This window comes from Lipophrys pholis, assembly GCF_963383615.2.
Source record: "Lipophrys pholis genome assembly, chromosome: 16".
NCBI lineage: Eukaryota > Metazoa > Chordata > Actinopteri > Blenniiformes > Blenniidae > Lipophrys > Lipophrys pholis.
In genome coordinates, this window is record NC_137634.1 from 4701243 (window position 1) to 4970612 (window position 269370).

The 269370-nt window shown below is 42.7% G+C and overlaps 8 protein-coding genes across 18 annotated transcripts; 5 read left to right on the plus strand and 3 right to left on the minus strand.

Annotated features, from left to right (window-relative positions):
- Positions 1-1910: 1910 nt before the first annotated feature.
- ruvbl2 (RuvB-like AAA ATPase 2) lies at positions 1911-8188 on the plus strand. 2 transcript variants are annotated; one of them, XM_080484074.1, is made up of 14 exons: positions 1911-1978; positions 3307-3361; positions 3453-3508; positions 3719-3860; positions 4004-4133; positions 4208-4274; positions 4422-4528; positions 4606-4699; positions 5086-5304; positions 5385-5503; positions 6351-6470; positions 6554-6683; positions 6793-6907; positions 7173-8188. In XM_080484074.1, the coding sequence occupies exons 2-14, from the start codon at positions 3307-3309 to the stop codon at positions 7196-7198; spliced, it is 1380 nt and encodes a 459-aa protein (XP_080340200.1). In that variant the 5' UTR covers positions 1911-1978; the 3' UTR covers positions 7199-8188. The 2 variants fall into 2 exon arrangements, with proteins under 2 accessions (XP_080340200.1, XP_080340201.1); XM_080484075.1 differs by having other exon boundaries at positions 7179-7553.
- A 16747-nt stretch (positions 8189-24935) lies between these two features.
- spns2 (SPNS lysolipid transporter 2, sphingosine-1-phosphate) lies at positions 24936-92000 on the minus strand. 2 transcript variants are annotated; one of them, XM_080482790.1, is made up of 13 exons: positions 91426-92000; positions 72637-72702; positions 55958-56094; positions 51091-51242; positions 48645-48711; positions 45149-45291; positions 43711-43863; positions 43217-43406; positions 41041-41106; positions 40029-40127; positions 36655-36818; positions 33440-33486; positions 24936-28362 (listed from the first exon to the last, which is right to left on the minus strand). In XM_080482790.1, the coding sequence occupies exons 1-12, from the start codon at positions 91655-91657 to the stop codon at positions 33444-33446; spliced, it is 1512 nt and encodes a 503-aa protein (XP_080338916.1). In that variant the 5' UTR covers positions 91658-92000; the 3' UTR covers positions 24936-28362; positions 33440-33443. The 2 variants fall into 2 exon arrangements, with proteins under 2 accessions (XP_080338916.1, XP_080338917.1); XM_080482791.1 differs by lacking the exon at positions 72637-72702 and having other exon boundaries at positions 91426-91899.
- Positions 92001-103508: 11508 nt separating this feature from the next.
- Positions 103509-110915, minus strand: spns3 (SPNS lysolipid transporter 3, sphingosine-1-phosphate (putative)). Of its 5 annotated transcripts, none has more exons than XM_080483018.1 (14): positions 110800-110901; positions 110312-110382; positions 109614-109860; positions 109456-109521; positions 108567-108703; positions 107531-107682; positions 107319-107385; positions 107092-107234; positions 106625-106777; positions 106324-106513; positions 105933-105998; positions 105746-105844; positions 105494-105665; positions 103509-104154 (listed from the first exon to the last, which is right to left on the minus strand). In XM_080483018.1, the coding sequence occupies exons 3-14, from the start codon at positions 109837-109839 to the stop codon at positions 104015-104017; spliced, it is 1611 nt and encodes a 536-aa protein (XP_080339144.1). In that variant the 5' UTR covers positions 109840-109860; positions 110312-110382; positions 110800-110901; the 3' UTR covers positions 103509-104014. The 5 variants fall into 5 exon arrangements, with proteins under 5 accessions (XP_080339144.1, XP_080339143.1, XP_080339142.1 ...); XM_080483017.1 differs by having other exon boundaries at positions 110288-110382; positions 110800-110877; XM_080483016.1 differs by lacking the exon at positions 110312-110382 and having other exon boundaries at positions 110800-110915.
- Positions 110916-112559: 1644 nt separating this feature from the next.
- On the plus strand, positions 112560-121955 carry ube2g1a (ubiquitin-conjugating enzyme E2G 1a). Of its 4 annotated transcripts, none has more exons than XR_013936105.1 (7): positions 112560-112786; positions 115835-115937; positions 116075-116172; positions 116998-117176; positions 117420-117539; positions 119260-120321; positions 121237-121955. XR_013936105.1 is itself a non-coding variant. In XM_080482850.1 (6 exons), exons 1-5 carry the CDS (start codon positions 112741-112743, stop codon positions 117504-117506), a joined length of 513 nt encoding a protein of 170 aa, XP_080338976.1. In that variant the 5' UTR covers positions 112560-112740; the 3' UTR covers positions 117507-117539; positions 119260-121955. The 4 variants fall into 4 exon arrangements, 1 of the variants encoding a protein (XP_080338976.1); XR_013936106.1 differs by having other exon boundaries at positions 119260-120609; positions 120943-121437; XR_013936107.1 differs by having other exon boundaries at positions 119260-120312; positions 121237-121437.
- Positions 121956-124626: 2671 nt separating this feature from the next.
- ankfy1 (ankyrin repeat and FYVE domain containing 1) lies at positions 124627-137624 on the plus strand. Its single transcript, XM_080483057.1, has 25 exons — positions 124627-124702; positions 126832-127039; positions 127518-127636; positions 128180-128315; positions 128891-129014; positions 129448-129597; positions 129681-129846; positions 129986-130190; positions 130271-130339; positions 131004-131206; positions 131310-131407; positions 131494-131695; positions 131783-131881; positions 131976-132129; positions 132246-132414; positions 132626-132744; positions 132862-133018; positions 133144-133344; positions 133452-133628; positions 133726-133873; positions 134348-134438; positions 135040-135164; positions 135254-135400; positions 135823-135913; positions 136018-137624. Exons 1-25 carry the CDS (start codon positions 124693-124695, stop codon positions 136148-136150), a joined length of 3501 nt encoding a protein of 1166 aa, XP_080339183.1. The 5' UTR covers positions 124627-124692; the 3' UTR covers positions 136151-137624.
- cyb5d2 (cytochrome b5 domain containing 2) lies at positions 136387-140301 on the minus strand. The gene is made up of 4 exons (XM_080483059.1): positions 139727-140301; positions 138822-138962; positions 138068-138254; positions 136387-137914 (listed from the first exon to the last, which is right to left on the minus strand). Exons 1-4 carry the CDS (start codon positions 139980-139982, stop codon positions 137743-137745), a joined length of 756 nt encoding a protein of 251 aa, XP_080339185.1. The 5' UTR covers positions 139983-140301; the 3' UTR covers positions 136387-137742.
- zzef1 (zinc finger, ZZ-type with EF hand domain 1) lies at positions 140268-173275 on the plus strand. The gene is made up of 54 exons (XM_080483056.1): positions 140268-140814; positions 141188-141332; positions 141428-141622; positions 141733-141916; positions 142022-142221; positions 143074-143284; positions 143392-143508; positions 143979-144157; positions 144369-144467; positions 144555-144646; positions 144738-144883; positions 145126-145231; positions 145367-145585; positions 146099-146190; positions 146310-146548; positions 146654-146787; positions 146864-146934; positions 147028-147142; positions 147230-147395; positions 149016-149137; positions 149242-149364; positions 150418-150587; positions 150688-150769; positions 150858-151059; positions 151176-151309; positions 151998-152250; positions 152356-152435; positions 152533-152623; positions 152740-153205; positions 153293-153457; positions 154293-154412; positions 154522-154683; positions 154878-155010; positions 155294-155432; positions 155516-155681; positions 155763-156025; positions 156732-156904; positions 157031-157211; positions 157298-157455; positions 158453-158733; positions 158844-159018; positions 159100-159232; positions 159322-159548; positions 160532-160840; positions 160924-161024; positions 161118-161253; positions 161887-162246; positions 162359-162502; positions 162641-162809; positions 162906-163004; positions 163119-163284; positions 164175-164325; positions 168611-168682; positions 172213-173275. The coding sequence occupies exons 1-54, from the start codon at positions 140401-140403 to the stop codon at positions 172291-172293; spliced, it is 9111 nt and encodes a 3036-aa protein (XP_080339182.1). The 5' UTR covers positions 140268-140400; the 3' UTR covers positions 172294-173275.
- A 34700-nt stretch (positions 173276-207975) lies between these two features.
- On the plus strand, positions 207976-259350 carry atp2a3 (ATPase sarcoplasmic/endoplasmic reticulum Ca2+ transporting 3). 2 transcript variants are annotated; one of them, XM_080482943.1, is made up of 21 exons: positions 207976-208359; positions 222408-222425; positions 222763-222845; positions 227684-227788; positions 228014-228152; positions 233915-233995; positions 234279-234364; positions 234990-235454; positions 245153-245241; positions 246692-246794; positions 247954-248085; positions 251614-251730; positions 251833-252051; positions 254042-254377; positions 254932-255152; positions 255255-255457; positions 256014-256099; positions 256438-256571; positions 257308-257425; positions 258379-258496; positions 258811-259350. In XM_080482943.1, exons 1-21 carry the CDS (start codon positions 208242-208244, stop codon positions 258852-258854), a joined length of 3015 nt encoding a protein of 1004 aa, XP_080339069.1. In that variant the 5' UTR covers positions 207976-208241; the 3' UTR covers positions 258855-259350. The 2 variants fall into 2 exon arrangements, with proteins under 2 accessions (XP_080339069.1, XP_080339068.1); XM_080482942.1 differs by having other exon boundaries at positions 251614-252051; positions 258811-258980.
- Positions 259351-269370: the final 10020 nt, after the last annotated feature.

Below are 269370 nucleotides of genomic sequence, written 5' to 3' on the forward strand. Positions count from 1 at the left end.
CTGAAAGTAAAGCTGCGGATTTATACAACAAGGCAGATGGATTATCACAGCTATGATGAGGGGATAAAAAGAAAAGACATAGTAATAGATCTAAAGCCACACCTCAAGACTTTTCATCGAAATGAAGTGTTTTAATCTTAGATGCCCTACAGTGACACGTCAATGTAGTTATACTGTATATGTAGTCCACATCAAGTGTGTCAAACTCATTTCAGGTCAGGGGCCACAAATCACTATTCTCAAATATCCCCCCAGTTTCAGCTCACAGATGTATCATTGCAATCTAAAAATGCTCTCGGTATCACAAAACTCCAAAGAAACAACTTGAACAACTGCAGGAATAGTAACCAAATCAAGACACGTCATATCAGAGGCCTGTTGTGTTAATGGCCGTACAATCTATGTAGCCTTCAGCGCATATTTTCACAAACTCAGGGTTACGATATCTAAAAACACTTCAACCAGCTGATTAAAATAAGTACGAAGCGTTGCAGTTAATATCTTTATTTGTATTTGTTACACTGAAAGGTCATGGAGCCAGAAGTTAACTCTTTATTGGACTGGCTGTGCGTTTGGCGGTCCTGGTCTGTGTGCAGTCGTTGATAACTGCAGTTTTTGTGTCCTTGCACAGGATTTCCTGAATATAATTTGTGAGCTTGTCTTCCTCTGGTGGCCAAATGTCTGCATTGTTGAAGTTCTTCTTCCGCTTCAGTGCATGAAAACACAGTTGAGTTCAAATAGGCAGTTCCTCTAAACTTGTTGCAATGTGTGCAAGTTGGTTTTCTAACGTTAACATTGCTGATTAATAATTAATTAATTATAGGTTCCCTGTCATAATACACAACAAATGTTGGATAAAAATAGTCCTGTGTCTTTTCTTCTATTTGCACAAAATAAAAATGTATTGTTGAATTAGAAGAAATAAAACCTGACTGTGCAGGAGAGGAAATAAGCCCATTAGGCTTATATGAAATCCTCCCCACCAATAAACATGACTGTACTGAAAATAAAACTAAAATAGGATGAAGGAACAACAAGCAGAGAAAACAAATAAAGGAGTTAATAAATACGGTCACAACAAATCAACTCAGAATCAATGGGACACTGTTTGGACAGGAGATGATTCAATAATTTAGCCTTAGAAAGAGCCAAAGCTCAAAGCAGTTTAAATGATTTGTCTATAGAGGTTTGAAAAAGTTGTTGAATGAAAGTTGTATGGGTTCCTCATTGGGTAGGAGTCTGATGATAATTGGAAAAAGTTGTAAAATGTATGATGACCTGGAAGGTCTTGTTTATTATTAATACATTCATACATAAATATGTATGTCTGCGATGTATTAAGGGTAAAAGCATTGGTAAAAGTTTTAATTTTCTAAACAGATGAGCAGTTGAATATAAAATCATTCTTAAAAATCTTTTTTGTATGAGGAGTATTTGATTGCGTGGACAATTATGTTACAATAAAACAATATGCGAGGTGTGGATGTATTAAACTATGGTACAGTGACATTAGACATGACTTATCTTCTAAAACCAAATTAGTTTGGTTTGATGTAAATCACTATTTGGCGCTACACTATCCATTGCGTATTTCAACAATAAACATATATACAAAAACTACATTTGAAAATTAGCGTCAGAATAAAGTAAACTGTTTATTACATAATTGGTATTACGTTGTAATAGTAGAGTTACAGATTATCACTTCCACAGTTGAAATACCCGCAAATGTGAAAAGAAAAATAAACTCGTACTCTAATCGAACAACTAAATAACGCACACACAATTAAATCAAAATGATCAGATTTATACTTAGAGTGTCTGTTTTCGTGCCTTTATTGCCATTTTACCAATGACACTGCAGAGGGGAGTGAACAGCAGGAAGAAGCCTGACGTGTTTCTACCCGGACACATTTCGTCCACGCACTCTCACAAAGAAGCGCCGCATTCTCACATTTTCTAAAGTGTGGCTGCAGAGGTGAGTTTAAACTCTTTCTACCAATGCTGGGGGCTTTTCACTCATACATCCTTCACATACTGGTATTTTATTCACTCCGCTGTGTGTCCAGTCTCTTGTAGTTCCTCGAAACGGGACATTTTGATGAATTTGTAGCACGTTGAAATGAATGGCGCGAGCTAGCATAACACTAGCTATCGTTAGCCACGACCGTAGCTGCGTTTAGACAACGAGGAGTGAGATTAATCGGTCCTGACGCACATTCCTACTAAAGCCTATGTTGTTTGACACATGAAAACAATTTTTGCCTATCAATATATGCCAAAAAACGCATATAAATGAATAGAAACGTGACGCTGTCGCTGTGTTGTGGCACACCGTTCAGCTGTCACTATGACAACCGACTGGACAGGACCGAGGAGTTTTCGTTAACTAATAAGCTAATTTGTTGTTTAGGACAATATTTGGCTCAGATATTTTCCCTGGAGAGACAGGAATTGCTCTGATCACAGTCTGACGAGACCTTTAAGTACTAAACTCACCAATCTGTAGAAGTTTGATGTTGGTAAATCGCCCACTTTTGTCATTGGTTCCCTCAGATTTTCAATTCAGTTTTATCCCTATAGCACCAAAATACAACATAGTAATTTCAAGGGATGTTTACATCGAAAAACTCATAAATTCCACTTGATCAAGCAGAGCAGGGGGTGCTGAGGAAGTTGTTTAAGATATGATGGAGCCTGGTTGTTGACAGCTTTACAAGGTAATAGAAGGGTTTAGAATTATCTTCTAGATTTAACAGGAAGTTAATGAAGAGACGCCAATAGTGGAGAGATGTGATCTCTCCTGCTGGTTCCTGTCAAGTCCTCTCACTGCAGCATTTTGAATCAACTGAAAATCTTTTAAGCGTTATCAGACACCCTGGTAATAGGGAGTTATAAGTCTACTCTGCAAGTATTAAATGCATGGATTAATTTCTCATTGTCACTCTGACATTCTCTTCTTATAAAATGCAGTTGGTTCCTCCACCTCACTGATACTACTTTGGGGACGTTGATAGTATGTGGTTGTAACTGTTGCTATTGAATCAGATGATGTTTTAGTCACAGTCTCACCCACATAATCTTACTAGAGTGTTTCCTCATGTTTTTTTGGCTGAAGACTCCCGATATGTTTGTTTAAGGGACCATACATGTACTATTATACCATTACTATGTCAGACTTTGATTTTTAAATTGAGGATCAAAAATGTTGAAGGCATGTTAACAAGTTATGTAAAACTGTTTGGGTAGTATTTACTTATTGTTACATTCTGGCTCTTTTAATCTTCTCATTATAACGTTCTATAGATGGCGACTACGAAGGTTCCAGAGGTTCGTGATATCACACGGATCGAGAGGATCGGTAAGACGGTGCTTGACCTTGAACTGTGATATAATGCTATTGCAAAATCCAACGTTATCTCAATGTAACTCATTGTGTTGTTGTTTTTCAGGGGCACATTCGCACATCCGAGGCCTTGGACTGGACGATGCATTGGAGCCAAGACAGGTAAGCCAAAACCATCAGTTTATCACCTTTTCACCTCACAACCTCCTGACCTTTAGGCAGCTGTAAAGGTCAAGGAATTGTTTGATTAGTTGTAAAGTATTTATGTACATAGTCAACGTTAACTCGAGCAGCCTCTGTGCACAGCATGCCAGAGTTACAAGTGTGCATAGTTTGGTATTTTTGAGTCAGAATCCACATACGTGCCCGCAGGTGTCTCAGGGGATGGTCGGCCAGCTGGCCTCCCGTCGAGCGGCAGGAGTCATTTTGGAGATGATCAAAGACGGCCACATTGCTGGCAGGGCCGTACTGATCGCCGGCCAGCCCGGCACAGGAAAGACAGCCATCGCCATGGGTAAGTACTTTGAAGGATTCCTCGGGAATGCCACTTGACATTGTTTTCTCATTGTCATCTGATTGGCTCCAGTCGTTTCTTTAGGATTAAACGTCCCCTGCTTCTGTTTATTCAGTCAGCGGACTCTTTTCTTGTGATTGCAGGCATCGCCCAGTCTCTGGGCCCCGACACCCCCTTCACAGCGCTGGCTGGCAGTGAGATCTTCTCCCTGGAGATGAGCAAGACCGAGGCGCTCAGCCAGGCGTTCAGAAAAGCTATCGGAGTGAGGCTCAAGTGAGTGAGCAAACACAATAACTTTCTTTTTTTTAAGTGACTTGTTTTTCACTTTGCTTGTTTTGAATTCACAGAGAGGAGACAGAGATTATTGAAGGAGAGGTGGTAGAGATCCAGATTGATAGACCAGCCACTGGAACGGTAGGTGACACATATTAATGATTGACTGTTTTCTAAATGCAATGAATTTACTTTTAGTGATATTATAAAATATCTGTAATAACTTTCATAAAGAGAGGAAATACTTTACAAGTATAACTAATCATCATTCATTGTCTTTTTACCCAGGGTGCAAAGGTGGGCAAGCTGACTCTAAAGACCACTGAGATGGAGACAATATACGACCTGGGCAACAAGATGATCGACAGCCTCAGTAAAGAGAAGGTTCAAGCAGGGTGAGATGATTTTATAGTTGATTCGAGCAAAATGGCTTATTTTTTTTACAGTCGTAGTAACTGTGTCTGTGTCTCAGTGACGTGATCACCATCGACAAAGCCACTGGGAAGATCAGCAAGCTGGGCCGCTCCTTCACCAGAGCCAGAGACTACGATGCTATGGGAGCTCAGGTATGAAGCCAAATGAAGAAAATCCTCCAGTTTTAACTCCTCAATTTGACATTAATATCATATAATATTCATGGGGGCTGATTTTTAAAGATAATTTGTAGCCAGAACAAGGAACATTTTATTCCTCAGTACACCTGGATAACCTGCAGGGTATCGTTTGTTTCTCCACATGTCGGTATTAATTAAAAAACCTAATGTACACATAATTTTACATAAATATTTCCAAAACTAAACTAATACATTGATGTACTTATCACAGAGAACTGTAGACATTGAATAAAAGTTTTCCACAGTCCTACTCCCTTTTTAAAATATATTGACTTTTAATTAAAATGCATATGTGAGCCTGTCTCGGTGAGAACCGCCGTTGTTTTTCTGATTCGCAGACCCAGTTTGTTCAGTGTCCGGAGGGAGAGCTGCAGAAGAGGAAGGAGGTGGTGCACACGGTTTCCCTCCACGAGATCGATGTCATCAACAGCCGCACACAGGGCTTCCTGGCTCTCTTCTCCGGCGACACCGGAGAAATCAAGTCGGAAGTCCGCGAGCAGATTAACGCCAAAGTGTGTGAGTGGAGGGAAGAAGGCAAAGCGGAGATCATTCCAGGGGTGAGTGCGGCTCCCTGTTTGGATTTCTGTTTTGCAGTGTCGGTCACAGGACTTTTCTGATTTTCTGTCCTTCGTTCCAGGTGTTATTTATCGACGAGGTTCACATGTTGGATATGGAGTGTTTTTCCTTCCTCAACCGGGCCCTGGAGAGTGACCTGTCCCCGGTGCTCATCATGGCCACCAACAGAGGAATCACACGGTGCTTTTTACACACAGACTGAACAATTCCACTCTGTAGGATCACACACCTGATTCCATCGCGTCACTTCAGCTTAACTTATTTAGTGACACATTCTTTTATTTTCATGAGACTCTTATAAATGTATTCTTGGATATCTGTAAAAATTATAATGTATTAGTCTTTATTTTCTTTAGAAATGGTTTTTCTTTTAATCTCCCCAAAAAGATTAGAAATGAGATAAATAGGGAATAAACTAAAATAATATGGAAAATTGACTATTTATATTATAGTTGCGATTTAAACAGAATGGAGGTGTGTTCATTAGAATTAAAATCAAAACAGAAAATCAGAATCCAATGTATTAAATCTCAATAATGAATGAATGAAGGATTATCTAACTGAGGACGCAACTACACTTACACACACAAGGTATTCCACTACAGTAACTTGGAGTACTTGGTCTTTATTCGTTCACACTGCTGCTGCTGATGGCACAAGTTCCCACAATTTTTAATAATGTGTTCTATGAAATTCAGCAGTACTATTCCAATCATCCAGGTCTTTCCTGATCAACGCCACTCGATGTGAAGTGATCAATACAGAAGTAGTTGTAGTTCTTCACACTCGGCCCCCAATCAATGTGACATCACTTTTTTAAAAGGAAACTGGGGAAATGTTCTAAACCTGTTAAAATAAAACCCTAAAACAGTAAAAACCTTATTAATAATAAACCTCATCATTCAGTACATCGTCGATCACAGTCTTGAAATGATTGAAGCAGAATGTTGATTAAGAAACAAACTGGCTTTACGCAGACTTTCCACATCAAGTTTTATTCGACTATAAATATTTCTTAACTGCTCAGAATCCGCGGCACAAACTACCAGAGTCCTCACGGCATCCCCATCGACCTCCTGGACCGCCTGCTCATCATCGCCACCTCCCCCTACACCGAAAAAGAGACGAGGCAGATCCTGAAGATCCGGTGAGCGCCCGCGGTCTCTTGTCTGTCGCCTGCTTTCAGTCCGAGTCTGAAGCGGGATGTGAACTTGAGCGCTGCCGTTCCAGGTGTGAGGAGGAGGACGTGGAGCTGAGCGAGGAGGCTCACACGGTGCTCACCCGGATCGGCATGGAGACGTCGCTGCGTTACGCCATCCAGCTGATCAGCACCGCCGGGCTGGTGTGTCGTAAACGCAAGGTACGCTCCGACTGGAGGAATTCAAACAGGATTGTTGGACGGACTGTTTTTCAATGTTGTTGCTCACTCTGGAGTGCCGTTGGTGATTTGTGTCCGTTTGCTGGTGTAGGGGACGGAGGTCCAGGTGGAGGACATCAAACGGGTTTACTCTCTGTTCCTGGACGAGGCCCGATCCTCGCAGTACATGAAGGAGTATCAGGACTCCTTCCTCTTTAATGAAACACGTGAGTTTCTCTGGAAGCATCTGCTTCACTTCCGCTCACTGAAACTGCCGCCCTGTGATCTGTCAGGATTTTACTGTTCCACACTCGATAAAGCTCTGTCATGTTTCATACATGTCCTCATAGTTTCACTGTACAGCAGAAAGAAAAATGCTATATTACATCTCAGCGCTGTTCCAGCAGGTTTTGCTCTCATGACTGCTCATTAAAAAAAGATGGATTTTTCTGTGTTAGATGAATAAATAAAGCCTTTTTGTTTTCTTTCTAGAAACAGCTTCCATGGACACGTCTTAATGAAGGAGAGCGCTGCGTGAAGTTTGCCGTCGCTCGTCACTTCTGGTGAAAGTCGGTTCAGAACTGGACGTTACCTCAGTTTGATGAAAAGCAAATTAACTGAATCCCTCTGCAATCCCTTTTTTTTTTTTTTTCCTGTGTTCGCCTTCAAAATCTATGATGCATCTAATCTCTAAAACTGAAATCGGACTTCCCTGTTGAGTTTGTTGTTGAGGCCTTGTGGCAGGAATATTATTACCTTCGCCAACTAAAGTTGGGGCGAAGGTAATGTTTCCTACTGTGTTTTCTTTGTTGTTCACTTTTCATTACATTGGATTATTTTTAAGAAAAGGATTAAACAGGCTTTTATAAGCACGCTCTGAGTCGTTTGTCTTTGTGTGATAATCTGTGATATCACATTTGAAAAGAAGGAAAGATTTTTGGTGTTTGTCAAAGCTTGTTTGTGATAAATCTTCAGGTCGAACTGAGATCAGAGAATCATTTCAATGCTAACTCGGTAGGTCACGTCGTTGTAGAACTGAAACACTGAGCAGGGAACGTCTCCATGGCAACAGACGCTGATCTCCATGAGGTGCCTCTCACATCCGCTTTGTATGGGACATTTATATGCAGTTTTTGGGATTTATTTGTAAACGGTTTGCTGTTAACATTCCAAAATCAAATCAATTTGTCCTTGGATGATGACAAATCATCCCTGAAGATTCGATGCAATTTGGGTCAATAGTTTTTGTAAAACGTTGTTAAAATACATACATACATACATACAAACTAATAAATAAATACACACAAAAAAAGATAACCTTCCCCCAACTTTCATTGGCAAAGGTAATCCTGTAGGTCCTCATGCAGAAAAATAAATTAGTAATATTTCATCATCCAAACCAAATTAAGTGTTGAATCATTACGATTGTTGTTTTGAGGTATAACATTAAGAACAGAAACGATCTTCAGGATATTTTTAAAAGCTCTTCATTATTAAAAGTTTATTGTAAACAGTGTTTCTTGATTTCTTCCGTCGTATAGGATCGTTCAAAATAGTTAAAGTGGCTGAAGCCGACTTTTTTCTTCACTACTTAAACTAAAATTCATATGAAGCAGCAACAAGTATGTAACTTTACAGGTGTTTAGGATATAAACAAATACAGTTCTGTTTGATCCATCGATTGGTTTTTGTTCAGGACTGTCCTCTTAAACAAGCGAAGTGAGTCTTTTCTCGAGTTTTATTTGTTTTCCAGAGCAAAACAACTTCCAGTACGCATTAATTTTTAAAGTAAGTGTATATTGTGTTTTGTAGTCCCCAAATACAATAAATATTGAGTTTTAGTGGAGAAGCCTGAACCTTGAGCTTCATCAAATCAGTTTTAAGTGTAAATGAATTTTGAGAAAAATCATTTCCATTGCTCATCTGACTCCAAAAGATATAATTCTGCGAATTGTGTTAAAAAAAAAACAAGCATTTTATTAATGCACAAAACCAACTTCTGAGAATGCATACTATGAAGAGCGTATATACTTCAATGTGCTACCACAGGGGGGCGCTCTAAGCTCTTGTCTTGAGATGTTAAACTGGAGCACAATCCAATGTGCAAACTGCAGAGAAACTACATGTGAGGTATTCTCAGTGAGCGAGTCTAACAACATTACTGACTGCCCGTTTGAAAAGATCTTCTATATGAATCATGTGTGTGTGTGTGTGTGTGTGTGTGTGTGTGTGTGTGTGTGTGTGTGTGTGTGTGTGTGTGTGTGTGTGTGTGTGTGTGTGTGTGTGTGTGTGTGTGTGTGTGTGTGTGTGTGTGTGTGTGTGTGTGTGTGTGTGTGAATACACCAAGTCCACGCCTTAAGTCTGAAATGCTGCAGGCGCTTTCAGGTGTTTTCTGTCAATCATAATAAATATACTGAGTCATTACAGGTGCAGAGAAAAGCCTGCATGGAGACTAGAGGGGAATGAGTGTGTTAATACCCTGCACTATCCACAATATGACTCCTTTATGTCCTCGAAAGTACTTGAAGGATGTTTCTTCTTCACTTTTAACATAAGATTGTTGCTAAATACTGTAGAGGGAAGAAAAACCTTCACACAAAATATCACAACATTGTAATATAGAGTTATTTAAAAACTCTTAAAATCTGAAATATAACAAGTCTTTTTTTCTCCTTATGTATCGTGCAAGGATTCATTGCAATTTCATAATTGACAATGTTGAGAATCACAATATTTTCTTGCATTTCATGCGGTAAATGAATCCATCCTGTTCATCAAGGCAACTTCAATCATTGTGAGGTTCATAAAAATGTCACCCTCAGTACCAGAGTGCTTCTACTTCATAAGGATCTATCAAAAAATATAACAATTTACAAGTGAAAGATGGTTTAAATGGGGTTAAAAAGACACTTATTTTCTTTTAATTCCTAGAACACATAAGATTATTCAAAAAAATTATCCATGAGCTCATGAATTTAGATTTACCTAGACTGTATAGTTACTTGATTGTTTGATATTCATTAGAAAGCAGTTGTTCATCAGTTGCCGTTCTTAACAAACTGAAATATTAATCATTAAAAGTACACCTTTCAGCCATAACATTAATACCGATCAAGAGAATCATACTCTTTACCAGTAAGTGGAACCTATTAGTCAGCAATTTAACATTTTTCCCTCCAAGTTAATGTGTGTAAAAAAGTGTAAAGTGTTTGAGTGAGCATACAGATAGAAACTGTGATTATGAAATAATTGAAAGAGTCATGAATGTTCATTGCCGACACAATGTTGAGCAGGTGGTCATAATGTAATGGCTGTTCTGGTGCATTTAATAGACACACAAAATTTACTTGCGATGATGAAATGACTGCGTCTTCACGAGACTTGTTGCAGGTCGTTCTTGTAGCGCCTCCACTGTTCGCCTCGATATGAATATCAGATCAAATCTGCTCCTCAGATCTCTGCCGAGACGTCTAGATTCCTTTCATGCGCACTTAGAGCAGATTAATCAGTCTCACCCAGTGATAGTAGGAGAGCAGCGCAGACTGTCTCCTACGTGAAAATGAATATTTAATGTTTAGTGATAGTGGGAGAGAGCTGTGTGTGTGTGTGTGGATTACCCTCCTGCCTGCATCCCATAAATCCCCCTCAAGTCCCACGAGACTGGCGTTGGCTGCTGTCGAACCACCACATCTGATGGATTCTCTGCCTGGATTTAGGCTGGGATAAACTTCACCGGGGTTTTAGCTGATTGTATGTAAAACAGTGTTGAATGCACCACCCCCGCTTTCGGGAGTGAACCCGGGTGTCAGCCGTCAGCGACAGTGAATCCGGCTGCTCGGGTTTCGATGTATTTAATATCTATTTGAATATACTTCACCCAAGGACATGAGCTCAGTGTCAGTGTGAATCCAGCTCATTGTTTACAGATCACATTGGGCCCTCTGGGTGCGGGCAGGTTTTCTTGGACTGGCTCCACGGCACTGTCCACAGGCTACACGGCCGCGCAGCATGCTGACGTGTTGTGGCATTTTGCCTGCCGCGCAGATTTGATTGCCCTTTCCCTCCTCGCCAAATTTGCAAATGTCCCCATCTCAAAAATGGTTAAAATTCATTCGGAGGTTTTTAATTTGCTTTGTGAGACCAAGATCAACAGAAAAACAGCCAGGCTGTTCCTCTCCATGGACGGTGTCAGAGGTCGCCGGAACCTTCTCCCAATCTGACGTCCAAATAGGTTCAGCCACCCAGGAGATGAATCGATGAGATTGATCCGAGACATTTTCAGCAGAAGGTTAGACAGAATGTGAGTCCTCGTTGTCTCCACACTGTGATGTAAAAGATGTTTCCAATATCTGGAGGGTTTAATCGGTCATTTCTGCGGTTTTTGTTTACATCAGAAACAAAGTGTTTAACCTACTGGGTGCTTATTGTCACAGATGCTTCACACTTTGCGATGACATGAGGACGGTGATGTGTTGATGTTCAGTTATCTAAACCAGCGGAGCACTTGTCTGGTCCCTTTTCTATCATGACTCAAGCACCTCTCAGAGAAATGTTGACACTTAGCTTGACCTCTCCGGGCAAAGATGACCTGAACGTGACAAAGAGGACGAAGGGCTCAGGACTGCATTGATTCCCTTTACATTTTAAATGTCTCCCTTTTGCAGCTCCCTGGATTCACACGGTCATATTGCTGCGATCAGACCGGATGATGATCTGTTATTGACGTGAACGAGGAGACGGAAACACCCAGAAATTAAAACTCCACCATTCAAAATGTCATAAAAGAGTAAAGTAAATGAAGTTTTGCTCTCCTATTACAATTCCTCTCCTCCTTGTCAACATTTATTATGGTGTCTGCCCGGCCTCATTTTTGATGTCATGATCCTTAAATAGATTTTTTGGGGGGGATTCGGGCGCACTCGGAATGTGGCGTTCATGAATGGACGGACTCCGAGTCCATTTCCTGAGGTTTCCCAGAAAAATAATAAATCTCCATCCTCTCGCTGTTACTGCCATATGTGAAACAGCACAGCATACGATTCCTGTGGCAAGAGGTCAGTGGAAGTGCACGCTGCGGTGTGGTGCGCGCTTTCACATCTGGAGCTGGATGTATATGTTCTTTAATGCTGGAATAACAGGGTTCAATTACACAATCATGCTGCATCAGACCCGAATGAGAGGAAAGTCCATTCATCCGTGTTTTGAACTCCTTTTGCCCAAGTTAGTGCACGTCTGACAACGCTGCATAGCTTAGAATCGAACCTGGTTCCATCTCTCTGTGAGATGACACCGCTAACCACTGAGCTGCGGTTGCTGGAGGGTTGCTGGAGTTACATAGCGCCACCCATGACTGAATAAATCTGGATGCAGTTTGCCGGGTTTTTATTTTCTACTTTCTGCAGCGTGCAAAAATGTCCATATTAAAGTTTGGCAGTATTTCCGTTTTGCTGAATAGGAACCGGCAGCGGCGTGCCGTCAGTTCATGCAGACGGTATGCCCTGCCTCGTAGCTCACCTACCATCATGAATAATCTATCAACCCCATTTATCACTCATCCCGCCGCCTTGCCTCAATGACATCCCTTCATTTGTGGTGAGCAGCTCAGCGTCGCTCCTCCGGCTGTGTGAGGGGCCAGAAAGTGGGAGCAGAGCATCATCGAGTGCGTTCCCAGATGCACATTCAGCACAGAAAGAAACTTTCTATTTGTTTATTAGCAGAACCATACCATGTGTAATGAAAATACTAAGACAGAATTAGTTGTGGCTTTGATTTATAAAGTGCATACTGAAGCTTTAAATATTTTTAGTTTTTCTATGATGAAATCAGCAATAAATTTACTACTAAATCTGAGATATAAAGTGGAACCACATGAATGTAGCAGGGTTGGTCTGATTTAAAGTAACTATGGCGTGATTTGCTCCATTAGTACAGTTCATAAGTGGAAGTTAACCAGATTAGGAACCAAACAGGCAGATCAAGACCACCGGAAAATGCAGAAAACACACCGCGATTTAAATGGAGTATGAAAACAGTGCGAATGCTTTATGCTGAAAAACAGCTAAACGGTAATGCTGAAGAACGAGTTAAAAGACTGGTAGTTTAAAAGGGGTTATATGACGAGTAGTTTGGAACATAAATGTAAATTATCAATAAAGTTCTGGTGGTAGTTTAGAAAAAAAAGTGATTCAGGCTTATAAATATAATAATATAACAAAGATGCTTCCAGCATTCGAACAACTAAAGACCTCTGAATGTGATAAAGACGGGGAGTGACAGGCATGAAGCCAAACTGTTTGGCACCACCATCATCGAGTTTGACTCCACCCACAGTTTTTATATGCCTGCATATGAAGACATACTTGTGGAAGAATTTACTGCAATGCGTCCATCGGTTTAGATATTTCAATGCTGATCAAAGAGGAGCTGCCTGATAAATGTCTAAATGTTGCCCTTGTAAGTTGCTGCTTCACCAAATGGGACTTTAGTTCATTGTTGGTATTCAGATCGACCTTGCTGCAGAGCAGCAGAGCGTAACTGATTCAGCCCAGTTGGAAAGCACATAGTTACTCTGGGAAGAGCAGTATTATCCGTACGTTTAATGTATTTCTGGAGTGAAGCGCTTTTAATCAAGCAGCACAAAGCAACCCAAATTATTCCCCCCACAATCCTCTAATGATGAAAAATGCTGAAATGATCTATTCTGACCTCACATTCCCTTGTAAAGGCGATGATGCCTGTCGGTATCTGAATGTGGTGTGCGTTGTTGGTCGGGCAGTATTTAGCTCCACACACCCGCCAGTCATTTAAAACAACACTGGAGGTGTACAAACATACTGTATGCGTACAGTGTAATTTGCATTTCCATTCACACATTGTTGTTGCCATTCACCGCTTCCCTCTGCACGCTACACTCTACAAACAAATCATTCACAAGGCCACATCACGCGAGGCACACACAGATGCAGATGCTGTCGTGCACGCATGGACGCCGGCATAAATAGCCTTTGGACGTTTTTCTGAATCGCTTCATGCCGCAGTGGAAACCTCAGATCTAAATATGGAGCCGCGTGGGCTAAAAATAGCATCAACAAAAAAAACAAAAAAACAAGCAACATCATTCACTCCTAACCCAGTCGAGCGTAATCTCATGTTTAATTCACAAAACTCTGGTATTCATAACTCACACTGGCTTCACCCGCGACACTGAACCCGCTGCGGCGCATGACAACCACGTCGCCGTTACACTATTCCGCTGTCGATTTACATTACATCCTCGTTAGCAGGCACGCAAATCAGATTAATCCCTCGTCACGTCGGGGACCGCACAGACACAGTTTGAAATGAAGCGAGGAGCGATGATTATAAGAAGCTGAAGGCTAAATGACGACTTCTGTGGGCCTCGGACGTTCACGTCTTCTTCAATGGTTCTCGTTGGGAGGCTCAGTCACTGACAGCACTCGGCCCACCATGAAGCACATCTCTTGTTCATTCCACTCGGGCAGACAGCAGAGGGGGTGGAGGGCGTCCCATGCTTCCCGTGGACCATGTGTCAGCTCCTCTAATGACACAGTAACACATGCAGGAGCCTCGCATTAATGCGGAGCCTGACAGCTGAAGGTTAGCTCGCTCCTCAGGCCTCGACGCTCATTCGCTCATGAAATGCTCAAGGAAGTGAAGCTCAGCCTCGTTAGGAGACGGAGAGAAGAAGAGGGACATTCCACAGCCGTGCAATGGTGGTCGTCCAGTCGTTGGTCCTTTCCTGTTAAAGGCCTCGTCACTGTGCGTTACGCCTCAAGTCTGAGATTTGATAATGCACCTGCATCTGTTTCACCACCTGTAATCACATTATATGCGGCGGCGTGATTTCCTAAAGTGACTGGGTCGACTCGTGTTTATCTGAAGCTTCTTCACACTTGATCCAATTGAAAAGGACCCAGCTGCAATTGCTCTTTAAGTACGGCACATTTGTGGACTCAGATTCACTCTCTAATGGAGGTTTCATTGAAGTATGAATGCAGGATGGACTAAACAGCTCTAAGTGGACCAAACACAGCTGCAGAGGCACCTCGTCCTGCAGCAGATTGTAATTTATGTAAACAACACGGTAATTCTTGTTGCTGTTGTGAAGCCTGTTATACAGTTTGTAAAATGCTGGCGAGCTTTTAGTCGGTAAACATGCCACTGCAATAACCCCCAGACATCTAACCCAGCACACAGCGTTGTTGTGGACGTTTTGAGAATATACCCGTCCAGCAAAAGCTTGGTTCATTTTGTGGATCGATGTAAGAATGGACAGTGAGCAAGCAAAATGAACCGCGGGGGAGTGCAACCTGTCCTTTTCCTCTTTTTAACTTTGGTCTAACCAGGAAATGTGAACCCTGCATTAGACTCCTGCTCCAACACACCTGAGACGCATGAGTGATTCACTCCTGCAGAAGCCTGATAACAAGCCACTGGGGCGTTGGATCAGGGTGACGCTTATAAATGCAGGACCGGTGCAGGACAGCACCATTGAAGGAAAAAATTCAGATTCTACAAGAAAAGAGAAATGTGTTTTCTCTCCATTGCTTGGAGAAAAGAAGGTTTTTTTCAAATCTCTCAGCTTCTCCCTGACCCACAGAACGTTGCTATTCTGTGACGTCTGACCACTATTAGAAGTTTGATGTAGATGTAGTTAATGCAGAAAAGCAAACAAGCCCCTGGTAATGTGCCGCGTCATTTTGTGTCGTGTTGTTTCTTGTTGCGTCGCGTTGTGTTGTGGCATTTCTACCATTTCTACCATTTGCTGGTTTCAGGCTGGATTGGAGCCTCTTGCAGGCTGGTTCTGGCCCACAGGCCTCATGTTTGACACTCCTGGTTTTGGCCAAACTGATTTATAAAACTGATTTAATTTTTAAAACGGTTTTATTTCACGTTTAAAACTTTGGCAACTGAGCTCTAACACGTTTCTCCTGAACAATTTCTAATCAGAGAAATCCTCTTGACTTGAGGCCTTGAAGTTAAACTTCGACAAAACTGTTGAAAATCTGATGGTGTTTGAAGAGCTGTAGCTCTTGTTCTGCACCAGTCAAGTTCCTGTATTGCTGTGTATATTTAGTTTGATAGTTTAAATCAAATTTGATCTCTGAATGAAGTGATCTTCTCCACAGCTTTCTGCACAAAAAATCCCTTAAGCAGCCACCTTCAAAAGCAAAGTGGTTGCATTGAGTGAGTCATGCGCCCCGGGCTTTAGCTTGTCAGACATTTTCTCACTGACCTCCCACAGGCAGTGCCCAGGTCCGATGTACTCCAAACTCTGGTGTGCTCCAAACAAGCAGACCACTTCCAAATAAACTAGTATGTTTGGATCTCTGACCAGAGATGTCTAAACCGACCTAACACAGGATGAGACAGGCGCCAGAACTCTTCTGTCCTTGCATCAGTTGGAGGAGGAATTCCTGCCACTGTTTTGACTCCTTTATGCATTTTTTAATAAGCTCTCGGTGAGTTCTCAGCTGGTACAAAAATACCACAATAATACCACATATAGGCCAGCATATAGGCCAGTACGCAGCTTTGTTGTGGATGTTATGAAAGTTATGTGACTTCGCGTTTTGTACCTAACAATCAGGCCAGCATGCTTTTTGTTTACACCGTTTGGTCCGACATTAAAAATATCTGTGGGAATGCAGCCGAAAACATAAAAATGCTTTAAAAAACCCAGGCGGAAAAGTTAATGTCATGCAAAACAGCGGGGATGAAACCACAAACCCAATCCTCAATGCTGGGAGTAAATACATACGATGTGAATTAGACGCGTCTGTCTGGTTATAGTTTGAGCTGCAGTCACACGGCTGCACCGTTTAATCATCGGTGGAGGAAATAAAACCATCGAACCAGAGCCAAAGGTTTGTCATCTGGCTGTTTATTCACAAATATTTAATGGGAATTGAATTCTATAGCATCCGGATGTCTAATATTTTAAATGTGTTTGTGGCAAAAGACAGAAGTTTATCATGTTGAGTTGAAACTACTAGAATACATGAAATACACAAAGCTGGTCATTGAATTGAATGAATGACACATTTTTGAAATTAATTTTAAAACCAGTCAATGTTTCTCATTGATTCGTCCGTTTCTTGTTTTTGGCAAATAAGAATAGATGCATTCAAAGAAAAAAAAAGACAATATTGAATCCTGATATGAGAAGAAGAATGTTTGTCAGGAGCAGGAATAGATCTCATATCGATGTTCAGTTAACCTCATTTAGCTCTCAGAGAAACAGGCTTGATTGTTGCCTTGTTCTCTTGTAAAAAAGCTGATTGAATGAGCTCTGGGTGCAATTCCACTCCCACTAGATCTAATTTGCGATGAGGTGTAACTCAGGTAGACCTCCAATGGACTTTACATTGAGAAGGTGAAGTTGTTTTTGTACTCACTATCATCAGGCTCTCGTATCTTCATCAGGATGCATTTTGGATTTGTTAAATCTCAAATATTACACCTGAGGTCATAGTATTATTATCCATCTGTATGCAGAGCTGATCTACAGACTCAGAAGTTTCCAGATTTGTTGATTTGCCATGAAGCCATGAAGTCCAGAGTTTTTTAGTTCACTCTGTCATGCTCATTCAGATTCCTGTCCTTGTTGTGCATATCTGCTCATCCATCTTCAATACCTGCTTTATTCAGATTAAGATTATAGGGGGCAGCCAGAGGGGGATAAAACCCCGTATGGCCCCAGTAGACGAGTGTAACAGCTAAAGAAGGCATATTCAGCTCCTTTTATTCTGATCCATCAACATGCTGAATGTCTGAGTCGTGATTTCTGGTAACCAGATCAAAGTTAACGTGTGTATTTCCCCTCCGCTTTCATAAACATTCCCACTTGTTCAGACAATGGCGTGCCCAGTCAACCAAACTGTTTAGGCTGCGAAGTAAAGAAACCAATAGACTGGTTGGACAAATATTGTCACAGTCTTTGTGTTTTGCTTGAGTCACGAACCTGCAGGCATGTTTACTCTTATGATTTGTGTTCCACTCGTATTGAGGGAAATAAGAGTTTAGTGGAGTTAAAAAGGGTTGATGGACATACAGTATCATTGGTACTATGACATTTTACGGTGAATCAAACAAATGAATTGTTATCTTGCTTCTGCAGAACTTTGTATTTACTTTTATCCGTCTCAGGTGGAGCAATGGGTCATCCGAGGGCTACTTCATACTGTCCCACATCGACTAGATAAATATATAAAGCTAACAAAGAATATAGCTTTTGTTGTTGTCACAGCAAAAATATCACTATATAAGTGGACTGAAGCAAGCTGTTTATATGTACCGTTTGCTCCCGGCTGGTTTATTTGGACGTTTCCAATTTGTTTTGCAGTGTTTTAGCTGTTTCAGAAATGCTGTTTTGCACTTTTTGGATATTCTTTATGTATTAGATGGGCACTCTGTGTGTCTTCGTGTGTTTATGCTGCTGTAACAAGAGCAATAAAGTATCTCTCTAGATGTTGGTAAATGGTTTCTACACCGCTTGCCTTTTCTATTGATTGTAATTAGCTGCAGCTTGTAGCAGCAGTCACACTGTGGTGGAGCGGACGCGAGACTCTTGTCTTAGAGCCACTATGGGAGATATAGTCATGATTGGTGATTCTTTTGTCAATGACAGGTCAAAATGGCATGTATATACTGACCCTGAGTTAATTAATGTTTGTAGTTGTGCTGTTGTTCCTTGGTTTGAATTAAAAAGACAAAAGAAAGAAAAGTTCTCACACTAGTCGTTTAAGGAACCAAACAAAAAAACATCAAGTTGTTCACAGATGTGAAGTACATTCTAACAATAGAAATGAGATTAAAATACAACACTCACATTGTCAGATTTGTTGTGTTTCTGTCTTTGTGGTTTTTAAGGTTCTCTGTGTTGTGATGTGAAAGTCACTCGCTTGTTTACTTTGTGGTCAAAAACTTAAACACGTTTCAACCTTGAACAAGTTTCTGATGGAGCAAAAAAAGCAATTTCGCCTCCTCGTTTTCAATAACAAGAATGGCCCGGAGACTAATCTGCCTTTTTTTTTTTTTTTTTTTCTGTTTCCTCTTCTATCGCTCCTTTCAATCCTCTCAAGTGGAGTCCTGTTGGGAGAGAGGAGGTCTCGCTATATGGGCCGGTGCGTGACTTTGCATCCGAGTCCTCAGCGGCTGCACCGAATGCTTCGCTTGGTTCATCAACATTTCATCCATTTTTAAAAGAGGGTCCGAAAATACAAAGCTGTGTAAAGATGTAAACTGTGAAGGAATCAACAATCCCCTGTAAATAACATCAAACCTACATCAGGTGTTCACAACACAGATGCCAGCATTTCACATGGGACCGAACCGTGTTTCCTGCAAACTGGCTTCAGTGAAGGAAGCTGGAAAAGTCTGTGGGCGCCGACAGAGAGCGAGAGAAAGGTGAGAGATTCACAGAGGAGGTGTAATCCGGAAGATTGTAGAGGCTTCAGTTTTCAAGCGTTCCTCCACACATTGCCTATTTACAATGTTCTGCTTTTATGCATGCAGTGCAACACTGCATTGCTTATCAGGTCAGGCTAATTATAGTGCAACCTATACCTTTGCTGAGATACAAGGGAAGTCCTATTATCCAGCAGCAACATTTACATCTCTTTAAATTAATTGTTCTTGTTGATTGATGGTTGTATTAAGGTCTCGCTTCAAAACTGAGAGTAATTAAAAACAACTGTGGTTTTCACCTCAACATGAAACTTATTGTCATCTCAGTTTATAATGAACTGTTGGCAAAATGGATCTATTTTAGATGATGATAAAACTCATTGTAGATCCTCAGTTAAAGCCTTTACTTGTGTGTGACACCCCTTGTTTCTTTTGGGAAGCCCTGGTTTAAACAAAAGCAGGATATGAATATTCCTACAACTTGTTAACAATGTGCGAGTGCGCTCCTGAAAAAAAAAAAAGAAAGAAACTTGCTGACAAAGCAGCTGCAAATTTTCCTTTTGTTTGATGTGATGTGCTTCAGTTTGGATGAGGTCAAGCTCTCACTCAGGAGGCCTTCAAACGCCCACAACCATTGTTTCATTTATAGGCGCATCTTAAATATATGTTTTATCTGAGGTAAGGCAGCGATACATTGTGTGGTTTTCGCCTTGACATATTGCTTAAAATCACACAGTGAGAATCAAGAGCCAATTTCCCAACCTTGAAACCACAGATAGCCTGAGATCTTCTTACGTTGCTGCTGCTATGAGTTACAGCAGCAAACAACCAAGAGGAATGCGGCAGATAATGAAACAACAATCAAAGCTAATTCAAACACGATTTCAAACGAATAGTAGCACCTTGTAACAACCAATAATTTAATAATTATGGCCATTTAAAAACTTAATAAAGCCCATAATGCAATAATTTTCCAATTACTGGGTATTTAAGCCATTTTCATCATAACAGTTTGCCAATAATCTAATCGGTAATTGGAGTTGCTTTGAATATAGAATTAAATTTCAAGCAAAAACGCAGCACTTGTGTTGCTTTTTGGGTTTCTGCTTACATGAGCCACTGAAAATGCTTTGTTGATAACGGCTCCCAAGGTGGAACTTTTTGAGAACGTTGTGTCTCCATGTAGACGGGCTGCTACTGTGCACGTACACCACAGCCGTAGTAAAGACTTCTGCTGCACATGCGAGAGTAGATGAACAATAACAACAACGTTTGCCTCCAGAGCGTCGTGACTCCCAGTCTGTATTCTCAACTTCATCATCTGTCCATACGAATGTCAGTGTTCTCGCAATTTTTTAATGTTTATAGTTTATTGTTCTCTACGCACATGTGTGTGTGTGTGTGTGGTTTCATTACAGAAACGACCAACAACACCCACTAGTGGTCCAACGTGAAAACTGCATTGTTTTTAGAATTTTGGCCATTTCTTTGTAAACGGACGTCGTTTTCAAAACGTTGTCGTGTAAAACGCAAAGTTTTTATGAAACGAAAATGAAAAACAATGAATTTTCACTAATATGTTGTCATCTAAATGGAGTCTAGCTACAAACTCAAGACATAAAAAGCAATTTTTCTGGAAGGCGAGAGCACTGTACCGCATGTGACTGTACATAAAAGAAACATAATTCAAATGAACTTTAAATTGTTTGAAGAAGTTGGAAAACTTGAGATTGAACATCTCATCACAGTGTTATTTTCAGATGTGACAGTTCAGAATTAATTGCTTTGATTTATTCTTTTATTTGAACTTTCCTTTTCCTGAAGTGTGCACATTTAAAAACAACAGGGCACCGTGGCCTGAAAATCCAGGGTAAAATAATAATAAAAAAAAAAAGAGGATGGCCTGAACAATGCTGCTTTTAATCTCAGAACAAGCTGACATTTTGAAGCTTCGCAAACCGCCACCGGCTATTTTTCAAACTAATTTTACCCCTCGTGTTTGACAAAGTTCGTCCTCTGTGAGTTTAAGTGTTCAAAGTGCAAATGGAAATTCCAGCACCAGCTAGAATGGCTCCCCTTTTCCTGTCTACGCCCCAGTGCTTCCTGCCTGCTGCATGACTAGGTGTGTTGACTTTCAGATGGGAGCATCTGACATTGGGGTACATATTTGTCTGGCTGTGGGAAAGGGTGTTGGTTCTGGTGGGTCATTCATCGAGCAAACACTAATTCTGCTCTTCGAGCTTCCTCTGGTTCCCGTATAATCTTCCCCTCTTCAGACTGACGACACGTCGGATAGCGAGGGGGGGGGGGTCTGTTTAAAATGTAACTCCACCTAATTAAAGGCCTCACAAACAGCTTCTCAAGTCCTCTTTTGTCACAAATGCAGCGTATACTTACTCTTTGTGTTTGTGCAGTGTTGTCATAGTCCAGTCCATTAGTGCCGTTTGCTGCCATGCCCTTCCTAATGAACATCAGCACAGAGGAGAGCTTTAGGTGAGGACTTCCTCGCTTCCTCGGGAGGTAAATATTATGTGTTTTTTTTCTTCTTCTTTTTTTGGCTGCATCCACAGCATGGCTGGAGCCCTGTGTCTCTGATGTGTCAGTGCGTCTGTAAACCACTCAGGGGACTGAAAGATTACTTTACAAACCGAGGCTCACAGGGGCCCGCCTGACTGCACCTGAACAATACAGCGCTTCATTCATGGATCGAATCCAGCCTCCTCTCACTGAGTACTCCTCTGTAAAGATGAGGACAGGAGGAACTGAGCAGGATCTAGTCCTCAGTGTGGGGTTTAATTCAAAATCGCTTAAATTGTGCATCCCCACTGCAAAAGAGCATGTAGGAGAGAAATTAAATAAAATTGAACGGAGAAAATGTGATTATAAGGCTTTAACACATCAACTCTTCACTATTTCAATTATTACAGCATAATCATATGTTAAGATGATTTTGCTAGAACAATAAATACACCTTGCAGGTCATTTTCTTTTATAGGCAGTTTCTTATTTAGCGTCTTAAATTCAGGTCTGGAAATATTCCTCAGTGATTTTGCAGGATATTGACGTGACGGCATCACACAGGTGCAGATTTGTTGGACGTACATCTGCGACATTGTGCAAGGCAGAAAAATAAAACTTTCTCAGGAGTCGGGTTAAATGGATTTATTATGTAAAACTGATGAGAGCTCACTTCATTTGACAGTACCTGTGCTCCATGAGATGGTTTGAGGATCGGAGGTATAATTTGCACTTAAAAGCAAATCTTGAAAGAACAAAATGGACAAAAGCAGATTTTTTGCCACCATGTTTGTTAGAGCCCAGAGGCCGTGTGGCCTCGCCTCCGCCTCTGTGTATGTGTGTGTTTGTTACTGTGTGCTCTTTGACAGCAGGTAACCTCACCTACTTCCTCCTCCGCCTGTCCTGATGTGGAGCACTCCGATTGGAGGATGAGGGCTGATTGGCTCGGCTCCGCCCACCAGCTGAGGCCATTTGACCAGCTCCAGCCAACTCCTCATGGCGGCTGATGCAGGAGGCGTCTGCTCAGTCTGTCCAGAGAACCTCGGTGTGTGTTTGGACTAGTGTGTCATCTTTTGAACTCGGTTGCACTCCGATCTATGACGGTGTGAATTTTGTTCAGTCAAACTGAACCTTAGTCCAACAGTTTGGTGAAGGTACCAGCTGTTTTATTTTCAGTTAATTAGGTGTTTAGTTTGTTTCCTTTTTGCCACGCGTCTATAGCAAACCTGTGTTTGTTTGAACCTTTAGTCAACAGCCTTCTAGTGAAGAAGCTGCCTTTTTGTTATATCAAACATTGTGTAGATAGTATTGGGCATTACCTCGTTGGCCCTCCTTGGTTGTATTGTTATTGTGTCTTGGGTTTCTGATGATTATAAACCTGAGAACTTCTAATAAAACTCTCACTTCACCCAAACTCACCTGGTGATTGTTACGTCCTACATCCTTCTCCTAGCAGAGCTGGGTCGTAACAATTTTTCCTTATGCCCTTGAAGAACAAGGGCTGTGTATGAGAAATAAGGTCATTCCAAATACAAAGAGAATTAAAAAAAAAAAAAGAATACTGAATATTTTGTCTGTTGAAAGCCGTCCTCTCGGTAAGCTATAGCGGGGTGTGTGTGAAAACATTCCAGGTCCCCTTCAAAATCTATCCAACCAATTTTAACAATTCATATAAGATGGTGATTAAACAAACACAACAGACTTAATCTCTTTATTGTATGAAAGTACAGAACCTCAAAATCCTTAGACGACCGGAGGGGGGGCAAGACGCTTTGGAACCAGTTTATTTAGCTCATTTATTTTTGTGAATCGAGTCCGATTTCTTCACAAGTAGGTCCCAATGAACGAATTAACTTGGATCAGCTGCCGAGCCGAACAAAACTGATGACTAATTAATTACTGCTAAGGAGTTACTATTTTTACACAGCCTCCGTTGTAGTGACTCATTGTTATGAGTTAGAGAGATTTCTCGCAGTACATGGTGGGTCATTCAGTTTTTATTCATGCTCTGGTAACCGATACATCCCATTATGGCTTTCAAAGTTTAGATGTTATCATTTGGGGTTTTTAAACCTACGCTGGCTGCATGGCAGTAATACCAGGAAAACGATGCTTTACAGGATCAACTCATCTAACTGCAAACTGTATGCCGACATCACCCACTCCCCTCCCTGCACCACACTGTAATATAACCCATTAGTTTTGATTTTCCCATTTTTTTTTCTTCAAATGAATTTGAATGTTTTTTTTTTAAACATTCATCACAAATTCAGATATTGGATTTTGATTCTGAATCCCAATGTCTGCCTATCCACTCCTCAGTGGCCGAATTCGACATATGGATGTGAATATTAATGAATAATGGCTTCATGCAGGCAAAGCGGTCTCTCAGCATCACACTGCAGAAGTGCTTGTTTTTAGTGTGGCGTCGCTCACATTTCGTCCAAAGTTCACGCTTATTAGACTTGCCTTGACTCTGAAGGGAAGCGGAGCTCACCAGGAGCCTTTCATGGTCGAGTCGCCTGCTGATTCCCTTGACCGACGCCATGTCCCCAGGAGTGTGTGTGTGTGTGTGTGTGTGTGTGTGTGTAGACATGTATTAATGAGAATTGTGGGGAACTAATAATGGGAACTGGTCATCCTCATGGGGATGAAAATTTAGGTCGGTAGTTATGTTAAAGTTCAGCTTAAAAGGAATTGAGTGTATGTTAATGCAACACACAGAGTGCCACAATAACCTTTAAATTTAAAGTTTAATCTTTTTCTTTGTTGTTCAGCAGAGTATACACGGTGAAAATGTCTATATATTCACAAAATCACTACAATCTCAACACAAAGCCAATTTTAATGAAACCTTCTGGTGCAAAATGCAGTGAAACGTCTCCTATCGCTGTTGCTTTGTGGATGTATTTACAAACTCACTCTGACAGCGTGGCTTTGAGCAACAAGTTTGTTATCTTTCATGGCAGCATCACCAACATCTCAGCTCGGGTCTCGATGTTGTGTCTGCTACTCTTTAGAAATGTGTTAGAAAATCAGTGTTTTATAATAAATTCTTAACCATTTGTTTGGTCACTTCCTGGGTGGGATTGGAACCCTTTGCGGGCCAATTTTGTGATCGAAGAGGCTGAAGAACGTGTGTTTGTCTGTTTTGGTTGTTTCAAATGCAGGAAAATCCATTTCCCTACAGCGATCAATAAAGTGCTTCATCCCCCTGTAGTGAGACAAAGGGTTACAGTCTCTTAACGCTAATGTTGATTGATGCAGATCAGACACAATGAAGAGGAACAGAGACGTCACAGTGGTATGAAGTGATTAAATAGGTTTATTTGATTTACAGACATGTACATTTTCTATCAACTCCCCCCACTGGGAGCATCACAGTTCAGTTCTAGAATAATATCCTTTGATTTCTCAGACACTTCTCTTGTATTGACTTACTTCTAAAAATAAAAATAACCTCTGTTTTCTGCTCGACATCAGAAATAGGTTTCTTTATACAAGATTCTTGTATGACAAGAAATAGCATGTTCTCAATACGTCACTTCAGTGAGTATTAACACAGAATTACTCAATACAACAGGCTAAAAGGATTGGTGCTCAATCAACTCAATTTGGCAAAGTGAAAACTCAATTCATGACCCATCTGACCAGAGCCAACGTCCCTTCTAATGACGGATGACGGATGACGACAACATGTCAGCGCTTACTGTGAGCATGAAGAGACAGACCTCTGTGGCGGAGGCTCTGTGAAGTTGATGCTCGGCTGTGGTTCAAATAAATCCCTGAACATTATGTGTGCAAAATGGTTTGATCAGTTATTTTAAAAACAGACAAAAAAAAAGAAGAAGAGAGAAATAAAAAATGCATACGAGAGCCACGGAACGCATCCTAACAATGAAACCAATAGGTTGTCTTCAAACAATCACATTTGCATTTGCGTGTGTGTGTGTGTGTGTGTGTGTGTGTGTGTGTGTGTGTGTGTGTGTGTGTGTGTGTGTGTGTGTGTGTGTGTGTGTGTGTGTGTGTGTGTGTGTGTGTGTGTGTGTGTGTGTGTGTGTGTGTGTGTGTCTGTGTGTTTTGTCCAATTCATGGTCACAGTAAAGAGGATGGATTTTAGTGATGTAAAAAGGTATTCTGTTGTTTCATTGTGATACAAAAGGATGAACAACTCAACATTTTAAAACCCGGCGACGACGACAAAGTGTAGTATACTGAAACCTTTAAAACTTCCCTTTGTTGATTATTCTTCATTATGGTAACAAACAAATAAATACATTGCATCCAAGCCATCATTTACAATATATTAAAGTTGCTGCGTGATATAGCTATATATATATATATATTTATCTCTCTACTGTAGTTATTAAAAAAAGTCATTTGGTAACATTAAAAAAAAAAAAAAAGGAAATCTGTAAAAGGAAGGTAAGAAGCTTAGTTTCATTAAGTAGATGAAGGTGTGTAAACACGTCAGGACGGACAGAATCACATTCAGAGAGCTCCACGCAGTTGGAGAGAAGCTAAAGCTAATGATCTGGCAACAAGGACACAGCCCACACAGCGCCAGTGAGTCACGCTCGCACATCAATGCTACAAGAACCACCTCGACGTCTCCTTTTATTCCTCTGCTGAGGTCACTCCATCATCCTCCTCCTCCTCCTGGGTTTTCTTGGAGGTCTGCAAAGTGCTTTTTCTTTTTTTTTCCCTTTTATGCTCATATATTCTTCTTTAAACCTTTTGAATCCATTAGTGGCTTCAAGGTTTGAGCGAAATTGGATTCACCAGGTTACTCTCTTGAAAAACCTTCTGAAACTCTTTGTATCTACATGAAGCTGTACAGTAGCTTTCCCCACTGAGTTCTTCTTGTTTGTGTGGGAGATTGGATTAAATTTGCATAATTACAATACGATGCTGTAATTAATGCATAGAGAGATAAGTTCAAATCCTTGCTTAATGACTACTTATGTGTAAATCTCATTTTCCGGTGCACGTGTGAAGGGAATCGTGTTACAGCTCCTGCAGTGGCATCCGAGCAGCTTTCAGAGGCGGATTCCTCGCTTATCGACGATAAGAGCTCGCCATCAGTCTAACCCGAGGCTGAAGGATTTCCTCTTCCTGTCTGGGATTACGATCACCCCTCCTAATAAACTGATGACTGCATCTCAAGCTCCTTTCAAAGCTCCTTTCTTCTACTCCTGGAATGGGATATCTACAATAGCGAGGGCCGGAGGAAAGGTCCCGTTTAACAATGCATGGTATTGTAACCAGTGAGGACCGGACTGGAATCCATCATTAAAAGTGAGTCCTGTCTCTGTGTGGGTATTGTGTCCAGAAATTCAAAACCAACCATCAACGAGCCGGCCCTTTAAAGGGAAGCCGAGCTCACTGATAAGGCAGTGTGGAGGAAAGCAAAAGGTTTCCTCTGAATTCTCTCATATTGCTTCTCACGTACATCAAAAAAAAAAAAAAAAACACACACACACAGGTGTTACTCTTTTGAAGTCAAGAGTAGCGTATCATTAACTTTAAAAAAAAAAAGCATGTATACAATAAATTAAAAACTATGTATATATATAAAATCCAGTGTCCGCTTTAAATTGCCCGGATCGCGTCGTCATCCTCCTGAAACAATCATAGGCAACAACCTCCAGTTTCAAATCCAACATACACACAGACGAAAAAAAAAAAAAAATAATAATAATGTGCAGAAATCTCTGTCATCTTCTCTGGCACTGTCTCCACTGATTTAAGTGCTGAAAGCTAAATATATAAGAACACAGATGTGGGCGGGTCAAAGGAAACATCTGTGTGCGTGTGAAAGCTCCAAATCTTAAGGCTGATTCACTGACCTTTAAACAGTAACACTTTTTTTGGCTCTTGGTTGACCGCTATGTTTACACGCACTGCGAGAATACTGCATTCGTCATGTAAACGCTGTGTTTGTGTTCGGTTTACGCTGGTAACACTGTGCTGAGTGATCGTCTGATCAAACACATAAAACCTGCAAGGAAAAGTTCCCGCAGCAGGTTTTGCTGCTGTTGCATCACCTGCTGCACAAAACATGATTTTTACAGGTTCTGCGCAGAATTAATAGATGGAAACCTGCATTACAGAAACGGAGCAGGTAGAAAGTGATGCAACTTTCAGTTTCCAGCAAGAAATAAATCAACTGCTTGATCGAACTCGGCTCACGTTGGGGTGCATGTAAACATAGCCAGCGATGAAGTCATGAGGATCATTAGTGGTCAGTGCAAAATCTAAAGGAATGTAATGATGCTATGGCACTTGGTGCAGATCGACAGCCGATAAGAGACAGACGGAGACAGAGACGTGCCCGTTGACAGACAGGCAGACAGACAGGCAGGGCAGGTTCATGGTCAGCATTCAGTAGTATGGCAACAGGACTGGGAGGGGTCCAGGTTCCCCCTGGAAGGTTGAGTGGATCCTCCCGGACGGAGGTGAGGAGGACAACTAGCTATTTGGAGGCTGGCACAAGAAGAGCACCGTCTCGCCGGCTCTGTGATTTAGAGGCGGGTTCAGGGAGGGGGCAAGACGCCCCGTCGTTCCAGTTCTGAGTGACCTCTGAGAGGGCGTAAAAAAGCAAGAGCAGCGGGGGGGGGGGGCAGGATGATCGCAGCGGTGACGGATGGAAGGAGGACGTGGTTTGGAGACGCTGCCTTTGCTTTTCATCACCATTTCTCATTTAATTTGGTTGTGCACCTCGATGGTTTGACACCTGAGAGAGAACAGAGAGAGAGAGAGAGAGAAGGCGGGGGGGCAGCGTGTTAGAGTGTGTTCTAGTGTGTGGTCTCACCGCAGGACAATCGCATGTAATTAATGTTGAGGTCGAACGCTCTGAGGCCATCTGCTAGGACCTTCCTGATAACGCCTGCACACCAGGACAAGCCCGTGACCTAAATACCTTCCTGCACACAGCATACCGGCACATTACAGTTTGTTTAATGCAGATCCTCCCCAATCTGTACGACGGCAACCTATAAGCCGCGGCTAAACACAGCCGCTGTGTCTCCAGATGGAGCTTTATATCAGATGTTGATGCCAAATTGTCTTTCAAGGCTTCAGTCTGTGTCAAATGCCTCATTAACAATACAGTATACACACAGATTAATGGAGGGTTTGGGGATGAAATATATTATGCTTCAAATTAGATGTTGTCACAGTTTTTCCAGCAAGAATTAATGTGCAACCAAGACATCTTACTTTACTTGGAGGTAAAGATGAAGTATCTTCTCTATTAATCAATCACTTATCAAGATGAGCTTAGATATTGCTTATTAACCTCGTGTTTTTAGATTGTAGGAGGAAACTGGAGCACCTGGAGACAACCCATGCCCACAGAGGGAGAACATGCAAATTCCATACAGAAAGACGGGGCTTAAACCGATGAGATTCTCGTCGTGAGGCGAGAACCTCGCTGTTAATTCAACTCAATGTTAACTCAAAACCCATCGTGTCTCATCTAAAATAAAACGTGGATGAACACTAATGAAACGGAGTGATTTGATCATTCGACTCCACGAGACAAAGCTCATGTGCGCTTGGCAACGTGGCGCCAGAGGGAAAGCTATACCTCAGTTAGAGCTTACATTAAGCGTTCACGGTGCCACGCTTGTGATCTCTCCCTCTCTGGATTGGATGGCGGCGCGTCCCGCTGTTTGTTGTGCTCTGTCATTACGTTTCCCTGGACGCTTCAGTACACAAGCTACTACTGCTGCTACAATAGGATTAGTGCAGAGAGGCGCCGCAGAGTGATGCTCCGAGCACACGCGAAACCGGCAATACAAAAAATATATACCCACACACACACACACACACACACACACACACACACACACACACACACACACACACACACACACACACACACACACACACACACACACACACACACACACACACACACACACACACACACACATCCTAAAAGGGAGGATTAGCGGGTTTTTGAAAACCCTGTGTTTTGCTTTGTTCATCACTGATACTGTGGCTGGAGACTTGACGGGAAAAGAGCAGGACTGGAAGATGGTAATGACTGGAAATGTGATCAAACCAACTCGTAGTGTGAGTTTTTGTCTGGGTGGATTCAAATCATGCCTGAACACGGCCGGAGTGACACGAGCGTCGTCAGAGGCTGTCTGTACATTTTCACTCCACTCCCCACTGCTGACTGAGGCCTCGGAGTTTCTGCGGATTGATAAGAGTGCGAAGTTGGGAGAGTGAGCGCCTGCAGCTGTGCAAACACTCGACAGTCACACTTTGGGGCAGCGGTGGCGAAAGCCAAGTTTCGCCCGGTGATGTGAATTTCCTTCCCAGACTAACGCGGGACTGTGGTTACCGACTAAATGAGCGTGACGCTCCGCTGTCAGATCCCACGCTGATCTTTTGACAGCGCCCCAGCTCGGGGATGTCCTCCAGTTATCGAGGGTGAACCTGGCCAGCGGAGGCCGGCTCCTCCTGCAGAGGAAGTTAATTGCATCTCAGTGTATCTGATCACCGTCTGGGATTGCTTCTCCGGAGATTAATAGCTTGCGATGTATAACAGCTTAAGCGATTACTGCCTCTCTTCATCCTCATTTGTACAGCGGAAGTGTCTTTTCCCTCCTCTGAAGTGCACTCCTTCACTTCCACTTCTATCAGAGCGTGTTTGTTTCTGCTACCAAGGTTTGGATTCAAGTTTTGCAATGGTTCACAATGAGCGTGTGAGCATGGTCAATCGTGTCTATTAGGATTACGTAACACGTGTAATTATCTTAAGTTAAGTTGTTAAGCAGCTCAATCTGGAACAGAAAAATGAATGAAAAATACAAAAAGGCATGAGAGCAAATAGTGTAATTTAGATCAAAGAGATCAGGGCAATAAAAACCGAGTGAAATCAAAACAATTTTCATTTTTGAATTTGGATGGATTGATGGATGGATGAGTTTCATTGATTTCCCAGACATTTGAATTGATTAACATTAAATACTAAATAGATTTCAATGTCAAGATGATGAAATAATCTGAAGTAATGTTTTAGGAACAAGTGATGAAAACCCATCAAACAGGAACATGAGCTGGATTGAAATTTTAATGACTATTATGTGTATTAAAAAAAAAAAAATGCATTTCATTCAGGTTTCTTTGGGGGGGTGTTACAGAAACAGCATGAGTGGTACCAAACAGTTTGCTTTCTGTTTTTTTTTTTTTTAACATTCTTATTCGGCCAGCGACAATGACAGGCGAACACTTGTGCACTGTTGATCTGTGAATCAGACCCGGGGGAGGAAGTCGTGCCTGACTGGATTATCCCCCCCAAAAGAACACAATTTGTTCAAAATCAATCGCCTCGTCGGCTCCTCCGCAAACCTGAAATGATCAGCTCACCGGCTGACTTCAACTCTGACCCCGCGTCTGATGTAATCACTGTTCCCTATAATTAGCCCTCTTCGACAGCGGAGGACAAAACGCTTTGGCTGCTGTGTGTGACAGAGAGCTGATGAACCCCTCGGGCCACGAGCGCAAACTGACACCGAATCATGATATGTGTGGCAGCCTTTCATGTCACCTGTCATTAGCGGTGCATGCTAATCTCGTAATGACACCGCAGCACTTACAGGCCAAGGACGACGCTGGGAGTTTTGCATTTTGCAGCCAGTTCAGTGCCAGCTGAGCTATTTTCATACGGACACAACAGTCTTTCAATCGGTTTCCAGAACCTCAGGGGAACAATTGTCGCCCATCCATCAATGCGCTATGCAAATCAGCTTGTTTGTAAAGTGTAATCCATCAAGGTGAACTGTCAATGTTCCCAGTCCTCCTTTTTTTAAGTGGGGTGTATTATACCTTCACCAACAGTCAACTCATGCCCGCTGAATTCTGGCTTAATAGAAAATGGATGAGAATCTGTATTTTACATGATCTTATGGCTTCAGGAACTAGTTGGAAACGCTTATTCGTGGAGGTTTTGACACTGAAGATATGAACTTTAAATCAATGAAACAAACAAGGATATCAAGAGCATCCCGTTCACAGGATGTGTGCTTAATTACTGTGATTATAGAGAAACAGAATTATTTCCTGGAAAATCTTTGTTTTGTCTAAAGCAGCCAAACTCAATTTCCTCCAGAAGCCACACACATCTCAGTGCAATTCAAAGTAAATAAATCACATAATGCAACTAATTTCCTGCCAATCGCTTTCTAATTTTCACACCTTGCACTGTCATCCTGAGGGCTCACTTAAAGCCGACTTTGGTCCATGGCCTCTTTTATAGCCATTATTCCTGCATTAGTAGCAAGCAGAATAGATAGAACTGAGCATGAAACTCCCGAGTTGTAAAAATCTGATATATTTTTGAAGAGCGGTCAGAGAAACTGTGAGCTCATCCTCTCTCGCCTGTGCAAATTTGCACCTTCACACGAATTTTCCAACCACTCGGCTGTTGCTCTCAAATACTACAAGGACGTGCAACTTTGGCCAACGATCACAGTGCTTCCTCAGCTGAACTCATTCATCCTGCCCGCGCTGGTTTTCACAAGCTGCTGCAATTTTATCATGTGAAATTCAGATTTGTTGGAGGCTTCATGAGGGAGTTAATGTATTCTGTATGAAGATATCTTATTATTCTTATGGGTAGACTGCAATCATGGACTCATGTTCATTAAGAAGTGGACAAAGCTGTTATTATTATTATTATTATTATGGCTGTTTTTCGTTTATCTTTATTTCTATTATGTATTAATTTGTAGTTATTACAACAGTTTTATTTTCATGGCAGGTTTGTACATTCGTATGCGGGTTAGGAAATACCTCGAAGTTGAGCATATTGGAGCTGTAATAATAAATTTCCCTTCATCTTTATTCGTTTTGATTAGTTAAAAATGTTCTTTTATTCTATTTCATTCAGGTTCAATGTTAAAAACTTGTGACATAAGCACAAAATTGTGTGTGACTTGTATAGTATAAAAAAAAAATAAAAAATCACTGTTTTCTGTGAAATGTGTACATTTAGCTTGTTGATTTGGTAGCCAGATTGGAGCCTCTTGCAGGCCGGTTTTGTATGTTTGACTCGCCTGTAATACAGGAATGTATTTCAAGTGGGTATTAGTGCCTATACAGTAATTTGACAAAGATTTTCTGAACAATAAAACCCAGATAAGGTCACAAAGAAAAGACTTAAGCTCTCACCTTCTGTCTGAACACGATAACCTTTCCAGAAAAAAAAAAAAAAGTCTCAGATTCCTTGTCTGTCTAATCAGCGAGTCAAAGTTTGCTCTTGTTATTCTTTGCTTGCAGCTCCCCATTGTCCCTCCGTGCAGAGTCAGCTGGTGAGCTGCCAATTATTGTGTTGTTTTTTTTTCTGTGTTAATAATTAAAGAGGTTTAGCAGCGTGTGTGAGTCTGATAAAGGCAGGAAGTAGGAAAAGGCAGCTCGGGTCTTGATAAGATGCCAGATAGTTGGTCTCATATACCCACAACTGCAGGGATGTGGAGACACACCAGCGAGAGGGGAAATAGATCAGAGAATAATCATTGGTTTATCGAGTTTTATCACCACTGTCACAACACTCTGGGTGGCTTCAGGTCACACTGTCTTTCGGGTCTTTGGAAACTTTGTTTTCAGATGCCTCTAATGAAAGAGGCACGCAATGACGCTTGCAAGGTAATGAGAGGAGATGTCTATAAATGTTAATGTTCCAGGACCGTCTCTTTTGTTCTCAGCCACTTAAAACTGCTTGTAGTGCAGTTGGAGAGCTAAAAGCCCCCGAAGGGTAAAAGTGTGTCGAGAGGAAGAGAATAAAGAAGTCAGTTTACCTGGTCATACCTTCACCGAGGAGGGCGGTCGTGACAGCTGGCTCAACCTGGGGAGAGAGGAGGAGCTCTTTTAAAAACACAGTTTCTCCTTCTTATTTCACTCATCACAAGTCTTTGTCTGTCTTGTAATAACACGTAGGCCCTTCTTCTCCACCCTCGCTTGGATCTCTGCTGTCAAAGCTCGCCGGCGTGGCAGATGAGACAGTTCTGCTCTCGCACATCACTGACGTGTAAATGTGGACCGGGGAGGAAGACACACACTGAGCCCAGGCTATTAATGGCAACCCTGCAGCCTAAAAAAGCCGACAACCTTCAAATAATAAAGCACTCTTTAGGGCTGGAAATAGACATGCGGGCTCCACTGAGTTACTTGTCAGCTCGGTGCCTTTTTATAAATAGCACTGAGTTTCTGAGGACACACTCGGTGCTGGGAGAAAAGACGCACCGCTCTCTGTAAAGTCTGGGGGAATTTATAAATTGGGGGCTTTATAGCGTGAATGGAATCTATAAATATCACAGTCGTGGAACAACCCCGGTTGTACCAAGTTGTGCATGTCGTCGTCTTCAGGGTCCCCGTGGAGCTGCTTGTTACAAAAGAGCTGCTGCAGTTTAACTTTTATTCATAGTGATCTATAGTACAAATCTGCACGGCTCTATGGAGACTCTGTGAGCTATGCTAAAGTATGTTTGCTGCACACACACATGCACACACACACCTGGATGCACTCCAGCAAGTAGGTGTATTATTAACCCCAAAGGTGCACAACAACATGTTTTATATGTTAATAATGGAAAGTTCTCAGAGGGAAAAGGTTCAGTGGGCAGAAGATGATTGGAACATGACTTTTATCAGAGGTGGGAAGTCATAAAATAGAAATACTTTTTGACTTTCTCTTCTCACTCCACACACTGGAACACAAATATCTTTACTTTCTACTTCTTCACGTTCCAAATCTGGAAGATTAATTCTTGTTTTAACCCCTTTGGATGATGACCTCATGTAACTTTCGGTATTTTGCAATAAACAAAATCTGATGTTAAGCTCAATGCTTAGATTTTCTATCCAGTTACAGTTTAACATCATAGTGGATTTTTCATATCTTTCATATTGTCCTCATTACACGTATAATATTGTCTAATATCTAAAAGGATCTGAAGGTTATGTCAGAAAACCTGTAGCCAGAAGTTTGTTGGTTCAAATCCCACTAACTGTTCAGGCTCTGTCAGGAAAAATATTGGAGGTTGAATTAAAACATGAGGATAACATTAACATGAGCTACTTTGGCGAACTTGGAAAGAAACAGCCAAAATGCCCATTTAGCTTTCAGTTCAAATAATTGTTAACTTCAACTATTACACAGTTTGGATTATGATCTGTGCTAGACACATACATATCTCTTCTTTTTCCACCCAAACGAGTTTGATTGCATTTTGAATTTGTACTTAAGTAGATTGTGCAATATAAATTACATTAATCATCATTTTCACCCAAATAACTTTAAAATGTATGTTTACTTAGTGACTGAGTGTGAATACGTTACATAACTGTATTATTCATGCACACGCAAGCCCAATTTAAAAAAAAACAAACACTTTCTATTAGTGGGATGAATTTAACTAATGGCTTCATTGTGATATTATTTATTCATGGTTGACAGCTCAGCTTCAGCTCATTAACCAGAGCAACGTTGGGTTTCTAAGTTGTAAGAATCTTGTGCAAGAAGCTGCAGAGCAGCTGGACCAAACCTCATTTAGTCACATGCACCAGCGCGGACTTAGATAATATTTTCTATAGAAACCCTAAATTAACAGATCTGATGTGGGTAAGAGCACTTTACACAGAAAGGCTCACGAGTTGACGAATCCAGTGACACGAAATTACTAAATATTGACCAATTTAGCGAAAATGCCTCTTTGCCAGAAACCGGTGAGGCGGCGCTGTGAATGTGAAATGAGGTAACCCGTGAGGCGTCACAGTCGGTGACCTTGCTTTGACTTCGGTGCGTCTGTTTCATTCCTTTTCCAAACTTGCATCTGCTGCAACATTAGCTTTGCCCTCCAGAGTGCCGCGTGAAAGTCAAGGGTCTGGTTGGATATAGTTCGAGTTGAGCATGTGCCATCTGCCCACTCCATGCAGTGATGTGGCGAGATAGTTTGAACCGCACGGTCGACCACAGGCTTCAATCTCAATCATTGTTCCGCTTTTTTTTCTTTCTTTTTTTTCTTTCCTGGAATCGACTCAACAGAAACCACAGCATGGCTGACTTGTGGCGGCTGTGGATGTGTTTCCCCCGAATAAGACCACTTTAAAACCCTATATTAACATTACAGAGAGGAAATATTAACGGCTTGGACTTCAGCGTGACCCTCGGCTTATAAATTATAAAAAGTTTCGCTTGTAATTTCTTCATTTCGTTTGCAGTTTTCAGACTTCGTGTGGTTCGGCAAAGGGCCTATCCTGGTCAAACCGTGCAAAAATCTTTATGAAAGGTTTAGGCGTGGGAAACTACCAGCGGGCGACGGCAGACAGACGTCAGACATCAGACTGCCATCCCGTCTAAAAATGTCCCTCATCTCCAACAGGAAGGAAGTCATTTCTGAGAGCGCTGGCACCAGGGGAGCACGCCGACTTGATAAAACGTAGGGAAAAAATGGTCAGGAAGAAACAAGAAGTCGTGTCTCACCACCCGAGAGAAGATGAGTGTGTTTGTTTTCGCCTTTTAAGGCCATGATCGCTCACCGCTTCACGTTTTTTTCGGCGTTTGATAGAGGAAAAAATGAATACATAAATAAGAAGGGCGGTAGCTGGTACAAGTAAGAACACTTTAACAAATTGATGCCCGGAAGCACTTGTGTCAGCTCTGGGGCTCTTTTAGCTGACTTGGACTTTCTTTTGGCTCGGGGGGGAAGGGGCGGGGGGGATGTTGGCACCACTTGGGCAGCTTTTCCCTGATTTGTGTCAAACTCTGGCATCACAGTAGCAATATTAAGGAAAAAGAAAAAAAAAAGTTCCTGACCCCTCTGTGTCTGTACGGTAAATAAATCTAATGTTGTTGCTGCCTCTGCAGCTCTCGACTGTGTTTGGGTGCTTTGGACCTCTCACATGGAAAGTTGATGGAGAACAACTCAAGCAAATATTAAATATTTAAAGAATGAGCAAGTAAATAATGAATTAAACGATGGCGAGTTATTCAAACAATGTCTGAGTCACTTACTGCTTCTCGGCTTTGTCCCTGTCATCCAGGAAAAACAGCGCAGTGGCCAGGAAAAACATGCCCCCCAGGACGATGATGAAGGGACACAGCATGAGGGCATAGCCCAAGCTGAGGAACCGCCACAGCGCCGATGTAGTGTAGCTCTGCTGAAGGGCGTCGGAGATCTGCACCGGGCCAGCACAAACACACCACAACACACACACACACACACACACACACACACACACACACACACACACACACACACACACACACACACACACACACACACACACACACCACCACATCACAAGCACACGAGGGGAGAAAGGAGAGATTTTATTCAAACTAATTGCCCAGCAAAAGTTCTTCAAATGCACTGTCACGCTCCGACACGCTACATGACGCCATGCTCCTCGCACCCTCACAATAAGCACTTTGCCAGAGTGAGCTCTGCATGTTTCATCATGGCAACAGATAAAACAGACACACAGCGTGATGTAAGACGTCCTGATTTTGTTTCAGGATCTCACGGCTACCGGCTCGTCGTGCAGCTGAAGGCTTCAGTAGCACTCGCAGTCAGTCTGTCATGCTGAGTCAAACAACAGCTGGAGAACGGTGGGTGTGAGGCGACCACTCTCTGTTGCTTATTGGCCCGATTTTAAACAAAAAAAAACAGGCGACGATCTCTGCATTGACAGTCGTGATGGACCTGGAGGCTGCCGATTGTGTGGAGGTATGTGCCGCAGGAACACGAGTGGAAGCTTTGTGTGTGTGTGTGTGTGTGTGTGTGTGTGTGTGTGTGTGTGTGTGTGTGTGTGTGTGTGTGTGTGTGTGTGTGTGTGTGTGTGTGTGTGTGTGTGTGTGTGTGTGTGTGTGTGTGTGTGTGTGTGTGCGCGCGCCATAGGTCACGTCGGCTGAAGCACATTGATTTCATGTTAGTGTCAGCAGAACAAGAGTCTCTTTCGGGAGAGCTGGAGAACTGCTGACGGGGGCTGGGGTGGGTGGGGGGGGGGTGTTGTAGGCGATGACCGTGCGTGTGCAGGACGAGCTCATGTGGGCATGTGTGATGCGCGTGCATGCGAGATGAGGAGTGAAAGGGAGGGGACTGCAGAGGGAAATAAAATATACATGTGTTGACAAAACACGGCTCGCAGCTGTGTGTGTGTGTGTGGCCGGTGCACAGGCTCTTTTTTTGTCAGGTACATTAAATTGCCTGCACAATACAAGCTCTGCTAAAAATACTCAGAGAACTGCTGCATGGCTAATTATCCGTCTAGAAGACATTTCTTGGAAGATTGCTGAGAGATTGTCCCTGGCGTTCCCCCTGCGAGCCACCCAGCCTGTAGCAATGTCCTACTCATATAGGAGGACTCCCATTATGTGTTTCTCAGGGGATTCCTAAGTGACAGCTGCCTACGTGCTGATGGAGGAGAATCATGGCTCACACTCAGGAGAATCTCAGATAAACTGAAGCAGATTTATTTATTTTTTTCAACATGACAGAAAGTGGTAGTTGGGTGGCATGTGAGCACCACTATCTGCAGTAACACAAAGCAGCTCTGATGTCGCAGCCGGTTTCCCGTGTTAAATACTTCATCTTGGGGTCTGTCAAAAACTCAAACTGACTCACCGGCTCACTTTCTCCTGCGGTTGCCTTAGCAATAACCACCGGTCTGTTTTCCTCCACATTCTCCACTTTGCTCGCTCACTATTTGTGCCAGTCTGCAGGGGCGACGGCATATCTGCCGCTCAGCGTGCGTCACGGTCAGCCCATCGCACTCGTGCGCTAAACCTCAGCTCCGGAGCCGAGGCACTGAGCCGTGACGCACTTGGAGCATCCTGCGCGGGAAGTTTTTTGGAGGAGTGAGAAACCCCCGGTCATTCAGTGCGCCACTCAGAGTAGAGTCATGACCCTAGACGTTGCACGAAGTCGACCACGGTGACTGGCTGCCTCTGGGGCTGCGTCTGTGTAATCCTTTCTGGCATGCATCTGTGTGTGTGTGCATGTTTGTTTACAAGCTGCATTTTGTTAACATCATGTCCATCGAGCCATCCGGCTTATTCGTGTGAGGCATGCAAAGATTAATGGGTGAGGGAACAGTTTACTACACACACCTGAATGCAATTGAGAGTCACCAAATAATCTAACAAGCATCTTTTGAATTGTGCTGAAAACAGGAGGAGAACTCCGTAAAGAAATATTCCACCTTGTGTGTCCTCACTGTGGGGTGAAAGTCTACATCTACACCGTGCCTCCAACTTTGCATTATCAGAACTGAAGCGTCTCAGTCACAAAGTGTTCCAAAGCAGCATAACTGTGTCAGTGGGGCGGTTGCACAATATAGGATAATTTATTTGATGTGCAGAAACAATAAGGTGCCAGCCTCCGGGCCCCATTCCCAGAATTTGGATTTATTTATACAATGCTACTCCTGATCTGTCTTTTGAAAAGATTTCTTTGCACAACTTGCTGTCTCTTTCATCGCTTTGACTATAGTTTACATCTTCCATTTAGTGAAGTAAACAGGGTTATGTCATTGTAGGAGCAAATCTGTGTGCCAGGCTCTGACAGAGGATCTCCAAGATCAGTTTGATCTACTCATCAAAGACTGTTTTTGTTAACGTAATCTCGGCTGCAAGTCAGCGCCACGACAATAAAACGCAATACAAACACACAATGATGAGGCACTGTGTTTCCTCTCAACACTTCTCTGGAATCAAAGTACATGGTGAAGACTGATAGAAAAAGTTTAACACTGGGACAGGTTGTGATACGCACTGTGGCTGTGATGTTGTTACAGTGGGTTTTCGTGTGTTTTCTTTGCATAAGAGCCCTTTTTTCCCTGCTTCCTCCACACTCAGCTGAGAGCGAGGCTCTGTGGAGCTACTATTTAACTTCAGAAAATGTTCACCCTCAAATCGAGCGGTGCTTGACAGTCTGCGGTGAATCCTGTTTCACACTCCATTGAATAAGCACTTTTATTCAGACCGATTCTTTTGGGTGTGTGTGCGTTTTAAGGGTGTAAGGCTCACACTGACCTTGAGAGGCACCCCGTCGTCCCATTTTCTCACCTCCCGGCCAATCGTATACAGTAACACGGGGCCCTCCTGGGACTCCGGAGATTTACTAGAAAATGCCACTGACAGCCCGAAGAGCAGTGGTGAAATCACAACTGTGTTCACCAGCTCTCCTGAGACATACACTAAAAGCTCCTCTTGTACCTCACTTTGCACTGGCCTACTTAAAGCGAGAGCTGAAGCGGCGTCTGAATGCATCAAGTGTGTATGAATGAGGCGTTGAAGCACTGCATGCCAGATTTACGACCCCCCCCCCCCCCCCCCCCCCGTCTCCTTCAATCGTCACACAGAGGGTGTTGTTGGGTGAGTCTTACCAGGCCGATCAGGTAGGGACTCCCCGCATCACCCAACAGATGAGAGGTGAAGCTCTGAAAGGCGACCGCCGTCGCTCTCCGCGTGGGAATAACGACAAACTGTGGAAAAAAAAAACATGAGACGGTGTAAGACAGGGGTGTCGAACTCATTTTACTTCGGAACCCAATTTCATCTTAACTGATAAAATAGTGCCATAATAACATTCATATATAAACTTCAAAGATTTGCTTTGTTGTTGCACATATGTGATGAAAACGTCTATATTTTCACAAAACCAAACAACTAACACTGAAAATTACTACAATCTCAACATAAAGCCGATTTTAACGAACCCTTTGGATGCAAAATACAGTGAAAAGTCCGTCAAAGTTCTTCTACAACTGTTGCATTATGTGTTTTTACAGACTTCCCCTGACAGCATGGTTTCAAGGCTAATGCTTGTTTGGTAGCTTTCATGGCAGCATCTCTGATATCTCAGCTCCAGTCTCGAGTCTTGTGTTGCTAATCTGTTTTCTCTTTCTCATTTTTGGCCCACACGCCTTATGTTTGACATCCCCGGTGTGAGACGATGAAGAAACAGACTTAGTAGGATCCACACGGGCAAATTAAGCAAACTGCTGGAGTCGTCAATTATGCACGCCTTGCCCAGGTCAGGACGCCACAGGCAGTCCCGTCAGTGACGCTAAAAAACATCAGAAATGGCTTGCATGTGTCTGCACATCCACACCACAGTCTCCAGCCTAATTACAAATGAAGGAGCCGGCTGGCACCTCCGCTTCACCGGAAGACTAATTTCCTTTAGCTCTCTGTTTTGAACTGACACCAAAACACACCAAATGAATCGTTCTCAGTCAACCGGTAATCATCATCCCCGCCCGAGCTGCAGCCTCCAAAGTCCACTCACATGTTTCACGGCTCAAAATGGCATCTAATTGGTTGACCGCCATTTGCGCGGTTGGTTGCCGGAGTTTCCAGTGAACCAGAGGATAAGTATAGGTTCCCCATACTCACCATTAAAATGTCTGCTGTTATGGCCCAGTTCAGGAAAAGCAGAGTCTCTCCGATGAAGATGCAAACCTGAAGCAGAGTGAAATTTCAGGTTTAGTGCCGCTAATTAGGTTCAGCCAATTTCCACTGAGCTGAGAAGTGACACGACTCCAGCGGCGGCAGCGGGAGGCTGCAGATCCCGCTGTGCCGTGTGGGAATCCACGGCTGAACAAAAAGTGCTTTGGTTGCAGCGGATATAAAAAAAAACATGTTATTATCCTGTGCCCCAATTACATGTGGATGTGCAGGGCCTTCATTTTGGTCGCACTGGGCTGAAAAGCAGCACGGGATGATAAGGATTGTTTATTCTTGTCAAAGCTATATATTCCGTGCGAGGAAAAAAACAAAACACATTTTAACACTTAACACGCTAAGTTTGAGTCCAGCTGCAGAGATTTGAATTTACGACCGTTTCCTACATGGGTGTGGCAGAAAAGGTAAACATTAAATAACATAATAGAGGTTACACACAGGCTGCTGTGAATATATGGGTTGGGAGCAGCTGGTTTTGCGTACTCGGCCAGATTCTCGGCCAGAGGGATTTGCTTGCAGCGGAGCTCCGTGAATCTGTAGCGATCGTTTTCATCTAACACGGCTTTAAAAACGGACGATTGATGTGTGTTTCCTGCCGGGGGAGGGGAGAACCCCTCTGCTCGTTTGCCAGACCTACAGTAACGTACAGAAGGCGAGGAGAGCGAGCCCGACGGCGGACTGGCCGACAGGTCTGATCTGTGGGCTGTGAACCAGACACCGTGACCGACATGTTGCCTCTCAGAGGAGAGAGGTGCGGCCTTTGCTCAGATTAGCTGCGTGTTGACGAAACAACAGCTGCGAGGGGTCAATGGGCCTCGGCTGAGCAGCACCGACCGCAACGTGCACGTCACGCCTTATAATATGACACATCTGTCAACTCGTCGCCATGAAACTTGAGTTGATCACTTACAACTGCTGCTGTACTGATGATTTAAGACCGCAAAGTCGTCCAAACGGGGGAGGAGGAGTCGTGTTTGAACTCACTGAACGTCGCTGTTTCTGGTGTGTTTTCTCAAGGCGAACATCAGACGCCTGTGTCTCCATGTGATTCACACACCAATAGAAAGCAGGTGCCTCTTCAGTCCATTAGTGAAACGTGAAGCCAGATTCTGTACGAGGCGAACTTGGACATGTGATTATGATGGATGCTTCGGCAACTCCCGGTTAATTGGTGAAGCCACACTGCTGTCAAACACTTGATGAATGTGAGCCTGTAACACGAGACTTTATAGAAACCTTATTCATTAAGTAAACAATTATATGAGCCATTTTTCTGACACTAATTAACGAGCATTTGTTTAATGACTATACTGTATTAACTCCAGTAATTTTTAGAGGTAATTAATTTTCTGATTGACATCATGTGCCGTCTTATGAAAGCAGCCTTGTCTTGGCTCTTGGCTCTTTCCTATAAGTTACCTTAGGAAGTGGACGGATCAGCCTCCCAGGGAAAGCTAAGGTCGCATATTTAGGATATGGGAGCATGTTTGTTATCTGCTCTTACACGCATGGGAACTATTTTTCAGTTTTCCACCAATATTGCCGGCCAACTTGTTCAGGGTCAGTTCCTATTCCTTTGTCACTGATAAGACTGAGAAATGTGTGCTTGGAAAGTACAACAGCCTAAAGGGCATTGTTTTCAGTCAGGAATTGTCAAGTTGCACCCTTTCCTGTTTTATAAAACAATTAGTCTCACCAGCTCGCCACACTCAACCACGTAAGAGTGTTAAATGTTGGCCAGACGAGGTATGAACCTCGGCCACCTGCAGGAGCTTCTGAGTCTTTCGCAATTTAACCTGCAATTAGAGCTATTCATTACTGGACGAAACACCCACTCACTGCCTCTGGGCCTGCGAGCAGCAGGGATCGGGCAAGGTGTCCGCTTACTTCATTGTTCAAACCCCATCCTGATGAGCTTTCTCCTATGAGATTGGTTACCGGACTTTCTCTTTTTAATCTCAAACCTCAAGGCTGATCCATATTTCACAGATTAATATCGCGTTTCGTCTGGGGGACAATCTGTAGGAAAGTATAATGAGACACAATGACAAGTCCCTCGACTGCAGACACAATGAATTCGAGAGTTTTAGAGGAGATGAGGACTCACGTAAGCTCCGACGATGCTCTTCTTGGCCACCACGAAGATGAGGCAGATGAATATGGCCGAGCCCAGCATGCTGACGGCGCACACCAGCGGGTCGGCCCGTTCTGTCTTCTGGCGGCACAGTCGAGTGGTGGCAGCCCCGATCACCACTCCCAACAGCCCCGTCACACAGGTGATCGCCCCGAAGATTAGGCTGGAGGAAAGGGAGCATCACATTCAGGTTGGGGGGGTTAGTTAACAACGTGGTCCACAGGGCAAGATGAATACAGAAAAACAATGCTTCTTGGTGTATTTTAACATGTCTATCACTGCTACTAACAGAGGTTTTTGTTTTTTTTAGAAATACAAGTACATACTGTCATGCTTTAATTTCTTGAAAGCTATCAGACAACCCAAATAATGCTGGAATAAAATCTTTTTTTTTTTTTTTTTTTTTGCAGGGTTGTGTGTTTCACAAGCCAAACAGAGGCCCTTGTGTTCAGTCCTGAACCAATCACCTGTCAGTGCTGCTGCAGATCTCTTTTGTGCAGGGCTCGGCCGTCTTCTGCACCACCTGAGCTCTGGCCAGGTACAGAGGAATCCACATTCCGAACGCACCTGTGGCGAAGGACACTGCGGCCGACGCCAGGGAGGAGAAGACGTAGCTCCGACTGACCACAGAGAAACAAGAAGCACACGCAGAATTGCGCAGGTGATGATCTCGGTTTATAGGACAAAAAAACCCAACGAAAAACAAGCCACTGTTATTTGTCATGTCATCTCAAACATCTCACATGCTCCTTCCTAATGCAAATACCCATCTGATAACAACTGCAAGCGGACAATGAATGCTTTTGTGAGGCTCTATTGATGCACAAGGGAACTTTTATCTCGACTTCAGTGCTACACTGAAACAGATATATAGCTGGGGCTGACAGGTTAATGGTCGCAGACAAAAATAACACACTTTTCATGTGTCCAAAGGTGGTGACTGTGGGAGAGCCACTCGGCACACCATGTGGTTGCTCACCCAAAATTGTTCCAATAAAGCCATGTATAGAGTTATAACTTTTTTTTTTTTTTTTAAAGGTCCATGAAAAACAAGGGCCCACAGTGTGACAGAGCTCAGCAGTGCTGCAGGGTGGCGGAGGGCCGCTGACACTGGCTCACTGTGTCTGCTGTTGACATTTCCCTGAATAGAATGGTAAATAAAAGGCCGGCTGAGGGTGAGTGTATGCAAATAGGTGGGCATGATTCTACAGGACCCTTATTGACGATTAATCTACCAATTATAAACAATTTATCTTAAGACAAGCAAGGCAGAAAACCCTCACAGTTTAGATATTGGTAGCAGCATTTTCTTTTTTTTTTTTACTGTTTTTTTCCACTTCAACAGACATAAATAACATTTGGTGTGCTGGTTTAAAGTACTGTAATCATCACCTAAATATCATCGTTAACGTTTGAACAAGATGGGTTCAACAGGTGAACCAGTGAAAAAAATGATCAGTATCATGTTTTATCTGACAAATTAGAATTCAAACGAAGTTCTGCAGGGGATTAGTTTCCTTCTGATCACATCTTTTGAGTCTAGTTGTGCAGAGGTTTCTTTCAGTTAAAAGGGGAACTTGTTTTTTTCTGTAAAAATGTCCTGATATAACTATCTTCATTGTCGTCTCTATTCCCCATGATGGCTTATCTATTGTCTATTTATATTAACTTGTCAGTGCTTTGAATACGTTCCCTGACATTTTAAGTGTCACATCTTAATATTGGAACTATTCAACTTCGGGGATTGACAAATGTTTGTTGACATGAATTCAAAGCTATTGTTCGACTGCATAGACATTTCCTTTGTGGTCTTCTGGGAGAATTGGAAACTGAATCTGGTGCACACACTCGTCACTCATCAGACAAACAATTTCAACAAACTCCGCCGTGACATCCGGGCCTTACTTCTTGGCGAGAGCTTTCATGTCACAGAGCCAGGAGGTGCGGGTCTTGATGCGTCCTCCCATCTGGTCGGCGCTGCCTCGCTTTGGCTCGGGCACAAACAGCAGGATCAGAGTCCCTGCCGTGATCCCTAAGAGCGGGGACACCTGAGGGGACGACAGGTCAATCAGTCACAACGAGTGCAGTTTAGGGGTTCAGATTGTGTGAACACTCAGCTGGGGGGGGGTGCCCAGACACGGGACGCAGAACAAAGAACGGCGTGTTTACTGTCTGAATGGATGGTCGCTGTGTTTGCCGTGTCACGCCTGACATCCTATACAAGCCCACTGAAAGTCAGAACATTCCCTCTGCTTAGTCTTGTGGCTCCGTGTGTATTTATATGTGGGTGTGGGCTTTTCTGCGATTGTACACATACAAGAGTGTAAAGGGAGCGTTTTTGGCTTTGGGGAGCAGCTTTGTGAGCTTCGCGCAGAGATAAAGCCCACAGAGGTGCCCACCTGCCATTATGCTCACCATCACCTTTTATGTGACGAGGCGTAGCGTGTTTGTACCTGTGCCAAGGGGGAGGAGGGTGGGGTGCAGAGACAAAACACAGGATGGGATGAGCAAGAGAGGATTTGTTCTCGTAAAACAAATTGCTCACAAAGGCAAAACCAATTTTGTGTGTCGGGGGAAATTCATCATTTTATATTTCCTTGCTCATAAAAGTTCATTTATATGCATGCGCACCGTGAAATGTGCACGTGCGAGGGTTGTGTGTGTATGTGTACCGCGTGAGCGCGCCCACCTTTGAGTTTTTCATTACAGGAGTAATTCTGTCCCTGACGCGGCTCATAACGGGGTCGATAATGTGGCTCAACACCGTATCTATAGTCTCAGAGGAGTGAGGATCACGCCAACGCTGATAATTTCCTTCCAGATATTGTGTCTTCTTCCCCGCAATCTTGTATCGAACTATTTAATTGGATCGACATCTGCATCCAACAATGCTTTTCAGTGCAGTAGCTTCATGGGAGAGAGCGCTCACTTCATTTGTTTTTTGTTTTTTACCCGTTTTGCTCTGGAGCCCCTTTGTAATCAGTCACTGAGACAGCAGAGGGCTGTGACATTCGACCTTGACTCTCACAGAGGAGGGCGCTTTTAGGAGGCATTTTATAGTTAGGGCAAGCTGAGAAATTAGCCGCTGCCCTCTCCTCCTGCTCCTCATTTCTGTGGATTTCCCTCGCTCCTTCTGTCCGCTGACATTTTCAGGAAGGTGTCTGGAACATGTCGGGCAAAAACAACCGGAAGCGCTGCAGTGTTTTTTCCCCAAAAGCAGGATATCGCCCGCACAGGACACCGTTTCATGTCTTGGTATTTGCTTCCTGCTAACCGGTGATTAATTGGCTTTGAGATTGTTTTATTGGAATGTCACTGTAAATGCTTTGGAACAAACTGCCTTGACACTCTTAATGCACCGCCAAAACAAGGAGAAATGCACTTCCTGCACAGCAAGCTGTCATGTCCAGTAATCTCCTCCTATGTGTCAGGCCTATTGTTTTCCTTTTAAATGTCCGTCGGTTCATCAGAAGAGCCGGGTCATAATTTGTTTGAGAGATTTTAAAAGCTGAAGGCTCATAGGGCGTCTCTGTTTGGGATTTCATTGGTCCTCTCCATTAGGCCTGGTATGCCTTATAGAGCAGCTTGCTTCGAAATGTTTTGTCTTGAGTCCCAGTTAAAAAAAAAAAAAAGATGCAATGACACCATTGATTAATGCGCCTGATTTAACACTGCTTAAGCATGCAGTATGTGAGCTACTGCGAAAATGCTCCACAAAGGCTTTTTTTTTTTTTTTTTTAAGCAATTCTCCATCAGCAGTGCTCTATAGATTTCTCTTGAGAGATGAAATTGACCTTTAATTGAAAGGGATTCAGGTTAATGCTGCTGGAGCACCTCAGGGTTGTTTTTCTGAGCCAACTCGCAGAAACAAATGGCTCTTTGTGTCCGGTCAAACTGAAGCTGGACCCCGGCTTCAATCACCGCCGAGCAAACGGACAAACAAACCGGCTTCGGTTCCTCAAGTGATTAACAGTTCAATATATTTTCTTTTCCAAGCACTTTCTCTTTGTTTATAAAGACTTTGTTTTTATTGGTTGGACTCAATTAATGTAATTGAAAAAAAACCTGACTGGGGGTTTTGTAATTAATTCATCTTAATTACATTTTAATCCCATCTCTGGGTGTGATACAAGAAGCAACATGTTTTTTTATTCAAACTGATTTTGGCAGATGAATCAAACAATATAAATGAAAAATATTCTTATTATTTTTTTAGTTTTTTGTTGACATAGATTACTAGGAAAAACCTTAATGGTAGCTGGTCTGTCCGAGCTTATGGTTGTTTTAGTGATATGTTAATTTTTTATTTTGAGTCTCTCAGTCAGAAGATTGCAGGTTCGATCCCCCATCTCCCCGTGCCCACATGTCGGAGTCTCCTTGAGCAAAACTTTTAATGCATTTCTTTACAAAATGTACACATTTTTAATCAACAAGCAGAAACGGTTAATATTATTTCAGTGATTCTGTGTATTTTCGCACTTAACTACTTAATGGTAGACTAGCCCAACCTTGTCCGGTCATGCACTACCACTTTCTACCACAAGGTGGTGCGCTGAGTCAACCTTAGTATGAGGTCTTACAAACATAATTACAAGAGAAGATGAATAAGCAGCAGGTGCCAACGCTGGTAGTCACCAGTAATGATCAAGGCTCGTAGCCCCAACTGAGAAGAGACTGGAGTCTGCCTAGTGTGTCTTTAAGCAGACATTTGCTTAAGTTATTACATTACATAACACAGCAAGTATGTTAAGAAGCACCCAAAGATGAATTTACTGTTCTTCCACCATGAACAATGACAATAGCAGCAGAAACCACATCTCAGTGACCGCTGTCCAAAGCTTATATTATTTTTCACTGAGTTCCTGCAGAGAAAAAGACACACGCAGGCTGAGAAAGCACTGACACCGTGTTTATCCGCTGAACCTGACATTTATCCTGCTCTGCCAAAGCCGACCTCCATTGGCAAAGAGTAATGAAAGATAAATGTGTTTACAGCGAGTGAGAGAGAAAAAGTTAGCAGCAGCCTTGATCTTTATTAGAAATGTACTCACCTCGCTGCAGTATTGATTCACAGCTGAACCTCTGCATAATTTTTTTATTTCATCTTCTTACTTGAGGCAGGCGTCAGTAGAATGCTAAGCATGTATGGTGATTAAAGTTTTAGAAGCATTTCAAGAAATATTTTTGCCGGAGGCTGAGTTGCTGTTGTAACTGTTGTGTGCGAGCGGTTCAGCTTGGAGCTCTTCGTTCTGTCACTCCGCAGTAACATCAGAGCCCCGATCGCCTGTTCAGCCATGTGCTTCTGCCCCCCACACGCCCCTCTGACCCCCACACCCCCAAACAGCAGGTCCCATCTGTATTTGTGTGCTGTGATGGATGTTGCTGATGGTGACGCTCTTACCCTCAGTGCCCAGTGCCAGTCTCCTGCAGCCACCTTGGCGCTGGAGCCCAGGATGTAACCCAGCCCACTGCGGAGAGACACAACGGCATATCAGAAAGATGAAATAACACAACCTGCTCTTATCCATCAAATTCAGTAATTTAAGGTTATTCAAACCAACAACTAAACCACTGAGCTTTTAGAGAAATATCACTGTAATCAGCGAGGATCGTTACAGTTCACATCCAGCAGCTGTAATCTGAAGATGTAGGAGTCGTGGTTCTCTTAATGTTGTACCAATAAACTTCTTGTTCAGGCGCAAGACAGTTCGGTTTGCCAAAACATGAGAGTTATGTCTGTTTTTTAACCATTTAACAAGTTGACTATTGATTTGTAGCTTAGTTTTAAACTTTAATGGCACATTAAGAGCCCAAGTTTGCCCTTTTGGATGAAATTAGGACTAATTTATCATAGGTTTCAGTTGAAAGTGTGCAGTGAGGCTATATCTTATAATATAAATCATGTTACACACTTTGCTTGTGATTTTCTCAGTGTTCATGAATCTTCACCTGACGCTGACAGATAAAACTTCTGGTGACATTATGTACTTGGTGTTTTCCAGTTTTTCTCTACTGCCTGCAGCCATGCGGGCACAGCTACTAACAATTTTTCACGTCATGCAAAAGAAACCTCAGCGACGTTAAAGTTACATCAATGTGATACCGCTTTGTTCGCCTAATCATTTAGCCTTTAAAAATCTGAAGTCGTGAACGAAATCTTGTAATTTCCACAGAAACAGTTTTGGTTGAGGGAATCAGGACGAAGCCAGTTTCACGTTTCCCTCGCAGCAGCAGCGTTGTACGAGTTGTTTCAGGTTAAAGTCGGTGTCACGATGACATTTTTTTTTATGGGATAGTACAGCTGCTGTTTTATTAAACAAGACAACCAGTAAGTCTTGCCTAAGCTTGAAATATTGAGCTTTTAAATGATGGTGTTGCAGGATCCAGTAGACTCCCACATGAAGCTCAAACCTTTGCCAAGAAGCACCAACAACTTTCAGCCCAAAATCGTCCACCCATCGCCATTATTGTGTTTCATGCACCCATCCACAGGTATATAAAATAACTGAAAACACTCGGCAAAAGTCAATCAAACGTCCTGATTTCTCAGATCTCTTTGAATCTGTCTGTCTGCACGCGTGCCGCCTGGCGCCAGGACACGTCCTCCATGAGAAAAACAGCGATAGATTGATGATCGAATGAAACCAACTGTGGGTGCTTATCAGTGAATTTGCTCGCCTGCTTTTCGCAAGCAAACACATCAACGGGTGAACGGGTGGAAACGGTGCACGGTGGTGCTTCCATGGTTAGTTCTCCAAAAATAACAGGGCAGTGTAAACACGCTCAGACAGCGTATGATATTTCCAGTGAGTGACTAACAGCTAATCTTATCAAGCGTCCACCCAGAGAGTGCTTGGAAAGTTCAACACCGACAATAAAATACGTCTACATCAACCGTCGAACATGTCTGAGAGGTCAAGACAAAAAAAAAAAAAAAAAAAATCTATTTTCTGTAAATCAGGTCTAATTCTTGAGGTAATTTCCTGGAAATGGTCATAACAACCTCAGTAAAGACAAACAAGCAGGAGCCCGATAGGATGTTTGCCTGCAGTTGACTGAGGCCCCACTCTTTCACCTTCTATTGTCTGTGTTGCCGGGCAGTTTACAGTGACCCAAACATTTTGGCAAAGTCAAAACAGGACCACTCAGAGGGCAGTTTGGCCTTTTCCTTTCCTCATTTGTGCATCCGCCTCCAGTCTGCCATCAAACGCTGATCCGATTCACACTTTGAATTCATTACATAAGAATACATCACCTCTTTTCTTGCCTTCGAAATAACAACCGAAGAGACGAGTTACATAAGTACGTTGATGTACCGTAATGTTAATGTCTGCAGTGCTGCCCGAAACGTCCTTTCTGAGTGATTCTGAATGCAGACGCTGGAAAACAGCGCAGCGGGCAGCAGCTCGGGCTCATGCTGTTTAGCACTGTATATGACGACAAACATCGGGTGACTCCTCTCCGCTGCATTCATCTTTTATTACTTGGCTCTGTTTGTTTTCTCCCTGTGGCCCTTTTTCTGATTGAATGAACTAAAAGGCCTGGACGATTGGAGCTTAATAATATCTCATACTCCCACACCCCCATGACACTTCTCTGAAAAAAAGCTGCAGACACATTTATAAGTTCCTGAAGCTGCCTTTGTGATTACAGTGACCTTCTATTTTTATGTCATTTTAAATTAGACTAACGCATATTTTTATTTTATTTGACTCGTGACTCATTGAAATGATTCACAGAATTGACATCCGCACTGAAGTATAGTTTCTTGGACTCCCAGAATAGATTTTATTCCTTGTTGTTGTTTGTCGTCTGCTTCAAAAGCCCATGATACGTCTGGCTCTTACCTTCCCAGGGGGATGGCCAGGTAGAAGACAGAGAGCATCATGGTTCGGCTGTTATTAGTGAAAAGGTCCCCGATGATGGTGGGGGAGATAGACGAGTAGCTGGACTCTCCGATCCCCACCAGTCCTCTGGAGAGCACAAACAGCCAGTAGTACTGCAGAGGAAGAGGAAGAAAAGAAAGACGATTTATTATGCAGCTCTGCAGGGAAAGAAGATAACAATGTCAATCCACCTGCACTTTTGTCTTCCTCATAGGCCACCATACTTATTTAAAGAAATATAAGTCAGACATTTACAATAATGATGGATAAAATTGCACTTTAATTACAATAAACGAGTCAAACAATAAGGCATTTACGCTGGCTGACAACAAAAATACAGTTGTATTTCAAAGGACCCTGGCAACTCTGGACCTGTTGTCACTGCTGGAAGGAGATACAGACTCTTTAAAAACTCAACAAATAGATTAAAATGCAGCTTTTACCCCCAAGCAGCCACACACGCATGCAAACATGCATACACACCTTCTACACACTACCTTGGGCGTAATAACCCTTAATCCTTCGGTTACATAGATTCTATTTTCAGGAACAAATCCTATTCTATTCCTTTTTTTTAGTTTTCCTTTAGAAACTATTTTTGACATATCCACACAGCGTAGCGAGAGTCTTGAAATATGAAGCAGGCCATGTCGAAAAAATCTAGATGGAGGCAAATTGAGGCAACCATGAAGATTTCCTTGAGGGGACACACATCTCCACTCGGAGTTTTAGCATTTATTCTTCCAAAGTTCAAGAGCTGATTCGTCGTCACTGTGTGAGAGTGTGAATGAAGATTCACATAATGGCTGCAGACACACTCTTCTTGATATAGTCATGTAACAGAAGCACTGAACAATCCTGAAATTGATATGCGGGACTGCACATAAACGGATCCAATTGCAAGGATAATGTGGGTATCTTTTTGAATAAGGACAAAACGCAGCCTGATCAACACGCCTGTATTTGTAAAGTAGCATACAATAAACCCTCAAAATCGAACGTGGCTAGTCTTATTTGTTAAAATGAAATTACCATAGTGCACTCTTGTCAATCAGATTTAATCAATCGGTAAAAAAAAAAAAAAAACGAGAGTACTTTAAAAGGACTTTAATGGGAACATGCATGCTGGCACCTGTGTAGGCAGCTGGATTGTTAACTGTTTCCATGGCAACCACTACTCTGTCTGCTGATGAAGCTGCAGTGAAATCTGGCTCGGCGCAGCGACACAAACTACACATATTGGACACTAAATTGTGTTCAGTCTGTTGGTCAGATGAGAGAAATATGCTGCACATGTTAAAAAAAAAAAAAGATTTTGGAGCAATGGTGAACTCTCTAAACGTGAGCGTGGGGTTTGTGCGGGAGCGTCAGTGAGGGGAGATTAATGAAGGGGCTGTAGGTAGCAGAGGTAGAGGTGACCCCCGATGATGACCCCAGCTCACAGACATCACTCCAGGGTTCGTGTTGGTAGGCGGGACGTATTTTCACAGACAAACATCAAACGCCCCCCGGAGGCTACGCCGCACACGCCTCGCTGTGAGAAGACTCTCAAGAGAAACATAAAGAAAACCTCGCTGCTGTGAAAATATCCCGTATTATAGCCGACAATATGTGTTTACAGCTCGGCTCCACTTTCACAGCAGTTTTCCTTTACTGCAAACTGCTGCGCATGTAATCGAGCTTCTCCTGCGGCACGTCTTTGCGTTTGTCACATTTCAAATGATTCGCAGACGATCTATTTTCTTCCTTTCATGCCCCGTCATTTCGCGGGATCATGATGGCAGTCCCTTTCGGAGTGTGCGGTCGCCACACAATCATCATCACTTGGAAGAGAAATGTGAATAAAAGTGACAACGCCAAAAAAATGAATAAAAAATAATGCCAAGGAAATGCCACAAAAATTTGCTTTTGGGAATCGTGAGTACAAACCGAGGACTACAAAGACTTTTGTTTTTAAAGAAAGGAATTTGGGAAAATGTAGGCTTTAGTGTAAGATGTGCACTGGGGTACAAGGGTGCATTGAGTTTAAAGTACAGGGACACACTGCACAGGAAGGAGCCTTGGCCCAGCCTCACACTGCGAATATCACAACCTGTACCATGTACACCATTAACATTATAATCAGCGTAATTCACCAGAGGAGTTCTTGCTTAGTAAATTAGCATTTCTCAAGATGCATAGATCATCATGCAAACAATGAATGCATATCTTGAAAAAAAAAAAAGAAGCCCTGATTGGTTGGAGAATCGGCGCATTAGATCGTTTCTGAAGCGCGGGTGTAGGAACGTACTTTCCTGCATGTTTCGAGACGTCGCCTCATTCCATCACACCTGACATAAATTAGTGAGTCATTATCCGCGGAGCCTCTACAAAACGTATTTGCATCATTGGTGCAGAGAGACCTAGCTTTAAAGAAACGCAGGTGCAGCAAGGAATCTGTGGTTGAATAGTTCAGGACATTTAAGAAAAGCTGCAATTCTTTCAAATTATCCACCCATTCACATCAATATGTGATCATTTCAGTAGTTAGATGGGCCCATAAATCAAGAGGACATTTCAGTCGTTATTTCAATATATTAACACCAAAAAGATGCACATTATTTATATTTTCATGCAAATATAATTACTATTAAAGCTAAACCAGATAGTAGGGTATTTTAGTAAAGATCTATCTAACTCCCAAATTAAGCTGTAATATCATCAAGGGCAAGTTTATTGTGCTCTCATGAAGCATAAAAAGATTTATTTATTCATCTTCTATGCTAATGTATTGAATTCAGGGCTGTGGGGTGCTAGACAGTTTTTTTGCATTAAGATTGTGGATTTATTTTTTATTCCTATTATTGCAAGAAACATGTTTCTTTAGATTAGCATTCTCTAGATCCACCCCATTCGATCTCATTGATCTTAATGTCTTTGCTCTGGAGAGTTTGGTCATTTTAATGCTTCTCTTCCATTGTGGAAGACATCAGGTCTCCTCTCACAGTTATATTCCGCCGGCTTGCTGTGTTTCCAGACTGACCTGCTTTCCTGCTGGTTGCATCAGCTCATCCTCTCTGCCCTTCAGCTCACCTGCACCTACTTCTATTATCACAGCCCTTGATATGTGAGGCAGCTTCCTCATTCACTCAACTCAAAGCACTATTTTTAACTTCTAACCTCCTGCTTTTGGAAATTTGTGCTTATTTTCCTTCCCCCCCCCCGTCTGCTGACCTCACAAGTGTGCTTGTTTGGACTTCAGACCGGCTCCCTCTGAGTCACGCAGCCGTGGCTCTTTTCTGAGGCGCGACGACGAAAGCTATCAAACGGTTCAGTTATAAACATCATGAAATGATAAATTGTTCTTGGAACTAAAATGTGATCAGTCTGTGCAGCCGGGACTCACTGAAACAGTGGTTATTATTCTTGTCTCGGGCTCTTTATATTCATGAGACTGAAAGAAATGAATCGTGATTTGCCTTTGAAGGAGATATAGAAATAAATTTTGAGATAAAAGAAGATAAAGATTTTAATGGGGGTTTTTTTTCAGAGAGGCTGTTTGTGTGCAACACCACATAAGGTTTAGCTTTCTGTCTGCAGGGCAGAGACGGCCAATATTGTGCTTCAAATTTCAAATAGTCTATAAAAGATCTTCTCACAAAAATAAGTTGTGATCATGCAGAAAAAGAGTGAGCAGGTTCTTTCTTATGTAAGTTCCATACTGGCTGCAAATCCTTCCAAAATGCCCCAGAGTGTCTTAAATGCGTAATGATAGGACTCAGTTGTAAGTGGTCATTAACATTTCATTACATGTCATGTCTTTCGTGTCTCGCGGCGACAGCGCCGTAGTGCTGTTACATAAGAGACATCCACTCTTGTCTCTTCTGATTGGCACTCTCAGCGACATGTCTGCAGGCCCGGGGTTAAAGTTCAGGGCGAGGGACCGCGGGTGCTGTAGGATCATTCCTCGGCTCCTCATCAGCAGTCAGGCGCCCGAGTGGCATTCATCAGAGCCCAAGAAGCCCCTTCATTCCAACTCATCCATAAGGAGCCTGAAAGCATTTCCAGCTCAGGCAAATGACTGCAATCCAGTCGTCCCACCCCCAAGCGGATGAGTCCATAGGGGATTGAAGTCAAAGGACGCCCTCCTGAGAGCATCAGCGTCTCCGAGCTGTCACTCTCCTGCACAGCTCTGGGCTGAGGAAGCATGGCAGCGACCCGGCTTACTCAACGGAGACGCTGCGGGACTCCGAGCTGTGAGGACGAGCCATGTGCTGCATGAATTTCAAATATAAATGTCTGTCGAGAAACTTTTAAGAGTCGAATTTTTACTTCATCTGGATTGTATATTGAAACCTGTCCCCACATCCTCATGTCCACAAAACAGAGCCTCTGCCTGTGAGAACACGCCGGCTCTAAGAAGGGTAAAACCCCTTCCCCCACTCCGTCGCCCCGTCAAGAATAATGTTATTGTTTGATGCATGCAACACCTCCCAGCACATGGGAGCTTTTAGAGATATCAAATCTAAATCCACTTGTCAGGCAGCAGTGAAACGACAAAGTCTTATCTTCTAAAGTATTGTAATTGAGACAACTGTGAGCCATGGGCTTTCATTAGTTGATTGGCGGGGAGGGAGAGAGAGAGAGAGAGAGAGAGAGAGAGAGAGAGAGACTACAAAAGCAAAGCGGGTGTCCAACTTAACGAGCGTGTTATTTCATTTCATTTGCCTTAACATCAAGCATATCCAGATCCTAACAGCATAATTAGCTCGTCATAGTAGAGAAGGAGGACTAATGGACGAACGCCGCAGCGCCTGGGCTGCGTCTGTCCGTCAGAGTGGTGCCGTACCTCTTTACTGATGAAGGAGCTCGACAGAGTAACAATGGACCAGAAGAAAATGCCACAGCTCAGGATGACCTTTCTGTTGAAGCGGTCGCCCAGGTAACCGAAGATGGGAGCCGCCACCATGAAGCTGCAGATGAAGACTGTGGGAGGAAAGAAGAAGAAGAAAAAATCAAGGATAAATTTTTTTGGGGATATCACAACCGTGACCGAAGCAGACATGTGTTTGCATGGATTCAGTCGCTCGGCGTTCCTCCTCACATCTCAGAGCCAAGCAGTTCAATTCCCCGCTGCACCTATTAAGTCAAGACCTGTCCAGATCAAGCGTGTGATAGCGCTCAGCCGGAGACACAGTGAAGGACTGCCAGAGGAAAACCTCCATTCAACTCCAACCAATTAGAGCTCCATTATACTTCACCTACACTCACTACAAGGAACCTGGCGAAAGGAAATTAAATACAGACAGTAGCACACTGGCAAATGTCACCATGGAAAAATGTACAAGATTCAATTTGTGAGGAGAGACATGAATAGCAGGACTTACACAAATATGGAGCAGGAAAATAAAAAACTAAACATTTTGAAATATGGCCGACCACAGTGACCGTTAAGAGAGACTGGATAAAAAAAAAGGTGGCAGATGGGATTACACACTGCAAGTGTGATGAGTTTGATATAATGAATAAAGGGATTTGTCAGGGTTTAATGTGGCACAGCTAGAATCACGATTATACTAACCACATGGAGGATGGTTGATGATAATAATATATGTGATTCCATCTAACTCAATTCCACAGAGACGACAATAGTGACTGCAAAGCCATAAATGATTCCTCCATCTAAAATTCTTACAAGTGAACTCGTGTTTTCGAGAGAGCAATTGCTTTTAGAACGTGCTCCCCTTAATTGCCCCTCTGCTGACTGGACAACCCGGGTGCTTTTAGTCAACATTTATGAGGAGGGTCAACCCAACCACGCGTGCATCTTTAATGCTCTCCGACCGACGTTCTGTGCCTTTTCTTGCCGAGGAGAAAGACCAAGAGATGTTTCTCCTGACAGCAGCGAGAGGAGCTGCAGTGTTTTGACACATCATCAGCATAAACATACAGAGGAGGAGAGGAGATGAGAGAGAAAAGAGCGAGGAGGGAGGGGATGTTATATAAGATACAGGCATCAGAGTCCCACAGCTGCCGAGGCCAACCAACAGGAGAAGGGACGGTAATCAGATTATAGCATAACTGTAGTTTTCAACATGTGATGCTCATCTCTAATAAAAAATAAAGGGGGGGGGGGGGGTTCACTGAAACACTGTTGGTGCTGGTTTATATAACTTTATTGCTATATTTGTGAAAAACAGTTCAGTTTCTATGCAGTATAATATTCAGCAATACAATACAAATTTCACCACATGGACCTGTTGACACTTAGTATGTTATGCAAATTTTTTTATTTATTTAAAATGCATCAGCACTTATTATAAATGTGTAAATCTCATATGGCATTTAGAAATCACAATAAGTACAATGTTAAATGTCTCCTTTTTGTTTTAAAGTAATGTTAAAATGCTAGAGCCACAAAGCTTTGTCTTTACCTGTGAAAACTCCCAACGTGTCCCTTTGTCTCATTCTTGGGTTTAATTCAGGAAATGTAATTTAAAATGTAATTTGTACTATTTAATAATGAAGCGTGCCTCTTCCTTTTCAGGTGCACATTTGGAGCATATCTCTCTGAATCTCACTCCTTTCTGCCTTTCCTTCTTTCGCTTTCTTTCCGTGCAGCCTCCGTCACGAGCACTAATGTGCCTAAGTGCTGCAGGTCTGTTGTGTAAGAGTAAATGACTCTGATGACTCCTGCCTGCATGTCCAGCTCTCTGAAAGAGCTTCACCCGTTCACCCTGCAGCCACGCCGCTGCTGGAGACCAGCATGCACACACATTTTATTTATTTATTTATTTTCAAAGTTACGAATAATGCACCTACACTAAGATTTTCTATAGTTTCTATCTATTAAAAGTACATCAAAATGAGACCATTAATTTTAAAGTGTAGGAGATGTTGTGATGTTCGGTGACTGCATTTCAAATATCACTCATTGATGCCATAAAAAGTCAATTATATCAGCTTATCCAGATTTGAAATTGACATGATAGTTTTAAGCTGCATCTCCAACTGTTGGTCTTCATGAACATCGACATGCACTTTGCGAGTTAGTTTTGCATAATGTAAAAATTGAATGTATGAATTGGGAAAATATTAAGACTTTATAATGAATTATGAGAGGTGCCTTAGTAGTTCTTTTTTTTTTTTGTCAGTTGGCTCACAGATTGGATGGGTGTGATCTATCACTGGGTTAAAAATAGCAGCTGAGCTCTGCGGGTTCCCCAATCTGATGTGACTTTGTTGCTTTACCAACGTGTTCATGCAGACTGGAGATGAATCTCTGACCTGAAAGAGTTGAAAACGGACTTGATAGCACAGGCACCGCTTGTTGTAGCAGTCGTTCATTGACACAAAGTTTACTTGCTTTCGGCGGCAGCTTGCAGGAGCCGTCACTGAGCTTTTGCTTGCATCGGTTGGATGAGTCGTTTTATTAGGCTGTTTGTCTGAAAGCAACTCAACATGCTTTGTGTCAAGAATAATGCAGTGATACCAAACTAAAGCGAGGTCAGTGCCTTTTTGGATTAATTTAATTGACAAGACAGCAACTTGTGTTTTTCTTTCCATAAGCTCAAACCATCTTCATTAGAGCACAAGGCCTACTGGACTCTCAATATTTTCTCAAACCTCGACATGGGATTTCACCTCCTTGATCCCTTCATCTTCTGCAATATGCTTTTTGTCTCTATGGAGAAGCTCTACATGAAACTGATTTCGGTTCCTACAGCAGTATTAATGTTTGAACGCAATGTGCAGAGGGGGGGGCTCTGCAGTACTGCAGATAAGAGGAGGGAGAGGTCCACAATCATCCACCACCAGCTGCTCCACACGGGTTTTAAAAGCCAGGGGCTGAGGTTCAACACTCTCACTGTTTAGCAGCTTGTCAAATGTGCGTATCCTCACGTCATTAGCATGCTTAGGGACCACACTGCACCCTTCTCTCTTAATTTCATGATTCTTTAAGAAGATCCGTCATTTTCCTTGAGGGATCATTATCACCTTTTAGCAGTTTCGACACATGCGCCGTGAAGTCAAGTGTTGACCGTGTGCTCACATTTGTTGGGCGTTAACAACTCTGCTTTCAGATAAACGAATGGCTTGTTTGTTCTGGGGCAATCGTCTTGGATGTTATTCTAGCTTCAGTGAAAGCAGAGCAGGAGAAGATTCACGGGAGAAAGAGATAACGCCGAGGAAAAGTTGGCAGAAGCGGCACAAAACAAATACCTTTAATACCATTTAAAGTGAAGACACACAGGGTTGGGCCCGACTGAGTGCGCAGCGATTTCTCCTGAACCTGCATTGAACTCACACAGAATAATGAGACCATGTTGATGAATAGTCACAACTGAGTTACAAACAGACGCTTTTGTTACGTGACAAGCGGGGTTGTTTATTTTCGGCAAAAACAGGTACACCTTTTCCACGGAAGGCGCTTGTTCTCATCAAATTCCTGGCACAGACAACCCTGCCCCGCTTTAAAGATTTAGATGCGGGAAGGACGCTTGTCTCCCTTTGACTTGAATTTACTCAGTAGCTCTTCAAGTATTTGAAATGTGGCTTTGTTCAGCGAAACATATCTCCCGCATTGTTGAAAAAGAAAGCATGTGAATCAAAAACTATGCTGATAGAGCTTCCCAGGCACAGAAGAAGAAACAATTGAAACATTTGACTCTTTCGTGAACCGACCTCGGTCTCTCATTGCATCCTCTAGTCTGTAATTACTCAGTGTTACACTGTGTGAACAGAGTGATCTGCTTGATGCAAAACACATGCTGTCACTGAAACCGGATTCACTTTGTTGCCATGTATAAACGTGATAGAGGCTCGTCTGCTCCCCCGAAATGACCCGTCACTACAAAGGCTTCCTATGAAACAACAGAATTAAGCTCCTGTCAGTCTTCACTCAGGGCCTATCGTTCCCTCCCTGTGACTACGTCTAATTTTGAGGGTTCAAATATGTTGAGATAAACAAGTGACATTAACCCCATGTTAAGCTTGAGATTATACTTAGTTGCAAATAAGGAAACAAGTGTTTACTGCTTGTTTATACAGACAACATGTGTTTGGCTCGATTAGCAAGTATGAGCTCAGTGACAAGAGAATAAATGTGTCCAGTCTATTTGGAGACCTTGTAGGAAAGACAGACTCACAATGCGTCTTCACAGCCGCCAGGTCACACCCAAAACTCTTTGTGCCCACAGACACAACTATAAATCCCAATAAGAAAAGCTCATTTATTAGGCATTTTTCAGTTTTGATCTTTGAAGTACAATGCAAAGGCATGAAAAGGGAATTGAAAATCAGGTTGAATGCGCTCAAAATTCTAAGTCCTCAACCCATCACCATTGTCTTCTTGTTTATTCAAATAGTGGAACACTACGAGTCTGTTTATAATGTCTACACGGTATCATCTGAGGTTAACGCTGACCAATGACCCGAGATGGAAACCTTTCGCGTACACAGTGAGACATGCAGAGCCGATGTGTGGGTGCTCACACTGCAGGCCAAAGGGAAGGAAAAGTTTTCATAGCATAACTCAAAGGACAAGAGTTAGTTTGAACTTCTTCTCCTTCAGACCGGGACATTTGAGCACCACAGAAGATGCGTTTCCAGAAGGTGAATCACCTCTCGGCACTGACACTTCACTTCCCAACAGATTAATTGAGATTTACTTGATGGATTTTAGGCTAAATCATCATAAACGCAGAGAAAACAAACCTTTTTTTAAAAAAAGAAGGAGATTTTCTTGGAGGTTTAATGGAGATAATTACAGTGTTCACCGTTTGTGCTCGGTGTAATTATGATCAGCGATAATGACGGCATCGCGTAGCCGTGTATCTCTGAAGGAAGTGACTCAAGTGTAGCGGGGAAAACAAGTAAAGCCAAGCGCACAGTATCAGCTCTGCCTGACATCCTGCCTTTATCACCAGGCTTATGTAACTTATTCTGCGCTATTAGTTCGGCAAACACAAACATGTTTCTGTTAAAGCTATTGTTTACCACCTTCCTGGGCTGTGGGTGAACTCCTCAGTGGCCTGACTCAGAAAAATGTAATTAATAGCATTAAAAGTAAAAACCGTGTGAAGAATGAGACGTCAACCTGTTGTTTGAATCTTTATGGTCATTCCTCAGCGTCGCCTCATCTGACTGCAGAGACCTCATAGACCATGCTTTGTATTTCACACCTCTATAGACTAGGTGAATGGTTCGTTATTCTCTCTTATCTGTTTGGTTTTCTCTTTGTGGCAAAGAAGTTGAGTCAAAAGAACTCGGAGTGCGTCGAACTCTTCTGAGGGAATAAATGACTACGGGAGATTGAGACTGCGGCGTGGCGTGGCGTGGCGTGTGTCTCAGGTAGCAGAGCGAAACCTGTTGTGAAGTTCTTCAAATTCCATCTGCGATGCTGTGTGTGTTTCTCACAGTCTGAGCGGACACGTCAGAGAGATGTCAAGCTGAAAACAGACAACTGGAGACACAGACGTCGCATGTTCAGGTGTAACATTGCGGTTATTGTCTGAGAGGTGTGAGACACAAGTGACTCATGATGCTGCGGACGTGTCTGAGGGTTTCTTTTCTCTCCTCAGAAGATAAAACAGGATAAACTCAGGGGAAATACGCGACCAGTGAGACAATCGACGCAGAGCATCCTTGATTAGTGGTGTACCAATAAAAAGTCTGATAATTTAAAGTGGAAAATAAGACAACTCTTGACCTTTAACGATAGAGTGAGTCTGCAAGTTATAAATGTTATTGTGAATGTCAGTGAGTCCCGACGTGATGTATCACCCATTAGCATCATCGCCTACCATCATTTTTCTCCTGTCATTAGTGCACCTGATGAACTATCCAGTGACTATCCTTTTGCTGATCTGGAAACAAAGCCTTCTCTCAGTGAGGAGTAACACTGGAAAAATACATTTAAATTGGCTAATTAGGTGCCACCTTCATGGTTCAGATGAGACGTTTAATGAAAATTGGCTTTCGGGAGCTCAGTGGAAAAATGTATCTCTGAATGTGGCTCAGCTCAGAAACTGAAGACAACTGAGTAAGCTGTACACACACACACACACACACACACACACACACACACACACACACACACACACACACACACACACACACCCCGGGGGAGACGAGACACACCGGACATCCAGCAGGTGCTTTGATTGGCCAGCAGAACAATAACTCCTGGGGATGACTCACTCCCCATGAATCAATGCCACTGTGGATGTTGCATCAGGAGGAGATGCAGACACACGTATGTTGAGTGCGTGTATGAGGGTGTGGGTGTGATTGATATTCACTGAGCCTGTACAGATCCATTTCCCTATGAAACACCGGATTCCCACTGAAGAGAGCACCTGTGAGGCTCTGCATCCGGCTGTCAGATTCCAAACGCTCAGCAGCTCATTTGATCCCATTTTCCCCCCCCCAAAAAGACACTGGGGTGCTTGTCTGGCTTCACATGAAACAATTCACGTACCTCCTAAGGGGTTTTTATAGTGATTTAGACTGAAGAAAGACAAGATGATGATGCTGAAAGTGAAATATTGTGCAGCTGCATCCCCACCTAGTCCAGATGCATGCAGAAAGCATTCTTCTGCTTTCGAGCTTTCCCTTCACGCCTCCACTCCCGAGATTTGACTTTGGAAGTAAATGGAATCTCTCATGGACTCAAGTGCTCCAGCTCGGGAATGAAATCAGCTTTATATTTAATTTGGAAATCAAGTCGGGCAGTTTCTTTGCCCTGCAGTGGCAGAGGAAAGAGATAAAGCTAATATAAATACACCACACGTCGAAGCTGAGCAGGAAGGACAACATGAAAATCCGACAGCACTTATTGGTATAATGCATGCATTCCTTGAAAGGTCAAATCTCATCATGCCTTCCCTCCCATTGTCTGGGTTTTTGTAATTCAGCAGCTCCAGGTCCTGCAGGGCAGTCAGGACAGTGTAAGTGACTGAAATCGAATGTCCAGACACTGATACACATTTGCAGGCTAATCTACATCATGTTGCAGCATAAAAGAGACTGTTTGACCCGTCCTCTGTGCACCAGGCATGTGTCTGGGTGTCAGAGCAGCGCAAACAGCCATAACTACAACCTCACTCCTCCGAGCCTGTTGACTCACCTCCACCTTTGCGCCTCTGCCCTTTTCCATCATTACATCTCCAGCTGCAACTGATTCTATTAGTGGGAGCTATCTTTGTAGTTGCTATAATTATCTCTACTTATCAGCTTCATAACGCTGGGTAGGAATGGACTGCTATTTTATCGGTCTCACATACTGACTGAGTCTGAATAACTTTATGCATATTGGGAGAGATAATCCCATCCAATAACCTGTGAGAGTTTGTCGTCGCTATTTTTAAGTGGCATGTCTGCGTGTCGCCATAGTGGCGCGTTGACTCACCGGACTAATGGTCCAACACTTTTGTCATTTGATTTGAATGTGAGCAGCACACTTATCGTTACCCTTCAGGTTAGCAGTTTGAAGCATTGTGCCGCAGGCTTCCAGGAGCTACAACAGGTAACCCAACCCTGCATTCCGAGCATGTCGTCACATACGGAAGATGTCAGGAACTTCAGTCATATGTAACCTTTGTCACACACAAAACACAATACGGTGCAGCTTTTTGCATGACTGGTTTGGCTCTGCGGCTGGGAAAAAGAAAAACTCAGGCACATTCAATCAAAAACATGCTAAACGAATCCATCTGTCCACAATATTGGACGACTGTGCATTTGGCACATGAGACGCTGGCTGACACATATTTGACAACACATCCCACTATAGCTGTGGCAAACTCAGATTCTGAGATATCTCATTCTTCCTGGGTCGATTGTTTGACGATGAGAAAAAAATACAGTTTTCAATTGTGTATGAGAACCTTCAGGGTGCTTTCTGGCTTTTTGTCTCCACAGGTGTGCAGATACTCACACAAAGTAAAGCAGTTTTAACACTTAAACATCTACAAACATTGACTGAATTCCTTTTGAGGTCATCTCTGTGGAAAAAATACGAGTGGGAGCTTTCAGTATCTGGAAGCGTTTCAATATCGCTGAGTGTTTTTGATGGTGCTGAAGCTCGTGTTACAAATGTGGAACACGCTACTAAAATCTTGCCTGTGATCAGAGGGTAGTACTGAAGAAGTCCTGGCAGCGAATTCAATAGAGTATATGAGAGAAAACCTCTCTGTCTATGCTTTTTGTGTTTTTATTTTTTATTTTTTTTTCTAGATATCATAAATTGTCTAGGCGTTATCCTCATGGTAATATGCATACCAGTCATGTCTGCAATGGCAATATAGGTGCAAAACACATGGAAGATAACACTTAATGCATTCAAATTTAAAATTGCATGGTTCTTTTTAGAAGATATAGGATGACAAACAAGTTTCCGATCTATACCAGAGATGGAAAACTCCTAAACGACTGACATCTTTGGTGGAGTTTGTATTTCAAATCCAACTATTAATCATTAAAATGCAACTGTGTGGCTTCACAGAGCTTAAAAGCACAAATAAGTTTACTGCGGCACTGTGGCCACATAAACACAGCAGTGTGTATTTGTTTAGCAGAATGCAGCGAGGTTTGCACAGTCTCTGGTGTATTTTTATATAGCACAACACTAAATCTAATGCAGGAGTACTGGATGCTGTAAAACATAAAAGCGACAGAGGAAGAGTAATTTATTTTGCCCACTAATTTATTGCTCAGTTGAAAGAGATAATAACCTGTAGTCACTACAAGAAAGGTTGCAATCTTCCATCTAAACTTGCATTATCTTGAGGTTGTACTTCTAAACAATAAACCACAGAAGCAGTGGAATGAGCATAATAAGAGCTGTATCCTCTATTTATTCAGCCAGCAGTTTGTTAATGGAGGTCAGAGCTCCGAGGCCTTTCTGTGTTGAGTTTTCTGTCAGGTGTGTGCTACCGGCGGGAGTGGCAGCTTTGTTTCTGCCTCTAATGATTAATGGGACTGCCTGCCGAGGGTGTGACACATAACTTAGGTCTGAGCGGGACACCAGAGCCGGCCAGTGTGTCTGACTGAAACGCAGTTTTTGTTTTTTTTGTTTTTTTCCGTACGCCGAGTTCCGGCCTCCTGGATTCCCCTTCATGCGGAGCCCCGAACATTTCTGCATTCCACACATTTCTGATCACCGCTAATTCCCTCGAAGAAGCCCTTTCGCTTCAAATTCCACCAGTGTTGGATTACTGCAGTCTGATAAATGCCACATGCAGCCTGGGAAATACCCGTGCAGCGCCGCTCCTGTCAGACGGAGCGGCTAATTCCTGCAGAACCTGCCATCAAGTGCTGCTTACAGTAATGCCAACCTAAACCTCTCTGATTTGATTCGCTCTCTCTGCTGATAGCCTGTCACTGCGGCAAATGTTTTCATTACCTGCTCCCAGTGCGAGCCGCAGCTGCTGGGAATTACACGCGGCTCCAAATAAAGGCCAGACTGGCGAGAGTGCACTGGAACATCATCTTTTGCACATTACCAGCGCATATCTGAAGCACGAGCATATGGTAGAAATAAAGAAAGGTGCTTGCTTTGCTTCCCCCAAAAAAGACAACGTAAAAGTAGCAAGATGTGCCTTCCTTTGAGGCTCCAGACGGCGACTCGAGCTGCAGCAATAAGAAAAACATGTTGTTTTTTGGGATTTTTTTTCTCCCAGGATACTTTCCTGCGGCTGGTGACATGGCACTTAGCTGTGATCCAGCGGCAGAGCGAGTGCTTGAGCGCAGGGCGAGGAGTTTTTCTTCCCTGCCATTTCCTGCAGTAACTACAGGAGCAGCCGACTTAATGACAAGCTCCGGCTGAAATGACAGAGAGCTCAGATTGTCTGTGTCTGTGTTCTTTGCATGCTACCCCGGTTATTGGGACTAATGGAATATGAAAACACTGGCTGCCACACACATATACACTCACACACACATATACACTCACACACACATGCAGGTAGGTTTCAGTCTTGACATGAAGTAAATGAAACACATCTCATGTTTGACCATGAAGAGGTGAGGTCTGCATGAACCGAGCACCTGTATTCAACCAGGAGGGGTGTTGAGTGTGTCTGTCTGTGTGTGTGTGTGTGTCACTATGTGTGTGTGTTCTTGAATTATCTGTTGATGTCGTTCAGAGAGGAGTGCGGGCATGAGGCATTTAAACTCTTTTTCAGAGCAGCAGGGGAAAATCACAGTCTGCTTGTCATAAGTGCTCCATTGCTCACACAATTACATAAAAACGGTCTTTTTTAAAATCTGTGTGACTCCATTACACTGCGCCCACCTCCAGCTTTATTTGCTTCACGCCAATTTCAGAACATTTGTGGGATCGCTTGACACAGGGGTGCCAAACTCATTTTATTTCATTGAGCAAATATAGGCCGACCAGTAAAATGATAGCATAATAACCTATGAATAACAGCTCCAAACTTTTCTCTCAGCTTTAATACAAAGAAGAATGAACAGATTTTCACATTTTGTGCACTTTCTAAGGAATCTCTTTGAACAAACTGAGTTTTGCTTCAACCTTTAACGTCATTCTGGATGAATGAAGATTAAAAATTAACCCAGACTGGGGTCTTTGACTTTAAACTTTGACTGGAGTCTTTTAAACAGAGCCGGGTCCTTTAGAAGATACAGACGGTTGGTTTCTTTAAACAACACAACAACAAAATTGAATGTCAGGTTCATTTCATAAACGTATCTAGGTTTTTCTTTCTTGACTTAACCTTTAGAAAATAAACTTTCATAGTGACTTCACATACATGTGGATGTGCACCTTTCTAATGCAGCTAATGAATAAGTTTGATGAGTTCACTCAAATGTTTCTACACATACACGAGCAAATCAGCTCATTCAAGTCCTTCTGGTCCAATTATCCAATCGCTCTGGACTTCCTGCTAAACTCTCGGTGCACCAGTCACTTTGGCACTCCTGTGCTTTGCCCTGCTTCTCTCCTCCTTTGCATTACAACCACCTCCACCCCCTCCAGCCGTCTGCTCCAGCACCTGCATCTCGACTCTGGAGGGTCTTATCACAGCCTCATTTCCAGCAGATCCTTTGAATCTTTTAATGATGATATGCACTATAGATGACATAATCATCATCCTCCCTGCAGTTTTATGCTCTAAAAAATATTTTTGAACTGCTCCTACGTGTGGTCTTTGGCAGAGTAGTGAATCCCTCCTCACCTATTTCTGAAACAGTCTTTTTGGCACGCTGTTTTAAAACTCATTAATGTTTCTGACCTGTTGCCAGTGACTCTAATATTTGTGAGATGTTCAACCAGGTGTTTTTATGCATATTATATATACCTGTCAACTATTTTATGACCCTAATCCAACTTCTTTTGATAGGTGTTGCTGGCAATGCATTTAAAATGGGCCCTTTTCTTTCAAACACATAAGAAATGCTTAGAGCATATGTTGACTTAAATGTTCAATTGAAAATAGACTTGACTCATAAAGCACTATTTTCACTACTGCAGCAGTCGCTAAAGCGCTTTCTACTGTTAGTCACATTCACTCATTCACACACTCACAAAAATGGTGACAGATGCCAAGCGAGGTGTTTAAACTCCATTGGGAGCAATTTGGAATTTAATGTCTTGGGGGGATCGAACCAGTAACCTTGGGATTGGAACCAACTGAGTCACTGCTGCCCAAGGGACGATCAGTACTTTTCATTATGTTTAGATTTTATACAATATTCCAACGTTGTTGAAGGTGAAAACAGCCTGACAACAATGTCTGAACATGATGATTGGATTCGGAGCTGCTCGTCCACGCCGCTATTGGTTCTTGGACAGGAAGTGAAGTGAGGAGTGGCGGTGCCAATCATCACCCAACAGCTGCCCCCCTCTGAGACCTGGCCTATAAAGAAAAGAGCCCGGGATGGAGATGCACACACTCCCACACACTGTCTGTGTAACGTCGATGCTTCATCAGGTCATCGTTCTATTCTGGTCGCAGCAGGAGAGAGGCAGCCCGCTGAACACCATCGCAATGCAATTACTTGGCTTTGGGGAATCAATAGTGGAGAGAATTAAACCTGGCTAAAATGCATGACCGAGGGGAGGAAGTCACAGGTGGCCCTCGCTTTCTCTCTACATTTCTCCTCATGTCTCCTCCTTCTGCGACTCGTATGAGGTGTGAGTGGGAGTAACAACATGACAACAACAGCTGCCAAACTGCTGAGAGAGTGACATAGGGCGAGAGAGAGAGAGAGAGGGAGAGAGAGGAGGTACCAAGGGATACCAAGGAGGGCAAAAGACAAAACAGGAGCAGCTGTGAGCGGTCAAAACAGCTGATCAAGCACTGATAGCTCAACTTCCCACTGTGTAAAATGAAATCAGAGATCCTCCTGTAGTCTATATTTCTGATTGACACTCATCACAATGAAAAAAACCCACATTTAAGGCTCAAGGGGTAAAAATGTTCGCGCTGAATGCAGCATGGTAACCTGTCGTGATTTAAACCTGAAGCTTTTTTTTGTGTGCAGCACAAGTCTGATGTGTTAGTGCAGCTTAAGCCATTAGTCTCACACTGCACCTGTGGCCTCATTCCTTGGAGCTCACACACTGACTGAAAGGCAGACTGACACCATGTTAAGACCGTCGCAGTGTCAGTTGGTGCATGCGCGGGTATCGTGTTGCAGACAAGGTGGGCAGTCACACGTCGGATGGGGGACACACAGTCCGCAGGCAGTTTTAAACGCCGGTTCCTTATTAAGCCAGCGCCCCAATGTGCATCCTGCTCCAGTGACCCCAATAACTCCAGACTGAAACCCACGGAGAATAATTATTGCAGCAGATTCCATTATCAAGAGATAATTCAGCCTATTAACACCGTTCTTTGTTTTTTTTTCTGATTTGCCTCGGAGCATTTGAACACAATAGCCGTAGTATGTTACCGGGAGGAGAAAGTGTGTGGGACTTCTCGAGTCTGCTCGACAAAAGAGCTCGAAATTCCCCCACAACCGAACGCAATGCCATCCAGGTGAACCCCCCTCTCCAATTCCTCTCCTTCCATTAACCTCCCATGCCCTCCGAGCCCGGGGGACTCGGCCCTGTTCACAGCTGCGTGTGAGTGTCACTCACTTCAGACAGCCTCTGGCCGAGGGCCTTTCACACGCCGGCCCCGTCCATTCCAGAAATGGGAGCTGAGTCGAGGGCGTCCTGGCGCTCTGACAGGTCTGCTGAGTTCAGGTGAGAACATCCCCGCCTGCTGATGGACGGGGGCCGGACGGCTCCGGGCTCAAACTGCATGCCTTAATGCTAACCTGACAGACAGCTCTGAACACCTCATCCTCTCACAATCCTCGGGCAGCCGGGATGCACAAACACACACACACACACACACACACACACACACACACACACACACACACACACACACACACACACACACACACACACACACACACACACACACACACACACACACACACAGACATGACAGACATGACAGACACGGGCGCATACCTCGTGTCAATTTGTGTTTAAGCTGGTTTTGAAGATGCCGCTGTTGCCAAATCACAGAAATAACTGGTGCTGCAGAGGCTGAGACTATTAAAGAATATTTTCCATGTGCTGTCCTTTAGTGCATAAACACCAGCGAGTACACTAACGCATGGGGAAAACATTAATACTAATGCTAATGGGAAGAGATGGTTTCATTTTCCCTTCTATAAATGACAATGAACTCAGGATGAGGAGAGAGAAATGACTTAACTGAAAAGCAGAAGAGGGAAAATTATAAATATTACAGTTACTTAAAAGGTTACTTTAGCATTTGAGTTTTTCTTTTGTTTTGCATTGCATTGGATTGCATCATTATGTGTATTCTCACCATCAGGACCGATTGAATCCTTGATGAAACTCACAGAAAAGACAATCCCATTGAGTATCCATCACACGGGACAAATGAAACAAAGGATACGACAGAATATGATTCTATTGAATGTGAAAGCCATACAGAAGAAATTGAACCAGGTAACATTGAAATCACATCCAGAGCAGCATTCACATGCGCAAGAAAAAGTCATTAGAGTTGTCTTTTGAAATGTATTTTCTATACTTTACTGGTTTATTAAAGTTTCAGGGCCTCCACTCTCCGGTAGTACAGAAATTGAATTGCTGTTATTTTCAGTCACTTTCACACAGGCTCCAGCATGAATGTGAATTTTCTAGTTTTTGCTGAAATGTTACATAGCGAACAAATGAAGACTGCCGCCAGAAACAGATATGTAATGTAGTTAGACATTTGGAGGAAATCAAAGGTGTTTGCATTGTAAAAAAAAAAAATCGAAATGCAAAGTTTGCAACATTTTTTAGATTTCAGTGTTTAATAAAAGCAATCATGAGAACTCTTTCATTACAGTAGTTGTGATCCAAAGTCACGGAAAAGAATCTTAAGTATTTCTTTCACACGATCAGAGATTCTACTGCCTCGTCTATGATTTGATCCAGCAGTGTGTGGTCAGTCATGTTTTTTCTTTTCTAGAGTGTGAGGGTGACCTGGCAGCAGAGAAAGAGAGAAAACCTCAGCACACGCAACGCCCACTGCATGTAAAACACCTATGTTTGCACTTTACGTTCCCGGGTGGACGAAAGCTGCCAGGACACCGAGGTGGGAGACAAGGCAGGTGCTCGCACAGGCAGGAAGTGTGAGCTCAGTAACGGGAAGATCAGAACGAAGGGGAACACCAGAAAGGACTTCTGAAAATGTGAGTCAACTCACGCTTACTGACAGTCTTCTTTCAAGAATTCGGCTTACGTCATGCCGCTAACCTCTTCCTCACACCTAGGCTCGCCGTCTGCACCCACCCGGCCTCACAGCTCAAGGCCCTGACACCCGGAATTCCTCACACCCGGGTGTGAGGAAGAGGTCGGCTGGGGATCAGGGGCCAAGCGGAGTCTGAACCACGACAGGACGGTACAGGAGAGGCTATCCAAACACACAACAGCCCTGCTTTTAGCATGTCCGACTGGGTGCCTCGGCGTACGGGGAAAATCAGCTGTGCACGCAACTCCAACCTGCGTGTGTGCCAGCGTGACTGTTGTGCACAACTCAAATTATGAGCCAATGCAAACAGAATTAATAGTCAAACACCCTTCACGGTTTCCTGTTTCTTGTTAAGAGTTTGTACACGCCAGTGGCTGGCAGCAAACATCACCTGCAAAGGTCAGAGTGTGTTTATAAATGCAGGCGCCCTGTTGAACGAAAAAAAAAACAACTAAGAATGCCCTTTTCTCACCTTGATGTTTTGATAGAGGCCAGGCTAAAAATGTGCTTGATCCGACACATCCAGAAAATTACCAGTCTACCCAGGAGTTATATAAAAAAGATGAATTTGGATAACCTGGTAGTATCAAGTGACAAAACCTACAAAAACATATAAATGATCAGAACATGTTTAAAACTAAAGACCTGTTCAAAGAAAATATACATTTGTCAGGAGGTGATGAAATGACTTGTTCACTGAAAGCACAGCTCTGATTTCTTTTTCCTGGTCGGTATTTCGGTCTGTAACGTACCACTCGGCTCACCTAAACGCAGCCAGCGAGCATCAAGAGAGGTGGAGGAAAACACTGGCCTGTATTCTTCCTCTGCTCACACTGAAACCAGCCTGCTTGTCTTCAATGGCACTTTGTGTGTGAGCTTGTTGGTGTTTGAACGAGAGAGAGAGAGAGAGAGAGAGAGAGAGAGAGAGAGAGAGAGAGAGAGAGAGAGAGAGAGAGAGAGAGAGACAAGCCGGGGTCCTGTCCTCCAATCTATCTACCCCAGAAAGAGGTGAATTCATTGGGTTTGTGAGTGCTGCAGGAAGCCCTGCCCTGAGTCCTCAGACTCTGGGTGCATGCATGCAGGCTCTCAGGAGACCAGCGGCAGGCTCCCGGCTGTGTTTTCCTTTCTATTGACCTGCTGCTGCTGCTGCTGCTGCTGCTGTTGTTGCTGCTGCTGCTGCAAGGAAATGTTACTCCCACAACTCTCTCTTTCAGGTCAACTGAGACACAGTAGAGTTAAGACAATATGAGCAGATTCAATTTCAACAACTCCTGAAATCTGTGGATATGTCAAACATCAGCAAAATGTTAGAGCCATAAACTTAAATTCTAGAAATGTGTTTTTCTAGCAGCTTTAAATAGGTTGTAGATTTAACAATTTAGATGCAAACCACAGGCGCTCAGTTTAAATCAAATGATTAGAGATCAATAATGCGAGGGAGAAAAGGATAAAGTTATGAGAAAATCACTGGTTGGACAATTATGCAAATTTCTCCTTAAATTGTTCTGTCGATAACTCCGCTTGAAGAAAACCCCTCGTGCTTTTTGTGTGTCAAAACAGAAAAATAGAGAGTCTGTCAGGCTGAGATGGAGGACGAACAGAGGTCAAAGCATGGATTCGACCTTTTTCAAGAAACATCCAAGTTATGCAATAATTACCGTCCTCACATGAGGAATGTGTGGAGCTATCTACCTTCAAGCAGGTAATTATGGGATTAGAGGAAACTCACCGGTTTGCAACAACCCGATTCCACTGTCTGATACATCGTAGTGCCGCTGGATGTCAAGCAGGACCCCTGTAAATAAGAGAAAAGGGAAAAACAAAAAAAAGTTGTAGCTTTTAATATACTTACTCACCAGTATTGAAATGCTGTGAGGTTTGTGGTAAATTCAGCTTGGGATTTATGAAAGTGTTTAGCAGCTTAAGATTATTGAACGTGATGGACGGAGCACTCAGAAGTTGTCATTCACTTAAGATCCCTGAAGAGTAATCTAATACCCCCCGATAAGTGCTCTCTTGGCTGCCACACAGTGTAAAACTTCAGTAAATGGCTGCACAGATTTCACCCTGAGGTGTTACATACAAACAATTCCTCATGTTAAATTGCCAAACACATTTTTGGAAACAAAAAAACACTTCCACGCTCACACTTTCCACACCATTAGCTCCTCGCTGACTCATGTGTGCAGCTCTGGGGAGCGGGCTCATCAGATTTTTTTTGGGGGGGGGGGTTGGGGGGGGGTGGCTCTGTCACTGACCGAGGTCAATTCATCTGGTGGCTCTCATCAGTCACGCAGACGTAGAGCAGCACACAACGCAGCGCCACCGCGAGAAGCCGCAGTCTTTGAAGTCCAGTTTACTGTAACCCAAGAGCAGCAGCGCCGGAATGAATGAAATCCACATTCTCCGCGTCCCACCGGTGCCTAGGTGCAGTGCAAGCCACCTGCTGTTGGGCCAGTCGTCCTCGTTGGGACAGATAATGAACATAAACGACTGGATATCGGCTCGTCAAAACATCATGACTTTTTTATGTGTAGCTTTCGTGCACAAGGAATCTCATTAAACTTTAAGCACGTTGTAAACATCAGAAGTTCAAGATGAAGAAGACGAAGATGAAATGGCGATAAGCTGCAGTTAAATAAATGACTTTATTGCATCAGTAAACTCAGTCTCGTCAAATAAAGTTTATTTCTTCGGAGACCTCCGGCTTGAAAGTCGTATTGAGACGAAAGAAGAATTAATACTTTTGTGAGTGAGGAGTTCCTGCAGTTCAGGCGCGGTGTTAGTGAGCTTGGCGCTGCTCTTGGCGAGGCTGGAAGCCCGGTCTGCCAGCCCAGCAGACCTCCATCACCTGGCATGACCTGACCTCCAAGCTAGAATCCCAGAAACAGCAAATGCATCAACATCCCTGTGAAATTGATGAGGAATCTCGACATGAATGCCGGTCGTAGATTCTGCTGATGCATGCACTGGCATCGCTCGCCGTCTTTCTCAACGGTGAAGCCTCACAGGGTTTCAAAGGTACGACGCCGAGGCAGGTGCAGGTTGAACTGTGACTGGAAGCCGATGCATACGTCAGATTCCTGTCAGCTGAGTCAAACCACCTGCTCACATTCTCACATTCGAGGCAGCATTCTTTCTGAAGTGCTACACCAACAAGTCATTCACTTCCTTTTCTTTCCTAATACCCCGACTTAATACTCCTTGTGTAACAGTTATCGCCTAGTTTCAATGAAACCAACGCTCAGGCCGATCTCCCACACCGCCAATGCCGATGCAATGACACCGTGATTTTAACAGTTTAGCATGCGGACGCTGTGTAACGTGTTCAAGTCGCACGGGCACACGTTTGCAGCTACGTACGTCGCGATCCTAATTCAGTCCAAATCGAGTATTTGGTGAGCTGACCTGCCTTCCTGTGGTCAAACACACAGACACAAACACTTAATGTAATAACGCATCAGGTTGTCATCTCTACATGCCCTTGACAGTGACTCTGCCCTCCCTCTGTCAAGGCTGTCTTACAGCGACTAAAACATTTAACAGTGAACTGTACAGCAGCTGTACTGTAATTAGCATCAAGACGTGGGGGGGGTTCTACAGCAGATGGTGGAGCGTCCCTCCCGGACATGGTCTGAGCCACACCCGTCTCCACTTACCACACAATTACCAGACAATTAATAAATAGTCTGTTCTACAACGAGCTGTTCAAACCTACTAAACGAACACGCGAAGCCGTCGACAGCCTCTGTTTGATAAGATCGTTGTTGTGATAACGCCGACAAGATAAGACCCATTGAAAACATTTCACGTGTGAGGAGTTGATGAGATAGACACGAGGCGATGCGTTTCACCACCTAATATGTGTTTGCACTTGAAAGGAGCGATGGGAGTCCGATTAAGAGCTACAGTGTACGGTATGAGATTCAAGAGCAATGGGCTGTGTAATGAACTGTGCTAATCTGTGAAGGATTACAGAGCGGCGGCCGCTCTGTGTTTGTGTAGGAGTCTGTATCACAACTATCATCTCTGACTGCCCAGTATTAAAGGCTGCCGTGAAAACAAACGGTATCCTTTTCATCCCTCTCTTCCCGTTTGGTTGTTTTTCTTGTCATTTCTCAATCTCAATCATCAGTTCTCTCTTATTTTTCCACAGGTTTACTTGTTTTTAGGTACTCCACAATTGAACTAAAGCTTTCAAATATCTGCTTATTTTCATTCTGTGTGGAGTTTTCTCACAGTAGTCACCTGCGAAGGCGTTTCCAAATTACGTAGGCGATTAGAAAATACCACAAATACCTGGTATAAAACCCATAGCAATTGTGAAAAAGGAAGTATTGCACATTCGAGGTACATATTAGTTCAGCCCAGAGTAGCAAGCATAATAAGGTTGCACGTGAGCGGATTCATTTACGAACATTAATGAGTTTCTGAAGTCTCTGGCCTTGGGGAGGCGGGGGGGTGTTCTGTGTACACGTACGTGTGAGTGTGATACCAACCAGGTAACGTTGAAAGAATGTGGCTATTCCTGACAGAGCACAGTGACACAACTTCCATCTTAATTCCAGGTTAGAGCACTCACACAGCTACTTGGCAGGGCACTCCCTCCCCAATATATTGTACACTTCCTTGATTCTTTTATTTTATTTTTTTATCAAATAAACAACTTTAAAAAAAAAATCTTCAAACGTCTTGACAGAGTGAATTGTCATTGATTTCATATTCTAGAGGAGTTTCAGTTTACTGCTTACTTGTTTTGTGATGGTTTATTGTCACATTTATTGTCTCCTTTGACACTTATGAGACCCCTTTCTTGGATTTATTGGTACTCTGAATGGTCCATACTACTGTATCTGGCTGCAGTCGCTCTCTAGTTAAAAGTTGACAGTCGGGTGCAGTGTGGCGCTGACGCTTATTCCACCAGCTCATAAAGTCTGCCTTTATGGACACGTTTTTTGTTTTTTCAGCTTTTTAGCTTGAGAAGAACTGACTCAAAATGGTGAACCGTTAGCATGTGACAAATGCACCATTCAGAGCGATGAATGGTGAATGATCATTCTTCAATATGAATGGTACTTTCTTCATTCTGTTGCTTTTTTTCCATTATACAGCCACTAATAGACTGTTGACTTACTGTATGGGTTAGAATTTCCAAATCAGTGTAAATGAAAGCGGCTCTGGGAAAACTGAGACAAGCATTTTTTTTTTTTTTCTGTATGCACAAAAACCATAACAGCTCCAAATAACAGGTGCTTGTAGCTGTAATTGAAGGCGTGTGAGCGGTGTTTATTATCCAGAGGAAATGTTCAAGTGAGTGTACGGCGTGTTGTTTTTGCAAAAGCCAGGTCTCGCTAAAGTGACGTAAGCGGCCACCATCGCTCCCCTGGGTCCACCACACACACACACACACACACACACACACACACACACACACACACACACACACACACACACACACACACACACACACACACACACACACACACACACACACACACACACACACACACACACACACACACACACAGACTTCTATCAGTGCAGGACAGATTTTATAAGAATCCCCAGCAGAGATTTGAGGATCTCCACTCGACCTCCTGGTTCTATTTCTGCTCTGAGAAACTAGGCTAAGAGGAAGGAGAGAACCAGTTTAACAGTGACGGAAGACGGAGAGACGCAGATTTTGAGGAGACGAGTCATGAGGAGTGTGTGGTTCCATCAGGTCATACCGGGCTGGGTTTTGGTTTTGTAAAGCACATATTTCCATTGTTTAGTACATATTGAGTGTGTGTGAGCTTGTGTGTGTGTGTGTGTGTTCCCCTTTCCCCTGTTTTCTCAGAATGTGCGTCTGAGTGAGCAGTAGCCAATGGAGGGAAGTCGTTCATCCTGGCCGGCGTGTGACGGGCAGTGGTGTACCGCTCTGCTGATGTGGCCAAAACTTTCCCGTCCGCTTCTGCAAAAAGGGGGTGATCCTTTCTCATGTGTCCCCCCCCGTAAGTATAAATAGTCTGGAAGGGAAAGGAGGTGTGGAGGGAGGGGGGTGCGTAATGAGCGAGGAGAGCGTGTGTTTTTTCCTCGGACCAATTTTTGGGGGGATTTGAGCGTGTGAGAGACAGAAGAAACAGCGAGGGGAGAAGAACGGAGAGCCGAGCCAGAGCAGCTCAGACTGTAGCAGAGGAGAAAGCTGACCACAAATATGCCCGACTGTGGCCGGCGGGCTCCTGACCGACTGCTCTCCTCCCTTGCCATGTGGCCACAGTGGGCGGGGGAGCAGTTTTTCCATTCCACTTCCTTTGCTCTGCCACACAGAAAGGAAAACGTGCTACAGATGTCTGGGAAACTGTGCGCCGAGCCGCCTGCACGGGAGGGCCACGAGAGGTGGATTCCCCCAATAACATCAGCCGGGCGACAGGGAGCCCGCGAGTGCACGCTCAAATCCTGTGGTCCCACTTCCCATGTTTGTCGCAAGTTAAACCCACGACTTTAATCGAAACCACGTGCAGTGTATACTGATGCATGGCCACTCTGCTGACAAGCTTTGGTAACCTCATATTTATTCATCTCAGTTGGTTTGTGCTGATTAAATTCACCCCGTGGAGCATTTGATCACTTGTAGCACGATGGATCAATGTTTTCATCTGCTGCGCCCTTTTTTTTTGTTTTTTTTGCGTGCGTGCATGTCATGACTGTAAATGAGCACGTAAATGCAGGCGTGCGATCAGAGTGCAGGAGGAGTGCAATTTGCATTCTGATGTCGGTTTATATTCTACTGATTAATGGTTTATGCACAAACAAACAAATGCTATGAAGAAGTTTGCTGGTAAGCAAACATGATATAAATAATTCTCATATCTATTATATTATATATAAGACACCTCATACTGTAACTGGGTCTGGCACCTGTGAGTGAAGCCACTGGCACCAGTGATGTTTAATGAAGGAAAAAGCAAACCTGCATGATGTGTACTGCAAACATTAAGCTGATCTTCTTTACGAGCGTTATATTTTGGGTTTATTCATTATTCATTCCCATATTTGCAGAGGCTTCTCCTAAAAACATAAAAAGCCTTTTTGTGACATGTTTTTTATTTGCATTGGCTTCTGTGTGTTTATTAATCCAGATTTATTCTGTTTCGTGAGTTCTGTGAGGTTGGTGGTTTCAGCATGAAGGGGAAAGTCGCCCATAGAGGTCGACGTGACCGTCGCAGTGGAGGTTACAGAGGTTCTGACTGCAGCGCTGACCAGACCCAGGGAACTCTGCGTCACTAGTCCAAAGCATGAGGAATCCCTCTGAGGCCAGACGTGGTGCATACGCAGACGTTTTGCTGCTGAATCACGAGGTTCAGGCTTCAGGAACCACAAAGTGGAAGACTAAGGAACTATGCAGGAGTGTTTTGCATTATGAGAAGTTATTGTCATTGAGTTGGATGATTAAACATCACCGAATATTGGCTCAGTCTTCCCCGTGGTAATATCTGCACAAAGATAAGCTGCACTTTTTGGAGTTTTGTTTGAGCGGAACTGCAACTCCAGCTAGTTTCAGGATGATTGCACTACTGTTTTGTTCGACTACTGTTCTACTGCCATTCACTTGAAACGTTGTGTAAATGTTGTCTCAGCTCTGAGCTTTGGGGCCTTCCTGTGTCTAGTTTCACATCATGGCACAGAAGAATGGACAGATCAATGGATGGATGCCACCCATCCAGGTTCAAATATATCCAACCTCTTTTTCAGTTTAATGCTACAGCATCTGCATGTAACACTAATGGCTTCCTAATTATTGGTGCTGTGCAATCCAATTCCAAGATGACTAATCGTATCAGTAGTCTTGCCAATGTGTGAGCAAGCTGCCATGTCAGCAATTAATCCACTATGACAATTGAGACAGTTTTCGCTCTAATCTTTTCAATTTGTGACACGAAAACTGGTACAAAATCAAATAAAGGGCATGAAGTTTTGCCAGCCTGACCACTTTGATTAATAGGCCTTTTTATTTTCCACCTAATTTTCCATCACTAATCAAAAGCTTGAATTCAGCCCAGGGGCGGCGGTGCATTAGTCCCAGCCAGTGCGTCCTAAATATTTGATGGCAGTGGAGAGGACGCACAGTCAAGCATCAAGGGAGCAGACTAAACCTATAGCTCGTCAATAATGAGGAGGGTAGCCCACTTGTTTGTATGAGATAATGCATTAGATGCATTGGAAAGCAATGCAGTGAAGCAAAGCAAAGGTATTTGAGATGAGATGAGATGAGATTGTCAGACTGCATGGGGGATCCTCATGCTACGCGTGGGTTTACACCAGCACACTGAACAGCAGTTGAACTTGGCCTTGAACTCAGACCCGAAGAGGTGTTATTTATGTGGAATTTGAAGAGGAGCCATATAAAAAAAAAATCCTTGACAAGGAGGGATACACCGTGTCTGGTTCCATTTGATTGATAACTGATATGTGCTGTTTGCTTCACCGAACCACAAAAAAATGTTCTGACATTGAGTTTGACTTCAAGCTTAATCCCTCAATAACACCGCCAATTTATCATAAAACCGATATTTACAGGCTTGCTGCCAATCTTTCAGGGGCCATCATGCAATCTTTCCACCACACAGTTTAAACATGTATTTGAAAGCAGCAGGAGAATGTAAACACAGTGCTTGTGAGGATATGTCATTACTTCTACAGATATACTGGTTCATTCCACGGATGTATGGACAGGCAAAGCAAGAAAAAGAAAAAGAAAACTACTCGGGAGAGGCTCTCTTACATTATCCAGCGCATCCCAAGTGTGTGCAACAGCCAGTGACGGCACATGTGTACCAGAGAAATCCTGTCAGTACTCCCAGTGCCTTTTTACATAACAGAGAGGCGGATTAAAGTCATTATGTAGTGTTTTTTAACGAGATTTTACTTCTCCTCGCTGACTCTCTCTTTTGGTCTCACCATCATTTTTTATGAGGATGATGGAAATTCACTAAGGCGGGAGTTTCTGATACATACTGCTGCATAATTAGCATAAATTGTACATAAAGTCAGGGCTGTTTTTGTTAAGATTACCTTTCTTAATGCCATCCACTTACAGAGAGCATTTTTAATTACAGGAAGATAAAACAACCCGCTTTAACACCAGAAATGTCATCTTTCTAATTCAAAATGGAGCATTTTGACACCTGATTCATGTAGTTTCTGTCTTTGCCTTTATCCAACCAGCCTGTGAGCTCAAGCCAATATTACGAAGCTTTTCTATTAACTGTCTAGACCTCAGTCTGTTTTTCTTCTTTTTATAGGGGAGGAGAAAAGAGCAGGTCCAAAGCTGACATTAAAAAAAAAGAAAAAGAAGAAAACTCGTTAAATTCTGAATTTTCAGCTCCATTTAGCATCAAACAGGTACGACACGGCAATCTTCTCCTTATGATAGCACCGCTTGGTGCGGTAGAAAATGGAGAATTAAGGGGCAACTATAACCCCAACTGCTTCCAATTGTGGAAGCAGATTTTGGCTATTTCACCATCCTTTTAAACAAAGTAATCAAAGAATTTACAAGTTTGTTCATTTTGACGTTTTTTTTTTAATTATCTGTGATTCAGTATAAATTGCTGAAAAGCAAGAAATAAATCATGAGAAATAGATTAAATAGTGAACATGGCCTCCGAAATCACAAGAAAAGCACAAAAGCTGTTCTGTCATCTGTACCCACAACCATCTGCTCTGTGGTTGTCAAAATTAGATTTGCAGAATAACACAAGTTGAAAAAACTGCCATAAACCCATCTGTATTATTTTGACTATCCGTGCTAGTGGGTGGGTGTGTCCGCCTGTGTTTTACTACATTATAAAATTTTAACCAATCAGATTATGGAGGGGGGTTGCAGCCTTTCTCAGAGGCAATCAAAGAGAGCTCCAATTGAAAATGGTTAAGAGCCGCTGATCGAAATGATGAAATGTAAGATATTACCTTCAAGGAAATGATTGAGATTACCAAACCAGAAAATCTATTCATTAGAAATCTTTTCTCTAAACGGCGTGTAAGATCATTAATGAAAATCTGAACCCTGTGATGGACTGGTGACCTGTAATCTCCCTTCACCCATTGTCAGCTCTCATATATTTTCAAAATCAACAGCTGCTCATTATAAACTAACTCTGGGACTTTTGCACCAGGCTTCCACCAGATCTCAGCATCCATTTGGCTCAAGTCTGTTGGACCGGATCATACAGGATGAGCATGATGGCTTCCTGCCACATATACGTTTATGTGGCCCAGCCATAAATGGTTTTCTTCCTACTCCGACGCATCAATCCTAATTCTCCACAGCAGCAGCCGCAACTGCCCCATTTGGACCAGAACTAATGTGATGTATCTGTCACTCACTCCAAAGCCCGTTTACCAGAGTGTGAGTGTACTTTACAGTAATGTCACAGGAGTACCTATATATACAGTATCTGTCCGCAGGGAAGAACAATCACAGTCATAAAAGCGTTTTCACTATGTTTCTGTCAAGGTGACCTCTCTACCGCTGCACTCAGAAGTACAGACACTCTCACGCATCTTTATATGAGGGAAAAGCCACTCGTTTTCAGCTCGAGCTCATATCTTATGAATAAAATCTGTACTTCATTACTTCCTCTGTGAGTTCAACCAAATTATCCCAAACAGGCCTGTTTACTCTCCCTGAGATGCTAAATGGGATTTTTAGATGTAATCCAGGTGCCTGAATAATAAACCCACTTTGTGTTCTTTGACTTTGAATAAATTAGACTTGGCTGAACTTTGTGATTTGTCAAACGCTTCCAGTTTGAGTTGAGTTGAGATCTTCCTGGCGTGAGAAAACACGTCAAGGAAACAGTTTTCTTTTGTTGCTGCTTTGGTTCACACATTTCTGCACATTCCCCGCCTGCGCCATTAAGCCCGCATACCTGCCGCACAGTAGCCTCAGGCCATACGCGGCTATCAGTCAGCATTAAATGATACTCAGAAATATGCAAACAAATCTTTGCGGTGCAGATAATTCCATGAACATAACTGAACCATCAAGGTCACATTCGGTAACGCCAAAGCGAGCGAGACATTCATCCAACATTTCTAATGCTATATATCTAACATAATGAATACATGCAATTGAACTCTAATCTTTTTTGAAGTGGTGTGGTTCCAGGCTGCCTGTATATTTATGCATTTAAACAAGGCCCACTGATATTATGGCGCTGAAGAATCGAAGGAATGCAGTAGTAATCCGGCCAAAGCACCGAGGTGTAACCAGACATTCTGGTGAACAACTGCACTGCAGAAACAAACAAACCTCAGCCTGTCATTGTCCCATAAGCAGTTTCTCCCACAGTGCAGCGAGAGAGAAGAGAGAAAAACACATACACAAATGTAAAAGTCTACAATTAAGCTACGCAGTGCAAAATTAGAAGTTGAATCATAGGCTGGACTGATTAGGGAAGATGGTGTGGGATTGCAGCCTAACATTATATTTAATATCTGCACATGTTGATGAGCTTCCTGTGACAACAAGGATGGCTTGAGAACACAACACCAATGACACATCCTCATAGGAATTCAATCCTGTGAAGTGTGAACCTTTTACAGCGCAAAAAACACTGGCGCTGTTGTGTGTGTGTGTGTGTGTGTGTGTGTGTGTGTGTGTGTGTGTGTGTGTGTGTGTGTGTGTGTGTGTGTGTGTGTGTGTGTGTGTGTGTGTGGGTGTGTGTGCGCGCGTCCACCTTTGACCCGGGGCATTAACAGAAACATTCAAGACTCTGACAGAGGTCAACGCCCTTATTCAACCTTTCCACAAACACAGCAACGGATCCACCAAACACCGTAATGAAAGTCCTGCTGCTAATCTCATCCAGCGCTGAAGACGTGACAGATGCCCACAAATCAAATGAAAATAGGAGCCGGCGAAACATGGACACCCTGTCTGCAGCCTCATTGGTGGATATAACACGTTACATAATCCCTCTGCCAGGCTCCGTGTTTACTCCCATCACATGTAAATTGGGAAAAAGATTAAATTTCTCCACAGGAAAGGATCCTTTTCAAATATAGGGGCTGCTGTAAATAAGCATTCAAAATGTTATTCTAGCAGCTGTGGGAGCTGAGAGCTAATATTGCTGTGAGCTGCAAGTCTGCTTTGACAACCGCTGGGCGTAACTGGCGCTGCGAGCAGGTCAATATTAGATTCCGATCCTCTCCAGAACAACTTGTTAATGTGTCTGAGAAAAAAAGGGGGAAGAAAAAGGCAATTTCAGCCTGTCTCAGGACACTTTCGGTTTCATCACACCTGATGTCCTGTTGATCAATATTCAGCCTCTGCATGTGTAATTTTGTTAGAGTGGGGAGTGGATAGCATATTTCTCTATTTCCACCACCCTCGCTGTAAGTGTCGGGGGGTCTCGGCTGAAGTGCTGGGCTCAAGGGAACAATTGAACATGACCTTCACAACACAGATATTCCCCTTGTTTGTGTCGCTTCGGGTTTATTCCTTTTTTGGGGGGGGTTATTTCTCTTGGTGTGTGCTGCAATAGATGTGAATGTCAGTGATTTGTTTGGGGTGGCTGGAGGAAAGAGAAACATACAGTAGAGTCCCAGCTGTGAGAAGTAAAGGTCATTTGTCAAAAAACAAATGAAAACTACTCCAAAATGAAGCGATCGTTGTTTCTGGATTATCAAAATAGTCATAAGAAGATGTTAAAAACTCAATGACATCGAAGCTGGATAAATTGCTATAATCCTTTCAGAGGAAGTGAGAAATCCAAATGTTTTCCTATCGTGTTCTTAAGCTGACATGAGCTGTTATTTGACGGCATGTCAAACAGAAAAAAATGCTCAACACGTCTTAGATTTCGCCTCCTTCCTTCCTGTGGTCTCTCCATCTACATGAAAAGACAAATTTCTGGATTTTCTTTTAGACAAGCACTCCAATCTTCTTAGATAATGACACAGGAAGGGAGGGGCACAATCCAAACTTTGCGGATCAGCGTCTGGGAGGGGGCTGGATGGATGGAGGCTGGGAGAATCCCTCCGCTTCTGCTCGTGACTCATTTTTTCCAATCTGGCAGCACAACAAGTCTCCCAACTCCTACCTGGGACTCAGCGATTAGGGGGCTGTAAACCTAAAGCAAACCCTCTACATCAACCAAAAACAGCGGCCACTCATCCTTGTGTCTACACACACACACACACACACACTGTGATGACAAAGGGGAGGTCTGTGATTATCAGGCGAACACGCACCCTCATGTTAAAGATCAATCAGGAACTTGAGCAAGCGTTGTTCGCTTTCACATGTGTACTCATCAAACTACAGGAAGCTTCAAGATAAGCCCAGTTAAGGATCTAAATAATAACAAAATGCATGTTGAGACTGCTAAGGATTGAATTTGTTCATTAGAAACTGTGGAGTAATTGCAAGCGCGCCAAACAAGGTATTAGCTGTCCCTGTCAGCAGTGTCCTCGTGAATATCAGGACAGCTGTCACTGGATTACTTTGCTTGGAAGGAACTCCTAAAAACGGTACGACTCCCAGGAAAGTTTTGAGGTTATTAAGTTTCTTCTGTCAGTTTTGTGAGTGCATGTAGTCTACATTGTGGGTTAAAACTTGTTTGATTGTACCATGGGTGGTTTTGACTCAACACTGGGGCTCATTAGTGTCTGCAGGCCGATATTTTTAACCGATATGAATGTTTTATACCCTTTTATCCATTTAATCAGAGCAGTCTCTGCTTTGGCTAGTTTTATAGCTTGCACATGTGACATGAAATACCAAAGTACTCACTGGCTTGGTGTTGGAGTTGTATTTGAAGTACGTGAAAGTGGCTTATAAAGTAAAGGTCCTCATGTTTAATTTCTTTGTGTAACATACACACTATATTTTCGAATATTTGGATCTTTTTTTTTAATGTTTGCGGCTGAGATTTGTGTGGGCTCTCACTTTTAACGCCACTTGAAATGACTGCACAACGCACATGAAACAGTGGAAGAAAAACTCATAAGCCTTTAATAAATTTGCAAATGAACAGATATTTTTATGCAATTGTCACCTTTTGCAAACTGCTACCAGCTTTTTTAAAACTTCTACTTTAACTAAAATAGCTTGGGTTTGACTTATTTCCAAGAGTTTTCTTAACACAGAGATTCTGCAACAGCAATGCTGAGGCTTTCCTGATTTGTAACTGTCACCTTTGACATGCTTCTATTGCAAACTCATAAACATCTAATTAATGTGCCACTGATGCAGACAGGATAAAACTGTAATACTAGAAAATGCTGCATTAGGCACTCGGTTATTATAGTAAGCTCAACTATATTACATATGTCACTCATTCATAGCCAATAAACCTCACACAACCAATAATCCTGCGTGAGTATGATGTTTTAATTTGTGACTTTGCGATGGCCCTGTACAGCGCCTGTAGTCACACGGCAAGACCGGAGGTAAGTAGGCACTTGTTCTGGTATTATCATCAAGCTGACTCAACGCGTAAGCAGCCGCCATTATTAGACCGTGGTTGTCAACAGAAAATTATAACGATAACAGTGAGAACATTGGAAGCTATCATAGCCACTATAATAGCAAACGATGGCTGCGCCAGTCCCATTTTGGACCCGGCACTCAGTTACCCATAAAAACCCATGCACAGGCTATTTGTACCCCAGCTGTTTTTAGAGTAAGAACAGACAGCGTGGGTTGCCTTTCGTTTATCTAAGCTATAAGTCCAAGGAGAAACATGTTTGATATATATTGACCCACTCAGGATAATAAAGTGCCTCCATGTGGAAACCCTCCTGTGGACCACTGCGATTGCAGCAGCTACCCGTCCTTTTCACCACAAGCAGCATCCTCGCCACGCATCTCCTCCCTCGCTCTTTGAGAACCTCTGGTCCACAGCGTAGGTGGTGCTCAGTAAAAATATCCCCTCCAGAATGCAACACATGTAACGGCCTCATAGCCGCGATGAGTGATGTAGGATGCGAGGTTGGGTTCGTGCCAAAGTAACAGCTGTACACAGGGGGAGACCGAGGGAGTCAGCTTGGGGGTGAACCTTCAGCGGGGAGCATGAAACGGTGCGCTCATACTTTTGTGGTCACCGGGTGAAAGCTGCTGCAATGGCAGCGGATGGTAAAATCTAGAGGAGCCACATGAAAGGGCCTCAACTGGCAGAGGAAGGAGATCCGTCTAATTCTATCGGCTGCTATTACAGACGTCGGCTAAATTGGAGCCTAAAGAACACACAGAGTGTTTTTCTTTTTCACAGCAGTGGGAACGGCACGCGAGGCTACAGACCTGAAGAGATTAGTGGGAAAAGTGTGGGAGCCCATTCTGAAAAAGGCACTTGGTAGGAGATTGTGTGATTGTGAGAGGACTTCACTGTATCACGGAGCTGATTTGAGGTGGGAAGAACTCAAGTAAAGAATAAATGTGCAGAAGTGTCAAAGCCTCCTCTCACAGAGATGTGGATACATACTTTACTGTGCAATTTGTCTAATTCAAAACAGCTCGACATCAGATGGAAAAAGCTGCTCAAGACAGAGGCAACAACCCTATAAAGTAAATTAGTGCAGGCTCTTCCATCTTTTTAATGCTCGTGCTGTTGTTCGGGGGACCTGTTTAATGTGAGCGCAATAAAAACGACAGACAAAGGGTGAAGAAAACCGACGTCTGAGCCTCAAAGGGGCTCGAGCATGGCCCACACAACCTCTCACACAGTACACTCGTGAGAAGACAGTTCCTGGTCCTGACATTTTATACTGCTGCCGCATGTCATGTTACTGGGCAGATCTGCTGTGTCATGTTCCAATACCAGAAGGAAAAAGCTAAGAAGAAAGTCTCATGGAGGCACTTTAAATTCATGTTTTGTTGCACAGTGACATTGTTATCTAGTTTTATATTTACACAGAATTTGATTTATTCACAAATCTCCCCGACGACAAACCTACGCCATGTTTACTTCTCCTCCTCTCCGTCTCGGCGGAACTGAAAGTGGAGCGATTTTCTGCATTCACATCGGTTCTGACAACAGGCGGGGGGAAACATGTGGAAGACACAAAACCTGCACATTTAGTTACCCTCAAAGTGGAAATGCAAATGTGGAAGACCGCCTCGGGCCTTTGTGGACAGTGATAATGAGAAGGCACAAAGAAAACCGGACAAAGCTAACTGGGATTAATCTGCCTGGCCTGTCAGACTGGATAGATTGCTACATCTTTTTTTAACTGTGTGACAAAGAGCTCCCCTTAAGAGGATTATTACCGCAGCGTCATCTGTGTCCAAATGCAAGATGCCAAAAGTTCACATGCGAGGGTCCTGCACTCGCCCAATGGGACCCGACCCTGTTTGGAGGTATTCCTGACATGACAGCTTGACTGAGACAACTCATCTTCAGGCACCCAGGAGAAGCTTTAATCTGCAGCCCCCCAATTTTTATGCCCGGCGCAGATTAGGCTGCCGTCCGCACCCCGCAAGGTGTCTCGTTGGTACCGCATGGTGGGGGGGGGTTTAGAAGGTTGAAACACACATCAAGGCTTACTTACTTACCAAGCAAATAACTTTAAGTGCTGCATGTCTGCCTCACATATCCTCATATTCTTGGGGAAAAAACCCACTTAATCCCCTCTTTATGATAAGCTGTCGAGGAGCTTGGGCTGTCTGCTTTGGGGCTACAGAGGCACCAACACCGGGACTTAAGGTTTCAAAGGCACCCTTAAATTCAATTAAATGCTGTTGCACTCTAAGTCTCAGAGCTCATACGCGCCGAGTCCAAGTGGCAAATGGAATATAAGTGCCTACGGGTCAGGGATGGTTGCTCCCAAAGGCCAAAGTCGAGTGACCCTGCCTGAGCGTCGTAACTCATCCTGCTGCACCAAGCCAACATTCCAGTCGCTGGATGGTCAGGTCTCCATCTTCATCCACGCTGTTCCAAAAAACGCTCTGAGAAGTCAGTGATCATATCAACAAATTACCCCAAAGAAACCCCTCCTGTTTCTGCCTCGTCTGCAGTACAGACAGTCGCAAAAACAAGCACCGGCTTGTGAGGGAGCAGTGCAGGTCAGGTCTGTCCCAACAGCTGAGCATGAAGTCCGAGTTTGTAGCTCAAAGCTGTCATTCACACCCTCCTTCTTCTCAGTGCCCTCCTGTAACCTAATAGTGGTCTCCTCTGCGCCTGTTCACACTTGGATATGGCCCATAAGTGGGTCTGAATAAAACCAGAGCAAAAGTGTGTTTGCCAATTCCGCAACGCAGAAAAATGAAAATTGCAGAAATTCGAACAGTCTGTGCCCTTTGATGGTCGCGAGCCGAACACGCAGCGTTACAACACTGAAACAGACACCCAAAATGCTTCTTAAATGGCACTTTCAGGAATGGAAAAGTTAGGAAGTTCATGTATAATTTGCTTATATTACAATCAGTTTCCCTTCCAGACTGAAATGTAAGACGCTGTACAGCGATCTGTAATCTTGGGCACACTGTAAAACAAGAGTCCGGAGTTTGTTTTTGAATCTCTTGGGTATCACACTGAGATTTGAAACACAGCTTCCAAACTGCCACAGCTCAAATCTCGTGTAATTACTATGTCTTGAAGCTGTGGTGGCATTAAATATTCAAGTCTTGTATAAAACATATTGGCAGTAAATCTATCAAATCCAGAACAAAGCAATGTTCTGTGAAAAAAAACAACAAAAAAACATTGGGATTTTCTTCCTTTTTTTGTGGTTGTTAACGTCATTGTGGAGGAGTCGAGTGGTGGGATCATAAACCCAAGTTTGTGGGTGGTGTTTTTCTATGCCTGTGTGTGTGTGTGTGTGTGTGTGTGTGTGTGTGTGTGTGTGTGTGTGTGTGTGTGTGTGTGTGTGTGTGTGTGTGTGTGTGTGTGTGTGTGTGTGTGTGTGTGTGTGTGTGTGTGTGTGTGTGTGTGTGTGTGTGGCTTCACCTCTGACACGAGGCCTTCACAGAAAGATCCAAGGCTTTTGACGCTGCCGCACTGTGCAATTTTCCCATCATTGTTGTAGATCAGAATAGCACTGGTGTCTAGAACGGTCACCCTGTGTCCCTGTGACAATGCTTTAGTGATCCGCACACACTACAGTAATGGCCGTCGGTACAAAGACCTTTTGACGCTGGGGAGCAAAGGGGGAGGGCATCGCTCAGGCTCAACGCCGCCCGCATTCTGCGTCCGCTTCCCTCGGCCTGCCTGCCTCTGCAGCAGCCCGCCCCTCCCTGGCTCACAATCACCCCCCCCTACTCACGTTCATCCCCTCCTGAAATGGTGTGGAGACTCTTTTCCAACGTGCGAGTGTGTGCATGTGTGGTCGTGCGCCCAAGTGTGCCTAATTGACGTTGAGATCTATGAGTTGGGATGCGCTTTTTTGGGTACTTGCTTCCAATGGGGTTTGAATTAGGAGGGAAGAGAGCAGGAGCAGCAGAGAGACGAGAAGAAGAAAACAGATGGAGTTTAAGAAATTAAGATATAATTCATCATACATCCCCTTTCCATGTCTTCATGCTCACACACAGCAGTCAGCACTAGCAACAGATGCAGAGCTGAACCACTTAATTACTACTGCAACCGAGCTCACACCACAGCAAGAAGAAAGGAGAGAGAATCTCGACACAAAGAGGGAAACACAGAAGAAGCTGGTGCCGTGCGGATGCACATGGCTTGAAGGTCCCCATCCTGCGCGAGGGTCTGACGCACATGTTCCCCATGCATAATGCAACACCGTCCAGCAAGCGTTCAGGTGGACCCCCCCCACCACCACCACCCACGCTGCATCCATACCCCTTTCCTCCCATCTATTTTCCTCCGCCCTCTTTCTGCTTCTCCCCATCTTTTCAAGCTTTTCACAGCCAAACAAGCAATCTAAGGAGAGGCTCTGACTTGGTTTTGGATTATTCATCTCGCCCATTCAATAGATATTGTGAGGCCACGATGGAAGTGACTGCAAAGAGAGGAAACGGGCCCCTGGATGTGAGTGGTTTCCTCTGGTCAGAAGAGGGGGGGGTGCAGGGAGTCTACAGTACAAACGACCACTGTAGAGGCGGGGCGGATCGTCAATGACAGTGATGTGTTTCTTCAGGCGTTGTGCCGTGTGACTTGAAGATTCTGTAACATCTACGCGTATTAGCCGCGGCTGTAGTTTGAGCAGCTAAAGTCATCCCGCTGTGACAATCAAGAGGAGCCCCCGGCTTCATTCTCTGGCTTCACTCTGCTCAGTTGACATATTAGACCTGAAAAGCTGTCAGGCTGATGAGTCCAAAGCATGTGGCTACTTAAGTGTACACATTGTTCAATTTGGATTAGCCACTCCTTCCTTCTGCCAGGGGCCAATTCTACCAATTTCTCCCCATAATCAAATAAGAAGAACGAGGGATTATTGTATGCTGAGTGGCAAAGAACAGTAATAAACGTCACAAATGATATTTCCATCACTGCTGTTAATGTGTGACTACATCAAGCAAGCCGGTCTATACAAACTTGCACTTTAACCAGGGAAGCATTTCTTGGCGCAGAGGAGCTCCTCTTGAACAGGCTTCCCTCCATTCTCCTGCTGCAGCAATATTTTTAACCCGTTCATTGCCACCGTCCAATGTCCAAATGCCTTGATAAGGAGAATCAACCCCCAAATCCAGCTGCTTAAATAATGATAAGGATGTGGATAAAGTGCATAGCTGTTCTGATGGCACAGAGACTGTAGGATAAAGATCCTCAATGATTAAATAAGATGAAATTAACTTTAAATCACTTGAGTCTGCCTCAACTGTGCGCCGATAAAATCCTAATATATTGTAATACTTTTTGATTATAACACACTCATTAATGAATTCATTTGACTTCTCATTTCCCCAGACATCCACCTATTCTGGTATCTGTTGCAGCAACAATAAAGTGGCCGATTAACAGCACATGGCTTCATCTCAGCATTACACCGCACAAGACACAGACTATTAGTGGATGTTGGACTAAATCCCTCCCAGAAACAACGAGAACTAATGACTGATCCCTCACGGTGATACGCTCCCTCGTTCTCTTTCTCTCGTTTTGCAGTCATCGAATGCGCTGTGACAGATGAGCCCACGGCGACACATCTCAAATCAACACGCACGGTGCGCAAGTGTGCCGTCAGGCTCGTGGATGGAGAGCTGATCGCCTGATTTGATCGATCGCCAACCATCCACCGGCCCCCTCAAGGAGGAGGAAAAACAAATCATTATGGTGAAGCATTACAGGGGCGATAGCGGAGGTGTGAGTGGGATATCTCAGGCTGATTGAATCACTGGAAACACCACACAGCCTGCTGGTCTGAGCGGATAGTCCACTGCGCTTTGGCAAGCCCATTGTTCCGCCCGCCTGAGCGGAGGTGCGCCGGTTCCTCCACAACACCGGAGCTGACATTTATATAGACTAGTGCATAATCACAACTCAGAATGAAGCAAGAAAAAAAAAATCACCCTACTTTAGATTTAAATAAAAAATTAAAAAAAATGTAGTGATGATAATGGAGTCAGGTCACTTACCGGCCACAGTGTATCTATCCATGTAATTGAGGACGTTTCCAAAACTGAGGATCCCGGCGGCGGCGGCCGGTGAGCGGCATCTGAGCAGCGCGGCGCGGAATTTCTGTCCCGGCTTGCAGGGGTGAAGGTCCGGGTTGGATTTCAGTCCGGGACTCATGCTGCCCGACAGCGTGCGCACCTCGTCCGAACTGCTGCACCCCTCGATCTCGCACCCATCGCTCTCCACGCACATTTTCTGGCACGAAAGATCCAGCGCACAAGAAGAGAGGACGCGAGTGTTGGTGGTGGTGGAGGGGTTGGGGGGAATAGTTGTAGCGAGGAGCGCACTCAGCGATGCTCAGTGATTTTCACACTGAAATTAGTCGCAGTGGAGATGTTGTCTTATTGGCTGACGCGCAGGAACAGCTCTTCTCGGGTTCATATTTTTGCAAGCAGTGCGCGGTGACAGACGGGCTGTGCGCTCCTGAGTTCTCTCTCTCTCTCTCTCTCTCTCTCTCTCTCTCTCTCTCTCTCTCTCTCTCTCTCTCTCTCTCTCTCTCTCTCTCTCTCTCTCTCTCTCTCTCTCTCTCTCTCTCTCTCTCTCTCTCTCTCTCTCGCTCCTTAATGACTGAGCGCTAGTGTATGGGGTGTGACCTGGCTCTAACTCCTCCTCCCCCGAAGCCCTGCAGCGAATGATGGAGGCGCACCTGATACTGATCCATGCCGAGGAGCGCAGCCGGACTGTGGCCTGCAGGGGATCGGGGACCTCGGTTATTTGTAGGGCTCTAAAGGCTGTGGTGGGAAACTAGTGGGTGTTGTTTATTTATTTATTTATTTATTTATTTATTTATTTATTTATTTATTTATTTATTTATTTATTTATTTATTTATGTAGTAATATTGACTTAGATAATGTTGCTGTTGTTTCTACAGAATAACTAGGTTAATAGAAGTTGGTCACTGAAGCGTGTGGTGCAGAGATATTTTGAGATCAAAGAAAGATCCTCCATAATCAATTTTTGTGAAAGCTTTCTGAAAAACCCATCCGTCCCTTTTGTTTTCTATATTGTACCTTGCTTTATCCAGCTGATCCCAGCTGACTGTAGATGAAGGCAGGTCATCACAGGACACACACTGAGAGACATCTATCCATCCATCCATCCATCCATCCATCCATCCATCCATCTGGGAAACCTTTCAATCCTGTGCAGGGTCGCCGGGCACTGGATCCAAGTTTGCTATGGATGAGGAAACACCCTGGACGGATCGCCAGTCCATCACAGGACAAACACAGAGAGAGAGAGAAGACAACCACACACACACTCACATTCACACCTAAAGGGAATTTAGGGTCTCCAATTGACTCACATGCCCGTTTTGGGACCGTGGTAGTCTGGAGAAAAACTTGTACACTCACAGGGAGAACATGCAAACACCACACAGAAATGTCCAGCCCAGATTTGAATCGATGACCTTTCTTGCTATGTCAACGCCTACATTCATAGATTTAAAAAACACCCCACATCATTAGATATTTGACATTTCTGAATTCGGATACGTGGGGACTTGTTGACATTTTTTATTTATTTTTTTCAAAACATGGTTGTAGTAAAAGCAAACACTGATGACAATTCATTCTGTACATTCATTGTAAAAAAATATCTCACCCTGCAAGAAAACCAGTCAGGTCCTGAGTGTAGAAATTAAGTGTGAACTGTCACATCAGGACAACAGGTTGCTGGGTTTTCCTTCCACAAACAATGACCTCAAACAGAAGTGCAACTACAGTCCAACATAAATGAAGCTTTCATCTTCACACTGACATTTACAGCCCAGAGGACTGACCGCTGTTACGTAAAAACAGCCCTAGTTATTCAATGGAATTTGTCGTCCTCTTGCCATTTAGAATTGACTTCCATTGAGTAAATAAACCCAAAATAAATCCATCTGAGCTTATGGGAACAGATGTGATTAATGTTTTATTAACATCTGCAGTTAAAGTCAAGTTTACAATTATAACCAAAAAATGCTGATCACATATTTAACAGAGCTGTAGGGAATTCAACATTTTTCAATGATCCACAAACCTGTTTAAATGTCTTTTGATAGATAAATTAGCATATCCCAGATGACGGTGTAAATATTGTATTTGATCTTTTCTGTTGTAAATTTGGGAAAAATACAAGAAGCAGACGTTTTTTTTTGTCTCTCATGTTTCCATAGAGATGTGCTGAGCCAAGGTTTCAATAGCTGCCGGGGAACTATGAACTTTGAGTCCAAGGCAAAGAGCGACTCTGCACTGAGAAAAAAAACAGTATCAGAGCAAAATTTAACAACAACTACACCCCAGGACAAATCATGTGCTGTCGTACTGCCTGTCAGAATAACACTGGCTTATCTGTCTCAGTGTCCTGGTAGTCTGCTGGGTTTCATGCACGGTATTCATTTGGGAGATGTTTACACAAAAGATAAGAGCGGGAGTTTCCACAGTACCTTAATGACTCTCAGAATAAATGGTTATTGTCGCTGCTCTAGTGAAATTACCATGAGAGATTGTTTGTTTTGTTTTTTTTACTCATCATCACGTCACATTATCTGTTCTGATGGATCTTTGCGTGAAATGAGCTTCATCAGAACTTGTTTGCTCTTGAACAGATTTCCAAACTTTTCTATAACCACCACCATGTCCTCAATTATGATCTGTCTAAGATACAGCTGGTGATGAATGGCAACATCAGTAATAGACACGATAAAGAGCTGTATTTTCCCAAAAATTTTTACAATAAACCTGCAGGAGAAAATGTGAGATGAACCAAATGCAGGATCCATCCATCCATCCATCCAGAAAAGGTGTCCATCCCATCATGGGAGAGTCACATACAAACTCATACTCATGGCCAATTTATAATAAATCTTTTTATTTTTTCACCATTTGTCGATTATTAGTTCATTTTGTAGAAATACAAGATGTATTAAAAAAAAAAAAAGAGTTGCTCTTGAAAGGCTCTTGGATTGATCTATACTTCTATATTGCACTGAAACTAAAAAAAAAAAATCACACACACCCCCCAAAGAAATCTCAAATTCAATTTAGATTCTTTAATTACCAAGAATGTTTTTGCATTATGTGAAAAAGCAAGGGACACCAGAGAAAACCCACACAGGAACTGAAACAGCATGCAAACGTCACTCCAAAAGGCCCAGAACCAAACCTAAGTCTCGTCATTGTGAGGCGACAGTGCTTACCCCCACCTGGCCCAGTAAATACTAAGGCTGTTTCACTGATAGACATTGTTTAAGACAGGTTCCATTAAAAAATCAAAAAAACTTAAATCCTTTCTGCTCATAGAAAGCTCAATTTTTAACTGGTTCCAGTGGTTTCTTGCACACAATTGACAAAGGCGTCACTGCATGATAACACCGGGCTGTTTCAATATGTGAAGCATGACAGAGCATTCACACCTCTGTGAGTTTTTTGTTGGGTGAGTCCTTCTCTGGAGACAAACCCCCAAAACAAGATGCAGCGATAGTGGCACCAGGTTTGCTGAATATTAATCACAAGCATCCGCTCCTGAATGGCAGGGGAGGACCGACCCTGCATGCAGATGAGAGTGTCTGTGCCATCTGTGTTCTGTCAGAAAGGCGCTACAACATCACCGGCTAATTGATATCGCTCCTTTATTGTGAATGCAGAGCTATTTTCACTTTGCCAGGATGGGAATCCCAATTTGTTCTTGGCTTAATGAAGAATGTATCATAGATAACGTAGTGCTGGAGTATTTTATTGTCCCCCATCAAAGTGCACCGATGGAATTTGAACAGGAAGGTGCAAGGCAGGGTAAGAAAACTTGAGATGTTGTTGATTTAACGGGAGTGCAGAGTTCATCGTATGAGTGAAAGGTGGGCGTGCCGAGGGGGCATTCCTGACAAGTGTAGTTTGATTTTACTGAAAGCCGGCGGCAATTGAGGCCAATAGGCTGTTTTCCCAATGATCTGGGTTGCCTACTAATGACGGTGTAACTCTCACAAGAGCTTCATTCCAGCAGATTTTGAACATCGAGGTGAGATACAAAACTAAAGTTAATTTCAGGCTTCACACTGCTCAGCAAAGTCTGGGGGAGGGAAGGTTTGTCGATGATGAGGGAGGCTGAATCCTGGCATCAGTGAGGAAGAAGGCTGGGCGCTTGCCTGGCTGAGCTCTGCAGGCGTTTGGCATTGTGAGGGTATCAGAGCTGAGGTCTGTGAGTAATCCAATGCACCAAGTTGATCTGCATTGTTTCACTTCCACAGAGAAGAGAAGACTGCCAGTAAACCTGCAACCCCCGGTGGAGTTCATTTTCCAGAACCACTTCCGAAGCAATCGCCCACTTACTTCGCAATAAGTTTGATGTCTGAAACTCCCCGGTGTTTGAATCTGGAAAGTACGATGCAAACAGCCTGGCAGCCTCGGCAGAAAATGATCAAATGACACTGACAAGAATCGCTTTCGTTACACTGCAAATACAACAATATAAGAGAGGATGCTGGAAAAGAGGAGAGGTCCAAACCAGCCAGTGGCCTCACGTGGAGGGCTTAGGAGGGAGCCCCAGCCCCCACAACCAGCTTCACCCCCCCCCCCCCACCCATCCTCTTTCTTTGGCATGTGTTTGATATGCTGGTCATGTCTGTGGGATCCTGTGTGTTTTTCCATGGTGCAGAGTGGCTCCGTAGACTCAGACCTATCTCCCCCTGCTTTATTCTGCTGTGTGGCCCGGAGCCACCGGGCTGCTGCGTGGCGGCCTCCCTTCCTGTCAGCTCGGGGCCGGGCCTCCAGTGCAGGATGGGAGATAACCTGCTAATCGGCAGGCCCCAGCGCCTGTGCAACGATAAGGCCAGTTCTTTTTGGCCCTCCGACATGTGGCAGCCTGTAAAGTTTAAATGTCCCACTGACGCATGTCTATCAGCTGTGAGTGAATCAGCTGTTCTTCACCACTTTGAGCTGATAAACTTAACAAGAACTGGAAGGGTGCAGTGAGTAGAGCACGTCACAGTGTGTACCAGTGTCAATAATCATGCATGAGGAAGATTACATGAGTATTTATAACCATAATCATTAATCATCACAAAAAAAACAAAAAACACTCCCCTGCGAACCCTTGATTTGGGATTGTGATGATGCTCTTTTCATTTAAAATTGCTTTCGGTCTGGACATGAAGGGGGCCACGATTCCAAAAACAAAAACATTACAAACACTGACCACACAGCAGTCTGTCATTCTTCCATTGTTATCCCAATCAGCCATGTTTACATCGGGGTAAATGTGCACATTCTTCCTTCCTCTACCAAGGAACCGCGTCATGGGTTACTCGAGAACACCATGTACGTTAAAGATGAGAAGGACCCTGGAGTGTTTCGTTCCACCAGAGAAAGTGCAGATTTTAAGTACACATTTGAACGTGTAACTATAACCTCTGCTGCATTTGAGAATCTGATGTTTGGATGTTACAGTTTAAAAAATAGATTGTAATGGTTCCTCAGTCAAATGTTGGGTTATAAGCTTCATTTAAACTCCTGATGGAAAATACCAAAAGTATGTTTGAGGCATTTTAGCCTGATGAGCCGTCGTACGTATCCAGTCTTCACTTTCTTGACCTCAGCATGTTGACTGTTGTGTTCAAACAGTAAGCTTTTGGCTTGTTTTATAATATTTAATTACAAGGAGAAACTGCAGCAATAGCAGAAGCAGAGACTTTAATACTTGAATTTGTGAAATCAATGGAGAAAAACACAGTTTCCTGTTGTAGTAAACCCTCCAGCAGCAATCGGTAACATGGCCTGTCATGAGGAGTTACCGTCAACATGTTTAAGAGACTATGACTTCTGACAATGTGAGCATGCCACCCTGGCGAATGTCTGCCGGGATCAGACCGCCTTGTACTTCCACTCTCCTCGCGAAGGTTTGTTTTTGGAGCCGGGGCTGTCTTGTCTTTGGGATCTGCAATTCTGACCTTTCCTCTGTCTCCTGCCGCGACCTCTGACCCGTGGACTGTCTGTCCCCGACTGTAGGAGCCACCATGCCCGCCCCCTCCTCCCCTCTTTCTCCACAGTCACGCTCTCCCAAACTCAAGCAACAAGCGAATGTCTGGCGGCGCAGCAGCTGGGGATTTGAATAGATCTGGACTGATGGCTCTGCTCCTCGGTAGTCTGATCTCGGGGCTGTACAGTAGGGAGGCAGCAGTGACTAAATTTAGTGTTCAGAGGGCAGGCATGGCATCTTTAATCTGTTCATTCAATTATTTATATGACAGCTCCATCCAAGTTGGTCTTCTTGGTCCCGGGTCATCAGTCTCACTTGATCTGTCCAGGTGGTGAAACCAGTCCAGTCTCTGCCGTCTGCTTTGATATTATCACGTGGAGCTGTTTTGTATTTCTGTCTAATTGCAGGAATTTAGGTTGCTGAGGCTGACTTGCTGTGAGAAAAGCTCGCTACACTGCTGTGCCTCATATTTATAGGCTGTATGGGTCTTTGTACTCGCCCCGACGCTACGGCTGAGTCTGTGAATCAGCTCTGTTCAACCCAGCGGCCAGCCAAGCTCTGAAATAGGAATGCTAAATACATAGGACCAGAAAGCACACATGCCATTATTGGGCAAACCTCAAGATTCGGCGGCATTTCAATAGCAGTCCCATTTTTTTAATCTTTTTTTTTTCCCTCCTCAGACAAAAGTATTCCACAACAGGATGGCAAAGCTACACTCATCTGCCGTGCAACCTTTCATTTAAAAAAAATCTGCTTTGAAATCACAGGAATTCCCATTATTCAAATGTGGTGCCACCTAAAAATCGTGTTCACTTCAACTCCAGCTGAATGTTTGTTTTATCCGTGTTTTAGGGTTTCTCCCGGTCGTGTTTATGTCTTTGACTGGCACGTAAGCTCAAACCATCACAAAACCGCTACATCAATCAACACCAACCTTTTCTGTATTTCTACATGTGTGAGCTGCCGCTCCCAACACTCCAATCAACACATTTTCTTCCTGTATCATCCACCACATGCACACGGTTCTTCGTTTTACACACATGACTTTATGTCAGCGTTCGTCCTTTGCTCCTGAAGTCATGCAGGTCACAAATATTTGTCTTTACTGAAGATGTGATGTAATTGTCCAAACAAGTGACAATGCAGAGGGTGGGGAGGGCTCTTCCTCCACATGATGTCATGTCACTGCAGCAGCTCGCAGGCGATAAGGAGGGAGTGCGGCTCAGCATCCACAGATGTGGTTCCTCTGCGCTTATCAGTGTTCTGCGGCCGATGTGCAGAGCAGAGGCAGAAACGCAAACAGGATTCAGATAAGCTGTGTCTTCTCTTACAGTAAAGTGTGCGAAGACACCGTTGCGGTAATGAGATTGCCCCCTACACTGAACGTACACGCAAAGTATTTCATGTGAAACATGCTTGTTTTCATGAGTGAAATGCCCGCCGTCCCTGAGTAAACACTGACTGTGTCCGCTCTCCGACCGGCTCCTGGCTCCCGGCTCCCTCATTGATCGACTTGTGCAATTTATTAGCTATTGTGACAGTTTCCTGTACAGCCATGGGTGGACGGGAGGTTGGGGGAGCAGGGAGGTATGCAGATAAAGTGCTCCGAAACATGCTGCACAATACCCATTGTGTTTTAACTGCAGGTTGAACTGTTACCTCCTGAATGTTTTCCACATACCTTCTGGCCTGCGTGCGTGTGGCTTGCTTGTTATTCGTGTATGTCATGCTGCTCCGTCTATTCCCCGAGCACGCTGAGCAATCGCAAAACTTGTGGAAAATTACAGGCTCGATGCTGAATGGTTCAAAAACAAAAGGAAATACCAGCGAATTCCACAGCAAAGCAATGAAACCGCAAACAATGGCTCGGCGTCCTTGAACCGCGTCTTTCATCCATTTGTAAATGTCAGGTTTTGTCAACAATTTCAACACTTACATGTGAAATGTCGGGTCATATTTTCTTTTAGTTCAGTGGGAAATTCTAATACAAGATTCTATCTGAACAAAAATTGTGATGTTATTGAGGAAAACCTGCAATATGATCAGAATGCAGCCCAATTACTGTGTGACCTTGTACCTGAGGGTGACAGGGGGAATGACCTTTGCCCTTTCTGCACGGTTTACTCCAATGCAAAACAATGGAGACAAGCAATGGCATGCAGCTGTTAGGACCTGCCGGGGGACGGCAGACACCTCTGCAGCAGCTGTCTGAAGGCATCAGAAAGGGATTGACAAGGAGCTGTCACACAGGGGAATGTAAATATTCTCTGTTTGTCTGCGGTGTGCTGAGATTAAGAGGACGAATGTCCATGAACTCAGGGGAGGTCACAGCCCCAGTTTGGGATTCAGTGAGCGTATAAACTGCCCGATGGTTGGTTTAACATGGTAGCACATCGTGCTCGGGAGGCGTCGATGTCACTTCAGTTGATGGAAGATCTTTGAAAATGTGAATGAGAATGTCACGTATGTCTGTTATCTTCTGTTTCGTTCCTCAAACCTTTCATTATCATTCCTACTGCAAGGCAATTCACATTTATCCACAGAGCGCCATTCAGACACAAGGCCAATTGCAATGCCTTATTAAAAAAAAAATAATAATAAAAATAAATATATATATATATATATATATATTAAAGCATTAAAGAAATTGAAGAAAAAAAACGCATTAAAAGAAGCAATTAACAACCTTAATATTATCAAATCGTATTGGTATTCGACATCCAAAATCATTGCCAAATATTACGTCTTCTCGCGAGAGAACCCAACACATCATTCTGTTCCGGGGACTTTCGCAAACAATGGACTTGCTCAATGCATCCAACATAGAAATAATACATTTCTACATGAGCACAGGGAGTGATTCACTGCATCACTTCAAAAATTTATCTGGGATTAATTTCAAGGAGCAATTTTCAACTCAATCACAGTTCAAAATGTGAGTAAAAAAGATTAAAACACAGATCAATTTTTACTTTGAACTTTTCCCATATTGATATTTGCCGTACCCAATGACCCGCAAATATTCCGTCCTCTCATCTGAGAACCATACTGTACAACATAAAACACTGTCAGCAATTTCAGAAATCTATCCTCCCTTTCTTTATCCAATTTAGGAGCTTTCAAACCTGCAGGCGAGTCTGTAATTATCGTCAAGCACCTGGAGAAAAGCCACACACACACACACACACACACACACACGCACACGCACACGCACACGCACAAACACACACAGGAAGAACATGCAAACCCTGCAGAGAAAGGTAACAACCTGCACATGCAAAATTAAATGTTGTTATTGAATATGAGATGGGTGTTGTGATCAGGACTCATGCCAACCAGTGAGCATATCCCTCATTCAGCAGTTCAGCCCGGTGGGGCCTCTGTATGGATTACACATTGTCTCCTTCTGTGTGTGTGTGTGTGTGTGTGTGTGTGTGTGTCTACAAAGAGTATTGCCAATGGCATGCTTCAAATTTTGTATCAATAATGTCGGCGGCGTCAAAACAGCAGTCTGCTTTTTTCCTAATCTCCTCTCGTTTCTGAGATGGCAAAAACATTTCAATTCAAACTATTTGTCCTTGCATGAGGTCATTTTCTTTTGAAAATACAACATTCATACTTTGGAGCTTTACATCCCTGAGTCCTTGGAGAAACTTGTGTGTGAATGTCTGAACTTCTGTGTGAACTTTGCATGTTCTCTCACAGTCCAAAAACATGCATGTGAGGTCAATCGGTGACCTTAAATTGCCCGATAGTGAGAAGGTCAGTGTGTGTGGTTGTCTTTCTCTGTGTTTCCCCTGTGATGGACTGTTGACCTGTCCAGGGTGTTTCCTGCTTTTGGACGGATGAAGCAATCTAGACAATGAATGGATAAATGTTTTTACAGGGAAACTTAAGACAGTTGATAAAGAGTGTACGGCGCCTTTTCGACTCCAGCCCAACCTGAACTGCATAAAACTGTAGAAGATAGATGCATGGATTTAGGAGGCACAACAAACATAAACTGCGTCATAATTATGATTTTTTTTACGCCATGAAAATTCAACCACAGAAATAAACACATTTAAATTCAAAATTGTCCAAAAATGCTATAAAGAAAACTTTAACAAAACTATGTTGTTGGAATAAAATTTACTAAATCCAGAAAACTACATTTCAATTTAATGGTCTTCTTTTTTTATTAAGAATGTGATCATCAATGGTCATGACTGAGACTTTCTGAAGTATTTTCCTTATAGTGAACATACATGTATTCATGCAGGGAACAAAGTGACTCCTTGATCATGTTGTGAACAATTGATAACTACACATAACCACAACAACATAAAAAATGTATAAACCATTAAAAAAAATCTTGATTAATGTCCCTTAATCAGAGATTCAGCATTACTGTAATAATAATGTTGCATAAATTAAATACAAATAAGTGTACATGTGGGTATATATGTGTTTTCTTTCCCCTAATTGAGTCTGTTTTTTCTTGAGGCATTATTAACTGAGGGCCAGGTTCATAAAACCTCCAGCAAATGTGTTTTCTAACAGCCATGCTAATTACAAACATACATTATCATCACAGTGAGATCATTACATGTAATAAGGCTGCCACACACACAGGGATGCTAAAGACCATTAAAACATACGTACATGTGAACATCAAGGCGGTTCCATCAGCTCCACTGGAGGTCTCAGAGAACATTTTGATAAATCCATTGGGCAGCAGCTATGGCTGATGGCGTTTTTAGAGCAATGCAACTTTGCCATCTAGTGGGCAAACTCAAAACTGTTGAACAAAAATCCGTTTTGAGACACAAATCCTGACAGGATCTAATAAAATAGCTGCATGAAATTTCTTCTGCTCACTGTTACAGTAAATGCACGAACTGAAACATAAATATCTTCAATGTTTAATGGCATTATGTACACATGCTGTGGTCCAGCCTGAGGCCCCTCTGGTCCTCATTAGGAAGCAGCAGCTGCAGGATTCATAAACAGGGAGGTTAATGCGATCCTCCCCCATATCGAGCTTCTTCAGCATATTCATCCGAAGCTGAAGATATTCTAAAACCAAACTGACCACAGGAGCACAGCGGAAAGTAACGAATAATGATGAGAGTATTTTCATCATCTAAATGAACTGAATATTTACTCTGTATTATATGCTATGGGTAATGTGAATGGAACAAAAAAAACAAACAAACACTCTTGATTGATAATGAAGTAAAATCACATACATGAGTGCGGAAAGACACTGCATTTTAACTGGTTAACATTAATATGAACAACTAACATGCCATTATTTGTGGAGTATACATGTATGATTGTGAAAAGATGTGAGACGACGGGTTTCTGTCTGCTAAACAATGTGCATCTTGAGTAGCTTGTTTGTATAGATCCAAATCTAAATCAACCAAATCTGTTGTGTTGAGATTAGTTAATATAAAGTGGAATTACTGTAGTGAGACGCGTAATGTTGTCATGTGAAAAAAAAAAACGTATAAAATTTTTGCTGATCATTCTGAGTGTTTCTCTTCTTCAGATTTACTTTTAAATGGTTACGATTATATTACTGCTGCTGCACCATCAGTGATGTTCTCCTTCTTCCATGAGACAGATACCTCTGTGACCTTAAGAACTCTGTGGTCAAGTCTCAGTTTCATTTCTACGTTTTACACCACTTTCGCCTTTTTACACCCGCTGTGCTTCATTTACTCATGCACTGGTGAATACGGATATCACAGTTTGTTTTTTTAATGTCAGTCAGGTCTGATTGTGGCTTTCCTCTCACACTATTGCTTATGTTGACATGTGGTAAGTAAAAATCATTATAAACATGAGTAAAAACGAATAATCATAAAAATAGATCAGATAGATATCTATGTAAATACATTGATAAAATGCATAGATTGTGTCTAGTGTTCAGAATAATGCAGTAACAAATAAAGTATTAGAGGCAAGTGTATGTAATATTATGTCTGCTGATATCAGGCCTGTTACACTTGTTAATTACTGTTTAGTATTTAATTCATACATAAAATGTCAGTTTTATTAAAATAAAATATACTTTTGCTCCTTAGATTTTTTTTTATCATTTTATTTTCAAAGAAAAGGAAAAATACAAACTTATTTTTCCCTGACAATTCAACCCTGAATACAGTTATGTTCACATTATGGAGACATTTGGAACTGAAATTGACAAAAGAAAGAAAAAGGTTAGTTTCGTAATAGGCAGCAAGGAAAACAAGCAAGACGGAATCCAAGATGCATCATACTTGTCAGCGGACTTATTCGAATGTAAAAACAAACATTTACATTCAGACAACGTTGAGCGGGATCTTTGTTTCAAGTATTCAAGCCAAAAGTAACGGTGAGAATTTTAACAGGATCCGTTTGAAATGAGTGCGACGTGTTTCTGTGAGGATGAAAAGTAACTCAGATGATAATTTAAGGTTGTTTGGGTTGTTTTTTTTTTCCATTGTAACTGAATGAAGTGCTTTAGAAACAGACCAATTTGTGCTTGTGCAAATCAAACTGACTTTCCTCTGACCTCAGGTGTGTACAATACAGCTTAGAACACAGAAAACAGCCAGGCGTCACGTCAGCGTGGATGTCGGCTCGTACATCTTGTTCTCCACGCCATTAGCTGCATCGGCACTTTTCCCCACCTCATCCTTCTTGTTTCCGAGCTCCATGGAGGGCTCAGACGTGGTTGCCTGCTGTGTTTCGTCACCTCCTGGTGGCACACAAACACAGAGAAACCGAGAAGTGAACAAGTGCTCTCATCGCCCGAGGTTTCCTCTTTCTCAACGCATCAACTGAAGGGTCCAGCAGATTAGAAAGAATGAAGTCAGTTCAGGTGCAAACCTGAACGACTCCTCATTGGCTTTGTTTGGTCTCGGAGTCCATAAAAAAAACAAAACAACGAAAAAAACAGAGTGTGTTATTGTGCAAGGGTGGAAATTCCTTGTCATTGTTGGTAGAAACAAACAGAGAACTTTCTCAAGCACCACGATGAAAGATGCCAGAAACTGAAAACATGTTTGTTTTAGTTTTTTTTTTAATCGTTTCATCCAAATAATTGTACAGCTTCTTTTGTGCGTCCAGTTTTTATTCTGCCTCACGATAAAACCAGAGGTGGCCGAAGTAATCAAACTGTTAAAGTGTTAAAAGGTACTAAAACATAATGATTTAATTTTACAACAATAAAACTTAAATAACATTATTAGAAATAATGTTTTTAAGCCGATTGACAGGTACAGACAGAAACATCTGACCAAAGTAATGGACCCGGAAAAAGGAAGAGGTTGTTTGGAGTGATAATTTAGCATTTCTGCCTTAGAATTTCAAAGTAAATGAATTAGAGAAAACTGTTATCATAAATTGTTTTAATTGTATTCCATTATTTGCACTACTTAATCCGATTGTTTTAGAGCTGATAAACATGACAAGGACGAATCAAAAGCTAAAAGTAGATTATGAGGTAAAGCAGCAGGTGCAACAGGTAATACACATTCTATGACCAAAACTTTTTAAATATCACTGACCAGTGAGTTTAAAACCCAGTTTAAATCTTTATTATTATAAAACAGATTAAGTTTATCTATGTCTCTGCTGGTGTTTTTCTCTGTATCACAAACTGTACACACACTCCTCTGCACATTCAGAATCCGTAATGGTTAGAACAACAAGTAATGAGGCAGAGAATGTACGAATACGAGAATGTACCAAAAACAAAGTACAGATATTGGATATTCATGTTCTATATAGGGAGTAAAAGTAAAAAGACATCAGAAAAATGCTCAATTAAAGTACAGAAATGCCAGAAACCTATTCAAGTTCAGAAATATTTGGACTTTATTTCTTCCCACTCGCTATTGAATGTTGGAAGGACAATTAATCCAAAATTTCTCCAAGTAAAGAAGGTTCACACTATCAAGTTATGTTTGCAGATGCAAGAGAAACTTGTGAGATGTGAGTGAGTTGAATGGGCAGGACTCTCCTGCGTGTGTGTGGCCTGGACATTTTAAACCAACATTAGATTCTGCGTGCTGGTGCGTTATGAGTAACCTCACCTTTAATCAGTCGCTGAACTGCTTCTCTGTCCTCGATGATGTAGAAAGTGGTGACAAAGAAAAACACTCCGCCTATGATGCCGACGAAGGGGCAGAGCACGAGGCTGTACATCAGGCTGTGGAAGCTCCAGTTGCTGGCTTCAGGTTTAGATGCTTTTATTGCATCAGAGATCTAAAGATGGAGGGGTGGAAACAACTTTAGTGCTCAAAGACAAAGAAAAGGTGTAATGCTGTGGGAATGTTATGTCTCACCACTCCGATCAGGTAAGGACTCCCGGCGTCACCCAGAAGATGACCCACTGTGATCTGCAGGGCTTCAGCTGTGGCCCTTCTGGTCGGTACGATAACATACTGCAACGCACACAAATTAAATGTTTGCACCGGGTTTCAGCACACGGTTTAATATCTGTATCCATCGGTAACCCGTAGCCACACTCACCAGCAGAATGTCGGCCAGGACAGCCCAGTTCAGAGAGAGCAGCAACTCTCCAAAGAAGATGAACACCTGAAATGATTCATACCAAAACATCAGAAATGTGAATAATGAATCCTTACCCTGCAGCCTAATGTATAAGTAGCAGATCATCGTATTGACCACACAAATTCTAACTGATCTTTATCTGAAGGAAACGTTAAAATCCTTGGAATTTAAAAACTAAAAGTTCACTTTGAAATTTTCACTCAGTAATCAGAACCTCTCTGTATTCCAATAACAAAATAATACAACTTGTGTTTTTCCAACAGCTGTTGCCACATATCCGACTGGACCAAATAGAAAGTGGTCCAACCCCACAAATGAACGTAAAAGACATCAGAACACAGTGTCTTACATAAGTTGCAGGAATACTGGCCGAAGCTGCGAAGATGGTGATGAAGAGGCAGGGCACCGAGCCGATCATGCCCACTGCGCAGATGATCGGGTCTGCATTCGGCACCTTCTCCCTAAACTGGCGAGACAAAGTAGTGCCAAGCGCTCCTCCAAGAATGCCCGTTGTCACCGTCACTGCACCGAAGATATAACTGCACAACACACGGGGTGGGGGGGGGGGGGGGGGGGGGGGGGGGTGTATGTGGTGAACCTCTGTGCTGTCGATTGAAGCATGACGCTACTAAACAGAGGTGATGTTACACCTGTCGGTGGAGTCACACGGCTCATTGATGCACGGCTCTCTGAGGCCTTGAGCGACGTGAGCTCTGGACAGGAAGGTGGGCAGCCAGAAGGCCAGGGCTCCAGTGAGGAAGGCCAGAGCCGTCACCCCGAGTGTTGACCACACGTAGCTTTTACTGGAGTCAGAGTGAAGAAAATCTGAGAATTAGACTATTTCTCAAGCAGGGGGATTATAGAAAACTATTATAATAAACCTCCTTCTTGTAAATATACTGTTGTTTAAAGCAGGACATCTCAAATACACCTGAGATGAGTGAGAATCCAGAGGTCGGTGACTTTCGACTAACGACTCAACTTTAAAGGACTTTTACAAAAAAAACAAAAAACAAAACGATTTGCTTTACGTGTGTAAGCAAGAATACAATCCAACTGCCATTTCTGTTCTTCTTTCTTTCTTTTTTTTTTGATAGTTTTGGTTTTCATGTCCTACGTTTTGAGGAGATACTTGATGTCCTCCAGGTAGGAGCTCTGCCCTGAGACGCCCTCCCCGAGGGTTTCTGCAGCACCCCTGGGTGGGTTCGGGCATAAGAAGACCAACAGGGCGAGTCCCACAAGACCTAGGATTGGAGTGATCTAATAAATCAGAAGAACATTAAAATATCCATCACTGTACACGGCGCGCTCAGAATAAAACTGATGAATGAGAAATGTTCTCACCCTCAGGGCCCAGCGCCAGTCCCCCATGACAGCAGCACTGCCTGCACCTGTTATGTATCCCAGACCACTGAGAATACACAGCAACGGATCAAATGAAGCCACGCATCAGTTATTTTATTCATCTGCCATTTCTTGTTATTGCAAGTCTTAAATGGGACACAAACAGACTCGACTCCGGTGTGCTTATTCAAAAGACAGATTTCGATTCTAACCTGCCAACAGGGATGAAGATGTAGAAAATACAGATCACGACGCTTCGCTTTCCCCCCGTGAAGAGGTCGCCGATGATTGTGGGAGCGATCGTGGAGTAGCTGGCTTCCCCGATGCCGACCAGCCCTCGCAACAGCATGAGGAGCCAGAATTGCTGGAAGACATAGAGAGAGTGAACTCACGTAATCATATCCTCGCAGTTCAACCGAAGTCTTTTTCACCTTCGAAAACAATATCGGCAGCCACACAGAACGCCTTCGCCGCATTTAAAGTGACACCGTGGGTTGTTTGTCATGCTACTCAAAGTACGCCGAACAAACTTGTAAAAATAGTTGACATTTCTTTTGTTGACTTTGTAATATTTGCTGATTTACATTAGCAGGAGAAAACTGTAAGCAGGCCTGGATTGCTTGTCGCTATAAGAGCCGAGGGGGGGCGCTCAGGTCTTATGTAGAGATCATGCAGGACAAGATCAGGGTGTGAGATTCAGAACGGAAATAACTTCTGCAAAATGACTCAAGTGTGAGAAAGTCTGTTTTAAAGACATCCAGGTCAGAATTTAAATCCAAGACTGTGGAAAGGCTGTTCAACACTGAGCAGTACAGCCGAGCCAACGCCAGTGTGCAAGAACCAATAGTCCACTGTTCAATCTGCACAAACACATTGTGTTTGCCTCCATGTGACTTGAGGATGAAGATAAAACTGTTGTTGAACCTATGAGGGTGTCACACCACCGGCATGCATGCACACACATGCAAAAACATGCAAACCCCACAGAGGCCTGGACTTATACGATTATATATCAAACCCAGTTCTCGACCTCAAGCTTGGCTTGTTCCACTCGTGCTTTACACGCGTGTTCCTGTTACTGTACACACACAGCTTTCTCCTTCACTGACACATTTTCAAATGGAACCCTTGGTGAGAACGAGCAACAGAGGAAGGAAACTACTGCGGTAGCCAGGAAATTACATTGTCTGACCTCTTCTTCTTCCTTATTTTTCTGACTAAATAAAAACGTATCTGTTTCTCGCTCACCGACTCAGTGACGAAAGAGCTGGCTGCTGCCGTCGTGAGCCAAATGCTCAAACCTCCGATCATGATGTATTTGCGGTTGTAGCGATCGCCAAGGTATCCAAAGAGAGGGGCCAGCAGCAGGAAACTACAGATGAAAACTGAAAATCGATTGGTTAAAACATTAAAATAATCTGTATGCCGTTTTTGACATTTGTGGCATCATCAGAAAGTGTATTTAACATAATGCTCAGTTTAAAAATGCACCATGACATATTCAAGTCATGCTTCCGGTGTAAACCGAATGGTGTTGAGTCACTACAGTAGCAGTCTATCCTGCCTCGATCTCTCGTTTTATGGTTGAACTGCAATAATGGGCCATTTTTAGCAAGCAAACGTCATAAAAGTCATCCAACACCAGCAGCACGACACAAAAGCATTGAGATTATGTCAGTACGGTTGTTTTTGCTCATTAACGTCATTATTTTTAAATCATTTTAAATAAAAAATATGACATATTGTACCTTTGAGCAAGCTTTAGTGTAATACAGTAAGTATTCAACCTGAGATAAAGGGTTGTTGGTGCAATCATATTTGTTGATTTTGCTTCAGACTCGTTGATTTCATTGATTGCAACTAAAAATGAAATAAGTTCATCAGACTTGTGAGCTTTCCCTTTGTCACGCTGACATTTAGTCAAAATCTAAGAAACTAATCTGCAATTTTCTTATCAGTTTGAACTTGAATCACCCAACAGCTTGCTTATAAACAGTAAGATACAACATCTTGATACTTATTGTTATGTATGCGTCTATAGAGCTCTCCTGCCTCGTCTGTTTTTTTTAACTGTCTGAATCAGAACAGCTTTGACACAGTGAATACTGGACTCTTCTGAGGAGATTGATCATCGTACCCGTTTGCAGAAGTCCGGCTGTGCTGTCGCTGATATCAAAGAAGGTCTGAATGTTGGACAGGACGCCTGCATGACGAAAGAAAATTGTGAAAACCTTCAAAATGGTACAACACGGACCATGTTGACATGAAACGCCGTCGTGTGCACGCAAACCCCGCCTGCTATTGTGTAGCGCTCCATGTAGTTGAGCAAGTTGATGTAGCAAAGCACGGCGATGGCGACGTAGTCCCGTCTGCTTGGTGGAGCCTGGCTGTCCACGGCGGTCGGCGTAAGTGATGAGAGGCTGTTTACGAAAGAGCCGTAGTGGAGACCAGAGCCGGAGCCCACGCTCCATCGCGGTACCGGATGGTCCGGCGGGGACGACACCGATCTCTTCGGCTCCATGGCGAGCAGCTCGTTCTTCACCTGGATGGAGTCAAACGTGCGACGTTACAGCCTGTGCACTGCAGCTTGAGTCTGGTCATCAGCAGCCTGATGTGTCATCGCACTGAATTCTCAAGCAGTGTGTTCAGGCTAGGCAACAAAGGTATTTTTGAGAAATGCGAGAACGGGGCCTGACGTGTTTTCAATTCTTTGAAACAAAGTGAATGACACCACTGCCTAAGAATAGTGAACGCATTTAGCACGTTGGTTGTTCATCATCTGATGATGCGTGATGAGGAGTGTCATGCTGCTCTAGTATGTGGATTCTGAAGCCTGTTACTCCTCCAAGTAATCCAATTTGGGGGGGAAATCAGTTAACGTACTTTGTGGCACCGCTTTAGGTTCTTGTGACACAAAAGAAAATTACACAACTAAGCGTTGGACTAGATCGTTGCAACTGTGTCCAAACCTTAGAGAAGGAAGAAGTACTTGCAGTGACTTCTTTTCTTTACAAGCCGCAATTTGACCTTTGGTTTACCGGGCAGTTGCTTGAGATCAAATCATCTGTTTTACAAGCATTAAAGACAGTGTTGGTGTGAAAAGAGAATAAGACATTGACATGAATGAGGCTGAATGCGCCGTAGATACATGAAGTATGAGACTAGCGACATGAAAGCATATTTACCGTATAATTTAAATATATATTCAAGCGTGGCATTTCGTTTTCTGCACGTAAAGGATGTAAGACTGCATTCCCAGAAAGGACTGTATGCTCTTATTCCCGGTTAAAGAGTCCGTGTAGAGACAACAGGGAGTCTTTTGTGCGTGACATTTTTCCTCTTAACAACATTGTGCAGCAGAGTCAGTCTATTAAAGCCATAGTTGCACTAAAGCACGATCACCCACACACTTGTGCTGTTTTCATATAACTCTCCAATCCATTAAATAGAATAAAAGTTGAATCCAAATAATGTGACTTACATTTGTGCCGGCAGTACTTTGTCATTCAGCTCATTCCATATGTGCAGATGTGCCGCTGCGGACTCTCGGTGTGTCTCTGAGGAAGTTGACGGAGGCGCACACAAGCCACAGCTTCAACATGACTCGAGATATATTAAGTTAGCGGAGGGACCAGCCCACTCACTGACAGTCATATGTTCTCACACAGGTCCTCAACTGTGATGCAATACTGCAAACAAGACAAATGTCATCTTCACTTTCAGCTTGTCCTTCTCCTCTTTTGTTTGTTTGTTTGTTTGTTTGTCAAAAGCAGCACCAAAAGTCTTCCTATCAGCTTTTTACATGTGCACACACAACCGAGAGGCACAAACAGATCGTCCGGTCCAAGCAGCTGTGGTTCATCATCTCTGATTCCGTATCACTATTTTTGTCTAACAGAAGAACAGATGATTAAAATAGTGCTATGTTTCACTTTTAAATCCTCTCTTAAGATACTCTAGTTTAGAATGGCACTGAATATATGAAGTATTTCACAAGGGCGTCACCTTTGTGAATCAAATGAATTGACTTTATCTTTATTTTCCCTTCATTATTAAAACTGCAAGTTCCCCAGTTGTTTACAAGTTCCCATGAATATAACATTAATGGATGTCACAGTTCCATGCCTCTTGACATTTAATACAGACGCTTGAGTGATATTTATAAAAATCCAGTCTTCAAATTTTAGGAAGTCTTACCTTCACTACGATAAAAATATGACATTATTTTCATCATTTTACTCTTAATGAAGGTATATTTAAGGTGGTTTGATCTTGAGAGGAGCTTGTGTCACGTGTGGATCGGCACAATGTAGAATAATTGCTTCGATCTTAGAGCAAACCTCACATATGAAGAGAGGCCACACGTCCTGCCGTCAGATATGAAGCGTTCAGGTCAGAGACCACCGCTGCATGCTGAGGACTGCTGGAGGCTTGATGGTGGCTCTAATCAACAAAACCAACTTCCTCCTTAGTTCTTAAAAAAAAAAAAAAAAAGAAAGAAAAAAAAGGTGAGAACATTCAGCAAGCTGCTTTGTGTGTGAGATGCTTTCATGACTCCAGCTTGAATGTCAGAGTGGGAAGTAGTGATGCACTGTTAAACATGACATGTATCACATAGTTAAACATACACATTGACACTGTCACAATTGATCGTAGCTCAAATACAAAACCAGTAGCAATACCACAATACTACCCATGTCTGTGCTGCAGAGGTTAATAGTATTATCTTACAGTAGGAGGACTCGGGTCTGATTCCAGCCTGAGGCCTTGCAGGATGGATTTGCATGTTCTCCCTGTGCCCTGCATGTTTTCTTTGGCTTTCTTTCCACAATCTAAAGACATGACTTAACCCTGACTTATTTTCTTCTAAAAAAAAAAAACCTCTGCAAACTTCTTCATATCTATTAATACATACATACATTTAGCAAGAGACTTAATTTAACTTTTAAAACGTTGACAGTGCCTCGTCTGTCCACTATTGAGGTAACATTCTCAGTAGAAGTCCCGCAAGTAGCGACGACATGGTACACAGCTACAAATTCACGGTCCACAACTACAAATTCTTCTTTTACAAGCGCTCAAACCTTTTTCACCAATAATCCCTCCTTACGCGACCCGCTCAATGGCGCTTCCATCTTTACTTCTTTTTTCTTCTCGAAATTACAAGACTGTAATTAACAGAATGACCACGTGATGGCAGTAATATGTCAATGTCAATGACGCCTGCTGCACTTACTCGTCACAGCGAAGAAGAGTAAAACGGCAACAACAGCTACAGGAGAAGAAGGCGACGAAGAAGAATAATGAGGAAAATGCTGAGCGGCGAATAGACGCGACGGAGGACTGTTCAGTGATCGTGAAAATTAACGCTGTTACCTCGAAATATCACCATCAAACATAGCTGAATTACACTCGCTGAGCCATGACAGAACCTCAGTCGGCGCTGTTACTCAGGAGACAGCTCGCAGGTAATGAAACATTGATGTTGAGGCGATGCGGGGAGCCGAGCTAACGGCTTATGTTGTGATTTCAACAGCAGGGCTGGCGCAAACGGTCTGTCTCCAACCTTCTACATGACCATTAAAGTCCCCTGACACGAAGAGTGCGTGGGTGACACCACTATGAGGATAGTTAAGCCCCGTTCTCAGCTGACAGTTAAATGTCGTCCGTTTGTCTGGAGAGCTGCTTGTTTGTTTTTGTGCTCCTATGCTGCGGGCTGATTGCAGTTGAAAGTACCAACGACTTTCCGTATGAAGCTACCTCCGAGCCGAGCGATATGTTTACATGCATTTCAACCCGCATTAGGAGCCATATTTCTCGCGTTTGGAAATCACGTTTATTCGTGTTGTGATTAACGCAATACTGACAAATGTTTATGGACTGTTGGCATCGCTATGTAGGCTAATGTTAGCGGTGTTTCGGATTAACTGGTTTCCCTTGTTAACTAATGACCGACGTCCTTTAGCGTCCGTCGTTGTTGCTGCTAATAACAGATATTTTAGAAACTCTACAGAAATCCGCAGCTGTCCTGGCGAACACCGTTTAACCGCGTTTACAGTTAGGTTTCGAAGTGTCTTCTGAGTCTTATTATAACGTCTGCCTTTACGAGCAGCATCGACGAACGTTAAAGGACGTTGGTCACCAGTTAACACGGACACGAGTTAATCCGCAACCCCGCTGTCACTGTTGTTAGCCTCAACGAGCTAACGAGGCTAGCGTTAATCTCGCATTACCTCAATTCGATATTTTCTGCAGGGCCAGCTGCGAAATAAATTTAGCCGTCCTAATATTAGTCACTTCGAGTCGCACCCACGCCCTGTTATTGTTTTTGGGTTTGTGGAGCCACTGCTTTGGTTTTCAGGGTTTAATTAAGATGAAAAAGTCCCTGTCCAAACTGTCAGTACACAGTGTGCTCTGCTCCTTTGTAACTGTCTCACCCTCTCTATGGACTCTGATGAACCAGGCTCCCGTTACAAATCAGAAATTCAGCTCTTTTCTAAATACTTCTATCTCTCACAGATACTTGTAACAATATTATTATTATTATTAGAGCTGCAATCAACCCAGATTTCCTTTGTTTTGCTCTTGTACATTTTGAAATTACAATAAAACCTATTGTTCAGATTTAGTGACATTGAATCACACTGTATTGTCTGTCTACATATATTATTGTTGCTTATAATAACCAAGAATCCAAAGAAGCAGTTCTGTTGAAAGTGTCTCTAAGGATTCATAAAGATCTGCCCAATGACTAAGAAATTATGCATAGTGCACTCAGAAAACATATTATGCCTTTCAATCAATGAAACATTAATTATATAGCATGTGCTTTACAGCAGTGATTCCCAACCAGCGGGATACGACCCCTACAGGGGTCACAAAATCCTCTTGATTTTAAGGGGTATGACACATTTTCTTTGTCTTAAAAATAGCTAAGTTAGCATTCATTTAATTTTAATTCATTGAAGCAATGCACCAAAATAGAGCTGAATGCATCTTTTGCATTCACACTGCCGAATTAAAGTGAGACTGCAAGCCGAAGCAGCACCAGTCCACCAAACACCCCGAGACGGTGTGTAAATGTAAAGAGTTTATCCTCAGAGAAAAAGAACTCACCATTTCAGAATATAACAAGGAAACTGTAATTCATATACAGTGTGTTACGAAGAATTAAAAACAAGGCTAAATATTATGTCAAACTAAAAATTCCACAACAGGTAAAGGAGGACATTAGTTAAAATCCTTATTAAAAATGAAGGTCCTGAGCCTGCAGGCTGTGATGCTGGAAAGCAGCCTCTCCGGAGGTTCTTGTATTTACAGTGGAAATGATTAAAAGGCTGGTGCCGAAGGACCTGAGGGTTCACAATAGTTCATAAGATAAAGACAATGTTTCTAATTTCATTTTGATAAGCATCAACATAGCCATGCAAACCTCCTAAGTACAAGTACTATTTAATTACATGAAAGGCAACATATATTCAGACTGGTAATTACAGCATAAAGACAGTTCAAAATGTTTCCTAAATACCAATTTCCAAATCTTGCATGACATGTGGGCATTCGTATGTTAATGCTCTCTGTATTTACATCACATACCCATGAATTTCAGCTTATTATGGTACATTTACAGTGACTAAACATTTATTGTAAATGTCAGGAGATAAGGGGGTCTTTTAAACATGTAATGAAATTATAAAATGTTTCTTTTAAATGCTTTAAAATTAAATTATTTCCAGCCGTTATTTAGATATGTTTTTCTCCTTTCATTTTCTAAAGTGTGGCAGGTTGTAATGCACTAATATTAAGATATTAATAACAAAATCTTTCAGAGAAGTCAAACTAGATATGTGTTTTAGGTGTATTTCTGTGTATGCATAGTCATTTTTAGGTAGGTTTGTGTACAGTGGGTGTAGATCTATTTAGTTTGTGTATATGTACGTTCAGATTTATTTATTTATATAGGTTTATTTACAGGGGATTTATGTATGTGTGTGTTTGTGTAGCTGCATATATAGATAGTCAAGAAATGTAAATAGATATTACTGTTTTTGTATGTATCTGTACTTTGTGTATGTTTTGACATTTCTGGGAGAAAGAAAAAAAACCCAGCAACCTTTCTTTTGAATGACAGAATCAGATTCATTTATTGTGTCTTCATTCCACATGGGCTCACATTGGCCTGTTAAAAGTATTTTTCATTGCCGGTCTGAAATATTCAAGTTGTTAAATATGTATGTATAAATATTTACAATGAGGCTCATTGATCTGTATAGAAGCAGCAGTTTGGGAGCAGTGGAGAAATGCAGTTTGATCCAGTGACTGATTTCTGAAGGTCTTCTGATTTCAGTAATATGCTCTCTCTCACTCGCCCTCGCCGCCCCCAAGCGTGGCCTCTTGAGACAAGGGTTATGTTGTTTTCTCAGCAGGGATCACAGAAGCACAAAATGACTCCCGTTATCACAGTGGAGGTACTAAGATGTGAGCCGTCTGACTTTGCTGGTTGCTTTTCTTCCTAGAGCTGAACAAAAACCCAGTGGAGGGCTTCTCAGCAGGTCTGATCGAGGATAATGATCTCTACAGATGGGAAGTCCTCATCATCGGGCCTCCAGATACACTGTAGTAAGTCTTACTTGCTGTTGTGTACAAAGTACTTGCTTGGAGATGTGTTGTGAGCATCTCATGTGACTTCTGTTAGATTTTGTTTCATAACCTGTGCATTATTTATAAAAAAAAAATTCTTTCTTTTCTATTCACAGTGAAGGTGGTGTGTTCAAAGCTCACCTGACATTTCCCAAAGATTACCCTCTCAGGCCTCCTAAAATGAAATTTATCACGGAAATATGGCACCCAAACGGTAGGTGCACACGTTGCTCACAATTATTTTATTTGTAGAAGGTAATTGAAATATTAAGATCTGTAGTGTTTAGTATTCATAAAATACATCTTTTGAGCTTCACTCCGGGAATGTTTGAATTGTAATATCCATATTACTACCACGCAGGAGTCACATCTTTATGAGTTTTTTTTGCTTCATCCCATATGTGTTACTTTATTTTGATTTTCACAACTTAAAGAAACATCTAAGTAAATACATTTTTGGTGCCGACTGCCAGTCACCGACAAAATCTCTCAACAATGATCCTAACAAATTATAGAGTTAAGACTTTAACCTCTTTATTGATGTTAAGAGTTGCTGCTGACGTAACCAAAGCAAACTCAGTGCTGCAAGTTCAGTGTTTTATAAGAAGTGATGATTCATCTAGCTGTAGTTAAATTAGAGCTTCTTTTTTTTTTTTTTTTTTTTAAAAGAAGTCCTGTTAGGTTTTTGCACATCTTTGTCAAATTGTCTGAATTTGATCTCATATAGCAGCTTTCTTTTGAGGACAAATTTTTATGTAAATGAGAGAATTGAATTTCCCAGATAGAGGAATCTGCCAGATCCTTTGACATGCTGCTGACTCTGGGCTTAAAGGACAATCACAAGAATTTTTACTGAATATCGATTCAAATGGGGAAACATGCTGTTTTATTGATGCTCTCTGTAAACGATGTCCTGTTTGTGATTGGTAATCGGGGTCTAAAAGCAACAATAACATCCGTTGTGCTGCATAAGTAGCGGAGGAGTTTTCTGTTTCATGAATAGTTTGTCGTGTGTTTTTCTTTTGTTTTTCCTTCTCAGTTGACAAGAACGGAGACGTATGTATTTCTATTTTGCACGAGCCTGGAGAGGACAAGTACGGTTATGAGAAACCAGAGGAGCGCTGGCTGCCTATCCACACAGTGGAAACTATCATGATTAGTGTTATCTCTATGCTGGCAGATCCCAACGGTGACTCACCAGCCAATGTGGACGCAGCAGTAAGTTGATGAATTTGTTAGAAATACAGAATCAATCTCCTTTTTTTTTTTTCTCAAAATCATAACTAATTGTTAAAATATCTTAAAAACATAGGAAAACTGTTCATATTATTTAGTATGAGTAGAGGTAAAAGTGAGTAGGGGTCCTGCAAAACGTAAAATTGATGTTAGTAAGTACAAATAAAAAAATGCATTTGGGAGTTTGAATGAAATGACTGAGATTTTATGTTTTTGTCTCTGCAGAAAGAGTGGAGGGAGGACAGACATGGTGCATTCAAAAGGAAAGTCGCTCGCTGTGTACGAAAAAGCCAAGAAACTGCATTCGAGTGATATTTAGCGAAGATCTAGCTTCATGTTTTCAGGGCAAGTATTTTGCACTGTCACTATCACACACATCACTGTTTCATCACTTCTTAAAAAAAACAAAAAACTGCATCACTGCTGAAAGTCAAGCTTGAATGTAAGTGTGTTTATTTGGTATGCATGGCGTAAAATCATTAAACACACGTTTAGATAAAACCTTCATTATACATTTTATAGTGTTTGTCAAAGATGTAGGGAGAGATGATGTTACAGCTGTTTATCCATCTCTCCTTCAGTAAATGCAATAACACAAACGTATCTCTAGGATACGGTACAATTGCAAAGTAAACCGATAATGCAGTCTGCCAAATTCTGATACACTATTGATTCACAGCCACAATAAAAATATGCTATGCTAGATAAGTTTTGTAGCGTGAGTGATTTTATGCACACCGATTTGGGTTGTAGTTTCTGTCCAGGTTTATGCTTGACCCAGATGTGACTGACCAAACATAAAGATTTATTATCAGCACTTTGAACCGACACCCAACAATACCTTTACAGCCAAGACAGTGTTTATGTAAACAGTAGCACATTCAGAATAAGTTACTGAGCTCAATATCCTCACCTCTGCTGCTGTATGGCTTACCAGGATTTAGACATGTCAATGCATGTTGTCACAGACACGAATATCTTCACCAGATTGTACAGTTTTGATTCTTTTAACTCCTGCTATAAAAGATGGAAACGTTCTGATTCAGTTGATTGAAGCAAAAAGAGGCATACGTAAATGGAGGAAGGTGTAAAAAAATTTATAAACTCACCTTACAACATGTCTTAGAAGCTAATGCAAGCTTGTTAACTTTCATGACAGCATCACTGAGTCTCTTCCCAGGCAATATTTTGCCCACAGACCTTGTGTTTGACACCTGGTTTCGAGGTTAGCGAGGGTGGTTTGGGTCCGTCACAAAAACAGTGTTCATCAGCAGCGTACACACGATGGCTTAAGATGCAAAATCGATGTGATTTTATTGACAAAAACTTGTCCAAAAGTCAAAGCAGGTAGGTGTACGTGTGCCCTAGTCAGGAATTTGTGCACCTTTGTTTGGGGGAAAACAAACCAACCAGTGCAATGCTCCGAGTGCACTGTCACTTCATTTATTTTTCATTACCTGTAGAAAATGGCATACAACTACAGCCAGCCTCCCCTATTTTCACCCAACGGATAAAACTTCTGACGTTCTGGCTCCTTTAGGAAAACTTCAGATCTACATTCTTAATGGCATTTGCTGAACACTCATAAATGCAAAACAAAAAACTTAAAGAATTTTGTCTTTCCCCGCGAGCTGAGAGAGCCGAGAGCTTTTCTTTTCCCCCAAACAAATATGGCGGCCACTGTTGTTAGTGAGAAACGTCACAGAATCCCCGGATGTCCGACTTCCCAAATTGTGACCTCCATGTCACAGAGTCACTACTATGGGTACGCGAGGCCCTCAACCCTAATGCCCAGTTTATTTCAAGAAGGGCGTGAACTTTGTGCCAAATCACACATATGCAGATCACATGATCCACTGTGGCGGCGCTGTAAGCCCAAAGATACACTAACTTAGTACCGGCTGATTGTAAGTATTGTGGCACGTGGAGAAAAATCAGGTAACTGTACACAGCATCAATAATCTAACCTACCAGTGATAGGAACCCAGAAATCTGAAGGGAAGAAAAAAAGGTATAATTTACTTCCAACTGCCGGTTCCTAACTGAATTTTCTTTCTTCCCACAGGTCTCCAATTGAAAATCAACATGGCACTGTTTCCTGCACTCTTCCACCCTGTCGCCAGGCTCGTCCTCTTACTCTGTGGCGGTAACAGACTGGCCGCAGTAGAACATCCAAGTGGCCACCACGGCTGACAGAAAATTGCCAAGCAAGTGCCAACTCCAAAAGTAAAAAAGACGACAAAAACCCAGAAGACGATGAGACATTTTTCCACTCTATGAACTGCTTCAACATTCAGGAAGATATTGTAAAGACATGTACATAGCACAGACTAAACCGGATAATATATATGCTCCCCTTCCATCCACCAAGACATTTAGACCGAATGAATAGTGCTGGATAGGTTTATTTTTTTTCCATTCTCCTTCTCTCAGCTCCAGCATGAATTAGTTCTCTTTAGCTTGTTTTCACAGGAGGTCTTAAATGAAGAATCACAGTGCTGTTTGGAGGAACGTCACCCGCAAAGAACTTTGCCGAATTCAAGCCAAGCCAGCACCACTCCACCGAGGAATACCGCCATATTGAAATACCCAGCTCCTCTCCCGGGTTCCTAAACACCCTCAGAACCTGGCATCACTTGTGAATGATTTGTGTCTTTATCAGTTAGTAGTCTTACCATCACGCTCAGTTGACGTGAGAAAGAAAACGAACGTACCCCTTAATTTTTGTGCATGCTAAATTTTGTTTGATCTTTTCTCAAAAGTGCCTCCTAATAAAATGCTTGGCCACTTCACCCCGCATTAGCAAGTGTTTAAAATGTCGACAAAAGACAGAGAACTTGTGTACCACCAGGAAGGATTTATCTATTAGCCATTACACCAGGGTTCCTCTATAATTAGAGCATTGCTAACAATTTGGTGTCACAATAACTAGTAGGACATATAAAGATGTTAATTTTTGATATCCTGATACGGTTTGAGGTCCTTCCCTGATATTCGTTTAGCGGCGCCTCTCTCCTCTGTCTGTGTTGCTCACAGTAGGAGTTGTTATGCATGCTTTATCTCATTTTTGGGGGGGTTCTTGCTGAATGTTTCTGGGATTTTGTTTGCGAATGTTTGTGTGTACAGTGTAGCCTCGTTTCCACTGCACAGAATGTGACGGGACGGTATGGCAAAGCGTACCCAGACCCAAATCTGCTGCGCCATTCCACCGTAAAGAGCACAGTTAAAGTGTCGGCCAGATTGTGAGCGCCGCAGATATGTGATGTCATTACGCAACAGTATTCTCAGCTGGGGGCGTGAGCTCCGACCCGGCCGGCTGCACGGGGAGCGTACGGGGATGGATGCCCGACCGTCCAGCCTGTTTTAAATATATCATCGACCTTATGAATTCTCTCTTGTTTACGTTCTCTGCTTTGCACTGGCTGTTTTGTTAACCTGTTTTTTTTTTTTTGTGGCCACGAAGCTGCAGCCCCATCTTCCGCGTTGGAGAGAGCGGACGCGTCGCAGGGACAGAGACCGGGGCGAGGGCGAGGGCGAGGCCGCAGTGGCCGGACCCAGTCCCGCTGCTGAGGGAGCGGATTCAGACCCGGCCCACTTGACGAGAGCCGACGCGACATAGGGACTGAGACCGGGTCTGGGGTGCAGGCGCCGCATCGCATCCCGAGCCACGGGACCAGGGCCAGCCGGTGTGTGCGGGCACGGAATAAATTCCGCTCTCCCGGGACCAAGTTGCAGCTGCAGCTCCGAGGCCACAAAAAAAAAAAGTTTAACAAAGTGCAATATGTAAACAACAACAGAGGATTCATACGGTCGGTGAGACATTTGAATATTGTGGGCGTGCCGAGAGTGACGTAAACCACTGACAAATCAACAGACGGTTGTGTTTTGCTTCTCTTTATCAGACCATTCTGGAGTACTGAGTACCCCATCGGAAGGGTGACCAAAAATCATTTTGGTACGGTTTCTTTTGGTACCATCCACAACTTTTGGAGTTGGGACGCACTAAAACCCGAACCGTACCGTACCGGAACATTCTGTGCAGTGGAAACGAGGCTGAAGTGTGCCCGTTTCTTTTGTTTTTGTCGCTCTCTCCCACACACCCATTTTCTCAAGATTACTCTGCTCACTGAACTATTATAGTTTTGCCTAATGTACAAAGACAAAATACTGATGTATATTTTTCATGTTATGAAACCTATCACCTGTAGTGAGTTCTTCTAAAATATGACTTCTTTTTTTTTCCAATATTTCTTTGTGTATTTAATTCAGTGTTGATTGAGGAATTTCTATCAACAGATTTTATTCTTTAACATTTTCAACATTACCAAATATTTTAGATCTTTGAACAAACAGGTGGCAAGTTGACTTTCTACATAAGTCTTTGAATAATGAGTTAAGTTTATAGTTTCTGATGGATGTGGTGTTGAAGTCCCAAACATGATACAAAATAGATTTCCTGTCGAATCACCGAAACCATTGACTAATTTAAAATGAGCACACACAAGATGTTTTAAATGAGTTTAAACCATTAAAAAAAAGGGGGAGGGGGGGGTTATACAACGTTATTTTTACTGAATACAGTTCACTTATAAATGTGTTTTCCTGAAAGTAGCACAATTTGTGTAAATGAATGTCACATCTGGTCTCCTGTCAATCTGCTTCACGCAATATTCGTAGCCTGCAGCCATAAAATCAGTTACTTTTAATGAAGTGACCTTCACACATCTCTTTCTTTTGATCAGCATATTCACCAATTCCATCAAAAAATAAATAAATAATTAAACAATTTTCTTTCAATATAACAGGTCTTCATAACATTTCCATGATTTTACATTCATCTTGGTATTTGCATGAACTTTTTCTTCTCACACCTTAATTAATTTTATAACCTGCTACACAATGAAATCGACCAAACACACACCTTTTCCTGTACTTACTGTGTAGCCCGATTTAAAAATCTAAACTTGTTTGGACGACAATTTCCTTTGATTAAGCTGACGGCTGGCTTTGCTGGATCTGTGTGGCAGATAGCTTTGACTCCAGACTTATAGAACAAAATGATTACATTTTTTTTCCAAACTGCAGGTGGAATACAATTAAGAATACAATTACAAAAATATTGTTGCAGTAATGTACTCACATCTCCGTTTAAATTGCTGTTAAAAAGATGCTTGGCTTTACAAGCTGCACGCTCTAAGATCAGCTACAATACTAGTCAAGCCACACAAAGTGTCACCGTGACAATTTTACTGCAGCATTTATTGTTTTCTTCATTTCAACTCGTAGGTTTGCGATTGACGGCAGTCTGGCTGCAGATCGGTTCAACCTGTTTTCAGAGGAGGGAAAAAACATCAAGACTGTCCTGGGTCAACACTGCGGGTTCAAGGTGCTGTGTCTCGGCATGGCTGTGCTTGCGCGGGTTGTTCCTGCCGTCAAGCAGCACCACAGAGGCTCAGTGGATGGTGACGCTGAATGCTCACTGGTTGTAGACGACGTGTTCATCTTCCAGAATGTGGGCTTCACCAGTGATGTGGGAAGGATCAAGTACCTCGGTCATTTGTGCAGATTTTGAGATGGGACCAATCGGTTGGCGCTGGTTGGATGACAAGACCAGCTATTGCCATTGCCTTGGAGAGGATGACTCATGAAGAGTGTCGGAACGTGTCGGAACCCACAAGAACTTTAATAAAAATGTGTTGGCAAGCAGTGCATCGATTCATTGATTTACTGCCAGTTGACCTCAGTTCCATCCATCATACAGTATTTGTACATTGTTTATGCGACAGGGTCGTGTTACTTTGTTGCTATCAAGATTGCAACTATCATGTTCCAATACAAAAAGAAGATGCTTGAGCAGCAACACACTAATAAAAAAATTATGTCGTGATTATTTACCTGCCAGAAAAACACTCTTCTGGAGGATTCTTGTCTGGTTTTCGATTCTACATTATCTACCATTATTTCTGTGATGTTTATAGTCTTTTTGAGCTCTTTCCATCTACTCAGCACCTCATTATATTGCAGCTCAAAGGGCACAATTTTCAAAGTGCTGCCAGGTCTTTGGGGGACTGTCGCCTTGGTACAAAGGGGTCACTGAATCTGCCTGGCAAGACGGACAGGATTGCAGACTTTGCTCCATTATCATTCAGCTGTCAAAAAATAAGCATACGAGGTTCGGAAAGTATAAATTTCACCGGAACACACGTCTGTAAAGAGCTTCATCCTTTTTTTCCTCATTGGGTTTTATGTTGTATAATCTATCACTCTCTGGGATTCTACTTGGTGCTGTTGGAGATTTAAGCCAGTTGTCCAGGTCTTTTTTCTTCTTGTTAGCAAATGTGAAGTCAATGTTTCTTAATTCCAAGTATGGAACCTAAAATAAAAATTAGACGTTATTTATGATAACGTAATACAAACATCAAATGAACACAATACTATTTAACTGAAAGCAGTCAGCTACTATTTTACCAACCAAATTGAAAAAAAAGAACAGATAGATAGATAGATAGATAGATAGATAGATAGATAGATAGATAGATAGATAGATAGATAGATAGATAGATAGATAGATAGATAGATAGATAGATGAATGGGTTTGTTAGTACTCAAGTTTGATTAATTCTTATTTTATAAATAAATAATCTGCTTGTAAGAAACATTTTCCTTGTGTTCTATATGTATTTCAGCGTTTTGTACTTAAGGCAAAACACTTGTTTATTTGTAAAGTATCATGTAAGGTCTAGACAGAGCTAATGTGTATGGTGCAATCATTACTACTGATCAGCTCCACCATGGCAAACAGGCGCTGACTTCCGGTAGTGGCAAAAAGCCACGAGACAGCAGGATCACAATGAGAGAAAGTACAGCTGAACTGGGTCTTTTCAACCCATCTGGCTCTTGACAGCTCTGTTAATTGATCAAAAATAAGCCATAAACTCAGGTTAAAAGTGTGAATTGTAATTAGGATTCGAACCTTTAATTCTTTGTTGTCATATTAAGTGATATTCAACACATAAACAATAATAAAGAAACAACATGGTACTTTACAAAAAAACACATTTATCGCCTTTATGACAATGAAAGGATCTGAAATACATATGGGACAAAACGAAAATCACTCATCAACAGTATATTTTTTTTATTAAATAATGCTTTTATTTAATTCATTGAGAAATAAAAATTAATTAAGTAAGATTCACAGTGTGAAATCTCAAGCTAAAACATTTCTCACACATCTTTTTCACGCTCCTGGCGTTGTTTTGCCACGACCGGAGGTTAGCGCTCATTTCAAGCCTCGAACAGGCCAACGCGCGGTCTACAGTTATATATGGGTCTACGGCCACGATAGCCACCGCAGCCTCTCGCGCGGCACCAATCGTGACAGTCATGTGATAATACCAACGTGCCTTTTTTTTTTTTTTTTTTTGGGAAGCACTTGAACGCAGCGCCGTCGTCTCGCGATAGACTCCATCAGGCCACGGAGCTAACGCTGAGCAACATGGCGGAAGGTATGAGATTGATTTTTTTTTTTTTAAAGACTAGATAGACTCTTTTCATCTCTGCTGGCTGTTATCACACACACCTGTCGAGCAGGGTTAACTTAGGGCTGTGCAGTTTTGTGAAGGCGGCTTTGTGTGCGGTTTTAATAAAGAAGAAGAAGAAGAAGAAGAAGCAGCAGCAGCAGCGCGGCTCTCTTCTTGTCACACACCTCCCAGACTCTGCCGTTAGCTGTCGAAGATGTTTGCTAGCTGAATTTTAAAGCTGCGAAATGTTTCTGCTTCAGACAGCCGACGCTTCTTAACGAACCGACAGCTTCTCTGTCTTGTGTTTAAAGACCGTGTGGGCAACTCGTAGAATCTGTAAGCGTTGTTGATATTGGTTCACTAAATGCCAGCGTCATGCCTCTCACCAGTGTGTCCAGCCTTATATTATTATCACCATCATCATCATCACCACCACATTGACAGTTAACGATCCTCCCAACTGTCTCCGTTTGCTTCATGTAAAGACTTGTTTCACACAGTCCCGCGACTCAAACAGGCAGGCAAACGAGGAGGAAGGTGTGATCTCCTGTCAGGCATCATCTGCACCTCCACCACCATGGTCAAGGGCACCACCTGGACCTGGATTAGACATCAGAGGTCTTCCTTTAAGTCGATCAGATTACCAACAGTGAATCCAGAGAGTAAACAACCTGTTATAAGGAGCTGCTCGGCTGAAAGCACTCTCTGGAAATACCACTATGACTTATTCAATGGTTTGGGGCAAGACAGAATGCATATCAGTGGGAAAGTTTTGCTGAGATCACAACTGTTTAGCACGTTATATTGTTCAAAGTCTGCAAATCATAAAACTATCATCACATGTCTTTTTGCAGAGCACTTTTTGTTTGTGATTTTGCATACAAGCTTTGTGTTGTGGTTGCAAAATAATGCAAGTTGCATTACCAATGAGTGGTTTAATTAGAGTAAATGCTTGTTCATTTGAGAAGTGGCTGGTCGGTTTATTCCAAATCTGCTGCTCCAGCAAACCACCCTTCCTGTGCTCAGCTGGTCAGGTCAGGTGGTTTTCAGAGACATTCCCCTCCTTTTTTCTCTGTTCCTCATGACCAGCAGCTCAGCCACCAACGGTTTACAAGGGAGGACAAAGTAACGTGCCACCTCAGCATTCTTTCTTCACTAAAACTTTACTGCCTGAACGGAAGGAAATGGGCCTCCGTTAAAATCTGTGGACTCTTGGCTGTGACATGAAGTAGTGTTGAAACATCAAGACCTCTGGACAGCGTGTTTTTATTAAGACCAACAGGGAAACCCATGACCAAACTATCTTTATTAAATCTGCCATTGTCAAGATGAAGCATTTGCCAAGTATTATCAAAATAAGAATGTGTTGATTGCTTAAAGCCTGCAGATTTAGTGCAACTGCATGATTATCGTCGGCAGTAAAGGTTTTAATCATAACTTTAGATTTATTCCAGCCTGCAGCCTTTGAGGGCTTCTTCTTTCCACTTAGGCCGTCACTGTCTAAACAGTCATACATTTGTAGAAATGACAAGATTAAAAAAAAACATAACACATTAATTGCTCTGTATGTTGGGGTGTTTAATTTATATTTGTCTTGGAATGGTGCTTCCATTAGTTAATTCTGTACTGTGTTCACAAAATGAGATCAGTCTATAATCCAAATTGTCAAACTCATTTTAATTCAGGGACCACATACAGTCCAATGTCATCTTGAGTGTTACAATAGTGCCATAATAACCTTTTATATTTAAACTTTAAAGATTATCTTAGTTATGGTGCAGAATATACGTGATGCATTTGTCTATATTTTCACAAAAACAATCATTTCTGAAAATGACTGCAGTCTCAACATAAAGCTAATTTTAATCAAACCTTCTGGTGCAAAATACAGAGAAATGTCCCAAAAACGTCTCCTATAGATGTTGTATCATGCATGTTTTTTTACTATCTTTAATAACGGCTTCACTGAATATCTCAGCTCATGTCTCAGTGTTGTCTTGTGTCCACGACTTGACCAGATTTGATTCTCTTGCTGCCCGGTTTTTGGCCCATTGGCTTTATGTTTGACACCCCTGGTCTAACATACTCTCTGTGTTTGGTCTTGTGTGGGACAGAGGAGGTGGCCAAGCTGCAGAAGCATCTGGCCCTGCTCAGGCAGGAGTACGTGAAGATGCAGCAGAAGTTGGCCGACACGGAGCGGCGCTGCGCCGTGCTCGCCGCTCAGGCCTCTGGTCAGGGCTCGTCCAGCCCCGCAACAGGAGACTCCTTCATTAGCCGCCTGTTGGACATCGTTGCCGACCTTTACCAGCAGGAACAGTACAGGTGAGGGAGACGATCACAGCAGGAAGTAAAACATTGAGTTTGAGAATCCAGCACTCCTGTAAATGTCTTCAGATAGTGGTGGCTTTTTGTGCAGATACAATCTGTACTGCTTCTATGGTACGATTGAGGAGCTGTTCTCAGCAGCAATATTGCATATAAACATACAGATCAATTTCAGATTGTTCTGTTAGTTGAAGAATAATTTAATTTTGGTCAAAAATTCAAGCAGAATTTTCAAAAGACTAAATTGTAATTCACACAATTTTAAAAATATATATATATTTTTACATTTTCTTTTACAAAGTATGAACAATGGAACAATCTAAACACTACATGAACACATACACCTTCACACAAAATTGTGTGTTTTGACGTCATTGTGGAGCATCTCACTAATTGTGATGGTTACTTGTTCTTTGGGCTTAAAAAGCTTTTCTGGTTTCTTGGTTTCTCATTGATAAATGTTTGGTCTTTGCAGTGATCTGAAGGTGAAAGTTGCCGGGGAGCAGTTCTGTGCCCATAAGTTTGTGCTGGCCGCGCGCAGCGAGGTCTGGAGTCTGACCAACCTGGCCTCCACCTCAGAACTGGACCTAACTGGTGAGCGTACCCACATGTGTGCAGCCACTAACAAATCACACTGAAGATCGAACTTCTGCCATTGATCTTACCTGTTGGTTAATAGTTGATGACTGAGAATATTTACTTTGGAGAAGATTATGTTGCCTTTCAAAGTCCAGCTTTCAGTCGTGTTGGAGTCACTTGATCACATTTATATATTCAAGAGGGTTTCATGTCATATGTGAGCATATGACTATATGAAGAAAGATTTTTTTTTTTTCAGAAAATGTACACTCATTGACAATTTATTTGGTAGACTTTTATAATCAGATGTGATACTGTAGAGAAGTTTTGCCTCCAATTCAGCTTGTCACCCTGACTACAGTGATGGATTTAAATCAGAGAATGTTGAGATTGTAATTCATTGAGATGTACAGCAGCTTATATTTTGGTCATTCCATTAACCTAAGAGGGAGTGGCTGTTTTTCGAAGACAGGATTGATTTTGTTTTTGTAAATCCATGTCTATTATTTGCCTTGGTGTCCATGTAAATAAGCCCATCAAACCTTGATTGGTTCTCAGATTGCAAACCTGAGGTTGCCATGGCGATGCTACGCTGGGCCTACACCGACGACTTGGAACTGAGCGAAGACGACGCCTTTCTCATTGACTTGATGAAGCTGGCAAACCGCTTCCAGCTGCAGCTGCTCAGAGAGAGGTCAGCGCAAAGCCCAGAGTCGTTGTGTTTTGTGGATCCGTTTACACGACAACAGTGGTCGGGGCTACTGAAAATACAACTTTTTGAGGACGCGTCGTCTCTGTGTAGATGGCGGAAATGCTGCAACTGTGCCTCTGCACCAAAGCCGAGATGAATAGTTCTTCTGCACATGTGCGAGTAGATTGACAATAGCGACAATGATTCCTCCAGAGTGTCATGGCTCCTAGTCCATTTGCTCCTGGGACTTAGTTTGATAATCGGTCACTCTGAATGATATCCAACTTGGTCATATGAATGTCTGTGTACTCTCTGAGGTGATGTTAATAGTCTATTGTTCTCTGCGCACACCTGTAATGTGTTACAAAAACAAACAGCGCCAACTGTTGGCCCAACATGCTCACTACATTGTTGTTAAGTGTTTTTGTCGTTTCTGTGTAAACAGTCATTGTTTTCAAAACGTTGCTGTGTAAACATGAAACTTTTCTGAAACGTAAACACAATGTTTTCACTTGAAGTGTTGTCCTGTACACGAGGCCTTAATGACCTGCTCTGCATCTCTTCCTCTGCTATGGCAGGTGTGAAAAAGGCGTCATGTCCTCAGTGAATGTCAGGAACTGCATCCGCTTCTACCAAACAGCCGAGGAACTAAACGCCACCACCCTTATGAATTACTGTGGGGAGATTATCGCCAGTCACTGGGTGAGTACTTTGAGGCGTTGTCTGCACATGTCCCGTGAGGCAACCGAGAGGGCGTGTTTATCTGGGATGGGTAAACAGCATGGGAAATGTCATTATCTACGATAACTTGCAGGTTTCATCACATCTGAGGGATCTAAACATGTCTCTGTTTTGAGAATGCTTTTTAATCTTACTACCTCTGTTCCCTGAGTATCATTTTGTCATTTATACACCTGCAGCAATCATCCAGGTTTTGCTATAAAGAATGAGTGTCACCAAAAATATTCATCTATTTTAATGTCTTTTAACAAAACCAAGAGATTGTGAGAGAATTGTTATTGCTCTATTAAGTTAGTTTTCAGTGTTCTCTCTTCAGCAAGTGTTTGGCATCTAATGTTTTTATAATGATGTTTGTTGGTGATGTTGCTCATTTCCTTGAATGTTTTTCTACCAGGATGATTTACGGAAAGAAGATTTCAGCACCATGAGTGCCCAGCTTTTGTACAAGATGATCAAATCGAAAACAGAGTTTCCTCTCCACAAAGCCATCAAAGTTGAGCGAGAAGACGTGGTCTTTTTGTATCTCATCGAGATGGACTCACTGGTCAGTTTGCCGTCTTAATAAATGCTTCTTGCTGTGTGATTGGAAAAGTAGCAGGAATGAATTGTTTTGTTTTATCTTTACAGTTACCGGGCAAGCTAAACGAACTAGACAACAATGGTGACCTGGCACTCGACCTTGCTCTCTCCCGCAAGTTGGAAAGCATTGCCACCACTCTGGTGAACAACAAAGCTGATGTGGACATGGTGGATCAGAGTGGCTGGAGCCTCCTCCATAAAGCCATCCAAAGAGGTGAAGGGGAAAAGTTGTTACTCTGCTTTTTGTCAACATGCTTTCCTCCACATTAATCCACCATGTTATCACAAACATATTTGTGGTGCTACTTTCTAAACCTGAACAACATTGTGTAATTTTTCTCTCCCTCCCTCAGGCGATGAGTTTGCCTCCATTTTCCTGATCCGCCACTCGGCTCAGGTCAACGCTGCCACTGTTGGGGCGGTGGAAACCCCACTTCACCTGGTTTGCTCTTTCAGTCCCAAGAAACACTCTGCGGAGGTGATGGGCGGCATGGCACGGATTGCCGAGGCTCTGCTCAAGACGGGAGCCAACCCCAACATGCAGAACAGCAGGGGCAGGTCGGTCACGTTGAGTTGTTACCTCACCTCGCTGCGTGTGACGGCGCTTCAGTTTTTTTTTTGTTTTGTTTTGTTTTCAGAACTCCGCTGCATGAAGCTGTGGCATCAGGGAACGAGCCAGTGTTCAATCAGCTGCTACAGTGTAAACAGTGAGTTACGTTCTGCTCTCAAATTTTAAGGCTTCGTTTGCGTAGTAAATGGTAAATGGACTTCACTTTAACGGTTTTCTACTGCGCAAGCAGTCCCAAAGCGTTTTATATCGTTAATTACATACACCCATTCACACACACATTCATGCACCGGTGGGGGCTGCAGCCATGCAAGGTGCTGTCAATCCATTTGGAGCATACTAAATAGTTGTTCTGCACCTGGGCGAGCAGACGGACAAGAACAACAATGGTGGCATCAAGAGTGTCATGGCTCCCAGTACATATTCTCCTGGGACTTGGTAGTTTTAGAGTGGAGAATGACCCGTAATAGCAATCCCAACTTCGTCTGTCCATATGAATGTCCGTGTACTCTGCATGTGTCTGTCTTTTCATTACAAAAACAAACAGCACCTGCTTGTGGCCCTACACGACGACATCGTTTTCAGTATTTCTGCCATTTCCGTGTAAACGTGAAACTTTCCTGAAACATAAAAACGATGCACCTCACTTGAAAAGTCATATAAATGGGACCTTAAACTGTACACAATTAAGTCTGTAATTATTTCTTATGAGTTGACATGATGGACAACACAGTTCCAAAAGTCAGAAATTTTACTTCCATATATTCATTTAAGAGCTAATTTTACATGTGACCTGTTGTTAGGCTGGATCTGGAACTCAAAGACCATGAAGGCAGCACAGCTCTGTGGCTTGCACTGCAGTATATCACCCTGTCCTCGGACCCCTCGGTAAACCCGTTCGAGGATGACGCACCGGTAGTGAACGGCACATCGTTTGACGAGAACAGTTTCGCAGCTCAGCTCATCCAGAGAGGAAGCAACCCCGACGCCCCCGACGCTTCCACAGGTGCTTTTCAACAATTTCTTACTGCAACTCTGTTCCGATTGAACCATGTCTCCTCTTTTTAGGACGTTTTCTTGATTGTATGACTTTGCTTTGTACCTCGTAGAAAACTGCCTCATGCAGAGAGCAGCCCGCTCGGGCAACGAGGCAGCTGCTCTGTTCCTCGCCACTCATGGTGCAAAAGTCAACCATGTTAACAAATGGGTGAGGAGGAATCAATGCATCAGGAACATGAATTAGAAAGTTATTTTAAATCAAACAAGTCTCTAGTTTTTACCTTTTCCTTTCAGGGTGAGAGTCCACTTCACACAGCTTGTCGCAGCGGCCTCGCCAGCCTGACAGCTGAGCTACTCCAGCAAGGAGCTAATCCCAACCTGCAGACCCAGAAGACTCTGCCTGATGACACCATTGATGTGGCTCTGCAGACCCCGCTTCACATGGCCATTGCTCACAACCACCCAGATGTGGTTTCGGTCATTCTGGAGCAAAAAGGTCAGCCTGTGTTGTAATTCACTGTAAAAACAGTTTGAGTCTCCCGAATAGCCTGATAATGACTCTTCTTTGATGTGTGTATTTTAGCCAATGCACTTCATGCTACCAACAACTTCCAGATCATTCCAGACTTCAGTCTTAAAGACTCCATGGACCAGACAGTCTTGGGCTTGGCCCTCTGGACAGGTACACACCTTTACACCGAGACAGGAAGAAAATATGTAATGTGCTTCTCGTTTTGTGTATCGAGTGACTTCTTTGTACAATCTTTCCCTGTTAGGTATGCACACCATAGCAGCCCAGCTGTTGGGCTCAGGGGCGTCCATCAATGACACTATGTCCAATGGACAAACTCTGCTTCACATGGCCATCCAGAGGCAAGACAGCAAGAGTGCCCTCTTCCTTCTCGAGCATCAAGCAGACATCAATGTTAGGTATTACCAGCACCTATACTTGGAACAGGAACACATTTTAGCACTTTACATTTTTGAATAGAACACATTATCTAGTCTCTTTGGTCTAAATTGCACACTAAATTCTCATCTCCCAGGACCCAGGAGGGACAAACAGCACTACAGTTGGCCATCAGTAACCAGCTGCCACTGGTGGTGGATGCCATTTGCACAAGAGGAGCTGATATGTCTGTGGTGGACGATAAAGGAGACCCTCCATTATGGCTGGCTCTTGAGAATGGCCTGGAGGATATTGCATCCACACTGGTATAGTGTAGAGATCTTTCAAATCTGTGTGATGTTATAAGCTATAACAATTATGTGAATAAATAGTCAACTGAATATATTAAACCGCTTAAAAGGGTTTGTAATTGAATGCTAAGCGAGAGCAGTGCCACAGACAGCACACACATTTCCGAAAACAAAACAATTTCCTGTCTTTTGACTGTTGAAAACCTATTTTGACCCTCTTTTGTAGGTGCGTCATGGTTGTGATGCGACTTGTTGGAACACGGGGCCGTCCGGCTGCCAGCAGACCCTCCTGCACAGAGCTGTAGATGAGAACAATGAAGTGTGTGCGTGCTTCCTCATCCGCAGGTATTTCCACTCTCATTACCAGCTGTGGTACTTCAAGTAGCTACTGCTGGTTTGCCTCACTGTTAACCTGGCTACAGCAAGTTGTGGTAAACGCACATTGCTTTGCGTTTTGTGTAGTGGGTGTGATGTGAACAGTCCCAGACGACCCGGGCCTAATGGGGAAGGAGACGAAGAAGCCCGAGATGGACAAACACCCCTCCACCTGGCAAGCAGCTGGGGGCTGGAAGAGGTGGTGCAGTGCCTTCTAGAGTTTGGAGCTAATGTTAATGCACAGGTCTGTCCGATTAGTTTTCTAATTACTTTTGTGTCTCTATTTCTCCCTGTAACATAAACAAATGGGTGCAAGAAGAGTTCTAAATATAGTCTGTTTTAAAGGTCTTATGTCTTCATTTCTGTCAGGATGCGGAAGGCAGGGCTCCTATCCATGCTGCCATTAGCAGCCAGCACAACGTCATCATACAGCTCCTCATTTCTCACCCAGACATTCGCCTCAACCTCCGCGACCGCCAAGGAATGACTCCGTTTGCCTGTGCCATGACACACAAAAACAATAAAGCAGCGGAGGCTATCCTCAAGAGGGAGCCGGGTGCTGCTGAACAGGTAACGCGCACACACACACACACACACACACACCAGTTTGCGTCTGCAATATTAATAAAGGGTAAAGTATTCACGTCTCCTGATCTCTCACTTCTGTTTCTACATAGGTGGATAACAAAGGGCGTAATTTCCTCCACCTGGCTGTGCAAAATTCCGACATCGAAAGTGTCTTGTTCCTCATCAGCGTCCAAGCCAACGTCAACTCCAGAGTGCAGGATGCAGCCAAGCTCACCCCTCTCCACCTGGCCGTCCAGGCTGGATCTGAGATCATCGTCCGCAACTTGGTAGAAACCTGTTCTCCCTCTACGTCAGTGTCAGTTCAAACGTTACTGAGAGACTGCTGCCACTGACAGTTTCCATTTGGCATTTTTCTGCTTCCAGCTGCTCGCCGGAGCCAAAGTAAATGAGCTGACTAAACACAGACAGACAGCACTGCATTTGGCTGCTCAACAGGACCTGGCCACAATCTGCTCAGTGTTGCTGGAGAACGGAGTCGATTTTGCTGCTGAGGATGAGAATGGCAACAATGGTATTTTTTTTTTTTCATTTTGTGTATAACCAAGATTGGCAAGTTCCCCATCTCAAATATTATACCATCATGAGTCTGCTGGTTCAGATTTTTAAAAGTTGTTTCTTTTTCAGCCTCATTAAATAAGCAATACATGTAGTGGTTTGTTTAATGTTAGTAGGCAGTCTCTAGAGGTTTGGTAAAAACATATTGTACATTGTTCTGGTTTATAAAAATGTATCATCAGCAGTGGATGCTGGAGGAAACCTGTTCCCCTGCAGTGCTTGATCATGACTAACTCGGAGACAACTTTCTGAACAAAATAACGTGAGATATTTACAGTAGTGGTAACTACACTTCCAAAGGCTACATTGCTGTGCGTGCATGAAGGGGAAGGGTTATAGTTTGTCTCCTTGGAGTAAAATCACCAGAGAAAGTGGAGATCACGACACGCCTTTAGTATTTGTGGTTAATGCTGTGTTCTCTCCTCTCCAGCTTTGCATCTGGCCGTGATGCAGGGTCGCCTTAACAATGTCAGAGCCCTTCTCACAGAGTCCAACATCGATGCCGAAGCGTTTAATCTCAGGTATTCCGAGACTGTTTTAAAACTCTCACTTTGATCAGAATTGTAGCAGCAACATAAATGGACACGAAGGAGATATTTGACCATTGAGATGTCTGCATATCAAAAGACGTATAACATGAAGGGTTGATTACAAAAAGAGCGACAATCACATTGTTTTTGGATGGATCACTTTGTTCCGGCCTCACCTTGATTAAGTTTTAAAAAGCACATAAACTCACTCACATTGAAATGAACTCTGCTTTTCAATTCATACTCAAAATCCTCACATCAAATCTAAACACGTTTGTTTGATTTTCAACTTTTCTTTAAACACTGTGCCATCCAACCTCTTCTGGACTAGTGTAGTGGAGTATTGAATCAGAAACTTTGATAAAAGACTCTTAGTGGAGACACAACACTGCAAAGCAGGAGTAAACAAATCAAACAAGTGTGGCTGGTTGGGATGCAGAAGTAATTAGGTATGTGATGACGTTTCTGCACTGCTGAAAGCTCTCAACTCTGTTTGTAGGAGCCTAACCCTGTAAACTACAAGTCCTGTATTTTGTGATTTTTCTTTTTCTTTCTTCTCTTCCCCTAACTGTTGACTTCTCTGTCTGCGTAGGGGTCAGTCACCAATGCATGTGCTTGGTCATTATGGCAAAGAGAATGCTGCTGCCATTTTCGAGCTGTTCCTGGAGTGTATGCCTGAATACCCTCTGGACAAACCAGACAACGAAGGAAACACGGGTTGGAAACTGAACTATTTCTGCATAAAGAGCACATTGATGTCAGTGTCATTGTTCTGATGGATCCACGTCGCCTTTGTTTTCTGACAGTTTTGCTCCTGGCCTACATGAAAGGAAATGCGAACCTGTGCCGTGCCATTGTGAGGGCAGGGGCTCGACTGGGTGTCAATAATAATCAGGGCATTAACATTTTCAACTACCAAGTTGCAACCAAACAGCTGCTTTTTCGCCTTTTAGGTACGTTTTTCTCCTGGTATCATCGATCTGGTGTTCATGACATGTTTAGGCTGTGCTTCCGCTTGTAGCGTTGTCTCCAATACACAAAGTGTGTGAAGGAGCTTCTAACCATTCAAGGAGCTGGAATTCTTCCTCCACACACACAATTTATGCCGCTCGAAAACAGCCTTTATTACCATGTTACACGCTGTGTTTGGTTTCTTCACACTAGTACTTGTGACAATGACAAAGATTCTATGGGAACCAGTTGGAATTTATTTGGGCGCAGAACATATCAAACAGTCACATCAGAGTTTATTTAAATACAACCAGACCTGTCAAGTGTGAGCACACTCTTAACAATACAGCCATATATTGGGTAATATGATAGGATATGTTTGACCTTCAGATTGAAAAAAAAAAAAATTTCTCCATGTATCTAGATATGTTGTCCAAAGAGCCCCCTTGGTGTGATGGATCTAACTGCTATGAATGTGCTGCCAAGTTTGGTGTTACAACACGGAAACATCACTGGTCAGTAACGCAGCTTTTTATACACTGAATAAACGTCGCCGTCACTGATGTTTTTCTTCTTTTCTGTGACGGTTGAATTAATTCTGTTCCTCCGTCCATTTCAGCCGCCACTGTGGGCGCCTGTTGTGCCACAAGTGCTCTATAAAGGAGATTCCCATCATCAAGTTCGATTTGAACAAGCCGGTGAGAGTGTGCGACATCTGCTTTGACGTACTAACTCTGGGCGGCGTGTCGTAATGCTTCGGCCGGGATACGTTCTGCCCTCTGGCTGTGACCAACACGAGGCTCGACTCGGCATCAGAAGAAGAGACATTCGTAGCAGGACATACTAACAAGAGATTCCCAATTATGGACCATGATCTTTATACTATTCCAGTCCCTGAACAACTATAAATGTTCTAGACGGACAGTTCAGACAGAAAGTGAACGTTTTTTTTTTTTTTTCGATTTGTTTCTTCTATTTGTTTCTGTTTCAATCAAAGCATCTTGAAGTGGATCTAAATGGCTCTCCAGCTAGGTAATGGCTGGACTTCATACGCTTTCATGCTCAGTGACGTTTGTGATGATTAGCTCCAATTATCACAAGCAGGTAGCCCTTGTATGCCGACATTTCAATCCTGTGAGACGCTCACCTTTTGGAAGGGGTTTTCCTTTTCTCTGTTGGGATATATCTACATCAGCAGGATTCAAACTAACCCGCCCAAAGAAAATGCTACAGAATCTTGTTTGGCTCGTTTCAAAAAGGTTGAGGCTGCTGTCAACAAAGAGTATTAAAACTGGAAAATGACACTAGATAATGAGATCTACAAGGACTGAATAATCTACATGTTCTATAATCATTTATGATATTCAATATTTTCTGGATGAAATTGTGCAGGTGAAAAGGATTAAAAGGGAAAACTTTTTTTTTTTTTTTTTTTTGAAAAGCTTCACTGAAAAAACCATTTCAGCGTGAGAGCCGCCACTGTAACTGTGACATCATATGAATTAACAGGTGAGAGATGACGCTCTCGTCCCTGCAGCTATTAAATTGTATCATGCGTAGGCATCGGCCAAATGAAGTGGAAGTGCTTGGTTCTGACTGGCAAGTTTGATGACTTCAAAGAAGGAACATTAAAGTAGTCCCTATAACAAAAATGGATTTAAAAAAAAAAAAGCCCATTTCACCTATGCATGTTATTTAATTTGTAGCCTTTATACGTCATGATTATCGTCGTTGAATCATCTTTTAGAATCAGCCACCAAGTGATTACATTCCATGTCTGACTTACAAAGAGGTCGCCTCAGATAAAAATTCTCCACGCTGTTGCCTCATGTCGAGTTGTCTTGACCAATCACATCTGCCGTTTCTTGATTTCTAAAGCCGAACAGGTGCACTTTATCAAGATCACATGACATTTCTGATCATCGGGGGAGAGAATGTGGAGTCAGTGGAGCGATGGCCAGGTTGTGAGGCCTCTTAAAGTATTGTTAAATTGTACAGATAAATGTGTGATATTTTTGACCACTACAACTGTTTTGTACTTTAATGCAGTTTGTGCTTGTCATTGTGACAAACCTAAATCTTGCCTCTGTTAATCTTTTATGCACATTGTTTAATCTTTTATGCACATTGTATTGTATCTGTATGCTCAGATATCTAGCCCGTCTCTTCCTGGTGTATTCTTTTAGAGAAAGGGAGGACAACTTTACATAAAGGTCATCAAAATCCAATGCACGGAGTTTCTGCTTCTTTATTATTAAAAAAAAAAAAAACTTGTTTTCCTGAGTTTAGTGCTACGAGAAGACTGCTTAAAATGGGCCATTTGTTTCAGCAGGCCCAGTGGCTACTAGTCCCTCACAAAGCATGAGTCAGCATGTGGAGAGCAGCCGTCGTATCTCTGCAGGTTGGGGTCTTCCTCTGCCTCATATGGGTCTTCAACACAGACACAGCGAACGCCGTGAGAGCGTGCAGAGAAACGCTTCCGTGGAACACCAGTCCAGTCTCTTGCTACTCCACCACTGCAGGAAAAAAAACAAATACACCTAAATGTGAAAAGCTGATTTCACCTACTAATGTGATGGTGTGCTACATGTAAGCAGGACATTTACAACAAAGCAACTATCTGCCTGGTACACTTGTTAATAATTAATCAGATTGGATTATTGCCACACCTCTTGGTGGAGCACCAGACACGCCCTCCCTTGGCAGAGCTCCATTCTGAGTTGCAGGCTGGGTAACGCATCTTCTCAGCCTCGGCCCGGGCCTTGATCCGCTGGCCCTCCGCTCGTGACGCTTCCACTCGCAGCAGAGCCTCTGTGGGACGCCCACTCGAGCTGTAGAAACGGCCTATCACTACACCTGAAACTCAAACGTCAGCTTATTTCACTGATGATGACAGATGAAACAATGTCAAGCGCTCAAGTCAGCAGTTATTAAAATGGATGGTACATCAGCCATTGGTTGATATTTGAAATGCTGCTCAGGCTCTACAGGAGGCTTTCATGTAAAGCCAGTTTAGGACAAATATAAGGTTCACTGACTAAGCTCTGAAAATATCCACACCTCAGCTTATCCTCTGTGCACCGGGACAATATTGGCATGATGTTCAGTCAGCAGGATCAGCCAGCTGTGTGGATTCATAAAACTGTCCGTGTGTTTTCGCCAGCAAAAAACCCAAAGACATCAAGATTTTTGAATTAGAGTGAAATTCTCAAACAATACGGGAAACTAACCTTTTTGATTTTAAATTCTCAACATGGACAATTGAAAGAAAGCAGACACCGACAACAAGGAGGGAAAGGTGGAACTCGTATAAGCCTCTCTTTGCTCTGTTAACTTGGTTAGTGGATGGATGGATGGATGGCAGGCACTCTCGTGTGAAATTCAGTTTTGGAGACAAATGTACGTGTTACAGCAGTGACGTACCCACAGCTTGGTACTCCCTCTGATAGAAGGCCAGCCAGTCATAGAGGGCCACCACCTGCACCGGGGAAAGGCTGGAGACATCGTCTGTCAATCCACTCTCTGAGAAGTCTCCAGTGATGAAAGAGCACGAGGCATCCCTACCTGGAAGTGTGCACACATTATGAAGGTTATAATAACAATGATAAGAAGGATAACGATAGCTGTTCAAATGATTCCACTTATTTTCTTGAACGCTGGCTGTAGCTCAGTAATACAGTATATTTAAAGACTTTTTTCTTTTTTTTTTAAGAACACTTTTGGTTGATGGATTTTCCACTTTTGTTGTTTTTTTATTTAAAATTATTCGTATGTTGTTTTAGTGCTCCCATTTCATGTACAGCACTTCGTGATTTTATTTTTTTGCAAATTAAAACTTTATAAATAAACTTCACTTCCTTACTATATCACCAACTTTTAAATGACCTTAAAAGACATATTGTTCTTTTTTTGCAATTATTAATTCATTCCAGGCATGAAAGAAAATACACGTACAATCGATTAACACTAATCTGAATATATGTATATATACATATCTTTAAATGTACTTCCTCCTACCCCTTTTCAGACATGTTTATCAAAGACATATGCGTTATATGTGCATATGCAAGTATGTATTTCTAGATAGGAGGGTGCATACTTATTAATTTCGTGTATATGTTTTTTATTTTCGTTTTGACATGTCTGTAATGAATTAATAATAACACTATATGATATATTCAGATTAGTGGAAATTGATTATATATATATATATATATATATATATATATATATATATATATATATATATATAAATAAATAAATAAATAAGCGTGTGCTTGACTATGTTCTTCGAGCCAAATAATAATAATAATACTATTAACCATCACCTGCCATAAAGTGGTAAGCACCCCCGGGTCCATAGTGCTTGTGTCCTTTGTTTACATCGAACACTTGGCCCAGCAGTGCCAGGTAGAGACCCCTGCTGCCATCCTGCCCGTCGTACAGGGACAATTCCCGCTTGCTCAGGAGCCGCACGGGGGCCCCCGGGGTCGATTCATCCCCAAATATCCCGGACCAGTCCCGGGGTATGAACAGCAGAGCCAGAAAAGCGAACAAAAGCGCGACCAGGGCCCAGCTGATCATGCTGTATGGTTCTCCATGTGTTTACATCCCATCACATCGTTTGGCGCTCCGCTGGTTCTTCGTGGGTTTAAATGAATTCCTCCTAATTGAAAGTTTTTTGGGTTTTTTTTAACCTCCCGCTACATCCGTCCAGATAGTTTGTTTTTTTTGTTTGTTTTTGTCACATCACATTCCTGCTCCAAAACAAGGCAGGTGCTTCCGTTAACAAGGACGCCACTGCGCGTGCGCGGGACGCGGCGCAGAGGGCGTCGGGACGGCGCTGACGTTACGGTACGTCAATGCGGTAGTGGTGAGCGGTGGAGTTGTCGGTCGGTGATCGTTGGAGCGGTCTGTGTACCGACCGGTCCGCCCGTTTTCGAAACTGACCCCCAGCGGGCCGCACGGATCTCCGGGGGCGACCTAGGTCGGCGATACAGCCATGGGGAACGCGGAGAGCGGCTGCGGCGGAGCCAGCGTCGACGACGAGGACATAGAGACGGAGAGTCCCGGCTTCGCGGAAGACAGTCCGGCCTCTGCGGCCACTGGCGGCGGTGTCGGAGGCGGCGGAGGCTCCGGTTCTGGAAGAAGCGGAAGAGGCTCCAATAACGTGGCCGTGGCCACCGGCGGACCCCCCAACCCCGGGGTGCTCCTGGAGCAGGTCAAGCTGAGGGAAGCGGCGGCTCGCATCAGCGACTCCGGGGTTGCGATTCACGAGTCGGTGCTGGCCGGGAACGAAGGCGTCCTGATGCGGTGGCTGGAGGACCGGCTGAACCGCGGAGAGGAGTCCGTCAATGTGGAGCAGTTCTGCGAGATGCTGGAGAGCAGAGACGCCCCGAGGAACGAGTGTGAAGAGGTACACACACACAAGACAGGCCGGGAGGAGGTCGTGATTTAAAAAAACAAAACAACACTTTTCCTGTTCTTGTCACTCGGCTGGCACACCCATTCTCAATGAGTAATTAGTTCCACGATAGCGAGGCAGAGAGAGAAGCAGCAGTAACCTCATGTAATCGGCAGGGTGTGGAGTTACCCTTTGACCCGTGCTTCACTGTGTGTTCAACATTTGTTGGTTCACTGAAAGGTTGCAGATGAACGGGTTAACTACTCTGCTGTAGTCTACACAAATACTGAATGTTACACCAGTCACTCCCAAAATCCCACAAGCATAAATTAAAATGGTAGGCAAAGCAAATGAACCCAGTGGTTGACCATGTCTCCCCTCTCAGGCCTTCGGACAGTTTGATGCCGAGGGCGACGGCGTGGTGGACGTAGAGAGCATGCTGATCACTCTGAAGAGCTCCAATGGAGCGAACCTCCAGGGAGAGCTGAGTCATGTCATCAGACAGCTTCAGGCATGTTCCCTAACCCCAGGTATGATGGTCTGATTTGTTTACTTGGGTGAATGGAAGATGACCCCGGGTTATCACTGTGTCATTTATTATTTTATCCCCCCTCCCCCCCAACAGGTTTTGTTGACATTTTCTCCAAGACCAAAGATCGATTAGGAGCACATGCCTCTAAGATCCTAAAGTTCTTAAACAGGAATCGTATTCCCAGCAGTGCCATCCCTTTCCCTATTTTAGAGGGCTACAATAGTATTTGCACCATGAGGTCCAGTGTGGTCCAGGACTTCTTGGAATTCCTTTTACAGAAAGAGAAAGGTGAGCGTCAGCAAAATCTTGTGCTAAACAAGTGGCTTTAACTGTAAATATTTAATCTGTTCAGTCTATATTGAGGAGCGTTTCAGTGATCTGAGTTGGATCTCTTTCAGATTTAGATATTCAGTACAGAGCAGAGCTGGACCGTGATCCAGACGTCGACAAAGTCAAGGTGGTCACGCAGTGCTACACCACTATTGAGGCTTCGTCCAACGTTGCTGACGTTTACAAGATGACAAATGGTGAAACCGCATCTTTCTGGCAGTCAGACGGCAGTGCTCGCTCACACTGGATAAGGCAAGTTCGGATTTGAATATGTCTGACCCGTCACAGCCTAATGTTTCTGGCCTGGTTGAACGTGCTACTTTTAAGGTTTGAAACTCTTCTTTCTCCTGCGTGTAGACTGAAAATGAAGCCGGACGTGGTGCTGAGGCGTCTGGCCATCGCCGTGGCTTCCAACGACCACAGCTACATGCCTCAGTTGGTGTCGGTCGCTGTGGGGAAAAATCGCCATTCCCTGCAGGAGATCAGTGACATCCGCATCCCCAGCACTGTCACCGGCTACATAGTTCTTCTGGAGAATGCCAACATCACACACCCCTGTGAGTCACCGGCTGTCAGTTTGTCTGCTTTGTTAAAGTGTGTATTAGTCTTGACTTTGTGTGTTCGGTGCCGTGGCTTCCAGAGGAAACCATCTGTCTCATCTGTCTGGTGGAGACAAAGCGGGGAGTCAGACACAGAGGAGCATCACTGGGTGCACAGATAGCGCAGTGCTTGAGTGCCTCCTCTTAGGAGTCACATGCCAGTTTGCTGGACGAAATGATCATGTCCAGAGACTAGCAGTTTTTAGCTGTGTCATCTGGCTTGGGTTTTTACAAAAGTTTCAGTGGAACCACCCGTCGTCCGTATTTGGCGTTGATTAACCACAGTGAAACAGTTTTTCCTTTCCACAGTTTCCCGTGCCTGCTCATGTGGAATTGTTTGGTTTTCTCTGTAGAAGTGCCTTGAAATGACTGTTTGGATTTGGTGCTATATAAATAAAGTTGAATTGAATTGAACTGGAACAAGGCTAGAGCTCATGAGTCAACTTGTGTTATGATCCTTTGCAAATGTATGAGAGTGAAGTCTGTTGCGAATCAAGTGGCCAGCATAGCTGTGAGCAACTTTAATGAAATACACATTTTTATATATAAAAGTTAGAATACTTGGATTTATTTTTATTCATTCATCCACTTCAGACAGTCGTAATTTTTCCACCCTGTTATTCGTAAAATCACATTGTGCTTTGTGGCTTTAAATCATTTTAAGCTGCTTCTGGTTCTTCACAGAAGAGATTTGTTGTACCTGTGTCTCCCGTAATCAACATCTTTGATGGCCCAAGAAGAGGTTGAGACATTTTGACGTGATGCTTTCCGTCAGTCAGCTCACTGCGTTATCTCATTTCCGAATCTCAGACATCCAAATCAACATTAAGCGGTGCCTGAGCGACGGCTGCGACACGCGGATTCACGGCTTGAAGACGCTGGGATATCAGATTACCAAGAGTAAAGAGGTGTCCGTTTCGGATGCTTCAGCCATCTGGTACCTGTCTCTCCTCACATCCTTGGTCACCACATCCATGGAAACGAACCCCGCACTGGCCAGCACCGTCCTTCAGAGTACACAGTAAGATACTGAGAAGTTTACCACAGTCCATGAAAGTGATTATCCCGGCGTAATTATTTGACCAGCGTTGCATGTTACAAGGCCTGTTTGCTTGGCTCTCTTCCTAGGAAAGCCTTACAGCACATGCCGCCTCTGTCCCTGACACCAGCCTCCGCAGAGTTCCCCAAGTTCTTCTCCTTGAACATCCTGGAGGAGGTGGACGGATTTCTCCTCAGGATAGCAGAGTGAGAACCTGCAGGGGTTTACGTCAGCACTCTCACGCCACCTTGTCACAATGAGCTCATGACGCTGTCATCACTGCAGTGAAATCAGGCTGCAATCGAAGCAATGATTCAGTGGGAACATGGCTTTTTTTTTTTTTGGTTTGTTTCCATTTGAGTCTTCAATGAAAACAATTTGACTAATAGGACTTTTTGACTACAATACAGTAGTTTGTTCATGTGTATATTTAGGCAACCATTGTCTAAAGTTTTGCTAAAGTAAATGAGAGCCTGCAATAGTGCATAAACTATATAGATACATACATGCCAGCCACTGTGATCTCTTATTGCACACAGAAAATTTGAGTTTTATATGGAGCCAGACATAGAAAATATCTCACAAGAAGCAGTTATTAATATAAACTAGGAAAGTGACAAACTCCGTAGAATACCATTTAACTCAAACTTACACGTGATGATGTGCTCCTGTGCAGCTGCTGCGTGAGTCCTGATGCCGAACTGACCCTGCTGGCCTTTGCCCTGGCCAGGGGCAGCGTGGCTAAAGTCCTCCAGGCCCTGTCCTGCATCAGTGATCATCTGGAAGTCAAGTACAAGGCCTCGCCGCTCATTGCCTCCATGGCGTCCGTCCGGCTGCGGCTGCTCTATCGCAATGGTAATGTCAACAATGCGCCTCCACTCTCATTCTCGTGGACATTTGAAACCGAAGCCTTTGGAAGAGAAAGTGCTTAGCCTGTAAGGAGAGGATGCATTAGTGGAAAATGCAGTGGAAAGTTGCTCCTTCTGTTGCAGTGCAGCACGTGTAAGAATGAAATTGCAGTGTGACGGTCATCGATGAAATAATTGATGATTGAAACTACTTCCAGGAAAGCCTCTCCAGCTGCATCTGCAGGCCTGCGACGTGAAGAGTAAAGAGGAGAAATCCGGACCAGAGAACATGCTGATCGAGTCTTCCACTGGAGACGGTACAACTGAGCTCTCATTCACACCTCAAGCTTTAGTTCAGGTACACTATGAGTAGGTAGTAGAGAGTATATTTTCTTCTTCTTCAGGTTTCCTCACAGAAAGCGGCAGGAAGAAAGCTAGCGTGATCCTGTCCACAGAGGACCAGAGCAACTTCCAGGTCACTCAGATGAACATTAAAGTAAGGCTCCTCGTTGTTTTATTATTACAGTCAGAAATCTGAACAATCAGACGGTGATAGATGACTCTTGTTTTTAACGATCTCCCTCAAGGTGCGAAAAGGAGCCATTGGAGCAAAGTGTGGCTTGGTGTTTGCCTACAAAGATGAAGACCCGTTTGATGCAGAGAAGCATTTTATCCGGTTTAAGAAGTTCGATGTGTGGGACTACAAGGACTACAAAGATTTCGTCCAAGACCAGTAAGACTGAAATCTTAGCAGCTTTGGACACGTTTGTTCTTCCTGATAACTGCTTTAAAGTATTAATTAGAAAAGACAGCAGTGTTTGAACATGGCAGAATGCACTGAGATGAAATCCTTCAAGATATTACCAGTCATTTATGTTGATACGCCCTTCTGCGTTACGGATCCTCCTCGAGGTCTGCCTCAGTGGTTCATGTGGTTTATGGCTCACACACACCATGCTGTCACCTGACCTGCAGTGTGAAGATTCCAACGCAGTGCGAGGACGAGCCCATTGGCTGGTTTGAGCTGGACGACGACTGGAATGATGTGGAGATCAAGCTGCAGCAGTGTCGTGTTGCAAAGGTACATGGCACTTCCTCTCGCAGTGTCCTCTTCATCATTTTCATTTTGAATTGTATTTCAAACCTCAACGCAGCATTGCACTGCAGTGCAGATGCGCCCACCACATCTGATTCCTCTGCATCTTTGTCTTTTCAGTTCCTGATGGTGAAGTTCCTCTGCACCAGGCAGGACTCAGCCGAGCGTCTGGGCGTACAGTCCCTCGGCATCAGTGGCTACCTGTGTCCCGGTGCGGAGAGGCTCGGAGACCTGGACGACCTCGGTGCAGAGGGAGAGAGCTTCGACCGTGATGCCGTCACCGGCCTCTGTCTGCTCAACAAGACACTGTTCTTCATACAGCAGCTCACACGAGACATGGTAACGACTCCTCTTGATCGACTCTCAAGTCATATTTACCATCATCTTTGTGAGGGCCAACACTCTTTACTAATAACCTGTTTCATGCCAGGTCGCCTTGACTTGGAGTAAATGGCAAAACACATCCAAAGTTCAAGTTTATTGTCATTTTGTACAAGCAACAACAGTATTAGTAAATCTGCATTTAGGTAATATTAGTTTGACACTGCCCTCTTGTGGCTTCTTGGGAACATTACAATAAATCATATAATGTTCCTCAAACATTAAATGTTTCTGCTTTAGTATTGAAGACTGCCAGACACACATTCCTTCACTTGAGGCAGGTTGGTACAGAACATGAATTAAAGTTAAAACTTAAGTATTTTTTGTTAAGTATGCACATGTAGATGTTGGATGAGGTCGTCTGGATTATTGCCACAAATAATGAACTTGAAACCTCGACTGAAGTGGGTACTTAAGCATTATGATGGATTACCCCTCTTGTACAGTAATCCTTTCAATCCCTTTCTACAGGATACTTCCCACTTCAAGCAGAAGTATCTTCTGGATTTCAGTGGCCTCAGTCTGAACCTCTTCTGGGCCTTCTACAGTAAACTCAGGGAGATGTGAGTGGTGGCATCCCATGCTTGCAGTTGTTTTGATAACCTTTCAGCGTGATGAAGTTCGGTCATCTGTATCAAACTGTATATTATCACCTGAATCGTGGCACGCTTCTCTGTTTCAGTGAGGGAGAGGAGGTGCTCAAAAGCAGAGTGCTTCTGCTCCAGCTGATGCAGAACTGTTTCGCCATGCTGCCCAACCCACTGCAACCGCGGAGCTCAGATGAAGCCAAAGGACAAGAAGAAAGTGCCGCAACAGCAACAGGAGCAATAGCAGCAGCCTCCCCCTCCACATCCGCCACTGTGGAACCTCCAAATGACTGCATGAAGGCTGTGTTGGACTTCTACTCCCACCTGTGCCACAGTAAGAACGTGACTGCTTCCCTCCTGCTGATGGCAGATTTTCAGCTCTGTAAAGACAAGTAGTGAAAGTCAATGTTGTGTTACAAATTAGTGTTGTTTGGTGCAGTTGTTGACAGGCCAGAGGGAGAGACGTCGGTGCAAAAGGCTTTGCACAAGGAAACTGTCAAAGCTATTCTTAATGGAGCAGCTGTGTTCTTCCCCGATAAACACGTCAGGCGGGACAAACTCTTTCACATGATGGTGAGTTTCTGATTGTTGCTTGTTATCCTTGTTATCGTAATCATGACGGCGCTCATAATAATGTGTGTAATTATAGAAGAATATCACTGAAGAGGATCAGCCACAGTCGGTAAAGGTGACATTTGAGTCACTCTGTAATTACTTCAGGTAAGCACGAGGGAGTCTCATATTCACTTCATTTCATTCTCGAATGGGCTTCAAATCAACACTGATTGTATTCTAATGTTTTCTAATCTGTAGTGATCGGGATCCGAGTGGCCTTCTCCTGCTCCCTCCTAAAGGAGCTACCTCAGACTTTGACATCAGTCCGATCCTGTCCGTCATGGAGACGCTGCTGCTCGTGGCGATGAGAGAGGTGACTTTCCCCCCTGTTCTCCTCTTAAAATCATGCGCTTTGTCTTCTGTCTCTGACGTTCCTACGTGTCCCCCACCTCCTCCCAAGTGTGAAGTTATGATGGTGGATGAAAACAGTGGAGCCAGCCGAGCGGTGCTGCTCTCCTTGTTTTGGGCTCTGCAGGGGAGTCTGCTCTCCTGGTGCTACCTGCAGCTCAAAACGGGATCATCCACAGCTGTGGCGATGGAACTGGCCAGAGACATCCTGCTGAAATGTGAGATAAACAAATTATATTGCTCAAATCATTTAAATAGAAATAGAACGAGCTGCTCCTCTCACAGTGCAAAATGAACAAAATGTAACACAAAAATCGTGCAATGTAAGAAAGAATTGTGTAATATGGCAATAGGTTCACAGGTGTTTCACAGTCGATGGTTTGCGAAGTGCAGAATATGTGTGAAACAATGGATGTGTGATTATTGGGTTATTATGGCTCTGCCAAAGAAACTGTTTGAGTCTGTGTGTTTCGTAGCGCCTGCTGGAGGACAACAGGTCAAACAGGTGGAAATCAGGTTGTGAGCTGTCCTTGGTCATGTTTTGTGCTTTGCTGAGGCATCAGGAGGTGTGAATGTCTTATCATTTTAAATAACCTCAGAAACGTCCTTCTTTGACTGATTATTTCTATATGGAACAGACCTTTAATTGCTTTCATACAGTCAGTATACTGTTATGGAATACAGGGGGGAAAAACTGAACAAAACCCATTCCAAATAATTAATAATGCTTTATTTTTTTAAATTCATATCCAAGCTAAAGAAAAAAAAAACTTTAATGTAGAAATGATTAAAGCTGAATTTAATATTTTATTCATATTTTCCATTTTTCATACATAAACAGAAACACGGGTCACAAACGAATCACAACAACTTTGTGTCTTTTCAAGACGGGCGAGTTGGACTCCAGCAGCACATCATACAATTTCCTTTGCGAAAACTACGGGACTGTTTCTTTTTACTCTTTTTTGGGGGGGTTATATTGATCAAAATATCTTTAAACACAAGTATTGTTCATAAGCCATGTAAGTACACTGCAATATTTAGTTTAATTCAACAAACTGTCAAATAAGTTGAGTAGAAAAAGCATCATTGATGAGCAGTCACTACAAAAATCAAACTAAAGTCAACATGAATATGAAGGCAAAGAAATCTATTTAAATTTTTCAAGAAATGTAACAAATATTTAAACAGTAGAATCAGAAAAAAGGATAAGTTGACAATTTTATAAAGTGGAGTTAAATGGACGACATTGCACGTTTTTGTAAAATGGTGCCAGACGAGCTTCCCGGCAGGTCGTCCTGCAGCCAAGTGGCCCTGATGGTGAAAGTGGAACCACTTTAAGATCTTAATCATGAGTTTGGAAGCCACCAGAGACCCATGAGTGGTTCGAAGACTGCGGACAGGCTCACACAGGATCGATATTTGTCTAATTTACGATTGGGCCAGATCCAGGCGAGGTTTAAAAGTGATCAGGAAAATCCTCAAATCAATTCTGATGAACCTAGAGCTAATGAAGGGACAGTAAAACTGGAGTTCTGCCATGTCGTCAGTTCTTATCAGCAAACTGCAGTAATTGTTAAAAGCAAGAGAGTGATTTTTGATTGATTCCAGGTAGAGGGAAGTTGCAGTGGCCAAGTCCTGAAAAATTTAGTGTGTGAATTTCTTTTTCCAGTGGATGTGAGAGAGTAGTGGGAAGGCATTAGACAATTAACTGCATGTAGTTTTCCCCCAGAAACAAATAAAAAACTGGCAGAAAAGGCAAATTTATTGATTTTTTGCTTGATATTATGTTTCTTTGTGTGCGTGCGGTAATCAGTCTGCTGGTTTGGCTTTAACAGATGTGGATCAGCTTCTTGGAAGTATGAAAACCACCCTGGGTTCCCTTCGGGAGAGATACACCGGTGCTGAAATTACGGAAAAATTAGGCAGCTCCATCCTCGCCACCATCTTCAGACAGCTGGTATGACTGACCGATGATTTTCAATTCCCCTTTTCCAAAAGTACAGACTTGATCGCAGTGTTGTGAATGCTACAAGATGATCATTCTGTTGTGGTTCTTGGCAGATGATCTTCCTCTTGGAGCTGTGCTCTTTAGACATCCCCCACAGTGTGCTGCTGAAGAGCTTCTCCTCTCTGGTCGAGCTTCTCAAAAGTCTGTCCAGTGATACAGGAGACATCTTTTCTAAGGTCAGTTCACATTAAATATCCACCTTGAAGCAGTTCCATTCCTACAACTTCACATCAAACTCCAAGTGAAGCAGTGGGTGCATCATGTAGAAAAGATTGGGCTTGTGGAGATTAAGCAGCAGCTTTGGAACGACTGGAGGTTGAAGTATTGCATTTTGTTTTGTTGCTGTTTTGCAGTTAAAATGAAGGTTTAAAACAAACTAATTCTATTTCCTTTTTCCAATGCTAAACTAATTTTGAACAAGTAAACGCATAAAAAAATACATTAAAGTAGACTTTGTTGCACTGCACAGCTTTAAAATGAAACACTTGGAATTGTCTAAAAGTTTTTCAACAGACAAGTGAATCTACTTCCAATTCAAATTTATCTAAATTCTTCAATATTACTGCGTTTTTGTACTGAGAAGCTTGTGTTGCAAATATGTGGCACATTCATGAATCTTGCCTCTGAATTAACACATATACAGAAAAAGTTCTGGGACCAATATAAATACTACAAAACATATATGAACACATACAAATCTTTCTTTTATTTTTTTTTCAGAGTATCTGAATCAAAGCTGAGACCTGAGCTGAGACATCAGCATGAACACTAGTTACCTGTTTGCTCAAAGCCATGCTGCCAGGGTGTTTGTAAAAACAGCCATAATGCAACAACTATAGAAGAGGTTCTTTAACATTTCACTGTAATTTACACCGGAAGGTCTCATTCATATTGGCTTTATATTGAGGTTGTAATCATTTTGTGTAGTAATTGTTTGGTTTTGTAAAGATACAGACATTTCCATCACAAATACTCAGCGCCACAACAAAGAAAAACTTCAAAGTTTAAAATGAAAGGTTATCGAGGTATTATTTTGCAGATACAGTGCAGTCAAGGTCAAACTGTTATGTATGTGGCCCCTGAACTAAAATGTGTTTGACACCATTGCTCTAGGAGCTTTGATTTGAGAATTATGCAGCCACATCCTGTCAGCAGCAGGCAGACATGAATAAAAGACTTCATATACGAATCTCCTGCCTCATATCGTAAATAAAACTTGTCATTTGAAGGCGGATCAAGACAGCTGGCACCAGCCTCAGCAGCCTGTGGTACTGAGGACCTGGAACTTGGAGTCTCCTCACAACTACGAGAACAGTCGTCACGAGACGAGCATCTTCGCCTGTCCCGGCGCGACGTCGTTTGAGGTGGAGTTCGACGAGCGCTGTGAGACAGAGAAGAGGTGACGAGTGAAAAATATCAAAAAGTGCTTTTATTTATTTTTTCCCCCCCATTCATCTTCGATGAAGCTTTTTCTTACCTCATGTTCTTGACATCTACAGATACGACTACTTAGAATTTACTGACTCTAGAGGCGGGAAGGTCCGCTACGACATGAAGGTTGGAACTGAAAAGTGGCCAAAGGTGGGCAAGAGATAAATACTGCATCGTCTCTATGGAGATTACCACTTTTCTGTAATTTCTTCACACGTGTCGATCTTTGCTCCTTCAGAAAGTGACGTTCGATGCTGGACCTCAGCTGCAGTTCCTCTTCCACTCGGACAGCAGCAATAATGAGTGGGGTTACAAGTTCACCGTGACGGCCCTGGGTCTACCAGACATCACCATATCCTGGATGTCCGACCTGCAGCTCCTCGTGGCTCGCCTCATGGGCCGCCTTGCGTCCAGAACGCTGGCGTTGAAATCTCCTCACGGTGAGATGCAAAGTGCTTCTGGATGAATCTCGACACCTCAACGTCATTTGTAAAGCAGCATGTTTTATTTCAGACACTTGAGGTGATGGGTATTTTTGGGCGTAACTGTGTTACAGAGATCCGGACAATAAAGGAGCTTCCACCAGCAGGAGCGTCTCACGTTCAGTCCTCACCTTTATGGAAACCAATCCTGCGACACGGACTATGTGAAAAGAGGGAGATGAACCGGTTAAAAGCAACCACAGGCCAGGTAAAAAACTATTGGTTAGTGTTGTATGTGTTTCGGGCTAATCCCTTTAGATCGAATTGTGTTACTCCTAGTAAACTGCACGACGTGCAGTGGTGGGTCATCCAGCTTGCACTGGGCGGATCGTCTGCCCAGGCCAGTATAAGGCACCGTGTCTTATGGGCTTGCTCCTTGTGATCGGCTCACCAGAAGCGTGTGTTGACGCCAGGTCTGAACGTGCCCTTAGTTGACATCCTCACAGTGAAAACAAAGCATCAAAAAAATGCACAACATCCACTTCCACATGCCAGTCTGCTTTGTCCTATGAGGACGCAACATCTGTAGGAAACTCTGTCATATTTTGTGTTGATTTTATAGATAAGTTTTCTGGCCTCACAAAGTGTTTCGAGTACAAGCTGTCTGGGCAGAGTGTGCATGTTTTCCTTATTTGTGTGCTGGTTAATTGCCCATAGGTGTGAGTGTATGTAATTGCCTGTCTTTTGAGGGACAGTCAGCCTGTCCAGAGTATACCACACCTTCACCTATAGTCTTACAAGGTCGCTGGGCATTTGGAACATGACCTGTAGCACAGTCTCTAATAGTTCTGTAAACAAGTGAAAGCACTTTTTTTCCCCTATACATACAGTTATTAAGGTTGCTGTCTAGATTAGATAATCTTCTAACAGACTCAAATAAATTCATGCCCACACAGCTTGTGAGCTCCTTAAACACATGGACTCTTGATGAGTTGATGTGCTTCCTGGAGGATTTTGCCCGCTGGAACCCGTCCCAAGACCCGACCGACAGCCGAACGGAGGTGATGAGGACACTTGTGCAGTTGTTCAGGAAACAGCCAATGAGGAATGAGATTGCTACCGGGCCAAAGACAGACCAGGCTGTGAATGCCATTTGGGCTGCCATGGTATACCACACACCAGCTCTCAACCAGGCACTGAAGACTTATGGTAATTATTGGACATATGCTTTCAGTTATATCTGCGTTTCCTCACTGTAACATGACATGATTAACCCGATCAACTTCTTCCTTCTGCTTTGGTCTGTGTGAGCAGTTAATCAGGACTGTAGGTCCTCTCTGAGCGAGGAATTTCTCCAGGTCTACTCGTTGGCCGACGGCATCCGAACATGGATGGTGAGTGTTGCAGACAGGAATTCTTGATTTGATTGTGACATCCTGATTATATTACAGAACCATTAAACTGTGGGCGGGGGGCTTTGTTTGTTGTCAGTTGGAGATGAAGCAGAGATACCTTGTTGGCAAAATGAATGTTCCGGACATGAAGGAGGGAGGTCTGGATGAGGTTACAATGGAGACACTAGGTGAGGATAACATAAAGCCCAAAATGGATATATATATATATATATATATATATTTTTTTTTTAGAAACTGTTGTCTGTAGTTAATGTTTTCCTACCTTTTTTCTGTGTGTCTCCAGCTGAAGTGTGCATTGAGAAGAGCCTCCTGCTGTTCAGATTTGCTCCTTGTGGAGTGACTTGCCAGGGCAGTGACTCCTCTAAATCCTCAGAGGGCAGCAGTGGGCCACTCTTCCACTCGGGCTCCATCTCACAGGGGGACTTTCAGCCCAGTTCCTCTGTGGGACCTCAGGCCACGGGGTCAGACGAGAGCAGTGATGCCAAAGCATGTCATAGTCCCAATTCATCCATTTGTGGGCACAGCAGGCAAGGCCACAGAGGCTCCACCGAGAGTCTCTCACCTGTGCCCGGAGATCCGGCTTCACCGTCCGCCTTCTCCCGCAAAGCTCCGTTCAGTCGGGCACGCCTTCGCCTCTTGTCCTGCCGCTCTATGGAAGAGCCCCGCATGACCCCCTCCATCAAGGACCGCTACCCAATACTCAAACACATCCTAAACTTCATCAAGGATCAAGCTCTCACAACAGCAAGGTAGTTGACGGTTACTTTTAGTAGCATTTTGTCTTTGCTTAATGTGTTTGACACAAAGGATCAGTTTTGTATTCCTTCTTCCGTCAGCATTCTGCACACCCTGTCCCTGAACAAAGCGCAGGCTCTGAGTGTGTGCAAAGTGCTGGAGATGGTTCAGCAGTGTTTACGATCTCTGGGACAGCCACACCTCTTCCAAGCCCCGTGCATCCTGTTCCTGCAGGAGCTGCTGGCTTGTCAGAAAGACTTCACCAGGTACGGCTGTGGGAAATCTTTTCCACTGAAGAGCAGCAGTGATCAGTCTATTATTATTATACAATATACTGGTATTTCCACATAGTGCTCCAGGGAATTGCTGAGACTAAACAATTGTTCCTGCTTAAGAAGTGAAACTTGTGCATGATCTGAGCCAAAGCAGGAACTGTTTAGTCTGGTTTGATTTGTATTCACATTAATAGTTTTTTTTATATGGGACCATTATAATGTAAACATTGGGCATCTAGGCTGTGTTTATAGTGAATAATGTTTGAACTTGTAAAGCAATACTCCAATACTCTGCTTATGGGATTATTGAAATGGCATTTTTACCAGCTGAGTGGTCATGCTTACTTCTTTAGTGTATAAAAATGTCAAAACATTGGCTGGAATTCCTCTTATACTGTGTGTCATTCACACCCCGGTCAAATGAAATCTGTTTGGAAGACTTCGATGCAGATTTAAGTGTAAGTTTTCCACTGACGAGACTCGGTTCAGAAGCAGACACTGAGCTTCGGATGAAAGGTTTCAGACCTGCTTTAACTGATAAATGAACCACAATAACGGCAAACTATCACAAAGCTCATTTCAATCTTATCCAACCTAAAAAATGTGAACATCTGCAAATATAAATCAAAACTCACTCAAGGTTTACTGCTAAATTATAACCAGCATGTACAAGTTTGTGTTTTAAACTAATGTCCCAATCCTATAGAATAAGATTTTTGATACGTTGCATACTCTCGATGGCCAACTCTGTGTCTGTCTCTCTAAATTAATTAAAGTATCAAGAATATTTCATCTTATTTTATTCTGTCGATCTTTCCTTTTTCAGCTATTTCTCTCAGCTGACTGAAAGTGGGCAGAAGCTTGGAGAGGAGGTGAGACGCTCGTACCATCAGCTGGTGCTCATGTTGGTGGACGCAGTCAAATGCTTCAGTGGCCTCAATGAGAAGTAAGCTGCGGTTACCTCGAACTACATAACTTTGAACTACAGCTGATTGAAGCAGTGAATATTGAGTGTGTGTGTGTTAAGTAACCTGACGCTGATTTCTGCTCTCCAGAGCTTTGCTGCCAGCCCTGTCATGTGTGCAGACCTGCTTGTTGCACCTTCTCGATATGAACTGGGAGGTACATGACCTTCCTCTGTTCCTGAACATTAAGCTCCCCGACCTTCTGCTCAGCATGTCCCAGGAGAACATCAGTGTGCATGACATTGCCATCAGGTAACTGCCGTCTCTGAAAACAAGAACAGAAATTTCTTCCAAAAGTCTCCCCTCAAAATGAAAGCTGTGCTGTCGCAGCTCTTGAAAGCACAATTTCCATTTTCACAAAAGATTGAGGCACATTTGTGTTTGCACAATCTATTTTGTGTAACCTTATGAGATTTAAAATGACATGATGAATTCTTCATCTTCAGCCAATGGACGATGGAGGATGAAATCACCGACTACAAGAAGAACCAGGAGTGGATGGAGGAGTGTATGGACGGGATGTTTGAGAAGTGGTATGATAAAATCGATGAGGAGGACTCCGTGGAGGATAGGAGGAAGGTAAGATATGGTCAATGTAAGGTGTCAATAGTTCAGATAAAAAAAGATGCCGAAATGTCACAACACTCATTCCTTGATTTTGACAGCAGTTTTACTACTGCAGCAGAAATATAGCAAAGTTTTACAAACCGATATGATTCAAAATCTGTGTCTTCTCAATTTATTATCAGTACAACGAGACATTTGTTTCCAAAGATTTGTGCAGCCACACTCCAGGAGCTAATAATACTTTGTGCTGCTTTGATTAAAAAAAAAAAAAAAAAAGATCTGCCTCCACCCACAGATGCACATGTTCATTGCCCGCTATTGCGACCTGCTCAACGTGGTGATCTCGTGTGATGGCTGTGAGCGGATGGCACCCTGGCACCGCTACCGATGTCTGCAGTGCATGGACATGGACCTCTGCAAGACCTGCTTCCTCAGTGAGCTTCTGCACCGCGCTGCAGCAGGATGGAAACGTTTTCACTAAACGGCGAAGTCTGACTGAAGGTGAATGTTTCTCCAGGTGGTGCCAAGCCGGAAGGCCATGAGGACGATCATGAGATGGTGAACATGGAGTACGCCTGTGATCATTGCCAGGGACTCATAGTTGGAAGCAGGATCAACTGTAACGTGTGTGAAGACTTCGATCTGTGCTTCGGTTGTTACAATGCAAAGAAGTATCCCGACAGGTGACACATTTCCTGCAAACACACTTCTGTTACTGGTTTGACTTACTGACTCAATTATTTTCCAACATTATCAAAATCTAGCCACCTTCCCACACATCGGATTACAGTCTACCCCATGGTGACCATACGAATCAGTGATCGCCACCGCCTGATCCAGCCTTACATCCACAACTACTCCTGGCTGCTGTTTGCTGCTTTGGGTCTGTACACATCGGAGCTGAGCAGCGAGAAGCAGACGGAGGGAGAATCTTTTAGCAGTGACACTTTGAATCAGGCGATGGCTCTGCAGACTTGCTGCTCTCAGCTGATCACGGACTGTTTACTCAAGGGGCAAACTGGTAAAGGTACGTTCAAACCAGAAATTCTGCTTCAAGTAAGACTCATTTTAGACGGAGGCAGCTAAATCGCGTGCTGATTCACCTGCCAGCTGTAATGTTTACCATGTTTTTATTGTATTTATTATGATCAATGTCTTTTTTTATTTTCAAATGAACATAACATTTAAACACACACCCTGATTGCAATGGTCACATGTAGAATAAATATCTTTCTTAACCTTGGTTAATCTTTCTCTGATCCACTGAAGACGGCGCACTATTTTAAATTGAACCACAGCGTGTCTACATATTGAGAAGGAATAAATTCTTATGATTTTTTTTGTTGTTGTTGTTGTTGCCACTTTCCTCCTGTAATATTTTCATCTAGATCTGTTTCTAATCTCTATTGGATAGAGTCCAGATTATCTATATTACTCAGTACCATTCAGCTTATTTGTTTTATGTCAACAATACATTTAAGATCATTTGTAAGAGTTTCAGGAGGACATAACAAAGTGAGCAAAATTTTTAGCAAATGAGTAACAACTGGATTAGAGGTGAAGACTTAGGCTGATTCAAGATGAAGCTACTGGTGAGGTTCACCTGACAGATGTTCTCTCCAACACTGCACATTCAGATTCATTCTATTTTTGGATCACATCCCATAATCTAGAATCTCTGTTGACCTATGTTGTTGATTTTCCGGTCTGATGCAAATCTTTTACTTGTGTAGGTCTCCGCTCGTCAGCTCTGCTCGCTCTGCTGTCCTCCAATGACTCGGCTTCCGACAGCGAGCTGTGTCCGGTCTCTCCGGAGTCCTCGCAGGAGATCAGCACCGCCACTGACACCTCCTCACTGCCAGGCAGCACGGCAGCAGTCTGTTCTCCGTCATCTCCCAGGGACAAGGTGCAGAGCAGATCTTGGAAACATACGAGGAACATGAAAATATGTCACTCATGTATCCAAATAGTTTTATTTAAATCAGGTTTAAATATTTAAGTAATGTACCAGCTGTTATTCTCTTACCACCAGAATAAACCATCAAGTAAGGAGAAGAAGACAAAGGATGGGAGCTCTCCTCCAGAGGTGTCATTCCCAACAAACACTGAAGAAGACAAAAAGAAATTGGTCACTCAAGATACCCTGGAGTCTCCCAGCCTCAGCCAGACTCCCTCCGTATCCAGCGAAGACCCTCTCTCTCCAGTCGTCCGACGTACGTGCCAAAGCTACCTTCAACAAGTTTGAGTGCAGACTTTATTCAGTCGTCGATTATGTTTTGTTTCTTTTCACTGTTCTTAGCCTCAGGACCAGGCGGAGAAAACTCTCCAGCATCCGATGTCATCAAGGAGACTGAGGAGAGGCTTCCTCAAGTTCCCCTGCAAGAGCACGTCTTCTCAGAGTGCTCCAGAGAGAGGATCCTGGGACTTCTAGCAGCCATGCTACCACGAGCAAAACCAGTATGTGAAAACAAACAGCACTGTTTAGTGCTGGGTTTTGAAAAAGTCAAAAGTGAGGCTGGCTGATTTATTTTGGCATCAGGTCTGAGAGTGGATGTGTGAACAGGTCAGACAGATCAGCTGTATGGGAACACCGGAAACTATCTTTTGTTGATAGTCATACAGTTATAACAACACAATTTTTCACATTGAAATTGCTTTCTTTCAATCCATAAACAATCAGCACTGCCACGGCACCAGAAGGCAGAGAAGAAATTCCAAGTTTTGTTAAACACTTAATTCGAGGGTCAACGGCAGTGGAAAAGAATAAAAGTCCTTACAGCTAGTACATTCTTGCCATTTATTCATTTTCCTTACCGCTGTATCTAATTCATGGTTGTGGAACCGATCTCAGGAGAATTGCAGACTGAGCGATAGACAGTTACACAAACTACAGATGGTTTTAGTTCAATCAGCCTTTTAGGACTGGAAAAAGAAGGAACTCTGTACTCGTACAAGTAAACTCCTCACAGACCTGACCCGGACTTAAACCCACAGTTTTCTCGCTATCGTGTCAGAATGTGAACCTCAAAACAGGCCCTGTGTATTCATATAATCTTTTACTCCGTATGTGTACATGTTCAACAAATTTTCAAGGCTTCAACATTTTCTTTTTTTATAAGTTCTCATCGATCAACATTAAATTAAAGATCAAAACTGTTGTTGAAAGGTACAAGGTCCTGGGCCCACAAAAGGCTTTACAATTACTCTTTGGAACCATGTTTTCATCTTGAAGCCTAGGTACATGAAAATAATAATTAACTTTTTGTTAATAAAAGGGTGATTGATTTCGGTCATCAATCATCCAAGTCATCAGGTGCTTTGGGGGGTAAACATTGAGAATAATTTATCCATCACCTAACACAGATTTATATATATATATTTAATTATTATGTTGCATCAGCATGGTATATGTATGTCTCCAGATAACAATGTCATCTCTGTTTGGTGTCCACAGGGGAGCAGCCTGTCCCTGCCCAGCCTCAGCTCCATCCTGCCCCAGCTCTTCAGGGCAGTCATTTCCAACGCCGGCTCTCTCAACGAGACCTACCACCTCACCCTGGGGCTCCTCGGCCAGCTGCTGCACCGGATCTCTCCAACAGAAGCCGACAGCGCCGTCACCGTGGCCCTGGCTGACAAATACGAGTTGCTGACACAAGGAGAGGCAGCCTGTTCAGACGTCCTGGGCTGGAAGACGACACAGCTGCTGTTTAGCCTTGGGGCTGTGTGCTTGGACAGGTAAAGGAAAGAAGACCTTGTCACGCTACCTACATTTATTATGATTGGAGTTTATGGCTTTATTAGACGTTTGTCGGGTTGCCGTTGACTTTGTTTCTGTTGTTTTGCAGTCGTATTGGTCTGGATTGGGCGTGCACAGTGGCAGATATTTTACACAGTCTGAACGCTTGTCCCGAGTGGAGCGTCGTCATCGCTTCTTTTACTGACCACTGCGTTCAGCAGCTGCCTCAGACTCTGAAACGCACCAACCTCTTCACACTGCTGGTGCTGGTGGGCTTCCCTGAGGTGTGTTGAACGGTATTTAACGATAAAGTCTGTACTGTGACTCTGCATACCCAGCCGTGACTCTTCTTTGTGTCTTGTCAGGTGCTGTGCGTGGGAACCCAGACGGTATTTATCGACAACGCCAACGAGCAGCACAACATGATCTTACTCAAACACTTCACGGAGAAGAACCACGCTGCAGTGGTGGATGTCAAAACACGCAAGAGGAAAACAGGTCAGTACAGTTGTAACACCTGAACATAATCAGCAGTGTTTACCAATAAATGTGAGATTGAACTCGTGTGGTTTGTTTCTTATGTGCAGTGAAGGACTACCAGCTCATCCAGTCTCAGGGTACGACCCCTGGAGGTGTCCCGGAACAGCCGGAAGACCAGAGCTGTTCCAAGACGCTGCTCAGTCGCTACCTGGGCAACTTCACCTCCATAATCAGCAACCTGCTGCAGGCCAGCCAGGACAATGCCTCTTCCGACGCTGTGGAGGCTTCCTGGGTCCTCTCTTTGGCCCTGAAAGGACTCTATAACACACTCAAGGTATCTGCGCTGAAATGCAAAATGCCACCCAAATACGATGTACTGCTTACTTTGTAGCATCCCACTGTAACCAAAATGTGCTGTGGGAACTGAGAGATTATAAGATGAACTGAAGGAAACTTTTAAAAACGTCTTTGACTGCCACACGTTGGAAAACTTTGCACTTTGCAGCTGTTCTATTCAGGACTCTCCATCAGCTTTATGCTCCAACGTCACTGAAATATTCCAAAATATAGACTTTGTTTCACATTAAAGGCCCTTCATTGAATTATAAAGAATGGCCAGCCATGCCATTGATTGTTTTCAACGATTTTCTTAAATACATTGAACATGTATTTTTTTCGTGCATTATTGGAGCATTGCTTTTTACTGAAGTTATGTTTGTGCAAAAAGTTATTTTATGAAAACAATAATCTAATTGTAATGTTTTGAGCAAAATAACATTATAGTTGGATCAAATTCCAACATAAATACATTATACAATGAAGTGTCAGAAATGTAGCTGCTGTTGCTTCTGGTTTACAATATGGGATGTGCACTTGTGTAGATCCCATATTGTAAAAGTAAATTCCTCTAATTTAACATCATACCTGCACATGCAAGTTAAACCCTGATCGTCACTCCATCACTGGGAAAACAAGTAGTGTCAGTTTTTTGAGTTGTTTTGGACTTGGCTTACAAATTGAGTTAAAAAAATTTTTTAAATCTAATGCCATACGATCAAAATCCAAGTGGTTTATTATAAAAAAAAATGTTTTTTACATTTGTAGGCATTTACATCATTGTTTATGAATTTGTTTGTACTTATTTGACATCAACACCTTATAACTGAGGCTATTTTGCTCGTTTATCTTTTTGGAAATGTTTTGTGTTGTTGGCGTACAAGGTTTGAGTATCCTTGTGACACCAGACTGATATGCTACACTGTGGGAATTGTTCGAAAGGCATTTTCTTAACTTGTTCCACGTCGTTGTGTCGTGTAGAAGCATGGAGTGGAGGACGCGCAGAGAGCCATCCAGCAGTCGGGGCTGACCCAGCTGCTGGTGAGGAAGTGCAGCAAAGGCACCGGCTTCAGTAAGCTGTGGTTACTCCGAGATCTGGAGATCCTCTCCATCATGCTGTACTCCTCCAAGAAGGAGATCCACTCCATGGCCCAGGACCCCGAGAGAGACCAAAGAGAGCAGGACAAGGAGCACGACTCGGACCACTCCAGCTGCTGCGCTGAGGAGAACGACGTCAACAGGCCCGACCCACTCGATGGCCTTGATGAGGAGACAAAAATTTGCTTCCAGGTAATAGGAGATGCTCTTGAGAAGACATTCAGCAATATAGAGTAAGATTTAGTAGCCGATTCCTTTTTGTTTTTTTGATGCAGCTCACTCACGATGCCTTAAATGCCCCTCTGCCCATCCTGCGAGCCATGTATGAGCTGCAGATGAAGAGGACGGACTCGTTCTTCCTGGAGGTGCAGAAGAGGTACACAAGATATTTTCTTCTTAATTTAAAGGTCTGTAGAATCCAGTCCAATGTGGCCTCTCTTGTTAACTGTGCTCTAATTTTTGTCTTCAGATTTGATGGAGAGGAGATCAAAACAGATGAGACGATCCGGACGCTGGCTCAGAAGTGGCAGCCGACCAGGCGGCATCGCTCTGAGGAACGAAACACCAAGGCCGTGGATACTGACATGATCGTGGTGTCTTGCATGGTGAGTTAAGAAGACACAGGCACTAATCGACCCAGTTATATCATTCATATATATATATATATATATATATATATATACTGTTTACAAACTCGACATAGAAATTGTGGCTTTAACAAAAACAAAAAACATTTACTACTACAAATTATCACAATTTGAAGCTTTCAAAATATGATGTTTTATCAATACTATACAAAAAAACTAAACATTATGAATTTATATAAAGTTTGCATGAAGTGGGTTATTTTTCTTTGAAATCCCGTCTGAATTCATCTATTTAATTCTGAATACCTGTCCACTGGTTCCTTTGCAATCTTACCTTTGTTTTTTTCCCTTGTTTTTTTTTCTTCCTTTTTTTTTAAGTTAAAAAAAGCTTGCCTTTCTGTAAACACTTTTAAATGTTAGTGTTTTTTGTGTGTTTTTTTTAAAATGAATCATACACTTTTAATGCAAACGGTCCAACTGAGTCCTTTAGTGACATAAATTAATTCTTACTCGCCTACTTTTAAAACATAAAGAAATGTTATATTTAAAATCAAAGTGGTTTCGTTTGGAGCCTCTTCTGGTTTTGGCCCACGGGCATTGACATTTGACGTCTCCGCTTTGTACAACAGTGCTGTTTTATTTTTCTTGCAGTCTAAACCCAGTCACTGTGAAAAGGCCACAGAGGAGATCAACGTAGTGGCTCAGAAGCTCATCACCAATTCAGAGAGCGACTTGCAGCTCAGCTATGCCAAACAGCGGCGTACCAAAAGCTCAGCTCTGCTGCACAAAGAGCTGGACGTGCGCAGCAACCGGGCAGTTCGGCAGTACTTGGTGAAGGTCAATCAGGCCATCGCCACGCTGTACGCTCGCCACGTGCTGGCCTCGCTGCTCTCCGACTGGCCCGCCGAGGCGGCGCTGAGCGAAGAGGCCCTGGAGCTGAACGGGGCCTCACACATGGCTTACATCCTGGACATGCTGATGCAACTGGAGGAGCGGCCGCTCTGGGAGAAGGTGAGATGACAGCAGGATGCCGTCTGTTGTCATGTTGGCGCTCATAAGTAAAAAGAGACATCGAAGGTGTTTTTGTTGGCTCACGTGTTTGTGACGTTTGATTTGTGACCAGATTCTGCAGAGGGTGCTGAAGGGCTGCAGTCAGAGTATGTTGTGCAGTCTGTCTCTCACTGCCTGTCAGTTCATGGAGGAGCCAGGGATGGCCGTGCAGATCAGAGAGTCCAAACATCCCTACGACAACAACACCAACTTTGAGGTGGGTGTACTATGATGGTGGTGTTGTCTTTCTTCTTCCTCCTCTTCTTCCTCTTCTTCCTCTTCCAACTGAAGTGTGTGTGTCATTAGTTTTTATTTGGTCTTTGTTCCATTATTGAAAAATACATTTTTTCTCCAGGACAAGGTGCATGTCCCCGGTGCAATCTACCTGTCCATTAAATTCGACTCCCGCTGTTATACTGAGGAAGGCTGTGATGAGCTCATCATGTCCAGCAGCAGTGATTTCCTCCAAGATGTGCACAATTTCAGTGGCTCTCCTCAAAAATGGCCTGACTTTGAGATTCCAGGTGGGCATGTGAATTTATTCTTTTGTCTGTGTGTGCATTTAAGATTGCCGCCATCCAGTTGTTTAATACAACGTGTGTGTTCTGGATTTGTCTCAGGTGACACGCTGTACTACAGGTTTATGTCAGACATGAGCAACACGGAGTGGGGCTACAAGTTCACAGTGACTGGAGGACACAGGGGACGTTTCCAGACAGGTACTTCACACACTGAACTTGGATTTTTTCAAACCTACTTCAGTCAGTAGACTATGTCCCAAAAATGCGTATGAAGCAGGAACAGTTCTTCACTGTTTTCTCATATCTGATCAGGATTCGAGATCCTGAAGCAAATGTTAGCTGACGAACAAGTGCTGGATCACCTGCCGCTGAACGACATCTGGGAGTGGCAGGTGGGCGTGGCCTGCCGTCAGACTGGAAACCCGCGCCTCAAAGCTATTCACCTGTTGCTCCGACTGCTGCAGTGTCCGTCCCAGACGTAAGTCTAGCCCTTCGAGTTCACTCCCATGGTGCTCTCGCACTCTGCAGTCATAACAAGCACACTCACCTTGGCACAGAAGTCAAAAGTAATTTTAATAGTTAAACTCGGGGCACATTAAACCTTATTATCATGTCTCGTCTGAAAATCCAGACATGCACCTCCACTCAGGGTTTGCATAGCAGCCTTAAAAACAAAAAAAAAAGCACTGGTAATCACTGAGGAGAGTAGGTAAAGTATGGGTGTAGGAGTTTGCATATGAGCAGAGTGCCTCAGCCACCGTCTGGTCTCAGTGACAGTCAGAGCTTTTATCAGACGTTCCTGCTCACACACAGTGAAGGTATGATAAAAGTGAAGATGACTTAAAGTGCAGATTTCAGCTTTAATGCTCTCCTCCATCCTTTAAAAATGAGTTTTACTGTATAAGTTTCTTTTAAATCAAATTGTCTGGTGTTATTTTAATACAGTCACATCCCAGATGTAAAAAAAAACATTAACAGTTGGAACAGCCTGCTTAAGATTGGCAGCAGCTTATGTAAAGGCAGTATTAATATCATTATGTCGCATTCCAAGAAATTGTTTGAAAAAAGACGGGCAGTAATATTCCAAGCAGACTGTTTTGTCTTGTCTAAACGTGTGTATTTTTTTAAGGGTGGACCTGTCGAGCAATGAGTCAGCAACTTTTCTTAGTCAGTAGAAAATAGCAAACTATTTCAGAGCTTTGAAAATATGCTTACGTCATCATACAGGTCATTTTTAATGAAAAAATAATCACCTTTGTTTATTGCTATTAATGATGGTTTCTAGATCTGTATGAAAAAAAAGTCCCTGTTCTACGTGTTTTCACTGTTTGTTTGTTTTTCATCTTCCATGTTTCGATGTTCCTCCAGAGCCTGTGAGCTGACGCTGCTGCGGCCTCTGTGGCAGCTCTTCATGTCCATGGAGAACAGCGTGAGTCAGGATCCCACCAGTATCACTGTGCTGCTGCCTCTACACAGAGCCCTCACTGAACTCTTCTTCATCGCCGAGGGCCGTGCCATCGTGAGTGACACACACACACACACACACACACACACACACACACACACACACACACACACACACACACACACACACACACACACACACACACACACACACACACACACACACTCACTGAAGTTAAAAGGTGTGGCTTTATGACTTCCTCAAAGAGGCGCTGAAAGAATGTTCTCCAAATCTGCAGAAACATAAAAAAAAAAATACTTGGAACGTGCCATGTCAGAAAAGCACTGACGTGTAAACTTGGAATTTTTTAAAACTATGATTATGGAGGAGAGATATAAGAATATAATGCTTACCTATGTTTGTCACCAACTTTATTTTCCCCAATGACACAATTTTTAGTAATGAGAAAAGGACAAAACATTTATTTTTATTCAACCAGACTTTTAAATGTGAGTTGTTTTAACTGAAATATAAAAAATGTATTGACGACGAGTTCAAAAGTAGAAACAATAGGATCAAACAAGCTGAGATATTGGTGACGCTGCCATGAAAGCTTGCAAACTGGCATTTGCCTCAAAGCCATGCTGTCAGTGTGCATTTGTAAAATCACCCATAATGCACCAGAAGGTTTCATGAACTTTGGCTTTATGTTGAGATTGTAGAATTGTTTTGTTTTTTTGTGTCAAACTATAGACTTTTTGATCATGTAAATTCTGCACCACAACAAAGAAAATCATTTTACCCCTCCAACTCACTCGAGATGTAATTGGTCTGTATGTGGCCCCTGAACTAAAATGTGATTGACACTCCCGGGTTAATTCAGTGCTTTGTTATATGAAATAAGGCAAGTTTGTCTGCATCACAAACCGTTCACTGACTGGACTCAATGGTTCATCATGGATGTTAAGTAAGAAATGCAGGGAGCAAAAATACAAAATCCTTACAAATACTCAGGAGTATATATATTTTTTAAAAATCTACTCGAGCACCCTGGCTAAGTGGTTCATGTTATTTCGATCTGATAACGTCTGCAGTCCATGAACCTTTTATTCTGTACCTTCTTGTCTTTCCCTCTCTCTCTGTTTATATTCTTCTCACTGCAAGATGAGCATGTTTTTTTTTTGTTTTGTTTTTTTCTTTCCCTCTCGTCCCACCTGTTCTGCGCCGGGCACCGAGCCAAAGCCCGGCCATGCCATCTGCCAGACAGCCCAGTGCCACGCAGGCTCCCTGCAGACTGCTCAGGGGAGGAAGAGAGAGAGAAGGATTCTGTCCACTCTGTGATGTGTATGCTCGCGCTCTCTCTCTCTCTTGGTTGCCTTGAATTATTAATCAAGCGAAGTCTCAAGGATTATGAGCACGCCATCAGCCAGGAGTTTCCCATCTGTAGATGCAATTGAACCAGACGGTCCCTAGAAAAGCTCTGCCTCGTCCAGGCCCTTCGGGGCTGGCCAGCGAGGCCCGCGGCTCCTGGTCTGACGGTAAAATGGCATCAGATGACTTGTCACAGAGGACAGATTCTCCACTCCCTTCTGCACCCACTTTTTGTTTGGTGCCGGTGAAATGAGCAGCAGCGAGCAGCAGGGGGCAGTAGCAGAGCTGCCAGCACCCTGCACCTCCCCTGCCCTTCATGGACACTGCAGTCTTGTGTTTGCAATGAGAGACGCACAATGGTGTGTGACACATCTCTGCGCCTCCACCTAGCAGAGCATCGTCACACAGATCCGCCGTTCACACAGCACAGATGTTGTTGGTCGTCACCTCCAGCTGCTCGTCCAGCTTCAAATAGTCTGTGACATGTACGAGAGGAGCTGCTTCGTGAAAATAAGTTCTTTTTTTTTTTTTATTGTTTTGATGGTTTAAGGACAAACACCCAGTCTTGTGTGTTCAGGAAGTAGCTGATCAAACTACATTATTCAGACAATAACGCTGCTCTGCACCATCTTGCTCAGCATTTTTCCAATCAAGGTATTAGTGTCTGTATTTCACAGTACTTTAGAGGGCACGTCAGTTTTTCTCAGTTTAATTTAAAAATTATCTCCGATGCATAATTCCTCAAGCAATTATTGCTGCTTTTGAGCAACACTGTAAAAATGTAAATTCTGGTTTGATAAGACACATTATATATTCAGTATTCCTATTTGCAATCCAGTCATTGACTGTAGAAAATCACTAAACTGAAGGAGAAACAGTTTGGACAAACTTCTGTTTAACTACAGTGACATGTGTTTTACATTTTGACAATATGGACGAATGGTTAAGATTAAAAAAAAAAAGCTAAATTTCAGAAAAAATGTATAATGCTGTAAATGATTCTTAAACTTTGTTGATTTTAATCATTTATTTTTAATTCATAAATAATTGAACAATATTCCAGTACTTAGGCTATTTTCACAGTGTTATTGTGGACAGTAGGTTAACCTCACCATCATGTGTTACTTCATCACAGGTTTGTACAGGTGCCGGGTCATTATTAACACTCTCGCCTCACAGTGAGAAAGCTCCCGGTTCGTTTCTGTGTGAAGTTCACATGTTCTCGCACAAAAACAAACGTGAGGTTGAATGTGGTTGTGTGTGACTGTGATGGAGATCTCCAGGTTGGGATCCACTCCTTTGTTAATGCTTAGAGAGCAGAGGTCCAACTTCAGGCGTTTCTGTTGCTTTATCTTTGCGTGTTCAGACTTCATCTTTTATAAAATGTAGATGACCAATGCGCTAAACCGGGAGTGTCAAACATAAGGCCCGTGGGCCAAAGGTTGCCTACAGTCCGGCTCACAAAATGACCAAGTGAATTGTATAAAATGTACTTTTTATGTTTTGTTTTGTTTTTTAAGAGTAATGGCCATCATACAATACAGAGACTTAAACTGTGGTGACGTTAATGAAATCCAGCTGCCTAATTTCAAGCAAACTAGCAGTAGCCTCAAAGCCGGCATGCTAAAGGCTGAAAGTGTAATAATTATAGGACATGGTTTTTTGGACATTTCACATTTTTTGTACCAAGAACTATCACTAAAATTGGTTAAATTATTTTGAACTTTGGTTTAGATTTAAAGATTGTTCTGGCACTATTTTAACAGTCTGGCCCACTGAAGATGAAATTGCGCTGCCTGTGGCCCCTGAACTGAAATGTGTTGAACACGCTGCTGCTCTAAACCGTCCTTGAAGAACTGTCAGTTGCTGCTGATGCTAAATGAGAAGAAAACAGCAGAACATTTGTCAGGGAGGAGGGTGATTTATCCACCGTGATGTAAATCTGGCACTATTGAGTCACTGCTTTTAGCCACGCTTAATGTTGTTACACCATTAGGCTGGAATGTTGCTGTGGTTATGACTTTTAGAAGTCATATTAGAAATTGTGTGGTATTGTGTTGGTATTAGTACGTACATGTTTTCAGTCCATGATTTGAATTAGACATTTCAGACTGAAACTTCTCATTCGTTCATCTGGTCTTATCTTGTTAAACGTGGTGACGATCACGGTCTTAATGTTGGCTGTGTTGAGGATTTTTTATTTCATTCAACATGAGATTCATCTTCTGTTTCCTCCAGAAGGAGATCTTCAAGGTGTATTTATCTGATTTTGTCATTATTGGATAGATTCTTTTATCTCATGTTGTTTAATGATCATTTGAATTATCTGTTTTGTGTGCCTGTAAAATGTCCTCAGTGTGCCCCAGCACTAATGTGCAGGTCGGGCCATGCCATCAGCTCATCTGAAAGCCAACGCTGTTCTTTTTATCTTCACGCTTTGTGTTCACGTGGCGCTTGCGGCCACTGAGACTCTCTAATCCAGGAAGTGAAGTTGTATTTAGGGATCAAAACTCGTGTCATGCTCTACTGACTGTACAAATTGTCTTAGGATGTTTCCCCAGCATAAACACTGGGTGTGCTGCGAGATGAATGAAGGTCTCGGGGCTCTGGACTGTGTCTCCAGTGCTGTAAAAGCTCCATTTGGCCAGTCGCACCTCATTTAGCCTCTGTGTATGCTTATCTGCATCGCCAACCACCAAATCTTTGTGCTTATGTAACCTGAGGTACGTCTTTCCCGCAGGGCGCCGGTGGAAGCACTCTTCAGTTTGTTTATAATTTTCAATGACTTTTCCAACATTCCTCGGCTCAATTTGATGCCGTGACGGAGATGAAGAGCGGTCAGGGAACCAGGCCTCATTTATAACCGAATGCACGCCTTATATAACGTCTCTGGGTTAGACAGTCTTGGGAAGTTCCTCTTGTTGGTGACAGCGATCTGGCGACGGAGGGCATCTGTGTTTCTTTACAAGGTGAATGTTGACATGGTGCAGCAGAGGCATTGATTACTTGTGTTTTGTGTGTTTTCCAGGCACAGGGCATCCTCCAGGAGTACTTGTTAGCCATGACCACAGATGAGCAGCTCCTCAATCACACTGCAATGGTAAGACTGCAACTCTGCCGTCTCTACACAGACTTTCACAGGTCATCTCGGATGTCTATGCTTGTGAATCGGCTCCCGGTGTGGATGCGGCGTTATAAAACTCCCTCTCGCAGCCGTGCTGATTGAATGGTCTTCAGACGCTGTGAGTCAGCCCGCGGCTCGAGTCTCTTTTTGCGAGTGATTCAGCGAGCTATTGACACCCAGCAGCTCCCTCGGCTCCCCACTCTCCCCTTGTTTTGAATGTGTGTGGGCTGTGCTCGGGACTAATGTATTTGGTAATTACAGGCCATTAGCGCCTGTGGCGGAGCGCACCACTGCGTCCCCCTGTAGCGGCGACCACGTAGCACAGCAAAGGAGCCTGAAGGCAGCGGAGAGGAACACAGGATGCGGGGCGGTGAAAGAAACACTGTGGGTGGTTCTGCCAGAAGCAGTTACCTAATACCTGTCAGGTGGAAAAACAAAACCATAGGTGATTTGGCGCTGCAGTCAGAACCATCACCACAACAATGATGCACAGTCCCGGGGCAAGTTGGCGAGGGTTCAAATCCGAAGGGCTGCACAATGTTGGAAAGCCAAAGAGTTTCACTTACTGCCTCTGCATGCTCTTTGACCTCTCTTCAACAAAGATTTGGCCTCCTCATGTGTAATTTCTGACTATCTCGTATGACAACACAAGCTGCAGTGCTTCCATTTCCTCCTGTTGTTCAGAAGATCGAACACAGTGTCGGATGTCGGTATGTCCAGACAGGACCTGGAAAAATCCTTTATTTTCTGCTTTAAGAAATTTAAAGTTACAAATTGAAAAACAATGGAGAAATGCAAACTGGAGCTTCTTCACTAACCTTCACTTAAGTTAAAGCTGCATTAAACAGTGTCTTATATTATCATTAGTCAAAATAACCATATGTCATGTTAGAAGTGTTATTGTAATTTAAAAAATAAACGACAAGTTAAGTCAGCTTTATTTATAGAGGACTTTAAAACAGCCAAAGTGCTTCACATAATAGACTAAATATAAAAAACTGTAAAATACAGTTAAACAATAAAACTGACAACAATAAAAGCAGTGTCAAACATGGTTCAAAGCCAAGTATCATGACATGTCTCTCCAGCTCTTATCCACAGGACAGCACTTTGTTGATAAATAAATAGTTTTGATAAATCCTTTAAAATATTACCTGAGCAGTGCAAATCAACCTTGTTAGCCTTGTTGCTCCCACCTCACCAGCAGTTCATCCTTCATTCTTCTTTATCGCCGGAGTGCAGCAGCAGCAGCAGCAGCAGCTCTGAGTTGATATGAGTGAAGACGGGGTACAACTTGGACAGGTCTCCAGTCCATCGCAGGGCAAACACGAGAGACACACAACCACACACAATCGCTAATTTGGGACATTTTAGAGGAAACTCACAAACTCCACAAAAATGTCTCCTTGAAATCTTTTCCATGAGTATAAGATACACCCATTGCACATCCTTTTGTAGTTTGGGTTTTGAGACGACACATAATATCTTTTAAATAAGCTTTTAAAGTCAGATTTTCAGTGAGCACAGATAAAACGGAACCTTCATCATTCTGCTTCTGTTTCTACAAAATCCTATTAATAATAATGAGAATAATATTTATAATAGTGTTGCATACGGTACACTGGGTAAATCAACAAGTGAATGACTGGAGTAAACGGTGCTCAGCTCTGCTATATTTGAGGCAAATGTTTACTTAAAAAGGTAATTATGAGTCAGTGTTATGTTTACAGCAGCTTCAAACAAGCCAAGAAGACCCACGTACTTTTCTACTGCTGCGTGAAAAGCTGTGAAAAGGCCAGAGTGGTTTGATTTTAGAAATATTATTAAGGACTTCTGAAGCCGACGATTGTGCAGACGCATAAAACAAATCGAATGGATTTAATATTAGTGAGCATGCATTCATGAAGAGAGCTGTGGAAAAAAACTTTAACATAACCAAAAATCTACTGATTATGTATCTTCAGATTCATCCTGTTTTCTGGATTAATGGTGAGGCAGCACAATATATTGTGGAGTTATCATCATCACGGTATAGTCACGTGGAATACATCGACAAAAAATGCCAAATTTGCCAATTAAAGAATTGTAATTTAAGGATGAAAGAAAAGGTTATTTGGAAGAATAAAATACATTACCATTGTCTACTTGTATTCATCAAAAATTATATGAATAATGCAATACTCTTAACATATTCATCTAAAATGTAGAATTAAAAATGTATTCATTCATTTGCTTATTCATTGTGTCTGAGATCTGATCTTCCTATCGGTCACATTTATTTCACATTTCATTTCTTTATTGAGCAGAATCATATAAGAAAGAACAGCGTCAGGAGAAAAAGTAAGTGGAGTTCTGGAAAACCTGGAGTCCAGTTTGACTTATAAAAACACTCCAAGTTTCTGATTATGCTATTTACAAGAAGCATCTGCTTATGTGAAATATGTAAAAACAAATCTATGAAGACCTACGGTCAAGAATTGTTGAACAGCCGCAAAGCTGGAAAAGATTTACAAAGCCAACCTGAGGACTTGATAGACACCAGTCCAGACAACTCGTCTACAAATAGAGATGATTTAGTCCGTGGCTGCTCTCCCCGGGAGACGCTTCTCAGCCAAATCAACTGCAGAACACAGGATGCTCATTTGGACAAAAACAATAAGGGGCCGGAGAGTCACGGCCAGAGGGTTGAAGAAAACCCTGGGACTGGTTATCAGTTTACCTCACAGGAAACATTGAACAGGCATGCTGTCCGTGGCAGGACGCTACGGAAAAGGTTACCCTCGCACCCAAGAAAATAAATAAAAATGAAACCACACTACATGTTTTGGTAAGAACAAACAAAAAAAAAAAACACTTTGTCTGACACATCTTCCTAATGGGGAAGCATGGCGGAGGGAGCATCATGCTTTCAGGCTGCCTCATGGCCTGGACCGCTTGCCATCATCGAGGTGAAAATGAATCCGTGTTGTCTATCAGGACATCCTCCATCACAATGTCAGTGTCCACCCACCAGCTGAAGCTCAGGAGGAGTTCGGTGACGTAGCAGAACGACGACTCTAAACATGGAAGTAAATCTACAACAACAAATAAATGGCTTCTGAAGCAGAAAGTCTTAATCCAGTTCGGCGTGTTTTAATACATATGTTTGATAAACGCTCACATTCTTAGATGTAGAGTCCGTGTTTAGTCTTCCTGCCAATCACTTCAGCAAGGAAATGATGAGTTTTAAATATTCTGAACCAAACTGACAGGAAAACAACAACCAGCTCGCAGCTTTGTCGCTGAATAATAAAAAGGCAAAACAAAAGCACTGCAGGGCGGCACAGTCTGTTAAACACTTGGTCATTAGGTAAGAAGACTTAAACTGCACAGTTGTCCCGGCATCATCAGTTTAGTCATCCTCCATTTCCCCTTTTTCTTTTTTCTAATCATTGGTTTTGTCTCCCGGCTCTTTCCCTTCTGATTTTAATTCACACATGGATGCACTGTCGTTCTCTGTCCTGCAGGCCCTGAAGAATATCGCTGCCATCAGCCTGGCTATCAATTACCCCAATAAATCCACCAAGCTGCTCAACATGTCCCCTTGAGAGAGAGCGAGAGAGAGGCCCACGGAGACGAACCGAGGAGAGCAACCTGGAGGGGGGGGGGGGGCATCCTGACTCAGCTGGTTCACTCTAAACAAGGACGAAGAGAGAGAGAGAGAGAGAGACCTCCCTCATCATCTCTCTCTCTGCAGCACCACGGACTGGAGCTGTGGAAACGGGGAGGGGGGGGAGGGCACTCAAAGAGCACTTTCCACACTTATTCACAATCCTTTTTGCCTTAGGTGAATCCAGTATATCAGCATGTGCATTCACTGAAACGGGAAGAGTTTCGGGGTCTTGATTTATTTTATGATTTACTTTTTTTTTTTTTTTTCTTTTCTTTTTCTCTCGGTTCTGTATTACGTTGTTACTTGAAGACGCCGTGCTAAAGGACATGAAGCGTGCCAAATTCGCAACCTTCAAGGGGAACCCGTGTTCCTTTCCTCCACCTCCTGAACAGCAGCCGCTCCGGGTTTGCTCAGTTGATCGCGGCGAAAACGGGTCACCTTGGCGACTCGCTTGTCTCGGCGGACATGTGGAGCATCCTAAAAATACTGTCCAGGACATTGGAGTCTCATTAGTCACCACAGAGAGAAAGTAATGACCTACTAGTTTGTGCCACTCCTCTCATCCTTCCTTCTTTTCCCTCTTGAGGAGTTGGAGGATGTCTGTAAGGGTTAAAAGCTGGGAACCGCGGGGTATTTTGACCCCCTGCAGGACTGGCAGGAGCTGACAGGGATTCTCATAATAGCCATAGTCTGAATAAGAGGGAATACTGTGATTACCACTATTGCAAAGCATTCCTCCATCTTATTCTACCAAAAACGTGGACGAACGTTCACTCAAATACTTGCTGACGAACGAGAGAACATCTTGATGTCAAATCTTAATGGGGAAAAAAATATTCCAGCAAAAAAAAAAAAAAAACTCCTTGAGAAACACAGACTCTCTTAAAGGCCTTTCACTTTTAGCCAGATTTATTTATTGACTCATATTTTATCTTAACGGTCTGGGTTTATTTTTTACAGCTGATTTAGATTTAAAAATGAATTAATTCATTTAAAAAAAAAATTTAAAGTTCTTCCCATGAACGTGTGCATCGAATGCAGTAAGACACTACTGATCGCCACCGACCCGCTCTCCCAAATACAATTTGTTGTTGTTAAAGTCGATTGTAAAATAGACGCATTGTCCCTCATCATCATCATCATCAGTCGCAAAGCAGAGCCCGGTTGTTTTGTACTGAATTACCTCGCCTTTTATAAATTCCACACATATTTGCGGATGATGCTTCCTTCAACGTTGAACACGACTTCCAACCACCTCCCACTAGTTAACCCCCGACACACACACACCTCACACACACACACACACACACACACACACACACACACACACACACACACACTTCGCTATTTCTGTAGCCACATCAAACACGTAACTTTTCACTCGAAAGAGCGTTTGAACGCCGGTTTAAAGGAGCACGGGGGTTGTTTTCCAGTCATTGACTACAAAGTTCAGAGGAAGAGAGTCTTTTATTTGTAGGAAGTCATGGTAGTTTTATACCAAAGAAAACCAATCATTGTGAACCATGAAACATCTCCGGACGAGCTCCTGGTCGAGTTCATTCTGTTCGTCACATATCAGAAAAGCGACCCTTGTGAGAAGCTGGAGCTGAGGAAACCTTAAGACATTGTTGAATTATTATTTTTTTATTTTGTTTTATTTTTTTTCTTAAAGGAATCTTTCAGCTTGGTTGTTTTGTTTACACAAACATCAGCTGCAGTGAGGAGAGAGGATGAAATGCATGGCCTCACCTATCTACGACGTGCCTACGGTTAACAATGAAGCAATCATAATTTAACTCATGTTAGCGGGATTGTTAATTCTATTTTAAAAAAAAAAAAGAGAAATATATTGTTTTGAAGTTTTTTTTGTAACTTTTTACTTTTCATGTCGGTTTCTCTCTCTTTCTTTTTCTTTTTTTCTTTCCGCGAGGATGCTTGACATTCGAGGCTGACTAATTTGAATGTAAATATCTGTGAATATAAAGTACACAGAAAATAAAAAGAAAGGACTTTGATATCGACCCCTTCAAAATAAAAGAAACCTTGTCAGGCACTAACAGATGGACACATTGATTCTGGTTTTGTATGCATGGCACACTGAAGGTAAAACTACAGTACTGCTTGGGTTGAAATGTGATCCATTTCTAATAAAAAATGGAAAATTTATTTAAAAGAACCTCGGCCGATGTTTCCGTCCTTCATGTGAGACACTTGTCACGTTTCTGGGCTGCAACAGAATAAAAGCGGTGACATGACAACCTGGCAGGTTGTGTAGACATGAACCATTGATGGTTCTCGTTCATGATGCTCCTATTTCCAACGTCTTCTTTTTCTGGAGGAAGCAGAGCATCATCACCTGCCCCCCCCCGCGCTGCTGATGGGAGTGATGATGATCGCCGGGGCGATAATGACATCAAATAGAGGAAATATTCAATAAGGCTCCAGATGATTCAGTGTCCCTCCTGTGCCACCGGAGTGACTCAGCCCTGCCGTGTCACCGGGATGAGCCCTGTCCTAGAAAAGACGAAGAATCTGATTATTATTATTATTTTTTTTTTTTTTTCAGGTGTTAATTGGGATTTAAATTTTTTTTTTTTTTAAAGAACTTTATTGCACAAATATGGAGCAAACAAACATCAAAAACAACTTTAACAGACAGTGCTCACAAATAATACATATAATCTTAAGATTTCTGACAGGTACGTATATATTTTGTAACTATAACAAATACAAATATGAGTGACTTTTTTTTTTTTTTTAATGAGAATAGTATAATAAAAAATACAAAAGGAATCAGGAAAGTTGATCTAGAAAATCGATCTAAAAATACTTGAAACTTCTTTATAAAACTTTATTATGTCATATGTTCTTCAGTCTGGACATTCACCAGTCCATCACAGTGCAAACACACACACACACACACACACACACACACACACACACACACACACACACACACACACACACACACACACACACACACACACACACACACAAATACATTCACTCACACATATAGGGCCAACAACTAATACTGTAGAAGAAGTTGTGATGAAAGTAGTCGAACACAAGTGAGTTGATTCTTTTTGTAAATTTGCATGAAGTCGTGAGCATAAGTTGGAAAAAATAAATCGGTTAAATAGACTTCTGGGTTCTAACTTTAATTTTATAACAAAGTTTATAGTAATGATCAGATAGAAGAGTTAAAAATATAATATACTTCTTAATTTTTGTAATGAGGCAGAAATGTGACCTGGGGAAACTTTACAAGTTTCCACCTGGATGAGTGCAATCATTTTTTTTTTAAAAGACAAGATACTTAAATGATTCTTGAGGTTTAAACAATGATGCCTCTTAATTTTTATAAAGAGATTTAAGTGTCTATTAATGGAAAATTCAAGCTGTGTAATAAAATTCCCATCAATAACCAAAGTTGTTACTCAACGTGTTTTATAATGTCCCAGATAACAGCTGTAGAGACGCGTGACCTGATTGAATCTATGTTTTCTCCTCCTCCTCCTCCTCCTCATCCTCATCTCTGCCGTCGCCACACACACACGCCAAGTGTGCCATTTGCGTCATATATCGGAGGCGCACGGTTAAATGCCACCTCCTGTGTGGTCACTTTGTTTTGTTTATCTGCTGGAGCAGCTGTGTGTTCTGTTGGAGTTTGTTTATCTATTGTAATGATCAGCCTGTTTTAGCTCCTCCCTCAGCGGGAAGACGAGTCATTGAGCTCGCTGGATGTGCAAAAATGATGATCAGAAAATGTGGAGTTGTATCAGAACCTGATAGCAGACCTGGCTACAAAAAAAACCCCATGATGTTTAAGAAGATTATACTATAACAATTAATACTACTTACTGGAAAATGTGAGGATGTTGATATTTTCATTGGAGGTTAGCAGGATTGAACATGAACATTTGGAGCACTAAAGTTTAGGAATAAAGCGACAGAGGCAGTTTCAGATGGTTTTGGACATGTGCCGAGGAGATGGAGAGAGGATTCATGGATGTATTGGAGGAGGATGAGGAAGGGAAGCGACAGAGATGAAGCATTTCCTCTCCACGCTGAATCTTTTTCACCAGAATCATCAGACTTGAGGTCGGCGAGGCTCTGTGGTGTGTCCACGAGACGTTCTTTTCCATCCCTATTGTCGGGATTGAGACCTCCACTGGTCCACTGCTCACATTTTCCAGCATAATCAAGTAAATAATGGAAATACAAGCGATCTTCTATCCCGCTTTTATCCAGTTGAGGGACGCAGAGTGGAGTCGACCCCAGCTCAGTGTGGCTGCAGGCCGGACACGGCCGTCCATCACGGGACCGAGACCAAACAGCTTCTCTGAGCCTGGGAGCACAGGGAGAACATGCAAACTCCAGCCCGGATTCAAACCCACAACCTTCTCACTATGAGATGAGGATCGTTGTAACGGCCTGAGTTTTAAGAAAAATCACAGACCTCCTCAATTGAGTACAAAAAAAAAGAAAAGATCAATAATTGATCGCGATTTTTAAAAAAATGTCATTTTCAAACATAAATACAAAAAAAGACTACGAACCTGCAGAAACTAAATGGCCTTAAATGTATTTCACACAAGTAAAGAAAAAAAGAAAAGAAACATTGTGCACGCATTTTCTGGGGAAAAAGGGAAAAATTGATTTATACAACAGTTTGGTGCAAAATGTTTACTTATTTTGTGACAAAACAATTTTTCTTTGTATTTTTGATGAGAAATCCCAATAATGAGGAAATACATATAGATTTAATCAGATTTTTACTTCATAAAACATTAAAACTGAATGTGGTATTAATATAGCAAAAGCAGATTACAATTACAAATAAGACTTTTAACACTGAGATGTCCGAGCAGGTTTTCCTCAGTTCACTTTATTCTCTATTTTCAATCATTTTTCATTGTGAACCAACAGGTTATAGATTATCAGATTATTATAGAGTGAGTGTGACTTTATTTGACTTTAATTAAGATGCAGGAAGATCACGTAATGACGTTAGACTCCAGAAAACGCGGAAGATATAATATTAGGATATTTATGATGGGCCTTCGTTTTATTTTTATGTTTTCTATTCGGTCATTCAGAAGCACTCCGCGGCTGCAGTCACATCTTATAACTCAATTGTGTCTCTGCTGAGGATTTATTCACGCTGCGTTACGTCATCGGACTGTGTGGGTTCACTGCTCGTGTGTCACGCTCACCTTCCCGGCCTCCTCCCGCTGATTCCCGCTTCACCTTTGACCCCCGGCGAGGAGAACCGCCGCCACACGAAAGGAAGCTCCACCTTCACCTTGTCATAATGAGACCTACTTCCTGTCGGCCTCCTGGGACGTGGGGCCGGTGTGGGTCAGCTCTCCTGGGGTTTGGGGATAATTGGGTAGTTTGAAGATCCCGGCGAGAATAAGACGCACATATTTAGCAGCGCGGCACTCGCCGTGGTGTGATTGAGCTGGGAGAGGGAAGCGGCGCTATCTGGGTTAGAAGCAGCCATATTTGTACATTTATACATTCAAATGTTTACAAGAGAATAAAATAGATTAACTGTCATTCAGTGTGATAGAATGACATTTTCTACACTATTCAAATTTATATTTTTGTAAATGTAAATTCTGCAGCCATGATTTACCCAAAGCTTAAAACAAATACAAATATATTCTGCCTATAATTCAAACAGACGCCATTAACAAAAGTCAATTTAAAAGAAAACCAACAATAACAGAAGCAATAGCATATTTAATTTTTTTGTAACCACCTTGTCATCTTCAGATCATTTTAACCTGATTTAACTGCTTTTCTTCCATACAAATGCCTGGAAATTGTATAAATGTTTTCATACTATGTTCTGGTTATGTGAAATGTATTAGGACCCTTGATGTTGAATCATGTGTTTCATTTAACCGTGTACATTTGCTGTTTTTCCAGGACATTTTAAGCCAGTTCGACAACAGATGTGAGAATACAACACAATATAATGAGGAAACTTTGACATGTTTCTGGTTTTTATATTCAACATTTGTGCCTCTGATCATAATAACAGAAGTATGTAAGTTGTTTAAATGTCATAACAAACGTGACAAACAAAAGTGTAAAATATATTAAAATGTTTGAAAGTTAAGAAAAAATGTTTTTAATTCTTTCATATCTTATGATCTAAAAGCAATAAAAACAGAAAAGTTAATTTCACTCAAAAGGAGCAGAATCCCTTTTGAATTGAGGGGATTATTGTTGAACTCTACAAACTGTGTGGCATTACATTTGAGTGTCTGTTTGGCTGGTTTGGTCTCTCAGACCTGGCAACCTGAGCTGCCATTGGCCACATGGAAACACACCTGCATGGAAGCGCTGGCGCTCATCAGGTAATGAGAAAGTAACTTGAATGCTTTTTCTATTGATTTAGTTTTATCAGTCACCAGAGGAATTACTTGAAAGCTGCAGATTTGCTGTGATGAAGGTATTTGTCACTGCTGAACACTGAAGTCATTTTGAAATCTTGTTTGAAACGTTAATTGATTCGTATCACTTCCTTGCACTGACTTACATTCATTTACTGGAGTTTTAACCTAAAATAATCCGACTTAGCCTTTAAATCAAGCTATCAAATTGTTCATTTTTTTGTCTTTAAATCAAGGACAAGTCTCAAATTCCTAATAGTAGAAGTAGTATGAGTTTATATATTGATGATTCAGTGCTTTGAGAGTCTATCTGAATGAGGTAGAGGTGGATGAAGAAATCATAAATGGAAGACGTCAAAGTCAGAAGAATGAGTCAATAGAAACTGTCTCAAGCCTTTGAACACCACAGAAGATGGATGGTTCATCAGTCAAAGAAGGCATTTCTTTAATGTTTTAAAAATAGGGGAGTCCGCATTTATTTCATTTATGTCACAAAGCTACCCAATTTGACCATTTACATTGCTTTTCAAATATTCTTTTAAAAAAAAGTTAAAATGCTTCGAGGGTATGAGCGTGTTGGACTTCCTGTCTGCAGTATACACACAAAAAAAGAGAACAAAACAAAACAAGTGTACCAAGTGTGTGAACCCAAAGAGTTTATCCTCAGAGAAAAGCTAATCATCACAGAATACAGCATAGAAACTGTTTGACATACAGCGTGTTATGAGGATCTTTCAACTCTTTTTTATAATTGTACCAAAACCGATATTTCTCCTCTCCTTTTTCAAGAAAATCCTCATTGACACGGACCCGCACATACACCTGCTTCAGAGCTGCTATGAGCATGCCAAACCTGTAGGGGGCAGTGTAGCAAGAAACATGAACCATGATAGCCAATCAGAATCCTGGAAAAAAAACCACTATCCTTTTTAACTTATCGTAAACGAATTCTTTCAAAATTTTAAATGATTACTGTCTTCATGCCAGGTTTTAACAGCATTTCTGCTCACATTTTCTTCATATTCAACAAAATAGAAAGTATATACATTAATGTTTGACTAAAGTGAAAAACTAATTCTGATACTTTTGCAACTGAAGCTACTTTTTATTGTGCTGATTCTTATTTTTGCGCAAATATTTTTCATTATTGACTAGTTGAATTGTGGGAGTTTATTTTTTTTTAACTCGACAAAAGTGCATTCTGTTTTTTTAATATGAAGTTCAGGGCCAGAAGTTTAATGTTATTTGCGAGACCTTCTGCTGAAATGCATCCAACTGCTTCCGAAAAGGCAATAACAGATTCCTCTGGGAGTCTGAAATCACTTGTCATCTTAGAGTTCAGGGTGTTGCTTTCAGTCTTGGTCAGTGAGAGTTGGCAGATTGTGTTTTTGTTGAAGGAGGGAAAACATGGAAGAGGATTTCTTCACCCCCTCCTCGAAGTTTCTCTCTGGATATGAGCCAATTCAAATGTTCCTCAAGCACCCCAGGTGTGCTCATCCTCCCTTCGCTCACCGCAGAGAGGGAAATCGAGCCGTCACTGCCTTTTCTTTCTCGAGCAACTGTCCTAGTTAAGCTTGTGTACCGCGCTTCCTCCGTCCTGGAGGGAAAACAATTGGAGCTTTTCAAAAGGCCGAGTAGAGCGCTGTCCTCGGGACGCGCCGCCATCGGCTTCCGCTCTGCTGTGACTCAGGAGGTCTGCTCGCCGTCATGCCGGCTGTCGTAGGAGGCGGTCAGGTGCTGGGAGGCGGCTGAAAGCTGCTCCGGCATCATCACACCTGCATCAGTCCGCGCCGCGAGCCTCCACGCGGCGAGGCCGGCTGCCCACGTCGGGTCAACCCACCAACCTGCACGCCTGCAGGACGCCTTCGTCTCTTCCTCCTCTCGGCTCGCTCGTTCTTTCATTCTTCTCGTCACGCCAACCTCTCTCTGTTCTCTGCTTCTTTGTCTTCCTCTCCTCTTTTCATCCTTTGTCTGCAGCTCCTCTCTCATGAACTCGTTTGGCTGCGAACACGATGTGAGTCATGGGAAAATGTTCATGTCACCCATCTTGAAGCTTTGCTGTGGGATCACTGGAATGTAAAGCCCTGCACCACTACATCGGGCTTTATTGTGTCAAAAACTAAAAACCTTTAGAGGGCGGAATATAAGTATGCAAGTTGAAATCAGGCACAGTGTCACAGTGGTTTGCACGGCTGCCTCTCATCTCGAATGTCTTCTGGAGTTTTCATGTTCTACCTGTGTCTCTGTGGGTTTAGTTCAGCTTCGTTCAGACTGAAGGCAAAAACTAGAGATTTGACTTCTGACTTTTTAGGTTTCAAGCAGGAAGTGTCAGAAATGTTAGAACTTGTTTACAGGACGTTTTAAGTGAAAACACGTCAGATTTGTTTTTACATTTACACAGCAACGTTTTGAAAATGATGTAGTTAGCATGCCAGGCCACCAGTGGGTGCTGTTGTTGTTTCTTGTAATGAAACACGTTAAAAAAGTATTTTTCCTTACTTTTTCTTTTAAAATGTCACAAGGCCGGCTTCTGAATTTGAATGAATTAGATCTGCCTGACGTCACTTGTTCATGTACCAACTACTCTTTTGTCCCACAGAAAATATCTTTATGTTAAAAAGATTAAAGGAAAATAATCTTTTAAAACCATTATCCTCTCTTGTAGTTCTAGTATGAGAATCAAGCAAATTAGTTTTATTCAGAGGCCACATCGCACAGCAAAAGGATTTAAACATTTTAAGTAAACGATTCGATCAGTTTACATTAACTAAGCATTCACTTTTAAGAAGGTAAAATATTAAGAGTTATAACATTATTTCATGGTATCAGAATTCAGAATATTTTATCGACTGAATATTTCCAAATGATACGAGTTAGCCTCTGACTGGAAGGTCTCGGTTCAAATCCCTGAGCTGAGGGTTGCGTCGGAAAGCATCCGGTGTGAAACTTTTGCCAAATCAAACATGGCGACCGGACCGACTGTGGGTCATCCGGCACGGGTTTACTCCTTCACAATAAAACAACATTATTAAACTGTTCTGTCCCACTCAAGATCAAATGTAAAGTACGTTAGACTAAAATGCTTCGTAATTTCAAACACTTGTTGTTAGTTTACACTTCTACATTTTGGTAATTCAAGTCTTTTTTTTTTTTTAATACAATTTGTTTCTTAATTTCAGAAAAACCTACAAAATACAATGCTTGACAAACATATTAGATGAACACTATGTCACTTTCCATGTTTTGCTCCAACGGCGCCCCCATTCCTGTAACAGTGTTACTGCATTGATCGAATGTCTTACAAAAACAAAAATGTCAAAGTGTCCATTTTTTCTATACAACTGAAGAAGGATTGCTTTGTAAGTCGGGATTTCTGTTCTTATTCTCAAGTGTTTCATGCTTTATATTTTACATTTTATCAGAATGTGTTGTTATGTTTTGCTTCAATTATAAATATAGAAAAAGAGAGATACTGTGTGGTTCTGTAGTTGAATTCTGAAAACAACTCATTGATTTAAAGGTTGTTGTTTTTTTTCCATTCAGACCAGAGACCGATTTGTATCCGTGAATCTGATGTCCATCGACTCTGCTGCCTCCTCTTCATTTTCTCTCACATCTTGTCTCCTGATATTTCTGGTTGAATCTGTTGTTTGGTGTTTTCTCGAGCATTAACTCTGTGTCGATCAGAGCAATGAGTGTGTTCGTGACGTCACAGCCTGACCCCCTCGATGGCACACACAGTATATGAATAATCCTTTTCTCTGCTTGTGACACTCTCATAGTATTTATGCCGGGTTTTTTTTACAATCACATAAGTAATGGAAATATGTCGTTTTACAATGTGGGCCGTTTGCAGTGCATGTACACAGAAGCTGCAAACACTATTTATCCTCACGAATCTAAAACGGATGCCTTTTAGGAAACGGTTCTCTTGGAGAGCTGTGCTGGGCTCAGCTCAGAATACTGGGTACCACCTTCACCCCACAAATCTGCTCACTGGGGTTTATTAAAGTCTCAGATAAGACAGAACGAGGGGGGAGAGGAAGGCACGGCGGGCAAAAAGGAACAGAGATGACATTATGCAGCAGAGAGGCAAAGCCTCTGCTCCGCAAGGTCGTTACTGCTACACCACTGCACCCCCCCCCCCCCCCCCCCCACACACACACACACATTCAGCGTAAAGCTCTCTGAATTTCTAACACACTCGAATTCCTTTTTATTCCCACTGGAGGTCGGATTGATGGGCAGGAGAGCAGAGTTGGTGCAGGTCATGTGACCAAACAGACCTTTTGTGTTGTTGCAGTGCCGCTGTGGAGCGAGGCCGGTGATCTAATTAAAGTGACCTTCATCAGGATCCCGGCTTTGGTCTCTGGAGCTATTTCATAGAAGACATCCACCTCACGTGCAGAAATCAGAGCCCACGCAATATAAGAAGTGTGTCATCTTCCACTTATTTTTGCCCCTGTGTCCTTAGTTTAGGTCAGACGTGTGTGCGCGAGTACATGGATGCTCCAGAGTGTAAACACGGAACATCCAGCTTATTCTCTTCTCAAAAACAGAATTTAGAGCCCCGACTTAATGCTGCAACTCGTGCCGCACTTGTTCCACCTCCACCCGCCCCGGATTCAGGTCACACTGTGATGCACAGCAATGTGCTGCAGTGGTGCTCTTGTAACTCTATCATTAACCCGCAGCACGATGCCATGTTCTTACGAGTTCACTGCACTAGAACTCATTCAGGTTCAGCGTGGACGGTCCAGTGGACTCGCAGCCGTGAAAGATGATAGTTTAATTCCCTCCGTTTTATTGAGCCCTCCTGGCGCGGTATCCTCTCTCACCAAACGACCTTGACAGACAAAGAAGCCTCAGCATAAATGAAAGGGAGCTGGTTAATTGTTAATGGGCCATTTTCTATTATTACTCGAACGCGCCACCAGTGTGTGCATGCATGCCGGACCGTGTGTGTATTCTTACTGAAAGGTACGTTTATCAGCTGTTACGCGGAAAGAAACCTCCTTGTTTACAGTAGGAAAGGAAAAACTACAAAGTCAATCCTGAAAATGGCAGAAAATTCTTGGACATTTCAATGTCAGGAGGCGCTAACACATTAAAACAAATCAATAAAGGAAAAATGACAATAGAGGATCTTTTTTCTTTTTCAGGGACTTCCTTTTTTCTAATTGTTGCTTTAACCAGCAGAGCGGGCGAGGGAGAAGGAGAGTAATGGAGTAAATGTACTCATGCTACAACAGGCTGTCAGAGGCAGCTGCTTTGTCACTGCCTTTAAGAGAGTCGGGTGTCTCAGCCACCTGTGAGCGAAGGCTCGCATGTAAGCTGGAAACATTTTCCATTACACACTCTGTGACGGGCCGCGGGACACGATTGTTGAAGACGTTTTGCACTCAAATGGGCCTCGGCCTGTTTTTCACCGAGCGTTAATACGGGGAATCTGCTTGATTGCAAAGGTGGTTCAGAGCCAGGGAAGTGAGCTTCGCTGACAGCTTCACATCAATCGCTCCGTCTCATCTGAGGACTAATCATATCATGAAACCACTGCGCTTGCTCATTACCATCTAAATTAGAGTCTAGTGACTCCAAAGCTAAATTGGAGTCTGATGTGATGCTGTGCTTTTCTGTTTAAGACTCTGCTTATCTCATCTTCAACTGCTGGTGGAAGATAAACACACCACAGACGGCTCGGTTTTTTTATTATTATGAGTTTTTATTTTTTTTTTATGAGTTTGCATAACAGCATCAATGAGCATCAATGAGCATCAATGCGCGTTTGTGAAAGACAAGCTGGAGTTTTCCTTAAAGACCATGTCTGAGACTTGTTTCCCACAGCTCTCATTGATGCCTTCCAAAAATTGGAAATTATCTGTTGGATGTGTTCCATACTGAACGCTGCTGTAAAACGATAATGTCTCCTCTGATTTTATAATTTTTTTTTTTTTTTAGCATATCTTGTGCAACAGTCATAAACAAGGTCACATGAAAACCAAGTCTATTATCTCAGCCTGGTTTGCATCCACTCTGCGCCCAAACATTTGTTAGGCAAATTTTGCGCCAGTCGCAGGTCAACCAGCTTTCACCTAATGTCACCTAATGTCCTGCAGACTGCAGCCTGTGGCAGGAAAAGACTCCTCCTCCCAGCAACGCCATAAAACAGTGGCCTTGGCCTCGGTTCAAAAACTCTCTCCATAATAGGTCCAAAAGTAGAATTACTGCCTCATATTTGTAGACCTGCGACAACCAGCCCGCTCACAGATGCCACTTCAGGCAAACTCATCATGTCTGTAGCGAAGACTGATCAGAGACATTTTAGTTGGATTAAATAACCCAAACAAGACGTGACCTAATGGCTTCATTTCTCCGTGAGAGTGGACATGCTCACAATATTTAAATACACGTCTGACAGCCTTCTGCATATATGGACGGTGTGAATTACGTTCATAAGAAAGGCTCCTGGACCTTGTAGTTAACACCTTTTAGCTGGCGTGGAGGCATAAAGACTATGCTCTTGCAATAGAGATGTAGATTTTCAATAGCATTTCCTCAACGGGTGGGTTTTGACCCTAAAAAGGGTCGCCGACCACGTTTCAGTGTTTTTGCGTGGACAAAGTGTCTGATCCCAGTCGTTAACGGTAGGTGGTGATAAACTCCTCTAATGTGCGTTGACACCGTTTCACAATGGAGAACGTTTGTTCGCTAACTGAGAATGGCGAATATGATAACGTTACTGGATTGAAGAAATGAATTTTGCTGATTTGAAATCTTACCTATTTGTTGATTTTCGTCTCTGCTTTCCATTAATGTCACCTGCCATTTGCCATGTGCATAGTTAAAGTAGTCTTATTGGCAGTGAGGGTCGGGTCGGGTTCTCGACCTTGTTTCATTGGGAAAACAAATATTACTCCCCCCTCAAAATATAATGTCAAGTTGTATAATGATAGAGTACAATGATGCATTTGTGAAGATATAAAACTGTATGGATTAAATGTCTGCCAGCCTTCACGGATGGATACTTTGCGAAATCCGAACATCAATTGGACTCAAAAACGTTTTCTCAGTTATTTTGACCCCCCCCCCCCCCCCTTCTCACTACCCCCCACCCCAACAATGATATGGAATGGAAGAAGATATCCCGATAAATATTGGCCATGAATGCACGTTAAACAAAACTCTGTGGTATGAATTTAGTTGGCCTGTTTATTTGGATCCGGGCCTGCAGGGACTGAAAAACAATCACTGGTTCAGAAGATATGAAGAACCAGGCCAGCGGAGATCGATCTGTGACTGGAACAATAACCCAGCTAGGTTTTATAATTCCACTTTATCAAAGTCTCACAACAAGTGAACGAGGTTTTAGTTCTTTTGTCTGCATTGGTAACATGCCATACTGCTCCTGTTTGATTTGCAAATCTGTACAAATCATCTCATCTTTTATTTAGAAGACGCCGAGCTGTTCTCTGCTGAGATTTGAACAAAAAGGGGGGGATTTGTATGTGGAATTGAAGGAATATGACTTGACAGTCTTGAACAATTTGTCTGACATCATGAGAAGTAAAGATTCAACGTGAACACGAGAATCCCAGTATTGTGATCTCAGTCCTCATCGTGTCGTCCTGTGCTGCGCTGCACTGATCTGGGCTTTGCATCTAGGCCACGTAGAGAAGCTGCCTTCTGCTGCTTGTGTCTGAAACCGAGCTCGGTGCTGCGAGGAGAGCAGCGTAATCAGGACAGTGTTTTATTTAAAGGCTGTAACGTGGGCAGCGGCAATCCTCACGGGTGCTAGGACGCTTCACAGCGCAGCTCTCGTGGAGGTGATCAGACCTCCGGCTAACTTTTCACACCTCAGCCCTTTTTCCTGCCCCAACTTGGAATCTGGTGCGAGCTGGATGTGGACAGCACACTTTCTCCAGAGGGCGTGAGACGATAAAAGGGACGGAGGCGGGTGACAGAGAGGGAGCGGGATATCACATGCAAAAGAGAAGAGCAGAGCGGGCGTCTGTTTTGCATGCGAGTCCATGAGTTGCATGTGTTTGTGCGTGCAAGCTCTGGATATTTAATCGGTGCTGTAAACATAGGGGTGAACAAGAAGTGTGTGTCACATGAGCCGTCGTCCCTGTGAAAACATGACGGGGAAGTACGTTAATCATGGGTGGGCAGTTGTTTTTTTTTAAACCCCTGCGTGTTGTTTGGTGGGTGTCACGAGAGCTCGCGATGACAGCAACCGGTTCATGTGTCACCATGGAAACCAATGGATTACAAGGTTATTTGATCCACCACACAGCTCCTCCCATCGTTTTTCATGGTTGTTTGAATTGCTTCGCGTTATCACTGTTTGACACATTTTACAGTTTCCGCGTCACCTGACGCTTCAGCGCGCTGGTGGCTCGCGGACCTTGCGAGAAACACAAGCTTTGTTCGTGGAACCGAGTTAGGATCCCTAGCATGTTTCGCCGTTGGCGCATATCGATGCTAACCAGCCTGTCAGGGAGCAACATCACTGTGCTAAACACACAGATAAACCACTACCCCAGTCAATGCGCTCACACCAGTGTATCTGGATGATAACTGCCGAACCGAGATATTAGCTGCAAGCTCCGGAGCGGAATTAGCGGTGTGCTAGCAGGTGGCCCACGGCAACTTCCTTGCTGCAGCCCTGATGAACACTCCCTCCTCTCCCGGGGAACTGACGGCAAAATATATACATACATACATACATACATATAGATAAGGGACCAAACCTATAATGACAATCAACCTGTCATTTCATTCGTTCATTAACCTTTATTGAACGAGGAAAATTAAAAAACCCATTGAGATCAAGATCTCTTTGACAAGGGTGACCTGGCCAAGAGGTCCGCAGCACACAACACGTCAAACATTTACGACAAATAAAACTGATTACTTACTTTAATGAAACAGTCCAAGGCCACATTTACACAACATTTCAAATGGAAATGCATAATTTTTGCATTTTCGTTTCAGAAAAGTTTCCCGTTTCCACAGCAGAGTTTTGAAACCAGTAGTGGTCGCTGTTGTTTGTTGTGTGTTCAGTGATACAGAGCACCGTTTTTTTGTGAAAACGGACCCTAAAAGGCAAAGAAACTTTTGCATTTTCACTTGAAAACGTCCAATATCTATCCCCCCCCCTTGGACTCTGTCCCTACAGCACTGAGCAATCGACTTTGTTGGATCTTGAAGGCGCGTTAGATGGATGACACAGCCGGTTTGTGAAGGCCAGCTTTTGTTCTTTTACTTTCTTACCCTGACCCGTTTCTCCTTGTTTATGCCACTCTGGTGGGGGTCTCTCAGGTGGGACAGATTTCACACTTTTAGTGTTTTCTCTGTCAATAAAAAAACAATGATAAAAGCCGATTTGATGATAGACTGTAGAATAGTTAAAGTATTTATTTATTTATTTATTTTCTGATGGAGCATTGCCATTTTCAAACAAACCAAATGGGATCTACATCACAGAGTAAGAAGGAGAAGAAGAAAATGCAATAGATGTTGGCAGTCTTTGGAGTGAAACGACACATTTGCAGAGTTGTTTGTCGACAGTTGGAGGAGCTTCTAGTGTGCAGCATCACACATCCTCAGAGCTGTTGAGCACTCAGGTCTAAAACAGAGTTTCCTCTATGTAGAAGAGAGTGTTGTCAATGTGAGAGGTTTGAACGATATTTTGTGACAAAAAAGAGTTTTGTTGAGTCTTAGTGTCTTGAAGGATTGAGAAGTTGTTTCTTGTATCATTGTTCTGCCAATCTTGTCAGACTGGTGAATTAATGAGTGACAGGAAGGTGGGAAAGTTCCACCTTCCTTCTATATTGATAGCTTAATGCTGTTAAACAGTTGAATTCCATCCAAGAAGTGTTTTTGGCATAAGAAATGCACTCACACTGAGCACAAAAAAGCAATCTTCAACTTATTTTTGTCCATTCTTGTAGACATGTCCTATGACTCTTTCATTGCTTCAGTAAAATTGATTCGCCATTTTTAACTATATATAGTTATGGTAACAGCTGAAAACCAAATATGGATAAATGTAGTGGAAAAGATAAAAATGTTCTCCCCAAATGTCATTTTATCTCCCTCTTAGGGCCCTTTTAAACATTTTCAAGTTAAAACAGAAAACGAGGTAAATTCATGTTTTTTGAATCACTGCTACTACACATTTGAACCAGGGTCGTAGTTAATAGTTCTTCTGCACATGCACGAGTGGATGGACAACAACAACAATGGCGGCCTCCAGAGTGTCCTGACTCCCAGGCCGTATTCTCGTGGGATACGTGAACGCAGCACACATACAAACGTACAGAAATACTCAAACTTGATGAGTCCGAAAATAAAGGAGTGAAGAGTTTGGACGTGAGGTTGTCTTCTCACCGGTTGTGAAGCGAGAGCAGGTTGATCGTGTTTTTGGCAGCAGAGTGACTATCAGGCCTCCTGATGAGTAATTCTTCTCCTAATCAGGCACATCGCTGTTCCTTAAGCTGCTTCCCATCTGGAGGAGTAAAACCTGCTGGTGTTCTGCTTGTTAGCTCTGTCATCGGTGACGTGCACGACTCGCCGTTTGCCAGCTCGCTCTCCACACTTTGTCTGCGCCTGAGTTTTCTGAGACGATATTTTGCAGTGTAGCTGAGGAACAGCACCAAACACATCTCCCCTCCCGTCCAAAAGTTGTTTTTGTGCTATGATCTAATCTAATAACTTCCACTTTTACATCATTGTATGGAATTACTGGGGTGAATGTTGTTTTTTTTAACTGTTGATCCTTTTGATAATCTTTCAACAACCGTGATTGCCCAAATGTTTCTGCAGTTCTTTTATAAAAGGTCTGATTTCAGGAGGATCAAACACAGAGAGACAGACAACCACACACACACACACAGATTCACACCTAGGGTCTATATAGGGTCACGGATTAGCCTCACATGTATGTTTTTTGGACTGTGGGAGGAAACCGGCGTACTACTGCTCCACCGGACTACACCGAATGCACAGAGAAAAACAGTTGATACAAACAGTATAAATATAGAAATCCCAGAAGATCACTGAAGGCAGGACAAAATGTAAGAAAAACCACATGTAGACAGTTTAATTTTCGGTTGTTTGGTGAATTCAGACATTTAATAATGAGTAAAAGCAGAAGGCCGACACAGACTTCTTCCTGGCGTCCTTTTCAGTACTCGCCTTTGTTTCTATGTGCGTCAGTTTTGGAGTTGCCGTTCCTCACTATCAGACCCTAAAATCCTGAGGTCGTCCCTGCAAAGACGACAGGAAAAAGTTTTGTCCTACTTAAAGTTTTCCTCTGCTCAAAGTGGGCTTCGCTTACTGTTCTCTTGGATGGAGTGTGCAGAATGATGTATGTGCCGTCTGACTCCGGAAAGCTGATTTCACATCCCTCGGCCGAAGAGGGAGAACTTCTCCGTTCTTATACATTTAACACACACACATGGGTGTGATTTGTGACACCCTAACCAGTTCTGGTTCAATGAGGTGGAAAACATTAGAGCTGGTGGTGCCTGGACAGTAAAGAATAATTTGTGCATCTCTATAGATTCTGGATTTATGTCACTTTTTATGTGTCTCAAAGCGTGTTTGGGAGTTTTAAGTCCACCCCAGCAAGCTTCTTTGCAGTCTGTGTGAAAAGCAGGAGGCGTCCACGTCGTGACCTTTGTCTTTCAGTGACGTTAACACAGAGACAGGGATGTGTTTGCAGAGGCTGTTTGAAGCTCCGCTGCTCTGCCCATTTTGTCAACATCATCCACTCATTCCATGAGATGATGATTTGTGTGACCTTTGTTGGGCTGCAGCTTTTCTCACATATGATCCACAGTCTGCATATACAGGGCTGAGTCACAAGTCACAAGTGTGGAAGAACGACTCAGATCCTTTAGGTAAAAGCAATAAAACCACAAAACCCTGGAACTTTCAATAAAATATGTAAATTCGATTTTTCTATGATGTGAAACAGAACATGGAAATTGTTCGTCATGTTTTCTCTCAAAACAAAGCAGCTGTTACACAAATTTGACTTTGTATAGATTAGTTTTATGTACTATAGAACTGGTTTAAAACTAGCTGTCTGTACTTTAAACTGTATTTAAAGTGATCTTCTGTATCTATATATAGGGATTTTTATAGTTCAGACGGGATTTAAACTGGTTTTTGTAGGTTGGATCGGGTTTCGACTGTTGGTTTTGACTGGGAATAGAGTGGTTTTCTGAAGCTTTGTACCTGTTATGGGCTGGTTTCATGGAATTTAGTACTGGATTTAGGCAGATTTTCTGGAGCTTTGCACTGGGTTTATACTGTAAACCTGTTTATACTGTGATTGACAATTTACTGAAGTTGAAGGTTCAACTAAACACCAAAGTTATTTCTATCCGTGTCCTTTCAGTTCAACATAAGGCACTCGTGGTAGCAGGACTAGAGAAAAAAAACAAAAAACAAAACAAAACAAACCTTATTATCAATGAGATGTGCAGCTTGTGAGGCTGCATTGTACTCACCTCGGTTAGGATCTCTACCTCTCCCTGAAGGGGAGATCCCTTTAATATCTGTGTAAATAGTTTGTAGTTTTTAACCTCATTAAGGGCTGGGTTGCATTCTCTTCATCAAGGAGAGAAAAATACAACATTTCTATGTTTAATTTTTATGTATTTTGTGTCACACTATTTCAGAAGGTAATTTAGAAAATATGTATGGGACTTAAAAGCCAATTATTTCTGTTTGACAGAGCATAGTGAGGAGTGTAGCATGAGAGGGGCAGTGGTGACCTGCAGGTTAGGGATTCCTGCTGATTTGAATGCCACTGCTGAGCGGTCCCTGTTGTGTTGTAAGTCCTTCAGCAATGCCTTTAACCCCCCAACTGCTCAATTTGCTTCAGGAATCTCATCTGCTTTTAACACTGTTAATACCAACACTCTTTCTGACGGTCTCCCATTTACTTCTCTGCCTATACCAACAGCATTTCCTGCAGCAGAGAAGGAATGACTCTGTATGCAGATGACATGGCCTTGGTAGCCCATCTGACTGAGTCCCAGGACATGCAACAGTACCAGCAGGAAGTCCACACCCTGGTCCAAAACTTTGCTGAAAGCTCACTGGAGCTTAATATCTCAAAGACTAAGGAGCTGTGCCGTTGGTCCAGAGGGAAAATCCCAAGGCACCTGTTTCAACTGCTCAGCATCAACGGTCAGCTGGTGGAGCAAGTACAGAGTTTTAAGTATCTGGGGACAGAGATCGACACTTGCCTGTCTTTTACACAACATGCCGACTCCGTCTACAAAAAAAACAACCTCTCCACCTGCTCAGGAAACTCAGGACTTTTAACATCAGCAAAGACATTTTAACACTTGTTTACAGATCACTCATTGATTCCACTCTCACCTATAACATTTCACCCAGGTTCAATTTCATCACTACTACAACCAAAACAAAACTCTCCCGCACAATAAATCAGGCCAGTAAGATAACCAGAATACCCCAACTACCTCTGACTGAAGTGTACAGGCACTCGGTGGTGAGAAAAGCCACCCTCCCACCCCCTGCACCACTCTATGCTGCTGCCGTCAGGCAGACGACTCTATATGCACATGTCCTCGTGGCAGTGAGGCTTGTGACTCAGAATTTGCAGTCAACCAAAGCGTTTGAGGGTGTTGCTGAAGCCACTGTGTTTACAGGTGTGTTTGCATATGTGACAGAGTTTCAAAGTTTGACAGAGGGACAATGATGAGCTGTAGGAAAGTGACACCCTCCTCCTCCTCCTCCTCTTCCTCTTCCTCCTCAGAGCCTGGCCGGATCCTAAAAAGCTCCAGCTCAGCTCACAGCTTGTTAAGCTGAACTCTCTGCTCATCTCGTCCCACCCACAGACAAGATGCAGCTTCTCGCCATCCTTGTAGCTTGTGTGCGTGTTTTTCCCGGTGTGCACACGCTCACACCCGGCACACGGGTGCCTCTGGGTATGCCTTGCTCCTTTTCTCACGTTCCTATTTGTGAAATTCTTTACGTAAGCGGCGACTGCATATTTGTCGTCCAGCAGGCTCGCTCTTCATGCATTCTTTGCCGCATATATCTCAAATGTTGCGTCATGAGTGCCATTTATCTGATAAGAGTAAAATAAACAGTGACTCTCCCAGGCTGCCTCTCTCGGGAGGCAGAACAGGGAAAAGTGAGAGCTGTGTAGTACATGCAGAGTGTTTATTTGAACAATCTTCCTGGCCGCTTTTAGAGGAGAGTCATGGGAAGAGCACAAACATCAGCATCAGATGGAGAGAGAAAGAGAAATTACATGAGTTGCAGGGCGGACTGAGACTATAAAAAGAATGAAACTTCCCAGAGGACCAGCGTTCCCTGAGGTATCAACATCCGCCGGCCTAGTCTCTGACCTCCATCAGTATCAGTCCTACTCTCTTCCTCTTTTCCCTCATACCTGCTGCCGCTGAAATGCCTGGGTGTCAGCTGCAGTGAGTCCACAACAGAGCCTTCCAATGATATTGTGACATGACAAATCATCAGGGCTAATCATCTGTCTGAGTGTGATGCTGTGAAAGCTCATTAAAGCATTACAAGGCTGCATAATCCCCCCCCCCCCCCCATCCCTCCCCATCCCTCCAGCTTTAACTCCTGAGATTCTGCCTGTGCTGCATGGTCTTTGATCAGGGGAAACATCCCTGAGAGGTTCTGCTGAGCATGACCAGACAGGTAAGGTCACGAAGCACGGCAGGCACACGCTCACATTCATGACTCAGCATGTACGAGTGTCTCAAAAGCCAGAAACAGAGAGGATTTTTTTTTCACGCCCCTGCTGCAGAGCTACTTTCACACTGCAGCCTCACAAAGAAAAAAAAACCAAGGTGAATAAGAAGACTGGTAAAGCTCTTGAAATGATTGTGTTTGTTTTTTTCTACTCACTGCAGCATGCCATTACGACTCCTTGATTCGGAGCGGAATTACTCTGGCAAAGCATTTGTGAAGTTAATGTCCTTGTCATTCTGAATGAAGCCACTCCAGACTCTACTACATCAGTGTGTGTTCAGAAAAAAAAAAAGCGTGCTACACAACGGTAACACAAAAATCGTGGCAGTGTGATGAAAAGCTTCTTTCCACTGAAGAGCCTGGATCCAGCAATCACTGCGTAGCAGATGAAATAAAGTATGATGAGAGAAGCAGCTTAATAGGAAAGAAAAATATGGGCTGAGGCAAAACGTGTATTTATATTCCACGCATGGACTGAAATACAAATGATCTAAATCAGAGCAGAGCTCAACTTCAGGCGGTGAAGAACCTGTTGATGAAATAAAGAGATTCAGTTTGGATGTTTTCCACACAAAAAAACTAAACAAAAAAAAAAACCGGGTCCCTGCTGAAAATGAGAGTATTTGAATGTTAAATAAACAACTTCCTTCTGGCTTGACTCTGACTTTTTTTTTTTTACTTTTGAAAAGCAGGTAAGCTTCCTCAGTCCGTCATGTAGCATCTTCTGGGATGGTTACAACAACCAGAGCTGCAGTATTGAGCAGACTTGAACATTTTGGCTCAGGGTCTGGCCACAAGTCACATATATGGCCTTCGTGTACAAGGAAGTACAGGAAAGAGTATAAGAGAGAGCCAGAGGTACAGCGATTGCAGGACTGAATCAGTGAAAATCGGCCATCATGGATGAATAGTTTATTCATAATGCACATACTTGCTTGAGAAAAGGATGGCTTATTGTTGACTGTTGTATAAACATGGACTCCTAGCCTGATTTACTATATGAGATCCTACATAAAGCATGATAAACTGCACACTCATGCGAATAGATTAGCACATGTTGCAAATGGTTTACTGAGGATGACACCGACTATTTACCCTGGGACTGTTTGTTTGCTTACAGTCCTGTTGGAATGACTGAATGGAGGCCCGAACACGTTCGCCTCAACATTTCTGTGCCTGTGGGGTATATAAATGTGTTGGCGGCTATAATTTATAGCATATCAGAGTTTCAAAGCAAGTAAATATGAAAGTGGCCAAAACAGTGGTGACCTAGAGGTTGGGAGTAGAGGGTCGCAGGTTTGAATCCCACAGTTGACCCCACCAGCTCATATCAGTATTGTGTCTTGTCAAGATTGTGTTATATAGTGTTAATATCTCATGTTGTCAGTATCAGATTGGAGCGTATTGTCTCATGTCATGATTGTATCATATCATGTCATCGTCATATTGTAGGGTGTCACTATCGTATGTCGCATGTTGTATGGCGTCAGTATTGTTTCATACCAGCGTTGAATGGTGTCAGCATTGTGCTCTGTCATGTCAGTATCGCTGAAGTGTATTGTGACGTGCTGTATTGTATCATGTATCATGTTAGTATCATATGACATCAATATGATATTGTGTGGCATCAGTATCATATCGTTAAGTCTCAGTATCGTATTGTAATGTTTCAGTATCATATTATAAACTATCATATATATATCCCCAACTCATATCATATATCATATCATATCATATCATATCATATCATATCATATCATATCATATCATATCATATCCTATGGTATCAGTATCATATCGTAAGGTTTCAGTATCATATTGTAAAGTGTCAGTATGATATCATATGATATCATATATCATGATATCATATGATATCATATATCATGATATAATATGATATCATATATAATGATATCATATCATATAATATATCATATATCATATCATATGGTATCAGTATTATATTGTAAGGTGTCAGTACAGTATTGTGTTGTGGCATATATCATATTGCATCAACTCAGGTCAAGATACACTGATTTTCATCTTAGGTAGATATTAAGCCACGGAAGATACCGTTCAATTTTGGAGGTGATCCGCAAACTTTCTTTTTTGTCTAAGTGCAGGTCAACCTTTGGCAGACATCAGAAATCTCCGATTGCTCTTGTTTCTGGCTCAGTTTGATAGTTTCAGCAGTATTGATGCAGAAATGGAAAACAAAGGGTTTGACCTTCAAAATTGGCTTCTGCATTGTTTTTCCCAGGAATCTCCTTCGTTAACTTCAGTGTTTCTTTCTAAGTGTTACTGTATCGAGTAGTTTTTATACATCCAAGTAAAATGCTTGTGTTTAGATTCTCATTGGACTAATTGTTCCTTTTGTAAAGTATTAAAACGATGCCCGTTTGTTCATACTCTGATATTGGTATCCTCATTAAAAGCATATTCATTCAAACCTCTCTTCCCTCCACACAGTATTTTTTCCTGACTGCATTTCAAAGAAAGCCCCTCAGTGCACTTTGGTATTTCTTCTAAATCCAGATACTGTGAAGAATGAGCCCGGCCATGCTAGAATTGCTCTTTACTTTCCACAGTGGAGCTATTTTCATCTGTATTGTGCGAGGGAAACACCAACAGCTTTTTGACAGCATCTTGGACCCACCTGACTTCTGGTCTCACTCCTCCCCTTCCTGTTATTCTTTCCTTTACTGAAAAGCTCTCCAGCCCTGACTGGCAGGGCACAAACCTCACCAGTGGAGGTTCAAGACACTGAATGGAGCAATCGACATCTGCACATTGGTATTTACTTGCCTTTGGGCTCTTCCTGCATTCGGGTCTGTTTACTGTAAACCTGCGACAAAATAAGTAACTTTGCCATGATTAAAGACGTGATTGGGCTCTTTTCAACATGCCAGAGTCAGTTGTGTGTGTTATTTTTATTTTTAACTAACTGCGACTTGAGTCTTTTCAAAAGAACTGATTAGTAAATCGTATTTTTGTGAAAAGCAGGTCCTAATTATGACTTTATAATGAAATACTGCAGTCACAGTGATAGACCAGCAGATAATTAGTACTCAATACTGCAAAACGTGTTAGATGTCACGTCACGGAGAAATATTTTGTTATTCAGCCAAACAAATTGGAGTCATTAAAAACATTGTTATGTTTGCAAAACTCTTAAAAATCATGAAATAAATTAGGGTTTCTCCCTAGGGTACTGAAATTTCAACCACTGTAAACTGAAAAGTTTCCCTCAACTTTTTAACTGTATGTGTATGCATGAACTACCAAATTTGCCCAAACGCACAGTTGAGCAACAATCAATAATAGCTTAAAGCTTCAGTCTCAAATGATTTTAAAGTTGCAACTTTTACAAATGAGCTGATATAAGAAAGCAACAGAAACTGTCAAATCAATGGAATGTGGCATTGGACTGTGGACCGAAAGTGAGGACTCCGAGAGAGGAAGCGAGTCTCTCTCGCTCGGCTCATTTGAATAAAGTCACACGTTTATTCTAAAAGAGGAAGGGAAGCGTTGCAGTCCTCACTCACGTCTTCCACCGAGCAGGGTCTGCCGTGTCGGGACCAGAAGCCTGAGTCGTCTCTGAGGGCTTACTGAGCAGCACCTCTTTACTCTCACTGGAGAGGACGGTTCCCCTTTATGAAGGGCTGCGCACTTTGCTGCCGCAGCTCGTGTCGCCGTCGCTCTGCTCTGCTTTGTCACACAGTGGACTGATGAAGAGATGATGAGCGGAAGAGGTGTTGACAGAGAGCAGCCATCTGTCCCTCATTAAAAACGCCTGAAGGGAGGGGGAGAGCTGGGTCACCGCTGGACACACACACACACACACACACACACACACACACACACACACACACACACACACACACACACACACACACACACACACACACACACACCATCTCTCCTGGGATACCGCATCAAGGATGACTCCCTGTCTGCCATGGCAACTTTGACAGCAGAAGGACTAATAGGAGCCGTTCCCTTGTTACAAGACTCACACATTGTGTGTCGTACAAATGCGGTTAGAGATCCTGGGTGTTTTTCTTCCACCAGCAAATATTTGTTATATTTCAGACTCACTTATTTGTCAGGAACATACGGCACATGTCAGAGGCCCAAGTGAGATCCAATCCAACATTACCGACACATGGATCTGGGATGCGGTCGTTGTCATCGGATTGGTTGTTGTAGTTGTGGTTGTTGCAGTTGTCATGGTTGTTGTTGTTCATTGTGGTCGGAGGAAACCCACACACACAAGGGGAGAACAGGCAAACTCCAGACAGAAAGGCCCGGTCGGTATTTTAACGCTGACCTTCTCTCGGAGAGCGTTAATCACTGCTCCACACGATTAAAGACGTATATTAGATTAAGTTTGATATTCATGCGTCAAAATCACAGTTGAGTCTGGTAAAGTCGGCTGAAGTCACCGAAGTGAAGCGTTTTGATGTGCATTGCAGCACTTAAACGTTCCCATTCACAAGTCATTTCTGGATTTATCCTTCAAGCTGTGTATATGTTGACGTACTATAATATTCGTTTCAATTATGAACTGCATCCTGCCTGGTGCCTCTTTCAAAATTGAAACTTGGAAAAGTTTGATCATTTGTCTACATTTCTGTAGCGTAGTGAGTAAGAGTTTCCAATTTACCAAAAGTTTCTTCTGCATCTAAGGAGGTAATAATGGCCTTTTGTTCGATGTAGTGGTCTATAAGATGAATTAATCTACGTGTATTGTTAGTGGAGTGTCGGCCTTTAATGAACCCAGTTTGACCCGGGTGTGTGATGTGGGGTGTCATTTTTTCCACCTCACATATGGAAGGAAGAGTTGAAGATTCTTTGAAGAGCTTCTTGCAGTTCTTCTATTGAGATGGAAGCTTCCAGGTCTTTCTATCTGATCCTCTTTTAAATTTGGAACTGTGTTCAGAAAGCTGCGATGGGTTTATCTGAGAAGAGTACAGTTTTGGGTTTTTTTTAAATAGGGATTTCCCTGAATGTTTATTTCTTGAGGGTCAACAGTGATTTTACCATTGTTGAGTTTTAACTGAGGAAATTGTAAATTTGAGTTTCAACTGATGGTTTATTCCCAAGCTCAAAGTTCTCCAAACGTAATCTCTGCAGTTGAAATTGTATTTTATGTTCAATTATTTTATGATTTCATGAAAATGATGAGTCCATTTTAAAAAATTTTAACTCAATCAGTAGGTGGTCTTCTTGGGAGGACGGAGGCATGAGCTGTTTCAATTCATTTTCCGTTATGTTTTTGCTTTTTGTTATTATATGATGAATGAGAAATGATTCTGCCTCTCATGACAGCTTTGGAGAATGTAAATGAATGTAATGAAATCTAGTTCCCTTAGCAGTGACGTGTTAAATCACATTTCTGTCAAATGGATTTGAAAATCTGGCTCTTTTGGTTTGTCAATAAGAAGTGATAGAGACATGACACTCGCTCTCAAATAGCCTGGTTTGTCCTTGTTGGTAATTAGAGTGAAGAAATGATGGAACTTCAAGAAACAATCAAGAAACAGATAAAATGGAGTGAAAATAGTTTGAAGCACCACCTCTCCCATCATGACAGGTGTGGAAATCCTGTTCACACAGTTTGAAGTGTGGTCGCTGCTGGGACTCCGTATTCATGCCAGCAGATGTAACGCCACGTCGAAGCTCAGAATTCTGAAATCTCTGACATTGTTTCATGCTGTGAGTTAATTGGTGGAGATGATCTGTCAAATCAGCGGCGTCACGTTAAGGGCAAAAAGCGTGAAAGGAGAGTTCGGGCTTCACATCGATGCTATTATTAGCATTAGCAGGACTGAAGACAAGCCAGTAAGCAAAATCGAATTCATAACATATACTATTCTGCATTGTTCTTATTTTTGCATGACTTCAGCTTATTGTGAACATTGGTTGATTTGCACATTTGTTGTCACAACACTGATGGAAAAGGTGATTTTTAGCTGGGATACAGTCGGGTAAATATCTCTAGACTTGAATACGTCATTGTGTTTTGTTTTTGTTTTTTTCTTGTGTTATTACCTGGATCACTTCTGATTGCACGTCTTTCAAAAGGACATCAGGAAAATCAATTCCCTTGCGGTCAAAGCTTTATGTCCAGATTGGTAGCTGTGAATTAAGCTGTTTTTTTTAAATCTTAATTAACTTTAACAAGCAGTGCCTTCAAGGTGTCCCAAGAATAGATCGATTTCATGTGAGCAAAACTCCAAACATTCTTGTCCAGGTCAAGTTTTATCCTGGTTTATCAGGATTTCTTTAAAAAGATGGATGTGGAAGACTGTTGTTGTTTTTTTTCCAGTGGAAAGTCCACTGCAGCGGCTTCTCCAGGTCAATTTGACTGTTTGCATGATGGTGAGATTGATTAATAAGCTCAAAACTGAGTGTACTTCAGGGTGTTTCTGTGTGCAGCTACACACAATCATCCCAGTGGAGGAAACTGTACTTTTGACTGCATTGTTGATCAAACACTGATGCAATATACAACTTATGAAGCAACATGTTTAATCTAATCTAACTCAGAGCTGGGTTCATGTCACAACTGTGTGGCGGAGAAAGTTATATTGTGTGATAATGGACGGACTGTTGTGCTTTGTCAAAACATCAAATGATGACACAGTCTGAATCCTTAATCTGTTTGCAGTAATTATCAAGACACTCATCAGATAAGTGACGTTTGATCAAACGGATTCCTTCAGCTGTGGATGATCTGGTATCAAGACATGAGCATCATTTATTTTACCCTCCAGGCTCTGCTCTGTTGGTGTGTGTGTGTGTGTAAATGTACAAAACGGACCTGCATTGACCTGCCTATTAAACACGCATCATCACTCACATAGTTAATTGCCTCATGAGAGGCAAATGTGAGGCATTTGATCCCGATACGGACAAACTGATTGACAGGATGAAGCCGTCATCAAAGTGACTCATCGTAACTGGATGCTGCGGCGGCGGCGGCGGCGATCTTTGTGACGTTTGTGTCTCCTCGGAATTGAAATGCGGGTTTTGTTTAGCCGATGAGCAGGTGTGGAAAATGGCCTGTCAGAGGTTGTGCAGTTTATTTACTTCAACCACAAACATCAACACTGATCATGACGATCACAACAACTCTGAATGATTTCTCAGGTTGTTGTGTTTTTAATGCCAAAACACGCAGCCACCTTGAATGATTTGTCGTCATCTGTCACATTGACGTGGGACGGTAACAACCATCTGTTAACCCCAGTCGACTCTATATAATTTATAACATTAGGAATCAGCTTTGTCATAGGGACGATAAACAATTTGATCTTTGGTTAGGTTTGGATCGTGATTTAGAATTTGAATTACCATTGTCACATGATCATGGATTTTGCCATGTTTAATTTTTATCCTTTACCTTTAACACACACACACTCCTCCACTCCACTTTTCCCTCTCCTTAAACTTTGCCTCCTGTTCTATACATCACTCTTTCTATATTTTAATCTTTTCTTCAGACTCCTGCAAGTGTAATTATTGCTTCTCATGATGCCACTTGAGAAAGACGTGACTTCTGTTTCCTGCTGTTTAACTCAGGCTCCTTCCAGAGCTGCCAGCACATCACACCTCTCATTAAACAGTCAACAGTTCATAAATGTCAAGTATTCACAAAATAAAGTAATTTACGATATTAAAATTGCAATATTTGTGCCTCTGCTGTATCTACAGTTTTACTTGAATATGACAGAATACAGAATAATACACAAACATGATATTATGTTGTTGTTTGTCACCGTATCTCCTGGAAGAGATCACTTTAGATTGAACACCTCCATTGAAGACCCTGTTCACACGACATTTCAAGTGAAAATGCATAATTTTTGCGTTTTTGTTTCGGAAGATTTTTCCATTTCAACATTTTGAAAACGATGTATGTTTACACGGAAACACTGAAAATTATGTAGTTTTCATGTTGGGCCACTAGTGGTTGCTGTTGTATGTTTTTGCAATGAAACCACACACACACACACACACACACACACACACACACACACACACACACACACACACACACACACACACACACACACACACACACACACACACACACACACACACACACACACACACACACACACACACACACACGTATAACCTCCCTCTACTTGTATTTTGTCTTTTGGTAAATTATTTCCACTGCTGGGGGTAAAATGTATCTCTCTTTCAAAGTGATTAAAACCACCAGCATACATGACAAAATAAAATGTAAAGAAATATCTTTGAAAATCTAATTAAGGCCTCGATGTCTCCCATGTCAATTGTGAAACACCAGATTAACTTCAAAAATAAAAACATTTTTTAAGTGGCCATTTGTATTGTCACAATACAAGGAATCTGAAGTCTGCTGAATCTATTCAGAATATCTAAGAGCAACAATACTGGAATGAATGAATAACAATCAATTAATATAATCAACGCTTCACACGCACAAAAAGGCGTAGGAAGCATGAACTTATTAAATCCTCCCTCCTCTCCAGTCAATCTATTTGCACCCTGTGATGTTTTTCTCTTCCTCTTCTTTCCTCTTTTAATGAATATAATATCTTGATATAAATCTTTACAACTGTTGGATCTGTCACACTTATGGCTTTGTAATAAAGCTTTTTTTCATAATTACAGATTGCTTTCATTACATTTCCATAACAGAATGAATAGCTGCACTTTCGCCTGTTATATTAAGATTTGCTTTTTCAAAACACGAGGTATACTGCCACCATTGCTCACATGCTTTCCGAAACTTTGTTGAAATGTTACTTTGCACAAAGTCAAGCCAACGGTGATTTACCAAGCAGAGATGACTCCAACGAATGGGGAGAAAAGTAGAAAAGTTGATGTGTGTTTGCTTGATATTTAGTTTTAAACAATCACTTTTCTGAAATGTTTGTGAATCAGATTGAAGTAAAGCACTAAGTATCACTTTGAAGCATAAATAAGGATATATCTTTGAGATTATTAGGGCAGATGAAGCAATTTTCCACGTATATGATTATCTCGGAACCTTAAAACTTTTCATATCATAAATATGCAGATGACACTCAGCTCTATGGGTCAGTGTCAGGGAAAGGCCACAGTCCCATATACCTGCTGAGTGAGTGCATGAATGAAATGAATGAGTGGATGTGTCAGAAGTTTTTACAACTGAACCCAGCAAAAAACAAACAAACAAACAAACAAACAAACAGATAAACTATTTTTGGCCCCAGAGAGAAAAGGTTAAAAGCCTTCATGTCACTCAGGATATGAAATAGCAGAGATGTGGGTGTAATTATGGAGTCAGACCTGAAATTCAGCAACCACATTAAGATAATAACAAAATCAGCTGACTACCATCTGGAAAACGTTGCGAGAATTAAAGGATTTTTAACCAAACAACATTCAGAGAAACCTGTGGGATTATTGTGACAGTGCATTAACAGTACTTTGTATGCTTACTGTAAATTTGCCTTGTCTGTCTTTTCACTTTCACAGGTCTGATTTCTTTCTGATGATATCAAAAGTAAATGTCTTTTAAATACTGCGAAGCTCGTTGAAATATTTAGACAATGCTGGTACAGCATCAGAGCTGAGATGGTTCTCCTCTGATATTTTCCTCGTCCTCTGGGCTCTGACAGGCGGCGGGGCATCCCGCTGCTCCAGACTGTGAAATGACTTTCTCACAGATGCGCAGTGCCTCCGAACGAGGATGACGTGAGGCAGTCGGGAGGGGGATACACAGAGTTATTAATGGGCGGGGTAGACTCGCCACTTGGGCAGCTTGTCAGGTGCAGCTGCTCCAGACTGTCGTCGACTCGCATCGCCTGCATCCCCTTGATTCAAAGTCAGCGGCAGCAGCAGATGTGTGTCACCCGAGTCTGCATCGCCGGCTCCAAGAGCGTGATGGTAAACATCAACCGAGCCTGTGTCTCTGTTTTCCCAGAGTCAAATCTTCGATTAACTTCTCTTAATTTCAGGGTATTACATGAATGCATAGTGGGCGTGTGATACGTCACGTGCAAATATGGTGGGGAAATATCTCAATTCTTTTTTTTTTAATGCCTGGTAGGCCACGACTCATTTCCATCAGAGCACTGCAAGCAAAGAGGCAAATGCATTTGGAAGGCAGTGCCGCGTGGAAAATGTGTGGCTGGCATGAAGGCTCGCACAGACCCCCAGTGTGCGCCACTGAAGGGGAAAGAGGGAGTCAGCTGAAGTGTGGGGGCTCTGGGGGTTGTTTCCTTTTCATAAGAGCTTTGGTATTGGGGGGGTGCTTATGCAGGTACTCACGCACACACGCGCACACACACACACACACACACACACACACGTTTAAAGTAAAGCTGATGCCCCGAGTCAGAGCTGCTGATGACTAATGATAATCGCTCCAACTGTGCATGTGAGTGGGCAGCAGTGAGCAGCATGAGTGGAACCTGTGATTGTAGTCATGTTTGTCTGCTGGGGGATCTGTGGACGACTGTAGTGGGGTCTGCTTTTTAAAAAAAAAAATAGCCATCTTTGAATTTGAATGTCGAAGAGGCAAAGGCAGTAGGAGAGGGCGCTTGTAGGCATCCAAGAACTTCATGTAGCCCACTACCAGCCTCCAGACAGCAGTGCTGAAAGTTACGTAAGCGCCAGATATAAATGCAGTTTTTCTTTTTTTTTAATGTATTGTGAGAGAAGAGGCCAGCTGTGAGCAAAGACAGAATTGGAGCACCTTGTTCCTTTTATACTTTGGGCCCATCAAGGTCCCAGTCCAGTGCGGGTGATCTCCCGCAGCACTGTGGGGAGATTGTGCTGCAGTAACCTCACGCTCAGGATAGAGTGATGGAGGGGAAATGCGGAGCTCCGGTTTCCATGCTCGAGTTTAGCCGGCTGATTCTTCGCCCAGTTGGCAATGAATGGGCAAATTCATTAAACTTCTGCCACTGCATCAATAAACTCCTGAATCCCCCTTTCCCCCACAGAAGCGCCCACTCCACAGGGGCTCCACATTCAGAAGCCGTAATGCATTGTAAACACTAATGTTACTGTAATGGCCAGTCGGGTTAATAATACACTGAGTCAGACGAGCCAGCCACTGTTCACGAGCAGTGGTTCCCAACCTTGGACCTGAACCCCTTTGAAACGATGCCGGGGATCACAGAGGGGGTTCGAGCTGTTCCTGCTCCAAGGTTGTCGAAATGAGTTTTGCACATGACAAAGAAAACCAGATCAACGTCCTTCATATCCTTCTTCTAAACCCCAGTGAGTGTCCTCTAGTGTTTGGCCTCACAGTCATGATTTGGTAAGTTATATGGCTTTTCTAAAAGGCAATCTGTGGGTCTCCTGGGGGGGGGGGGGGGGGGGGGTTGAAAACATGAAGTAAGAGGAAGAAATAGAGTTTGATCTGGCACAAAAGGTCAGGATGAGGTTCTTATTACACCTACTTTTCATGTTGTGTAATGGCAGCCACTCTGTTTTCCAGGAAGTAACAGCTCTCCAGGAAGTAGAAGTCTCAGAGCAGCGTCATTACATGACAAGCAGATAATTGTTTCTGATGCAATGGGCCATTCCCTAAGACTGAATACGTGTATGTGTGCAGCTCAAACTCACTGGAAAACACTTGGCCGGACCAATGGGGAACGAAAACGGGTTTCGCACACATAAATAATACGATATAAACATTAACAATGGGAGACATTCGCATGGACAGATGACCAAGTTGGATTATCTATTCCGCACATGTCCAGGAAAACTATTTACTATGGCCGTAGTGAGCATGTGCAGTAGCAGCATTTCCACCGTCTACAAATCGAAGACCACCGTTGTCATGTAAACAGACAACAAAAACGGAGGTTTTGAAAACGTCATCATGTTAAGCGGGACCTCAATAACCTTCATTTAAGATCTATTGGTGTCGTAAAACATGGTGAAGGTAACAAACATGGTCGCGCGCTCTTTAAAGAGTTAAAGTGACTTTGTCCTCTGAGTTTAGAACTTCTGAGTTCCAAGGTCTGAACAAATTACACTTTGATTAAACATTAAAACAAAATTAAAACAAGTTAATTTAAGTCACTGAGCGACATTCTGGGGAAAACACTGATTATATGTAACATATTTATATTTTTGGGGGGTAACATTTATTTCTGGGGATTTTTAGCGATACAGGGAGAATTTAAATTGTATATTTAAAAGAATGTATGTTTTACATCTGTGTCTTGTTAACTTGTGAGTAAAAACAGATTCCACTGTCTCTCTTGAATCTGGAGGCTCTTGCATTAAAGCTTCGGTCCTGAGGTCTGTTTCTCAATACCGGGAGAGCCGAGAATGCACTCGAGAAGGTCGCTACTGCTAAGTCTCATTGAGAAAACCGTCTGGCAACGTTACAAGGACGTAGATCACAGATGTTGGGAGTGTGCCAAATACAACTGAAGTGACCAAATAAAAAACAAATTCACTTTTCAAAGTTTTCATGGTTATGTATTTTCCATTCACGTTTGTTTCTTGTTGCATTTTTCTCAAAAAGTTCCAAAACTTTTTGAACAAAGATTTTAAATCAAACCACAGACAGAGGTTGAGATCGACAGCTGAGTTTTAAAAGTGGAAAACTTCAACGACATCAAGCCTTTTTTTCCGTAGATGCCTTTATTTTCGATCTCTGGCAAAACAAAACCTGTATGTTGCTCATTACTTCATTCTTTCCTCCTTTTGCACACAAACGTGACCGTAAACTGCAAATTGGAAAAAAAAAACAAAAAAAAAAACCATCTCTTCCATCCTGCCATCATTCTCGTGAGCACTTGCATGATGTCAGCGCAGCTCTTAAAAATAAAGATTCTGTGATTTTCAAGCCAGAAACCTGCTGACAGAGCTATTAGTTCAAGTTACTCAGCCCCCTCTTCGCTGGGATGGGGGCGACTCAAATGGATGAATCCAGAAATGATCCTCATTTCAAGTGATTACATGCTGTCTTCAGAGCACACCACAAATTACAGCTGTGTTTCTGCTCCCTTTTGTCACTTGTGAGAACAGCCCGGGAGTGGAAAATGGCCCAGGGGGGTTTGCAGCGTCTCTGTAAACTGAAGAATTAGTCTGTCTTATTTTTGTATTGAGCTTTTCAGAGAATAAGTAAAACCGGTCTAATTGACTGGATCAACATCATATTTGTGCAGCTCGCCTCGGGGCTTCATTCGTGTGGACTCGTGCTGTGACTTCACCGTGCCTGTGCAAAGGATGCAGGGACAAAACCTACAAGCAAAACTCCCATTAATCTTATAAAAACAAACATTAAGAGAGAACTTGTTTCTCCGGACGACATGGTGGGATAGTGGTTGGCACTTCTCTCACAGTGAGAAGACCCCTGTTTGAATCCTTGCTCACAGACTTTTTTAAGGGGCTTGCATTTTCTCCTTGTGCATATGTGGATTCTCTCTCACCATGATATGTATGTTAAATTTAAACGTTATTCTGAATCGTCTCTTTGTCCCAAAAACACTTTGTGAGTTGGGATTTGTTTTAGCTCACCCAACCAAAGGTTTGACCAAACTGAAGATGAGGAATCAACAGATTGATGCACACGTGTCCCAACTTACCTGATTTCTTATCAATTTAAAAGAAATCAACTTACTCATATATTATTAAAATACGTAACTAATCATACCATCAGTGAAATTTATCTGGAAGTCTGATATCAACCAAAGGATTATATGAGACTACCTGGGGTGTGTGATATTTGAGCTAACGTGACTTTGAAGAGTTGGCAGCTCCCTTTAAGTTTTGTGTGTGTAGATGGGGATGGATGTAGATTAACAGGTTATTGTAATCAATATATAGTTCCAATATGTTTAGATGTATAAGTTAATCATGATGTTAAAGCTTCAAATTTTATTTTATCTTTTCCATTTTTTGAGAAGTTGTTCTTCCTACTTCTTTCTTCTAATGTAATATAATATAATATAATATATTATATTATATTATATTATATTATGTTATGTTATGTTATGTTATGTTTTGTTATATTATACTATACTATTGTATGATATATTTTGTTGATGACTAAATTCAAACATCTACTAAGATTTTCTTTCATCTATTGAACCTTTTTTTCAAACGTGATGTTTAAATCTCTCACCACAAAAACAAACCTCGGTATAAACTTCTAAATATTATTACGGTGCGCGTCCTTTAAAGGGTTAAGGATGCCCTTGAACGACCCACTGTGTCTCTTCTCCTCTCCAGGGCCATTGGCGTGCACCAACCTGAGCTCAAATTTGGAGGAATAAGATAAAACTTCAAATGAGAAGCAGTGAGAGCAGCGAGGACGAGTTGCTGCCCTGCGCTTTTACGCACCGCGGCACCGTGCTCAGGTACGCGCAGCCAATGGGAGCGCAGGAGGGAGTGCTCAACAGCCAAGAGGCGGTCCGCGCCGACACAGACTCAGCACACCTTCAGACGGAGATGAAGCAGCAGGCGGCAGTCAGGCAGCAGAGAGGCAGCAGCAGCGTCTGAACCCGCTGGTCCGGAGGTTTTCTTCAGGGGGGCACAGGTGACCCGAGCACAACCCAGCGCATCAACCGACCATCCGTGGAAATTACTGCTGTTTCGGCCCCCTCCCCTCTGCACGCGCTCCGGCTGCCACAGTAGATGTTCCTCAGCTACATGCATTTCGATCCGATCATCTAAGCCCTTGTCCACCAAGATGGAAAATGCGCACACTAAATCTGCGTCTGAAGTTTTAGACAACTTCGGCGTGAACGAGAACACTGGTCTGACTCTGGAACAGGTCAGAGTCAATGTGGAGAGATACGGACCGAACGGTGAGTACTTGATTCATCATTTCCTCTCTTCACTTCACTTCAGAGGTGGTGCGTATTTACAAGCTGTTAACCCATCGCGGCATGTGCCAGGAAATCCCTCAACTGCCGCCGCCGCCGCCGCTGCGCGTCAAGCTGAAGCACATCGTGCGCGTAAAAAAACAGTCTTATTCCCTCTGGCACACTGTCCGTGGAAATGTGTGACACATGCATGTACTGAAAATACACACGCACGCACACAAGATCAAATGCAAATAAACTAATTTAATCAAACTATTCATAACCCAGCTACTTTGTTTCCTCATTCAAATTATCATTTTACGTGAGATTTGGTGCCAAACTACTTCAACTGAAGTAGTACAGGAGAAAACGGATAAAAACAAAAGTCCTTCCTGGATTGACGGTGTGTGCAGCTGTGTTTGGGAGGACGGACACACACACACACACACACACACACACACACACACACACACACACACACACACACACACACACACACACACACACACACACACACATCCCTGACTGTGATGTAGGGATCAGGAAGTGCAGAAGATGAAGAGGTGAAGATACATGAAGCTGAAAATGTTGAACAACCTGTTTTCACTTCCAGGAGTTGCTCTGCACATAGTCTATACTTCTGAGTTCAGATTGCAACACGGCAGAGGGAAGAAGACTGCATCCTTCAAAGTGATGAAGATCAGAGAGATTCTGTTGTCTAAAACTAAATTGCAGGTGTCCAGTTTAGTCCGTTTGCAGCTTCCTCATCTAACACTCTCACACTCACACACACACTCACACACACACACACACACACACACACACACGGTCCGACGTGGAGGAGTGATTTCCATGTCGGACCTGACATCAGCACACCTTTCCCCACTTCTCCTGTCATTTGCATGTGCGGCCAAGCTGTGGAGTGGAGCGGCACACTGTGCCAGTCAAACAGAAGCTCTTTTGTTGCAGCCAGCCGCTCTACCCAGGGGCTTGTGATGACTTCATGGAAAAATAGGCAACGTCTCGCAGCAGATAACATCTTTCGCTTTTAGCTGTGAACTTCCTGCCTTGTGCGAGCGTGTTGCACATAAATAAGGGGGGGTCAGAGGGAATGCCCTTTTTAAAAAAAAAAATATATATATATATATATAAAGAGTGTCTCTGGGGCTGTTTGCTGCTTCATGAAGGTAAAAAATGTTGACGCAGCATCAGACTTGCTTGTTTACTATCTCGGTGCTTGTCATCGAAGAGTGATGTACGGCTGCTAAATGGCTTTTTCCACTCTCTGCATACAAACCACAGACTTGGTAGCCGAGGCTCCGGAGTTGTTTCCCCACTGGCAGGTGCGCTCAACACGACCTTATTACCAGCAGGATCATTAACAGAAAACATGTCCACATGCAGCTCGGATCACCATTTGTGTCGCTGTGTACATGGGAGGTTTAAAAACTAAAAGAAAACAAGCGTGGATCAGCTGCATCGACACGCTGGGGAAGATACTCGGGTGTCGGACGTAAACAATCCTGCGTGGGCCTCGGGAGGTTTCACACTCCGGCTCCACGCCTAGATCTCTGGATGAGGGAGTTCGACTCCACGACCGATGCCCAGAAACATCTGTCCTCGCAGTCAAAACACGCAGGGCAGTGAATCATCTTCTGATGCCTCAGTGGGTAATTTAGAGGTCAAAGATGGAGCCACTGCGTGTGGGGATTGCTTTTTACGGACCCATTCATTCTCTAATCTCTCGTAAATGGATTTTAAATGGGCTTTAGTTCTATAGCTCGTTTTGCCGCTTGAGCAGTCTGGAGGCGTTTTGTCTTCACACGCCGATAGTGACGAGCTGCCATTGCAAGGTGTCTGCACACCTGGCGTCCCCAAGAGTGATGGGTCGAACCAGCAACTCTGGGATCGGCCCTCTTGGCGTAGTCCTTCTCCTTTCTGCGACATTGCAGCAGAGCTCAGAGGCTGTTCATTTCACTGCTGCTCTGTGAGATAAGACTGTTGAGTGACGAGAAGGCTTTGTGGCTTTCTGTCGGTTCTTTCATGCGCCGCGATGGAGACGCTGCACCGTACGTCCTGATCCGATCGGCGTGTGCTGCTCAGAGGAGCCGACTGGAGGCGAGCCGCGGTGTACTCGGCTACTCGTCTCCTCATTCAGACGCTCCCCGAAGGCATGTGGCTGCATGTATTTGCATGTAATTGATCGCTTTCATTTTGACAGAGTTGATGTAGTAAAGAGGAAGTCGCAGGCCTCTCGCTGTGAGTGGGGGTATGAAGAAGGTGATTTTTCTTTTTTTTTGTGTCTCGTGTGCACACATGGCCAATTTCAAAGGTGCACAGTGTTCATTTTTAGAAAGTGTCACTTAAAGGGCATTTTGTCCCCAGGAGCAATCAACTTTTCCTATTTGAAGGTGGAGGTGGAGCCAGTTTTCAAAGGAAGTGACACTCGGGTGAATGAGTGTCCAGGGGAGATGGCCTTTCTTCACCGAGTGCATTAATTTACCGATTCATCTTTTTCTCTCGGTAACATTTAAGAGAATTTCCTGTTAAAAAAATAAAATTTAATTTCAAAGTACTTTTGACTTTGAAATGTTAATATGTGACAGAATTAAGAAGCATTATTAATCAAAACATGTTAAATCTCTTTTTTTTCCATTCTATGTCATAACTTTCCACAGGCGATTTCAGAAGAGGTCCAGGTTGTCAGAATGTCACCGACACTCCCTCTACCAGAGTGGATTACACAACACATTCAGGTTAAACCACCTAGTGAGGCATGTCGCTGCACCGTGAGGCAGCGACCAACCTTGGTTTGCGTCTGCTTCGATTCACAAAATGGTGTTTTTGACTTATCAGACGCCCCAATGTGCCTCTTCACGTGTCTAACTGCTGGTGTGTTTGCTTCACTTGGAGATTTTCTTTGGGTGATATCACACTTCGGTAGATCTTACTTCACTTTACCAGATACAATAACTCAAACTTCCTCTGATCTGATCTCACTTGTACCGCTGTTTCTCTTCCTGTTCTGCAACTCCACATGAAAGCGGCCTGACTTACTCGCTCCTGTGTTTTGAATTACGAGGGAAGTTGCGTCGTTTCCTCCTCCCCTTCCTGCAACAACAGCTGCCGACCAGAGTTGAATGAGTGACGGTGCGGTCGGTGTCTTGGTTGCAGTTGGTAGAAAAGTAATTTTTAAGTCCCCGGGAGTGTAGGGCTCCGGTTCTGGCTCGTCACTTGTCTTCCTCTCCTCTCTCTCGCTCCTCTTCATCTGTCGGTCACCGTCATGCATGTTGAGATGATGTCCTATCGTTGGGCTCCAACGTGGCGCAGCACAGAACACGTCGGTTCTTCTCCCACCACAGAGCAGACGCTGCATACTGTGCGTCTGCCTTCTAACTTGTACCACAAAGAGCGGCAGGATACGACGATAACCTTCATCCTGCAGCATTTCAACCCCCCTGCGGTGGCATCTCTGCACTTTTCTTGCTTTGATATAATCATTATTGCAGCTTGACGTGACAAATGTGACGCCCGAATCGAAGAGTTTAAAAGTTTGTCATGAAAAATATGCATCACCTGCCTTTCACGGCGGGTGATGGATGTCGAGTTTTCCTCAACAAATAATTATAAAATGACTCGAGGAAAGATTCATTTTCTTCTATTTTTTAATATGTGGAAAGAAATTTATGAACAAAACTTTGAATGTTTTTTTTTTTTATAGCTCCATAGTAAAGATGGTCATACTAAATATACAAGTTTATATGGGGTTATTATCTTGATTTTAATTTTGCTGCAGAAAAGCTTTTTTTTTTTTTTTTTAAACTACATGCAGATTTCTTTATTTATGCCATAAATAAAAAAATGTTTGTCCCTGAACATTATTTAAAAAAGGTTGAGGCTGTTTGTGGCATATTAAACGGCTACACGTGTAAAATGATGTGTAACTCAATAATGTTTGAAAGAATACGTAAATGTCAGTATAGTGTGGTGCCTCTGATGGCAAATGATTCTCAGCTGGCCTGTAGAAACACTCCAGTCATACATATGCTTTTATTCATGGTTTGCTGTGGCAGGAAGCTTTCAGGGTTCAACCATAATCTTACACGGATGCACCGATATGAAAAATTTGGCCGATACCGAAGATCAATATCGATATACATCATAAATAAAAAAGTATCTTCCATAATCGGCTTTTATATTCTGAAAAATAGACAAACTGATGAATTCAAACAATCTTTGTTTATTTTAGAGCAAAAAAAATTTTTTGGTACAATTTACATATATGACTTGAGCAATTTACTGACAGTTTAAGGCTCATCCATTTCCTTCTGCATATGACTTGATATATGTATAACTTTTGGGGGGATATCACGGCTGATATATTGTGCATCACTAATATGGCCAAATGATTGCCTGAGAAACTTTTAATATTTTAGATTTCATTCATGACTTTAAGTCAAAATATCAAAAATGTAGATCTGATATAAAAAGTTACTTGAAAAGTCATTAAGTATTTAAATGGAGCTGTTCTCCTCCGTGAATGTAAACTGACAAATGCAATGGTTTGTATTGTAGTTGAAATGCATCCAAGTCTTATTCAAAGTACATTTACATTTTGGAGTTATTATGCAATGATTTTAAAGCAGTTTGCAATTATTTAAATGTTCTTGTTATTTTAAAACTTTTTTTATTGTAGCAGGTCACATTGACCCCTTTCAGAGATGTTTTCATAATAACATTTGGATCGTGAAACCTTTTTTTTTTTTTTTTTTTTTTTTTTTCCCTTCCTCCTGGGTTTAATCAGTGTAATGAACATGCTAATGGAAAAATTGCTACTTTTTTTTTTAAATAGTTTATATAGACACAGACACACCTACTTTCAGGTCAATTCGACCTTGATTCCAGATACCATAAATTGTTTAAATTAGTCTTTTTGAATTTGTGTAAAAAAATAATTGTGTGTGTGTGTCCAGCCCCCTGCGACTGGAAACCTTTTTAAAACGAGGCCCCAATAGAAAGATATCACACATCAATAAATGAGCCATTATCATTTGATCTAAAAGCATCTTCAACACAAACCAAATGAAAACCACAGGCTCATGCAGCGTAATGCCATCAGCCCACTGGCCACAGTTTAACACATTCAAAAACACCAAGTGGCAACTCGGTTTGGGTGGGTAGAGACGATTCAGTCACCTGAAAAACGTGACCATACAACAAATTCATACATTCTTTCCCTTTGTTTTATCTATTTTGTAATATCTTCACTGATGATGATAATAAAAAAATTACATCCAGTCACTGGCTGTTCCTCACATTTGAATTTAATAACTGAGGCAAACATGCAAACTCCCACTGGACTCTTCTTTAGTTTCCCAGTGTGAGGCCAGAATCACTGCCCACCTCCCACAAACACGCCAACCCATGCTGGTAATGCTGTTTTACACCATCTTTATCAACTTCATTCACTTCTATTGACATTTATTTTCTCTACAGGTTTTTTTTTTTTTCTCCCCCCCAAACCCATAATTTTACAGTCTTCGCTGCTCAGATCTGTAAAGTTGCTCGAGATCGAGCATTTGATTGGGCAGAAGTGGTGCTCTGGTTTTTAAACCTAGAATAAACCCTATAAATAGCGCGGCGTTAACACAGATATTTCGCTCTGCCGTTTTGGGGATTGCTGACTCTTTTTCACAGCATTCAGCTGCTCTGGTTGGCCACTGAGCAGCCGGGTGCCATCTTGCAAGTCTGGTGAGATGTTAAACTCCCCCCCCCCCCCGCCCCCTCCCCGCCCAAAAAAAAGCAGGCTTTTTGCACAGCTGTGACCTTAAAGAGGAAGCTTTGAGCCCCGACAAGATATGAGCTCTGTGCTAATCACCTCATGCATGTCCTGCTCATTTGACAGCCGTTTTTCCTTTTTCCTCCATGACTTGCCAGCAGATCCAATCGTGCTGTGAGAGCCATAATGTGTGGCAAGGCTACCACGTTGTTTTTTTTTTAACGTTGGATGTAAGAATACACACGTCTAATCTTTATTCACCATGTAGTTTTTTTACATCCTCAAAAAAAAATGTTTTTGAGGCACAAGTAGAACATACCTGAGGAGAGCTGGAGTTTGATTTCAGCATCCTGTGCAACAGCTAAACGATTGTCTTTTGTCTTTATTGGCTAAAAAAAATTTCCACTTTGAAACGTCGACTGACGGTGATTCCTCCCCGCGCCACGAGCACAATCGCGAGTTAATCGGTTGATCAGAGACGACTAAAGTTAAATTAATGTAATCGCACCGAGCAGGGTGTTGTGCTCCTTTTTTCCGCCCGTCTCCTCGTTTTCCTTTGCTGCGATTGTTGATGTAATTTGCTTCGTAGTGAAACGGAGCCGTTGCTCTCCTCCATTGTTGCAGCTCATTTCAGAAAGTAAGTGTCGCTGTGTCAGCAGCTTTTTGCTCAATAGAGGGAAGATGCTCCTGCAGCTGCAGTCTGTCCCTGATGCAGCACGACAACTGTTATACTAATTTCAGCTCCAAAAAACTTTCTGTTTATATTCTTAGACGTGTTACAAAAACAACAAAGTTTGTCCAAACTACATGATTATACTTATTAGTAAAAGCCATAAGGCTTTTGAATAGCTTAACTGCACTTTCAGGGAGGTTGGTAATCCCAAATAATAATAAAAAAAAATAAGCAATGGCGTCGACTGTTTTTTTGATCTTGTTTAAACATTTTAATTAAGTGCATAATAACCACAAGTCATCAGAATACTACTTTAGTCTGAGTATTACTGTGCCAATTTCCAACAATCTGCGAAAAGTCCAACTAGCACAATGTTTTTTTTTTTTTTGTGTGTGTGTATGGGTCTCTACATCGGTTAATACTAATATATTGTAACGTGAAAGTCGGTGTAAAATGGTGCATTCTACCATAATTTGGGGGAGTCCAAAAATCTACTGGAGCCCCATTTTTAAATACATTAATCTTTTGACCAATTTCCTGGTGAAATAGCGGCAATCCCCCCATATCCTTTTTGAACATTTTAACCTACAAAGGTTTTGCATTTTACTTCGTTCGTTTAATTCGCACAATCAATTTTAGACTCCATTTACACATTTCAAGTGAAAACTCAATTTCTTTATTTCATTTTGGAGAAGTTTAATGTTTACATGTCAATGTTTTGGGAGCGATGTCCATTTACACGGAAACGATGTAGTGAGCGTGTAGGGCCACTAGTGGGCGCTGTTAGTGGTCTTTGTAATGAAACTACACATGCATGCGCAGAGAACAATACGCTATAAACATTAATAAACAAATGTGGCGGTCTGCGCTCTACCGAGTGCCCGTTTTAGATTTAGTAGTTTCTTTGACCATTGAATTCTCAACATATCTTGATGTTGCTCGCCTTACCTTTACCGTTTTCTTTTCTAGGGAAACTTGGATTGATCGACAGTGTTGTAATTGTATCCCAGTAATTTCAGAATTCTTCAGTGGTAGAGTCACTGGTATGACACAAACGAGCAGCGGTTACTTGACATCACTTTTGAGAGACTTCATTAGAGTCTGGACTGGCATGGCCGAGCGGTCCACAGCTGCCGAGGGGCGAGATGAGGACATTACATGGAATTTGTTGAGCAAAAGGACAAGAATGTGGCTAGAGGGTGCAAACTGTGGACGCAGCTGAGCCTCGCGCATGACGTTTTTCTTTCCCTCCATTTGGTGTTCTTGAGGTTGATTTCCAAACGGTCTGCTGATGACTTCTTGGTGATACTTCAGATTTTCTCTCTCAAATTAATTATTTATTGAAAGTTTAATGACGTATTCGCTGTGAATGACCAACTGTGCACCTGATATTCTAAAATACTAACCACTGTTGAATTCGCTGAACATGTTTTGCCCTTAAGGCCATTGATCTGAATCATTTCGGACACATTTTTATCTCATGCTTTGTTCAAGTGTTTTAATCAATTCTGGCTTAAGACTAATTGTATTTTCATCAATTTGTTTGGAAGATTCAGTTGGAAGATTAATTTGAAGCAGGAAAACAGGGAGAGCTCCCAGAAGCTCCGCTAAAGTCGCTGAAAGAGACGTTTTGGTGAAATTAAGAAGAATCCTGGCTCTTTTCACAGATTAGTTATTTGCATCTTAATTTACGAGGGTCTCACTTATCACTTCAATATAATCCACCCACTGTTTGCAACTGTAAAACTTTAATGACTGTTGGAGCTGTTGACAGCGGAACATAAAGCAGCAGCTGTACAGCAAATGTAGTATGAAATTAAACTGAATGTGCCGAGCTCGGTTGATGTATGTGATGATTTTTTGGCATTTTTTGATTCTCTGACTGCAGCTATAAAGTCGCACTGCCATGTTGCTTGTTATTATGTCAAGGTTGTAAATTGAGAATTGGGCCTTTCCAACTGTTCCCAAATGATGCAGCATGAAACCTACCATCAGCCTGAATTGACGTTGTCACTCTTCTCTTCTTTAGATACTCTTGTTCAACTGGTCGTTAATCTAAATGGATAATCGGCCAATCACAGTTGTTGGCGTATTATGAGGGGGAAAAAATGGTGACTTAAGGCCCACTGAAAGTGGCGTTGCGTTTTGGGCGTCTTGATTTCATGACAACTTTCACATCATAGATCTTCAGCAACTTATTTGACACTATCATCATGGACCAAAACCTCAGAGAATTCATCCCGGCACCTTTAGTTTTTGGGTCCATACCATCAAGGATGAATGCCTTTCTGAAGGTTAACGGGGGAAGCACGTCTGTTTGGATGTACAACGCTCGCATTGTAATTCTGTTCAGCAGGAGGATGTCTGGCTTTCTTTAATCTCTTGTGTCATCCTCACTTGGCAGCAGAGTCTTTGTCCTGTTTTGTTTTGCGCCACGTGTTTGAGCGGAGCAGCATTAATCCAATATGAAAGCCTTCCTGGCCTTTAATGACTGAACTGTAGCTACATGCGAGGCCCTTTGTGTCCTTGTCTCGTTACGCTGCAGGGAAGTGATTAGTGACTCGGCACCGTCGCACCGTCTGCCGCCTTAAGGTCGACTCCTCAGCCGTCGGGGAGTCCTACTGCATAGGACTCCCTGAAAGTGTGTAGATGTAGGAAACATTGACTCTGTCAGGCTGCAGCCTCTACAGTTACCTGCAATGCTGTCTGCATATCAAAGATAATAACGTTAGGGGCGGGAACGAGGTGCATTTATCCTTCACATTTGATATGGTTAATGCATGCAGACCTTTTCCCGGCTGGGGAATACATTAGGAGGTTAAGTGGATATAAGAAGCCCTCATTAGGGGTTACCGTCATGATATTTATAGACCTGTCTTACGCTCCCGTGCTTTGTGGATCGAGCACAACTCTGGCTCTCTTGTTTTCGATGCCTGTCATCGGCAGCGTTTCTGCGCCGCTGCCGTTATGTCGGTTGCATAACGGATATTCTGGTGAATCTTGACAGACGCTGGCACGCTACCTTGTGAAACGCTCGTTTTCAAAGGAGCCTTCAAATGCCAAGTCGCCATGGCAACTGCTGCAAACTTTCTCATGACAGTAGTTTTCAGAAGACGGCCTGAACTTGAGCTTGTTAATGCTGTTTAACCACACCAGAATGTAATGCATATTGGGAGAGGGGGTCGTTTTTAAATCCAGAGGAAAAAGAAGGCTGCTCTGAAAGCTTCTTTTTTTTTCTTTTTTTCTTTCTTTTTTTCTTTTTGTTTTTTTCTTTTTAATCGGCGGACGGTTCGCAGTGCGGACAGATAGACGGAGAGTTTCCTGCCTTGCTTCCTGATTCTCTGGACGCAGAAACCATCTCCCTGTTGCTGTTGTTGGCAACCGTCTCCAGGAAGTGTCTCCCCTCTGCTTGGCACTGCTCGATTTTTCTGCTGCGCATAAACAGCCTCTTTTATTCATTGTCTGGGCCACGAGGGAGGAGGAGGAGGAGGAGGAGGAGGAGGGAGGGAGGGAGCTGTGGGGACATGGAGAAAGAGAGAGAGCGAGGTGAAGTCAGTGTTCAGGAATGTGCCTGGGCAAGCCTCGGGTTGACACAGCCCAGATGACTGGGAGGGAATCCTTGGCAGAGGGAAGCCGGGGAACCCCGTTCAACACCTCCAGCTCTTTCTCTCTATTTACCCCTCCCTCCCTTCGCTTGCCCACTTGCCTGTCTTGTCCTTTCAGTCAGTCCTTTCTTTGTCTCCAGCAATGCAGCCAGCCTGTCTGCCATAAAAACATTATACAACCAAGGGAGGCACAGTAATGGGGGAAACAGGCTTATGTCAGACTGGCGGAGCACGGAAAACAGCAGAACCCACTTCTCCACATTTCTGCTGCTGCAGCTGGCAGACTGCAGCCAAAGAACACCCCCACCTCCACCCCCACCCCCGTGAGTTCAACCGTGTCCAACCTGGACTGTTGAAAAGCCTCCAGACGGCAAGTTTAGAGAAGCCACTCACAATGACTCATCAGATATTATTGTGCGGAGGCTGAGGGTCTTTTGTGGCGCTGAGAGACGGCCTCCGCTCGAGGGTTGGCCTCCGCTAATTAGCCTGTTTTTCTAAACGGCCACGCAGACCTAATAATGCTCAGCAGATTGAGACTCGAGGCATCATCAATGTAATGTCGGTGTAAAAATGTCTTGCAGCTTCACTCCCGGTGACTTCACCAACCCAATCGAGGCCCTTTACACACATCTTTTCACGTGAAAACACTTTTGGCATCTTCATTTCAGAAAATTCTCGCGTTTACACTGCAACACTTTATTTTAAAATGTCCATGTGTTTTGTAATGAAACCATGCACATGCACAGAGAAAAATCTAATCTTAACAATGGCAAGTACATGAACATTTGTATGGTTAGATGGCGAAGTTGGATTGCTATTACGGGTGGTTGTAAACTATAAAAACACCCCCAAAAATATGGACTGGCAGTCATGACACTCCGTCATTGTTGTTATTGTCCATCTACTCGTGCGTGTGCAGAAAAAGGATTTACTATGGCCATGGTGTGTGTGCAAAGTAGCAAAGTTTACACCGTCTACACAGAGGTGGAGCCTGAGCATTTCCAGAAAGTTGCGTTTTTCCCCGATTACACAAAAGTCGGAGCGTTTTTGAAAAGTTCCACCTCGGAACAGTTTTCAAAAAGCTCACTGATTCTGACCACCGATGTCTTGTAAACGAACACCCAAAATGTAAATGGAGCCGAAAAAAGACGAGGCCCGAGCTGTTTTTTTTTCTTAATGACTTCAGGGGATGAAGTAGTTCCTCGGCCCGGCCGGCTGCACGTGAGCGGCCGCGGGGGTTTTGTTTTTGGAAGGAGCCTGTGGGCTCACGTCATGGGCCTTCCTCTTTCCAGCTCGCTCCACACAGGGTCACGTTTGATCCTCGTGTTGCACGGTGTGGTCAAAACATGCAGAGAAACACGAGGTTTCCACTGAGGGAGGAGAAGACTGCTGTCATTTAGGGTTGCGGCCCACGGCCTTCTAACTATAGCTGCCTTCCCCCCCCAATCGTTCTGTAATGAGCGCTGTAATTGAAGCTTTTACTTCACTCTTTTATTGTCATGAGGGTTTTTTTTTGTTTGTTTTGCTGAGTGTGGATTAAGTAGTCGTAAGATGTGGTTGAGAACCTGCTTCTCATGATAAAAAAAGATGAAACTTTAGAATCCTGTGAGCAGCGTTCATCAGGTTCGTTACTCTGGGCCCGTTCAGTCATAACTGAGCGTCGGCCTTGATGAGGACTTGACAAACGCTGTGACTCAGCTCGGCTGTACCTCATCATGGTGACACTGATCAACAGTACTTGTCAGTCGAAGTGTTCTTTATTTTTTGTTTTAATTAATTTTTTTAAGCATGACTGATGTGTTTTATACTTGCACCAGTGACTCATGTGTGTGGTGGGTGTTGTTCTGGTAATCAAATCAGAGTGGGTAAGATGCTCAGCTGGTCTCTTAAACCTCCCCCCCCCCCCCCCCCCCCAAAAAAAAAGGAAAACAACAACTTTTGTTTCAAACCGATGTGTGAATGACAGAATGATGGGAGAAAAAAAGATCTAGCCCACATGCTGCTAGAAAAAAAGAGAAAACTATGGGTGTTAATGCCGTGGGCACAGACTGCTGAGACTCGGAAGTAAACTCCAGCAGTTTGGAAGCTGAAGTTGCAGCATGAATATCAATGACCTCAACACAACTCTGCGAACGGAAAAACGGGCCTGAATAACGAACAAAGGTTTCCCTGACTGATTAGTTTCAATATAATAAAGAAAAAAAAGGAACCAATGCTCGGCATCTTGGATCGAATCAACACATCCATGATGCACTGAAGCAAACACAAAACCCTTTGACATTTTAACTAAATAGCCACTTTTCCAACATCTCTTTGGAGAAGAAGCTCAAGAGGTCCCTCAAAGTTCCATTTTCCCAAGTTTACATGACAACGGAGTCTGGAGCATTTTTGAAAAATTCCATGTTTGGAGCCGGTTTCAAAAAGTTGCATTTTCAGTGGCTTCAGGCTCCATTTTGCTGGAAACAAAATGCAACAAAGGTTTTGTGTTTTCACTTGAAAACTTTATGTAGCTACATACCTTGTACCAACCTTTACAATTGTAACTACTATGTAGGTATACTTTCATACGGGTGTGTGCAAATGTACATATACTTTTTTTTAAACCTCACATGTATGTAATTACTATTTACTAATTCAATAATATAAAAATAATTTATGATCTACTGTACCTGGACCCTGTTTGGGGAGGGGGTGTTTAAGTTCATGAAAATGTTCTAAAATAAATTATTTCCCTCGATGCCCTTTATTTCACAAAAAAACAAAACTGTGTCGTGTAAACGGAGCCCTAAATGGAATTTGTGATAATCCCGCTTTAGTTGTTTGGATGAGTGAGATTTCACATCCTATCCATCACATTTTTCACATTATTTTCTAACGGCCGTCTGTCTGCACTTTTCTAGTATATCTGTACTCTTGTGCTGTTCACCAATTTGAACTTCCATTTCCCCACGGGACCACCATGTTTTATTGCGTGTCAACGTGAACACTTATTTTTAGAAAAACCTTGGCTGCAAAGCAAATTCGCCCCAGTGGGATAATGAAGATAAACTTGAGACTATTTCAGCTGTACTTGTGGGTTTTTGTGTTTATCCAAGACTCAAGAGCACGAGTCAGTTTGTAAATGAATGAGCAGCAACAAAGTACTTGAAGTCGGTAAAGCTCAACCTTATTTTCTGCACTTATTTCTTTCTTCTTTGACAGAAACTACATCGCTCATCTGTCTTGTAACGTGAACTCGCGCTGTCTAAATGCTGCAAACTAGTATCATCGAGCCAGAAGCTTAATTGATGGCTCATCATAAATTAAGTCATGTGTGAAACTTTTTCACCCTTTTCAACATCAATACAGACAATTGTCTGCAGCTCTTGAAGGCTTTTTGAAAGGAATTCATTGAGGCTTGTACAAAGTATCCACAATGTGTTTCAACGGGAAGCAGAGCTGCTGCTCTTCTCTGCTTGTTGTAACCGTTTGGTCAAACCAAAATATGAATAGAATCTGTGCTGGACACTTTATAACTTCTAACGTTCACTTTATTTCTGTGTGCCGAGCTAAATTCAACACAATTCATGACTGGATTTCTGTGGCAGGATGTTTACCAGTTAAGAAGTCACTGATGGCGTATAAAACGAGTCAAAACGGCAACAGGAATTCCTCACTGATGAACCACGAGGACGCACTCTGACATGTCGTGTGTTTTGTATTCACGCTCCCCATTTGTTCGGCCTGTATGTTGAGTGTGGATTAAATCCAAGTGCCTGATGTGCGGTTAATTCATGCACTAAACATCGACCTCCACCTGAGGCACCGTTCTGCCTCCCACCCTGAAGCGTTTAATCACCTCAGCCAAGCAGAACTAAGAGCAATTCCTATGTTTCCTTGCATCTCAACGTCAGGATGGCTTCATGAAACACACTTACTGATCGTTGTCTTTCTCCACTCCCTCCCCTCCCGCTCCGTCCCGTCCGATGCTGCCGACGTGATGTGACGTCCACAGAGCTCCCGGCTGAAGAAGGTAAATATTGATCCTTCTAATAAGTTTTGCTCCTCCTTTCTTTACTGCTTGATTAAACGCCTTGCCCCTGGATCTTTTTTTACTTTATTTCTATGAGCCGAGTGGTAAGCTGCCAGTGTAAACAGCAGCTTTATAACCGTAGTACACACACTCTCTCTCTCACACACACACACACACACACACACACACACACAACTTTGCAGCTGCTTATCAGTGTCGGAAAGCTAATGTCAACACACATGGTGGATCCTATCCACCCTTAAGCTTGAGATCTGGTCTGAAATGTTAAATATGCTGCAAAGTGTAACGGCGTGTGACGTCTGTTTGCACATGACAGGAAAGTCCCTGTGGGAGCTGGTGGTGGAGCAGTTTGAAGACCTCCTGGTCCGGATCCTGCTGCTCGCTGCCTGCGTCTCCTTTGTAAGTACAACCCTGCTAATTAAAATGCCAGTGGCTCCCATCATATTTGTTCTTGACGCTGGGGTGTGCCTCCGATGGGATGTCAGACCCTGATTGGACGATTGCCAGGAAATTGCCACCTAATAGACTGCTCTGTTAGCCCGAGGATCAGAGCATAGTACCTCTACTGTACTGGAAACAAACCCATCAATCAAAAATACCTCAAACTGTGACCCCGGTCTCGGTCCGAGGACGGGGAAGGCCCATGAGGGGTTCGGTCGGGGAATCCTGAGTGCAAAATAGCACATTTTTCCATCTATTACAGCACATCCCCGGTGTTTCTGGATGGAATTGACTGTTGCTATTTTAGGCAAGTAGGAAAGTTGCTCTGAAAACATACATGACACACTGTATCTAGGGGTTTGCAGAGTGCAGGCCGACTTCTCCTCCTGTAAATCCCTCAGTTATTCTTTTATCATGGGACACTCTCCCTGTTCCTTTGCTGCACAGAGTGCGCCAAAGCTTTCGTGTCCTCGCTGCAAAGAGCAGGTGACCTGAAATGACTTGGAAAAAAACGTCACACCCAACGGCAGTTTGTCTTCATTTCAGAACTTGCATGTTCATAAATAATAATCTCATTGTTCTTTAATCGCACCCCTGTCTTCTGTTTGGTCACTCTTTTGAGTTTGCTCAGGGAGCGGCTGAAGCTGAGGGAAACCCCAGCCCTTGTTTGTATGGTGCTTTTACTATATTCAAACTGTGATCATTAAACTCTCTTGACCGTGCACATACACACTGTAAGGTTAAAGAAATGGTTGTGTTACGATGGTTTATGGGAATAAAAGAAATATCCTATAAGTGAGTGGGTTTCAGAAGTAATAGACACATGTACTACATTCTGTATGTGCATATGTGTCTGAGCTATTTACAACAAATAATGGTCCTTCGAAGCTTCAGAACTGTGCTTTCATTTGTTAGTGTGTTTTTTTTATTTATTTATTTTGATGTAGCTACAGGCTAAAATTGAGTCACTTCTCTGAAAGAGGTGGATTAAAACAGAGATGCACAGAAAGTCACAGCAGCCTTCTGCAATAGCCAGAGCTCTTCTTCATGATATCAGGAAGCTGAATTAAGCACACGGGGAGTTTAATCGCTGTGTGTGGAGATTGCATGCTTTTCCTGATGATATCCAGCAGCATTACGTAATATAAAGTGCTGTCCAATAGACAATAGATGGATGACAAGAAGGTTTTGTTTCATTTTGTTGAAGCTCCGATGCTTCAACACCCCAGAGACGTCCAGATATAATGTGCCGTCTGTTGGCCTGTATCTCCGTGTTCAGTTATGCAGGCAGGGTGCGAACAGTGCAGCGTTTAAAAATGTAAGGACAGCATTTGTTTTTGGGACAAATCTTTGATTTCCCGACCCGGTGGTAAGAAAGAATTTGAGTCTCCCATCTTCCCTCATTAACTTGTATACCTTTGCCCTTCTATTCAGCGGGTGAGGTATTCAGGCCGTCCTCTGAAAGCCAGGTTATTGTATGTTGGCGTCTTTTGAGTGGCCGGCCATTGTTGCTGTGCAGTCTGGGCTCAGTCAGAAGGAAGATTTACCATCATGAATGATGAGATATCGACCGGGCTCAGGCGGCCGTGACGTTCATTCTGCTGCTCAACACTCAGAGGAGTGTATCCCCCTCGATCATTTCATAAGCCGCATTAGATCATCAGAATGTAAGCCCACTTGATCCACCTCGCTGTCTGTGGTGTGGCTATTTTGGTTTTCCTACATCTGTCATTGATTGGAGTGATGGAAACACCAGTGTGAAGAAGTTTCCGTGTTCCAGCAGGCTTCTTGAGCTGTCGTGATCTTCTGAGGCTTTGTGGCTTTTTTTTTCAGTCTGGGGATCAAATCACTGGTGTGTGTTGATCCATCCATCTTTTATGCCGCTTTATCCAATATTGATAACCGTCAAACACGAATAAATGGCCAATAAAGTAGCTTTTGATTGTTTAATTTTGAATGTGTCATTTTTTATTCAATACATACGGTGTTGCAGTTTCTAGACTTTATAGAGGAGTCGTTCAAGGCGACAACCTCCTAATGACCTGTCGGATAGTTTGAGAGGTTCCCTTTCTGGTTTTGTCATCTGCTTTTAATCTGATTTCACTGCTCTCATTAGCATCATTTTCCATCCCCGGCAGGAAAATGTGGTAGAAGTCCCTTCAAATCAATGCAAAGTTCTTAAACCTGGAGCTCATCCAGAATTAAAGGGACAGTATGGACTACGGATTGTTGAATATAGCAATACCAACACTTGTGTAGGTGATGTGGTTGTCTTCAACACTCGCTGAGTTCTCTATACACACTTTGTGACCACAGAAATTCACATCCACCACGTGGGTGGACATTCAGAACAGTGGGGCTAAATCTGATTGGCCAGATATGTTCTCAATCACAGCATCAATGCATTAAATCGACATATCGACAAGAGAAATTTGAATATATTAGAGCCCTAGTCTGTATTCTCAGTTAATAATATAACATTGATATGCAGTTTAATGCTATACTGTTTAATTTTTTAAATGGAGCGCTTGGATAATTTAACATTGAAAGGAAACATATCTGCTAACAAATACAGTATGTATGATTGCACATGCTTAAGTAGATGCAAAACACACATATACTCACTTGAGAAAATTAAAGCATACAAATAAACTTAGATTGATAAAATTGATTGAAGTAAATAGAATCTTACAGACGGAGACATTCTACAACTGAAGTAAAAAAAAAATCTGAAAACAGTAAAATATTCTAAAAAGGTTGATTAAACATAAGTCAGTGGAAAAAAAGAAGAAAGAAATTGCAAAAAAAGATTAAATCATGTAAGTTAGGGATGTCAAACATCAGGCAGGCGAGCAAAACCGGCCCACAAGAGGCTCCGGTCTAGATAAACTAGTGTAGAAGATGCTCATTTAATTTAAAGATAGACTTTCCATATTCTCAAATTATTTTACTTTTAATTCCAAAAAGTCTAAAAAAATCTTTTGAGAACATTTAATGAACAGATGATTTTGTCTTTTACTTTATCAGCTGCTCATTCATCATGCAAACCGCTGTTCAAACACAAGCACTTCATGTAAATGTTGATTTGTGTGTGATTTTCTTACCAGTCCTGGTCTTTGCTGTACTTGACCGTGGACACAGTCTGGTAAAAGTCTCTGTTGCTGGGTTAGACTGTTCTAAACACTCTACTTTGTTCATATCATGTCAAACATTAGAATTGTGCTCAAGTAAACTCTGCATTGATGCTTTTGTGATCACCTTTGTGCAAAATTGAGAAAAAAATATCCATGAAGTGTCTGAACCACATTCCTCCAGATTCACCGAAGTTGTTCAGGTTAAAGCAGACGGAGAAATTCAAATTAAACTAAATGAAACTTGGTGATTTAATTGCATTTGCTTTGACTCTCATATAAAAACACATTTTTACCTGATGGATATACAGTAAAACAAATGGTTTTTAGTTTGGTTTTTTTCTAGTTTGCCCTCCAATGCATTGCAGTCGTGTCCAATCTGAAGAGTTGGGAGTTTGTAATTATATTTACTCAAGAACAGCCCTGGAGCCTCTGGCACATTTCAGTCTCTCTGATTCTGAGTGTCGGAGACCGTGAGTCAGGCTGCGGAGGCCGACTGAGCCACAACAGCAGAAATGTTGAACCTGTAACATAATTAGACAAAACTTGCTAATTAAAAGGAACACAGCTGAAGACTGTAGATCAGGGGTGTCAAACGTACAGCCCGCGGGCCAGAACCGACCTGTCGGAGAATCTCATCCGCCCCGCGGGATGAAATTTTCCAGCTCTGAGAAATTCTGATATTGACTGCAGTATATTCAATTGACCACCAGGGGCGCACAAGGGGTATCACATATTTTCTATCCACTATCGTTTGTATTAAGTGGTGAGTCGGTTCAGGTGATCAGGATTACTCCACAGATGTAGGAGTTTTTGACATTAAAGATCATTTCTGGAATTTGACAGATTATTCCGATCATAATAAGAATTAGCCGACTACATATTGACTTCCTCGACATGTGACCAAATGTTTTACTCCTTTTGAAGATGTAAATAGTGGAATACAAAAACCCACTGTGATCTGTAAGTTGTAAGGCATATGATGAACGGTGCTAGAATTTTGTTGAAATTGCAGTTTTATTCAAATTTCAGGTTTGTTATGTTGTATAAATGGATTATTCATTAAATGTGAACTTCTAAATAACATAACAATACTTTGTTGCACTCACACAAAGAGGGAGATTTAGAGTTCTAGTTCTTTATATATTATAATGCTATGATTTACTGGTCTTTGAGATCAGATTCCTCTGTATGTGACCACATTATTTGCCCCACAGTGGGGTAAAGTGCATTGTTTCAGCAGCAAGTGGACAGTAATAAGAGTAGCAATAATGCAACAATAATCAGTATTAAACAACAGAAAAAATAGTATAAAGCAAGATAACTGTTCAAATAATGAGAAAAACACGGTGACCTTGGAACTCGAGAACTATGGAGACGAAGACAGAAAAATGAGCAAGAAAAGGTGAATAGTGAGCAGGAGCTTCTGCAACAGGCTGCCAGTGTTGCGGTGCCATCTGATGATGTTTAGGTCATAATAGAACATGAGGAAAAAAGAGCTGAACAGGAGTTTAGATTATCCGTTTGTTGCTCAAAATAATTGTTGGATAATCGGAAAAGAAGAAAAAAATTTTCCTCCTGAAATGTGTTTTCCTCTGCAGGGACGGTGGCTCAGAGGCCGTATAACATGTGGACTGAGGCTTTGTGTGCTGTTTGCTCCTCTAGGTGTTGGCTCTGTTTGAAGAAGGAGAGGAGACCACCACCGCCTTTGTGGAGCCCATCGTTATTCTTCTTATCCTCATCGCCAACGCTGTTATTGGGGTCTGGCAGGTGAGATCTTCAAGCACGGGGCGGCTGATTTCAGTTGGTTACAAACGCCAACAATGGTTAAACAGGCCTGCTGAGATGCTGAGTTTAAAAAAAAAACATAATCGGACTCGATGCCCGATGCTGGGATCAGTGCTACCAAATGCAGAATTGGTTTTGGGACAACTTTGGTGAAATAAGGAGTTTTGATGCAGGTGTGTTACAAATAACTTTGTTCGTGGTGCGCAGGAGCGGAATGCAGAGAACGCCATCGAGGCTCTGAAAGAGTACGAGCCGGAGATGGGGAAGGTGTATCGCATGAACCGCAAGGCTGTGCAGAGGATCAAAGCCAGAGACATCGTCCCGGGGGACATCGTGGAGGTGGCAGGTGAGCTAAACCCTCGCCGTCAGTCACTGAGACTCATTTACTCTACTTCATTTACGCCACTTTCACCAAGAAAACACACACACACACACACACACACACACACACAGCCTCTGCCACCCATTCATGAGTCTGGAAACACTGCTGGAATATCTGAGCGGATTACATAAGAGTCTTCCCTCTGAATGTGCAGGTGCCAGGGCTGCTCTGTGTGGCGAGTGTGTGTTTGTGAGTGTGTGCTTGTGAGGATTTGTGCAAGTGGCTGTGGTCACTGCTTGTATTTAAGGCCCGGTTTAATTTTCCACAGCTTTCCCAGCTCTCTTTGCTTTCCATGCTCTCAGTCTCACCACCTGCACGCTGCTGGATGTTTGTCAGCTACACACACACACACACACACACACACACACACACACACACACACACACACACACACACACACACACACACACACACACACACACACACACACACACACACACACACACCTCTAACTCCCCAATGTTACACACACGATTCTCCTGCTGTAAAATCGTCCATGTGTGGGCAGCCTCGGCTAAATATAGTCTTGTTGTCACTCTGGCTTCAGAACATCTGTGTATGCCAGAGTTTAATGTGCAAGCACGCGTATACACACACACACACACACACACACACACTGCACTATGTTGATCGTTCCACTATAAACATGACTGGTTTTGAGAGTGTAATCCTTCAACTTTATGCGGTTGTAGATGCGTCTCAGGTGGATCAGGTGTGTGTGTGTGTGTGTGTGTGTCACAGCGTTCATTCGTAATCACAGCTCAGAGAAGCCCGCTGCTCGGAGGCCTGCGATTTTAGCACTAAAATAAATAGTACATTCAAATAACAATCACTGAGGGACATCTGAAGCCCCGTTGTCGAGGCAGATGTGTGAAAAGCACTCGGGTTCTCGGGGGGGGTAAATTCTCCATCCGCTCGGCGAGGGTTCAGTTTACATTAAATCAAACGCGCTCGTTTCGTCTGCGGTTGAACTTCTCTGGAATTCGGGCTTGTCACGGCCGGCGTCCTCCAATCGCACATGCGTGTGTACGCTGCCAGACGTGGACAAGCCCGCACAGGTCGCCGAATGACTCCCGGGCTCGGCCCCGCCCACCTGTCACCACCATCGTCATCGTCTCACGCTGACAACACCGCCGGCGTCGCCATGACAACACTCCCCGCTCCGCCGGGCTCGCCTCGGTGGCGCTGGAGTTCACCAGGGGTTAAGATTGACACCGGTGATGACGGCGCGGCGCTGGGGACGGACGAGACTTCAAATGAGAACCATGTGCTGTTTGAATAAGAAAGTTTGACGTTGGGGTCGACTGTCAGCAGCCGCCCGCTGGATCTCTGACGGGGTAATTAGGAGACGTAGAAGCCAAGTTTTTATCCTCAATATTGCAGTGGGCAATTTTTAGGAGCGTATGAAGCTTTCAACAACTGACAGGAAACGAACGATCTAATTGCAACTGATTAGTGAAATCAAATGGTAAAAAGAGTTAAAATGACCATTAATGTAACGGGAAGAAAAGATCACGATAACAAATATGGAGTAAATTGGAGCTTTTACCTTGAAGAAAAAAAATCTTGGAAAATTGTGACTCTACTTGATCATCAGCAGTATGCACATAAAACTGTTGATAGTTTGTAGATTTTCAAACAATGTCGACTGCACGTTAGATTAAGCATTATATTTTACCACTGGTTTATATTATCTTATGCAGGAATTGAATAGAGTGGCCGCCCATGCAGAGTTTCTTTTAAACAACAGTGAAATGTATGTAATATAAAAGATTTATTGTGCATAAATCAGTTTAGAAACGGTCTGCATGTCCCTCCTGTTGCTTTATTATATTTAGCGATTGAAGCCTCTTCACTAGCAAACTGGACAAATTGGATCAAAGTATTTTTTTCATTTTAAATCCAAGTATTGCAGAATATGAATGACACTTTGTGTGTTTGAATTGTTAATTCTATTGTTGATGATCAATATGATACCTCTGTAACTGGTGCACCATTATTGTTTTGTGGTTTAATTTGTCAGCAAATAATAAATCTAATTTCATACTGATATTACACGTTGCTTCAGGAACAGTGAACACAGACCCACAGATCACATGATCCACTGTAGAGCCGCTGAAGTGATCCGAACAGCCAAAATATGATGGAGGTGGATATCATTACATTTATTACATAACGTCACACTGAAATATGTTTTTAAGCTTTTCTTTTTATCTAATTAAAATGGACATTTTTACCTTTTTACTCGGTTGTTTTTTAATCCCGACAAACTGAAAGGTCCTCCCTTCGGCTTATATTTAATGTGTTACTGTAGTTAAAGCAGCATGTTGATAAATTATCTAACATCTGATCATGTGCCATTTCTACCAGATAAATAGACTTTTTATTGCTTCTTTGAATAAACTATGATCATAAAATGACTGAAGTTGCACTAGGGGAAGGTAATGTTGAGCGCTTTGCTCTGTCTGACATAATGTTGTTGCTAAGCACTTTAAAACAGAGGTAAACAGCTGAGGTAGGTACCACACGGCACTCCCCTCACTTCGAAGATATGTGTGTCAGGGATCTCCGAGCACACCCCTCCGACCTGGAACATGCAGGCTCTCGGTGACAAAGAAAACAAGTTGGTTATTTAACTTTTCCCTTTGCTGATTTCCAGGACCTTCTTAAGCCACTGCTTGTTCCACGGGATGTTGTGGTGGTGGGTGGGTGGGTGGGTGGGGGGTTGAAACAAACCGCGCCAAGGTATTGGAAAAGGACACTGATGACCGCAAGTGCCTTGAAGGAGAGAAAAATCCATAAATATACTTACTCGAGTTTCCAGTGCTGCTGCTGTGCCATGCTTTACTCCGTGCCACTGCCGGCGATGGCGTCCAAGGTTACGACACCGTTGTGTTGTGCCTCTCCACTGGAAATTTCCCCGGCGTTCTGTTTTTAAATGTTTTTTTTAAAAAGAGTGCTGCGGTCAGGTTGTTGGGAGCGCTGTGAGGGTTCACTCAGGACCGGAGGAGAGGGAAACCTGCAGCGAGCCAGAAAAGGGTCACGGTTATCCTGCACGTGAAGGAACATCCTTTCTCCCGTATGTTACGCAAGACTTTCGCGGCTTGTTTGGCGTCCAGTTTTACCGAATGGAAGGAGAAATTGGCCCGCGCCAACGGGCTGACTTCACCCGGTGTTGCGGTCCAATTTGGTAGTGATCATTGAGATACAAAAGGTGACGATTCAAAAACATTTTGATACTAAAGGAGCCAGGAAAGTTTTTATTTTTTTATCTTTATAATTTGTAAAACTATCTGAACTCTGTGTGTCTGTGGGAGCAGCAGTCTGTTGGTAGGCGTTTTGAAAAGCATGTCTCATCTGCCCTCGGCCTGTCCTGCTACAGTGAACTTGTATCCCCCAGCCATCTCCCACACACACACACACACACACACTTCTCTCCCCCTCCACCCTTCCCACACTCTCCTCCAGGAATGGTAGCAAAGGCTTTTAAGCTGCACAGATTTTGCTTTCTCTGCCTCTAAGTGCCTGTTCTGTCCCGTCAGAGGAACAAAAAAAAATAAAAAATCCCCCCTTAAGGTCTGCGAGCAAATGTCGAGAGAAGTGCAGAAAGCTCAAGACATGAGCATTCACAGTGAACCACTTCCAAAAGGATTTCACGGCTTGGTGTACAGCGGGCGAGCCGCCTCTGGAGTTTTCCTATAGAAGTGAAATGCAGAAATTCAACCAGTTGGCGAGACGTGGCAGCTTTACCGTACGAGTTTGTGTTGGGATTGACGCTGACAGCTCAGGACTCCGGGACACTTATTGTACAAAGTAATGAGCAAGACGTTCTGTCAGACTCGGAGAGAAATGGTTGAACCATCACTGTTCTAGAATTACTATTGGCGAGAGATGGGACATTTACAACGTCTAAATATGCAGGTTTTATGAGTTGCATTTCATTTTCTGCATTGCATATATATACACAAGGTATCAGTAGTTTATGGCTGAGAGTAACAGAGTGTGAAGAGAGAACAAAGCGGGAGGGTAAATAATCGATCGCCTTAAAACTGCAACGTGACTCCATCAAGGTTGTATCGAGCTGTTGTTTACCTGCGGCTGCAGCCGGAGCCCGAACTCGGCCCGCCTGGGCTTCTTTGCTCAAGGATTTATTGTTTGAACACGGACCTTGAATAAGGCGGGAGTGAACGCTCGCCTGCAGCTACGCTCGCCTGCAGCTACGCTCGCCTGAGCTACGCTCGCCTGCAGCTACAAGTGGCCTTTCCTCAAGAAAGCAGCGGTACTGGAAGCACACACTGTTCCTTCATTGTCCGCGTCTGTATGTTAGGATGGCAGGAGAAAGTAATAAGTGAGAATAAGTGAATTCAAAATTAGTATCAATTCACTGTCCCTAGAAGCAAAGTGTAATCATTTATAAGTTTATGACATAAAGAAAACTACCCAAAATGTGTTGATTCAACTATAAAAACTCCCCTCTTGGAATTCTCTGTAGTTTTCTGCTGATCTAAAAAGTTTAAAGCACAAAATTCAGCCCTTTATTCAAATGCTTTATGAAGACATTCCCATCCTGCGAACTCAGTTTTTTTGCATAATACCTTTTTTGTTTTTGTAAGCGCGCTTTAATAAAAGGTACTCGACAAGCAATCAAACAAAAGATAAGCAGTGATCAGAAGAAAAACTGGTTAGAACGGATAAATCCATTATTAGATGCATCAGTCGCCTTGTCCTGAATATTCAGGAGGAAGGTGCTGCTGCAGGAATCCACAAGCCCTTCCTCTGTCCTCCATAATCTCAAATAATCCTCTTTATCATTCAGCCCATTAATCTGTAAAAGGTGGAATATCCTGGAGAGCATCAGGATTTAAAAGAATTTCCATAATTTAGTGAGTTCTCACCTTCTAATGACGCATATTCCAAGTGTGGTTGTCATTTACTCATTGGAAAAAAATATTTTTTGTATAATTTGCTAAACGTCTCCTCTCTCTTTGCTTGGTTCATAAATCATCTAATGGGGAAGATCTAAGTCAGGAGTGTTAAACATAACATAAGACCGTCCCATGAGGCTACGACGCGGCCCACCAGTTTTATTAAGTTTAGCAGCATAAAGCAACAGTATAGGAGAAGATTTTACTCTTTTGCACCAGAAGGTTTTGTTAAAATTCAAGTTTTCCATTATTATTGCTTTGGTCCTGTGGAAATATTGACATGTATTCTCTGCACCACCACAGAACAAAAACTTTAATTTGAAAGTTATTATGGCACAAAATATTTTGGGGGTATATGTGGCCTCTGAACTAAAATGTGTTTAACACGCCCGTCCTAAGTGAATATTTAACCATTTATTTTTAAAGACTTCTACTATTATCTAAGAAAACTAGTTTTACTATGGTAACTGAGCTGTAATGTAGGATATCAGAACTTATGAATGCGAAACTCGCGACTCGTGGCTGCACAGCCTGATTCTTTGTGTTTGAATGTATTAACTTTGCAGGAAGGTCATTGGGAACCAGACATCAATTGTAATTTCTCCATCTATTGAAACGTTTTTAAGATGTCTTATTAAATACATCCAGTGTAATGATTCAACTTCATTTAATCAGTCGCGATAATTCAGTCCCGTCGTTGCACATCGATGCCGCCCGGCTGCCAAACCTCAATAAACTGGCCTGCTTTTGTTTTCATTCTTAACACTCCTCCTCCGTCTTTATTTTATTCTCCTTCTCCAGTTGGTGACAAGGTGCCTGCTGACATCAGAGTGACCTCAATAAAGTCCACCACCCTGCGGGTAGACCAGTCCATCCTCACAGGTAGTTCACTCTACACTCCCGTTCTCCGGGCTTTCTCATAATTACGTGGCGTGGCGTGTTTCCTCGCAGCTTTATTGTCTGATCCTGGAGGACCTAATGTTATCAGCACTCCGCAATTGTGCATTTGTGATATTGGATATGACATTGTGTTCTCTCTCCGGCAGCGACTGTAACTTTGTTTGGCTCCGTTACTGTTGAAACATGGTGTAATAATGCACGGCTAATCCTCCACTATTGTCTTAATTTTGTTTTGTTTTTTTTCTCCTTTCCTCCCTTCCTTTAGGGGAGTCCGTCTCCATCATCAAACACACTGACCCTGTTCCCGACCCCAGAGCCGTCAACCAGGACAAAAAGAACATGCTGTTTTCTGTAAGCACAATCCACTGCAGCTACTGAGGCTTTACTTTCTCCATTTAATGACCCGATGTCACAGTAAACAAAGCTGTACCACTGAAGATTAAGGCTCTACATTATATCACACATTTATTGTTGCTTGATTCAAAATGGCACATAAGACAGAAAAGTGTGATTTATTGCAATTACCTCTTTAAGAAAACAATTTTTACTCATTTTAATTTAACATTATTGACTTAAGTATATGTATTTATCCCAAATCATATTGGAGAAGCAATTTTTTTATTATTTTTTAGTTTATTTAGATATTTGTTGTATTTTTTGGTCACTTGGTGGGGGGTAATTAGACACAGGTCAGATATATAGAGGGCATAGGTGACAGGAAGAGGAAGGTTACTGGAGGGTACACAGTTCTCATCAGACCAGACAAAAAAAAAGAGAATAAGGTTCATGTATTCATTAGGGAAAAGTGGATTTCTGTTATTTTTCCATCTTTCAAACCTCCCAGTTTAAAATTGTGCAAAAAATAAATAACTTGATGTGCGATCCGGTGCTCCATTTGATCTAATGTGACTTCTTAAGATCCTATGTTTTGGTCAGAGACCATAAATTTAGTCATTTTCCTGTTTACTTCTCTCAGGGCACCAACATCGCCTCAGGCCGCGCCATCGGCGTCGTGGTTGCTACAGGCGTTTCCACGGAGATCGGCAAGATCCGCAACCAGATGGCGGCCACGGAGCAGGAGAAGACGCCGCTGCAGCAGAAGCTGGACGAGTTCGGCCAGCAGCTCTCCAAGGTCATCTCCCTGGTCTGCGTGGCCGTGTGGGTCATCAACATCGGCCACTTTGGAGACCCGGTCCACGGCGGCTCCTGGATGCGCGGGGCCATCTATTACTTCAAGATCGCTGTGGCCCTGGCCGTGGCCGCCATCCCAGAGGGCCTGCCCGCCGTCATCACCACCTGCCTGGCCCTGGGCACGCGTCGCATGGCCAAGAAGAACGCCATCGTCCGCAGCCTGCCTTCCGTGGAGACGCTGGGCTGTACCTCCGTGATCTGCTCCGACAAGACGGGGACGCTCACCACCAACCAGATGTCCGTCTGCAGAGTGAGTCGCCATCTCTACTTCAGTTTGATGTTGTATGTTGTATGCTGCCACAACGCATTCGCACCACGGTCGTGGTAAATAATTACTCTGCACATGTGCGAGCAGATGGACAATAACGAGATTTTCTCCGTCCATATTCTCCTGGGACTTTGTAGTTTTATAGTCTATTCACCGGGAATATCAATCCAACTGTGTCGTCTGTTCATACAAACGTCCCTGTACTCGCCATTGTTATTGTTTATAGCATACTGTTCTCTCTGTGTAGTTATAGTCTAAAAACAGCACCCACTAGTGGCCCTGCAGGAAAACGTTGCTTTCAGCGTTTTCGTTAACGTTGCCATGTAAACGCAAAATATTTCTGAAATGAAAACGCAAACTATACATTTCCGCCTGAATGTCAGTGACGTAGTTTAGCTTAGTGACCTGCGTTCAGAGCACAAACGGCACAGTACACTTTCTTTTCGCCACCATATGATTAATACTTTCTTAAAAACTTGTGGAAATTCCCTGTGAGAGTGTGTTGTGGAGGTGAACTCCAGTTGGCGGTTAATTATTAATGCCAGCAATTCATCCATCTTTTGAGTTTTTTTTCTTTGTTCTTTCCGATATGTTTTTTTTTTCTTTTTTTTTTTTTCTCTCTCTCTCTTTTCTTTTTTACACAAGCAGGGGATTTAAGCAAGGCTGGAAAATCCTTGTGGTGTTGTAATGTTTACATTCACTTGAGCCGGTCTGGGATGGCTGCAGGTGGAGTAGTACAGGCTGGCATTACCCAGAGCGCCGCCGTTTATCAGCGAGCACATGCACGGCCAGGGTTTCCAAAATGTCACACTGCCTGTATAAACTAGACACAATGCAGAGCCTTGTGCCGCCAACAATTGTGCAGGTTATAGTGTATAAATAGCTTTGTGTGTATGTATATGATTGCGACCGACAGCGAAAGATCTTATCCACTGTTATTCACAAGAAGCACACGGCCTCACCCTGTCCTTTTAGTGTGTGTGTGTGTGTGTGTGTGTGTGTGTGTGTGTGTGTGTGTGTGTGTGTGTGTGTGTGTGTGTGTGTGTGTGTGTGTGTGTGTGTGTGTGTGTGTGTGTGTGTGTGTGTGTGTGTGTGTGTGTGTGTGTGTGTGTGTGTGTGTGTGTGTGTGTGTGTGTGTGTGTGTGTGTGTGTGTGTGTGTGTGTGTGTGTGTGTGTGTGTGTGTGTGTGTGTGTGTGTGTGTGTGTGTGTGTGTGTGTGTGTGTGTGTGTGTGTGTGTGTGTGTGTGTGTGTGTGTGTGTGTGTGTGTGTGTGTGTGTGTGTGTGTGTGTGTGTGTGTGTGTGTGTGTGTGTGTGTGTGTGTGTGTGTGTGTGTGTGTGTGTGTGTGTGTGTGTGTGTGTGTGTGTGTGTGTGTGTGTGTGTGTGTGTGTGTGTGTGTGTGTGTGTGTGTGTGTGTGTGTGTGTGTGGGGCGCGATGCGTGTGTGTGTGTGTGTGTGTGTGTGTGTGGGGCGCGATGCGTGTGTGTGTGTGTGTGTGTGTGTGTGTGTGTGGGGCGCGATGCGTGTGTGTGTGTGTGCGTGTGTGTGTGTGTGTGTGTGTGTGTGTGTGTGTGTGTGTGTGTGTGTGGGGCGCGATGCTTGCTAATTGACTTTACTCTAAGCACAGAGTAAATGCCAGCACTGCTGTTTGTCTTGGCTCCTGTTAAAGTGTGTACACACACAGCTAATCTCAGTTACCTCCTCACATCCTCCGTCTCACCTCTCACCCTAAATAACAACCCCGGAGTCGGCGGTGCCATCGACGCCTGGAGATCACGTGTGGCCTGGGTTAATGAGGACAGATTGAAGTACAATGATTTCCCACATGAATCTCAAATGATCAGATCCAGTTCTTACTGGACACATTGAAGTATAAAAAGAGAGGTTGTGTTTTAAACGGCTGAACCTCAGCAACTTCAGAATGTTAAGAATATTGCAAATTCTGCTGCTAATGGCAGCAGGTAACAACTGGTTCAGGCTCAGTCGGGTTTGAGTCGAGGTAAATCTACAGTCTGGAAACTCACTTCCTGCACAAAGTAAAATTCTTGGGTTGAAAAATCGTGGTAATTCATTCCTCATAGTCAAAACAGATTAATTCATCCCGTCGTCTATGCCACCAATCCACAACAGGACTGTAGCAACCGGTATGTAGTAATGGCCAATAAACTATAGTTTTGTTACTTTGACTGTGGATATTTGATCCTGACCTTTGACTTGATGAATGACCTTTCCCTGTCATACATTTATCAAATAATCACCGTAATGCAGATTAAAGAGTTTTTAGATTATTAGAGTCCAGCCAGGAGAAACTTTACCCCACAATCCCTTCTGGTTACTGGTCCCCACGACGTTACTGTGGATATCAGTGAGCGGTTTGTTAAATTCTTGGATTTTCTTAATGTAAATGTGAATACTAAACACCAGGACATGCAACTGAAAGTTAATTTCAGATAGAAAGCTGTCAATCCTGAGTCATTTCCCAAAGGAGTAGTTTAGTGAAGTAAAAGTTCTCCATTTGAGAGGGAATTTACTTTTTTATTTTTTTTTTTTTTTTTTTGACATTTAGTGAAACAATCTTTGCTGAACAGATAAAAAGTTAACCACCTCCCCCCTTCTGCAAAGATGCCACTCAGTAAACATCACAACTGTTAGATATTCCCAGCTCACTTTAACGGCTCAGAAGCCGAATGTCTTTCAGTCTGAATGTGTTGGTTTGGTTGCAGGAGGTCGCTGCTCACGATTGTCTGCTAAAATGGAAAAACAACATTGTGTTTAAGCTCCTCCTCTCTAGGAATTCCTGTCAGTTTCAAAATGGAGTTTGGTATCAGAGGACTGTGTTTCCTGCATAACGGGCTCTGTGCGGTTTTCTCCTCCTCCTCCCCCCTGCCCGGGATGACGTGGAGCGTCTGTGATTAATGCGTAGCTGCAGGGAGTTCCCTCCAGCAGGAGGTTGGCAGAGCAGCGATCTTTGCTCAGCCCTTCGCGGACAGAAAAAGCATGCGGCAGACGCGCTGGCAAATATTGACCTTCTGCTTTCCACCTAAACTCTCTCTGATACGACATGTGACACGTTTATGTTCTCACTGATGAATCACACTTCTGCTTTTCTTTTTTTATTGTTTAATTTAATTTATTTTTTAATAATCACACGGTCCTGGAGATGGGTCGTTTATTTAATTGTGTGTGTTTGTCGTGTGCTTTGGATTCCAGAGTCTGTCCTGTTTAGTGTGTCAAGGTTTAAGTGCTCACATGTTTGCACAGGCTTATCCATCTGTGCTTTAGTCCTGCTCTGGGCTCGAGCCAGTGACCCTGATCGTTGCGTGCGTCTCCCCGCATCGGCGGGATTTCCAGGGATTCCCCTCCGTTTTCTGACACTGCACTTCCTGTTTGCCTTCCTCTTCTCCTCTCATGCGCTCATAAAACGGGGTTACTCGCCATTCATCCCCACAGCAGCTCAGAGGAAGCCAGTAGAAAATCACTACCTGAGTCACATGGATCACACCGTGCCTCGTCTCCTTGGAGACCACAGCCGATCGGATCGTGGGGGGGAAACTGACCACGGGTTGGAAGCACAGCCGTGCCTCACTGCTGGACGTGCCTTTTGCAGAAGTTTATTGGGTCGTTGTTGATCCGGAGCAGAATAGTGGAGCGGAGATCCACGGAGGCCCGATGACCTTTGGTGGAAAGAGGAAGTGAAGATAATTGAAGCGGTTTAAAGGGCAGGGGCGTCCTGAACCGAAAAGATATAATGCTACAAAGATTTAAGCGGTCACGACGTTTTAACTGTCCGGGCTGTGGAGTTTAACTCGGAGAGGGTTAAGAGCATTTAAATGCCATTCTGAAACTTTAGCGTTTGTTGGCTTTGCCTCGTGCTTGTTTTCTTGTGCTGCAGCACCTTGATAGTGAAGCTCCAACAGATCTAGTGACTGTAAAAAACTGCTAATAGAAAATTCAAAGACTTGTTATTGTTGGGTCAGTTAACATTGAGCTGCCAGAAAAACTTCATGGAGCATCTATTATTACGTTCAGTCCACACGTTCCAACTGTCTGTTTGCCTCCATCTTGCTGTTGAGCCGAGCTCCAGTAGTTTTCTATGCTTCAGACTATCCGGTGGCAGGCGGCCTGTTGCGTTCAACTATTTCTTATTGTTACTTTTCTCCTTGAAATGTTTTCCTCTGAAAGCGTGACAAAAATGGTTGTGAAACGCAATTCTTTGATCGATGTTGCTGAACTGTTTTGGCCTCTCGCCATTGCTGATCGTCATACCTTCATATTTTGTTTCCACTTTCTTGTGGAGTTAATGATTATACCCTCTCGTATTGTGAGGGCGGACAGACAGACGCAGACATTCACTGTTCACTTGGTTCGTGTGTCAAATTTTTACTTTTTTTTTTTTTCACTCTGTTTAGCTTTGAGTGTAGTTAAAGCTTATTATCATTATTATTATTATTCAGTTTGGCTGGAATCTGTTTTTCTGGCCGTGAGCGATGTTTAATTTGAAAGCAGATGTCAGCCACCACCGCTGATGTACCAACAGTTTTTTGCATTTAGGGAAAAGAATGTCCTTTTTTAAGTGGCTTTCTTTTTTTACGTGTGAGAATGCTTCACCAGTCGGAATTTTTTTAGGCGCCAGAGCAGGCAGAGCGGTGAGTTTCATGCTCTATTGGTGGTAAAACAGTTATAAAGCTTCAGGGGGAGCAGCAGCATTAACATCCCGGGTTTCCGGGTTCATGACTTTTCCCCGCATGGTTTTCTTTTCCATGCAATTCTTAAGGGGGAAAAAAAAAATTATATAAAGTGGTAAATACGGGAAGAAACTAGTAATTGTCTTATTAAAGCTTTTATACAATCAGATCATTATTAAAATTAAGTTTAGTGCAAAACAGCCATGACCTGTGCTCTTTTTATGGAAACATGATGGAATTTTCGAGTTGAAAACATCATTAGCAAGAGATGAGTTGTTTTTTATTGCCTGATGATTGCGTTTGCTAGTAACGTTAATGTCATTTTTATTCAGGGGCCACGTACACAGTTTTGAACGAATGAAAACTTTATTTCGAACATACAAATAAAATTAAATGATGGAAAGGGAAAAAAAGAGACATTTAAATTGGTAAAAGATTAATCTTGAGTGAGTCAGACTGGGGAAATAGTGCCATAATGACCTTTTTAGATTAAAACTTTGAAGTTTTTCTTTGTTGTGGTGCAGAGATGAAAATGTCTATATTTTAACAAAACCAAAATTTACTACAGAAAATCACTACAATCGCAACAGAGTGAATTGTAATGAAACCTTCTGGTGCAAAATACAGTGAAATGTTTAAAAAGCTTCTCCTATAGCTGTTTATAGGTGACAGCTAATTTAATAACACTGACAGCATTTATTTTAGACTAATGATAATTTGTTGTGTGTCCACTACTCTTAAGTTTTCCTTGAAATTCTTAGTTTGCTTGGTGTTTTGGCCGGATTGGAGCCTCTTACAGACCAGTTTTGTCTAACGTATTTTGTTTGGCACTGCGTTCCCATTTCAGGAGCATCCTGAACTTTCCCTGATGTGAATTCTGTAATTTTCACTCTACTTATCCGCACACACCCATGCCGTTATCATCCAGGTGGTTGCTTGTGCAGCATTGTCGGGGAATGACACTTGGAAAACATCAGCACCGTTGATGTCACTGTAACGTAAACGTAAAATTGCATGTTTTTGACAGAAGCTGTAATCACATAGCGGCTCTAATAATCATGATTTAGACTGGCAGGTAATGTTGTTTGGGCTTGTCTGGACTTGAAAGCAGCAGTGGAGTAAAGGCAGTCACCCAGCTGGCTCGGAGAGTTGTTAGGGAATAATTACCCCGTTAAAAGGTTAAAACTCGCCTCTTAGGCTCCTGCTCTGGAGGAACATCAGCTGCCTCTCATCTGACGCGACCGTTCATCTTGTGTTCATTGTACAATCGATGGCTGCTGTCAAGACACACACACACACAATGCAAGCAGCAGCACCAGTTTAAGCAGGTTTAACTGTGATTTTTGTGCATGTGTGTGTATTTGTTTGTGTTTGTTTTCAAGTAGTCAAAAACACTGATTATGAATCAGGTCAACTTTTTTGCTTTTCCTTCCTCCATTGATACGGGGCTGTACTTTAGTAAATATCACATTCTTTGTTAGTTTTAACCTCGACAATTTTTGGTTCAAACTGTTTGAAAATGTCAGAGTTCAAGGCGGCCCAGTAATTGCTGGTCACAGAAGCCTTTCACTTCCAAAATATTGGTAATTAAGTACTTTATTACTGTTTGCTTGTGTCCTGCTTGTTGAAGTTTGATATTATACTCCATTGCACTCATTGACCGCTTGTGTACCAATGTGAAACAGACTTCGACAAAACACTGGTTTTATACTTGAAGTATTTTAAAACTTTAGACCTAAATACCCACATCAAGATCTAAACTGTGATAACAAGGATTATATTTAATGTTGTGAAAATTTGCACTTTTGCCATTGGCCCATGTCTTTTATAAATTAATCAGTTTCTGGAGCAAAACTTTCAGGAAAATTCATCTTTGTGTTGTATGTGGATGTTGGTGTTGGCTGAGCCACAGAAGTATTCTGCAGTTTGTGAAAGGCTTCCACCTCTACGTTTTTACTTTTACTGAAATAAAGGAATAAATCCGGACTCGGATTAGTTACTTAACTTAAAGTACAAGAGCGCATATGAATCCTGAGTGCTTTTGTCATCTCTGCTGGTGTGTTTTTTTTTTAATTCATTACTTTATATAAAACACTGGCTGCTGCACTCATCAATATATTATCGGTGCGTGGCGGCCCACACTTCCTCAGAGAATTTCAGCGGGAAGATTTGCCAACAAAGCGGATCCTTGGACAGCTCTGGGACTCCAGCTCTCCCTCCTCCTTTCACAGACTTCCTCTTTGTTTTCCGGCAGTCGACTGACACTTGTTAGGCAGCGTGAGGAACCGATGAAGCCTCACATCACGACACACGAGCAACGCAACTCCCAGGCCGCGTACATGTCTGGAAATAATCAGAAGAGGTGGCAGTGCACTTCTGTCTTGCAGCTTGAATTGCGCCCGTTCAGCGACCTTTTCTTTAAAGCCTTTTTCCCGTTAGGTGATTTTTCACGAACTGGCTCAGATCCTCTCTGCTTGGTTATCTGATATGACCTGCAGTTGATGACGTGTAGCTCGCATGTCCGAGTCCTTTTATTCTCTGCTCATGCTGCTTGTCCTTCTGTGTCGTAGTCTTCAATATTAATTTTGGTTTTTTAGTTGACCACAGTGAGAGCTGTACAGACGTCGCCTTTTTCTTGCATTTTTGTAACAGAGAACGTTCACGTTTACACGTCGGCGTTCTGAAAAACAATGTCTGTTTACACGGCAACGGCAGAAACGATGTCGTGAGCACGCCAGGGCTGGTGCCGTTTGTTCTTTTTGTAATGAAACCACACAGACATGCGCACAGAGAACAATACGCAATAAACATTAACAATGAGAGGTAATGGACATTCGTATGGACACACGACCAAGTTGTGACCAACAGTGGAAAAATTCCACTTTGGGAGTCGTTTTCAAAAAGTTCTGTTTTCAGTGGGCCGGCCCACCGTTGTGAGGCAGGCAGACGCTTGAAATGCTAAACTTGGAATCTGTGACGTGTAAACTGGCCCTTTGTTGTTGCTTTGACCATTTCTGAAGCATCTTGCTCATCTGTAATTAGATCCAGGTACATCTTCACTCAGAACTTTAAAACTTAAAGGTTTCAAGCATTTAAAAGTATAGTTGTACCCTCCAGTTACAATAAAATTGATGTTTGAAATGCTTCATAACCTATAAGCTAAAATGACAAAGAATAAAAAAAAAAAAAAGGCCAAAAAATATTTCACGTTAATGTTTTAATCCTCCAAAAATATGCAAATTCGCTTTTCACAAAAGTTTATAGGACAAAATGAGTGTCTATATGGGTGATTTCACTTTAACGTGATCGGAATGAGCAAACGGAGTTAATAACTGGTTAATGTGTAATTATCCATTAATGGTTGACAATCTTGGGTCAGTAATTACTTTGGGGGGACGCGAGGCTTTACTGCTCTGAAGGGGGTAAACTGAGATGAGAAAAACAAATCTGCACTGATCTGCCCTTTGTTTTCATTTCAAACGCTCCTGTTTGTATTTGAATGTCGTTTCCAAAATGTGATTTAAGCGAAAAATGTGGGCTGACCTTCAAAAAAGTGATTATTTATTTATTTGCTGCGTTTCAAGAATACATTTTGTGTATTACAAATCACTTCCTTCGCTCTGCTGGAGGTGCACAGACTCATTTTGAATTCAACTCATAAACGTAGATTATATGTTCATGACGACTTTGCATTTTCACTCCCATTGACCACTTTTCATTATTTTTTGTTTTCTGATTTGAGGCTGCGTTTGAAAGCAATTGGTCTTTTTACTTCTGCACCCTCTGAAATAAGCTGACTTCGATCTAATAATGGAGGCAAAAATACAAAGAGGATGAATCTTTAGGGCATCGAACATCGTTTTATATGAGGAAGGCTTAAAAAAAATTTTAATACAGGCCATACTGAAAACAATACCTGCTTAATATAAGAATATATTTTTTTATGTATCATTTTGCCAGTTTGTAGAGTTATTTGTGAACTCGGCTCCTTACCTTTACACGACTAAAGAGATTTTTTATTTTTTTTTAATCACTCTGCATTCGAGTGAAGTGTGTGTACTTGTACAACCTTCAGTGACGGATTTAGACTCGGGTTTATTACGTTGGTTGCAAAATCTCTCCCATAAATTTTGCCTTTATCATTCTTGGTCAGGTTTTAGTGACACTGTGGGAATGTGGGAATACAATTATGCATTTATTACTGAGTTAACGGATAATAAAGGTGGTATTGTACTGGGATACATTAGAAGGATATTGTCCTCCTTTTATCACCATGAAGTAACGGACTCCTGTTGCATTTTGGGCTTTTCCACTGGTATTTCATGTATTATACTGGAATTCTGGACCTCAAAGTAAACAAACAAGAGAAATCCCTCAGGATCCAGGAGTGTAAATGTATACATGGACATTGGGAAGAAAATCAAACACCTCTCAACAGCACAATGCAGTTTTTTTTACACCTCCTCTAACGCTGCTGGAGCGTATAATTGAATTAACACCTCTGTGAAAGTGTTTGAGGGGGAGAGCTGAGGAATACTTATCCAGGCACCACTCCTTGGTGATTATCTCTCATTAGCGGGTTACTTTGCAGAAGCAGCTCGATGTGTTGATACGACAACGTTTGCGATTAATGTAGGACTGGTGGATGCATATTGTCATGCTTTCATTTTACTGGAAAAGGCGGCACGATCAACGTTAAAAACGGAGCTCTTGACAAGAGTCATCGCCGTATTTTGTTTGGATTGTACAGATTGAGGTAGTCACCTGCACTATGCTCATACCATAAAGCTCGATTATTTTCCTTTTTAAATGCTGCAGCTTTTCTTCACTTGTTTGAGCTCCTGTAACTTTTGTTTTTGTAAAATCTACATGGGTATTTTCCACTTCTGAGCAAACTGGAATGGAGTTGTGCTTCTGACCTTTCTTTAGCAGTCTTTAACAGCCGCTGGCAAACCTAACCTCCACCCCGACTGATTTCTCTTCTTCTTCTCTCCAGATGTTCGTCACAGACAAGGTGGAGGATTCAAACTGCATCATGCACGAGTTCAACATAACCGGATCGACTTATGCCCCCGAGGGACAGATGTGAGTCACACTGTGAAAATCGATGACTCTATTAGAAGAAAAACAAAACAAGTCTGTATTAACACTTCACTTGTCCAAAAATTACTACAGAAAATCACTAAAATCTCATTTTTAATGAACCTTTCTGGTGCAAAATACTGTGAAATGTGCAAAAAAACTTTTCCGAAAGCTGTTGCATTATGCGTGTTTTTACAAGACACCATGACTTTGAGGCTCGTTTTAGAGCGACCAGGTAGGTATCTTTCATGACTGCATCACCTGTAGCTCAGCTCGGATCTCAATGTTGTGTTGTATCCTTTATTTTTAAGAAATTTGTTTAGAAGAAAATCTTTGATCTATCCCTGGCTTATATGATATTAAAAAGAAAAATACAATACTTTGGACTATTAGTTACATTTCACAGCTCTGATGTTTTTAAAATGATGCCATAGTTATTACAACTCAAAATGATTCAAAGTGCTTGAGTGTAGAAATAACTGAGAAATTCTAACTTTACTTGAGAATCAGATCGTTCAAACACGAAAAGACAAATATTTTACTCGCATGACAGAACAACATAACTTCATTAAACACTGACTGTTTGTTTTTGTATGTGCATGCAAAAAAAGAAAGATTGGAGTCGCCCTGCGAACCGTAAACTGTCGATCTGGATCGACGTGAATCTAAATGAAGACTTAATCGTTTCCTTCTTCTTGGCTGAGACGATCAATGCAAATACTTCACCAAGTTATTACAACCCCCTCTGATGATGAAAAGTAGATGTTCTTTGTTATACATGTTCATGCGAAGGGATTTCTGCAACAACACACACGGCATGTAATAAATCACATATTTCTGTTGCGTAAGGGTTATTTCTAGATGAGGTTCCTCAGTAATGTTTCCAGCCACATGACTCACAAACAATCTTGATCATTTTCCATTGTAGAAAAGTAGAGAAAACTTAAGTAAAGTTGTTATTGATGATCCAGAGACACTTTGTTTTTTTCTGTCCCTGAAACAAAATGTGTTGTGGAGGACTACAGGTAGGTGGCGAGTCGTCAGATAGGAGAATTTGAGTGTGTGTGTGTGTGTGTGTTTGTTTTACTCTTTGGTGAGTACAGCATTCTGACTCTGCATGAACCTGTCGATTTCATAACAGCCGAGTGTGGGTTATTGTGTGGGAGCTTCGATAGCAACGGTTGCAGTCTCTGCTGGGAATGGATCCATGGTTGTCATGCAATCAGCACTGCTTGTCAGAAACTCACACACACACACACACATACACTGTGTACAACTGTAGAAGCTCTGCTTCTCCAGTCAACTTTGGAATGCTAAACAACCGAATATCGTCCCCCATGCATTACTATTCATGAGGTTACTCTGTCTGCGGTGCAGTGAACTGTGAAGGGTTTTTCCCTTGTGTTTTGTTGTTGAGAGTGTGTATGTGTGTGTGTGTGTGTTTGTGTCCCAGACTTAAAGGAGAAAGGCCCATCCAGTGTGGAGACTATGATGGACTTTTGGAGTTGGCCACCGTGTGCTCGATGTGCAACGACTCTTCTCTGGACTACAACGAGGTAAACGAACACAATCTCTTTAAGCCTCCTTGACGAGGAGACTCTTCGCAGGTTCCCACAATCCTTTACAGTCTGTGGATACACGCCTGAGTGAAGGCGGCTTTCAGACGCGTACTTGCAGCCGTCTCTCCTTCGGGCCGAGCTAATTTTACTCGGATGTCTAATCTTTTTCTCTGGTTCGGATTGCTTTTTCTCACCTCTTTGTCATCACCATGGTATCATGGTAACCATGCTAAGGAGCGAGGCCAGGGATACGGCACTCCTCCACTCCCATGCATCCTCCCCTGACGTTGGCTTTCTGTTCTCGTAATGACTCCTTTAGCCACCCGTTCCTGTATGTATATATATCTGTATTTTAAATAAAGGCACCGAGGTGTGAGGGAGAGAGGAGCTGGAAGGGAGCAAAGTGTTTTATTGCCACAGCGGCTGCTCACACAAACAAACGGCGTGTAATGTGCCATTAGTGCTTCGGCTCACCTGCTTCACGTCTCTGCAGGCGAGGGCACCGGTTTGAAAGCACTTTGCATGCGTGACTCAAAATTTATGGTGGAAGAGGAGGAGGAAGAGGAGGAGGAGGAGGAGGGGAATGACCCGCAGGTTTACTCACTGCATGTTTGGCCTGGAGTCATTCTTGCGTAACCTCAAAGAGAGCCACTCGTATTTAAACAAGGAAATGGCCTGAATAAAAAGGTTTATAAACACTCATCAGATACTAAATGCTATTTCAATAGGCTTTGATGGACTGTGGGCACAACTCATGGCGCTTTGAAAGGATCGACAAACATTTGTAGGAGATAAAAGACCCTTGAATTTTGTTCCCTCCGTTTAGTTTCCGCAAATTACAGAAATGAGCCTTCAGCATATCAATCGGCTGTTAATCCAGGTTTGAATCCTCATCCAGCTGCTGGTTTTAAGAGCTCCATTCTGCTGGAGGTTTGATGGCAAAATCATTTCTAGACTACGGAGAAACCCTGTAATTATTAGCCTTGCGATGCCCCAACATTCATGCATCCGCTACTGTTATTTGCATCTGCAGTGGTGAACGTTGATCCAGTTCACTGTGATTCAAAGAAGAACATTTTCACCAACTTGTATATTTTATTGCGTCACTGTGTGTCCAACTGGCTCAAGTTTTGATCACTTTTCTCTTGTCCTGCAGGCCAAAGGCGTGTACGAGAAGGTGGGCGAGGCCACGGAGACGGCTCTCACCACCCTGGTGGAGAAGATGAACGTCTTCAAGACCGACTTGTCCGGACTCTCCAAAGTGGAACGTGCCGGGGCCTGCAACTCGGTACGTGGCATTTGAAGACGCGCGCTCCCCTTAAAAGGTCATATTATGGTATGGGTGGACAACGGAGCACTGTCAGGGCCATGACAAGGTAATCTTCTCTACCGGGAGGCCAAACTAAAGCCAATTATTTTTACTGGAAGGATATACAAAATAGCTGCGATTGACTCAACAAGTCAGGTTTCTGCACGCTCGACGCGCATGCATTTAGTATTGCTCTCTTTATAATGAATTTAGTGATGCAGTTTTTCCACAGTAATTACTCAGTTATTTGATATCATACAAGCAGGATTATTATTGCAACAGCACGTGACCAGCAGGGTAAAACTAACCTGTCTCACGATGGTAAAAACTCGGCTCGCGTTCCCTCGTCATTGGCGTGTTGTCGTCGTCCTCCATTTTGGCTGAACTTTAGGCATCCTGGAGACCCGCGATCCGAGGTCGGCCTGGACTGAAAGTTTTAAAAGTATCCGAGTCGTAGTTGGTCAATTTAATCTCAAAATGTCGTGAGCCCGTTTTCCTATGCCGCCATTGCCTCGCTCGTCCAACACGAAGCCGACACTGCACTTTTTCATGACTGGCTTAATAGTGTTATTTGAATAAAATAAAAAAAATATTTTTTTTTTTTTTTTTTTTTTGTACAATGAAATGTCATTTCCTCCTGGATGTGCTTCAACTCGAGAAGAATGTGGCACTTTATAAAAATAACTCAAACGATATTTAATATTAAAAATTAAAAATAAAACTATATATACAATTGCATTCTGCATCTCTAATCCATCTATAATATCTATCTTTCGCGATATCACTCTATCGCTCTATCACTCTATCGCTATCTATCTCTATCTGTCTATCTCTCTCGCTCTCTCTCTAACTACACAGAAACAGGAAACTGCAGCTCCATTTTCTTTAATTTAAAGTGTATTAACAGGTTTTATATTGGACTTCCACAAGAGAATTTGTAATCTTGGATGTTTCTGCTGTCCCCTTCCTCCTCTTTTTTTTTTTTTCTTTTTACACTTTGTGCTTCCAGCACGTTGAGATTTTCTTTGATGAAAAGTGCGTCACAAATTAAATATATAATTTATTTATCATTAGTTAAAGTGACTTGTAGCAGCTCATTAAGGACTTGAGAGTGCAGAGGGACTGAGGTGGGTTTGCTCGCCCCTGTCCGCCCCTCGTCGTCTCACTCCAGCTGCGTTGTGAACTTCACTGTTCCGCACCGTGGACTGGTTGTTGTGAGCGCGCCAGCTCAGTGCAGACTTCACAGGCTACTTAGAGCACCCTGCGCTCCATATGGGGAAGATGATCTAATTAGATTTTGGAGCACATTTCTGCATGAATTAGCATATTAATGCCGATTTCACACAAATTACTGCAACTTCTTCCACGCTGTCGGCTGACAAGTTCACATTCAGACCAGATACGTGGCACGCAATAAGAAAATGTGCTCGTAAGAAAGCCACTTTCAACGGTGCATCTGACAGTGTTGTCAACACACATTTATGAGTGTTTAAGCCAAATCTGTATATTAAACATCTTAATTCTCACTGTTTTCTGCATACTGTACACGGTCTAGTAATAACCCAGCATGCACCTGCTTTCAGGTATTTGCGCCACATATTTACATATTCTATAGTTTAATATAGTTTAATAGTTTAATCCAGAGTGATTAATGCTGAGTCAGCAGGTTTAATGTCCCACTCTTTCTTATTCCTCAATGTTGCTGATCGACATGTTTGACTTCAGGGTGTGAACAAATGGTGGTTTAGTTAGGAGTTAAAAATGTCACATAAGATTTAAAATAACTCGAAGGCTTTAAAGACATTAAGCTTGTGTGTTTGCATCAGTTTGATATTGAAATTTTTACTTGTTAAAATTCATGATCAGAACCTGTGCTTTTCAATAAAAAGGAATACAATTGAAGATTCACTATTTGCATTAAATTCAAGTTAATGTCCATTTTCCAACTTTTAGTTAGATTTAGTATAACCTTGAAACATTTTGAGTATTTTTTTTGTTTGTCTAATTTTAGCAGAATATTTGAATATAGTTTCCTGCTCACGTCACAATTATAATAAATATCACAAATGTAATAATACCTGATGCTTTGTAGTTCATATATTATGAATGTAGAACAGGGGTGTCTCCGATTCGGCCGCCACACCACCAAGAAAATTGTAAAAATTCTAATAAAACTGATTTCAACACATTTCTTAAAAGTAGCAGACAAAGTCAGAGTTTGTAAAAACTTTTATCATGAAACAAGTTTTTTTTGACATTTCACTGTATTTTGCACCAGAAGGTTTCATTAAAATTGCCTTTATTTTGGGCTTGTCATTTTCAGTAGTAATTGTTTGGTTTTGTGAAAATATAGACACTTTAAGCAGTATACTCTGTACCACAACAAAGAAAGTTTAAATTTAAAAGTGATTATTTTCCCAGTCTAGTCCACTCGAGATGAAACTGGACTGTATGTGGCCCCTGAAATAAAAAAAAACCAAAAAAAAACCGTGTTTGACATTCCGGGTGTAGAAATAACAATGATGTTCTAGATTTCGTGTTTGGTGAATCAGATCATCAGAAAGTCTGACCTCACTTCCTTCTCAGTGTCTATAAAAGAGTGAAATTGGTTTTCAGCCTTTCGTCCACGAGTCGGTTATTTTGTCCAGCAGGCCTTCCTGCAGAGACCACAGTGCAATCAAAACATCCTGGAAGTGCAGCACTTTCACATTTGCACATTTGCTTTCGGGGAAGTGGTTCACGAGGCGGCAGCTGTTGCAGAATCCAGTGGAAAAGCTCCGATCGTCAGCAGCCCCTCGGCGTCCCCGCAGCCAGGGTCACTGTAACCTCCACTTGGATGCTCGTGTCTGCTGGGCCGCGATCGTCCAGTGTTCACAGACCTAATGATAATGTCTGATGTTCTGGATATCCGGCGAGATCATTTGTCCTGGATAATTGATCATTTTGTTGTCATTTCAAATCTCTGAATAAATCCATTGAACCCCGGTCCAAATAAAGATAAACGAGGACTGTATGAGCATCCATCATTGGAAATTTTTATCTGACACGTACTTAACTTTTCCAGACTCTATTGAGTTATAAAGCTGAATAATTTCCCCTGCATGCCAGAATGAACTGCCTTTGCTCTCTTTGCTGTAAAGTTTGTCACTACAAGAGGACAGTAACATGAGTGAAACTAGCCTCTCTTTGAGACTGAACTACAGGGCCACCTACTGGAGGAGCATGGCTTTACAACGGCTGTCGTGGTGGAATGGGGATGATTCTGAACTCCCCCCATGTGTCACTGTAGTTGTACTGTATTTTGATCTCCTATTGCTTCAGGAAACCCGATAATAAACCCTGGCAGCTCCCAGACGGGAGGTTTGATTGTTGGTTATTGAGCTTCATCCAAGCAGCTGCTCACCTGACAGATGCCTCATGAATACGGCTGCTTAGCCCAGCCTCTCTGCCTCTTTCTTCTTTGTATCTGTCATTTTGACTCTCCTCCTCTTCCTCTTCCTCCTCCAGGTGATCCGGCAGCTGATGAAGAAGGAGTTCACCCTCGAGTTCTCTCGTGACCGCAAGTCCATGTCTGTGTACTGCACCCCGGTGAAACCGGGCTCCCAGAGCAAGATGTTCATAAAGGTAAATAATACACAGGGGGGGGGCACACACACACACACACGCGAGAAAAACATACTTGTATTTGTGTTACATGAAGAGTTTACATCTGTTGTACGTCCTCAGGGAGCTCCGGAGAGTGTGATTGAGCGGTGCCAGTACCTGCGGGTTGGAACGGGGAAGGTGGGGCTGACGCCGGCTCTGCGCGACCAGCTGCTGTCGAAGATCAGGGACTGGGGAACGGGCAGGGACACCCTGCGCTGCCTGGCGCTCGCCACGCATGACAGTCCACCACGCAAAGAGGACATGGACTTGGAGAACTCCAACAAGTTTGCTCAGTATGAGGTATTTCAGTCGTTTTTCATCAAAATGCGAATCCACTCCTCCATTATTATTAAAAGTTGCATTTTGAGGTTCGGTGAGAAGATTTTATGGTTGATGCAGTCGGGATGAAGAGTGGAGGCATAGGACGAAATACTAGTGTGTTGTTATAAAAAGAATTTCTCTTCCAACCTCCCCTAATCAAGAACTAATTGCAGTTTGGCTGTTGTTTTTTTTACTTCATGCTCCACATGAGTTTCTATCAGTCCTCTTATCAGTTTGTTTGTGAAGCACGTTGTCTTTGTACAAAGCAGCTCAAAATGATGTGGCTGAAGCTCAAAGTGAACATTGAATGGAATTAACTTTCATCAGGAGTGCTTACAGGCAAGATGCACTCTGGCTCTGCAGGTTTCTTCCCGTTAAAAAGACAGATTTTTCTTTCCTCTTCTGCTTGCTCTTGTGGAATCGTTGGTCTTTCTCTGTAAAAGTGCCTTGAAATGACTGTGCCGTATTTGGCGCCGCGGAAATCAAATGGAATTGATTTGAAATGCTGTGAAGGAGCTCAGCTTTGAGGACGGCTGATGTGAAACAAATAAAGTGTTTCTGTGGCACGGCTCAGCAGTCTGACTCATCTGCAGGCAGGTGCCGGCTGATCCCGTCCTTCTCGGCACAGTTTTAAGTCAATTCAAAAGTTATTGCTGGCTTTTTGTTGGCTCGGAGCCACAGATGCATGGACTCGGTTGATATTCGGCGACAATGAAACCAAACAGTCAACCTTTTTTTTTTTTTTTTGCACCACTTCTGATATTCACCAGACATCAGTTATCTTAAACTTGCTCAAATATCGATGCCTATTTTTTCCCACGACGCATTTTAAACATAGTTTTCACAGGGATATTACTATATCCCACCAAAGCCTGATGCTGGGAGGGTTTGACAAACGGAGAGGAAATGCTGCTGCAAACAGCTGGAAGGAACAAACACAATTTTATCTCCTTCTAAAGATTTACGTCTAATAAGAATTCACTCATGTTATTACCCACTTTACCAAAGCACACATTATACTAAGTACTACAAAAGTGCTGTTCCACTTATTTTATAGAGTCTCAGGTTCACACTTTATGAAGCATACCAGAAGTAGAAAATGCTTTAGTAATCCCAGAGGGAAACTGTCTGGGCACGAGGAAAAAAAGTAACTTATTGGTGCATGAGGTGAGAACATTTCTCAGTCGTAATCAAATTCGAAGCCATTGCGAGTGATGCCACATCTGTTTCTTCCATTTTCCCAGTGGGACCTTCCTAGTTTGGATTAGTAATTCCCACTGAGAGTTGAGAGCTTTCCCACGAGCCTCTTCTTACTTCTTTATACGAAGAACGACTGTAGACGCATATAAAGTTTACCATCCCTCAATAGTTTATACGACTGTTCCATTAGATAAATGAAAATAAATGTTTTTGCAAATATAAATGTGTTTCTCTCAGCGGCAAAAAGTCAGAAATCCCCCCAAATTTTTTTTATTTTTTTTAATGGACGGTAAGGAAAAATGTTGGACATCTTTAATAGTCTAACTCCGAAAAGAATTGGAATACAGTGGAAAAGTCAAGTTTTTTACTGTAAACTTGAATATAGTTTAATTTCATTACACATAAACTGAAATATTTCAATCATTTGGTGGTTGGGTTCAGGAAAATAAGCCAAATATAATAGATTTTAACCTTTATAAATTAGTAACCAAAGGATTTAATTATCACAATTGAACTCAAGAAAATTGTCTCTACATTTAACTTTATTAGTTGTGAGTGTATGAAGAACGACGTAAATATAAATATCACTGAAAACTTAATTAGTCTGTGTAACTTTTACTTTTTACTGTGATAGTTTTCCTTTCCGGTTTGTTTGCAAAACAAGACAAACGGGAAATGATTTTATTCTATTTTCATGCGATTGAAGTGAGGCCCTGTTGTGTGAAGTCTAACCTTCCCTCTTCCTCTCGGTCTTTGTCCTCCCCTCCAGTTGGGCCTGACCTTCGTGGGCTGCGTGGGCATGCTGGACCCTCCCAGGAAGGAGGTGATCGGTTCGATCAAACTGTGCAACGAGGCGGGAATCCGCGTCATCATGATCACCGGCGACAACAAGGGCACGGCCGTGGCCATCTGCAGGCGGATCGGCATCTTCGGGGAGGACGAGGACGTGACGGGGATGGCCTACACGGGCCGCGAGTTCGACGACCTCCCGCAGGAGGCGCAGAGAGAAGCCGTGAAGCGGGCGCGCTGCTTCGCTCGCGTCGAGCCGGCGCACAAGTCCAAGATCGTGGGATACCTGCAGTCCTTCGATGAGATCACAGCCATGGTGAGGAGGACACCGACGTACTGTCCCGTCTGCTTCAGGTTCAACCAGGTTTTTGTGAAGACCTACACATTGTGTGCATCCTTTTATGTGTTTTTTTTTTTATCACGGTTGTAAAGCAAAAAAAAGAATAAAGCACTTTCCATGAATGACTCATGGAAGATCCACGAGAGGAGGCCAGTGAGGCGCGACATGTCGGAGTCTCTCTGCGGCTGCTCTCTCAAACGCTGCTATCAGAAGCTGTCATCGCCGGTCCCGCTCGGCTGCTTCCTATCAGACGCACGTCTCAGGGGGAAAGAAAAGGGCTGATCGGAGAGCAAGACGGGAGGGGAGGGAGACGACGATATCGCCATTTGCCTGTCAGATTTGCTCCACAATTTGCAGCCGCGTGAAGCCGCCATGTCGGATAAATACCCGACTTGTGCAGCTTTAGATTGACGCTGTCGAGATCTGATGAGACTGAGGTCTGATGAAACCCCTCATTAGTGTCTAAAGCATGAGCTTTCTTTAAGTCTTGATTTTAGCCAGATGATACAGGTGGTTCCCTCTGCTCTCAGACAGGAGACGGCGTGAACGACGCGCCCGCCCTGAAGAAAGCGGAGATCGGCATCGCCATGGGTTCGGGCACGGCCGTGGCCAAGTCGGCGTCCGAGATGGTGCTCTCGGACGACAACTTCTCCACCATCGTGGCCGCTGTGGAGGAGGGCAGAGCCATCTACAACAACATGAAGCAGTTCATCAGATACCTCATCTCCTCTAATGTCGGAGAGGTCGTCTGGTGAGAAGGAAAATAAATAAATCAAACACCTCGAGGCTGTTTTCTCTCTCACTGCAACTTGAGGTGATTCTTTGCGTCTCTACTCTTTCTATTTTCCCACAGCATCTTCCTCACGGCCATCCTGGGCCTGCCTGAGGCTTTGATTCCAGTCCAGCTGCTGTGGGTCAACCTGGTGACGGACGGCCTGCCAGCCACCGCTCTGGGCTTCAACCCCCCAGACCTGGACATCATGGACAAACCACCACGCAACCCCAAGGAGCCGCTCATCTCCGGCTGGCTCTTCTTCAGATACCTCTCCATCGGAGGTACTGAAAATATGATCCTCAAACTGCTGACAGTGAATTAAGGTCCATTTTGATGTGACGATATAAAACTGATGATTCATACAGTTTATTTCAGATTACCAGAACTTTAAAGAAAACCTCTAAATCAATGTTTTGGATTTCTCCCATTTCCCAATTGTCGAAGCCAAACACGAGTAAATATAATTTTGACAACCTCCAAATAGAGAAGCCGACTTAAACAGAGGATGCTGAGCTTGAATTTCATGGTAATATGCAGATTATCTCTGCGGGTGAGTCCATTTACAATACTTACAATAAATGGTAGTGTTTCTTTATACAGTCATGACTGACTTCCAGGTAGAAATTGGAAAAAGAAAATGCTTTTAAGCAAAAAATAAAATATATGAAAGTTTCATGGTTGGATATCATGAGAAAAATGTTTTTTTTTGTTTAAATCATTTGATTAAACTTAAGAAGAAGGGCGGTTACAGCAGTGCATCACATTACAGCACCTCTATTTAAACCAAACAAGAATAAAACCTCATGTAATCATGTCTCTCTCCGTCTTCCTCTGCAGGCTATGTTGGCCTTGGAACCGTCAGTGCAGCCACTTGGTGGTATCTGTTTGATGAAGACGGGCCACAAGTGACTTTCTATCAGCTGGTGAGTTTCGGAGCGTGTCTCCTTTTGTTTGCTGCAGCTCGGCCTCGTTCTCAGAGGATATTACTTTTTCATAACCCCCCCCTTCCCACCCCGCCTCCTCCTTTTATATTTCCTGCTGTTGGACACAGTAATGTTTTGGTGATCCCAGCAGTGGACAGGAATAGCAACCAGAGTGAGACCCGTGTGGACTGATTGCACGCAGGGCTGGAAGGAGGCCAGCAGCCTGCAGCTGTTCCCCCGTCAAACCGGGTGGCAGAGGTCCTGCTGACGACCTGCCAGCCCACACACACACACACGTGTACTCGTGCACGGTGACTCCCATCTGTCTCTCTCTGCAGCGGCACTTCATGCAGTGTACCGAGGACAACCCCATGTTCAATGGAATCGACTGCGAGGTGTTTGAGTCCCGCTACCCCACCACCATGGCGCTGTCTGTGCTGGTCACCATCGAAATGTTCAACGCACTCAACAGGTCAGTCTGTGGTGTCGGGTTCAATGACCATTAAATGAGGCAATGAGAAATACACATAACGGTCAAACACAGCTGGAGGATGTGATGCTGCTGTGGACCATGTATGACTGTAATACAGTGAAACCTCTCCATCTCTTGGCCGTACCAGTTATTCTCCTGAAGCTTTAATAAGCAAAGAACTGTGAAGAAATACCATTTCTTTTTTTCCATAGTCATTTCACAAACTATCTGGTAAATCCTCATGAACAAAATGTGTCCAGATCTCCTCATCTGCTCAGTCTCGTGTTGAAACGTGTGCATTTATGGATAAAAGTGATATTTATGGCATTTAACAAAATGGCAACAATGCTTTTGTGTGCGACTCGTTTCCCTCAATATCATAATCTAATTTCTTTGGCCTGCAATTAAATGAATCACGTGTTCATGAGAATAACCCTTATAAAGAGCTGATTGATTTGCTTTATCAAATCCATGAGTTGGTAGTTTTGGCCCGAAAGGTTGGAGAAGCAGATTTGGTATCAGGAAGTTTGAAGGTTTGAATCCCAGAGCTAACAGGTCGCTGCTGCATGTCCCCAGGCAGGACCCTTGACCCCCATCAGCTCCCCGGAGCGCCGTAATGTGGCCACTGCGTCCTAGAAATGTGATGCCGAAAAAAGGAGTGTCCCCAGGGGGGATTCATAAAGAATGATGCTCGGTTGTCGGCATGTTTTGATCGGTTGACCTTCCTCCCTGCCAGTTTGTCTGAGAACCAGTCGCTGCTGCGGATGCCTCCCTGGGTCAATATTTGGCTGCTGGGCGCCATCATCCTCTCCCTCTCCCTCCACTTCCTCATCCTCTACGTGGAGCCGCTGCCGGTGAGTCCTTCAGCATCCGCTCTGACATCCGCTAATTCAACAGTTGAGCCTTTTTTACTTTAAATATTGGATACCTTAAGAACATTAATGCAACGCTAAGCACTTCTCGCCCACTTTCTTTAGTATTAATGCAAACTGTTTACATGATGGTTTGTTTGGTTTTTTTTTATATGATGTGTGGATATAGATCTATATGTTTTCTACTTCTTAATGTTCTAAAATGCCCTCTGGGATAAATAAAGATATATAGATTGGTAGTTAGACGTTTTTTGTCATGAGGTCATATTCAATGTAGTAATTGCCAGTAATGTAATTATTAATTTGGGCCATTTCAAGTGTAATGATGGCAATTGTGTAATAAATTAGTAATAGATTGAGCCATATTTAAGAGCATTGCTGTCCACTATATGCCTATTTTTGAAAAGCAAACTGCAAAACTTGCAAAAAAAAGCTTAAAATTTCTTAAAAAAAATGCAGTCACATTTCTTATTACAATATTTAATGTAGTGACATTATTTAAAATAATATTAAAAAAGGACACACTTGAAAAAGAGATTATTAAACTCAATGTGGTTCTTCTTGCTAAATGAATAAATAATAAATTAAAGAAAGAGAAAAATGCTACTCCTTAATGCAATTAGATTATTGGCAAAATGTTATGATAATGGTTTGATGTCATATTACACTATTGGAAAGTTATTACACTATTGGCTTTAGAATATTTTAAATGGCAAAGATTATAAAAATTTTCATTCTTACACTTCAAGCATCATTAGAATAAGAAATGTGACCTTGAATGTGACCTATAACTAGTTTTCAAAGGATTCTGGGATTCTCTATATTGTGTTGCTTTGCATCCTCCAATAAGGATTTATTTCCCAAAAACAGAACTTTTTCTGGTTGGTGAGGATGTTTACCATCATATTTCTCTTTTCTTCATTTTCTCTCTCCAGCTGATCTTCCAGGTGACTCCTCTGCACTGGTCCCAGTGGCTTGTGGTCCTGAAGATTTCCATCCCAGTCATTCTCCTGGACGAGGTGCTGAAATACGTCTCCAGGAATCATCTAGAAGGTAAAATAATCCGCCTGCTAAAAATCCCTCTTTGTCGGAGGGTTGGAATCTTAATACCGGTGCAGTTTCTCTGTCCACTGATCTTATTTTCTGCTCTTTTTTTTTTTTTTTTTTTCCGCCTGCATTCCTAATCCAGCTTAAACTTTTTAATCTCACCTTCTGGGAAAAGGTACTCTCAACTAATTTCTGCTCATCCACCACCCTGCCCCCACCCTGCCCCCTGCCCTGCCCTGCCCTTGTTTGCACTTAAGCCTCTCAGAAGTAAACCGATTGTCTCCCAAATAATGTTTTCGCTCTTCCTCCCTCTCTGACAGGTGATGACGAGAGGAGATATCGTAAGAGATGGCAGCTGAACTGAGACCTCTCCCTCAACGCACTCACACAGTTAAACTCACACATCTCCCCCCAACCACCACCACCACCACCTCCTCCTCCCTTCACCCGCTAGGAACATTCTCTCTCTGTGTCTTCTCTGCCCTCGTTCACCCACTCCTGCATGTCCAGCAGAGCGCAGCGAGAAGCAAGCTGGTCCTGAACGAGAGCGAGAACGCTTGGCGGGCAACAGCTTAGCACGCCTGTGTGTGTGTGTGTGTGTGGATGAGCGCTGGATCTGTGTGTGTGTGTGTGTGTGTGTGTCAGACCTGTGTTTGAAGTGGAAGCGGCAGCAGGAATCTAGATCAAACTGCCCGAGGCTCTGCTTTTTTTTTTTTTTTTTTTTTTTTTTTTTTTTTTTGTCTGAGATTTCTGTTCATAGGGTTTGTTTGTTTTCTAATTTGAACTGTACAGTTATAAACACAGCAGTGTGGATGAGAGGATGAGGGGATGGGGTGGGACGGTAAAAGAACAGCATCAGCAAGAAAAAGTGGGAAACAGACGGGATTGGAGGCGGTGGCTGTGTGTGTGTGTGTGTGTTGTTTTGTGTGAGTGTGTGTGTTGTGAGTGAGCCACTTTACCCACGTGTGCGTGTCCACAAAGCATCATCATTACAGAGCTGCTGCATCCACGCTCCACACTCCCAGAACTGCTGATCAGAACAACACAATCGTCTCTGTGGCCCGTTTGTCACCATCTTTGTCGCTCTGCTTCAGTCTCCTTCGCTTCCTCCTGGTCTGTTAAAGAAAGGAAAGGCAGCTGTGGTGTGCCCCCCCCCCCCCCCCCCCCCCCCCCCCACCACCTCCGTTCTCTCCCCCGGGGGTTCGGTTTGAGAGTTTTTTGCGTGTGCCTGCGTGGAGATGTCGCTCCGCCTAAAGGTGTGAATAGCTTTACGCTGCTTAGCTGCTTCTTTCAGCTCTTTTTTTTTTAAATTGGAGGAGCCGGGATCGGCTCACGCACTCGGCAGAAATAAAAAATAAATAAATAAATAAATCAACCATACCAGCAATCAGCAGAGTAGTCGTGGGCCAGCTCAGCCCGGCTGGGCCTGTGTGACTTGTAAAGTCCATCTGCTGTGCTCTCACTTATCTTTCATGTTAACTTAAAGGAGAAGCTGAACATCGAGGCGATGCTTCCGTTTGTCCTCCTTTAAATTATTCATCTATTTCCAACCCTGATCGACAGCTGACGTGTTGCATTATGTGTGTGTCTGTTTTCGATAGCCTTACTTGAATACATTTGACTGCTTTAAGCTTTTCAGTCTCTAATTCACTCAGATAGATAAGTGAGTTTAAATTCTATATAAAAAAAAACAGAAGCTTGATTGTGAATCATGTCTATATTAAACACATCCATGCCTTATTACAGCCCACTGCACCTCCACATTGGACATGTGGTTTAAATGAATGTTGCCCTACAATCCTACAAACCAGCTTTCCACGCGCCGCTTTCATTCATATGTGCCCGAAAAATGACGCTTGTGCGACTCTGAATGTTGAACAGAACCCCCCCACACACACACACACACACACACACACACACACTTTGTTTGCTGCTGTGCTTTGTGCGCTGCCCCCTCAGCTCCTCCCGCTCTCTCAGTACTTTAGCAATTCACTTGGGTATTGTTTTATAAAGACTAAATAATAATGTATTTGACTGAATGAACCCACAGGGGTTTCAGATCGTGTCTTTTTAAGTCGTAATTATGGGTTTTTGTGTCGGGTGGGTGGGTGGGTGGGGGGGCCCCCTGGTGCTCTGCGGACTGGGTCATCTGCGTTTTCGGTCTGAAGCTGCTTCCGCGTGCTGAAACGCCGGCGGTGTGTACGTCACCAACGGACACATTTGTTTAGATGATGTATGGAAAGTGGAAATCTGTTTCAGCTGCGTCCGGGTTTAGATGTTAAAGGCTGGAACAGAAAAGTAAATATTTCATGCTTCCAGTTCAGATGTGTTGGACTTACAAAATCCAGAAATTTAGCTGCGGCTTTTGACACAGTGTGCAGATGCTTTACTTGTTCCATCCTTCTCTGTTGCTTCCAGAGCCGATTTCATGCAGCAGGACTCATTTCCAAGAGCGTGGTTTAAAAATCTGGAGGAATAATTCAACTTTAAACCAGTTGTATCCTTCTGCTTTCTGTCCATGTAGATGAAGTACACTTAGAGAAAGAAAAACTGAAGATTTCAGGGTGGACTTTTCCCCTTTGGTTTTAATTCGATTCTGCTCGTTGTAAAAAAAATGTCTTTTCCATTGATTTGAAGTCGTGGCCCCTCTGTCCAGACCAGCAGACCCGCCGTCCCCATCACAGCTCTGTAACATGCTGGCCCTCCGGCCGCCGGCCACTGTCGGTCTGTATAGCCTTGTTATTTACTACTGAATCCTCGACTCTGTACAGATGATGAGAATAATGATCGCATGGAACCTTGTTACTGTAATAATGACCTATACAGTATGTAATATTTAATTTTTTGATAACTTCATTGAAACCTGCTCACCAACAACAGACGACAGGCTTACAAGAAAACTTTGTTCTTTTTTTTTTTTTTTTTTTTTTTTTTTGAATCTCGAGCACATGGTATCCAAGGATCTCCTTAGTTTTTGTTTGTTTTGTAGAATAGAGGTTGTTTCTTCATTGTTCCTGTTTGGTTTTTACAGTTGCTTGGGGTTTTTGTGTCTTTTACTGTAGGGAGAAGAAAACAAAACAAAAAAAAAAAAAAACCGAATACGACGTTATCATGTTTAAGGTAGACAAGATTTAAGCTTGCGCTATTTTCCCGGCGATGAGGCGGATCATTCCAGTGATTGCTATCCGGTGTGAGAATGTTTCAGGAATTGTGAATGAACTGTCTGGTTTACACTGAGCGATGAGCAGTGGCGAATCCTCGGTTATGAAGTTTTCTGACTGTACATTGAAGGGCTTGGTGGGGACGCAGGCTTTAGAGACCCCCGGTTGGTCCTGCCAACAATCTGCTTGTGAATGAATCTAATCTCCCTCAACGATCAGGCTCCATCTTCAATAACTCATGACCAGTAGGTTTCTCTGTTCACATCAACGGTCTCTAGAGCCTGAATCCCACCACTGAGAAATTAAAAGGATTCTCTGTGTTGCCTTGTTAATATTAATTGTGGACACATAATTTTATAAATGACAAAGACGTGGAAATAAAGATTATTTATCTTGTTATTTATTCAGAGCTTGTGGTCTTTTCTTGCACATAAGTTCACTTTTCTCTCCATTTGAGCTCCTTTTAGGACGAAAGTCAATTTATAAAAGACTCCAATCTTCATGATGCTATTGTAAAGTGTTTCAGGGCTCAATGTAAAGATTTGGTTGCTCAGGCAGCCCAACCCTGTTTACCTTCTGATGTTTCTTCAATACATCAGACTGTCAAAGTGTAAAAAAAAAAAAAAAAAAAAAGTTATTTGAAACCTACAAAACCTTCTTTAATCACCCAGAAAAAAAATCAAAATAGACTCAAAATCTTGGTAAACTAAAAGGCGTATTAAAAAGGTTGAGGACTTGGTTTGTATTAATCCATCGATCATCTATAAACAATTTCCATCTTGCGTTGAATGGAGACTGTTATTGCTCTATATCATTGATGTCAAACACATTTTAGTTCAGGGGCTACATACAGATCAATTTTCCGTGGGCTGGAAGGGCAAAATAGTGGCACAAAAACCTTTAAACTTAAAATGTTTTCTTTGTTGTGGTGCAGAGTATACGTGATGGAAATGCCCATTTTTCGAAAACAATGACTACAATCTCAACATAGAGCCAATTTTAAAAAACCTTGCGCAAAATAGTGAAACGTACAAAATCTTCTATAGCTGTTACATTATGCATATTTTTACAAACTCACCCAGGCAAAACACTTTTTTTTTTTTTTTTATTTGTACAATTTGCTTGGTTTGGCAACCAGCTGGAGCTTCTTGCCGGCCAGTTTTGGCCCACAGGCCTGATGTTCGTCACACTCGTGGACAATTTTGAATCACCAACATGGAGAAAACATGCAAACTCCAATAAGAAACTCTCCAGACCTGCACTCAAACTATGAAGGCTCTTTGTGTGAGGTGAGTGCAAACCACTACACCAATAGTATGAATCCCAACTACTGATTTAGCTAATAACTGGGTTTTAAAATGTGAGAGAATCACTTCTCCCTTCATAGACCTTGAATCACATTGACGTGTCGGTCTTTATATATAGACTGTAACTGTTCTTCAATTTTAAACAAAATTTTTTTTTTAATCTGACGCAATAAATTCAGTTCTAAAACTGCCCAATTTAATGAGGTAAGAGTTTTACCCTCCACTCATATTTTGAACATTTCGTCTTAAAAATTAAAAGAAAACTCTTTTCTTTCATTTTGAAACTTATCCTAACACGGTGCAGCACCTCTTTACCTCGAAGTCAGAACATTACTAACGCAAACCCATCATTTAAAGGCAAGTTACTTGTGTTTCATTACGTCCTTTATCCATTCTTTACACTATTGTTTTGATGAGACTTTTTTTTTTTTTAACCATGACTTTCCTCTTCATACCACTAGAGGGTGCTCATATATCACTAGTGGTTTGTGTTAGAAAAAAAGAAATCAATCTAGAGCATCTTTCCTCACTGGTTTGGGTTTGAGTAGAATTGGAAGACAATTTTAAGATTTGTGACTAAAAAAAAACTGCCTGTAATTGCCGAGGGAGTCGGTCATCTTAGAAAGCTCTGGGAGCCACTGCTGCATCATATAAGGGGAGGTGCCTCCACCCCTTATATGACGCAGCAGTTTAAAAAGTGCATTAACAACCCAGACGAATATGAGTAAGTCAAAAAATGTCCCCAGGTACAAGTGAGAAATGGGCAGTAGTTACTGTTCCTCCTTTGAAAATGTGATACTGGGAATCAAACATTCAGCCGAAGGGACCTGGAGAATCTGCCAGCCGACACAAGATTAAAGAGCCGAACAGGTCAACAGGCCATCGGCTTGGCAACGACGAAACACAAACACTTGCGAAAGTGAAGTGCAGTTGAAGACATGCAATCAAGCAATACCAACAACTGCTCCGTTCAGTCTAACTTTGTGTATCGCCAAAAACTAATAAACAGTTAAACTGAGTGAAGGCAGCTGTCCAGTGAACGCCGTGTTCCTGTTTTCTGTTTAGTGTAGAAATATGTGCCGACTTCCAGCAGCCGCAGACACAAATGTTTCAAAAATCCTGTGTTGATACAATAGAAAGCAGCCGGTAAGACTGCATGTTCGCCCAGTCGCCGATCTCTCAAGTTCAGTCTCGGATAGGTTTGGATTGTATGTGCATTTGTATTACAAAACATCTTTGTTTAAGAGGTGAGGGCCAAGAGCCTACATCATGTGAATGAAAGTACACGTACATGTAGAGAGTAAAAGGTGAAGTGTGTGTGGGGATACTTATCTCTGTGACTGAAAACAGGTTTAGATTGGAGTAAGTGTTAGGAGGCTGTGTAGTGTTTAATATTTTATAATATACTCATTTAAGTGTCTGGAAAAAGAGGATTTCAACATTTCACACTGTTGTTAAAGATTTAATTGTTTAACATTTGTGTCTTTTTAGATTCAGTGACACACAATTACATCCTTTTTATAATTAAGAAATCTGTTTCAGAGTGCAAAACTCATTAAAACCTAGAAACTTAAATAATAGAATAGAATAATAAAAATATCTCTAGGCAATAATGTCCAATGAATGTCTTCAGGAATCTTCCATGATATTGCGTTTCACTCTGATCATGGTGTGAGTGTCTTGCAAAAAACATCAGAAGTTTGATGTAATTGTTAACTTATACTTGATTTAAAAGAAATAAGAAAAAGCTGGACTGGTCGTGTTTCAGAGTAACCACTTGCCTCACGTCACAATGACTCTGGTTCTATTTCAGGCCTGTCTGCGTGGAGTTTCCATGTTCTCATGCATGTGTGAAGGAGGTATGAATGGCAGAATATAACCGGGACCACCTGTTCAGGCTCTAACTCCTACAGTCCTGCAGGTAAGGAGACAGTATATGACCAGTCTCATTTCTCCACTGCTGGTCTTCCTGTTCATGCCGTGGAGAGGTTTGACCAGCAGGGGGCGACGTGACACCACATTCTCTGCTTGCCCGAAGAGGTGACCTGAGATGTTTTGTATGTTTTTCTTTATCCTCAAGCAGCTCGTCTGATTGCAGAAACAACTCATGCAGTCACACACAAACAGAGAAAATACTGAAGTCCAAGAGTGACATGTTGTTTTGTTCCGTTTTTTACTTGAAACACAGTCATAAATATGAACACACCAGTGTGCAGTACTACCAATTACCACTCAGCTCCCATGTGTGTAAAACATGCATCCACATCCTCCCCGGAGGGGAAGTTCCTGTCGTGAAAGAGGGAGGCAGAAGTCAGCAGGGAGGAGAGAGGAGGATCTCATCAGCATCTGAGCTGTTATTTTCACCCTGAGTCTCGGGGGGGGGGGGGGGGGGGGGGGGGTGCAGGATGGGGAAACTCAGCGGGGACACACAAACACACAAGGATGAGAGAGAGCGGCTGGGAAAACTTGACGTAAACTAATGGAAAGACCAACACATTTCCATCTGAGTTCACGAGCAAATGTAGTAAAATCAGCCTCTTTTTCTGGTCCTGAAATTGAACTGAAGTGGGTCCATGCGTGTCTTCGTCTCGCTGATTTCACAGTAACATGAAGAAATTGCTGCGATAATGGAGTGTGAGACAGCGTCCTCTGGTTGAACTGAAGCCTGAGCAGCAGCACTGCGAGGACCACAACGGACACCCCACGATCAATATTCTGTGCAGTTCCTTCGCAGCTCGAACCTGTCATTTCTGTTTCTGCTGAGACAAAGGACTAAAATGAATCACCTTGATGAAGCTTCAGCAGAAACACTGACACTCTGGACTTTACACAATCACAGAAAAAAAAAACAGTCAGATTACAAAAAAAAGAAAAGAAAAAAGCCTTTATGGAAAGAAGAGTTAAATTAAATCAGAATTTTACTGGGAATGTTTCCAACACTCCCGCTCTGCGAGGGTTTCTACGTTCACCCTGTTTTCCTCTACATCTTTGTTTCACTGCAACACACAGCAGCTCCCATTGATTGACCTTTAGTAGACGCTGTGTGCTGAGGGGTTAAAGGACGCCTTTGCCAGATATCATTAAATATCTCACGACAGTTGGACGACGTCCAGGAGAATCGGGCGGGGGGCCTGCAGATCTGTGATAATGATGCGGTCACGCCTCCTCTGAACGTGTCTCATGCGGACTCTCTAACTCTGCACATACAAGGCTGTGCTGTGGCTGCTTCTCGCCGTGACTCATGTGAGAACAATCAGATGCCGCCTCGCCGTGCGGCGGGCTCCGCGAGGACACGCGTCTCCAAAAGCGCCTCCAGACAGAAGGAGGACGGAGAGTTGAAGTTTGTCGGGCCAATTGTGCTGTGAGGGAGGACACTCTGCCCCTTTTATCCCGGGGTGTCGGCCTGCGATGTGCCGGGAGGCTGAAGCTGTTGCCAAGAAACCAAATGAACTTGCTCTGAACTTTCAACACTGTGACAGGGAAGGGGAGGAGCTCTCAAAGACCGGGGTGCAAGTCCCCCACTTCACAAGGAGTCGGTATTGTGGACGGTAGTTAGATATGACCAACTCCAATTCAAGTACTTCAGTACTTAACACTGAGATTTATGTGTGTGTGTGTGTGTGTTTGCCCTATGTTGGCCTGCCAACCTGTCCAGTGGGTTGCTTGTCCTTCCCTACATGTTAGCTGGAACACGCACACCTCACGGTTTTTGCGAAGGGTGACATATTACTGTCTGTTTCCTGGAAAAGTGTTTCCTTGTGACTTGAAGTGAACCGAAAATGATTCCTTTTGTTTAACTGCAGATGATCAAGATCGGCGGCAAAAGACTGTTAAATGTCATAGTATGGCAACCAATCATCAGTTTAGAAGCAAGCGATGGATCCATTCCTGTAAAATGAATGTTCCTCTTAAAGTGTTTTCTCTTTGTTTTGGGGGGTTTTTGTTCATTGTTTGTGTGACATAATGAAAGGTTTTTCAGCAACTGCATGAGTCTGTTTTTGGCAGATCTTTGCCAATATGAGTGCTTGACAATTGATTTTTGCAGTGCTTTGTACTTTTTGTCATTTTATACATGTACAACAGCCTTTTATCAGTCGACTAGTGTGTTAATAAAAAAGGAGCAACTCTCCAAACAAATCAGATTGTGTAAAGTCGTACTGATAGAGATGGATGTTAGAGTGATTTATATGGCATTACATGTGTTCCATTGACAGATAGTTAACAGAGTCACCGGGGACGGTAATATCGGAAGGATAGTAGGATTTCTGTGCCATGACCTTCATGTAATGATGGGCTGACATGTAATCCGTCTTCATGTGGGGTGTTGGTGTCTGAATCAGAGGTCACCATCATCAGTTATGTTGTGTGCACTTTGTTAGGCTGCAGTCTGTTGTGTGTTATTCGCGTCTCCTTCGGGGTGATCCATCACCGCTGTCTGGACGCAACCGGCGATGCATCAAAACACACAGTCAGAGGACGGGCAGAGAATTAACAGGAATATTGGACTTCAGGTCGGCGTGCTCTGCAGAGGACGGTGAAAGCAGGGATGCCTTGTGCAGTTATTTCATGTGTGTTCGTGGATTTTTGCAGTTGGATGGAAGTGTGTGAACTCCCTGTTCATATTTGTCCTCGCATCAAACCGACACTTTAAATGCAGCATGGCGTCTTGACTCGGGTCCTCCTGGCCTGCCAATAAATCATTAAAAAGTCCCGCTTCCCTCCAAAAAAGGTGCACGGCTTGTTGTTTCTCCACCGGCTGTTCAAAGACGGACGTCCATCTACTGGGGACGGAGCTTACACTCTTAAACCTGAGTTTTAACTCCTGATGACTCATATGGAAGCTTGAGATGGTTCCCCTCATTATCCTTATAATGAAGGTGAAATAGAGCTGTGTTATTGTACTAAACTTTTTAAGTGATTAATTTCATTGTATTGCTAAAAAACACCAAAATACAAAATTCATGTGTCCACCGTCTCCTTCTGTTGGCTGCTCAGTGTCTCTTGTGTCAATAACATTACCGTTGGTGCAGTTAACTCTCATGTGCAACTACATGTTAACAATTAGTCAAACATTCAGTTTAAATAAACATTAAAAACAAACAGAATGACTATAAAATCACAGCCACTCTCACTCATATCAGTTTTCTCTGGTGATGCTCTTCCGTCATTTCTTAGTATTTCAGTAATGTGCTGGTTTCAGTTACGCTGTAAAATCGTGGATTCTTTTGATTCCTTGTCTAGATTGTTCCATAAATTGATCCTTTTGCAGAATACTACAATCTACCATGTTGTGAAACTTGAACAATTGTAACTGAATCATGAATAATGGGGTGCAGTACGTCTAATTAATGACAGCATTTAAATGTTTGTTCCCTCTAAGACTGCAAATAAACAATCAAAATGAGACCAACATTTCATAGTCATGAAGAAAAAAAAAAAACAATCCAAGAGAAAACTGTAAACGACAAAAAGCAGAAAACGAGAGAATAGTGTGTTTTTGAGACAAACAGGCAGACGTCCTCCTCACAGTGCAAACACAACTACAAAAAGAGCTGCACACTAGTGAGCATGCACACTCGTGTAGGTTTTGTCTCCGTGGGGAGGAGAAGGATCCCGGGGGACTTTAGAGTCCTGATGGCTTTGGGGCATGAAAATGCCACAGAGTCCTGCCAAAACTCACATTCACACATGTTGAGCGGTCCTCCATAATCTTAAATCATCCCAAGTGTTGTTCAGTGAATGCAGTAAATAGACGATACGGCTCATCTGTACGAGACAGCTTTTACGTCTGATAAACAAAAAGGCAAACAAATCGAACTACGACTTTTCTCCAAACTCAAAATGGTGAGCAGCAACGTTGCATTTTGTAATCAGTTCCTCATGTCTTTTCCTGTGTTGCATATATACGCTTCTGTTATTTCCTCTGTGTGTATTTACTATGTAAATAACTTAACTGCTGTAACATGCTGCTGCTTTTTTTTTCTTTCTTTTTTTTATCCATTTTAGTTCTCTCAATATAAGTTATTCAAAAGTCGTCAAATCTGCAGCATTTTATTTTAACTTGTTTCGCTCCATCTGAGTTTTGACTCCACTTCAACTGACCCCCGGCTCCCAAGTCGAACAGCCTCCACAGGGTAAACCTCTATGCAAACAATCTCTCATACTAACACTCACTTGTGATTATTTCTTAGCTGGACAACAAAGTTAAAAGAGAATAGGTGTGACATTTTTTGACTACAGGTGTCTTTTCAAAAAAAGGACGTTGCAAGTCAGTGGCGTAGTGGTGTAGTGGTTCGCTCTACGGGGTCCAGGCTCGGTGCCCTTTAAGAGTTTGTTAGTGCAACGTGCATTTCAGATTCATTATTGACTCTCATTCGCATCGATGTGCGATTGTGAGTGTGTCTGTCTCTCT

What these genes read in the sequence shown, in the direction of transcription:
- ruvbl2 (XM_080484074.1), top strand. Translation starts at nt 3,307, where the DNA reads ATGGCGACTACGAAGGTTCCAGAGGTTCGTGATATCACACGGATCGAG. An exon ending in CACACGGATCGAGAGGATCG is followed by an intron (nt 3,362 to 3,452) that starts GTAAGACGGTGC and finishes GTTGTTTTTCAG; the next exon opens with GGGCACATTCGCACATCCGA. An exon ending in AAAGACAGCCATCGCCATGG is followed by an intron (nt 3,861 to 4,003) that starts GTAAGTACTTTG and finishes TTGTGATTGCAG; the next exon opens with GCATCGCCCAGTCTCTGGGC.
- spns2 (XM_080482790.1), bottom strand. Translation starts at nt 91,657, where the DNA reads ATGTGCGTGGAGAGCGATGGGTGCGAGATCGAGGGGTGCAGCAGTTCG. An exon ending in ATGAAAGCTCTCGCCAAGAA is followed by an intron (nt 43,864 to 45,148) that starts GTAAGGCCCGGA and finishes CTCTGTGGTCAG; the next exon opens with TCGGAGCTACGTCTTCTCCT. An exon ending in ATCTGCAGCAGCACTGACAG is followed by an intron (nt 43,407 to 43,710) that starts GTGATTGGTTCA and finishes CCTTTCCTCCAG; the next exon opens with CCTAATCTTCGGGGCGATCA.
- spns3 (XM_080483014.1), bottom strand. Translation starts at nt 110,824, where the DNA reads ATGACAAAGTACTGCCGGCACAAAT. An exon ending in TCCTGGCCGACATTCTGCTG is followed by an intron (nt 105,845 to 105,932) that starts GTGAGTGTGGCT and finishes TGTGCGTTGCAG; the next exon opens with TATGTTATCGTACCGACCAG. An exon ending in GTCCTTACCTGATCGGAGTG is followed by an intron (nt 105,666 to 105,745) that starts GTGAGACATAAC and finishes CTCCATCTTTAG; the next exon opens with ATCTCTGATGCAATAAAAGC.
- ube2g1a (XM_080482850.1), top strand. Translation starts at nt 112,741, where the DNA reads ATGACAGAACCTCAGTCGGCGCTGTTACTCAGGAGACAGCTCGCAG. An exon ending in ACTCAGGAGACAGCTCGCAG is followed by an intron (nt 112,787 to 115,834) that starts GTAATGAAACAT and finishes TTTTCTTCCTAG; the next exon opens with AGCTGAACAAAAACCCAGTG. An exon ending in GGGCCTCCAGATACACTGTA is followed by an intron (nt 115,938 to 116,074) that starts GTAAGTCTTACT and finishes TTCTATTCACAG; the next exon opens with TGAAGGTGGTGTGTTCAAAG.
- ankfy1 (XM_080483057.1), top strand. An exon ending in GGTCATTCTGGAGCAAAAAG is followed by an intron (nt 131,696 to 131,782) that starts GTCAGCCTGTGT and finishes TGTGTATTTTAG; the next exon opens with CCAATGCACTTCATGCTACC. An exon ending in AGGATATTGCATCCACACTG is followed by an intron (nt 132,415 to 132,625) that starts GTATAGTGTAGA and finishes CCTCTTTTGTAG; the next exon opens with GTGCGTCATGGTTGTGATGC.
- cyb5d2 (XM_080483059.1), bottom strand. Translation starts at nt 139,982, where the DNA reads ATGATCAGCTGGGCCCTGGTCGCGCTTTTGTTCGCTTTTCTGGCTCTG. An exon ending in TGCTTACCACTTTATGGCAG is followed by an intron (nt 138,963 to 139,726) that starts GTGATGGTTAAT and finishes GCACACTTCCAG; the next exon opens with GTAGGGATGCCTCGTGCTCT. An exon ending in GTCTGGTGCTCCACCAAGAG is followed by an intron (nt 137,915 to 138,067) that starts GTGTGGCAATAA and finishes TTTTTCCTGCAG; the next exon opens with TGGTGGAGTAGCAAGAGACT.
- zzef1 (XM_080483056.1), top strand. Translation starts at nt 140,401, where the DNA reads ATGGGGAACGCGGAGAGCGGCTGCGGCGGAGCCAGCGTCGACGACGAG. An exon ending in GGCATGTTCCCTAACCCCAG is followed by an intron (nt 141,333 to 141,427) that starts GTATGATGGTCT and finishes CCCCCCCAACAG; the next exon opens with GTTTTGTTGACATTTTCTCC. An exon ending in CTACTCCCACCTGTGCCACA is followed by an intron (nt 146,549 to 146,653) that starts GTAAGAACGTGA and finishes TGTTTGGTGCAG; the next exon opens with TTGTTGACAGGCCAGAGGGA.
- atp2a3 (XM_080482942.1), top strand. Translation starts at nt 208,242, where the DNA reads ATGGAAAATGCGCACACTAAATCTGCGTCTGAAGTTTTAGACAACTTC. An exon ending in TCGATGAGATCACAGCCATG is followed by an intron (nt 254,378 to 254,931) that starts GTGAGGAGGACA and finishes CTCTGCTCTCAG; the next exon opens with ACAGGAGACGGCGTGAACGA. An exon ending in CTCCAGGAATCATCTAGAAG is followed by an intron (nt 258,497 to 258,810) that starts GTAAAATAATCC and finishes CCTCTCTGACAG; the next exon opens with GTGATGACGAGAGGAGATAT.